Here is a 253,291-nt window from a genome sequence, read left to right as displayed (position 1 = left end):
TATACAGACATGCTAATGAAGCATCATTGGTTTGAATCTACTCAAATGTATATTATGGTAACCCTAACCCTGACAAGCTCAGCTCAGATTTGAAGTGCATTCATGCCTTTGTCTGTATCTTAGTGCTTTTCCAGCTGAGTGCCCCCCCCCCCCCACAAAAGAAAATGCAGACAATTACAGTTTAGAATCCTTTTCAAGTGGTTTAAAAGATAGTTGGTGTCATTGATAAAATTGACTGTCTAGTTAATAGGAGAAATTGTGACACTGAAGCACTGAAGGAAACACCAGGGTTGCATCCCAAATGGCACCCGTTTCTCTATGTAGTGCACTCATTTTGAAAAGGGACCATAAAGCTCTGGTCAAAAGTAGTGCACAACGTAGGTAATTGGGTGCCCTTTGGGACATAAACCAGCTCTTCACCTACACCATGAAGTTCAAAGTGCTTTACCCCATATACAATTATCTTTGCTCCAACAGGCATCCGTATCTTCAAAGATAAATCTTACTTACTGGTTATGTCATACAGAATGAAGTATATAACTCAATATAATAAATATTTTATTAATCCAACCTAAGAGACATCTACCATGTGAACATGAACAGTCTCTGGTCTAGATCACATCTGCTTCTTTTGGTAATAACTCAAATATGTACCATAGGAGCCAACACTTCCTTTTATGCACAGGAATTCCAGTTCCTTTAGGTTTTTAATCACTCACCCTACAATAAAACCCCAGTCTCTGGCACACCAGTGTGATTTTCCTACATTCCTTCAGGCGCACTGGCAAGCAGCTTGTACAGCTCCAAAGTCGTATGATACATGTTTCATTGTGTAATGGTTGAACCTGTGATACATCACCTCTTGAAGATATTTATAATTGCTTTGGCAACAGTGCAGTTTGACAGTGTCAGTTGTTACATACAGACATGCTCCTGAAGAATCATTGGTTTGAATCTAAGCAAATGTATATTATGGTAACACTAACCCTGACAAGCTCAGCTCAGATTTGAAGTGAATGCATGCCTTTGTCTGTATCTTAATGCTTTTCCAGCTGAGTGAGGACTACTGTAGGTGATTTCCATCATTGCTTGTCTATGTCTGTTTCAATAAGGAGCAGGGAAGTATGTATTTTTCCTCTGAGGCTGCTGTCATTCCTATAGTTCTCTGTCAGACGATGATTACAATACCAGGCCTCCTAAAAGGAGAAGAAAAGAGCAATACCCATCAGGCTGAGACAAAAGCTGCTCTGACCTGAGCTGTATCTCTCTTTACAGAGTAGGATACTGGTGCTCTCTCCTGACTAAACGAATCAGACAGTGGAGACAGTTTCAGTGCCTTCGCATGAGGATATCACGCACACATAGAGAAACACACGCTCACATCTGGGACAGTCATTGAGAACTCTAACAAAGTACACACCCTCAAAGTTTGCCGATGACACACAGCAGTCTCACACACAGTCTCAGAACACATTGGTTTTGGTATGCCCAGCACACAGCAGTAAACTACACTGTGATGGTTATTGGCATGGAGGGAGGGAGGAGCAGAGGTCAGCTCAGTTCAGTCCTGCAGAGGAAAATGACACATGCTGGTTGTTTTCTCAGTGCTCATCCCTTCTCATTTTAAATAACACCTGCCAGATTACCACCGATAAGGTCTACAGTATATATCAGCATGGGGAATGTATACACTACAGATGTAGGATCTTAATTTTTGCAAGTTTTCTATAGCAGGAAAATAATCCTGCCACAGGAGGAAAATTAATTATTATGCAGATTATAATTAAATGACATTTTTCGTAAGGGAAAATCAAGTCTGAATTCAAAGTGGAAATTACAAACTTCAGAACCCTTGTTAAACCTCAAATACACAACAAATGTAAAATGTCCTGCATTGCAGGAAAGTTATCCTGCAACAGGATGATCAAATTAAAATCCTACATCTTTATTGATCAGATTCTGCTTGGATTGTATATTTGTCTTGTGTATGTTGTGTTGTTTTGTGAAGGTTTACTGTATGTACAGCACATGTGAAATTCCCTTGCTTTCCTTTGATTTCCCTGCTTTCCTTGCTTTCCAAGGCTCTACATTTAGCCTTACTGTTAAGAGTAAATGTATGCTAAACTACAGAGGAGCGCCACAATGAAATGATTGCAAAGAAAAGCAGGGGAAAATGAGCTGGAACCAGGTGGAGGAAGTTAATATAACCATTGAGGGAAATTTGCAATATTTTCACTGGCTATGACATCAAGCTGTACAAACAGAAGGATCCTGGGCGTTTTTACCAGACAAAGAGACATGTAGGTCAATCAGAAGTAGACTTCAGCATTTCATTCAGTGGATGCTCTCCTGAGTAATGTAGCTAGTTGATCACAAACAGGATATAAGAATGTGTGAGTCTTTGTCCACCATATGTGCATGCATGCATGTCTGTGTGTCAGTGTGTCTGTCTATGTGTGTGTCAGTGTGTCTACGTGTTATTTGACATAACTGTACACCTTCAGGCTGCCATCCTCTCTCCTGTAGATAATTAAAGCAGTGCACTGCCAAGAAAAGCTAAGCTGACTGCATGTTAAATGGTGAGCTGCAGGCAGAGCTAAGCACAACACTCTCCTAATGAAGGGATGGTCCAGTGCCAGGTCACAACAGCCCTCTGTCAGGAAGAGGAGACCGAGAGAGTTATGCTTTTTATACAGATGACTGGTCTGTAATGTGAATGTGGTTGTTTTACATCTCAGCATATTATGGGATGTTGAAGATATTGAGCAGTATTGGCCTTGTACATTTATTTGCTTTTATTTGTTTGTAAATGTACTTGAAATTTAGTTTGTTTGGGGTATTGTTTGTTTGTTTGTTTCTTTAGTTAGCAGTGGTCACTTGCACAAAAGGATACCTGAAATTAACTTGAGCCAAAGAGATTTCTGTTGTGTTTCCATCTGAACTTAAGATGACACAGAAGATTTCCCAAGAGTTTCTCTTATCTGCAGCCACCATATGTCACGGTTGTCCTCTTCATCTGAAGAGGAGAGGCGAGAAGGATCGGAGGACCAAAATGCGGCGTGGTATGTGTTCATGATGAATATTTCATTAAAGAAAGTACTGAACGCTGAATACAAAACAATAAACAAATAACGAAGCTATAAATGAGACCTGTGCTGACACAAGCAACTAACATAGACAATCACCCACAAACAAACAGTGCAACCCAGGCTACCTAAGTATGATTCTCAATCAGAGATAACTAATGACATCCGCCTCTGATTGAGAACCATACTAGGCCGAAACATAGAAATCCCAAAATCATAAAAAAACAAACACAGACTGCCCACCCCAACTCACTCCCTGACCATACTAAATAATGACAGAAAACAACAGAAATAAAGGTCAGAACGTGACACCATCCCTCACATTAAGGAGTGTTGTCTGTGGGGAGATCTAAACAAAGCCACTGGTTGCTGTGGAGGAGTTTATGTACAATGATGGAAAGAACTTGATGGTGATGAGTTAAGGCTTTGATCGATATAGTACTTAATTCTAGTTTATTGTCTGTATTGTAGCAATTACTTCAACGACATATAGTTTGGTTTCCACATCTACCCGTTAATGTGTGTCAGAGTTAGTTTACTGCAAGAGTTACCTCTTTTACGTCTCTGATTGCTACCATTTGGAAAATTATCAAACAGTCCCATCATGACATGATTAACTCAGCCTTCTCCTAACACTTCACTGACCGCCTTCCATGCACTCTCTTATCTCCCTCTCTCTTCCCTCGCTTTTACTGCTCTCTGTTTTCGTTTCTTGTCTGGGCCACAGCATAAGCAGCGTGTGACTTCATGTGTTTGCTGTTAGCAGTGCATAATTGTGTTTGAAATCTATTCGCTGACTAGGGACAAATTAGGTTAACGTTCCCATATTTTCCACCCCAGTTGTTTGAAGAGCTTGTGAGAGATTGTGTGGCTCGTGTTTTCACGGCATGGACCAGAAAGCCTTTCTTGATTGATGTTGGACAGTGTCGTTCCTGATTATTAATGTTCAGCTCGATGCCAGATCCTTCTTTTCCTCTGGGCCTTCCTCGACACCTCATCAACCACTAAAGCTGTGTATCTCAGGCCTGGTGTATTCAACTCATTGTTGCTGTTACGATATCTTATCAATCATTACACACTGCACAAGACGGTGTATGACCTGAACTTGTGTTTTGTTTGATTGCGTTCTTAATCATGCATAGAATCCTCCTATGCATGATCAAGAACGCAATCAAACAAAACACAAGTTCAGGTCATACACCCTCTTATCCCTGAATAATGTTTAGGATTGCCTATGATTCTTCATGGCGAAAGAATAACAAACTGGAGAATTCCTAATGTTACCATGATTGTAGTTGGGGGTGTCCGTATGCTTTGAGTTGACTTAAGCCAATGTGTTACGTTGTCTTGCCAGGGCAATAGAGTAGTTGAATGCAGAAACGTCAGGTATCTATCTACCTAGGTTACGATTGCTCATGGTCTACAATTTAGGTTTCAGTCACAACCATAGTTATTCCATCATGGCCATGAAATGAAAGATTAGAAGTAAGGATTAGTAATGAGTATCATTGCTCTGATGTCTCTACGCTACAAACTGACCGTCAATGAGGCAACCTTTAAAAAAACGGAGAAAACACTTGCTTTTCATACACCTGTGAACAAATCACATTTAGGTTTTTTTGCACCACATCCCGCTACATCTGGTCTCCCATCCAAGGACCAATCAGGACCAATCCTGCTTAGCTTCAGAGACAAATCCACAGTGAGATGCAGGGTGATATGTTGCTGGAATGAATGTGCCAAAACTTGTAACTGTAAAAAAAGGTAGCAAAAGCAAAGGCCAGGAAAACCAAAAATAGGGAACATTGCAGGAAAGAGGGAGGCATTTTATTTAATAACCTTATAATAAAATCACTAAGAACCCTTTTTGCATCCATGTACAATTAACTTGTTCTCGCATTTCAAAATGATTTCCTAGCAATATTTTGTCTTCCGCATCTGCGGTGGGAGGTGGTAGAACATTGTTTGAGGTCGGTAACACTGATGAGCCATCTTCTGTCTGAAGCGTCTGAACCATTTGGGCTACACACTAATATGACCATTCTATGGAACGACGAGACCACAGTTTCTAAACCCAACATCTCGAGAATTCCGGAAACATTTACGAAACAGACCAAGCAGACCTGGCTGGGTATTTTACAAAGTTTGGGGATTGTTAATTTTCTTGAAATCTAAAGGCACAACCTAGATTCGAGCCAATGTCTTAAGTAGTTGAACATGTTATTACTCCAACCTCGTGAAAGTGACAAACTGACACATTTTCATTTTCGTCAAAAACAACTTTATGTCGAAGTAGTGCCTTTGATCTGATGGCCTACACATGTGCATGCAGTTTGGCACGAGACGACGGTTAGACACGATGAAGTGTTTCTGCGCATGCACTCAGCTAGCCAACGTCACCGTGACAAGTGTGATCTGGGATTTCTATTGGAGAACAGTTTCTGCCTATCTTCATACTGTACTGTTATTGATGAGACTCTCATGAACTCAATGGTGTTCTCTGTTTTGAGCTACAACCCCCAAGTGTCACGGGACTCGTCTGGAGGTAACCCGGGACCTAAAATGTATGGAAGTGAATGAGGCATTTCCACATCAAAGGTATATGGATAATTCCACGTTTTTTTTTATCCACTGCTTCACAAATGTCCTGCAAAATGATTCCCTTGTCCACATTTGGGCTTTTAAGATGTGGTCACCCTAATTCCACCAGTGGAAACATTGGTACTGCAACATCTTAACACCATATTTCCACGTGCGGAAAATAACATTATTTCAACCCCACATGTGAACTTGCAATTACACATGTGAAAGCCATATTTTCACATGTGGAGTTTTCTTGCATGTGATCCTGCAAATTAGATTTTAACATGTGAAACTACAATTCTCCTTACATGTGAAATGGTGGTGTTAACATGTTTCACTTGTGAAATGTAAGCTCAGCATGTAAAACAGCAAATTTAACATGTGTTTTTTGTAAGGGCACACTTCCTTGGAATCTAAGGGTGTCGTTCAGAATGTGGCTATATATAGTTTATTTTCCCCAACTGCTGTTGGGACATGGCTGCTTAGGGGGAACCTGATCAGCCTATTTCAGGATGATATAATTCATACAGGGCTTCAAACACATCTGTGGGGAGGTGGGAGGAAGAAGGGTTCACATACTGATCTCTGTTTCTCAGCCCAGTGTCAGCCAACTGTCATTCATCCTGGCCAGGCTGGTGAGGTAATGGCAATCAGATCTCCCTGTCTGCTGGACTGTGGACTGTGGACCCGGAGGCCAGAGCAGCATCATCCAAAGAGTCAGAGAGGAGACATGGGACTCTGACCGGACACATTGAACTCCTGACCATGTGCTCATTCCCAACCCTCCCTCGCCCCCCTTCCTCCTACTCCCTCCCTCTCTCCCTCCCAAACCAGGTCAGCAGGTTCAGATACATAGAGAGGAAGAGAAAGAGACAGAAAGAGACAGAAAAGAGAAAGCAAGAGAGCAACACAGCAAGCAAGGGAAAGAAGAGAAAGGGAGTGTTATGCAGGTGAATGAGGACCCAAAAGCGACTTGGCGAAAACAGAGTCTTTATTCCAGTAAAGGATATAAGCAATACTCCTGGACAATCAGAGCAGAAAACAAAACATAAAAAACTTAATTCCACTCGTAGTGACGAGGACAGACTGGAGACTCGACCATTAACTGTAGGTTGCCTCGGGAAGGCACCGACCATAGCAGACTCAGACACCTGCTCACACGCAGCATCTGAGGGAAACAAGACACGACAGGGCGAGACAAAGACACAGCACGGCGAACATCATACAAGGATCAGACAGGACAGAAACTGAAAACAAGGGGAGAAATAGGGACTCTAATCAGGGGGCAAGATAGGGAACAGGTGTGAAAAGACTAGATGATTGAGTAGGAGAATAGGAACAGCTGGGAGCAGGAACGGAACAATAGAGAGAGGAGAGAGAGGGAGGGAGAGAGAAAAAAGGGAACAAACCTAATAAGACCAGCAGGGGGAAACGAACAGAAGGGAAAGCAAAATGACAAGACAATATAAGACAAAACATGACAGGACCCCCCCACTCACCGAGCGCCTCCTGGCGCACTCGAGGAGGAACACTGGCGGCAACGGAGGAAATCATAGATCAAACGGTCCAGCACGTCCCGAGAAAGAACCCAACTCCTCTCCTCAGGACCGTAACGGAAAACGATAAAAAGGGAAACTAGGGTACTACTCTAAAAAAAAAATGAGACACGGGTAGAGAACTGAAAATATTAGAGCAAACAGGACCAAACAGGCCAGGAGAGTAACAACAAGGGACAGACTGAGACACAGCAAGGGCAGGAACAAGACCAGGAGAGATGCGGTGGCAGGGAACAGACTGAGACCCAGCAAGACCAGGAGCAGAAGCAGAAAAAAAGTTACCAGACTTATTCTGCGCGCAGTCCGAACAAGCAGCCACGAAACGGCGCGTGTCACGCTCCAGAGTAGGCCACCAAAACCGCTGGCGAATAGAAGCAAGCGTACCCCGAACGCCGGGGTGGCCAGCTAACTTGGCAGAGTGCGCCCACTGAAGAACAGCCAGACGAGTAGAGACAGGAACGAAAAGAAGGTTACTAGGACAAGCGTGCGGCGACGGAGTGTGAGTGAGTGCTTGCTTAACCTGTCTCTCAATTCCCCAGACAGTCAACCCGACAACACACCCAACAGGAAGGATCCCCTCGGGATCGGTAGAAGCCACAGAAGAACTAAAGAGACGGGATAAAGCATGAGGCTTGGTGTTCTTAGTACCCGGGCAATAAGAAATAACGAACTCGAAACGAGCGAAAAACAACGCCCAACGAGCATGACGCGCATTCAGTCGTTTGGCAGAACGGATGTACTCAAGGTTCCTTTGGTCAGTCCAAACGACAAAAGGAACAGTCGCCCCTCCAACCACTGTCGCCATTTGCCTAGGGCTAAACGGATGGCGAGCAGTTCACGGTTAGCCACATCACAGTTACGTTCCGACGGTGACAGGCGATGAGAAAAATAGGCGCAAGGGTGGACCCCATCGTCAGTATCGGAGCGCTGGGACAGAATGGCTCCCACGCCCACCCCCGACGCGTCAACCTCGACAATAAACTGTTTAGTGACGTCAGGTGCAACAAGGATAGGAGCGGATGCAAACGCTTCTTGAGGAGATCAGAACAACAATCATACGACCGGTGAGGAGGAAGGGAGTTGGTTCTGGACCGACTGAAGACCGTGCGCAGACCATGATATTCCTCCGGCACTCCTGTCAAATCACCAGGTTCCTCCTGTGAAGAGGGAGCAGAACAAACAGGAGGAATAGCAGACATTAAACACTTCACATGACAAGAAACGTTCCAGGAAAGGATAGAATTACTAGACCAATCAAAAGAAGGATTATGACACACTAGCCAGGGATGACCCAAAACAACAGGTGTAAAAGGTGAACAAAAAATCAAAAAAGAAATGGTCTCACTATGGTTACCAGATACAGTGAGGGTTAAAGGTAGGGTTTCACATAATATACTGGGGAGAGGACTACCATCCAAGGCGAACATGACCGTGGGCTCCCCTAACTGTCTGAGAGGAATGTCATGTTCCCGAGCCCAGGCTTCGTCCATAAAACAGCCCTCCGCCCCAGAGTCTATTAATGCACTGCAGGAAGCTGCCGATCCGGTCCAGCGTAGATGGACCGGTAAGGTAGCACAGGTACTTGACGGAGAGGACCGTCTAGTAGCGCTTATCAGTCGCCCTCCGCTTACTGATGAGCTCTGGCCTTTAACTGGACATGTAATGACAAAATGACCAGCGGAACAGCAATAGAGACAGAGGTGGTTGGTGATTCTCCGTTCCCTCTCATTAGTCGAAATGCGAATACCCCCCAGCTGCATGGGCTCAACACCTGAGTCAGTGGGGAAAGATGGTAGTGTCGGAGAGAGGGGAGACACAGTTAACGCGAGCTCTCTTCTATGAGCTCGGTGACGAAGATCTACCCGTCGTTCAATGCGAATAGCGAGTTCAATCAAAGAATCCGCACTGGATGGAACCTCCCGAGAGAGAATCTCATCCTTAACCTTAGCGTGGAGTCCCTCCAGAAAACGAGCGAGCAACGCCTGCTCGTTCCAGTTACTGGAGGCAGCAAGAGTGCGAAACTCTATAGAGTAATCCGTTATGGATCGATTACCTTGACATAGGGAAGACAGGGACCAGGAAGCTTCTTTCCCAAAAACTGAACGATCAAAAACCCTTATCATCTCCTCTTTAAAGTTCAGATAATCGTTAGTACACTCAGCGCTTGCCTCCCAGATAGCTGTGCCCCACTGCCGAGCCCGACCAGTAAGGAGTGATATGACGTAGGCAATCCGAGCTCTCTCTCTTGAGTATGTGTTGGGTTGGAGAGAGAACACTATATCACACTGGGTGAGAAAGGAGCGGCACTCAGTGGGCTGCCCAGAGTAACATGGTGGGTTATTAACCCTAGGTTCCGGAGACTCGGAAGACCAGGAAGTAGCTGGTGGCACGAGACGAAGACTCTGATACTGTCCTGAGAGGTCGGAGACCTGAGCGGCCAGGGTCTCAACGGCATGCCGAGCAGCAGACAATTCCTGCTCGTGTCTGCCGAGCATCGCTCCCTGGAACTCGAGAGTAGAGTAGAGAGAATCCATAGTCGCTGGGTCCATTCTTGGTCGGATCCTTCTGTTATGCAGGTGAATGAGGACCCAAAAGCGACTTGGCGAAAACAGAGTCTTTATTCCAGTAAAGGATATAAGCAATAATCCTGGACAATCAGAGCAGAAAACAAAACATAAAAAACTTAATTCCACTCGTAGTGACGAGGACAGACTGGAGACTCGACCATTAACTGTAGGTTGCCTCGGGAAGGCACCGACCGTAGCAGACTCAGACACCTGCTCACACGCAGCATCTGAGGGAAACAAGACACGACAGGGCGAGACAAAGACACAGCACGGCGAACATCATACAAGGATCCGACAGGACAGAAACGGAAAACAAGGGGAGAAATAGGGACTCTAATCAGGGGGCAAGATAGGGAACAGGTGTGAAAAGACTAGATGATTGAGTAGGAGAATAGGAACAGCTGGGAGCAGGAACGGAACAATAGAGAGAGGAGAGAGAGGGAGGGAGAGAGAAAAAAGGGAACGAACCTAATAAGACCAGCAGGGGGAAACGAACAGAAGGGAAAGCAAAATGACAAGACAATATAAGACAAAACATGACAGGGAGAGAAACATTGACAGAAAGAGAGAGTGTATGATGGATGGCAGGAATAGATGGCCAGCACATTTGACACACTGCTCTCTGACCAGACCTTTAGGAGGAACAGACATTACCAGAACTTTGAATCCTTGTAACTGTCTCCTTGTAACAGACATGGAGAGAAAGCAATCCTTAAAAAGGTTTTGTTGTCTGCCATGAAGCATCAATGTGTACACACCAAACGTGTTATCCCGCTGTTGCTACTAGGATAAGCATGAGTCATTCTGGATGGGACCCTGGAAAAGGATTCAGGATTCTGGGCGGAGCACGCACGAGCTTGTATGTTGACATCAGCATCAGCACCTGATCTTGTAAAATGTGGTCATGTCCAGTGTGAACTATAGTTACCTCTTCCGTCCTGTTCAGGGACATTATGCCATATTAATTATTTCCCATTTGTAGTGGTCCATCAATGAAATCTATTCATCTACAATGTCTATTCAACTTTATCTTCAGACTGTTACAGATTTGTAATTTGTGATAAATACCCGGCCAACTGGCACATTGAAACACAGGAAGCGTATGGTAGAATGATTAAAACAACCACTTCAACACGGATCCATTTAGATCACAGAATTTAGAAAAGTCCTAGAGAAACACTGAGAAACCTTCTGCGTATTCTAAACACACACACACACATACACTATTTGCTTGTTCATGCACCTCCTCCTCTGTAGCTCTCCCAAAATGTCTGTGTATTTATGAGACCTGAACGCCACATAAATTCTCCTTCACGGGACGGTTGGCAGCAGCACCACTTTTCCCAACCCAGAGCACCTCACAGACACACACTCTCGCTCACTCACTCACTCGCTCACTCACTCACGCACGTGCTCTCACACACACAAATGCACGCTCTCACAAACAGTGGGTCGTCTGTCTGGCCTGCCTTTGTGAGCGCTGATCGGTTCGGTTCTGGGAAACTCTCCCTTTCCTCTCTCTACATCACCAGTAAAAGCTCCCCATGAAAAAAGGTCTGAATGGCCTGTAGACACAGAACAATGTGAAGACAAAGTAATGGAAGGATTCTGTGTGGGCTAGGGTTATTTAAACACAGATATCGTAAATTAAGATGGATGTGACTGTAAACGACAGAGAATGTTTGTTACTGTCTAACGTGTTTGTCACAGAGGAAACATCATGTCAAGATTAAAGTATTATAACTAATTACATTTGGCATTTGCTGTTGATTTACACTATACTAAATGTGCACATTTTAAAAGGTATTTGCATGACAGCTAAATGTGTTTGTGTGTACATATTGTATGTATATGTGTGTATAACCCAGCTTGTCCAATCAATGAGAAGGTCTGAAATTCCATTCTCTCTCTGGTCCTTTCATCCATTGTTGCAATGGAAGCATTCTGAGAAGAATCGCATTCTAAAGACTACGGGTACGGAAAAAAACACTCATTCATAATTCTCTTTCTAACCCTCTCTTTCCATGCTCTCTTCATAACCTCAATTTTTCCCCTCTATTTCTGACACTCACTTGGGAACTCTGGGCTGTCTGTTTGCCTGTATGTGAGAGTTTTGTAATAATTCCAGTTTTCATAGAGTCGGGTTTCAAACCTGTCAGTAATACAAATAGCATGTGTCAAGTGTCTGGCAGGGTTTGATTTACTCTGATGGGACATGGACCCCTGAAAGTGGAAAAATAACCCATTCTCCTGCGCCCACTCTCTCTCTCATCCATCTGTTTAGACTGCAACAAGTAGTTTGATAGATGGTTTCTGTTAGATTTACCAGCAAACATCCGCCTGCAGACAGATAGACTAGAATGTAAGCAGGTTGAAAGATAAATGTGTAGACTGACAGACATACTCATCATAACAGACAGGCAGGCAGATAGACCGATAGAGAGACAGTTCACACATTTTCCCAACTCCCTATTCTCCTTTCAGAAACCTACTTGTAAAGGTTCTGGATTTATTTTGGATCCAACATCGGACTGCTGACAGTATCTAGGCCAATTTAATATTTTTGGTCTATAGAAAAATGAAGAGGCGCATTTATTATAATGAGAGGTTTTCCGTTCACAAGCCAGCCTTTTTCACTGTTGCTCTGGCACCTTGCGGAGCATAATGTTCCAGGTTTCGGACCAGGAACCCATCTCATCTGTATATACTGTTTTCCATACTATTCTACTGTATCTTAGTCCGTTCCGCTCTGACATCGCTCGTCCATATGTATATAGTCTTAATTCATTCCTACTTAGATTTGTGTGTATTGGGCATAGAGTATGTTGTGATATTTGTTAGATATTACTTGTTAGATATTAATGCACTGTAGGAGCTAGAAGCACAAGCATTTCACTAGACACACAATAACATCTGCTAAGCACGCGTATGTGACCAATACAATTTGATTTGACTTGATTTGAAAACATGACCTTGTCCTGTTCGACGGCCCTGTGAACACACACTGGACACACCCCGTGGTGACTTCATAGTACCCTCTGGGGAACTGAGGAGGCGTGACTGCGCTCTAACCAACCTCTATAAAATAAGCATAAGATATTTGATTGATGGGTCAGTGAAGTAACTATACATTTGCATATTTAGGATTACAGTTATGGTGGTAGAGATAGAAATATAGAACCAGTGCCCAGGCACTTTCAGTCCCCAAGTGTAGATGGACACAGGGGGCACATGTAACTCCCGGCACCGCTGGCAGACACGGACCCAATGTGGTGCTGACGACAGGCGTATGGGCAGTTAGAAGGACATGGTGTGTGTGTGTGTGTGTGTGTGTGTGTGTGTGTGTGTGTGTGTGTGTGTGTGTGTGTGTGTGTGTGTGTGTGTGTGTGTGTGTGTGTGTGTGTGTGTGTGTGTGTGTGCACACCATGAAACATATCATATATTCCAATAAACTCCAGTCTCAGGCCTTTGACATACTCTGAGCAAGATTGTCACGTTCTGACCATAGTTCTGTTATTTTATTCTTTGTTTTAGTATGGTCAGGGTGTGAGTTGGGGTGGGCAGTCTATGTTTGGTTTCTGTGTTCGGTATGGTTCTCAATCAGAGGCAGGTGTCGTTAGTAGTCTCTGATTGAGAATCATACTTAGGTAGCCTGGGTTTCACATTTGGTTTGTGGGTGTTTGTTTTCCGAGTCAGTGTTGGGTGCCACACGGAACTGTTTCGTTGATGCACGTTAGTTTGTTTTGTTCTAGTGTTCTGTTGTTTTTCGTATTAAACATAATGGACACATACCACTCTGCGTTTTGGTCCGATCCTTACTCCTCCTCAAACGAAGAGGACGATACCCGTTGCAAAGATAACCTTGGATATTGAATAGTAACAGTTTAATATAGAAGCAATAAAGGCCTAGTGAGCTAATTTTGTGAGAGAAAAATAACATTATTTATCAGCAACACTACTTCCCATGGCTATGAATGAGTGGTGATTGGTCAGAGTTTATATGAGGTCCAAGGTCAAATTCTCAGGTCAAATCTTCAGTCCATCAGGTCAGCAGGTGAAACCAAACACATTTCCCATGGGCTTACACTATGGTGATAAAGTATTCCCTGTTAGAAAAGGTTTTAGGACTCTACTAACGAAAGAACAAGGGAGGGAGCTGAGGGCTTTCAAATAGATTGTGTCACTCCAAAACCCCAACCGTGAGATCCTGTCTGAACAGTAGAAGATTCAAGAGGAAGTCTTAACTGGATATATCCAAATGTTAAATGGGGAACTGGGAGGTGGGGCAGCCCTATTGTGGGGGTTAGGGTTAGGATGTGGACATGAAGCTAGGGTAAGAGTTAAGTTTATGTCTAGGGTTAATGCAGAGGGTACAATGTATTAAAGACCAATGGAGGGATCGGAGAGAGTCCTAGCAAGGGCTTAGGAGCTTTACTTTTATTGTCCCTATTGGTCAGGTTGGAACTAGGGCAGGTGAGGTGGCCTCTGTTTCTCTCTTCCTCTCAGTCTCTCTTGTTGTCAATCTCTCTCTCTCTCCCAGACAGGAGGAATGCTGGGTAAATGAGGCTGTGGTGAGATGAGGCAGGGGAAGACTACTGCAGATAGACAGGAGGAGTCTGGCAGTCTCAGAAGATAACTCACAGGGAAGGAATTATGGTGGTATTGCCAGGAAAATTTTACTGATTGAAAATAGAGAGTGGGGCGATGTGGATTTGTATTCATTTTTAACCTTTTATTTAACTAGGCAAGTGAGTTAAGAACAACTTCTTATTTTCAATGACTGCCTAGGAACAGTGGGTTAACTGCCTTATTCAGGGGCAGAACGATGATGAAGGTGAGAGAGTGGAAAGATGCAGAGAGGTAATGATTGTTACGCAGAGATGTAGGGTTAGGGTGAGACCAAGGTTCTACCCAAGGTTCTCTCTTCCCTAGGGGGCCATTGAGCAGTTTGCATTATCTGAAAATGAAATAGATTTGTTGAATTATCAATTGATTTTGCTGAGTCACCCCCCTAACTCTCCTTCCTTCTTCTCTCCTTACTCTCATCATGCCTCTGTACTTCAGATTCAGCTTCCCAGGTGACATTAATCTAGGGTTTTAATCCAAGCCACCAAGTCTCCCCATCCCTTTAAAGGGGGAGAGATATGTGTTTCAGAAGGCTGAGGTTAGTGGGGTATAAACCACTAACATCTGAGGGAAAGTTACATTGCTGGTAGTTATGCAGGAAACCTGAACATCCAAACAGCAAAGAAAGAATATATAATAACGGAGTGCGTACTGGCAGAGAAGTCAGGCGCAGGAGAGCGAAAACTGATTTACAACGGTGTCGTTCCATAAACATAAAAACCACCGTAAACAGAATAATCAATGAATGGGTCAAACAAAACCCAGTATCCACCAGCATAACGTACACAAGCACCACAAGAAACAATTCCGGACAAGGACCTGGGGGAAACAGAGGGTTAAATACACAACATGTAACTGATGGAATTGAAACCAGGTGTGAGGGAAGACGAGACGAAACCAATGGAAAATGAAAGGTGGATCGGCGATGGCTAGAAGGCCGGTGACGTCGACTGCCGAACGCCGCCCGAACCAGGAGAGGGACCGATTTCGGCGGAAGTCGTGACAGTGAGTGAAACTTGAATGAATTCACTATCCTGGTACACTTTTTCTGCAACAACAGGATCATATCAGACTTTTAGGACACAGCCTGAGTATCAAGTTGGACTTCAAAGACCAATAAGCTGTAAAGCAGGACACAGTTAGACAGACAATGCATAGACAGAGTAGTTTTAATATACCTTCAGTTTACAAATCAGTTCAAAGTACAGTACAAATAATTAGCTTTGATACTTAACAATACTCCGCAGTTAATATTCAATAGCTCACGATGCATTGCATCCATGCATTAGTATAGTAGCTTTTACAAAAAAATACTATATTATATACTTCACTATGCATACACATTTTCATTTATATAATTTACTTCCAATAAAAAACATAAAGAACAGAAAATATAACTAAATACACTTTTCTTATCAAAGGACTTGTTCAGATTGTTAATTTGGAGTAAGCAAATGTCAGTGTAAACTCATCAAATAACCATCACCTATTTAGATACAGTGAAGCCCTTCATATACATTTTGAATACAGAACGTTCACCACTTGAGGTAAGGCTAGAATGCCTTCTTGTGATGTGCAAATGTGACAATATCGTCCTCTCTAAAATACCTCTAGTCTCCATCTACTATTCGGCTACAAGAAACTACTAAACTATGCCTAACTCTATCCTCTAGAACTGTCTGTTTCTATTCCTTCACCTCTCTCTATCCCTCCTTCTCATCTCTCAGTCTCCCTCTCTCTTTATTTCTCTCTAATCAGAATGAATGGGTTAAAGCCCTGGGCAGTGGACATAGAGGGTTACCTGCCTCCTCCAATCTGCCCACCCTTGTTCAGACACTCTACCCTCACACACTCTAGGGACATTTTCACTCTACCACAAACAACTTCACTATCCAAACAAATTAGTGGAGATCAAATAGAAGATAAAGCCAATAATACATTTTAAAGAATTACTCACAATTGTGACTGTTAGTCACACTTGAAGATATGACAACTTGCACTGCCCTTGTCTGTGTCCACACAAATGGCACTCACTATTACCGTAGTTTAACAAAGGAAACAATCATGGAATCAAACGATACATTCAGGGGGAAAGCTAGGGTTGGAGAAGTTAGCCTCTCTTTTCATTTTCAGAACATCACTGAGCAGAAAGAGATCAGTCCCTGTCCTCCACTATATCTGGAAGACCTCAACATGTAGTCAGTCTCATTGGTTTCCAACATGTCAATCTCAGCTCATGAAAGCAAATGTGGGCACCTTTTTAGTGATTAGCCATTAACACTGTACTAATTTGACTTGAAAGTCATTCCTTAATGAAAATGGCACTACTCTTTGTTTAATGAATGTCTCTTTAAAAAAATAACTGACGGGGCATTGGGCAGAGTAGACCATTGGGTACACAACATTGAGAGCAAGACTCAATCAAAAGGTCTATGTTGTGACAGCTCAATATCAACAAGCGGAACAGCACAGCCATTGATCAGAATTTAGAGCCAACACACTACACAAAAGCCACTGAAACAGTAAACGTCAAGGCAAATTTGCGTCAATCATTTAGCTTTGAATGCAATGCAGGCTATGGCAAGTAGGTCTGTAGAGTCAATGCCTGTGTGTTGGACTAGCTAGAGTGAGGACAAAGAGGATGTCCCTCTACCCTCTAGTCTCATGTCGCCACACATCCAAGTCCTGTCCACTTGGCTATTGAAATGAACGTGAAAAAGTCCTAAATCTTACTTACAGTAGGAGCTTACAACCCACTGGACTGAACTGGTAATTTAAACACATTGTACCCTTCTCATCAGAGAATTCAATCAAGTCAGTATGTGTTTATTAAAAGTGCGAGCATTATATGGCAGCTAATTTGAGTACAGTAAATGTATGAAGATGATGGATTGAATGCAAACTGAACTGTTGAAAAAACAAAGGAACAATAACAAATGAGTAAAGTGAAATTCTTTGATATAAAATCCTGCATTCTCTTTTAGGTAACCAAAAGAATGTTCTAAATGACCTTATAAACTGGGTGGTTCAAGCCCTGAATGCTGATTGGCTGACAGCTATGGTATATCAGACCGTATATCATGTGTATGACAAAAGGTTTATTTTTACTACTCTAATTACCTTGGTAAGCAATAAGGCACCTCGGGGGTTTGTGGTATACTGTATGGCCAATATACCAGGGCTAAGGGCTGTATCCAGGCACTCCACGTTGCATCGTGCTTAAGAACAGCCCATAGCTGCGGTATATTGGCCGTATACCACACCCACTTGTGCCTTCTTGCTTAATTATGATGAGTGAGAGAGAAGAAATGATGAGGTGAGACAATGAGATGTATACTTACATTCTTTAATTCAAGTTCTCTCTGTACAGATACAAAGGCTTGAAAAAATGAAGTATTAACTAGTACTAAGAGGAATGGCTGTGTATGTAAGTCTATCTCCAGGGTATTACACTTCTCAACTGGAAAAGCGATCTGGACAGATCTGGACCGAGGTGAAAGTCTGTATTTAACGATAGAATTGCCACATTGAAATATATACAAACATACAACGATAGAAATGAAATAGCCGCTAATGCTCCTTCAACTGTGCAGAGATATAGAGATGTATCTTCAGATTTCTAAAAGCCACCAGAAAATAAACATTTGACACTGTTCTAAAGGCAGCATAGAGAAGAAGTCCCTGTGCTGAATTTGCTCAAATCAGAAAGCATTATTCTGTTACAAGCCTGTGGTGGGAGCACAACCACAAACTTACAGTTGTGAAACACATCCATGCTGAGACAAAAAATAAGAAAGAACAGATCTAGCTAAATGCTGGGTCTACTGTATACTAGCCCAATGGATGGAGTATTCTCACATTGATTATCCAGATGTGGTATTAGGTGAATGCTTCTAGGGCTACATTTATATATAAAAAGAATATGAAGATACAACAAAGCCATACAAATGTTATGCTGAATGACTAAATTCATTAAGGTCATAAAGATGTGTATCTGCAGTACAGGAACTCTAACATAATGATTACCACCATACACGATTTTGCAATAGACTCGTCACGCTATAAAACACCTGCCGCCAACATGCAAGGGGACCTGTCACCTCATCATGCAGAAATCATCCATGGATTCTGTCAAAGTGGAAAGACAATGGAGATAGAAGACACCACGCACATAAATGCAGAGATATAAAAAGCAGACGCACATTTTAAAAGGATGAGTAAAACCCTGTCCAAGCTCTGTCCCGCTTCCAAAATATATGAGCCAGGATTATTCTGGGCACCATACCTCTTTCTCAATGTTCTCCTCCTTTCCTTTCCTCTACCCTCTCATCTCATCCCCCGCTCTCACCCAATCCGTTCAAATGACCTCCTCTGTGACATCGAGACCCTCCTCCCCACCCTGGATTCATAACCTGCCTGCCCCTCCTGGTGGCGGGTCGCTGGAACAACTCTGTATTTCTCTGGTCTCCAGAGGTAAATGGGAAAGTCATTGGTTGGCCTCGCGTGGCCTGGGTGTGCAGGGATCAGACCCGGCTGGTTGGATGGCAGCGGTAGGTGCAGTTGGAGAGGTGGTCGCGCTCCGCCCCCCCATCAGCACTCTGGGAGCAGCCCCCCTCACACGGAGACTCTGGAACACAGAGAGAGAGAGAGAGAGAGCGAGAGAGAGGATCACCACACATAGATCTGAAAACTCTTCTCCACTATAAATCTGCCGTTTTATTAGCCTTTTTCAGCCTGGACACTAGGCAAGGATTACATATCAAAGTGTTACTGAGTGAGACAGTGTTTTGAGACGTGCGTAATGGGGACTGGGACTGGTTATTTTCTGGAAACATACTGTACCTAGCAACAAGACCCACTGGGGATGAATGAACAAAACAGAACAGCAAAATGAAGTATTTTTCACAATATCAAGTCGTGTCTCCACAGATTTGAATACGTTTTGCTCCACTTGAATAGTCCTAACTTGTGTGGTGTGGCGGTGCTTTGACCCACTGACCAGTGGTGTCCTCTGTTTCTGTGGCCTCAGACAGCAGCAGGTGGGCTCTGAGAGGGCTGGGCAAGGTGGTCTGACTGGCGGCCTCCTGACTGGTGCCCAGCTGCAGACGCCTCATGTGACGCACCACCGCCGTGGCGTTAAACGCTTGCTGCGGGGCAGAACATTTCAATTAAAGATCAGAATTTTGAAAAGTGATACATGATAAACGCCATAACAACTTTACTGACTTAATAATAGTCCGCTGAATACTGCAGGATCTTTAGTATTCTATTAATATACTAATCACAGCACACCAGCAAAAATGTATTTGCATTTTGACGAGGACCAAAAAGAGTAACTCACCCTCCACTTGCTCTTGGCAAAGTTCTTCCTGATCTGAGCACTGACAGACTCATGGATGTTCTTATCTAGAGCGGTGTCACCAGCGATCCTGAGGGACAGAGAAAGACATGAGGGGACAACTTCTGCTGGTTGTCACAAGAACAGGTGAACGCTTGGCAAAAGTACACATTTAGTCGATTATTCTCGACATGATAAAGTCGCGTTGTGTGTGTGTGTGTGTGTGTGTGTGTGTGTGTGTGTGTGTGTGTGTGTGTGTGTGTGTGTGTGTGTGTGTGTGTGTGTGTGTGTGTGTGTGTGTGTGTGTGTTGTGACGGAGAAGATGGTGTTCACTACCAGGGGTGCTGCAGAGCCTGGTCACATGTGTAGCGTATCCTGGGGTCCTTCTCCATCAAGTGGACTATGAAGTCTTTGGCTGAAAACACAGAATGAAAAGTCATATATTTAACTCAATGCAATGTTTAAAAAAAAACATACATTAGATCTAATGATGCTACTTACACAGAATAAAAAGGTAGCTGATGCAGAAAATGACTCCTAGGCTACTACAGTAAAAGGAGCTTCACTGCAGCAGAAACACTGTCCAGACTGACTTGACAGTAAAATACATAAACTGGCCATGTGCCTTTGGCCTGACTTCAGAAACTCCCCACAGGACTATGTACTGTACCATGACCCCCAGAGCTCTATGTAATGGTGATCTCACAGGGCCTCAGTGATTGTTCTATGGCCAGTGAGTGTATTATGGTTAATCCCATCACACACACACACTGACAGCTTGGCAGGAACACTCAAACCATAACAAACCCCAGACCAAGGTAAGTCATTTACAATAATATGAAACTGCTGACAAACAGAACTAATAATGACAACATAGGTCTACTGGACCTGAGTCAGAGATATCGTCCCAGTAAGGAGAGTCAAACTCATATTCAGCCTTCAGAATCTGCTCAAAAAGCTTGGCGTCGTTCTCGTCATAGAACGGAGGGTATCCACACAAACTGCGTCAGAATAAAGAGCACAAAGGCATCATGTGAGAGTTAGGGAATGAGTTGATTGTTGAAAATAATGAAGTGGATACTAGGGTAACACAGTAAGACTGGTAGGAGAAAGACTAAAGTGAAAGAGCCACTCCAACCCCATGACTCACAGGATGTAGGCGATGACACCGATTGACCAACAGTCCACCGCCTTGCTGTAGGGTTTCTGGGCCAATACTTCAGGGGCTGCCAACGATAAGAGAGCAGTGTTTTCATCAGCATCATTACACATCTAGCCTGACATGATCACTGGGTGTGCGCTTGCTCTCAAAACAGAGGGCTCTTTTCAATCTGTATTGCTGAAGCGATTGTAGCGCTATAAATGTAAAGGTCATTTCCTATTGAACCGTTTACAGTGAGTGCAGTCTCCGCTAACGCGGGAACAATGCCTTTTAATTTAAACCATAGACATAGACAGACACACACAAAGGCATGTACTGATCAGTACCAGTCCTCCTTACCCACGTATCCTGGTGTTCCGCAGGCTGTGGACATGACACTTCCAGATCCCTCGATCTTCGACAGGCCAAAGTCACTGATCATGATCTTAGAGTCCTCTTCCATACTGTCGTACAGAAGGTTCTCCGGCTGGAAAAGAAGACAGAGCAGAGCATTCAATCAACTTTATTGTTCACTAACATTTTATAAACAGACACACACAAACTGGGGAAATAATTTGTTATTCAAACTAATGATCAATCAGTTTACACGCTGCTGAACTGCCTGTAAACAAATGATCTCATTAGAGGAGTAAAGATAATTAATCTAATTTAAAAGGCACTAAAGAATGATTGGGACAAAGGCATCATGTGCCTAGGCAACAAACATGTTCCATACTATAAGGTCACCCTTAAACCTCTAGTAATTAGTAATACACTAATCGCAAAATAGTAAAATGGTTGAAATTCAAAGTTGCAATTTTCATAGCACACCTGGTGTCTTCATCTTATAGAGTGGCTATCATACATCCAGTATTGTGACTATTCAGTCATTGGACAGAAAGAAGAAGGTAAATGACTCCAGTGTTAAACACTGAAATCTCCTCTTTCACTGTCATACACACCACCTGACCCTTGACCCCTAACCCAGGCTCACCTTCAGGTCGCGGTGTACGATGCCCATGTCATGGAGGTATTTGACAGCGTCCAGGATCTGCTGGATGAGCTTGCTGGCATCTTTTTCTGTGTAAAAGCCCTTCTCCACTATCCTGTCAAACAGCTCCCCACCAGACACCCTGGAAAGAGAGGAGGAAGGCGTCTGACATACACCTGCTAAGTATGTTCATCTAACTTCCTGCTATATGCCTACATCACCACTAGGTGGAGGCATTGCTTCTTCCTAGATGAACCCACCACTGCTCTCTGTGTATCAGCTCTAACAACAAGCTAAAGCCATGTCATGCTGCCTCCCAGAGAGAGGGGGAGAGAGAGAGAGAGAGAGAGAGAGAGAGAGAGAGAGAGAGAGAGAGAGAGAGAGAGAGAGAGAGAGAGAGAGAGAGAGAGAGAGAGAGAGAGAGAGAGAGAGAGGGGACAGAGAAAAAGAGTGAGAGAGAGAGAGAGAGAGAGAGAGAGAGAGAGAGAGAGAGAGAGAGAGAGAGAGAGAGAGAGAGAGAGAGAGAGAGAGAGAGAGAGAGAGAGAAAGAGGAGGGAAGGAAGGGGGGAAGAAGGAGAATGCCCTTACGGCAGTGTTGCTAAAGTGAACCCCCCCCCTTCATCTCACCACCCACTGTTTTCAACAGTAAAAGCAATCTCTATCTCTCTCACATACCATTCCTTCTCTTCTCTGTGTGTGTGTGTGGGGGGGGGGCAGTCTGTGACTTGACTTCTGTTGGGATCAGGGAGTCTACTACACACACGCAAACACACATACATTGCAGAGGAATAATCTTAAAAGTTTTCAAACTGAAGGCTGCCTCTTCACAAGTCAGAGAGTGACTTGGTTGAGGGACAGAAAGGGGTAACATGAGTAGAAGGAGAACAGAGAGAGAGAAAAAGATAGAGGCAGGTCATAAAGCCAGCAGGATGATCACTCACAGCTGCATAACCAGGTAGAGGTGAGATTTACTCTCAAAGATGTCCTCCAGGGAGACAATGTTGGCATGTTTTAACCTAGAGGGAGAGAGATAGAGAGAGAGAGAAAGAGAGAAAAAGAGAGTCAAAGTCACAAACATTGAACATTACCATTAGAAATACAGAACTGTCTGAGATTACAATATGTATGATACTAATTATCACTAATATTAGTTTAAGCTGGAGCTAGAGTTGTGTTGCCAGTGTTGACTGTGTGGTGGCAGGCGTCTCTCTAATTGGTTGAGCAGTGTATTCTGACGCCCCCCTGAGAGTCATTGGCGTGGAGACAGAACAGAACACTGAGCAGGTGAGTCACGGCTCTGGAGGTGGCTTTCTTCCATCATCCCCATGCTGCCCACCTACAACACTTCACCTTACACTCAAAGACTGAGAAAGACTGTTTACATACACGCACACCCCAGACACGCACATACACATACACACTCACTACTCACGCACTCACTCACTCTCTCTCACTCAGACACTCCTCACAATCTTCTTTACTGTCATTTTTCAACCTTTGGTTTGAGCTCAGCTTGAGTGTAGGAGCCATGAATTGGGGTAGAAAGCTAACAATGCTCCAACACAAGGCCAAATCCTCCTATGACTACAACAGAGTAGCTCCTCTATCAATAGGTGTCTCTCTCTCTACACCAAAGTATCATGGCACAGCGCAGGTAGAATACATTACTTTCCCCTTAAGCTACTGATAGTCCATCCATCTGTGTCACTACATTTTGAGATGGCAGGCACCCCTGTGATGACAGACACTTGTCACACTGGCACTGCTCGGAGAGAGGCCAAAACAAAAATGGACCGCACCGCAGTATCAATTTTGTATCACGTGTGTTCCTATGCCCTGTCTGAAACATAATCACAACAGATTATCATTGGCAGGGATCCAACTGAGACAAGAGGGAGATTATAAAAGCCTTTCAATTTCATTATGGTCTCTGTAAAGTGTTTCATTGAGTTGAGAGAGTGAGCAGAGGTAATGAATTGCTCCATGCAGGGGCTGACTAATGGTTTTGTGCAGGACTCTGGGGGAATACATGCAGTACAGTACAGTAGGCTAAACTATAGTAGAGTAAGGGAAGTTAGCGGCACAGCCCCTTCAACAGCTATAAAGGGTTATCCTTATCTCTCTCTCTCTCAGTAAGAAGTAAGAAACTGTCCCTCTTATTTGTATAAACTTGATTAACACTTTGCCATGTGATGTTATAGATCTATGCGGGACCATGAAGAGGTTTGTAGGGGCTTGGGGTTGATTACAGACTGTTTACAGATAACTATCCACAACCCTTCCCACTGATACCAACTACCCACTATATTCTACACTGTTTTTTACTTTGTGCTGTCTGATGCAACTCTGGGTGACTCAGCAGCTTTGTCTTGTTTCATTGCCTTACTAGCCAAAATCCTTGCTCCAGCCAAACGCTATGCCACGCCCACAGACTTTAGTGTCTTTCCGCTATGAGTCTGGATCTGAGTACCTCCCCAACGATTTCTAGAACGCGAACACATTCTAACCATTCTGATTGGTCCCAGAAACTGATGGATGGGCCAGAGCCAGACCACAAAGCGGCATTTTGAAAATTTGTCAATGGCTTTGATACTCTGATTGGTTAGAGATGATCCGATCGCTGATGACTTTGTTTTGCATAACACCCTTAATTTTGACGTCACCACAAACGACTTCAACGATGGCAGCCTCGGACTGAAGTATGTAGCGAACATAGTGCAGAGGAAGAATTCATTTTGAGTTGTCAGACAAGTTGTTTCATGGGTGCTGTAGTGATGTCCTCTAACAGATGTTTTACACCGTCATTAAGAGGCAGCCATCTTGCCTTGAGTAATTGGGTAAACAGACAGACAGAGTTCAGAAACTCACTTCAGGTTTCTCTGACAGTTCATGACCTCATGGGAATACACTAATGGGAAGAGTAGGAGGCTGTGTCACTACTAGAAGAATGAGGTGATCTGCAATGAAAATGTTACAATTCTGGCTTAATTTGGCTTTTAGGAGTTTAAGGTCTCTCTCTGTATCTCTCTCTCTCTCTCTCTTTCTGTCTCTTTCCTTCTTTCTCTTTCTCTCTCCCTCACAATCTCTCTCTCATCCCCACATTCTCAGCTCTAGAAATATCCCTGTATATTCACTAGGCCTCTGTGTCTCATGTAACCCAGGTAACAAGAGCACTATAAATAGCTTAAGCCCCTCTAGTTTCATAGTTTCCGGCTTAGTCCGTAATTCCGCAGTTTTAAAGGGAGGTATTTTAACCAGACTGTCATTACTGCAACTGTAGTCACTATCTGTCTCAGAGTTAAATCACTTGCTCCCCTAACATCAATAAGCAACAAGGGCGTGTAAATGTGTGTGTGTTCATCACTCACTTGTGCAGGACAGCGATCTCATTTTCTATGCTGTTCTCTTTGCCTTCCAGGGCTTTCTTAGGGATGCATTTGATGGCCACCAGTTTCTGTGTCCTCTTCTCTTCCGCTAGGACCACCTCAGAGAAAGCCCCCCTGAAACACAAAGACAGGTCAGCCAAAGACATCACAGACCGCCAATCACATCTTATACACATCATTTTTCTCAGCAACCATTTTAATTGGTAATCCAGGCCATCCCTCCAAGAGACAACAGAAGAAACAAATCATTGTAAAAGCTTATGAACAGAAAGAATCCAGCTCTACAGTTGGAGTCCATTGTCCATTCAAACCATTCTAAATGTTACTAAGAGGCCTAGATACAAGAAAAGATGTTCTTAATTTCTCCTCTAAATGAATACTGAGGAAACTAGACATTTGCCTGGGAGGATATTGGTCGGCATTACTATGTACAGGTATATTATCAGTGCTCCAGTACCCATTCTGAAGTCAGTGGAGCAAGATCTGGAAAACCTCGCAATCTTGTCTCAACAAGCAGGGGTTACAAAATCGTTTTTTGCAATTTTACCCAAATAAAACAATTTTCTAGTCTCACTAGATAAAATATACTTTATTTCTGGCCAGATTCTAAAGCCACAGTTGGCCATGACCCAGGAGGCTTTTGCCATGATGCTGATGCATCATCTGGGAAACACCATAGGTCAACTCATGAGAGAGATAGACATAATGAAGAATGACAGAGAGAGTGGGAGAGTGAAAGAGTGAAAGAGAAAGAGAAAGAGAGAAAGTGAGAGAGAGAGAAAGTGAGAGAGAGAAAATGAGAAAGAGAGAAAGTGAGAGAGAGAAAGTGAGAGAGAGAGAAAGTGAATGAGAGAGTGAGGATGTTCCCCAATGATGGAAAAAGTTTGGGAAACACTGATCTAACTACTGTGGAAAAGGAACCCAGCTGCAACCCAAGGGGACTGGCCACAGCCCACCACTTAGGAAGCACTGTTCTAAACGGTTCATTATGATTCTGGGCCCAAATCTAGCCCTGCATCAGGGGGTGGGAGGTTACCAGTTCAAATTCCTCTCTAGAATCTGGGGCAGTTGCCATTCTGAACTATGAAGCCACCAGGAGGGACCAGACTAGAAATGGCAGAGAGGGCAAAAAAAAGACCAGTGATAATGACGATGATGGATGATGATAATGATAATGATGATCTCATAAGCTTGCCAGACTGTTTCAGGATTAGCCAGATCTATTGACAGTACCACACCCTCTCATGTGTCAATGAGTTCTGTTTACTCAGAAGATACGTAATTACAGACAGTAAACATGATCTAGTCTAAACAGTACATTTAGATGTATGACTGATAACAATGCCTTAGAAAAAAACATCTAGAAAGATGTAATCATCTATAAGTATTTCATAACCAAACAACATTGATCGCTCTGATTAAAGCAGAAAATCCTGAGGGATGTTAAGAAAACAAGTCTATGCAGTATGATGACTAATTCATAAGAACAGAGCAAGTGGTTTTTGGTTCAGTGATGTGCTGTGGGCCTTGGCTGAGATGGAGCAGAGCAGAGTTGTGGGTGTGTTTACTGAGCTGATCCTAACAGGATGTTCTTATCATCACCAAGAGACACAAGTCCGGGAAGACGCCTGACCCTGATGCTATTCAACACTAAACTGTCTCAGCATACTACTAATACCAGCAGACAGAGCCTCCTCTGAGATACACTCACATAGATACTATCCAAACACACACCTATCACAACAGTTGACAGCTGTGCTCTTCTATACAGACTACGGTACTAGTCAAACAGTCAACTAAACTAACATTTAGTCAACAGTATTTCAGTCAGTCAACAGTTAAAACAACCAAATGTTCACATAGTCAAGCATCCTAGAAGAAATGTATTTTAACAGCCAACTGTCCCTTCACAGTCAGTCTCTAAAATCAACATTTTGCTTCTGAGCTTCTAAAGACAGTCTGTCACTATGCTGACAGTCTAGTGTCCCAACGGAGCCTTAAGATCATCACTGTTTGAAACAAACACTTTTACATAAGAATATCCAGGCAGAGTCCCTAGGTGAGGGAGTAAAAAGTACACTCAAAGCCAATTTTATTGAAGTATTAGTCCCAGTGAAAAAGTATTGTCCTCTAACACTGTCACGCCCTGATCTGTTTCACATGTTCCTGTGATTGTCTCCACCCCCTCCAGGTGTCGCTTATTTTCCCCAGTGTATTTATCCCTGTGTTTCCTGTCTCTCTGTGCCAGTTCGTCTTGTATGTTAGTCAAGTCAACCAGCATGTTTTTCCCGTACTCCTTTTGCTATTCTCTTTTTGTTAGTCTTCCAAGTCTTTTCCCGCCTGCCTGCACTGACCATGATTCTGCCTGCCCTTTGGTACCTTCCGGACTCTTAATTGGTTTTTGTCCCTTTTGCTTGTCAACAATCATTTTCTTGCCTTTCCATATTGGATTAATAAATATTAATATATTGTAAGACTCCAACCATCTGCCTCCTGTGTCTGCATCTGGGTCTCGCCTTTTGTCGTGATAGTACGAACTGGCCATGACAGACCCAGCAGACTTGGACCAGCTCCCTGCAGGGAGCCACCATTGGGAGACATCAGGAGTTTCTACAGGGACTTTTGGAAGGGCTCAGTTCCTTGACGGAATGCCACGACCATGGGTTAAAGGCTATTAGGAGAAAATCAGGGAGTTAGTTTAGAGACTGTCAGCCACATCTGGAAAAACCCAGTAATTATTTCCCTATTTGTGGTGAGTTGGTACAGCCTATCCCGTCTCCCCGTGAACCCCGCTTACCTCCTCCAGAGCGATATTCAGGGAATCCTGGTACCTGCCAGGGTTTTATTTCTAAGTGCTCGCTTATTTTTGAGCCACAGCCATCTTAGTTTTCTTCAGACCGATCAAAGATGAAGGGCGCTCTCCTGGGCTACGGCAGTTTGGGAACACCAATCTGCCATTTGCCATCATTTGGAGGAATTTATGGCAGAGGTGAGAAAGGTTTTTGAGTCTCCGGTATCTGGGAGAAAGGCGGCCAGCAAACTGCTTGTATTACGTCAATGATGTGCTTCGATGATGTGCTTCGAGACATGCTAAACCGGTTTGTGTTCGTCTACCTGGACGGCATCCTGTTTTATTCCCCGATCTGCCCAAGAACATGTACTCCATGCCAGACAGGTCCTTCAGGGCCTCCAGGAGAACCAATTGTTTGTGAAAGCCGAGAAGTGAGTTCCACTGCTCTTCTACCACCTTTCTGGGATATGTCATTGCTGAGGGCAATATTCAGATGGATCCTGGAAAGGTGAAAGCAGTGGTGGATTGGCCTCAACGAACGTCCAGGGTGCAGCTGCAACAGTTTCTTGGTTTTGCAAACATCTACCGCCATTTCATTTGGGATTACAGCACCCTGGCGGCCCCCCAGAAGTTAGCCGGTGGTAACTTGTGGAATAGACACCGGCTGGAATGCGGTTTTAACCAATCAGCATTCATGAATAGACCCACCCATTGTATAATGAGTCATTATTCACTTAAATGTTTATTTTTTTTCTTGTTTTGTCTTACCATGTTAAATGATCTAACATCATTGGCAGATAATTAAATAATTTTGCATATTGTAAACTAAAAATGCCTTTATACATGCAATTTATCTTATTTCAAGATAGTTTTCAGGATATTGTATATTAATAAGATGATTCAGGTAAAATATGTTAAAATAAGAAATTACTTAAGCCTATGCTAGGTTAAAATAAGCACACATATCTGCCAATGACATTAGAAAATGTAGCTTTGTAAGAAACACTGGAAAACACACACATTTTAAGGAAATTATCACTTAATATAAGATATTCAGGCATGCTTAGATTTCACTTTTTGCAGTGTAGAGCTAGCACCCCTTCCCTACTGTTGGTATGCAGAACATACACACCAGCTCTAATGCACACAGTATACTATATACAGCCATGGAACAGTGCGTGTATAAGTAAACGCTTCACAGCCATTATGCAAACAACTTTATCTGTATTCATGTCCATGCCTATACGCTACATGCAAACTATAGCCTACTATTTGTAAAGGCTATAATCTATATGCAAACTACAGGTTCAGAACTAAGAGAGTTGCATAGTATCTTTCCAAGTCATCACACAGTCATCATGTCATACAATACCTTATTACCAACCAATAGAAAGGTTATTATGTACCAATAAAACAGTCACTGAATCAAGCAAACAATACAAAGAAGCAAAATACACTAAAACAGGACATACTGGACAGAATGTGCACAGAGCATTGTCTTTATCAAAACGGGGGAAGTTGAGACACTTTTCCTATCTGTTCATATGACACTGACAAGCAAAGGGTATTTGATTTACATGAAACAAAACTAACATTATAATAATTAAGCCTTTTAATCTCTACGTGGCTGGCAGCAGAGTAGTGTTAGAGAACATTTTCTCTGTCTGCCAATAGAGCTTAAAATAAAGACTTGGTGTTGCTTAGCTTCCGTCGCTAACAGCAACCCCCCTGTGAGTGTGGTTTGGTCTCTCTCCCTTCTCTCCCTCTCTCTCTCTATGATTTTAATGACTTTGCTGTGCATCAAAGGAATTCAAAGCTTAACACACTCTCTTACACACACGCACATAGAAAAAGTGTACACGGATACAAACACACACACACAGGCAAACACCCATCCACACACACACTAACGAGTGTGGTCTTGAGGCAGAAATAAAGGTCAAATGAAGTAGTACCAGGCTAAGATAAGAGCAGTTTCTGCTCGTGTTTAGGATTCTGGGAAGCAGACACAGAGCTCCCCATTAGTAAGGGGAACTGCGATAGGAATTCACCATCTTGGGCATTTGCTCTTATTTCCTTCCTGCTGAACATGGTCCTGGTGTTGTCTGCACCATTCACCAACTGAGCCATCTGTACAACTAAGACTCTTGGCCAAGCAGGTTGGAAAGAAGAATATATGAGCCAAATGAAGCAGGGCAAAGGAAAGGTCAGCCAGGCCCACAGAGAGCCATCTGGTTCAGAGGTACCACACAGACTACTCAGGACCTCCATGTCCAAGACAACACCACCTGGCTGACCACACCCTCTCCACCATGCCATTCGTAGCAATCATTTCTTACAACAACAAAAAATCACCACGTTATGTTTCATAATTCAGCAGCCGGGAGCGTGCGTCCTCAGCTCTACTTTGAGAAAATGAGATTTGAAGAAATGACAACCGTGACTACAAAAGATAGGATAAGAGAGCCTTGATAGAGCTGTGTTTATCAGTATGAGTGACAGCCTGTTACATATAGTGAGGATGACAGTTCTCTGTGTGCTACTAATCCCCCTCAGGGTTAGCTCTCAGCTAGCCTGGGGCGCCAGTCTGTTCCTGCATAAACCAGTGACGACAGACCAGAAACCCACCGTCTGGCACCAATGCTATAGCCCTACTGAGGTGGACATGCCAAACCTCCCTCAGCACCTCTGATAACATGTACACCTTCCTGACAGAAACAATGGTCCTGGTTAGCTAATTAAAGAGACCGCACTCATTCCCCTGCTTTCTCTCCTTCCTCCGCTCTTCTCCTCATCCCTCGATCCTATCCTCCACCCCTCCGCCAGACTGATCAAAGTGGCTTCTTCTCTTCCCCTGCTTCTGTCTCTGAAAGTAAACCTAGGCTGACCGAAATGCTTACATTTGTGCCAGCCGCAGAAAACTGGACTAAAACTAAAGATGTGTTATTATAGAAAAGGCTGATCAAGTTAAGGCATGAACCTTCTTCAGAAGAGGGATACTGACCGGGAGGTCCGTGGGGAGACGCACAATCGGCCTAGCGTCGTCCGGGTTAGGGAGGGCTTGGCCGGTAAGGATGTCCTTGTCTCTCCTGTGGCGGGCCGGGCGCAGTGCGCGCTAACCAAGGTTGCCAGGTGCACGATGTTTCCTCCGACACATTGGTGCGGCAGGCTTCTGGGTTGGATGCACGCTGTGTTAAGAAGCAGTAACTTTCAACCGATGAGACAAGATAGTAGCTACTAAAAACAAAACAATTGGATACCAGGAAATTGGGGAGAAAAAGGGGTAAAATTCAAAAAAGAAAAAAAAGAAAAAAAGAAGAAAAAAAAGAAGAGGGATACTGTCATACTTTTAGTTAATACTGGATATATCTTCTAATCCACACATGAAGGAGATAGGCACAGCTAGGAAGAGTTGCTAGCTTAAGAATAGACCTCTCATAGATATAAGATACTCAAGAGACACGGACCACGCATGACAACAGGTAAGATTTCCGAACTCACAGTTCAATCTCTGTACTTATTGATTACAGTTGTAGGCGCACTCTAGCTCAGACAGAGCGGGAATATCTTGACCAGCCTGACAAGCCAACTTGAATGTACACCATACAAAACTATACAAAGCGGATATTACGCAATACATCCTTACATAGTTTTGGCTAACAGGAAACAGTTACCAGTAATTACAGTTACGGAAACTGTAGTAACCCTCGTTAGAATATGTTTTAGTTTCCGTTATGTTTTACTTCTTACATTGTTACCCCAGGAAATCTTACGTTTTATTACATACAGCCAGGAGGAACTATTGGATATAGGAGCAATGTCAACTCACCAACATTACGACCAGGAATACGACTTTCCCAAAGCGGTTCCTCTGTTTGGTCCACCACCCAGGACAATGGATCAGATCCAAGCCGGCGACCCAAAACAACGGCGCCGCAGAAGGGGCAGATGGAGCGCTCTTCTGGTCAGGCTCCGTAGACAGGCACATCGCGCACCGCTCCAGAGTACATTACTTGCCAATGTCCAGTCTCTTGACAACAAGGTAGACAAATCCGAGCAAGGATTTCCTTCCAGAGAGACATCAGAGATTGTAACGTTCTTTGTTTCACGGAAACATGGCTCACATGGGATACGTTATCAGAGTCGGTAGAGCCACCTGGTTTCTTCACGAATTGCACTGACAGAAACAAAACATCTCTCTGGTAAGAAGAAGGGCAGGGGTGTATGCCTTATGACGTGGTGTGATCATAACAACATACAGGAACTCAAATCCTTTTGTTCCTTTACAATCCTTACAATCAAATGCCGACCGCATTATCTACCAAGAAAATTATCTTCGATTATAATCACAGTCGTGTATATCCCCCCAAGGAGACACATCGATGGCCCTGAAAGAACTTCATTGGACTCTATGTAAACTAGAAACCACATATCCTGAGGCTGCATTTATTGTAACTGGGGATTTTAACAAGGCTCCCTAAATTTGATCAGTATATCGAATGCGCGACCCGGGCTTGCAAAACCCTGGATAACTGTTATTCTAACTTCCGCGACTCATACAAAGCCCTCCCCCGCCCTCCTTTCAGAAAATCTGACCACGACTCCATTTTGTTGCTCCCTGCCTATAGACAGAAACTAAAACAGGAAACGCCCGTGCTCAGGTCTGTTCAATGCTGGTCCGACCAATCGGATTCCACGCTTCAAGATTGCTTCGATCACGTGGACTGGGATATGTTCCGCATAGCGTCGGACAATAACATTGATGAATACGCTGATTCGGTGAGAGAGTTTATTAGCAAGTGCATCTGTGATGTTGCACCCACAGCGACTATAAAAACCTTTCCCAACCAGAAAAGGATTGATGACTGGATTCGCACAAACTTCAAAAGCGTGAACCACAGCTTTTAATCAGGGTAAGGCGACCGGAAACATGACCGAATTCAAACAGTGTAGCTATTCCCTCCGCAAGGCAATCAAACAAGCTAAGCGTCAGTATAGAGATTCAATGGACGCAATTCAATGGCTCAGACACGAAGAGGTACTGTATGTGGCAGGGTCTACAGTCAATCACGGACTACAAAAAGAAAACCAGCCCCGTCGTGGACCACGATGTCTTGCTCCCAGACAAACTAAACAACTTCTTTGCTCGCTTTGAGGACAATACAGTGCCACCGACACGGCCCGCTACCAAAACCTGCGGGCTCTCCTTCACTCCAGCCAATGTGAGTAAAACATTTAAACGTGTTAACTATCACAAGGCTGCCGGCCCAGACGGCATCCCCAGCCGCATCCTCCGAGCATGCGCAGACCAGCTGGCTGGTGTGTTTACAGACATATTCAATCAATACTTATCCCAGTCTGTTGTTTCCACATGCTTCAAGAGGGCCACCATTGCTCCTGTTCCCAAGAAAACTAAGGTAACTGAGCTAAACGACTCACTTCCGTCATCATGAATTGCTTTGAGAGACTAGTCAAGGACCATATCACCTCCACCCTACCTGACACTAGACCCACTCCAATTTGCTTACCGGCCCAATCACACTGCCCTATCCCATCTGGACAAGAGGAATGCCTATGTCTGAAAGCTGTCATCGACTACAGCTCAGCATTTAACCCCATAGTACCCTCCAAACTCGTCATTAAGCTCGAGACCCTGGGTCTCAACCCCGCCCTGTGCAACTGGGTCCTGGACTTCCTGACGGGCAGCCCTCAGGTGGTGAGGGTAGGAAACAACATCTACACCCCGCTGATCCTCAACATTGGGGACCCACAAGGGTGCGTTCTCACTGGTGCCCTCTCCTGTATCCCCTGTTCACCCATGACTGCCTATGCCATGCACGCCTCCAACTCAATCACCAAGTTTGCAGACGACACTACAGTGGTAGGCTTGATTTCCAACAACAACGAGATGGCTTACAGGGAGGAGGTGAGGGCCCTCGGAGTGTGGTGTCAGGAAAATAACCTCACACTCAATGTCAACAAAACAAAGGAGATTATTGTGGAGAAGGTGGAACCTTTTAAGTTCCTCGGTGTACACATCATGGACAAACTGAAATGGTCCACCCACCCAGACGGTGTGGTGAAGAAGGCGCAGCAAACTTTTACAGACTCACAAACTTTTACAGATGCACAATCAAGAGCATCCTGTCGGGCTGTATCACTGCCTGGTACGGCAACTGCTCCACCCACAACCGTAAGGCTCTCCAGAAGGTAGTGAGGTCTGCACAACGCATCACCGGGGGGCACACTACCTGCCGTCCAGGACACCTACACAACCCGATGTCACAGCAAGGCCAAAAGGATCATCAAGGACAATAACCACCCGAACCACTGCTTGTTCACCCCTCTATCATCCAGAAGGTGAGGTCAGTACAGGTGAATCAAATCTGGGACAGAGAGACTGAAAAACAGCTTCTATCTCAAGGTCGTCAGAATGTTAAACAGCCATCACTAATATTGAGTACAGGACATACTGACTCATCTCTAGACACTTTATAACTAAAAATTGGATGTAATAAATGTATCACTAGTCATTTTAAACAATGCCACTTGATATAATGTTTACATACCCTGCTTACTCATCTCTTATGTATATACTGTACTCTATACCATCTACTGCATCTTGCCTATGCCGTTCGGCCATCGCTCAGCCATGTATTTTTATGTACATATTCTTATTCATTCCTTTACACTTGTGTGTATAAGGTAGTTGTTGTGAAATTGTTAGATTACTTGTTAGATGTTACTGCATGGTCGGAACTAGAAGCACAAGCATTTCACTACTCTCGTAGTTTCTTGAAGCTAGGGGGCACTATTTTTATTTTTAGAAAAATAACTTTTCCAAAGTTAACGGCCTATTTCTCAGGACCAGATGCTAGAATATGCATATAATTGACAGCTTAGGATAGAAAACACTCTAACGTTTCCAAAACTGTAAAAATGTCGTCTGTGAGTATAACAAAACTGATATTGCAGGCGAAAGCCTGAGAAAAATCCAATCAGGAAGTGACTCTTATTTTGAATGCTCTGTGTTCCTATGCATCCCTATTGACCATTGAAAGGGATATCAACCAGATTCATTTTTCTATGGCTTCCCTAAGGTGTCTACAGCCTTTAGACATAGTTTTAGGCCTTTATTTTGACGAATGAGCGTGAACGACCACATTACGTAAGTGGTCAGGTGGGGGCTCTCAGAGTAATTTTTGCGTAAAAGAGAGAGTCGGCCATTGTTCCTCCCGGTCCTAGTGAAATGCCAACTGTCCCGGTTGATATATTATCGAATAGATATTTGAAAATCACCTTGAGGATTGATTATAAAAAACGTTTGCCATGTTTCTGTCGACATTATGGATATCATTTGGAATTTTTGTCTGCGTTGTCGTGACCGCTATTTCCGGTGGATTCCTGGGCATAACGCATCAAACTAACGGAGGTATTTGGAAATAAAAATATATTTATGGAACAAAAGGAACATTTGCTATCTAACTGGGAGTCTCGTGAGTTAAAACATCCGAAGATCATCAAAGGTAAACGGTTAATTTGATTGCTTTTCTGATTTTCGTGACCAAGCTTCTTGATTCGTGTACATAATTCTATGCTAGGCTATCGATAAACTTACACAAACGCTTGTATTGCTTTCGCTGTAAAGCATAATTTCAAAATCTGAGACAACAGGGTGATTAACAAAAGTCTAAGCTATGTTTCGCTATATTTCACTTGTGATTTCATGAATATGAATATTTTCTAGTAATATTTTTTTGACTGCTATGCTATTCAGCGTTGCTGATGACAAATATACCGGATCCGGGATGGGTAGTTCTAAGAGGTTCATATGCTAACCATGTGTATGTGACAAATCCAATTTGATTTGATTTGATTTGAAAAATGGATGAAAAATGAATAATTCTGTACACCAAAACTTTGTTAATGAATTTTGTACACATGAAATTATAGTTTTATATCCTGAGTTAATGTGAGGTAATGTGAAGCGGCTAATTGTATAGCTAACAGGCTATTTGTTTGTAGATTGACTGAGGTGAATTAAGCTACAGCAACCAATGTGATAATAGCTGGGGTTATACATCACTGGGGCCAAGCTTCCTGCCATCCAGGACCTCTATATCAGGTGGTGTCAGAGAAAGGGCAACAACAACAAAAAGACTCCAGCCACCCTAGTCTTAGACTGTACTCTCTGCTACCGCATGGCAAGCGGTACTGGAGTGCCAAGTCTAGGTCCAAGAGGCACTTAAAACCTGTTATGGATCATGCGCATTTTCGCAGCTTTTTGTTAAAAATCGCGCAACATTTCAGCGCCCTGCTACTCATGCCAGGAATATAGTATATGCATATGATTAGTATGTGTGGATAGAAAACACTCAGATGTTTACATTTACATTTACATTTAAGTCATTTAGCAGACGCTCTTATCCAGAGCGACTTACAAATTGGTGCATTCACCTTATGACATCCAGTGGAACAGTCACTTTACAATAGTGCATCTAAATCTTAAAGGGGGGGGGGGGAATACTTATCCTATCCTAGGTATTCCTTAAAGAGGTGGGGTTTCAGGTGTCTCCGGAAGGTGGTGATTGACTCCGCTGTCCTGGCGTCGTGAGGGAGTTTGTTCCACCATTGGGGGGGCCAGAGCAGCGAACAGTTTTGACTGGGCTGAGCGGGAGCTGTACTTCCTTAGTGGTAGGGAGGCGAGCAGGCCAGAGGTGGATGAACGCCAGGACAGCTTTTAGATGTTTCTAAAACTGGTTAAATCACGGCTGTGACTATAACAGAATGTGCGTTTTATCGAAAAGCGCAGGAAAATCTGATCACTGACAACTGGAAAATACATCAATGCGCCACTTGAATGTATTGTTGAAAAGAAACCACATTAAATGGGGCCGAGGTTGCAATATCTACAGCTTCCACACGATGTCAACGGTCTTGTCATTTGTCACGGATTTGTTTCTTGGTCAAACGGACACAAGGCAGGGCATTTCTTCCGGTCTCCGACCGGATGTTTTGGTTGGGAAATATTTGTACATGATATCAGGACGTGGAGCTATTGAATATACATCGCCCTGTGATCATTTTGATAGATTATTAACATTTACTAATACGTAAAGTTGCATGACAAAAGTATTTCGAAGTGTTTTGTGAAAGTTTATCGTCGACTTTTTTAATTTTAAAAAATGACGTTGCGTTATCAAACTCAGTTTTTTCCTTGATTACACAGTCTTCATAGATCGATATCTAGGCTATATATGGACCAATTTAATCGAAAAAAAGACCCAATAGTGATGTTTATAGGACATCTAGGAGTGCCAAGAAAGAAGCTCGTCAAAGGTAATGAATGTTTTATATTTTACTTCTGCGTTTTGGGTAACGCCGGCTACCGCAAAATCTGTCGTGTTAGGTGACGTTGCAGTATTTTGGGGGTAGATGCTATCAGATAATAGCTTCTCATGCTTTCGCCGAAAAGCATTTTACAAATCTGACTCGGTAGCTAGATTCACAACGAGTGTAGCTTTAATTCACTACCTTGAATGTGTGTTTTAATGAAAGTTTGAGTTTTATCAAAAACTATAAGTGGCGCTCTTGAAATTTCCGCTGATTTGATCCCGACAGCGGAACCCACTCCCTAAAAAGTTTTAACAGCTTCTACCCCCAAGCCATAAGAATACAGAACATCTCATTAAATGGCTACCCAGACTATTTCCATTGCCCAGCTGCTGTTATTCTCTGTTATTATCTATGCATAAGTCACTTAAATAACTCTACCCACATGTACAGTTGAAGTCAGAAGTTTACATACACTTAGGTTGCAGATATTAAAACTCATTTTTCAACAAACAAACTAGAGTTTATGCAAGTCGGTTAGGACATCTACTTTGTGCATGACACAAATACTTAGACAGATTATTTCACTTATAATTCACTGTATCACAATTCCAGTGGGTCAGAAGTTTACATACACTCAGTGATCTGTGCCTTTAAACAGGTTGGAAAATTCCAGAAAATGATGGCATGGCTATAGAAGCTGAATTTGAGTCAATTGGAGGTGTAACTGTACCTGTGGATGTATTTCAAGGCCTACCTTCAAACTCAAAGTGCATCTTTGCTTGACATCATGGGAAAATCAAAAGAAATCAACCAAGACAACAGAAAAATAATTGTAGACCTCCACAAGTCTGGTTCATCTGTGGAAGCAATTTCCAAACATGATCATCTGTACAACCAATAGTACGCAAGTATAAACACCATGGGACCATGCAGCCGCCATACCTCTCAGGAAGGAGACGCATTCTGTCTCCTAGAGATTAACATACTTTGGTGCGAAAAGTGCTAATTAATCCCAGAACAACAGCAAAGGACCTTGTGAAGATGCTGGAGGAAACAGGTACAAAAGTATCTATATCCACAGTAAAACGAGTCCTATATCCACATAACCTGAAAGGCAGCTCAGCCAGGAAGAAGCCACTGCTCCAAAACCGCCATAAAAAAGCCAGACTACGGTTTGCAACTGCACTTTGGGACAAAGATGGTACTTTTTGGAGAAATGTTCTCTGGTCTGATGAAACAAAAATAGAACTGTTTGGCCATAATGACCATCGTTATGTTTGGAGGGAAAAGGGGGAGGCTTGCAAGCTGAAGAACACCATCCCAACCGTGAAGCACAGGGGTGGCAGCATCATGTATTGGGGGTCTGCAGGAGGGACTGGTGCTCTTCACAAAATTGATGCAATCATGAGGCGGGAAAATTTGGTGGATATATTGAAGCAACATCTTAAGACATCAGTCAGGAAGTTAAACTTGGTCGCAAATGGGTCTTCTATATGTACAACATAGAAGCATACTTCCAAAGTTGTGGCAAAATGGCTTAAGGACAACAAAGTCAAGGTATTGGAGTGGCCATCACAAAGTCTTGACCTCAATCCTATAGAAAATCTGTAGGCAGAACTGAAAAAGCCTGCGCGAGCAAGGAGGCCTAAAAAATGACTCAGTTACACCAGTTCTGTCAGGACGAATGGGCCCAAATTCACCCAAATTATTGTGAGAAGCTTGTGGAAGGCTACCCAAAATGCTTGACCAAAGTTAAACAATTTAAAGGCAATGCTACCAAATACTAATTAAGTGTATGTAAACTTCTGACCCACTGGAATGTGATGAAAGAAAGAAAAGCATAAATAAATCATTCTCTCTACTATTAATCTGACATTTCACATCCTTAAAATGAAGTGGTGATCCTAACTAGCCTAAAACAGGGAATTTTTACTAGGATTAAATGTCAGGAATTTTGAAACATTTCAAAAACTTCAACTGTATGTATTCTTTGCTATGAAACCCTAAATTGTGTCTGGTGTGAACAATTACCTTCAGAAGTCACATAATTAGTTAAATAAAGTCCACCTGTGTGCAATCTAAGTGTCACATGATCTGTCACATGATCTCAGTATATATACACCTGTTCTGAAAGGCCCCAGAATCCACGACACCACTAAGCAAGGGGCACCACCAAGCAAGCGGCACCATGAAGACCAAGGAACTCTCCAAACAGGTCACGGAAAAAGTTGTGGAGAAGTACAGATCAGGGTTGGGTTATAAAAAATATCAGAAACTTTGAACATCCCACAGAGCACCATTAAATCCATTATTTAAAAAAACTGAAAGAATATGGCACCACACCAAACCTGCCAAGAGTGTGCCGCCCACCAAAACTCACAGACCAGGCAAGGAGGGCATTAATCAGAGAGGCAACAAAGAGACCAAAGATAACCCTGAAGGAGCTGCAAAGCTCCACAGCGGAGATTGGAGTATCTGTCCATACAACCCCTTTAAGCCGTCCATTCCACAGTGCTGGGATTTACAGAAGAGTGACCAGAAAAAAAAGTAATTGCTTATTTTTTTCTTTAAACAAACACATTCGGTGTTCGCCAAAAGGGATGTGGGAGACTCCCCAAACATATGAAAGAAGGTACTCTGGTCAGATGAGACTACAATTGAGCTTTTCAGCCACCAAGGAAAATGCTATGTCTGACGCAAACCCAACACCTCCTATCACCCCGAGAGCACCATCCCGGCAGCATCATGCTGTGGGGATGTTTTTCATCGGCAGGAACTGGGAAACTGGTAAGAATTGAAGGAATGATGGATGGCGCTAAATACAGGGAAATTCTTGATGGAAACCTGTTTCAGTCTTCCAGAGATTTTAGACTGGGACGGAGGTCCACCTTCCAGCAAGACAATGACCCTAAGCATACTGCTAAAGCAACCCATGAGTGGTTTAAGGGGAAACATTTAAATGTCTTGGAAGGGCCAAGTCAAAGCCCAGACCTCAATCCAATTGAGAATCTGTGGCATGACTTAAAGATTGCTGTACACCAGTGGAACCCATCCAATTGAAGGAGCTGGAGCATTTTTGCCTTGAAGAATGGGCTAGATGTGCCAAGCTTATAGAGACACACCCCAAAAGACTTGCAGCTGTAATTGCTGCAAAATGTGTCTCTAAAAGGTATTGACTTTGGGGGGTGAACAGTTATGCACACTCAAGTTTTCAGTATTTTGGTCTTATTTCTGGTTTGTTTCACAATAAAAAATATTTTGCATCTTCAAAGTGGTCGGCATGTTGTGTAAATCAAATGATACAAACCCCCCAACCCTATTTTAATTCCAAGTTGTAAGGCGACAAAATAGGAAAAATTACAAGTGTGGTGAATACTTTCGAAAGCCACTCTACATCCTGGTACAGACTCTGGGGGAATTGTTAGCATGGAGTTAGGGGACCAGTCTCAGAGAAACAAGTTAAAAAGCTCAAAATAATTGAATTCCCCAGCTGTAGTATTTAAACAATACGTTAAAATGACATTAAAGCCTAATACTTAAAAATAAATGTGACAGAAGGACATTGAGCTAGCTGAGACAAAAATGTATATTTCCATTCCTCCTTTCATATGGTGAGGCTCTGGTGAGGCTAAATTGGTACTGGTTGCCTCTCACAGGACAGATGACCTGACCTCTTTATTTAACCTAAACATGACCCAATGCTTGCATGCAATGCTGTCATTAGTGATTCTCTGAAGCCACAAGCCACAACAACAGGGCCAATACAGTCACTGCAGTGTGCATGTGCAGGTCTCTCCCAGTGTTAATTTCATCAACAAAAATACTGGCTAAAGCATTCGTCAAACACTTATTTTTCAGTGGAAAGACGAGACTTTAATTGATGAGACAATAGCTGACTAAATAGACGCAGAAAAACTGTAACTAAACGAAAATTATTTTAATTTCAGTTGAATAAAACGAGACTACATTTTCTCTGTGGCTAAAATCGGACTATTAAGTGCTGGACAAGAGTTTTCAGAGAGATTGAGAGCTTTCAGCGATAAGTAAAATTAATATAAGCAGCACAGATGTGCAGAACAGTTCTGTTTCAGCAGTGGGATGGACGTGCCACACCCGCCACACAGCCTGCATCAGCTGGTTGAGCTGTGGGGTAGCAAGAGATGAGTGTAGGCAGACATGCTCCGCTCTGGCTCCGCCTCAGATTATACACATCGCCAGAGAGCTTTCTTGCTTCCCCGTAGCTAACCAGTCACCATCAGCCTTCTAGCTAGCTACACTTTGCTTGGTTAAGAAACACAAGCTGCTTTACTAAATGTAAAACAATAGCAGCATTGAGTTTAATAGTAAAACAACAGTCTAGCTACGTTTTCTCTCAACAATGATTAGTCCCTATTCTACTTCTGGACATCAATGTGGCTGCGCTGTCTGTGGAAACGTTGAAAACAATGGCAATGACGCGACTGAGTGACGGAGGTGCAACCCATACTTCTTTTCCAATCATTTGTGGCACCATCTGGTGATTGAGTGACTGTCTCTCTCTCGCTCTCTCTTGCTCTCTCCCTGTCTCTCTCTCTGCACACACAAGCGCAGATCCCTTCCCCTTTCCCACATTTTGTTACAGGAAATTATTTGGAAAGGCACACACCTGTCTTCATAAGGTCCCACAATTGACCATGCCATGAGGTCGAGGGAATTGTCCGTAGAGCTCCAAGACGGGACTGTGACGAGGCACAGATACCAAAACATTTCTGCAGCATTGAAAGCCCACAGGAACACCGTGGCCTCTATCATTCTTAAATGGAAGATGTTTGGAACCACCAAGACTCTTCCTAGAGCTGGCCGCATAGCCAAACTGAGCAATCGAGGGAGAAGGGCAGTTCTTGGTCAGGGAGGTGACCAAGAACCTATGGTCACTCTGACAGACCTCCAGAGTTCCTCCGTGGAGATGGGAACATCTCTGCAGCACTCCACCAATCAGGTATTTATGGTAGAGTGGCCCAATGGAAAACACTCCTCACTAAAAGGCACATGACAGCCCGGTTGGAGTTTGCCAAAACACACCTAAAGGACTCTCAGACCATGAGAAAGAAAATTCTCTGGTCTGATGAAATCACCCCACCCCACCCCACACAAACACACACACCATCCCCTCTACAACCTTCCATCTCCAGGATCCAGTTACCACAGTGATAATGGACAGAAAGTGAGGCCGCCGAAACAGAGGTGGGCGGTCTGGTCATATGTTGCTGACCGCAACCAGCTGGAGACCTAGAATGGGACTGTTATCCCTGTGATTCAATCAGCCAATTACACACAGAAAAAAACAGCAGAGCCACCATACGGGACCCAGCTTATTTATTAAAGAAAAGCATAAAGAGTCACTGAGGGGGCAGTTAGTCAGAACACAAAAAATTCCTCAAGACACTGTGTTCTCTTGACTGATCCTTTCCATGCTATTGCTGCTGGACATCAAAGTAAAGAGAGATCTATGGTGGTGGCGGTAGGCCCATTAGCAACTGATGAGCTCACAGAATGATTACATCCTGGTACAAACTCTGGAGGAGTTGCAGAATCAAGTTAATAGGCTCAAATGCACTGTGACTTGAATTCCTCAGCTGTAGTATTTAAACAGGCATGTTAAAATTACATTAAAGCCTAATTCTTAAAAATAAATGAGACAGAATGGCATTGAGCTAGCTGAGACAAACGTTGATATTTCTATTCCTCCTTTTATATGGTGGGGCTAAATTGGTACTAGTTTCCTCTCACTGGACAGATGACCGATTGACATGACCTTTTTATTCAACGTAAACTTAACCCGCAGCTTGCATGCAATGGTGTCATTACTGATTCTCTGAAGCCACAACAACAGGGCCCATGCAGTCACTACAGTGTGCATGTGCAGGTCTATCCCTCAGAATTATCCTGTTACCAAAACATGTTGCTAACAGGAGGAGCTGCCTAGGGCCAGAGTAAACAACCCAGGTATCTACACTCCTCCTTTCTCCTCTCTCTGATTCTAGTTTTCCCTCTGTCCTCTGTGTGTTTATCTCATTGTCTCTCCCTCATCCAACTCTCTCCTACCTTTCAGCACATCCCTCTCTCACCTTCACAAGTGACTATTTTTATCACCCTTCTTAGTCTCCTTTCTTCCCTTCTGTCAAACTAACCTTCTCTCTATTTACAGTATATTGCATATTAGCCACAGTATATAACTTTAAGCCTCAGCTGGCAGAGCAGCTTACCAATTGCTGCAGCTGTACACAGCCCATCTGTAAATAGCCCATCCTACCAACTACCTACCTCATCCCCATATTTGTTTTTATTTTTCTGCTCTTTTGCACACCAGTATTTCTACTTGCACATCCTCATCTGCACATACATCACTCCAGTGTAAATTTCTAAATTGTAATTACTTCACCACTATTGGCCACTATTGGCCTATTTATTGCCTTACTTCATCTGCACACACTGTATACAGATTTTTCTATTGTGTTATTGACTGTACGTTTGTTTATCCCATGTGTAACTCTGTGTGGTTTTTGTCGCAATGCTTTGCTTTATCTTGGCCAGGTCGCAGTTGTAAATGAGAACTTGTTCTAAACTGGCCTACCTGGTTAATTAAATAAAGGTGAAATAAAAAAATGTAATTTGAAAAAATCTAATGTTAATCATCTGTAAATCAAATGTGACGCAGTCAACAACAATGAGAAAAAGTCAAAGCCAATATGTTTGTTGTTGTTTTGCATTTGCAAAAATACTGTATAAGCCCACAGAGAGAAGCAGGAGATTGAATTTAACAGGAAAAACTCCACAAAGTTGAGTGAACACTATCAACGTTTCCCTTTACTGTGGCAATTGTGATGGAATCAATGCAATATTAGCCACTTTTAATGAAACATACTGAAACAAAACCAACTATGCAAGAGATTTTGTTGTAGGCAGAACGCATCGGAGTAGGATTCTATTGCATTGACACACACAACTCAGCCCATACTCTACACAGGCCAGTGCAGCATAACCAATCAGAGCTGCAGTAGGCCTATATGCAAATAGAACATCGCCATATATGGATCTGTGCCATTTACTTTGATCTGGACTGTGATTACAGCTGTGGTCATGAGTAGATGTGCTTGTTTTGAGATCAAAGCGAGAGCTGCATGTGGCCACATGTAAACATTTAGCTAGTTAGTGAGTTATTAGCCCAGTTATACTGTAGATCATTTGTAGTCAGCAATAGCAATATGGGAGGAACTGCATCCTACAAGAGTACAAAATGTGTGCATTTCTAGACATCTTTAAAAAGCCAGTCAGGTAAAAGTCTTAAAGGGGTAGTGTTGTATTTTGAGACAGGCTTGACTAAGCTACGTAGCCAATAGGCACAGGGTAGCATAATTTCTCTGATTCTCTATAACAATGGTATGGGAATAATGGTGCTTGTTATTTCATAAAGGGGTTTCTTGCATCAAACAAAACGATTTTCACTCAACTCCCTGTGGGTAGACAGGTGAGTGACTTTCCAAATCATTTACCACAGGTGGACTCCAATCAAGTTGTAGAAACATCTCAAAGATGATCAATGGAAACAGGATGCACCTGATCTCAATCTTGTGTCTCATAGCAAAGGGTCTGAATACTTATGTAAATAGTTTTTTATTTTTAATATATTTGCAGATGTTTCTAAAAACCTGTTTTCTCTGTTATGCAGGTGAATGAGGACCCAAAAGCGACTTGGCGAAAACAGAGTCTTTAATCCAGTAAAGGAAATATGCAATACTCCTAGACAAATCGGAGCGGTAAATAAAGCATAAAAAACAATTCCACTCGTAATGACGAGAACAGACTGGAGACTCGATCATAAACTGTTGGTTGCCTCGGGAAGGCACTTGACCGTAGCAGACTCAGACACCTGCTCACCACGCAGCATCTGAGGGAAACACGACACGACAGGGTGATACAAAGACACAGCACGGTGAACAATAAACAAGGATCCGACAGGACAGAAACGGAAAACAAGGGGAGAAATAGGGACTCTAATCAGGGGAAAAGATAGGGAACAGGTGTGGAAAGACTAAATGATTGATTAGGGGAATAGGAACAGCTGGGAGCAGGAACGGAACGATAGAGAGAAGAGAGAGAGGGAGGGAGAGAGAAAAAAGGGAACGAACCTAAAAAGACCAGCAGGGGGAAAACGAACAGAAGGAAAAGCAAAATGACAAGACAATATAAGACAAAACATGACAGTACCCCCCCCACTCACCGAGCGCCTCCTGGCGCACTCGAGGAGGAATCCTGGCGGCAACGGAGGAAATCATTAATCAGTGAACGGTCCAGCACGTCCCGAGACGGAACCCAACTCCTCTCCTCAGGACCGTAACCCTCCCAATCCACTAAGTATTGGTGACCCCGTCCCCGAGAACGCATGTCCATGATCCTACGTACCTTGTAAATAGGTGCGCTCTCGACAAGGACGGGAGGGGGAGGGAAGACGAACGGGGGTGCGAAGAAAGGGCTTGACACAGGAGACATGGAAGACAGGATGGACGCGACGAAGATGTCGCGGAAGAAGCAGTCGCACAGCGACAGGATTGACGACCTGGGAGACACGGAACGGACCAATGAACCGCGGAGTCAACTTACGAGAAGCTGTTGTAAGAGGAAGGTTGCGAGTGGAAAGCCACACTCTCTGGCCGCAACAATACCTTGGACTCTTAATCCTACGTTTATTGGCGGCTCTCACAGTCTGTGCCCTGTAACGGCAAAGAGCAGACCTCACCCTCCTCCAGGTGCGCTCACAACGTTGGACAAACGCTTGAGCGGAGGGAACGCTGGACTCGGCAAGCTGGGATGAGAACAGAGGAGGCTGGTAACCCAGACTACTCTGAAACGGAGATAACCCGGTAGCAGACGAAGGAAGCGAGTTGTGAGCGTATTCTGCCCAGGGGAGCTGTTCTGCCCAAGACGCAGGGTTTCTGAAAGAAAGGCTGCGTAGTATGCGACCAATCGTCTGATTGGCCCTCTCTGCTTGACCGTTAGACTGGGGATGAAACCCGGAAGAGAGACTGACGGACGCACCAATCAAACGACAGAACTCCCTCCAAAACTGTGACGTGAATTGCGGGCCTCTGTCTGAAACGGCGTCTAACGGGAGGCCATGAATTCTGAACACATTCTCGATGATGATTTGTGCCGTCTCCTTAGCGGAAGGAAGTTTAGCGAGGGGAATGAAATGTGCCGCCTTAGAGAACCTATCGACAACCGTAAGAATCACAGTCTTCCCCGCAGACAAAGGCAGACCGGTAATGAAGTCTAGGGCGATGTGAGACCATGGTCGAGAAGGAATGGGAAGCGGTCTGAGACGACCGGCAGGAGGAGAGTTACCTGACTTAGTCTGCGCGCAGTCCAAACAAGCAGCCACGAAACGGCGCGTGTCACGCTCCTGAGTCGGCCACCAAAAGCGCTGGCGAATAGAAGCAAGAGTGCCTCGAACGCCGGGATGACCAGCTAACTTGGCAGAGTGAGCCCACTGAAGAACAGCCAGACGAGTAGAAACAGGAACGAAAAGAAGGTTACTAGGACAAGCGCGCAGCGACGCAGTGTGCGTGAGTGCTTGCTTAACCTGTCTTTCAATTCCCCAGACTGTCAACCCGACAACACGCCCATAAGGAAGAATCCCCTCGGGATCAGTAGAAGCCACAGAAGAACTAAAAAGACGGGATAAGGCATCAGGCTTGGTGTTCTTGCTACCCGGACGGTAAGAAATCACAAACTCGAAACGAGCGAAAAACAACGCCCAACGAGCTTGACGAGCATTAAGTCGTTTGGCAGAACGGATGTACTCAAGGTTCTTATGGTCTGTCCAAACGACAAAAGGAACGGTCGCCCCCTCCAACCACTGTCGCCATTCGCCTAGGGCTAAGCGGATGGCGAGCAGTTCGCGGTTACCCACATCATAGTTGCGTTCAGATGGCGACAGGCCATGAGAAAAATAAGCGCAAGGATGAACCTTATCGTCAGACTGGAAGCGCTGGGATAGAATGGCTCCCACGCCTACCTCTGAAGCGTCAACCTCGGCAATGAATTGTCTAGTGACGTCAGGAGTAACGAGGATAGGAGCGGACGTAAAACGTTCTTTTAGAAGATCAAAAGCTCCCTGGGCGGAACCGGACCACTTAAAACACGTCTTGACAGAAGTAAGAGCTGTGAGAGGGGCAGCAACTTGACCGAAATTACGAACGAAACGCCGATAGAAATTAGCGAAACCTAGAAAGCGCTGCAACTCGACACGTGACCTTGGAACGGGCCACTCACTGACAGCTTGGACCTTAGCGGAATCCATCTGAATGCCTTCAGCGGAAATAACGGAACCGAGAAAAGTAACGGAGGAGACATGAAAAGAGCACTTCTCAGCCTTCACGTAGAGACAATTCTCTAAAAGGCGCTGGAGAACACGTCGAACGTGCTGAACATGAATCTCGAGTGACGGTGAAAAAATCAGGATATCGTCAAGGTAGACAAAAACAAAGATGTTCAGCATGTCTCTCAGAACATCATTAACTAATGCCTGAAAAACAGCTGGCGCATTGGCGAGACCAAACGGCAGAACCCGGTACTCAAAATGCCCTAACGGAGTGTTAAACGCTGTTTTCCACTCGTCCCCCTCTCTGATGCGCACGAGATGGTAAGCGTTACGAAGGTCCAACTTAGTAAAGCACCTGGCTCCCTGCAGAATCTCGAAGGCTGATGACATAAGGGGAAGCGGATAACGATTCTTAACCGTTATGTCATTCAGCCCTCGATAATCCACGCAGGGGCGCAGAGTACCGTCCTTTTTCTTAACAAAAAAAAACCCCGCCCCGGCCGGAGAGGAAGAAGGCACTATGGTACCGGCGTCAAGAGACACAGACAAATAATCCTCGAGAGCCTTACGTTCGGGAGCCGACAGAGAGTATAGTCTACCCCGAGGAGGAGTGGTCCCCGGAAGGAGATCAATACTACAATCATACGACCGGTGAGGAGGAAGGGAGTTGGCTCGGGACCGACTGAAGACCGTGCGCAGATCATGATATTCCTCCGGCACTCCTGTCAAATCGCCAGGTTCCTCCTGAGAAGTGGGGACAGAAGAAACGGGAGGGATGGCAGACATTAACCTGTTAAGACTCTAGGGGCAGTATTTCATTTTTGGATAAAAAGACATGCCCGTTTTAAGCGCAATATTTTGTCACGAAAAGATGCTCGACTATGCTTGGAATTGATAGTTTTGGAAAGAAGACACTCTGACGTTTCCAGAACTGTAAAGATTTTCACTGTGAGTGCCATAGAACAGAATCTACAGGCAAAACCAAGATGTTTGAGTGACCAGGAAATCAACAGGATTTCTGGAGGCACGTTTTCCATGATCTCCTTTTATGGCTGTGAATGCGACAGGAATGAACGGACACTTCCTATCGTTTCCCCCAGGTGTCTGCAGCATTGTGACGTATTTGTAGGCATATCATTGGAAGATTGACCATAAGAGCCTACAATTACCAAGTGTCCCGCACGGTGTCTGCGTGGAAATTGGTGCGCAAAAGTCAGGTACCAGTATTTTTCCATCCGAATCAGAGAAGAATGCACGCTTCCAGGGAAGGGATTTCAATGAAGAGATATATGACAAAACACCTTGAGGATTGATTCAAACAACGTTTTCCATGTTTCAGTCGATATTATGGAGTTAATTCGGAAAAAAGTTTGACGTTTAGGTGACTGAATTTTCGGTTAGTTTCGGTAGCCAAATGCATAGTAACAAAACGGAACGTTGTGTCCTACACAAGCATCTTTCAGGAAAAACTGGACATCTGCTATGTAACTGAGAGTCTCCTCATTGAAACATCTGAAGTTCTTCAAAGGTAAATTATTTTATTTGATCCCTTTGCTGGTTTTTGTGAATGTTGCGTGCTAAATGCTAACGCTAAATGCTAAGCTAGCTATCACCACTCTTACACAAATTATTGATTTTCTCTGGTTCTAAAGCATATTTTTAAAATAAATCTGAGACGACAGGATTGTTAAGAAAAGGATAAGCTTGAGGATAGGCATATTTATTTCATTTAATTTGCAATTTTCAGAAATCGCTAATTTTGCGTTATGGTAATGAGCTTGAGGTTGTAGTCACGATCCCGGATCCGGGATGGGGCGGACTAAGAGGTTAAACACTTCACATGACAAGAAACGTTCCAGGATAGGATCGAATTACTAGACCAATTAATAGAAGGATTATGACATACTAGCCAGGGATGACCCAAAACAACAGGTGTAAAAGGTGAACGAAAAATCAAAAAAGAAATAGTCTCACTGTGGTTACCAGATACTGTGAGGGTTAAAGGAAGTGTCTCAAATCTGATACTGGGAAGATGACTACCATCTAAGGCGAACATGGGCGTAGGCTTGTCTAACTGTCTGAAAGGAATGTCATGTTTCCGAGCCCATGCTTCGTCCATGACACAACCCTCAGCCCCAGAGTCTATCAAGGCACTGCATGTAGCACCCGAACCGGTCCAGCGTAGATGGACCGACATAGTAGTACAGGATCTAGATGGAGAGACCTGAGTAGTAGCGCTCACCAGTAGCCCTCCGCTTACTGATGAGCTCTGGCTTTTACTGGACATGAATTGACAAAATGTCCAGCAAGTCCGCAATAGAGGCACAGGCGGTTGGTGATCCTCCGTTCCATCTCCTTAGTCGAGATGCGAATACCTCCCAGCTGCATGGGCTCAGTCTCTGAGCCAGAGGAGGGAGATGGTTGCGATGCGGAGCAGGGAAACACTGTTGACGCGAGCTCTCTTCCACGAGCTAGGTGACGAAGATCTACCCGTCGTTCTATGCGGATGGCGAGAGCAATCAAAGAGTCCACACTGGAAGGAACCTCCCGGGAGAGAATCTCATCTTTAACCACTGCGTGGAGTCCCTCCAGAAAACGAGCGAGCAGCGCCGGCTCGTTCCAGTCACTAGAGGCAGCAAGAGTGCGAAACTCTATAGAGTAATCCGTTATGGATCGATCACCTTGGCATAGGGAAGCCAGGGCCCTAGAAGCCTCCCTACCAAAAACTGAACGGTCAAAAACCCGAATCATCTCCTCTTTAAAGTTCTGGTAATTGTTAGAACAATCAGCCCTTGCCTCCCAGATAGCTGTGCCCCACTCTCGAGCCCGGCCAGTAAGGAGTGATATGACGTAAGCAACCCGAGCTCTCTCTCTAGAGTATGTGTTTGGTTGGAGAGAGTACACAATATCACACTGGGTGAGAAAGGAGCGGCACTCCGTGGGCTGCCCGGAGTAACAAGGTGGGTTATTAACCCTAGGTTCCGGAGGCTCGGCAGACCAGGAAGTAACAGGTGGCACGAGACGAAGACTCTGGAACTGTCCAGAGAGGTCGGAAACCTGAGCGGCCAGGTTCTCCACGGCATGACGAGCAGCAGACAATTCCTGCTCGTGTCTGCCGAGCATGGCTCCTTGGATCTCGACGGCAGTGTTACGAGCGTCTGTAGTCGCTGGGTCCATTCTTTGGTCGGATCCTTCTGTTATGCAGGTGAATGAGGACCCAAAAGCGACTTGGCGAAAACAGAGTCTTTAATCCAGTAAAGGAAATATGCAATACTCCTAGACAAATCGGAGCGGTAAATAAAGCATAAAAAACAATTCCACTCGTAATGACGAGAACAGACTGGAGACTCGATCATAAACTGTTGGTTGCCTCGGGAAGGCACTTGACCGTAGCAGACTCAGACACCTGCTCACCACGCAGCATCTGAGGGAAACACGACACGACAGGGCGATACAAAGACACAGCACGGTGAACAATAAACAAGGATCCGACAGGACAGAAACGGAAAACAAGGGGAGAAATAGGGACTCTAATCAGGGGAAAAGATAGGGAACAGGTGTGGAAAGACTAAATGATTGATTAGGGGAATAGGAACAGCTGGGAGCAGGAACGGAACGATAGAGAGAAGAGAGAGAGGGAGGGAGAGAGAAAAAAGGGAACGAACCTAAAAAGACCAGCAGGGGGAAAACGATCAGAAGGAAAAGCAAAATGACAAGACAATATAAGACAAAACATGACATTCGCTTTGTCATTATGGGGTATTGTGTGTAGCTTGATGAGGGAAAACATTGATTTAATCCATTTTAGAATAAGCCTGTAACGTAACAAAATGTGGAAAAAGTGAAGGGGTCTGAGCATTTTCTGAATTATACTGTATATAGAGGGAGGCTAACGGAGTATGGACTAGTCTATGTGGAGTTGCAAGAAAACGCTAACATCCATTTTTCAGGGATACATTAGCTTCCCCTGAAAAACGGCAGTGAAAACTCCGCTCAGGTGTATTTCTACACCTGCTACATTAGGTTAGTATGGAGGGGTTTGAGGGGAGCGAGGGGGAGGCTGAATAATTGATTGAGTGGGACATCTCCCTGTGTTTTCCATGCTGGGAGTGACATCTCCCTTGCCTCTCCAGACTCACCTAGACTACCTCCATGGAGATACAGTACGACTACATATGAAACATCTATAGTAAATAGGATAGTTTTACGGTAAAAAATTATCTATACAGTACAGCTCATACAATAACTCTTTTCATTCTCTCTCTCTCTCTCTCTCTCTCTCTCTCTCTCTCTCTCTCTCTCTCTCTCTCTCTCTCTCTCTCTCTCTCTCTCTCTCTCTCTCTCTCTATCTCTCTCTCTCTCTCTCTCTCTCTCTCTCTCGCACTCTCAAAGCAGTCCACTCCAGTGAGGAGGCCTCTCATTATGGAGTACTGTTGAAGCAGGTAAAGCGCAAGATGCTTAACTATACTGCATATCATAGGACAACACCAGGTGGGCTCTTCACTCCCCCAAACTGGAGCCCCATTGAATAAGATGAACATGTCTTTAGAAGAGTAAACATCATTGATATCCTCCGGGGGAAAATGAGACAGACATATCCGATCATGCGACCTACATGGAAGAGTCTGACGTTCTAGACAGAACCAGAGGGACACTATGCATTGAAACGTCCTCCAAACATCAAAGTTTACGAGAACCTTCAGTACAGCCATCACAAATCAACTGGAGTTGAGGCTAGGATACTTTACAAAGCTTCAACACACCTCATGTTCCAAAGATGAAGAGATAAGAACAATGTAGGACATCTCAGAAAGACAGGTGGTGGGGAACAGAGTTTCCCTATTTCAAAGAGGTGGGCGATCCATCATTCTGAAGCCTCCCAGCTCTGAAGCGGCCTGCTGAAGTGGTCCAGAGGGCCAGCTGCCCTGTGTCCAAGAGAACAGACATATCACTGGCTCTGACTAAGACCAAATGGATTCTGTCGAAGCAGCATTTTTCTCATTTTGAAATCAAAAATAGGTATGGACATAAACCTCAACCAACTGCAACAAAGCAAAAATAAACATTTGTATTTTTTAAGATGCAGACTGCATTGTAAAGGTATTGCGGAGACAATGTCCCCATGTCTCTTCGTATCCATAACAGGCCCAGTGCATGTGCTGACCTGGTGTTTTCAGGCTTTTCTCAGAGCCTATCTCACTCCCACACACACACACACACAGCTCACTCTCAAATAATCCCAGCTTTATTGATTTTAAACTATTCCAGTGCTTTCCCTACCTCCCCGTCTCCTCTTCGCTTCCCCCTCTCCTCCTCCCACGCTCCGTTTCCTGCTCCCCTTCTCTCCATTTTGCCAGGCATTCTGGTATTGTACAGAATAGCTGCATTGAAGTGCTGTGAAATATTTTCCCTTCATAAGCCTGGGTTTACTGCCAGGGCCCGGACTGTCCTTTCTGTGTTTTACTAGGCCATTTAGAAGTAAAAATGGCACTGGCAAAGGCAGTTGTACAGTATACAGTTTGTTGAGAAACCCCAGAGTCTACCCAGAGAGGTCACTGAGAGTGTGGGAACAGACACCCAGGATCCGCCTGTTCCCTGAACACAGCTGGGAACGTTTAAAAGAGAACCACTACTACACAATACATTATGGGCGGAGAATGAGGCTGGTTATGGAGTGCTATGTAATTTGTGGGCCATGTCCAGTGTGAACAATATACTGATAAACAGTAAAGCAGCTGACAGGCTATAGGTCACTGTGTCATCAGAAAGTAACAACAATGAAAATACACAGCTATTAAAATACCATATAATCAACCAAGACATTCTGCCAAAAAAATTAAATGGCAATCAATTCATCATATTTGTTCATGGATCATTTAAATATTCCTCTTTAGAAATTGCCTGAGGGGTCTAAACATTTTCAGTTATTTTTAGTGTGCATGTCTATTTCAGGATAACACTCACCCAACATAAAGTCAGTCTGTCGGCTATGGAAATGATCAATATGTGTTTTTATGTTTCACTGCTCCCATCAGCCTGTACAGTAGCCTACAGCACTGGCGCTCCTATTTCAGCTTCACAACATACTATAGGGCCCAGTGGCATATAAACCCCAGTGTGAAAACCGCTACTGATTATGAGGCAACTTGGGAGAAGAGAGACAAAATACGAGGAAGAGATTAAAATAGTGCAGGGGAGAGGATTTTAGTTGATTGTAGTTAGGTAAGGGCTGGGCAACATAGCGAATTAATTTGAATTTTTGTTTTTGCACGATATTCCAAATGCCTGTATCACAAGAATCGAGGTTTGGTTATTTTTCATTTTTATGAGAGTTTATTTCCGCTTGTTCTTCTTTGCTATTTCTGTGCTATGTGCAACTTCCCATTTACACCAGATATTTGTATATAATGAAGAGATGCACGTCTCAGCCCTAACAATAGGATGCGTTGTCCCAAAGGCAGGTAGGCAAGCGACAAGGTCCAAAATAAGCCCATAGAAACGCATAGGGCTTATTTTAGACAGATTTTAACGCTTTGCCTCTTCCTCTATGGTTTAAACACACTAAGCCTCTCTCCCTGCCTCTCACGCCAACATAGTTGAGAGATCGCATCTTGCTCTCTGACAAGCGGTTTCAACTGGCTATTTGCATTTGAGGTTAAGTCCAACACAATCGGTCGTATGGAACACCAAAACACAATGGGACCTTATTTTACTGTCATAGAGGAGAAGTTACTTTTTAAAACGATAAACTTTTTATGTCTCAGCTACTCAAATTGCGTGCAGAGCAGACACTACGAAAATGAGAGTATCAATGAACATTGGTTCTGGAAAATTAATGCTCAGTTTGCCGCTCGTGTCATTGGGGTACCACTAGCAGCATTTTAGCCAAAGACTGTTATGCTAGCAGTCCTGTGTTTTATAAATGTGCAATAAGCATAAAACACCATTTATATAAGGAATTGGCAACTAAAAGTCTCATTCTGAGAAATAAGGTAAGCCACTTGATTTCAACATCCGAACAAAGTGGACAGGCTAACAAGCTTTTCAAACAATTGGAGACAGACAGAAGGATGTGTTTATAACAATTCAACTGTTCAACCTAGTTAGTTAGCAAAAAAGATCCAAGTTGGCTAAACTTCAGATATAAAGATTAGCTGGCTAATTACTAGGATGTGGGCTTGAGAGATTGTTGATAAGACCTGTGTTCATTTTCTATAGCCTAATGCCTGCTTCAAGAAGTTAGTCATTAGATGTCCAACCATGCAGAATTTAAAAATGTATCTAAAATAAAATAAACTACATTAAGAAAAAAAGTAACGCTATAAAATAACAATAATGTGTCTATATTAGAGGTCGACCGATTATTATTTTTCAGCGCCGATACCGATGCCGATACCGATTAATCGGCTGATTAATTTTTTTATTTTTTATTTGTAAAAATGACAATTACAACAATACTGAATTAACACTTATTTTAACTTAATATAAAACATCAATAAAATCAATTTAGCCTCAAATAAATAATGAAACCTGTTCAATTTGGTTTATATAATGCAAAAACAAAGTTTTGGAGAAGAAAGTAATATGTGCCATGTCAAAATGTGTGCCATGTAAAAAAGGTAACGTTTAAGTTCCTTGCTCAGGACATGAGAACATATGAAAGTTGGTGGTTCCTTTTAACATGAGACTTCAATATTTCAAGGAAAGAGGTTTTAGGTTGTAGATAATATAGTATTTATAGGACTATTTCTCTCTATACCATTTGTATTTCATATACCTTTGACTATTGGATGTTCTTAAAGGCACTATAGTATTGCCAGTGTAACACTATAGCTTCCGTCCCCCTCCTCGCCCCTACCTGGGCTCGAACCAGGAACACATCGACAACAGCCACACTTGAAGCATCGTTACCCATCGCTCCACAAAAGCCGCGGCCCTTGCAGCGCAAGGGGAATAACTACTTCAAATCTAAAACCGAGTGACGTTTGAAACAGTATTAGCGCACACCCAGCTAACTAGCTAGCCATTTCACATTGTTTACACCAGCAAATAGGCTGATAGGCTTGAAGTCATAAACAGAGCTGTGCTTGCGAAGAGCTGCTGGCAAAACGCACTAAAGTGCTGTTTGAATGAATGATTACGGGCCTGCTGCTGCTCATTCAGACTGCTCTATCAAATCAGACTTAATTATAACACAATAACACACAGAAATACGAGCCTTTGGTCATTAATATGATCGAATCCGGAAACTATCTTTTCGAAAACAAAATGTTTATTATTTCAGTCAAATACGGAACCGTTCTGTATTTTATCTAACAGGTGGCATCCCTCAGTCTAAATATTCTTGTTACATTGCACAACCTTCAATGTATGTCATAAGTACGTCAAATACTGGCAAATTAGTTCGCAATGAGCCAGGCAGCCCAAACTGTTGCATATACCCTGACTCTGCGTGCAATGAACGCAGGAGAAATGACACAATTTCACTGAGTTAATATTGCCTGCTAAACTGGATTAGTAGTTATAACTAGTGATTATGATTGATTGTTTTTTATAAGATAAGTTTAATGCTAGCTAGCAATTTACCTTGGCTTCTACTACATTCGCGTAACAGGCAGGCTACTCGTGGAGTGCAATGGTTAGAGCGTTGGACTAGTTAACTGTGCGGTTGCAAGATTGGAACCCCTGAGCTGACAAGGTGAAAATCTGTCGTTCTGCCCCTGAACAAGGCAGTTAACCCACAGTTCCTAGGCAGTCATTGAAAATAAGGATGTGTTCTTAACTGACTTGCCTAGTTAAATAAAAGGTATTAAAAATAATAATAATAATATGTATATATTTTTTTAAATAATTGGAAATCGGCGCCCAAAAATTGTTATGAAATTGGCCCTAATTAATCGGCCATTCCGATTAATCGGTCGACCTCTAGTCTATATACAGGGGGTACCAGTAACGAGTCAATGTGCGGGGGTACAGGTCAGTCGAGGTGAGGTAATATGTACATGTACAGTCGTTCCTCCTTTAAAAGTTGTGTCATAGTGCGGCACACCTTGCGTGCTGCAGCAGCATTATGTGGCACATCATTTAATAGTCTGCCATTTCTGTTACTGCTAGTTTGACAACCAGAGGGCATCTTTGAGAAGCATTTGATAGTATTCCAAATGGGCATTACCAGAGAATTTAAAACATTTTTTGTAATAACATAGTATATGGGATTGATTTTAAGAAATTTGGCTTAATTAATTTGGATAATATTATGGTGTTTCTATTCAGAGGAAAACGAAACCCTCAGGGTTTCCGTTAGGATGGAATGGAAAATATGGTGCTGTACAACGTGTCGGTCGGGAGTAGGCTACATTATTGGAGGATTCAAAATTGTTTGCCTTCATTAGACATCTTTGTTCCAATATTTCTGTAAATCAGTGATATTTATTCCCATAGTAATTCATTATGGATCCATAACTAAATCAACATCTGCATTTTGAAAGAATATTTTTTAATAATTTATTTTATTAACCTCTTGAGTGTAGGGGGCAGTATTTTGATGTTTAGAAGAAAAGCATACCCAAATGAAAATGCCTGTTTCTCAGAGCGAGAATCTAGAATATGCATATAATTGTCAGATTATGATAGAAAACACTCTAAAGTTTCCAAAACTGTCAAAATATTGTCTGTGAGCATAACAGAACTGATATTGCAGGTGAAAACCCGAGGAAAATCCAATCCGGAAGTGTTGTTTTTCCTGAAAGCTCTCTGTTCCATAGCCTGCCTTCGCTCCATTTAAAGGGATATCAACCAGATTAATTTTCCTATGGCTCCTCCATAGTGTGAACAGTCTTTAGACATAGTTTCTGGCTTTTATTTTGAAAAATGAGCGAGAAAGGTCACGTTGCGTCATTGTATGGCTGGGTGCCAGCAGCGTTTTGCATGAGATACAGTTTGGAGCGGACATTTCTCTCTCTCTCCTATTGAAGAAGGTACAGTATATTGTAAAAACAACCTGAGGATTGATTATAAAAACGTTTGACATGTTTCTACAAACATTACGGATACTATTTGGAATTTTCGTCTGTGATGTCGTGACCACTCGAGCCTGTGGATTTCTGAACATAATGCGCCAACCAAATGGAGGAATTTTGAATATAAAAATAATCTTTATGGAACAAAAGGAACTTTATTGTGTAACTGGGAGTCTCGTGAGTGCAAACATCTGAAGATCATCAAAGGTAAGCGATTAATTCTATTGCTTTTCTGACTTACGTGACCAATCTACTTGGCTGCTAGCTGTTTGTAATATTTTGTCTACTGATAGAGATGTCCTTACATAAACGTTTGGTATGCTTTCGCCGAAAATCTTTATTGAAATCTGACATACCAGGTGGATTAACAACAAGCTAAGATGTGTTCTGCTATATTGCACTTGTAATTTCATGAAAATTAAATATTTTGAGTAATTTCATTTGAATTTGGCGCCCTGCAATTCAGGGCATTCAATTCGGAATCTGATGAAAATGATCCCGCTAACGGGATGGGCGCATCAAGAAGTTAACAAAATGTGTATTCGTTTATTGGGCTCGTGTGCAGTCTACAATACATACTGTAGAAAACATAGATAGCAGGCCATGTCTGTACTACAGAAACACGGGAGACCGGTGTTATTTCATAGTTGTGATGCACTGTTATTCTACAATGTAGAAAATAGTCAAAATAAAGAAAAATCCTGGAATGAGTAGGTGTGTCCAAACTTTTGTCTGGTACTTGCGTAATTAACTTTATTAATATTATGGTGTTTCTATTCCATGAGAAATTAAAAACTCTCTGGGTTTCCGTTAGGGTGGAACAGAAAATATGGAGCTGTACAACGTGACGCACACTGGACGTTCGGGCCGAAAGGTTGGGTTGATTTGAGCATTCTGGCCTTACAACGGCAGTCAAGCACCCAAACTAACGTTGGCTAGCTTGCTAGCTACTTCCAGACACAAATGAGACCAGTCTGACCATTTAACTCGCCCTAGCAGAGCTGGTAAGGCAGTTTCCGTGTTAACCAGAGCGTTGGTGACTGTAACTGTGCTACTGAAAACAATTTAATTACACTTTTTTGACGACGTTTACTGACAACGGCAATATTCAACGGGTGATGAGCGCTTGTAAATTAATTATTCTGCGCTCTGGCACACTCAGACGAGAATGCGCTGAAATCGGTGTAGATAGCCAGAGCGAATTTACGAAAGCACCCATTGAGTGCAAGTCCATTGAGAACACACAACAACTATACCATTTACCTAAGCTAAGAATGACGGGAATAATCAAGTCAATAAACGTTGGGTAGTTAGATGTATAACTACTAACATTACGTAGCTAGCTAACATACCGGTACATACTGCTGTAATGATATGCTATATGGTTCGTAAGGGAAAAAATAGCTAACAAATTGTCAGCCAACATAACGTGTAAGGTAACTTATTTGAAAAGGCATTACTTTATTACATTGAGTAGCAAGCTACCCCTTGGTCATTAGGGCAAATCTGGTCTGTGATAGGAGGGGGGGTTTCACAGCTAGCTCGGCTAATATACTATTCTTTAGTAAAGGTTGAATAGTTCTATTGTTCAGTTATTAGCCCCCCTCCCCAACTTGCAACAAATTGTTATTGTTCTCATCTCGTTCCTTTCCCTCTTCCATGCGTCATCATTCTTGAGTGTCTCAGGGCATGCTGGCAGGATATGGCAGCATCTTTGGTTGTGCGTCAACAATTTTGCATACAGTAGCACGTTTATATGAAGGTGTGGTTATTCACAGGCAAATTGTTATATACTATGTAGGTACATTTGTCTAATTGTCGAGAGCAAAACTTTAAAAAAATTCAATCAAAAATAATTGTTCTGAAAGCAACTTTTCTCCGACACAAAGGAAGACATAGCGGACACCTACGAAGAAGGACTGTGTGATGATGACATCTCAGGTAAGCAGCACTGGGCGTTCTTCCATCCAACTTTTACATTGCTAGTAGTTAGCTCCTACGATTCAGTGTTGGTTCATAACATTCTACTACATTACATACATACATACCGTGGAATGATAAATCATGCAATTATTATTCTCAAGCTAACCAAAAGCATTCAGCTACGAACGCCTGTTCTCACCATTTTAAGTTAAATTAATCTAACTATCTTGCAGGCCACGTCATATGGGGTCGAAAATGTATGTTCACAGATGTTCACTGTCCGAGGAACAGGCCATGGACACATTATTGCTGGCAAAAGTGTCCATAACCAGAGGTAATTAAACTGTTCTGTGTTTTTCTCTCTTCCTCTCTGCCTGTTTTGTTGTACATGGAACCTGTCTCACGTGTATTAATTTAAAAAAAACTTAAGATGTCAGCTGCTAATTTTCAGATTTACACCACATAAACACAGCCATTTTCACTGGGCTATCTGTTGCTGCCAAGTCGTGATTTCCCTGGGGGTTAGCCTTGCAAAAACCAAGTGGTGAGACACATAGCCCTCTATATTTAAATGTTTCACATACACTCTGATAGGTGTCTGCGTCACATACAGTATCTTCTATTGACATGATCTTCTATTGTTTGTCCTTGTGTCTGTTTTTCAGCATAAAGTACTCTGTAGCCACTTAGTGTGGACACCAGGTGAGACCACTCACGCACACAATAACCGTTTCTATCCTTCACTTCATCCCTCTCCCCCTTCTCCCTAAATCCTCTAGGTTATATCAACTGTGTTGGTGAACCCCTCCAGCATCTGAACTGGCAGATACAGAGGGCACAGCATGATCTTAGGTGAAAGGTCACTTGGTCGGGTCAACAGGAATATTATTTAAGAGATGCTTTACATTGAAATACAGATAGAGATGTAGTAGTCACAGAGTTAAGGATCCAAGGTCAGTTTTACATTTCACCTCCTGATGATTATGATGACTGACTGTGTTAGAATAAAAAAAAACAAGGCTGAACCTGTTCTGACTAGTGGGCAGTATTTTCATTTTTGTGAGAAAAAAAAAACGTTCCCGTTGTAAACGGGGTATTTTGTCAGGACAAGATGCTAGAATATGCATATAATTGACAGCTTAGGATGGAAAACACTCTAAAGTTTCCAAAACTGTAAAAATATTGTCTGTGAGTATAACAGAACTGATGTTGCAGGCGAAAGCCTGAGAAGAATCCAATCCGGAAGTGCCTCATATGTTTTGAAAGCGCTGCGTTCCTATGCGTCCCCATTGAGCAGTGAATGGGATCCACCAGATTACTCTTTCTCCGTATTCCCGAAGGTGTCTACAGCATTGTGACGTAGTTTTACACATTTATGTTAAAGAATACCCGTAAGCGGCTACATTGCGCAAGTGGTCACCTGATGCTCCCAGAGAGATTCTCGCGTAAAATACAGAGGTAGCCATTACTCCAATTGGTCGTACTGACAAACTAATTGTCCCGATGGATATAGTATCATATAGATATTTGAAAAACACATTGAGGATTGATTATAAACAGCGTTTGCCATGTTTCTGTCGATATTATGGAGCTAATTTGGAATCTTTTTTGGCGTTTTCGTGACTGCAATTTCCGGGCGATTTCTCAGCCAAACGTGAAGAACAAACGGAGCTATTTCGCCTACAAAAATATAAAAAAAGGAACATTGGCTATCTAATTGGGAGTCTCGTGAGTGAAAACATCCGAAACTCATCAAAGGTAAACGATTTAATTTGATTGCTTTTCTGATTTCCGTGACCAAGTTACCTGCTGCTAGCTGGACAGAATGCTATGCTAGGCTATCGATAAACTTACACAAATGCTTGTCTAGCTTTGGCTGTAAAGCATATTTTGAAAATCTGAGATGACAGGGTGATTAACAAAATGCTAAGCTGTGTGTCTCAATATATTTCATTTGTGATTTTCATGAATAGGAATATTTTCTAGGAATATTTATGTCGGTTGCGTTATGCTAATTAGTGTCGGGCGATGATTACGCTCCCTCATGCGGGATGGGGAGTCATTAGAGGTTAATCATGCTCTCTCTCTATCCATCTGTCTCTCATCTGCAGGTATGTTTTTAATTATTATATGTTTTGATGTGAGAGAGGAAGCCAGTCTCGTCATCACCACCTCACCCGCTCTTAAGAGTGTATGGGGCAGGATTTTCGTTTTTGGCTAAAAAACATACCAATTTGAAACTGCCTATTTCTCAGACCCAGAAACTAGAATATGCATATAATTGTCAGATGAGGATAGAAAACACTCTAAAGTTTCCAAAACTGTCAAAATATTGTCTGTGAGTATAACAGAACTGATATTGCAGGCGAAAACCTGAGGAAAATCAAACCAGGAAGTGCTGTTTTTCCTGAAAGCTCTCTGTTCCATTGGATGCCTTGCCTCCATTTAAAGGGATATCAACCAGATTACTTTTCCTATGGCTTCCTCAAGGTGTCAACAGTCTTTAGACATAGTTTCAGGCTTTTATTTTGAAAAATGAGCGAGGAAGATAACATCGCGTCAGTGGATAGCTGGGTGTTCGCAGAGTTTTGCTTGAGCAACAGAGTGGGGCAGCCATTGTCTCTCCCTCTCCTACTGAAAAAGCGACAGTCCCGGTTGATATATTATCGATTATATACTTTTTTAAACAACCTGAGGATTGATTATAAAAAACGTTTGACATGTTTCTGTGGACATTACGTATACTATTTGGAATTTTTGTCTGCGATGTCGTGACCACTCGAGCCTGTGGATTTCTGAACATAACGCGCCAAACAAATGGAGGTATTTTGGATATAAAAATAATCTTTATGGAACAAAAGGCACATTTATTGTGTAACTGGGAGTCTCTTGGGTGCAAACAGCCGAAGATCATCAAAGGTAAACGATTGAATCTATTGCTCTTCTGACTTCCGTGACCAATCTACCATGGCTGCTAGTGTTTCAATAAAGCGTTTCACATTCTCCACTGGTTGAAATTAAGTATCTCATTGAAATACTATCCTGTGTCCTCAGATTAATGCAGATGAAGGGAGTTAGATATTTCTGTATATATGAATTACAAATCAGCCTTTACTTAAATCATGTTTCTAGTCTATTGCATAGTTACAATGTGTAATCATTGATGTCCCAAGAGCAGGAGTGGTAAATACTGTTGAAGTGTATAATTGTAATACATACATGCAGACACAGCATCCTTCAAAGAACGTTTGAGTTTGATATGACTGATAAATAACGTCTCAGAGGTTCATACCTGAACCCCACCTTTATTTGCCAAGGAAGAGTACATGATCAGTGAATATATTCAATGTACAGGCTACAATGTGGGGATCTCATGCGTGGTAATAACTACAGTACATGTATATAGGACTTGCATACATGGCAAAATAAAGTTATTATATTCTACTATATCAATAGCGTTAATTAATTCCATTCAGACTTGAAGCTGATACAACAACTATGACAGCTGAGGTTCATAGATAGGTTCTGAACTAATATTCATACCAAACGTTTAAGGGTCCATACACAGATCGGCTACATACTGTAGCTAGCCACACATCCATAGGCATACAGTTATTTTTTAGCATCCACTACACTAAGCAAGTAAATAGTTAGCTAGTTATGCTACTTCAGCTGGATTGCAAGGCAAGCTCACATAATTGTACATTCAATTTGCAGTAAATGCTTTAGCTAGCTAGATTCTTCACATTCACTGTTTCACAAGACGACAGCCTGGTATGCTGGTTTCCTCAGGAGTCCCTAAAACATTAAACAACACAAATTACAAATTCATTCTCATGTCATAATACTAGCTAGCTAGCTGGCTAATGTTAGCTTGTCAGATAACTTGCTAAATAGATAAATAAATAGCGATTTTCGAAAATTAACTTTATGACCAAAATATGCACAAGCGTTTGTCTCTACATTAACTAACATATTCCTCTCAATTGTAAATGTTTTGCTTAACACAGTATAACTACTTACATTTAGTTTCGCCGTAATGTTTTGTCAGCCATCTTCACCCAGGGAACATTGACTCGCGTCAAATTCGCCATTGGAACCACTCGATATGATTGGTCATATAAAAACCTTGGGACCCAAATGCATAATTAGTGCTCTAACTCCCCCTTGTGATGGTCTGGAGCAATGAAGCCATGACACTGGGTACCTCTAAGTCCCGCGATGTAAGCACGCAACCACTGTAGTTAGGGATAATGTGATTTGGGTAGCCATTTGATTAACTATTTAGCAGTCTTATGGCTTGGGGGTAGAAGCTGGTAAGGAGCCTTTTGGACCGAGACTTGGTGTTCTGGTACCGCTTGCCGTGCTGTAGCAGAGAGAACAGTCTATGACTAGAGTGGCTGTCTTTGACATTTTTAGGACCTTCCTATGACACCGCCTGGTATAGAGGTCCTGGATGGCAGGAAGCTTGGCCCCAGTGATGTACTGGGCCGTACGCACTACAGATCAGTGATTATTGCAACAAAAACAGTAGGTTAAACTATTTTGATATAAAAATGACATTATTAGTGGGTCTTATACTTTTATTTAGTCTAGGTATAACTTCACAAATCCTGAATTCATATATATATATATATATATATATATATATATATATTGTTTAATCAGTATATATATATTGTGAATCGGCCATACGTTTAAAAACAAATTGAGATATGATTTTCAGGCCATATCGTCCAGTCCTAGTTGTTGTGATGTTAACTGTGTGTGCATCATTTAACCAGATATGTTTTAATTACAGAAACACATGCGGCAGCGGCAGGACACTCACACATACACACAACAACACAGATTAACACACACACACACAAACACAGTTTATCATTGAAAAGGCATTGTTCAAAGTCACCTTTACGAACTCTCCACATTAAGTCACATTCATTACTAGTACTGACAAATATACACTTAATGGGACTCAATACATCCTTAGAGAGGCACATCAGTACCTGTTTCAATGTGGACCAATACAGTGAGTAGCAAGGAAGCTGTTCTCCCCAGTAAGCCTCATCAGCCTCCCTCTGTGTGACAGAATACATCAGTGGGTAGGTGGTAGACAATGGCCTGAATTAGAATTTCAATTATTTAAATGTTTTGTCATTAGAGTGCTTCATTACTATGAATGAAAAAAATAACAGATACATCCATTCATTGAACTTGTTAAGGGCAGATTGATCAGTCAGCTATTGTGTTGTGGAGTGGGGCTGAATAAGATCAAAACACCGCCGAGGACACAAACTGAGGCCATGATCAGAGAATTTCTGCTACAAAGGGATGGCATGAGGGGGTGGAGGGTGGGAGGGAGTCACACACACGCACACACACACACACACACATCCCTTATAAGGCCTATTTGTGAAAGAACGTCAAAGAGGGAGTCTCCAGGAATTCAGCTTTGCTCCTAGCAGAGACATTCAACAGTGTATACAATGAGGAGACTTCACCGCCCCTCACAATGCTCACACAATCACACACCAGGATTATTAATAGCAAATACAAACTTTGTTTCCATAGTGATTGTTAGAGTCCATATGGAAAGTGTCTCCTCCTGTTGCTAAGACAACCAGCCAACAGGGAACTCTTAGCTGACATCCTGGTGAGCTGGTGATCTTTCCATAAACATGTGGACAACCCCATCAGCAGACCAGGGGATATGGAGGAAAGGAAACCTGAACATACTCATCACATAAACAACTTTATCTAAAAAATGTGTAACAACTGAATTAAAGAGAAAAGGGGGTTTACCCAAAATGTTTGACCAACATCACGATGATAGGAATGAGACAAGCACTGTGGTAGAAATATCCCAGTCAAATACTTATACCGGCACCAACATAGGAGCATCGGGAACACAAGGTATCATTGGGCTACATTAGGTAAACTGTGTTATGGATGATGTTTAAACCCTCACTAACAGGGATCCAAGTGTGTACTTAATGGAAACTTCAAATAATGTATGTCTAATGTCAATGCACCTTATGTAAACATCCTGTTTCATTGGAACAGTTCATCGCTCAGTGCTAATGTATCAATAAGGCTTTACCATTCCACTATGTTTGCACTGTCACCAGACATTTATTTTTCTTTTCTTGTGCCTCTATAACTATATCTTTTTTTATATATATATATATAAATAAATATATATATATATATATATATATATATACATATATATATTTATTTCTTTTGCGAATTGGATTGATCCCCACTACCACACGGAACCCCACTAATCCTACAGACGGAAACGCACGAGGTGGCTAAAAACAGACCTCCATCCTATGCTAGATTGCTACCAATGGCCCGGCGAGCTGTCTGAATCGCCGTGACCCCAACCAACCTCACTACTCACTGGACACTTTTGATCACTCGACTAAGCATGCCACTCCTTAATGTCAATATGCCTTGTCCATTGCTGTTCTGGTTAGTGTTTATTGGCTTATTTCACTGTAGAGCCTCTAGTCCTGCTCACTATACCTTATCCAACCTATTAGTTCCACCACCCACACTCTCCTGGTTTCAATTATTTTTCTAGAGACAATATCTCTCTCATCATCACTCAATACCTAGGTTTAGCTCCACTGTATTCACATCCTACCATACCTTTGTCTGGACCTTGAAGCTATTTTATCGCCCCCAGAAACCTCCTTTTACTCGCTGTTCCAGACGTTCTAGACAACCAATTCTCATTGCTTTTAGCCGTACCCTTATCCTACTCCTCCTATTTTCCTCTGGTGATGTAGAGGTGAATCTAGGCCCTGCAGTGCCTAGCTCCACTCCTATTCCCCAGGCCCTCTCTTTTGATGAATTCTGTAACCGTAATAGTCTTGGTTTCATGCATGTTAACATTAGGCCTCCTGCCTAAGTTTGTTTAATTCACTGCTTTAGCACACTCTGCCAACCCGGATGTTCTAGCTATGTCTGAATCCTGGCTTAGGAAAACCACCAAAAATTCTGAAATTTTCAACCCAAACTACAACATTTTCAGACAAGATAGAACTGCAAAGGGGGCAGCGTTGCAATCTACTGCAAAGATAGCCTGCAGAGTTCTGTCCTACTATCCAGGTCTGTACCCAAACAATTTGAACTTCTACTTTTAAAAATCCACCTCTCTAAAAACAAGTCTCTCACCGTTGCTGCCTGCTATAGACCACCCTCTGCCCCCAGCTGTGCTCTGGAAACAATATGTGAACTGATTGCCCCCCATCTATCTTCAGAGCTCGTGCTGCTAGGCGACCTAAACTGGAACATGCTTAACACCTCAGCCATCCTACAATCTAAGCGTCATGCCCTCAATCTCACACAAATTATCAATGAACCTACCAGGTACCTCCCCAAAGCCGTAAACACGGGCACCCTCATAGATATCATCCTAACCAACTTGCCCTCTAAATACACCTCTGCTGTCTTCAACCAAGACCTCAGCGATCACTGCCTCAATGCCTGCATCGGTAATGGGTCAGCGGTCAAACGACCTCCACTCATCACTGTCAAACGCTCCCTGAAACACTTCAGCAAGCAGGCCTTTCTAATCGACCTGGCCGGGGTATCCTGGAAGGATATTGATCTCATCCCATTAGTAAAGGATGCCTGGTTATTTTTAAAAATGCCTTCCTAACCATCTTAAATTAGCATGCCCCATTCAAGAAATTTAGAACCAAGAACAGATATAGCCCTTGGTTCTCCCCAGACCTGACTGCCCTTAACCAACACAAAAACATCCTATGGCGTTCTGCATTAGCAATGAACAACCCCCGTGATATGCAGCTTTTCAGGGAAGTTAGAAACCATTATAAACAGGCAGTTAGAAAAGCCAAGGCTAGCTTTTTCAAGCAGAAATCTGCTTCATGCAACACTAACTCAAAAAAGTTGTGGGACACTGTAAAGTCCATATGGAGAATAGGAACACCTCCTCCCAGCTGCCCACTGCACTGAAGAGGGGAAAAACAGTCACCACTGATAAATCCACTATAATTGACCATTTCAAAAAGCATTTTTCTACGGCTGGCCATGCTTTCCACCTGGCTAACCGTACCCCGGTCAACAGCACTGCACCCCCCACAGCAACTCGCCCAAGCCTTCCCCATTTCTACTTCTCCCAAATCCAGTCAGCTGATGTTCTGAAAGAGCTGCACAATCTGGACCCCTACAAATCAGCCGGGCTAGACAGTCTGGACCCTTTCTTTCTAAAATTATCTGCAGAAATTGTTGCCACCCCTATTACTAGCCTGTTCAACCTCTCTTTCGTGTCGTCTGAGATTCCCAAAGATTGGAAAGCAGCTGCGGTCATCCCCCTCTTCAAAGGCGGGGGGACACTCTTGAACCAAACTGCTACAGACCTATAACTATCCTACCCTGCCTTTCTAAGGTCTTCAAAAGCCAAGTCAACAAACAGATTACAGACCATTTCGATTCTCACCATACCTTCTCTGCTATGCAATCTGGTTTCAGAGCTGGTAATGGGTGCACCTCAGCCACGCTCAAGGTCGTAAACGATATCTTAACCGCCATCGATAACAAACATTACTGTGCAGCCATATTCATTGATCTTGCCAAGCCTTTCGACTCTGTCAATCACCACATCCTCATCGGCAGACTCAACAGCCTTGGTTTCACAAATGATTGCCTCGCCTGGTTCACCAACTACTTCTCTGATAGAGTTCAGTGTGTCAAATCGGAGGGTCTGCTGTCCGGACCTCTGGCAGTCTCTATGGATCGACTCTCTTCTCTGTATACATCAATGATGTCGTTCTTGCTGTTGGTGAGTCTCTGATCCACCTCTACGCAGACGACACCATTCTGTATACTTCTGGCCCTTCTTTGGACACTGTGTTAACAACCCTCCAGGCAAGCTTCAATGCCATACAACTCTCCTTTTGTGGCCTCCAATTGCTCTTAAATACAAGTAAAACTACATGCATGCACTTCAACAGATTGCTGCCTGCACCTGCCCGCCTGTCCAACATCACTACTCTGGATGGCTCTGACTTAGAATAAGTGGACAACTACAAATACCTAGGTGTCTGGTCAGACTGTAAACTCTCCTTCCAGACCCACATCAAACATCTTCAATCCAAAGTTAATCTAGAATTGGCTTCCTATTTCGCAACAAAGCATCCTTCACTCATGCTGCCAAACATACCCTTGTAAAACTGACCATCCTACTAATCCTCGACTTCGGCGATGTCATTTACAAAATAGCCTCCAATACCCTACTCAACAAATTGGATGCAGTCTATCACAGTGCCATCTGTTTCGTCACCAAAGCCCCATATACTACCCACCATTGCGACCTGTACGCTCTCGTTGGCTGGCCCTCGCTTCATATTCATCGCCAAACCCACTGGCTCCATGTCATCTACAAGACCCTGCTAGGTAAAGTCCCCCCTTATCTCAGCTCGCTGGTCACCATAGCATCACCCACCTGTAGCACGCGCTCCAGCAGGTATATCTCTCTGGTCAACCCCAAAACCAATTCTTTATTTGGCCGCCTCTCCTTCCAGTTCTCTGCTGCCAATGACTGGAACGAACTACAAAAATCTCTGAAACTGGAAACACTTATCTCCCTCACTTGCTCTGAGCACCAGCTGTCAGAGCAGCTCACAGATTACTGCACTACTGTATTTATTTTATTTTATTTATTTATTTTGCTCCTTTGCACCCCATTATTTTTATTTCTACTTTGCACATTCTTCCACTGCAAATCTACCATTCCAGTGTTTTACTTGCTATATTGTATTTACTTTGCCACCATGGCCTTTTTTTGCCTTTATCTCCCTTATCTCACCTCATTTACTCAAATCGTTTATAGACTTGTTTCTACTGTATTATTGACTGTATGTTTGTTTTACTCCATTTGTAACTCTGTGTCGTTGTATGTGTCGAACTGCTTTGATTTATCTTGGCCAGGTCACAATTGTAAATGAGAACTTGTTCTGAACTTGTTCTCAACTACTTGGTTAAATAAAGGTGAAATAAAACATTTAAAAAAACATAGAGGAAATACTCATATTGTTATCCTTTATTTGGCAAATATTTACCTGATATTTAGAATAGAAACTGCATGGCAAAGGACATTATTTAATAATAAAATATAGATAATAACCTCCTGGTTTCTTTGTGATTCACAAAAAACATGACACTTCACACAAAATAGAGTAGGCTCAAGCTAGAACTGACAGAAGCTATGAATGTAAAGGATGCAAATAGAGTCAAATAAGAGACAAGCAGTGTAGAGATAACACCAGGAATGGTTCTGCCATTGTAAACAGAGTAGAGTAAAAAAAGAAAATACAGTACCAGTCAAAAGTTTGGACACACCTACTCATTCAAGGGTTTTTATTTGCTTTTACTATTTTCTACATTGTATAATAATAGTGAAGATATCAGAACTATGAAATAACACATATGGAATCATGTAGTAACCAAATAAGTAATAAACAAATAAAATAATATTTCAGATTTTCAATTCTTCAAAGTAGCCACCCTTTACCTTGATGACAGCTTTACACACTCTTGGCATTCTCTCAACCAGCTTCACCTGGAATGGAGGAGTTCCCACATACTCTGAGCACTTGTCGGCTGCTTTTCCTTCACTCTGCGGTCCAACTCATCCCAAACCATCTCAATTGGGTTGAGGTCAGGTGATTGTGGAGGCCAGGTTATCTGATGCAGCACTCCATCACTCTCCTTCTTGGTCAAATAGCCCTTACACCGCCTGGAGGTGTGTTGGGTCATTGTCCTGTTGAAAAACAAATTAGAGTCCCACTAAGCGCAAACCAGATGGGATGGTTTATCACTGCAGAATGCTGTGGTAGCCATGTTGGTTAAGTCTGCCTTGAATTGTAAATAAATCCCAGACAGTGTCTCCAACAAAGCATCCCAACACCATCACACCTCCTCCTCCATGCTTCATGGTGGGAACAACACATGTGGAGATCATCAGACCAAAGGACAGATTCCCACAGGTCTAATGTCCTTTGCTCGTGATTCTTGGCCCAACCAAGTCTCTTCTTATTATTGGTGTCCTTTAGGAGTGGTTTCTTTGCAGCAATTTGACCATGAGGGCCTGATTCACACAGTCTCCTCTGAACAGTTAATGATGAGATGTGTGTGTTACTTGAACTCAGTGAAGCATTTATTTGGGATGCAATTTCTGAGGCTGGTAACTCTAATGAACTTATCCTCTGCAGCAGAGGTAACTCTGGGTCTTCCTTTCCTGTGTTGGTCATCATGAGAGCCAGTTTCATCATAAAGCTTGACTGTTTTTGCGACTGCACGTGAAGAAACTTTCAAAGTTCTTGACATTTTCAGGATTGACTGACTGTAATTTCTCTTGCCATAATATGGACTTGGTCTTTTAAAAAATAGGGCTATCTTCTGTATACCACCCCTACCTTGTCACAGTGCAACTGCTTGGCTCAATTCCACAAATTAACTTTTAACAAGGCACACCTGTTAATTGAAATGCATTCCAGGTGACTTCCTCATGAAGCTGGTTTAGAGAATGCCAAGAGTGTGTAAAGCTGTCACAAGGCAAAGGTTGGCTACATTGAATTTCCAATATCAAATATATTTTGAGTTGGTTAACAATTGTTTGGTCATTACATGATTCCATATATGTGATTTCATAGTTTTGATTATTCTATAATGTAGAAAATAGTAAAAATGAAGAAAACCCTTGAATGAGTAGGTGTGTCCAAACTTTTGATTGTTACTGTAAAGATTATATATATACACACTACCGTTAAAACATTTTGGGTCACTTAGAAATGTCCTGGTTTTTTAAAGTAAATTCAAATGCATTCCAGGCGACTTCCTCATGAAGCTGGTTTAGAGAATGCCAAGAGTGTGCAAAGCTGTCACAAGGCAAAGGGTGGCTACTTTGAATTTCCAATATCAAAAATATTTTGATTTGGTTAACCATGTTTTGGCTACTACATGATTCCATATGTGCTATTTCATAGTATTGATTATTCTACAATGTAGAAAATAGTAAAAATGAAGAAAAACCCTTGAATGAGTAGGTGTGTCCAAACTTTTGATTGGTACTGTAAAGATTATATATATATACACACTACCATTAAAACATTTTGGGTCACTTAAGAAATGTCCAGTTTTTTTTTAAGAAAAGCAACAAAAAAATCCCATTAAAATAACATCACTGTTTAGACATGGCTAATATTGTAAATTACTATTGTAGCTGGAAACGGCAGATTTTTAAGGAATATCTACATTGTGTTCCAATGGCACGTTGTGTTAGCTAATCCAAGTTTATAATTTTAAAAGGCTAATTGATCATCAGAAAACCCTTTTTGCAATTATGTTAGCACAGCTGAAAACTGTTGTTCTGATTAAAGAAGCAATAAAACTGGCCTTCTTTAGACTATTTGAGTATCTAGAGCATCAGCAATTGTGGGTTCAATTACAGGCTCAAAATGTCCAGAAAAAAATAATTTCTTCTGAAACTCATCAGTCTATTCTTGGTCTGAGAAATGAAGGCTATTCCATGCAAGAAATTGCCAAGAAACTGAAAATCTCAAACAACACTGTGTACTACTCCGTTCACAGAACAGCACAAACTGCCTCTAACCAGAATAGAAAGAGGAGTGAGAAGCCCCGGTGCGCAACTGAGCAAGAGGACAAGTACATTAAATTGTCTATTTGGAGAATCAGACACCTCACAAGTCCTCAACTGGCAGCTTCATTAAATAGTACCCGCAAAACACCAGTCTCAAAATTAACAGTGAAGAGGCAACTCCGGGATGCTGGCTTTTTGAAAATTCCCAAAACAATGAATTTAGCAGTATTCATTTAGTTATTATATTTGAGAAAAAGAACACAGCATTATCCATAGCAAAATGCATAGAATTGACGGAAACTAGCTTTAAATCTGCAACATTTTCTCTCAGGTCCATGGCAGAATATGTATTGTAGATTTGGGGGAATTTTGCTTTAAAATTTCAACATTTTCTCTTAGCTAACCCCTTTTTTGATCCAGGTTTTTTTTTAACACATTCCCAAGTGACATTGCTTCAAATGCCATGTTGAAACGTGCAGGACTGTACACAAAAGCCTTTTAAACAGCTCAACGGGATAATAGCTTTAGACTGATTCCATTATCCTGCCACCAAGAAGAGATCAGAACACAGATTATTCAGCAGTCTGAAGACAGGTTTTATTGGTCACATGCACGTGTTTAGCAGATCTTATTGCGGGTGTATTGCGACAGTGCAGTGATATCTAACAAGTAATATCTAACAGTTTCACAATGAACACCCAAAATAAATGTATATCTAAGTAAGGAATGGATAAAGAATGTATATACTACATATATGTCAGAGCAGCATTGGACTAAGATACAGTGGCATAGTGTAGAATACAGTATACACATATGAGATTGGCAATGCAAAATGTACACACAATTAAAGTGACTAAGATACCGTAGAATAGTATAGAGTACAGTTTATACATATGAGATGAGTAATGCAAGATACGGAGACATTATTAAAGTGGCTAGTGATTCCTAATCTATGTCTATAGGCAGCAGCCTCTGATGTGCTGGAGATGGCTATTTAACAGTCAGTGGTGTAGTATAGAATACAATACAGTATATACATATAAAATGGGGGATGCAATATGTAAACACAATTTAAAAGTGACTAAAATATCATAGAATAGTGTGGAGTACAGTTTATACATATGAGATGAGTAATGCTAGATACTTAAAGATTATTAAAGTGGCTAGTGATCCATTTCTAAAAGTGGCCAGTGATTTCTAATCTATGTCTTTAGGCAGCTGCCTCTGATGTGCTAGTGATGGCTGTTTAGCGGTCTGATGGCCTTGAGATCGAAGCTGTTTTCACTCTCTCGGTCCAGCTTTGATGCACCTGTACTGACCTCACCTTCTGGATGATAGCGGGGTGAACAGGCAGTGGCTCGGGTGGTTGATGTCGTTGATGATCTGTTTGGCCTTCCTATGGCATCGGGTGCTGTAGGTGTCCAGGAGGGCTTGAAGTTTGCCCCCGGTGATGCGTTGGGCAGACCGCACCACCCTCTGGAGTGTTTTGCGGTGCAGTTGCCATACCAGGCGGTGATACTCGACAGGATGCTCTCAAATGTGCATCTGTAAAAGTTTCTGAGGGTTTTAGGTGTTAAGCCAAATTTCTTTATCCTCCTGAGGTTGAAGAGGCGCTGTTGCGCCTTTTTCACCACACCATCTATGTGGGTGGACCATTTCAGTTTATCAGTGATGTGTACGCCGAGGAACTTGAAGCTTTCTCCTTTTCCACTGCAGTCCCATCAATGTGGATAGGGAGGTGCTTCCTCTGCTGTTTCCTGAAGTCCACGATCATCTCCTTAGTTTTGTTGACGTTGAGTGAGAGGTTATTTTCCTGGCACCACACTCCCAGAGACCTCACCTCCTCCCTGTAGGCTGTCTCATCGTTGTAGGTAATCAAGCCAACTATTGTTGTGTCAATTTTTCCAACGCTTGTTTACAGACAAATGATTTAACTTCTTGCGTCGAGCCATCCCGGATCCGGGATCGAGACTACAGCCTCAAGCCCATTACCATAACACAACGTTAACTATTCATGAAAATCGCAAATGAAATGAAATCAATATGCTAGCTCTCAAGCTTAGCCTTTTGTTAACAACACTGTCATCTCAGATTTTCAAAATATGCTTCTCAACCATAGCAAAACAAGCATTTGTGTAACAGTATTGATAGCTAGCGTAGCATTTAGCATAGCATTTAGCGTTAGCATTCAGCAGGCAACATTTTCACAAAAACCAGAAAAGAATTCAAATAAAATAATTTACCTTTGAAGAACTTCGGATGTTTTCAATGAGGAGACTCTCAGTTAGATAGCAAATGTTCAGTTTTTCCTGAAATATTATTTGTTTAGGACAAATCGCTCCGTTTTCTGCATAACGTTTAGCTACGAAAAAAACCTGTATCCAGGATTGTGTAAATCTAACCGCAAGTTCATTAGCATAACGCAACGTTAACTATTCATGAAAATCGCAAATGAAATGAAATAAATCTATTTGCTCTCAAGCTTAGCCTTTTGTTAACAACACTGTCATCTCAGATTTTCAAAATATGCTTCTCAACCATAGCAAAACAAGCATTTGTGTAACAGTATTGATAGCCTAGCATAGGATTATGCCTGGCATTCAGCATGCAACATTTTCACAAAAACCAGAAAAGCATTCAAATAAAATCATTTACCTTTGAAGAACTTCAGATGTTTTCAATGAGGGGACTCAGTTAGATAGCAAAAAAGATTATTTGTGTTGACAAATCGCTCCATTTTCTTCATCACGTTTGGGTAAGAAAAAAATGAAAATTAAGTCATTAAAACGCAAACTTTTTTCCAAATTAACTCCATAATATCGACAGAAACATGGCAAACGATGTTTAGAATCAATCCTCAAGGTGTTTTTCACATATCTATCGATGATAAATCCTTCGTGGCAGTTGACATTCTCTTCTGAAGAAATGGAACGCGCATGGACCTAGAGATTACGCAATAATTTCAACACAGGACACCGGGCGGACACCTGGAAAATGTAGTCTCTTATGGTCAATCTTCCAATGATATGCCTACAAATACGTCACAATGCTGCAGACACCTTGGAGAAACGACAGAAAGGGCAGGCTCATTCCTGGCGCATTCACAGCCATATAAGGAGACATTGGAACACAGCGCCTTCAGAATCTGGGGCATTTCCTGTATGAAACTTCATCTTGGTTTCGCCTGTAGCATTAGTTCTGGGGCACTCACAGATATTTTCTTTCCAAAGCTGTCAATTACATGCATAGTCGAGCATCTTTTCGTGACAAAATATCTTGTTTAAAACGGGAACGTTTTTTATCCAAAAATTAAAAGAGCGCCCCCTACCTCGAAGAAGTTAACTTACAATTAACTGTATCACAATTCCAGTGGGTTAAAAGTTTACATTAATTGGAGGTGTACCTGTGGATGTATTTCAAGTTCTACCTTCAAACTCAGTGCCTCTTTGCTTGATCATGGGAAAATCAAAAGAAATCAGCCAAGACTTCAGAAAAAGAAGTTGCAGCCCTCCACAAGGCTGGTTCATCATTGGGAGCAATTTCCAAACGCCTGAAAGTACCACATTCATCTGTACAAACAATAGTTTGCAAGTATAAACACCATGGGACCACACAGCCGTCATACCGCTCAGGAAGGATACGCGCTCTGTCTCCTAGAGATGAACGTACTTTGGTGTGAAAAGTGCAAATCAATCCCAGAACAACAGCAAAGGACCTTGTGAAGATGCTGGAGGAAACAGGTACAAAATAATCTAGATCCACAGTAAAATGAGTCCTATATCAACATAACCTGAAAGGCAGCTCAGCAAGGAAGAAGCCACGGCTCCAAAACCGCCATAAAAAAGACAGACTATGGTTTGCAACTGCACATGGGGACAAAGATCATACTTTTTGGAGAAGTGTCCTCTGGTCTGATGAGACACAAATATAACTGTTTGGCCATAATGATCATCGTTATGTTTAGAGGTGTCACCACTTCTGCCGAAGTCGTTGCCTCTCCTTGTTCGGGCGGTGCTCGGCGGTCGACGTCACCGGCCTTCTAGCCATCATTGATCCATTTTTCATTTTCCATTGGTTTTTTTTTGTCTTCCCACACACCTGTTTTCAATCCCATGCATTACATGTTGTGTATTTAACCCTCTGTTTCCCCTCATGTCTTTGTCAGAGATTGTTTTATGTCAAGTGTTGTTTTATGTTGTATAGGTGTGCGACGGGTCCTCGTACCCATGTTCGTTTATGTATGTATGTATTTAGTGTTTGGGGCATGTTAAGTGGACTTATATTAAAAGACTCCATTTACACTCCGTTTGACTCTCCTGCGCCTGACTTCCCTGCCACCTATACACACGACTCTGACAGAGGGTGGCTTGCAAGCCGAAGATTACCATCCCAACTCTGAAGCACGGGGGTGGCAGCATCATGTTGTGGGGGTGCTTTGCTGCAGGAGGGACTGGTCCACTTCACAAAATAGATGGCATCATGAGGAAGCAAAATTTGGTGGATATACTGAAGCAACATCTCAAGACATCAGTCAGGAAGTTAAAGCTTGGTCGCAAATGGGTCTTCCAAATGGACAATGACCCCAAGCATACTTCCAAAGTTGTGGCAAAATGGCTGAAGGACAACAAAGTCAAGGTATTAGAGTGGCCATCACAAAGCCCTGACCTCAATCCTACAGAAAATGTGTGGGCAGAAATGAAAAGGTGTGTGCGAGCAATGGGGCCTACAAACATGACTCAGTTACACCAGCTCTGTCAGGACGAATGGGCCAAAATTCACCCAACTTATTGTGGGAAGCTTGTGGAAGGCTGCCCGAAATATTTGACACAATTTAAAAGCAATGCTATCAAATACTAATTGAGTGTATGTAAACTCCTGACCCACTGGGAATGCGATGAAAGAAATAAAATATTAAATAAATAATTCTCTCTACTATTATTCTGACATATTTTTTTAAATAAATTGGTGATCTTACCTGACCTAAAACAGGGAATTTATACTAGGATTAAACGTCAGGAATTGTGATAAACTGAGTTTAAATGTATTTGGCTAAGGTGTATGTAAAGTTCCGACTTCAATTGTATACAGTACAAAATCCATGTGTTCGTGTGTGTATAGTGCATATATTATAGTGTGTGTGTATGCATGTGTCTGTGCCTATGTTGCTTCACAGTCCCGCTGTTCCATAAGGTGTTTTTTGTATCGGTTTTTTAAATCAAATTTTACTGCTTGCATGAGTTACTTGATGTGGAATAGAGTTCCATGTAGTACTGTGCGCCTTACATAGTCTGTTTTGGACTTGATGAAGTCAATCTCTCCTCCACTTTGAGCCAGGAGAGATTGACATGCATATTATTAATATTAGCTCTCTGTGTACATCCCAAGGGCTTGTTAACCACTCTTTTACATCAATTAGATTTAGAATCAGGAAAAAACATTGCAGGTATTAAACCCTCTTTAGATCAGATACACGCAGACAGACCCACAAACACTCAGGGAACAATATTCTCATCATCACTGTTGAGGGGAGAAACAAAGCCACCCATCCACCATTCGGGGCTAAATGAAAGGCCCTGTCCACTGGATTAGTCAACACTTTAGTGTAGAAGGCCGACCCCCTCGAACCTAAACACAGAGCTGTTGAAAGGACAGACTTCACGCTACAACTGGCACTGACCAAGCACGGGATGTCTCTCTGAACACCGGATTGTATGGAGCTACAGCTGGCCCCCTGATTGCATGTTTCCTGTCTATTCTCTGTCTGCTCCTCGTATATGTTAGGCATTCAGTCTCGCTCAACCTCTCATTCCTCTTTAGCAAAGGCCTGAGCTAAGCAAGATATTGATAAAATATTTATAATAATAATAATAATAATATAATAATATATAATAATAATAATAATAATATATATAATATAATAATATAATAATATTTATTTCCCTTGTAAGGCCTTTTTATGTATTAATGTATGGTTCCTCACTATAAGTGGTCCCAGCATGAATATAGTTTGTCTCTCCTGTAGTTTTTGGTTCCTCTCTCTCTCCAAGTCAGAGAAAGGGCAGGGAAACAACATCACTGAAGAATGTTCTCACCCATCAGGGAACATGTCAAAATAGCACAGCTGATGTCAGCTCTATAAAAATGTAACATCTCTGACAATGTACAGTATTTTAGCTTGCACTTTCATACTTGATGTGGCCCAGAATACCTAGAACGCCAGTGATGTCCTTTCCACTCAAATCACATACAGACATGAAACACAACACACTCTGGAAAATACAACAACAACAAAAAGCTAAATATGAAAAGCAAAAGTGCAAAATCCCCCTGGGCCATTTATAATTCAGTGAAAATACATGTAACACATCAAAGTACTGCTCAGAGCAAGGCAGGTTCTGATGTTAGAATACATTATCAACTGGACCAGACCGACTCGTACTAAGGACACGAGAGCCTAGATACACACAACAGTGTAATCTAAAACCATGGGCTAATTTTCTTCAATAGGCTAGTAGACCTCAGCATTAATAGTAACCAATCATGAGCATGTCGTCAAGGTAGAGTCCTGATCTGAGCTCACTGAAGAGAATATCCCCCAATCACTCAAACTTTAATAGACTCTATTAGCAACTTTCAACCCACACGCCTCCATTAAACATGACCAATATACCTAAAGAGGTCGTCAGTCAGTGTTAAACATGCAAAAAGGTAGAGGTACAGAAAAGGCATGCAAATGTCCCTCTGTATTAATAATGTTGTAGCCTGAATCTGAATAACACTGCTAAATGTTCCGTGTGAACTCTTTATGGTGTTTTAATGAGCAGAGAGATAGCAAAAGGCCCAGACCCATGCATGCTAGTTATACTGTATATTAACTATTAAACTATATCCTCAACAACAGAATGGTCCTTTAGTGAGATATGATTTCAACACTTACGTCCCCAGGATCTCCTTGAAGTCGAAATTCTCCTTAACATCTGAGGTTTTCTTCTTCCAAGAATGTCCATCGTCACCCAAAGGCATCTTTCTTTTCTGGTGGTTGGATACAATACTGGAGAAGAGGAGGGAAACTTAAATCACTCACTGTTCAACATGGGGGAAAAACTGGTCAGACAAACACTCTTTCGGGATAGTTGTGTACCCAAATATTTGTCTAGGTATTAATTGTAATTGAAAGAATAAGGGTTCTTGTTTTTGATGATAACAGAATAGCTTTGTCATTCTACACTATTGGCACCTTTTGATTGACACACAAATGGTTTAGACTTACCTGGAAACTAAGTCTGATAAAGTGAGCTGTCAGACACTTAAAACCATTAGAATGTCACCAAGAATGTAAAAACTTCTAAAAATTGATTCAGGTGACGAGGGTTTGCAGTCAGTCCTACTCTTCCTTTACCTCATAATCCTGAATGAACATAATTTAAGCTTCCCTTCAACATCTCTTATTGCTATTCTTACCAGTCTGTGCACCAAAAATGAGTAACTTTTGTAACTATAGTTGACATACTCACTCGCACTCTCAGTTGCCAGTGGCTTTTGTTAACTAGGAGTGTTAAAGTGTTATGGTGTAACACTTATTATCCGACAGAATAGTTTTGCAGGTCCATAACAATGCAGACTTTTAAACGGCAATAGATGTGGTTATGAATCAACCAATAAAACAACCAGGTCAAACATTATACAATGTGTTTTACTTATAATTAGATCTCACAGACAGAATCCCTCCCCAAGCTGCCAGTGGGCTATTGTTATCACATTCCAAATCCCACCAGACCATTTTGACAAAAATGTTATATCAGAGCTTACTCCACTATTCTCAGATTAACTTCTCTGCTATCACCAAAACACAGACTGCCTGAAGCCTGTTCTGTTGGCACTGTCTAAGAACATTTTCACAATGTATTTTCGAGAGGTATCGATTCTCGAGACAGTACTGTTGGGTAAACTTGCAAAACGATCACATACCGAGCGCTACCTCTGGGGATCGCGCACAATACTCGCCCGACAGTTGCCCCCCTCCGAGCAGGGCAGTGTAAACAGAATTGTGTCATTGAGCTCAACACTCATACAGTATTAACAGTAAATGCACAGCAAAGTTTTTGAAACAGCTGAAATGTATAGAGATTTTCCTTATACAGTGCATTCAGAAAGTATTCACAACCCTTGACTAAAATGTTGTATCACTGGTCTACACACAATACCCCATAATGTGAACAAATAAATTACAAATGAAAATCTGAAATGTTTTGAGAATAATTATTCAACCCCTTTGTAATGGCAAGCCTAAATAAGTTCAGGAGTAAAAATGTGCTTAAGTCACATAACAAGTTGCATGGAGTAACTCTGTGTTTAACATTATTTGTTTAAGACTACATCATCTCTGTACCCCACACATACAACTTTCTGTAAGGTCCCTCAGTCGAGCATTGAATTTCAAACACAGATTCAACCAAAAAGACCAGGGAGGTTTTCCAAAGCCTCGCGAAAAAGTGCACCTATTGGTAGATGGGTTAAAAGAAATGCAGACATTGAAAATCCCTTTGAGCATGGTGAAGTTATTTATTACACTTTGGATGGTGTATTAATACACCCAGTTACTATAAAGATACAGGCATCCTTCCTACCTCAGTTGCAGGAGAGGAAGGAAGGAAACCGCTCAAGGATTTCACCATTAGGCCAATGGTGACTTTCAAAAAACAGTTAGAGTTTAATGGCTGTGAAAGGAGAAACTGATGATTGATCAACAACATTGTAGTTACTCCACAATACTAACCTTAACAACAGAGTGACAACAAGGAAGCCTGTACAGAATACAAATATTACAAAACATGCATCCTGTTTGCAATAACGCACTATAGTAAAACTGCAAAAAAATGTGACAAAGAAATTCAGTTTACGTCCTGAATACAAAGTTGTTTGGGACAAATCCAACACAACACATCACTGAGTACCACTCTTCAAATTTTCAAGCATGGTGATGGCTGCATGATGTTATGGGTATGCTTGTCACCGACAAGGTCTAGGGAGTTTTTTAAGATAAATCACTGCCAAAGGTGATTCTAACATGGATTGACTGAGGGGTGTGAATACTTGTGTAAAACAGATATCTGTATTTAATTTGCAATACATTTGAAAAATTAAATAAAAACAGGTTTTCACTTTGTCATTATGTGGTATAGTGTGTAGATGGGTGAGAAAAAAATATATTGAATACATTTTGAATTAAGGCTGGAACAACAAAATGCGGAATAAGTCAAGGGGTATGAATACTTTCTGAAGGCACTGTATTTGATACTTGTTTTATTGAGTTTTTATCTGAAATTGCAGTAACAGCTTCTTACATCATGAAATTGTCGCGGTAGCTGCCGGCTTCACTGAGCCACGTAAAACAATGGAAGGCCATTTCCGATACTATCTCAAAATGTAGAGATATGTAATTCAACATTTTAGATACGCAAGTCAGACTAGATAATACATAGAATGTTTTTTAAATTTGTAACATTGTGTGGTGATTTCAGACATAGCACCAATGACTATATATGAATGAACAAATCCATTGATCACGCAACACCATTCATTCCAATGTGAAGACTCAATAGTGCATTGGCCAAATGAAGTCGGTTAAGACAGCGTCTCATGGAAACATAACATGCACAGTTTTTGCTACTCCAGGGAGTGAAGTTGCAGGCTAGCCCAGTGCTGCCCCGTTTCATTGAATAAGTCAAATTTAAGGTTGACCGGGGTACTGCAGGCTGCCATTTGTATTTATTATGGATCCCCATACTCTTCCTGGGTTCCAGCTAAATTAAGGTAGTTATACAATTTTAAAAACATTACAATATATTCACAACAGATTGCACAACACAGATTTCACAACACATTAAGTGTGTGCCCTCTACAACACAAAATCCATGTGTATGTGTGTGTATAGTGCGTATTGTGTGTTTGTATGCATGTGTCTGTTGCTGGCATGTCATGCCTACATTTGCTAGTCTTGCCAATGAAAAAAATAATTAAAGCAGTTGGCAATATTTTTCGTGAGTAAGGAGCCATCTGATTCAATGAATGATGGAGCGGAGTGTGCCTTCTTGCCCAAAATGTCATTTAAGGTGCTCCAAAGTTTTTACTATCATTCTTTATTTCATTTATCTTTGTTTCATAGTGTAGTTTCTTCTTCTTTTTATTCAGTTTAGTCACATGATTATTCAATTTGCGGTACATTTGCCAATCGGTTGTGCAGTCAGACTTATTTGCCATTTATTTTGCCTCATCCCTCTCAACCATACCATTTTTCAATTCCTCATCAATCCAGGGGACTAAACCATTTTTACAGTCAATTTCTTAATGGGTACATGGTTATCAGTAACTGGGATGAGAAATTTCATAAATATGTCAAGTGCAGCATCTGGTTTCTTCTCATTACACACCACAGACCAACAAATATTACTTACATCAATAACATAGGAATCACTACAAAACTTATTGTATGACCTCTTATATAGTATATTAGGCCCATCCTTTGAAACTTCGGTTTTCCTAGATTTATTTATTTATTTATTTTTCACCTTTATTTAACCAGGTAGGCAAGTTGAGAACAAGTTCTCATTTACAATTGCGACCTGGCCAAGATAAAGCAAAGCAGTTCGACAGATACAACGACACAGAGTTACACATAGAGTAAAACAAACATACAGTCAATAATACAGTATAAACAAGTTTATATACAATGTGAGCAAATTAGGTGAGAAGGGAGGTAAAGGCAAAAAAAGCCATGGTGGCAAAGTAAGTACAATATAGCAAGTAAAACACTGGAATGGTAGTTTTGCAATGGAAGAATGTGCAAAGTAGAAATAAAAATAATGGGGTGCAAAGGAGCAAAATAAATAAATAAATTAAATACAGTTGGGAAAGAGGTAGTTGTTTGGGCTAAATTATAGGTGGGCTATGTACAGGTGCAGTAATCTGTAAGATGCTCTGACAGTTGGTGCTTAAAGCTAGTGAGGGAGATAAGTGTTTCCAGTTTCAGAGATTTTTGTAGTTCGTTCCAGTCATTGGCAGCAGAGAACTGGAAGGAGAGATGGCCAAAGAAAGAATTGGTTTTGGGGGTGACTAGAGAGATATACCTGCTGGAGCGTGTGCTACAGGTGGGAGATGCTATGGTGACCAGCGAGCTGAGATGAGGGGGACTTTACCTAGCAGGATCTTGTAGATGACATGGAGCCAGTGGGTTTGGCGACGAGTATGAAGCGAGGAGCCAGCCAACGAGAGCGTACAGGTCGCAATGGTGGGTAGTATATGGGGCTTTGGTGACAAAAAGGATTGCACTGTGATAGACTGCATCCAATTTGTTGAGTAGGATATTGGAGGCTATTTTGTAAATGACATCGCCGAAGTCGAGGATTGGTAGGATGGTCAGTTTTACAAGGGTATGTTTGGCAGCATGAGTGAAGGATGCTTTGTTGCGAAATAGGAAGCCAATTCTAGATTTAACTTTGGATTGGAGATGTTTGATATGGGTCTGGAAGGAGAGTTTACAGTCTAACCAGACACCTAAGTATTTGTAGTTGTCCACGTATTCAGAGCCGTCCAGAGTAGTGATGTTGGACAGGCGGGTAGGTGCAGGTAGCGATCGGTTGAAGAGCATGCATTTAGTTTTACTTGTATTTAAGAGCAATTGGAGGCCACGGATATGGCAACTATATTGTGATCACTACATCCGATGGATTTGGATACTGCTTTCAAGCTAATTTCTGCAGCATTAGTAAAGATGTGATCAATACATATTGATGATTTCATTCATGTGCCTCACCTAAAGCCAGAATGGGTTTTAGGTGATGCAGATGAACCTGTAGCCATATTGATTCAAGAATATTTAACATGAGATTCTTGTCACGTTCGATATAAGGATCGGACCAAGCGCAGCATGGTATGCGTACATTCTTATTTATTTAAAGAATGAAACACTGAACAAAATAACAAAACATGACACTATACAAACAATTGCTGACATGCAACTACACATATACAAGATCCCACAAACACCAAAGGGAAATGGCTACCTAAATATGATCCCCAATCAGAGACAACGATAAACAGCTGCCTCTGATTGGGAACCATATCAGGCCACCATAAACATACAAATCACCTAGATCTATAAAACCCTAGACATACATAAACCCTAGACAATACAAAACCCCTAGTCTATACAAAAACTAGCGTACCCACCCTAGTCACACCCTGACCTAACCAAAATATAAAGAAAACAGAGATATCTCCCGTCAGGGCGTGACAACAGTCTCTAAGCTCTACAGAAATGTGGTTCTGAATATAGAAGGCCACACCTCCACCGTTGGCATTTCTGTATTTTCTGTAGATCTTATAACCATGTATTGCTACCACTGTATTCTCTGGGCTCCTGAGTGACGCAGCGGTCTAAGCCACTGCATCTCAGTAATAGAGGCGTCACTACAGACACCCTGGTTTGAATCCAGGCTGTATCACAACCGGCCGTGATTGGGAGTCCCATAGGACAGTGCACAATTGGCTCAGCGTCGTCTGGCTATTTTAGCACTTTTCTGGGATGCTCGATTGTTTTTATTGCTTTACTGGGAAACTTAGCAGAGGTAGACATGCTCAGGTTATTTACAGTGAATATATATTTACAGTCTACACACAATACCCAATAATGACAAAGCAACATTTTATTTTTTTATTTCAGCAAATGTATTTAAAAGAAAATAGAAATATTGCATTTACATAAATATTCAGACAGTTTACTCAGTACTTAGTAGAAGCACCTTTGTCACCAATTACAGCCTGGAGTCTTCTTGGGTATGATGCTACAAGCTTGGCACACCTGTATTTGAGGAGTTTCTCCTATTCTACTCTGCAGTTCCTCTCAAGCTCCGTCAGGTTGGATGGGGAGCGTCGCTGCACTGCTATTTTCAGGTCTCTCCAGAGATGTTCGATTGGGTTAAAGTCCAGGATCTGGCTGGGCCACTCAAGGACATTCAGAGACTTGTCCCGAAGCCACTCCTGCATTGTCTTGGCTGTGTGCTTTGGTCGTTGTCCTGTTGAAAGGTGAACCTTCGCCCCAGTCTGAGGTCCTGAGAGCTCTGGAGCAGGTTTTCATCAAGAATATCTCTGTACTTTGTTCTGTTCATCTTTCCCTCGATTCTGATTAGTCTCCCAATCCCTGCCGCTGAAAAACATCCCAACAGCATGATGCTGCCACCACCATGCTTCACCGTAGGGATGGTGCCAGGTTTCCTCCAGACGTGATGCGTTGTCATTCAAGCAAAAGAGTTCAATCTTGGTATCATCAGACCAGAGAATCTTGTTTCTCATGGTCTGAGAGTCTTTAGGTGCCTTTTGGCAAACTCTAAGCGGGCATTCATGTGCCCTTTACTAAGGAGTGTGGAAAAGTCAAGGGCTCTCAACACTGTCCGAATGCACTGTATGTTAGTGCAGGGTGAGCTGCAAACAGTGGACTTCCTGCTAGGGCACACCTCCTCGGTGCTAACAGTGGTTCATAGGCACATGAGTACTGCATACAATAGCTGTAAGATCAGCAGAGGAATTCAGGGCAGTAAAAGGGATATCAATTAGGTTACTTGCATTGTCTTTTCCAGCGCCCCTGGGATAATGTACATTTGCTGAAGCATTACGACATCTCAGCAACACAATGGTTGGGATGAAATATATTGGGCTTGAGTCATTGATAGGTCATTGTCTCAACACAGCCTTATAAAGAATGCTGTGAAAGAATCCAGGAACCCAAATGACTTGGGTTGATCCGATCCTCCTTATAATAGCTTTGTTTCCAGAAGGTATCGAAACTGTCAATGAATGTTACACCCACAGAGCTGCAATAGTGTCATAGCCAGTTATGGAGGGCTAAAAGTCTGCTGGACTTCTCAATGCCACGATTTTGGGAGGGCAGAGGGCCAGATATTATTATTGTTGGTGTCAAGTAGAGACCCAATCAGTTCTTTAAAATCTGTCTTCAGCTGTTCTGAGCTGCCCTTCTTAATGTCATTGAATCAAATCAAATGTTATTTGTCACATGCGCCGAATACAACAGTAAAAATGCATTCTTATAAGCCGTTAACCAACAATGCAGTTTTAAGAAAAAAAAGGTGTTAAGAAAGTATTTACTAAAATAAACTGAAGTAAAAACAAATATTAAAAAAAAAAAAAATTAAGGTGCAACAATAAAATAACAATAGCGAGGCTATGTACCGTGGGTACCGGAACAGAGTCAATGAGCGGGGGCACAGGTTAATCAAGGTAAGTGAGGTAATATGTACATGTACAGTAGGTAGAGATAAAGTGACTATGCCTGGATAATTAAACAGAGTAGCAGTAGCGTAAAAATGGGTAGGGGGAATATGTAAATAGTCCGGGCAGCCATTTGATTAGCTGTTCAGGACTCTTATGGCTTGGGGGTAGAAGCTGTTAAGAAGCCTTTTGGATCTAGACTTAATATAATAATAATATATGCCATTTAGCAGACGCTTTTATCCAAAGCGGCTTACAGTCATGTGTGCATACATTCTACGTATGGGTGGTCCCGGGGATCGAACCCACTACCCTGGCGTTACAAGCGCCATGCTCTACCAACTGAGCTACAGAAGGACCACTAGACTTGGCGCTCCGGTACCGCTTGTCGTGTGGCTGGAGTCTTTGACAACTTTTAGGACATTCCTCTGACCATGCCTGGTATAGAGCTTCTGGATGGCAGGCAGCTTGGCCCCAGTGATGTACTGGGCATACGCACTACCCTCTGTAGGCCAAGCAATTTTTTGAGGACCTGAGGACCCAAGGCAAATATTTTCATGAACTATGATTTTTATTTTATTGTTTTATATATTTTATATTTTATATATATAACAAGGCAAGTCAGATACACTCAATTTCCTGATGTTGGTTTAAAATGTTTGGGAGCAGCTTATTGATGTCATTTACTCGTGCTCCTGGATAGCACAGTGTTTTTTCTCCAGGTACTGAGACATTTCTCACCATTAAATTGCCCAATATAACGTCTGGAGAAGCAAATTGAGAAATCTGCCAATTCCCACCCCTTACACAGTTTGTGGAGCGTTTCACGGGCCCACAAGAAGCAGGATAGCGTACGCCCGCTGCTCCCGGCGATAGGTCCAGACCTTCCACCACAGGCAGTGCCCCGTCAGATCTAGAGAAAGCGAAAGTAGCCAAAGACCAAGCTGCTGCTGGATAACTTAATTATCCTTATAACTTCTTGTGTGTATTTTGCCAGGAAGATCGCCATTTTTCCATTCACTATAATGGGGATCCTGTTTTCTGCTAACAATGCCTGCAGTACCACGGTCTGCCTGGATTCTCCCCAGGGTGGCACTACTGGACCCAGAGTGGTGGGTTTCCTTGGGCCAAGTTTTTCCTGATCTGGAAGGCTAACCTAACCAGGTTAAACTCGGGGTATGACATAGTAAAGAATCTGATCTGGAAGGCTAACCTAACCAGGTTAAACTCGGGGTATGACATAGTAAAGAATCTGATCTGGAAGGCTAACCTAACCAGGTTAAACTCGGGGTATGACATAGTAAAGAATCTGCTGTAATTATTTTTTGATATGGGCTATCATGGGACCATAAAAAAATATTCTGAAGAAACTCCTGGGCCTAGGTAGGATGAAAACAACAATAAAGTCCTGTCATGAAAATTATGAAACAAATCATTCTAAACAACAGTACTTATCCCCCTTGAACATTTTTCTGTCAATATTTTTTAGAAGCGCTGGTACAAATGTCAGCTCGCCACATGTTTGCCGGCGGCCCTGCTGTGCTGATCGCTGCAATGTGGATAGACGGAGATCGCCACACAATGCTATAAATTAAGAAACATAACCTATATGTATGATCTACTGTCTATGTATTTTATTTTTGGAATTGGCTTCCATATAGAACAGCTCAACATATCAACTCCTCGTGAATTTAATCCATTTTGAACTCAGGCTGTAGCAACAAAAAGTGGAATAAATCAAGGGGTATGAATACTCTGAAGGCACAATTTAACCGATTTTGTAAAATGTCATTCTAATAACTCTATTCAGTGAGAATAAGCCCTGTCAGTCTGAGCATGCCATGCAGGATGATATAATACATTGTTTTGGATTTTATCTGCCAATTCAGTAGCCTGGTATGATTACATATCAGGCTCCTGAATATGGTGGTTAACTATTTGTAGAGTGACTTTTTCCCCTCATCATAGTGGTCTCTGACTTGTGGTCAGACTCGCTGACGTGGAAAAAAACAAACTTAAACTTGTGCCTTTTTTCAATGCTGAATTCAATGTCATTGAGAAAATGTATTTTTTTCTGCTAAATTCATTTCTGAATTTAACAGTAATTCAAGTACTAACTGTAATCATCTAGTTTTTCAAAAATATCTATAATCTGATTACAATATATTTGCTAGTAACGTAACCGATTGCAGTCAGTTTCTTGTAATCTGATTACATGTAACTGATTATATGTAATCAGTTACTCCCCAACCCTGTTGCTCGTATTAACAGGGAGTCTCACGACATGTGCTAAACCCACGTAGATGTAATGGGGTACAGAAGGTGACTGCTGCATGGCGTTATCAGTGCCACCCCATGAAACCCTTAGGAAACGTAATGTCTGCCTCTTTCTTATCATGACCAGCCCCCACCAGCAGCTGATGACACTGCTGCTAGGTGCACATACGCACGCACGAGCACACACACACAGACAGACAGACAGAGAGAGGTTCGTTCGGAGGTGCCTTTCCTTCCTCGTCTGAAGTTGGCTTCTTGCATGTCTCCATGGAAACCCCAGAGAGGTATGCTGGTATCTGCAGAACCAAATTGCACCAGGTCTAATGGCTAATGTCAGCTGAAGTAGTGTTTATTTTAGTCACATTGGTGTCGGTGCATGGTGAACGCACACACAGAGGTGGGCACATCAACAGACACCTCAGAGCCGTGCCTTGGCCTTTAGTCACAACTCTGGCCAACGTCACAGCCAGGAAAGTCCCAGTAAAAAAATAGGTGGTTACCAGAGTTATCTGTTCTAAATTCCAACTCCTGTTGGTAATGTAATTGGTCCCAACTCTATTGGTTACTTGTAAGGCCATGACCAGTGATGGAATTACAGAGGAACTGTGTGTAATTCTGCAAGTGAGGATGTGAGAGTGAGGAAGAAATCACATCCTCACTGAAAATACTTGAATATTCCCTTTAACATGACAGGAAGCGATTTATAAAAGAGGAACATTGAAGAGGTTTGAATAAGGTTTATCACCCTTTTTAAATGGTTAATCAACAGATATTTTTGTATACAGTACCAGTAAAACGGTTGGACACACCTACTCATCCAGGGTTTTCCCCAATTTTTACTATTTCCTAAATTGTACATTAATAGTGAAGACATACAAACTATGAAATGACACATGGAATCATGTAGTAACCAAAAAAGTGGTAAACAAATCAACAAATATTTTATATTTGAGATTCTTCAAAGTAGCCACCCTTTGCCTTGATGACAGCTTTGCACACTCTTGGCATTCTCTCAACCAGCTTCATGAGGTAGTCACCTGGAATCAATTTCAATGAACAGATGTGACTTCCAATCAATTGTGTTGTAACAAGGTAGGGGTGGTATACAGAAGATAGCCCTATTTGGTAAAATACCAAGTCCATTTTATGGCAAGAACAACTCAAACAAACAAAGAGAAATGACAGTCCAACCGCTGTGTCTTTGTGAGATGCAGAGTAGTTGAACGGAGTATCTCCGCATGTGTGGTTGCCACCGTGAAGCATAGAGGAGGAGGTGTGATTGTATGGGGGTGCTTTGCTGGTGACACTGTCAGTGATTTGTTTATAATTCAAGGCACACTTAACCAGCATGGCTACCACAGAATTCTGCAGTGATAAGTCATCCCATCTGGTTTGCGCTTAGTGGGACTATCATTTGTTTTTCAACAGGACAATGACCCAACACAATTCCAGGCTGTGTAAGGGCTATTTGACCAAGAAGGAGAGTGATGGAGTGCTGCACTGGATGACTTGCCTCAACAATCACCCGACCTCAACCCAATTGAGAAGGTTTAGGATGAGTTGGACAAGCAGTGAAGGAAAAGCAGCTAACAACAAACTCCTTCAAGAATGTTGGAAAAATATTCCAGGTGAAGCTGGTTGAGAGAATGCCAAGAGTGTGCAAAGCTGTCATCAAGGCAAAGGGTGGTTACTTTGAAGAATCTAAAATATAACACATATTTTGATTTGTTTAATAACATTTGTGTTATTTCATAGTTTGTCTTCACTATAATTCTACAATGTAAAAAACCTTTAAATGTGTAGGTGTGTCCAAACTTTTGACTGGCACTGTATTTGCTTTCAATAATGTTGCCCGCCAGTGAAGGCTATATAAATGAAAGGAACAGAAATAAGAAGTAGGCATCATAGACCAGCATGCAAAGCAATCTGCTTGGGGAAGCAGTAAGAGGAAGTCTAGTCAAATGTGTGACAGAGAGAGAGCCCTGTCAGTTATTCATGTTAGTAACACAGGATGTCTTCTGGGCCTTTCTGGTCTGGTAGCAAGTCCTGCATCTTAATAGTCTTGTGCAGGGATGGGCAACTAATTTCCCCCCCAAAACATTTTTAGACACATTTTAGGAACTCAGTCAGGGTCTCAACTTACTGTTGCGAGTTAGAATAGCAGAATACACACGGTGCAATTTCAAAATGTTGTTGTGCATCAGCAGTCTTTATGTCAGTCCAAATGTGTAGAATTGCAGGAAATTAGCTGTAAGAGAACTCATTTTTCCGCTCCGCCCCATGGCAAAATGAGTAGAATTGCATGAAATTAGTTATAAAATTGCAAAATCTTCTCTCTGCCCCCTGGCAAAATGTGTAGAATTGTACAAAATGAACTATAAAACTGACATTTATATCCGCTGTCAATAGGGACAACTAAAATGTTTTGCTGGGGGGGGGGGGCCCTCATGATGACTTACAATTTTTTTGTGGCCCCTATCCCATTCAAAGTTATCCTAGGTCTAGTGGCTTCTACGCTCTCCTCTTCTCATGTTCAGTTATTATAGATCAGAGCAGATGAAGGAAAGTAGCCATATACAGTATGATCTCTGAGTGCCAGTGTTATGTGCCCTTAATTGACACAGGTGCAGAGGTAGGGCTAGACGATGTGGCCTAAAAATCATATCTACATTTAAAAAAAATGTTTTCTCTAAATAAGCTTTTCTGTACAATTCAAGGTAAAATAGACTGCATTTCAAACAGTCAGCAATAATCAAATTAATTCAGGGCTCGTGTGTCACGGCCGTCGAACGAAGTAGACCAAAGTGCAGCGTGGTGAGTGTACATATTCCTTTTATTAGGATGACGCCGACAAAAACAATAAACAATAAAACCACAACCACGAAGTTTAAGGGCGATGTGTCACAGACAAAGTTAACTACCCACAAAGACAGGTGGGAAAAAGGGCTGCCTAAGTATGGTTTCCAATCAGAGACAACGATAGACAGCTGTCCCTGATTAAGAACCATACCCGGTCAAAACAAAGAAATTAAAAACACAGAAAATAGAACATAGAATACCCACCCCACATCACACCCTGACCTAACCAAATAGAGAAATAAAATGGCTCTCTTAGGTCAGGGCGTGACATCGTGAACATCAGAAAAATATAAGTAGGTTTGCACATTTTGGGGAATATTCAGAGTTGGAAACTTTCTGTGGGAATTAACGGAAATATATGGGAATTAACAGGAATATATTGGAATTAACGGAAATATATTCAAATTAATATTAATACCATTTAATGTAGATGTTTTTGCATTGGAAATATTTACCATATCATATGGAGACGGAAACAAACATTTTACCTCGTCATAAGTAGACATAATTGCAAATGATTAAATTCTTCCAATATAATTTTTTTTAAACTATTTAGTTACGAATTGGACTTTAATTAAATGAGTTGACATGGGATGATTTCACTGAACAACAAAAGAAAGGGAATATTGAATGACCCCCAATGATCCATCGCAACAAATGATTGTCAAGAAACTAAAGCTTTGGGTGTCTTCCCCTCGGGCTTCCATGTCTTCTCCCTGGACTTCCTCAATGTCCACATCTTCAACATCAGACTCTGAGGCCTCATCTTCACTGTAACTTCCCAACCTTGTTAAGGATGGCTCGTTGTCAGGCTCAAAAAGCCTCAAATTTGCCCGGATGGCCACCAATTTTTCAACATTTTTATTGGCCAGCCTGTTGCGTGCTTTGGTGTGTGTGTTCCCAAACAAGGACCAGTTGTGCTCTGAGGTGGCTGATGTTGGTGGGATTTGGAGGATGATGGAGGCAACAGGGGAAAGAGACTCAAATCCAAAAAGTCCCTTCCACCAGGTGGCTGATGAGATATGTTGGCACAACTGCCATACTTGCTTGAAAGTGTACTTCGCCAGACTGCCAAAAACCTTGCCCTCATCCAGGCCAAGGTGGCGAGACACGATAGTAGTGACACCACATGCCATGTTGATCTTTGTATGGGCTTCAGGCTGAAGTCTTCACGCTTTTTGATGTATTTCAGAACTACAGTTTCCTCTGCTTGGAGCAACAGTGAAGTGGGCAGGACAGTGCGGATGTCTTCTCTAACATATGCAAGCAGAGTCTGAACATAAGACAGGATGGCATTGTCTCCCTCAATCCGTATAATGGCTACTGCTATAGGGTTCAGGAGTTTTAGTCTGCTTATCACTCTCTCCCTAAATACATCATCTAGGAGGATCTTCTTGATGGGGCTGTCCATATCGGCAGACTGTGATATGGCCATTTCTTGGAGAGACACCTTCTCCAGCAGGAGACTGTCAAACATGATGACAACAACACCCCAACGGGTGTTGCTGGGCAGCTTCAATGTGGTGCTCTTATTCTTCTCACTTTGCTTGGTGCGGTAGATTGCTGATATAACTTGATGACACTTCACATACCTAACCATTTCCTTGGCTATCTTGTAGAGTGTATCCATTGTTTTCAGTGCCATGATGTCCTTGAGGATCAGATTCAATGCATGAGCAGCATAGCCAATGGGTGTGATTTGAGGGTAAGACTCCTCCACTTTAGACCAAGCAGCCTTCATGTTCGCAGCATTGTCTGTCACCAGTGCAAATACCTTCTGTGGTCCAAGGTCATTGATGACTGCCTTCAGCTCATCTGCAATGTAGAGACCAGTGTGTCTTTTGTCCCTTGTGTCTGTGCTCTTGTAGAATACTGGTTATGGGGTGGAGATGATATAATTCATTATTCCTTGCCCATGAACATTTGACCACCCATCAGAGATGATTGCAATACAGTCTGCTTTCTCTATGATTTGCTTGACCTTCACTTGAACTCTGATGAAATCTGCATCCAGCAAATTAGTAGATAAAGCATGTCTGGTTGGAAGAGCGTATGCTGGGCGAAGAACATTGAAAAATCTCTTCCAATACACATTGCCTGTGAGCATCAGAGGTGAACCAGTTGCATCCACACCTCAAGCAAGACATTCATCAGCATTTTTCTGACTACGTTCTTCCATTGAGTAAAAAAAACTTCGGATTGCAGGAGGACCATGAGCTGTTGCTATCGATAAGGTGTCTGATTCATAATTTTCACCCCGAATAGAAGTAGAGGGAATTTGGTCAGAGGTTGCTTGTTGTGAACTCTGAGGGAACATTATGCACATGACCAGATGATTCTGCATCTTTGTTGCATTCTTCACATATGATTTGGCACAGTATTGGCACATATACACAGCTTTTCCTTCTACATTAGCTGCAGTAAAATGTCTCCACACATCAGATAGTGACCGTGGCATTTTCCTATCAAGATCAGAAAAAAAATAATTAAGAAAAAAAAACAATTACAATTCCATGTACAGATAAATAGTTATGCAGTTAGATTAAACAACTCCTTTGTAAGATACATTTTTTTTATAGAAACATGTATGGAAACAGGTGAAGTAACACTCCTCAGTTAGTAGGCTCAAGGAAGCTAAACCACACATGGTAGCAAAAACTAACAGAAAAACTTGCAGAACTTGTTAACAAGTTAGAAATTATTTAAACACACCTTGCTGTAGGCTACTATTTACTAGTTAACAAAAAATGCCATATAAAATATATTCACCCCACCTAGTATTGTAATCACAACTTACCAGAAAGCATGTAGTCCTTGGCTCAGACAGTGTAGTAGTGTGGGCTCAATAGCATCTCATTAGTTCGCAAGATCTTGAGAATCAGATGTACATGTGATTGAAGACTGCACTGCACATGTGATGGAAAAATGCACTGTGCATGCAGAGGGTTGCAATTCCATTGAATTGGGGATAGTTTAACCAAAATATGCCACAAGACCTAGAAATGCCTTATGTGTATCCCACAAAAAAAGGTTCACTGTTATAAACTACATTTTCGATTAATTTAAGCAAAATTCCTGGGATTAACTTCCCAAGGACAATTTCCAGAAAAAAATCTGGAATTTACCGGAAGGTTTCCGACCCTTTGCAACCCTAAATATCAGCCTTCCACAACCATAGGACCAGTTGCGATTTTAGCATGTTAATCTTGTAAACTAAAAAACTATTTTTTAGATTAATTCCAGCAAAGCCACTACACAACACAACACTAAACAATACATTCATTGCACTATAATGGTGACAAACGGTGCCCACAAACTGTTACGGCCTACAGAAAACTGTCCCAACAGCAGAGATTTATTTTCAGCACCATGGAGTGGATCCTTACCACCTCTAAACCTGATTATCAGCGGAGCCTTGTCTGGCAATGAAACAGTTAGTTCATCCTCATTTACTGCATAAAAAACATACATGATTTGGCTGACTTGCTTAAACAAATGTGTTTTTTACCGACAATGAATTAGACAAGCGGCCCTGAATGACGGATCGCCACTGCATTGGACCCACTAATAATTTAATTATTTTATCAAAATAGTTTAAGCTGCTTCTTTGCAATAATCACCGATCAGGTCAGTCTATGAAAAGGCCCTTTTTGTTACAAAATTTAACCAGCACCATGCATAATGCACATTCACTAATAATGACTAACTTCTTGTTGCATGCGTTATAGAAAATGAACACCGGTCTCATGAAACAATCTCTCAAGCGCAAGTCTACGTGCTAGTGCGTAACCAGCTAATCTTTATACTTCAAGTTTAGCCAACTTGGATCTATTTGCTAGCTAACAAGGCAGAACAGTTGAATTTGTCATGAACACACCCTTCTGTCCATCTCCAACTGTTTGAACAGCATGCTAGCCTGTCCTCTTTGTCCAGATGTTGAAATCAAGTGGCCTACCTTATTTTTCAGAATGAGAACAAGTTGCCAACTCCTTCTACAAATGCATATTTCTATGCTTATTGCACATTTATAAAACACAGACTAGACAGCTAGTATAACAGTCTTTGGCTAAAACACTGCTAGCAGTACATGGTACTGCAATGACGCACACCACAAACTGAGTATTCATTTTCCAGAACCAATGATCATTGACACTCCAGTTTTAGTAACTATGGGTTAACTTCTCCTGTTACAGTAATGTCTCAATGTGTTTCGGTGTCCATATGACCAGTTATGTTGAAACAAACCTCAAATGCAAATAGTGAGTTGAAACCACTCGTCAGAGAGGAAGAAGTGATCAGAAGGAGTTGATTGGTGTGTGTGGAAGGAAAGAGGAAGAGGCGAAGCAAGAGGTTTCACTCTCACCAAAATCAGTCAGAAATTATCCAAATGCATTTCTATGGGCATATTTTGGAACTAAGCTTGTCGCCTGTCTTCCCGCCTTTGGGACAATGACTCCCATTGTTAGGGCAGAGACATGAGCATCTCGTCATTATATGCAGATCTCTGGTGTGGAATATGATAGTTGCACACAGCACAGAAGGAGTGAAAGAGACAATATCCAAAATACAACATGAGAAAAACAAAAAATAACAAAACCTTGAATCTTGTGATAAGACATTTGGAATATCGTGCAAAAACATGAATTTGAATTAATCAAATTAATTCAATATATCGCCCAGCCCAAGAAAGAAGTATGAGCCATGAGCAATGTGGTTCAGAAAGATCAAAGCTACTATAGCTGGCAATGACAGCTAGCTGGTTTAGAAAGTACGGTAGGGGATTATACTTTCATGACTTCAATTACGGTATACTTGCCTGACCGAAATTGAGGTTGATGCATTTTGCATGTTTCTATGTCAATATCATGTAATAAGCTAAAGCTAACTCTCTCTCCTCTGCTCTCATCCTTCTAGACCTATCGGCTGCCTTCGATACTGTGAACCATCAGATCCTCCTCTCCACCCTCTCCGAGTTGGGCATCTCCGGCGCGGCCCACGCTTGGATTGCGTCCTACCTGACAGGTCGCTCCTACCAGGTGGCGTGGCGAGAATCTGTCTCCTCACCACGCGCTCTCACCACTGGTGTCCCCCAGGGCTCTGTTCTAGGCCCTCTCCTATTCTCGCTATACACCAAGTCACTTGGCTCTGTCATAACCTCACATGGTCTCTCCTATCATTGCTATGCAGACGACACACAATTAATCTTCTCCTTTCCCCCTTCTGATGACCAGGTGGCGAATCGCATCTCTGCATGTCTGGCAGACATATCAGTGTGGATGACGGATCACCACCTCATGCTGAACTTCGGCAAGACGGAGCTGCTCTTCCTCCCGGGGAAGGACTGCCCGTTCCATGATCTCGCCATCACGGTTGACAACTCCATTGTGTCCTCCTCCCAGAGCGCTAAGAACCTTGGCGTGATCCTGGACAACAAACTGTCGTTCTCAACTAACATCAAGGCGGTGGCCCGTTCCTGTAGGTTCATGCTCTACAACATCCGCAGAGTACGACCCTGCCTCACACAGGAAGCGGCGCAGGTCCTAATCCAGGCACTTGTCATCTCCCGTCTGGATTACTGCAACTCGCTGTTGGCTGGGCTCCCTGCCTGTGCCATTAAACCCCTACAACTCATCCAGAACGCCGCAGCCCGACTAGTGTTCAACCTTCCCAAGTTCTCTCACGTCACCCCGCTCCTCCGCTCTCTCCACTGGCTTCCAGTTGAAGCTCGCATCCGCTACAAGACCATGGTGCTTGCCTACGGAGCTGTGAGGGGAACGGCACCTCAGTACCTCCAGGCTCTGATCAGGCCCTACACCCAAATAAGGGCACTGCGTTCATCCACCTCTGGCCTGCTCGCCTCCCTACCACTGAGGAAGTACAGTTCCCGCTCAGCTCAGTCAAAACTGTTCGCTGCTCTGGCTCCCCAATGGTGGAACAAACTCCCTCATGACGCCAGGACAGCGGAGTCAATCACCACCTTCCGGAGACACCTGAAACCCCACCTCTTTAAGGAATACCTAGGATAGGATAAAGTAATCCTTCTCACCCCCTCCCCCTTAAAATATTTAGATGCACTATTGTAAAGTGGTTGTTCCACTGGATGTCATAAGGTGAATGCACCAATTTGTAAGTCGCTCTGGATAAGAGCGTCTGCTAAATGACTTAAATGTAATGTAAATGTAATAAGCCCCTGATAAAAATGCTCTGTGTAGAATGATGTCCCTTGGGGGTATCCGTACTAGAGGTCGACCGATTAATCGGAATGGGGGATTAATTAGGGCCGATTTAAAGTTTTCATAACAATCGGAAATCGGTATTTTTGGGCGCCGATTTGCAGATTAAAAAATAAAAAATAATAATTTATATATATAGATTATTTATATCTTTATTTAACTAGGCAAGTCAGTTAAGAACACATTTTTATTTTCAATGACGGCCTAGGAATGGTGGGTTAACTGCCTTGTTCAGGGGCAGAACGACAGAGTTTCACCTTGTCAGCTCAGGGGAACCAATCTTGCAACCTTACAGTCCAACGAAATAACGACCTGCCTCTTTCTCGTCGCACTCCACAAGGAGACTGCCTGTTACGCGAATGCAGTAAGCCAAGGTAAGTTGCTAGATTGCAGTAAACTTATCTTATAAAAACAATCAATCATAATCACTAGTTAACTACACATTGTTGATGATATGTGTCCTGCGTTGCATATAATCTGACTGAGCATACAAGTATCTAAGTATCTGACTGAGCGGTGGTAGGCAGAAGCAGGCGCGTAAACATTCATTCAAACAAGCACTTTCGTGCGTTTTGCCAGCAGCTCTTCGTTGTGCGTCAAGCACTGCGCTGTTTATGACTTCAAGCCTATCAACTCCCGAGATGAGGCTGATGTAACCGAAGCGAAAAGGGTAGTTCAAATCAAATCACATGTATTTGTCACATACACATGGTTAGCAGATGTTAATGCGAGTGTAGTGAAATGCTTGTGCTTCTAGTTCCGACAATGCAGTATTAACCAACGAGTAATCTAACCTTACAATTCCAAAACTACTACCTTATACACACAAGGGTAAAGGGACAAAGAATATGTACATACAGATATATGAATGAGTGATGGTACAGAACGACATAGGCAAGATGCAGTAGATGGTATCGAGTACAGTATATACATATGAGATGAGTAATGTAGGGTATGTATACAACGTGGCATAGTTTAAAGTGGCTAATGATACATGTATTACATAAAGATGCAGTAGATGATATAGAGTATAGTATATACATATGAGATGAGTAATGGTAGGGTATGTAAACATTATATTAAGTAACATTGTTTAAAGTGGCTAGTAATATATTTTACATCAATTTCCATCAATTCCCATTATTAAAGTGGCTGGAGTTGAGTCAGTGTGTTGGCAGCAGCCACTCAATGTTAGTGGTGGCTGTTTAACAGTGATGGCCTTGAGATAGAAGCTGTTTTTCAGTCTCTCGGTCCCTGCTTTGATGCACCTCTACTGATCTCGCCTTCTGGATGATAGCGGGGTGAACAGGCAGTGGCTCGGGTGGTTATTGTCCTTAATGATCTTTATGGCCTTCCTGTGACATCGGGTGGTGTAGGTGTCCTGGAGGGCAGGTAGATTGCCCCCGGTGATGCGTTGTGCAGACCTCACTACCCTCTGGAGAGCCTTACGGTTGTGGGCGGAGCAGTTGCCATACCAGGCGGTGATACAGCCCGACAGGATGCTCTCGATTGTGCATCTGTAGAAGTTTGTGAGTGCTTTTGGTGACTAGCCAAATTTCTTCAGCCTCCTGAGGATGAAAGAGGTGCTGCTGCGCCTTCTTCACGACGCTGTATGTGTGGGTGGACCAATTTAGTTTGTCCGTGATGTGTACGCCGAGGAACTTAAAATGTACTACCCTCTCCACTACTGTCCCATCGATGTGGATAGGGGGGTGCTCCTTCTGCTGTTTCCTGAAGTCCACAATCATCTCCTTCGTTTTGTTGACGTTGAGAGTGAGGTTATTGTCCTGACACCACATTCCGAGACCCCTCACCTCCTCCCTGTAGGCCGTCTCGTCGTTGTTGGTAATCAAGCCTACCACTGTATTGTCGTCCACAAACTTGATGATTGAGTTGGAGGCGTGCGTGGCCACGCAGTCGTGGGTGAACAGGGAGTACAGGAGAGGGCTCAGAACGCACGCTTGTGGGGCCCCAGTGTTGAGGATCAGCAGGGTGGAGATGTTGTTACCTACCCTCACCACCTGGGGGCGGCCCTTCAGGAAGTCCAGTACCCAGTTGCACGGGGCGGGGTCGAGACCTATGGTCTCGAGCTTGATGACGAGTTTGGAGGGTACTATGGTGTTAAATGCTGAGCTGTAGTCGATGAACAGCATTCTCACATATGTATTCCTCTTGTCCAGATGGGTTAGGGCAGTGTGCAGTGTGGTTGAGATTGCATCGTCTGTGGACCTATTTGGGCGGTAAGCAAATTGGAGTAGGTCTAGGGTGTCAGGTAGGGTGGAGGTGATATGGTCCTTGACTAGTCTCTCAAAGCACTTCATGATGACGGAAGTGAGTGCTACGGGGCGGTAGTCGTTTAGCTCAGTTACCTACCTTTCTTTCTTGGGAACATGGACAATGGTGGCCCTCTTGAAGCATGTGTGAACAGCAGACTGGGATAAGGATTGACTGAATATGTCCGTAAACACACCAGCCAGCTGGTCTGCGCATGCTCTGGGGACGCGACAGGGGATGCCGTCTGGGCCTGCAGCCTTGCGAGGGTTAACACGTTTAAATGTTTTACTCACGTCGGCTGCAGCAAAGGAGAGTCCGCAGGTTTTGGTTGCGGGCCGTGTCAGTGGCACTGTATTGTCCTCAAAGCGGGCAAAAAAGTCATTTAGTCTGCCTGGGAGCAAGACATCCTGGTCCGAGACATGGCTGGTTTTCTTTTTGTAATCTGTGATTGATTGTAGACCCTGCCACATACCTCTTGTGTCTGAGCCGTTGAATTGTGATTCTACTTTGTCTCTATACTGACACTTAGCTTGTTTGATTGCCTTGCGGAGGGAATAGCTACACTGTTTGTATTCGGTCATGTTTCCGGTCACCTTTCCCTGGATAGAAGCAGTGGTTCGCGCTTTCAGTTTCACGCGAATGCTGCCATCAATCCACGGTTTCTGGTTTGGGAATGTTTTAATCGTTGCTATGGGAATGACATTGTCAATGCACTTTCTAATGAACTCGCTCACCGAATCAGAGTATTCATCAATGTTGTTGTTGGAGGCAATGCGGAACATATCCCAATCCACGTGATCGAAGCAGTTTTGAAGCGTGGAATCAGATTGGTCGGACCAGCGTTAAACAGACCTGAGCGCGGGAGCTTCTTGTTTTAGTTTCTGTCTGTAGGTAGGGAGCAACAAAATGGAGTTGTGTTCAGCTTTTCTGAAAGGAGGGAGGAGGGCCTTATATGCATCGCGGAAGTTAGAATAGCAATGATCCAATGTTTTACCAGCGCTGGTTGCGCAATCGATATGCTGATAGCGCGCGATAATAGCGTTTCAAACATCACTCGCTCTGAGCCTTCTAGTAGTTGTTCCCCTTGCTCTGCATGGGTAACGCTGCTTTGATGGTGGCTGTTGTCGTTCTGTTGCTGGTTCGAGCCCAGGGAGGAGCGAGGAGAGGGATGGAAGCTATACGGTTGCACTGGCAATACTAAAGTTCCTATAAGAACATCCAATAGTCAAAAGTTAATAAAATACAAACGGTATAGAGAGAAATAGTCCTATAATTCCTATAATAACTACAACATAAAACTTCTTACCCGGGAATATTGAAGACTCACGTTAAAAGGAACCACCAGCTTTCATATGTTGAAACGTTAGCTTTCTTACATAGCACATATTGGACTTTTATTTTCTTCTCCAACACTTTGTTTTTGCATTATTTAAACCAAATTTAACATGTTTCTGTAACGGCGTTCGTCTGTTGAAGAAAGAGAATCGGACCGAAATGCAGCGTGTAGGTTACTCATGACTTTAATGAACTGAATCGCGGTACATGAAATAACTGAAACTAAATACAAAAACAACAGAACGGAACGTGAAACTAATTACAGCCTATCTGGTGACTACAACACAGAGACAGGAACACACACCCACGAAATACAAAGCGAACTCAGGCTACCTAAATACGGTTCCCAATCAGAGACAACGATAAGCACCTGACTCTAATTGAGAATCGCCTCAGGCAGCCAAGCCTAAACCACACCCCTAATCAGCCGTGATCCCAAATAATACAAACCCCAATACGAAACACAACATATAAACCCATGTCACACCCTGGCCTACCCAAACATATAACAAAAACACAAAATACAATGACCAAGGCGTGACAGTTGCATTATTTACTTGAGGCTAAATTGATTTTATTGATGTATTATATTAAGTTAAAATAAGTGTTCATTCAGTATTGTTGTAATTGTCATTATTACAAATAAAACATGTATTAATCGGCAATTAATCGGTATCGGCGTTGAAAAATCATAATCGGTCGACCTCTAATCCGTACCTATGTATGACATGCGAGGGTTAGGTTAATAAACAGGCTGGAGCTGGAACCTCGTTGTCACGCGTCTTTATTTTAGATCATACTACACTCTGAATAAAAGCATCGACTAAATGACCAAAATGTAAATGTAAAATGAATACTTGCATGCTGGGCGTTATTCTAATGAGCTCATCCCCCAAACAAGACAAACTCTTTGACCAAACAAAATATGGTCAGTTACTTTCTTTATGAATGAATCTAGTGTACATATAGTTCCCCCGAGTTAAGTAAATTCTACAGCAGACAATTACATTCCGCCATATAACATGAATGGTTTGTGTAACGTTAACTAATTATGATAAAGCAAAATTTAAGGGAAGCCGAAATGATTTTTTATCGGTGTTAGCAGTTGATGTTATTCTTTGATAACACAGACCTCAAAGCAAATCAGGGGGACAAAAATATATTTATTCAAAGAAAACAAATCATAGTTGTTATGATGGAAAGTAGATGGTTGAGATTTTCTCTCCCCTGTCCTTAGTGTTTTCTCCACTGAACAAAGAGACAGGATGTAGTTTATACCCAAGCCTAGCCTGTGGTTGACCATTTAGAAGTCCTTGCAGTAAAATTGGGCCAATGACCAAATACCAAGTATCCCGTTTCAGGCTCAATGTATAGACCATTTGGACCAATGAGAACTTGCCACATGTAGCTATGAGTCCCGGACTGAAATTCCTACACAAATCCGAAACAGATGTTGAACTGAAAAACATTGGAGCATAGTTGCATTGCTCTTTAGCAATCTTGACCTCAAGTCTTCTGCATTGTGTTTTTATACATGACCAAACGTATGCGGATACCAGCTCGTCGAACATCTCATTCCAAAACATGGTCATAAATATGATCCCCACTTTTCTGTGTAGTCTTTCCATTAGATGTTGGAACATTGCTGCGGGACTTGCTTCCATTCATCCACAAGAGCATTAGTGAAGTCGGGCACTGGCTTTGATATCAGGGCTCAGTCAACTTCTTCCACAACGATCTCAACAAACATTTTCTGTATGGACCTCGGTTTGTGCACAGCAGCATTGTCTTGCTGAAACAGGATTTTCAGGAAATTCTTATTTACAATGACGGCCTAGGAACAGTGGGTTAACTGCCTTGTTCAGGGGCAGAACGACAGATTTTTACCTTGTCAGCTCTGGGATTCGATCTAGCAACCTTTCGGTTACTGGCCCAACGCTCTAACCACTAGGCTACCTGCCGCCCCAAAGGGCTATCCCCAAACTGTTGGAAGCACAGAATCGTCTAGAATGGCATTATATTATTATTCCCTTCACTGGAACTAAGGGTCTAGCACAAACCATAAAAACAGTCCCAGGTCATTAGTCCTCCTCAACCAAACTTTACAGTTATGCATTCGTGCAGGTAGCTTTCTCCTGGAATCTGCCAAACCCAGATTTGTCCGTCGGACTGCCAGATGGTGAAGAATGATTCAGAATGTGTTTCCACTGGCTGCGAGCTTTACACCAATCCAGCCAACGCTTGCCATTGTGCATGGTGATCTTAGACTTGTGTGCAGCTGCTCGGCTATGGAACCCCATTTCATGAAGCTCTCAACGAACAGTTATTGTGCTGACATTGCTTCCAGAGGCAGTTTGACACTTGGTAGTGAATGTAGCAACCGAGGACAGACGATTTTTATGCGCTACGCGCTTCAGCACTCGGTGGTCCCATTCTGTGAGCTTGTGTTGCCTAACACTTCGCGTCTGAGCCGTCGTTGCTCCCAGACGTTTCCACTTCACCAAAACAGCACTTACAGTTGACTGGGGCAGCTCAAGCAGGGCAGAAATTTGACAAACTGACTTTTTGGAAAGGCGGCATCCTATGACAGTGCCACGTTGAAAGTTACTGAGCTCTTCAGTAAGGCTATTGTACTGACAATATTTGTCTATGGAAATTACAAGGCTGGGTGCTCAATTTTATAGACTTGTCAGCAACAGGTGTGGCTGAAATAGCTGAATCCACTAATTTGAAGGGGTGTCGACATACTTTTGTATATATAGTGTATCTTAAAACAAGCAAGAATTCTTTCATATCAAAAAAGTAGGGCTTGAGACTTGCATAGGAGGCGACAGGAGCAGATAGGAGCCCAGTAATAGAGGGAAGTTGAGGTTCAGAGAGGAACAAGCTTTTCTGTTTGATTAGATCGTTTGCATTTATAAGGAAATTTCAAGTCCCAACGACATATCTGGGAGGTCACAGGATCGAGCAGGCTTTATGGATATAAAGATATAACCATAACCTCATTCCTAAGAGCTAGTTGACATGCAGCATTCACCGTTGTTAAGCTTATTGAGAGAAACGCTGTACTCACTGGTTTCCCAATGCCGCGCAGTGGACAGAAGAAACACACACATACAGAGAAGTGCTGTCATGTATGAGGAGGATGGACAAACTGGGACTATCTGAAACCTGTGACCTCACAGGCTTGCAGCAAAAGAGATAAGGAGTGCCATTTTAGATGTACTCAAACTAGACACACACACACACACACACACACACACACACACACACACACACTAGAGGTTGACCGATAAATCGGAATGGCCGATTAATTAGGGCCGATTTCAAGTTTTTATAACAATCGGAAATCGGTAATTTTGGATTGATTTATTTTTCACACCTTTATTTAATCGTAATTTAACTAGGCAAGTCAGTTAAGAACACATTCTTATTTTCAATGACGGCCTAGGAACGGTGAGTTAACTGCCTTGTTCAGGGGCAGAACGACAGATTTTTACCTTGTCAGCTCAGGGATTCAACCTTGCAACCTTACGGTTAACTAGTCCAACGCTCTAACCACCTGCCTCACGAAGAGCCCGCCTGTTACGCGAATGCAGTAAGAAGTCAAGGTAAGTTGCTAGCTAGCATTAAACTTAATCAATCATAATCACTAGCTATAACTACACATGGTTGATGATATTACTAGTTTATCTAGCGTGTCCTGTGTTGCATATAATCAATGCAGTGTGCATTCGCGAAAAAGGACGGTCGTTGCTCCAACGTGGACCTAACCAATGCCTTTCTTAAAATCAATACACAGAAGTATATATTTTTAAACCTGCATATTTAGCTAAAAGAAATCCAGGTTAGCAGGCAATATTAACCAGGTGAAATTGTGTCCCTTCTCTTGCGTTCATTGCACGCAGAGTCAGAGTATATGCAACAGTTTGGGCTGCCTAGCTCATTGCAAAGTAATTTGCCAGAATTTTACGTAATTATGACATAACATTGAAGGTTGTGCAATGTAACAGGAATATTTAGACTAATGGATGCCACCCATTAGATAAAATACGGAACGTTCCGTATTTCACTGAAAGAATAAACGTCTTGTTTTCGAGACGATAGTCTCCGGATTCGACCATATTAATGACCTAAGGCTCGCATTTCTGTGTGTTATTATGTTATAATTAAGTCTATGATTTTATAGAGCAGTCTGACTGAGCGATGGTACATTTGTGCGTTTTGCCAGCAGCTCTGCTGTTTATGACTTCAAGCCTATCAACTCCCGAGATTAGGCTGGTATAACGATGTGATGTGAAATGGCTAGCTAGATAGCGGGGTGCGGGCTAATAGCGTTTCAAACGTCACTCGCTCTGAGACTTGGAGTAGTTGTTCCCCTTGCTCTCCATGGGTAACGCTGCTTCGATGGTGGCTGTTGTTGTTGTGTTCCTGGTTCGAGCCCAGGAAGGGGCGAGGAGAGGGACGGAAGCTATACTGTTACACTGGCAATACTAAAGTGCCTATAAGAACATCCAATAGTCAAAGGTATATGAAATACAAATGGTATGGAGAGAAATAGTCCTATAATTCCTATAATAACTACAACCTAACACTTCTTACCTGGCAATATTGAAGACTCATCTTAAAAGGAACCACCAGCTTTCATATGTTCTCATGTTCTGAGCAAGGAACTTAAACGTTAGCTTTCTTACATGGCACAAATTGCACTTTTACTTTCTTCTCCAATACTTTGTTTTTGCATTATTTAAACCAAATTGAACATGTTTCATTATTTATTTGAGGCTAAATTGATTTTATTGATGTATTATAGTAAGTTAAAGTAAGTGTTCATTCAGTAATGTTGTAATTGTCATTATCGGTATCGGCTTTTTTGGACCTCCAATAATCGGTATCGGTGTTGAAAAAACATAATCGGTCAACCTCTAACACACACACACACACACACACACACACACACACACACACACACACACACACACACACACACACACACACACACACACACACACACACACACACACACACACACACACACACACACAAAGTAGAAAGGCCCATTGGCTCATCACATCATCAGAAACATGCAATGCAAACTAATTTATCTGAACCTCATCACTGAGTACAATCTGTGTTTAAAGATTTTCCTGCTTATTGTTCTTTATTGTATAAAGTCATCACTCCACTACTGATCCTTTCCTGATTACACACTTTCCATAAATGATGTGTGTTTAGTTGTCATCTCAATAAAGGCTCACTGGTGGGTCAGCTCCACCATCCAGCTGTGTGTGTGTGTGTGTGTGTGTGTGTGTGTGTGTGTGTGTGTGTGTGTGTGTGTGTGTGTGTGTGTGTGTGTGTGTGTGTGTGTGTGTGTGTGTGTGTGTGTGTGTGTGTGTGTGTGTGTGTGTGTGCGTGCGCGGGTGCGTGCGTGCGTGTGTGTGTTTGTGTGTGTGAATCCGTGGACCAATCAGAGCAGAGGTCACATGACATCCCAACAGAGAATAGGGACAGAGGTGTGCAGAGGAACAATGGCAATTGAGGTTACACAAAGTAACAAAAATAAAGCAAATCTGGTTAAAAACATGGTAAATTATAAAAATCCTTCAATTTTTTTACGGCAATAAACATGCTATACATTTTCACAATCGCTCTAGCCTAACATAGCAACTCCAGACAAGCCTTGAGAAATTCCATGGTGTATCCCCAGTCGCTTTTATCCACTTTAATGAAAACCACCTTAATATGTTTGGTCTATTGATATAACTTTACACCCAGTGGGGGCTCCTCAGAGGAGGAAGGGGGGGACCATCCTCCTCAATGAATTTCATTAAAAATTAAAAATAGTTTATCCTGTTTACATAAAACTATACTAAATATATTCATGTCACCAAATAATGGATTAAAACCCACTGTTTTGCAATGAAGTACTACAGTAGCCTCAACAGCACATTCTGGGGTTGCACCATGGTGTAGCCAGAGGAAGACAGAAACTAGCTGTCCTATGGCTAAACAATGGTGCTACCCCAGAGTGTGCTGTTGAGGCTACAAAACCTAGGAGGCTAATGGTTCTCTCTCTAATGGTTCTCACCCCCTTCCATAGACTGACAAAGTATTTTTGACGACTTCCGGAGGATGTCCTCCAATCTTTCAGAGCTCTTGCGGCATTTAAAAAAATAATAATACCATAAACATGACATAAACTGACATATTGTCCACCCAATCAAATGATCAGAGAATCACTAAAATAATAACCTACAGCTAGCTAGCATTGCATAAAATGTGGAGAGTAGTTGACTCAAAGAGAGAGAAAGACAATAGTTGAACAGTTTTTAACAAATTATTTATTCAAAAATTAACGAGAAGCAAGAGAGAGGTAGAGAGCTAATTATATTTAGTTTTTTTCACTTTCACTTTCACTTACTTAGCTTGCAAATGAAGCTAGCTAGTTAATCCTCCCCAAACACCTGGCTCAAACAGAGAGGGATTGTTAGCTAGCTGGAATTCTTCCAAGTCAAGGTAAGATTTAGTTGTATGAATGTATTGCCACCAGGGAATTCCAGTGTAACTACTAAACTGCTTGCTGTACACTGTACTGCATAATTGTAGCAGATTTACTAACGCATTTAGATCTAGTAGCTATGTTGACTATGATATTAGCTAATATGGTGACAATGGTGTAGGCAGTGAGTACCGGTTAGAAGTTATGGTATGAAGGTTTTGCTTAGAATGTTTTTTAGCCTGGTCACAGACAGCTGTTCTTTTTTTATTTAACTTATATTTAACTAGGCAAGTCGGTTAACAACAAATGTGTATTTACAATGACGGCCTACCCCGGCCAAACCCTAATCCAGACAACAATGGGCCTAGTTGTATGCCGCCCTATGGGACTCCCAATCACGTCCGGTTGCACTGAAGTCCACAAGCGAAGGGAAAATGTGAGAGGAGGAGAGCGTGTAGATGTGAGAAGGAATTATACAACAAACAAAGTAATCATGATGTTTGTATGTGGCTGCTATGAAAGTGAACTGTGTGTGTGGGTGATCAGGGGTGTATTCATTCTGACCTATTCTGTTGAAAAACCTTTCTTACATGGAAGCAAACGAAACGGGGATAAGCATACCTTAATTTGTCCAAAAGAAACTCTCGTTTGCAACTGTTTGGACTAATGACTACACCCTAAATCAGATAGATGAAGGCAAGAGAGTGCAAGGCGGTATTGAATGTGTCACTCACTGGCTTTTACCTTGATTAATAAAATGCTTATTTTATTTTAGGCTAGGTTGTAGCAACCTCATGATGGGTATAGGTAAAATGTTAGTATCATGTAGTAGCCTAAACCTATCAATTTCACATTGAGCTGGGTGAATGGAATGACAGTCATCCAATATCCTTTAATAGAAAAAAGACCATGCTCCCCCCAAAACAAACTGTTTACACCCTATGACAAAAGGTCAAGAGCATGTAAGCTAGCCTAACTGATACCTCCACACTGAGTGCTGCAACATCACAGTGTCTCTGTGTTACAGTAACATCTCACTGTCCACTCACAAATATCACATTCTCCTTGTCATGATAACATCTTGATCTGAACTACAAGCTCATCAGGGACACCGGAGTCTATGAGCCAATCCCTTTCAAAATGAGCTTTTTAATTGATAAGCCGCGTTCTCCTTCCGAGCTGGCTCATGGAACGTGAGTGAGGATGTATGTGTGTGTGTGTGTGTATGTGTGTGTGTGTGTAATAGACTGTATAAAAAATTATGAGTGCTCGAAGGAGAGAATGCAAGCAGAAGACAAAAATACCTCAAGCATTCTAGATTAGTAAGACACTAAAATGGGAAAATGGTTACAATAGGTTATAACACCTTTATGAGGACCTACACTCTAAAATGTCAATGATAACTTTGTTGGAAAATTAAACACTACTATCAGTTTATACTCTTTCTATTGGTTTGCAAACACTCCATCAGTGGCCTCTGATCTCTACTGAAAAATATGCTTAGTACCATAAACCAATATGCCCGCAACTCTTTAGTATCTGGGCTATGTAAATACTAATGTTAAACACTAGCATGAATATTAATATGAATGAACGTTCCACATGATGGGGCACTGTCTGTCTCGTAGCTTGTTTCAGTCTGAGAGGTCAACCAGCTGCGAAACAATTACTTTCAATGCATTATTCATTTAAACTAGTACGAAACTATAGTTATAAAAGCAATAAACTATTTAGGCTATGGTTTAATATTTCAACTAGGTTTTTTATTGTCAATCAGGCAGACCAGAAACGTAAACTATTCTCGCATTCAGGGCATTTTTCCATATAGCGACTACATCTGAATTATACATTTGAATTATGCCAGTCATTATAATAATGTCCACACAATGTTCTAATCAACATAACAGAGATTCTTACCTGTGATGTGTACGATTTCAAAGGTTGTTCCTTTCTTACTGTTTCACCAATGTTGGACTCGCGTCGCTCGCGGAAAAACTGGATTCGACACCTCCAACAGCACTCTCATGACGTCAGGGCAATGGGCGGAGGGAGTGGCAAACACAAGGGGCTCCAACATCAATGAATAACCTGTTTTTGGCACAAAGGTACGCATGCTGCTTCATTATTGTTTTGTTTTTTAACATTCTGCTTAAGGTAGGTGTCTTCTCTATCCAAGGCCTACGGACAGGGTAAATTGTTCCAGCCTAATCGTTTGGTCAAAGTATTAGTAATAGGCTATCGAGATAAACAATAAAAACATAAATTAAAGTAAAGCCTACTAAAAACATCCAACAAATAATTGTGTTACAATGATGACAAGTCATACACAAGTAGGCTACTTCATTCCCTCTGGAATTGTATTCAATATGCTCTCTCATTATTGCCACTATAGACTAGCACACTGTCAAGGACAGTGTGAGAGGAATAGGCAACATGAATTAGAATTCAATCAAACAAACTCCTTGCACTACCAACTTTGTTAGTAGCATATGCCCTCTAGTGGAGTTACCTTAGCCATCAATAACTCAATATTTTCCATCCCTCTGTCAAATCCCCATTCATTCATGCATGCATCCGTCAATTACATTATAGGGACTAAATGTAGGCTATTGAATACAGGTTAGGATGATTATAAACAACACTGTTTGAAATTAAACATTTTCTGGAAATCGATGTAATCCGTGATGTGTGAAGGCCAGACAGACAATAAAAAAAATAGTAATGCAATGTCCGGGGAACACCATACAACAACTGCAACAACATTTATAACAAACAGCTCATGCTCTTTTTCTACCCTAGATGGGGCTATGGGATAAATGGGGGCGTTTGTTTACGGGTTCGTACACCCCTCTAACCAACGTCAACTTTCATGTGCCAGTTGCCTAGTGACGAAAAAGCCAGTGATGATTTCCTGTGTTTTAAAAAGCGTCTTGTAGGTATATTACCCTGCTCTAAATAAGTTAGAAATCTGAATTTATAGTGTGCAGAAAATGGGAGATATTCACAGCCGTGTCTTCAATTAGTTAACTAGATTCTACCCTTTGAATTTGGGGTAACAGTTAGACTATACGATTTGAAGTCATGAATAATTACATGTTTATCAGAGTTGTTGGAAAGGGGAGCTATGGAGAGGTGAATCTGGTGAAACACAAAACCGACCGTAAGCAGGTAAGAATACAACAATCCACTTCAAAACATGGTTTGAAAAACGTTATAATAGGTTTGTTTGACTCGGACACATGTAAGTTATTCCCTTCCCTGAATCATCGATTTCACAACAAGTTAGCAACTAGCTAGCTAACCAACGTTCATATTACTGCCTATGGGATCTACAAATAAGGTAGATACGTTTACCATTTAGAAATAAAGAACTGCGGCAAATGTTGTGAACATTCTGTCTAGACGCATTTGTGACAACGGTCTAGACAGAACGTTTGCAGAGTGAAATATGTTACGCAAAGTCGAACTCGTTTCTCCTGTTTTCCTTAGTATGTCATAAAGAAGTTGAACTTGACCACGTCCTCGAAACGTGAGCGGCGAGCCGCGGAACAAGAGGCTCAGCTTCTCTCGCAACTACGACACCCAAACATCGTGACATACAGGGAGTCGTGGGAAGGAGAAGACTGCCAGCTCTACATCGCCATGGGCTTCTGCGAGGGAGGCGACCTCTACCATAGACTCAAGCAACAGAAGGGGGAACTCCTACCTGAAAGGCAGGTGGTGGAGTGGTTCGTCCAGATAGCTATGGCCCTTCAGGTACATTGAAGTGTATCAAATTGTAGCTGAGATTGTATAACAATTGATTGATATGCTGCAACATCTACTCTGCCTCTTTCCATTCGTTTTGGCAGAGGCTGAGGCTTATGTACAGGAGAGTTAGTGACAACATCTGACTTTTTTCTCTGTTGAATTGTAGTATCTACATGAGAAGTGTATCTTGCACCGGGACCTGAAGACCCAGAATATCTTTCTGACCAAGACTAACATCATCAAAGTGGGGGACCTTGGCATCGCCCGTGTTCTGGAGAATCAGAATGACATGGCCAGCACCCTCATAGGAACACCATACTATATGAGCCCGGAGCTATTCTCCAACAAACCCTACAACCATAAGGTACGGTATACTTAGTAGATCAATACTTGAGATCATCACTGTTTAGAGCAGCAGTTCTATTGAGCCAGACACAATCTGAGGAGATTGCTATTGTGTGCACTAGGCCTTTTTATTTGCCAACTTCAAGCCTCCTTTTCTCCCCAGTCTGACGTGTGGGCACTGGGCTGCTGTGTGTATGAGATGTCCACCCTAAAACATGCCTTCAATGCCAAGGACATGAACTCACTGGTGTACCGCATTGTAGAGGGAAAGGTCAGTCCCTTACGTCTTTTCCCAAATGAGTAGTCATGATCAGTGTTCCCTCTAAGTTTGTGCGCTCCCCAGGAATGCCATGCAAAATAAATATCAGCCTGCGCAGAGAAGCACAAGATTGAACTTTCTAGTTTCCCCCTTTGGTTAACACTATCCACGCTTCCATCTACTGTGGAAATTGTGATCTAATCAACGCAATATTAGCCACGTCCAATATAACATACCGAAACAAAATTATCTATGCAAGACTGAGTATGCAAAACTAACTATGCAGGAGACTTTCTTGTTGGCAGAACGCATTGGAGTAGGATTCTATTGCATTGACAGGCAGGACTCAGGCCCATACTCTCCACAGACCAATGCAGCATAACCAGTCAGAGCTGCAGTAGACCTATATGCAAATAGATCATTGCCATATATGGATCTGTGCCATTCACTTTGAACTGGATTGTGTTTACAGCATGAGTGGTCGCGAGTAGTTGCGCTTGTTTTGAGATCAGTGAGAGCTGCATGTAGCCACGTGTTCTGTTCATATGCTTTGCTAGTAAGTGAGTTATTATCCCAGATATAGCACATTTCTAGTCCTCAATGGGGGAGTGGTTGCTTTCTACAAGAGCACAAAATGTGTACATTTCTAGCCATCTTTGCAAAGTGACTCAGGTAAATATCCTTTTTTTGTGTTAAATGTGTAATGTTGTATTTTGAGACAGTCTTGAATAAGCTAAGTAGCCAATAGGCAGAGGGTAGCATAATTTGTCTGATTCTCTGTAATAGGTATGGGAATAATAATGTTTTTTTTTTTGTAAAGTGGTTTCTTGCATCAAACAACACATTTTCAGTCGCCTCCTTGTCTGGAGGACAAGTGGATAAAGTGGTTAATATCTTGTTCAATGTAGGCCTACATTCCACACCACACTGGCTGCTACTGTAGGCTGAATGATAGAACAGCTATGTTAAAATGTTATGTAATGCATTTTCTTAGTTCTTTTTATGGTGGGCCACTCTGATAGGCCTACATTATGATCAGTTAGCCACAGTATCCTACGTGGCCACTGTTATAACTGTAACTTAAAGCTGATACAGACTCAGTGTTCACAGTAAAAGTGCAACAGAAGTTGCACACAATTTTCAAAATGTTAAAAGTTTGCGCTCAGCAGACCTGAAATCTGCTCAGTGCTGAAAAAAATTAGAGGGAACATTGGTCATGATGACAGATTATTTGTTTTCTACTAGATTCATTGATCTATTTTCCTGTCATCCAGTTGCCTCAGATGCCGAGTAAGTACGATCCTCAGCTGGGAGAGCTGATAAAGAGCATGCTGTGTAAGAGACCAGAGGACAGACCTGATGTCAAACATATCCTACGTCAGCCCTACATCAAACGACAAATCGCAATGTTTTTAGAGGCCACCAAAGAGTAGGTGGCTTCATTTGTTGTAGTACCTGGCTAACGCTTTCTTTCTCTCTCGCTTCTTTGTATGTTGAACAAATATTTAGTAAATGTGTAGGATTGATGTCATCTTGGATGTCTTGTTTGTTCAAATCACTCTAGGAAAACTGCCAAGTCCATAAAGAAAGCTGTTGGTGGTAGTAGCAGCAGACCCACTGCAGTGTCTATGGTTTCGTCTAAGCCCAGGCCTGAGCCCCCCCCTCAATGTCCCCAGCCAGACCTAAACACCAAAGGGAAAAGGGTGAGAGTGAACAGCTAACAGAACAGCACTAAAATACTCTGGGGGAAAATATATATATATATATATATATGTGGGGAGAACAGTGGGGAGAACAAGTATACAGTGGGGAGAACAAGTATTTGATACACTGCCGATTTTGCAGGTTTTCCTACTTACAAAGCATGTAGAGGTCCTATAATTTTTATCATAGGTACACTTCAACTGTGAGAGACGGAATCTAAAACAAACATCCAGAAAATCCCATTGTATGATTTTTAAGTAATTAATTTGCATTTTATTGCATGCAATAATTATTTGATCACCTACCAACCAGTAAGAATTCTGGCTCTCACAGACCTGTTAGTTTTTCTTTAAGAAGCCCTCCTGTTCTCCACCCATTACCTGTATTAACTGCACCTGTTTGAATTCATTACCTGTATAAAAGACACCTGTCCACACACTCAATCAAACAGACTCCAACCTCTCCACAATGGCCAAGACCAGACAGCTAGAAATTACAGGCCTCTCTCATCTTTTTAAGTGGGAGAACTTGCACAGTTGGTGGCTGACTAAATACTTTTTTGTCCCAGTGTGTGTGTGTGTGTGTGTGTGTGTGTGTGTGTGTGTGTGTGTGTGTGTGTGTGTGTGTGTGTGTGTGTGTGTGTGTGTGTGTGTGTGTGTGTGTGTGTGTGTGTGTGTGTGTGTGTGTGTGTGTGTGTGTGTATATATATATATATATATATATATGCACAGTGTGGCATATCAAGAAGTTGATTAGACAGTTATCATTACACAGGTGCACCTTGTGCTGTGGACAAAAAGCCACTCTAAAATGTGCAGTTTTGTCACACAACACAATGCCACTGATGTCTCAAGTTTTGAGGGAGCGTGCAATTGTCATGCTGACTGCAGGAATGTCCACCAGAGCTGTTGCCAGAGAATCGAATGTTCATTTCTCTACCAATGTTGTTTTAGAGAATTTTGTAGTATGTCCAACCGGCCTCACAACCGCAGACCACGGCAGCCCAGGACCTCCACATCCAGCTTCTTCACCTGCAGGATTGACTGAGACTAGCAACACAGACAGCTGATGAAACTGAGGAATATTTCTGTCTGTAATAAAGCCATTTTGTGGGGAAATACTCTTTCTGATTGGCTGGGCCTGGCTCCCCAGTGGATGGGCCTATGCCCTCGAAGGCCCACCCATGGATGCACCCCTGCCCAGTCATGTGAAATCCATAGATTAGGGCCTAATGAATTTATTTCAATTGACTGATTTCCTTATATGAACTGTAACTCATTAAAATTGTTGTATGTTGTGGTTATATTTTTGTTTGAGAGAGAGAGACTGTGAGAGATACAGGCCATAAAGTAAAAAATATGCTCATCAAGTTGCACAAGTGTCTTAATTGTTTTCATTGTGGTGTGTTTGTTCTATTTCTGTTCTCATTCATAGGAGATGAACTCACAAAGGCGTAATGGATACAATGGAATCATTAAAGACGCCCCACCCAAGACATATCTAACACCCAAATTCCCTGCATCAGACATTCTCAACACCACTGGTGCATCCTTAGCAACCATCAGTAACATTGACATTGATATCCAGCCACAGGAAGAGGAGAGAAGGGCCCAGAGAGGGGATCCCTCCCACCCTCGGCCTCCCCCTAGCAGGGTGCTATCAGGTGTCAGTAGCAGGGTAGAGGAGAGGAGGACCGCCAATGGACCTCTAATGCAGTGTGCTTTGAATCACAGAGACGGAGTCAGAACCTCTGTAGAGAAAACTGTGAACATGGACGATAAGGATGACACAACGGAGCTACTCAAAGATGTGGTCATTGAGAGCCCTGCGCCTGAACAGACCGTAATTCTGAATGTTTCCACCAGCTTGACTGAATCATGTTCTACAGGGGAATTCAAAGTGGAATCCACTGGACAGACTTTTGAAGTAAATATTGATAACAAAGATGACACCATGAATCTTCTGAAGGAGGATCCCACACAAAAACATCCAGCAGATGTCAGAGTTAGTACCTGGCTTGTGGATAGGGAATGATACTCATGTACTACACACAGTGCACATACATTAGTAAATTCTGTGAATGAGAGTTGTAGTAGTTGTAAGCCTCTGTGTTATTGTCTTGTCTTTAAAGGAGTGCTTGGAATCCACAGAAAAGCTCCTAGAGACCCTTCCTCCTGTTATAACACTGGTAAGAACCAGTTTGTTCTCATATTGTGGGAATTTGTTTATTCTGTAGGCTACCACACTCCATATAGCACATCCTTTAGAGGTCATTGATGCTAGTTATGTTTTATCTGTGTATGTAGGAACCCTGTCACATGGAGCACCTCTCTCCAGTCCCAGAGCAGGACACACTCCCTATGTGTACGCCTTCCTCCTCTGAGCCATTTGTCTCCCGGCAACGCAGGCAGAAGGACAGGAGGTGGATACAGAGTGATCCGGACAAGGTGAGGACCGTGACTGGGGGACTTTATCATGGCTTTGAGCTGTCAAAGTGCTTTGGAACCTAAAGGCTCTTCAACCTTTGCTTGTTCTTTCCCAGTGTAAAGTGACAGGTCCTAGACCTCTACCGCCTCCTCCTGTTGATGCAATGGTAGTGGAGGAGAAGAAGAGGAGCAGGGCAAACACAGAGAAGAAGAGGGCTACCACAATAAACTCTTCCACAACCATTAACTCCTCCAAGGACAGCAACATTCCACTGACACAAGTGAGGTCAATGCACTAAACAGCTACTGCTCAAACATAGGGTTGAGGTCTTGGAATATACACTGAGTGTACAGAACATTAAGGACACCTCTTTCCATCACATAAACTGACCAGGTGAAAGCTATGATCCTGTTAAATCCACTTCAATCAGCGTAGGTAAAGGGGAGGAAACAGGTTAAAGAATTATTTTTTTAAAGCCTTGAGACCGTTGAGGCATGGATTGTGCATGTGTGCCATTGAGGGTGAATGGGCAAGACAAAATATTTAAGTGCCTTTGAATGGGGTATGGTAGTAGGTTCCAGGCGCACCTGTTTGTGTCAAGAACTGCAACAACAAAAAAACGCAAAAAAAAACATTTTCACCGTGTATCAAGAATGGTCCACCACCCAGAAGACATCTAGCCAACTTGATACAACTGTGGGAGGCATTGGAGTCATGGGCCAGCATCACTATGGAACGCTTTTAACACCTTGTAGAGTCCATGCTCCCGACTAATTGAGGCTGTTCTGAGGGTAAACGGGAGGGGTGCAACTCAATATTATGAAGGTGTTCCTAATGTTTGGTATACTCAGTGTATACTGCTAACTGTATATTGTCAATTATATTTCCTTTTTGTTGAAATAAAGATGTTCCAACTTTACAATAAGTTTAATGCCCATGTATTTAGATGGTAATTACATAGGCAGGTAAAGTTTAATATCTCTACTGCTTCCAGGAGCGTCCTCTTTCAGCCAGGGAGAGGAGAAGACTGAGGCAGTCCCAGGAAAACCCAAGCCAACCAGGTTAACTCCTCTGCTCTGTGTTGTCAATATATCATATGACCATAGGACCAGACAGAATTGGCAAGGGCCATTTTGTCATATTAAACAATAAAGCGGTAGCTATGCTTTGTATTGCTCACTGTAGTATTCTTCTTTCCTGCGGTTGTCAATACAGTAAGAAGGGCGTCGAATGAGGTTGCCTCATTACATAATAAGCAGCCAGAGTTCCAGAACCCCACTGTCACTCTCTCTGTATCTGACATGGGCAAGGAAACAAACAAGGTAACTATAGGTTGATCTCCATTGTCTTAATGTTACAGTAAGTTAAATCCGTGTATAATTGGCTTCAGTCTATGACAGTGGTGTATTCTTCTCTAGCAAGACAGGTTCCTGGGGCGACCATCTGACGACGATGAATACAGCTCCTCCACCAGCTCAACGGATCACTCTGAGAGGGACTGCAAAGAGGGGTAAAAACAACTTGTTCTAGCTCTTTGGGAGTAGTGCCCCTCCCCCACCCCACCCATAATAGCACAAAGCCATTTAAGTGTTGCTGGTGATATGCGCATTTAAATCTGACATGTTTTTTTTTATTGCAGAAAGAGTGAATCCAGTGATTTGCAGGACCTGGTTCAGAGGATGGCCCATACATTGCGAATGGATGGCAGAGATGCTGTTAGTGAGCTGGGTGGTGGTGGTAGATCTGGCTCTACTCCACTGGCTGAGTTTAAGTTGAACAGGAAGTACAGGGACACACTGGTGCTGCATGGGAAAGCAAGGGAGGAGCAGGAGTTCCACTTCAGTGAATTACCCAACGGTCAGTCTCAGCCAAAACAGTCTCCTTGAGCATCCTTAGCAGATTCAATGCGTGTTTCAATGCAATATTGCCCTGGTGACTGGTTTATCACTGAGAAATCAATTTATTTCCACATAAGAAATAAGTGGATTCAAAACAAAAATTGTATTCAACTCTCCTCTTAAAAGGCACATCTGGACCGGCGAAGGTCCGCAGAGCCATTGAGCACCTGAGAACAGATGTGGTGAAGGGACTGGGGGTGAAGCTGTTGGACAGAGTCCTGGAAATAATGGAGGACGATGACGAGGACAAACGAGAGGTTAAGATTCAAAATGACATCCATGATCGTGCTTCCAGCTAGACATGGCTGTAATCTCAGTTTTATTCTTTCTCCACACACAGCGGTGTCTTCAGGAGCAGATGGGAGAGGACAAGTACCAGTCATATGCTCTGATGGTGCGGCAGCTAAAGTTCTTTGAGGATGTTTCGTTCAAGGGTTAGGTTCAGCTAATGAACAATGCAATACTTTTGTATAGACAATCGCATCTCCATATCCTATGTATAAGTTCATGTAGACTATTTTTAAACCTCACTTTAAATATAAATACATAATCTAATTTTCCATAAAGGTTACAATATGCAATGAGTCTTCTGTTACTGTTTTTCTACCTGTTAGGTAGATTGATTGTAATGAAATATTTAATGCAAACTAGTGCAATAATAAATGTACCTATAAACACATAGTAAATTCTTAATTTCCTGATTGTATATAAGTTGCAGGACGTAGAAGTACTGTATTGTAGATATTTCCATCCCCTTTGTTTGACTTTATAAATCATTTAAAGTTCTTTATTTACATTACATAGATTCATATATCCACATTATTAAACAGTTGGGATGATAACATGAGTGCATTCTACAAAGTATCCACAGTAGCAAATCTGTTTATTGTACATTGACATTCCATCACTGTTTGGCATAATACCCTGTAACAAAGGGTTCCTTTGAACAAGGATTTATTGTACAGACATACGGTTATTTTCAGTCACAAAACGTGTCTTGGGCAAACTGGTACAGTCATGATCTACTTGTGCTTCTTCTTCTTCAGATTCTCCTGAGGCTTTTGCAGGGTTTCTCCTGTAGTCTCTGGTAGGCCTGGCTGCCAGGAGAGGGGGTTCTGTCTGTACATGGGCCAGGGGGGCAGGGTCAGCTGAGAAAGAGAGAAGGGCGAGATGTTGAGGAGAAGAGGGTTAGTTAGTCCCGTAAAATGTTTTACATTGCAGATGAGTGTAATGACTACAGAGTATACATTTTGAATAAACCTGAGTCAAGGTTGGTCTGTGGGTGCACTCTTTGCACAGGTGCAACATTTTCTGCTTGGCACAACATCAAATACACATATTCAGGGACAATGGAATAAAACTTAACTCACCAAACAAGACACAGCAAAACCTCCTAACACTATGTACACAGTCCACCCAAACTGTTCAATGATGAGGCCATAAGCGAATCCGATCACCTGGAGGGTAATGCAAGGGGTTAGCCTAATAATGGACTAAAGGAGCCTAATGTTACTCCTTCCATTCCAAGATATTACATGTTCTGTTTAAAGACTAACTGGCTTTGGAAGCCAAAACAACCAAATACATATAAACGTGAATCGATTGTCAATTAGGTTCTAGAAACATAAATCCCAATACTTTCAAATCATTTCAAAATGGAGGATACGCACTTACTCTCCACTGTTTTAACACAGCTGCAGCCGACAGTGTTTTTTTGTGACGTTCACCTTCCATTACAAACAGGTGTTCAGAGACAGATGGCTAATTAGTACAGGAAGTTCACTCTGTCTTAGATAAACTAGAATGGAAATTCAACCTGGTCTCAGAGCATTTCGTATTATTCTGTATGTAAATCTGAGAACCCAATTTAGAATTATGTTACATTTCGTATGGTGTGTATTAATTTGTGGATCTCCATCACCCATTCTGTATGATATGTTATGAATTACAATTCATATTATGTTAGGAATTTGTAAAAACTTGTTACAAATTCTAGCTAGGTGTTGGTTTTAAGGTTAAGTTTATGAGTAGGTGTTTGGTTTTAAGGTTAAGTTTATGAGTTAGGTTAAAGGGATAGTGTTAGCTAACATGTTAGCTAACAAGTAGTTGGAAATTAGCTAAAAAGTAGTAAGAAAACTGAACAAAAATATTAACTCAACATGTAAAGTGCCGGTGTCATGAGCTGAAATAAAAGATCCCAGAAATGTTCCATACGCACAAAAAGCATATCTCAAATGTTTTTGTTTACATCCCTGTTAGTGAGCATTTAATCCTTTGCCAAGATAATCCATCCACCTTACAGGTGTAGCACATTGAGAAGCTGATTAAACAGCATGATCATTACACAGGTGCACCTTGTACTGGGGGCAATAAAAGGCCATCCTAAAATGTGCAGTTTTGTCACACAATGCCACTGATGTCTCAAGTTGAGGAAGCATGCAATTGGCATGCTGACGGCAGGAATGTCCACCCAACCTGTTGCCATAGAATTTAATGTTAATTTCTCTACCATTATGTTTTAGAGACGTCCAATCGGCCTCACAACCACAGACCTTGTGTAACCATGCCAAGCTAGGACCTCCACATCCGGCTTCTTTACCTACGGGATTGTCTGAGACCAGCTACCCGGACAGCTGATGAAAATGACAACTATTTCTGTCTGCAATAGCCCTTTCGTGGGGAAAAACTAATTCTGATTGGCTGGGCCTGGTTCTTAAGTGGATGGGCCTACATGTCATGTGAAATCTATAGATTAGCGCCTTATTCATTTATTTAAATTGACTGATTTCCTTAAGAAATGTAACTCAGTAAAATTGTTAACTGTTGTTTATTTTTCTTCAGTATAGTTGAAAAGTAGCTAATTAGCTAAAATACTAAAGTTGTCTGATGAGATTCAACCTTTGGGTTGCTAGATGTTCACGTTATTTTTCCATAAGTAACCATCTGTCTTGTGTAACCATACCAAACGTAACATATACTAATGGATGTATCGGATTTACGTTTACTATGTTACGTCTAGTCTATGAGACCATGCTGGGAAATATGGCCATGTGGGAACCCTAACCAAATGGAACTGGGAGTCATGATCAACGGCTAGGGTTAAACCTAGTGTAAAAACAACACACTGAAAAGTACATTTTAATAGGCATGTTTGTCAGGCCACTCACCGCTGAGGCAAGTATGATTCCTTGGAAGATCTGCTCCGCCAGCTTCTGTCCTTTATAATCCTAAAACATCACCAAGCCATTTGCAAAGTTTATAATTTTTGAGGAAAGACTGGTAGAATGTTACATCACAACTGGAAAACTCATATCTGACGTGTCAATCAATAATCAAGACAGATCAAGAAGGTTAATCAAAAGTGGTGCCTTGAAGAGTAGTATTATTATAGGCTTTGTGATTGGGGATACATTTATACATTTGGTTCGAACTCTAGGGCATGCACAATAACACATGGGATCTATCTTGCGGTTCAATGATGTGCCATATGGGCATCTAGCTGGCTAGCATCCAAACATTGATCAATGTTTGATTCCAACAGTATGACATGGATTTATGGTTGGATGAATAGTTGCTAATTATTATACTCTTAACAATGTTCAATATTATTTTTGCATCGAATTTCGGTTCGAACTAGTTTATACGTTATTGCTCCCTAGCTAGCTTACTGCAACTGCTTGTAGCAAACGTTAGCTAGCCTTTGATTAATCTACTCATTATTTGTTTTATTTGTAGCTATTTTGCAACAGTCTTTGAATTCAGTAATAGTTCAAATTCTTACCATGTGTGTTGGAATGGAGTTAAATATTGACAACATCTTTCTACGTCAGATAGCTAATCAGCCTATTAAAGTAAAACTGCATACAATTTGTCTGGTTAGACTTCCGGTTTCAAAAAGCATACGTAGTATTTCGAAGGACCTTAGAGAGCATCAACATGACCGCAGGCGACTGCCGATTGACTGATCTAAAAATCAACTTGCATGATAAATAATTACTAATTGTTATTTGTAGATCAGTCAGTCACAATTTAACCATGATACATTTCTGTTTTGAGCCATAGACTGTAAAAGGAAAGGGGGAAGTATTCGATCAAGCGACACCATTCAAATCTAAATCCAATTGTATTTGTCACACGCGCTGAGTACAACTGGTGAATACTTTACATTAACATGTTTGCTTACTACCCCTTCCCAACAATGCAGTTTTAAAATAAAATACACAAGAATAGAGCTACAGTGCATTCAGAAAGTATTCAGGCCCCTTGACTTTTTTCCACATTTTGTTATTTTACAACCTTATTGTAAAATTGATTAAATTGTTGTTGTTTTCTCATCAATCTACACACACAATACCCCATAATGAAGAACCAAAACCAGGATTTTAGAAATGTTTGCATATTTATTAAAAATACAAAAACAGAAATATCACATTTACATAAGAATTCAGACCCTTTACTCAGTACTTTGTTAAAACATCTTTGGCAGCGATTACAGCCTCGAGTCTTCTTGGGTATGATGCTACAAGCTTAGATCACCTGTATTTGGGGAGTTTCTTCCATTCTTCGCTCCAGATCATCTCAAGCTCTTTCAGGTTGGATGGGGAGCGTTGCTGCACAGCTATTGTCTTGTTTTGCACGCTTTGTACAATTGAATACATGCTCTCAGGGTAAGTAACCATTTATACTGTACCAACTGAATCAACATAACAGACTATGAAACAAGGATTCAGCATACTGTTACTTTTAGAACAAAGGTTTCTCAGAAACTCAACTTTCACTTTAGCAATGACATCTTAACATTTCAAACAAATACAATACCAAAGAACTTCATGTCACCCTTTCAATAACAAGTTTACAGTCTGGAACTATTTTAGGGCAGTGATCTGCCTACACCCTTTGACATTTCACAGGTCTAGGACAGCTCTGGGCTTGACCTCTCTTCCTGACCTTGTGTGATATGATGCTGAGCATGCTTCTGTGTCAGTCAACAGTTCTTGTGGTGTTGCAGGTAAGTATGGTGTATGTTGTGCTGTGTGTGTGTGTTTTAGTCCATCACATTCTCTTTCAGGGGAACAGTTAATCTCGTCAGTGTATTGTTCTTTTGTGTTCAGTAGGTGACGACGATTGTGGCGGTACACTGCTCCTTCTGCAGTGCAGACGCGATATGAACATTCAGTGTCAGCTGGCTGGATGACGACTGCTGGCTTCCAGAGGCCATGCTCCTGGATTGTAACTGACTCTCCGTCGTTCAGTGGTGGCAGTGGTCTGGCTGACCTGTCGTAGTATCGCTTTTGTTGTTGATGTCTATGTGCACGTTTTTCATGCATTTCCTTGTAGCTGATGACCTCAGGTTGCAGTTGCTGGTTGGTGCTGGGAAGGATTGAGCGAAGACCGCGGCTCATCAACAGCTGGGCTGGTGATTTGAAGTTGTCAACTGGAGTGTTGTGGTATTCAAGGAGACTGAGGTAGGGGTCTCTCTTGTCTGCTTTTGCTTTGTCCATGAGTGATTTGGCAATCTGCACAGATTTTTCAGCAAAGCCATTACATTCAGGGTAATGTGGGCTTGTGGTGACGTGTGAACTCCCATGCTTTTGTGAACGATTCAAACTCATTTGATTTGTAAGAGGGGCCATTGTCAGATATTAAAGTCTCTACAATGCCATTCCTGGCAAAGTTTGCTTTCAGCTTGTGTATCACAGCTACACATGTGTTGCTGTGAAGCTTGTCGAGTTTGAATTATCTGCTGTAGTAGTCCACTGTTACGTTGTAATCCTCGTTGTTCTGGGTGAACAGATCGGTTGCCATGACCTGCCAGGGATCTGTCTGGGTTAAAGTAAGGTAACATTAGCTCTGGTGTTTGAGGGGTGTCGTTCAAGACAGGCGAGATTTTACCAGCAATGTCCTTTGTTTGCACATTCTAGGCCAAAATAAAACATCCAGTGCTCTCTGTTTGCACTTTTCCATGCCCATGTGTCCAGCATGGATCTTTGTCAAAATCTCTTCTCTGAAACTGGCAGAATTTATGATTTTCTCTCCTTTGAAAATTATTCAGTTGATATGTGATAGTTCATCACGATGGTTCCAGAACTCTGAGATACTCAAAGGGCATTTTCTCCTCTCCTCAGTCCATCCATCCTGTATGACTTTCCTCAGCTGTGTGAGTTGTGAGTCTTTTTCTGTTTCTGCTCGGCTCTCCTTCAGTTTTGTGGCACTAACTGGTAAGTTGTTGTACACAGTGTGCACTTGAATGTCTGAGGCTGCTGTCCTTGTAGGTAAGAAACTTCCTGGAGAGTGTGTCTGCGACAGGGATGTCTTTGCCTGGACGGTGAGTGATTGTGAAGTCTTATTTTTGTAGTTGAAGGATCTGTAGCCTTGGAGAGGCTGCGGCTAGTGGTTTCCTCATGATTGACTCGCAGGGCTTGTGGTCAGATTCCACAATGACTTGTCGTCTATATGTAAAGATGGAAACGCTTACATCCAAACAGAATGGTGTACAGCTCCTTTTCGATTTGAGCGTTGTTGATTTCACAGTCTGTGAGAGATTTGGAAGCATTGCCGATGGGCTTTCCTTCTTGCAGTAGAACTGCACCTAGTCCATACTTCGACGCATCCACTTGGAGTCTGAGCTCTTTGTTGGGGTCATAGTAGGCAAGGACTGGTCCTGGTTTCTCGTGATCAACTCTTTCAGTCTCTGGAAAGCAATGTTGTGTTGCTGGTCCCAGAGGAACTCACTGGACTGCTTTAGCAGCTGACGCAGAGGTGCATTAGCATTGGAGAGGTTGCGAACTTGGCTAAGTAGTTAACCATGTCAAGCACTGTTTCCAGCTCTGCAGGGTTCTTTGGTGGATCCATTTCTTTTATGGCTGAGATCCTCTGTAGATCTGGCTTGATTCCATTCGCTGTGAGATGTCCGAAGTAGCTGACCTCTGTAGCGCCGACTGTGCTCTTCTCGGGGTTGAGCCGAATTCCTCTCTCGCGGGACCTTTGCAGCATCGCACAGAGGTTTCTGTCGTGTTCCTCTTTGGTTCGACCATACACAAGGATGTCATCCACAATTGACACAACTCTGTCGAGGCCTTCGTACACTTCGTCGATCTTTCACTGAAACTTGTCTTGGACTGGCAATCCCAAAAGGCAGGCAACAAAACCTGTAGCGTCAAAACGGTGTGTTGAACATTGTGAGCTTAGATGACTCTTCTGTGAGCTTGATAGCCCAGTAGCCTGCCCTGGCTTTCATGACACTGAAGTAGCGTGCTCCTGATAGCTTGTGTGTGATGCCATTTAGCTTTGTTAAAGGGTAAAAGGGGGGTTTGATAGCCTTGTTCAAGTCTCTTGGGTCAAGACATACTCTAAGCTTGCCTGTGCGTGGTTTCTCCACCAGCACTAACACGTTTACCCAATCTGTCGGTTCTGTAACCTTGGTGACTATGTCAGATTTCTCCATGCTCTCCAAATATTTCTTCAGACAGGCACAGAGAGCAAGGGGAATCTTTCTCAGTGGGTAGACCACAGGGGTTGCGTCTGGGACAAGGTAAATGGTACATTCTCCTGGGAATAATCCTATTCCTGTAAAAACATCAGCAAACTCCTCCATTATATATTCTGTCTCTACTGGTGCTGTCACTGATAAAACTAGCTTGATGAGGTCCATGTCTAAACATGCTTTAAGACCTAGCACTGCAGGTGCTCGAGTGTCAACAGTGTAAAAGTCCAACATCATGTCACTTCCCTTATATTTGCATTTGAAAGTGCATGTGTCTTTTACTGGGAGCTGTTTACCATCATAACCAGTCAGTCTGCACGTGGTGGGCTGTAGCTCACACTCAGATGTCAAGCTGCAGTACTTATTCAGAGGAATCATGTTTACTTGCACACCAGTGTCTAGTTTTAACTTTAGCTCTGTGCCTTGTTTTCCTATCTCAATGTCAGCAAAGGGTCTGTCTCTGATATTTGATTTTTCTGTCACTGAATCAATAAACAGTTCATCAGCATTTGATTCTTTGATTGACATTTCATCTTCACTCACTGAGTGTACTGTTTTTTCACGGTAAGCTCTGCACACTTTTACAAAGTGATTCCATTTCCACATTTAGTACACTGTTTGCCTTTAGCTGGGCAATTTCCCTGTTCATGCACTTTGTATCCTCAATATCCACATGTTTTGCGTCAATGTTGCTCTGTTTTGGAGTTCTGTCTCTCTTCGTTCTGAAGCACGCTCTCTGGGCACTAGAGGTGTGCTTTGATGTCTACCTGACTGTGTGGACTGCTTGTTCACGTGATGTGCTCGTGCTTCCGCCCGAAATGGTTTTAATCTAAACCTGTGCTAGCTCGTGAGATCTGGCTATGTCGATAGCTTTGTCCAGCGTTAGCTCAGACCCAACATTCAAAAGTTTCTCTCTCACTCGCAGTGAGTGTATTCCAAATACAATATGGTCCCTGACCATCTCATCCTTGTTTGCATAATCACAGTCTTTCACAAGCAGATGCAGCTCAGTCACAAACTGTTCAAACGATTCGCTAGCTCCCTGTACTTTCTCATGGAATTTGTACCTAGTGAAATTCCTATTGGTCTTCGGCACAACATGTGCTTCAAAATGATCGTAGTATGTTTTCAGTACCTTTGATTCAGCCTCGGTAAGTGTCGATGTGTTGTAAATATCTCTCCCTTTTTCACCGATCCAGAGGAGCAGGTAATTGCACTTTTCCTCTTCTCCTGTTTCCTTCAGAGGATCCGTGAACATTAGCTCCACATGCTGTTTGAACTTGCACCATGCATCGGGTAGGTTTGTAGACTCTCAGTCCATTCGACGTGAAGGAACTCCAGCAAAATCAATCTTTTAGTCCTTTTACTCTGACACCATGTCTTGATTTGCACGCTTTGTACAAAATAATAAAATGCAGTACACCAGGGTATTTCTAAATGTAGCTCTTTATTAGCTAGCTATAACTGGCATGTACACGTGTCTCATACCATGATCGACTGAAGATAACCTCACCACCTGGGTGCTATTAACCAATCATAGCACAATATGATATGAAGGTAAAATGCATCCAATTACAATTCAGTAGGTTTACACATATGAATATTACAGGTCTCTCCAGAGATATTAGATCGGGTTCAAGTCCAGGCTCTGGCTGGGCCATGCAAGGACATTTCGAGACTTGTCCCGAAGCCACTGCTGCGTTGTCTTGGCTGTGTGCTTAGGATCGTGGTCCTGTTGGAAGGTGAACCTTCGCCCCAGTCTGAGGTCCTGAGCACTCTGGAGCAGGTTTTCATCAAGGATCTCTCTGTACTTTACTCCTTTCATCTTTCCCTTGATCTTGAAGTGTCTCGCAGTCCCTGCCACTGAAAAACATCCCCACATGATGCTGCCACCACCATGCTTCCCGTAGGGATGGTGCCAAGTTTCCTGCAGGCGTGACGCTTGTCATTCAGGGAAAGGAGTTCAATATTGGTTTCATCAGACCAGAAAATCTTGTTTCTCATGGTCCGAGAGTCTATCGGTGCCTTTTGGCAAACTCCAAGCAGGATGTCATGTGTCTTTTACTGAGGAGTGGCTTCCATCTGGCCACTCTAGCATAAAGGCCTGATTAGTGGAGTGCTGCAGAGATGGTTGTCCTTCTGGAAGGTTCTCCTATCTCTACAGAGGAACTCTGGAGCTGTGTCAGAGTGACCATTTGGGTTCTTGGTCACCTCCCTGAACAAGGCACTTCTCCCCCGATTGTTCAGTTTGGCTGAGGCCAGCTCTAGGAAGAGTCTTAGTGGTTCCAAACATCTTCTATTTAGGAATGACGCCATGAGGCCACTGTGTTCTTGGGGACCTTCAATGCTGCAGAAATGTTTTGGTACCCTTCCCCAGATCTGTGCCTCGACCCAATCCTATATCAAAACTCTACAGACAATTCCTTCGGCCTCATGGCTTGTTTTTTCCCCTGGCATTTTATTTATTTATTTTACCTGGCAAGTCAGTTAAGAACATATTCTTATTTTCAATGACGGCCTGGGAACAGTGGGTTAACTGCCTGTTCAGGGGCAGAACGACAGACTTGTACCTTGTCAGCTCGGGGGTTTGAACTCGCAACCTTCCGGTTACTAGTCCAACGCTCTAACCACTAGGCTACGCTGCCGCCCCATGCACTGTCAACTGTCAGACCTCGGTGTGTGCCTTTCCAAATCATGTCCAATCAATTGATTTTACCACAGGTGGACTCTCAAGGATGATCAATGGAAACATGATGCACCTGAACTCAATTTTGAGTCTCATAGCGAAGGGTCTGAATACTTATTTAAATAAGGTATTTCTGTTTTATCGTGAGGTAGCAGAGAGAACAGTCTATGACTTGGGTGTTTGGAGACTTTGACCATTTTTAGGGACTTCCTCTGACACCGCCTGAATGTCAGGAAGCTCAGCCCCAGTGATATACTGGGCCGTAAGCACTAACCTCTGAAGCGCCTTGGGGTCGAATGTAAAGCAGGTGCCATACCAAGCATTGATGCAGCCAGTCAAGAGGCTCTCAATGGTGCACCTGTCAACATGTTTTAAGGTATGTGGGCCCATGCCAAATCTTTTCAGCATCCTGAGGGGATGAGAATTGAGGTGTGCTCGGCCCTTTGTTGATTGTAGTCCACGATCAGCTACTTATCTTGCTGACATTTAGGGAGAGGTTGTTGTCCTTCCACCATACTGTTTAGTCAACAGACTTAATGATGGTGTTGGAGTCATCCGTGGCCACGCTGTCATGGGTGAACAGGGATTACAGGAATGGACGAATCACACACCCCTGAGGCAGCCCATGTTGAGGGTCAGCGTGGTGGATTGGGTCAGCATGGTGGATACAGACTGGGTCAGGGAGATGTTGAAAATGCCAGTGAAGACACTTGGCAGCTGGTCGGCGCATGCTCTGAGTATGCGTTCTGGTATCCATCTGGCCCTGTGAATTTTAACCTGTTTAAATTCTTACTCATATCGGCTACGGACAGCATGATTACACAGTCAACCGGAACAGCTGGTGCTCTCATGCATTGTTCGGTGTTGCTTGCCTCGAAGTGAGCACTGAAGGCATTTAGCTCATTTGGTAGGCTCCTGTGAGTTTTCAAGTCCTGCCACATCCGACGATCGTCAGAGCCAGCATGTTAGGATTGGAACTTCGTCCTCTATTGATGCTTTGCCTGTTTGATGGCCCGTCGGAGGTCATAGCAGGAGTTCTGTATAAGCATCCGGATTAGTGTCCCACTCCTTAAAAGCGTCAGCTCTAGCCTTTAGCTCAGTGCGGATGTTGCCTGTAATCCATGGCTTCTGGTTGGGATATGTACGGTCTCTGTGGGGACAACATCATTGATGCACTAATTAATGAAGCCGGTGACTGATGTGGTAAACTCCTCAATGCCATCGGATGAATCGCGAAACATATTCCAGTCTGTGCTAGCAAATCAGTCCTGTGGCTTAGCAACCATTGCATCGGCCCACTTCCTTATTTAGCAAGTCACTGGTACTACAGTACTTCCTTTTTGAGTTTTTACTTGTAAGCAGGAATCAGGATAGAGTTGGGACGGCAGGGTAGCCTAGTGGTTAGAGCGGTGGACTAGCAACCAAAAGGTTGCTAATCCCCAAGCTGACAAATCTGTCATTCTGCCCCTGAACAGGCAGTTAACCCACTGTTCCTAGGCCGTCATTGAAAATAAGAATTTGTTCTTAACGGACTTGCCTAGTTAAATAAAGGTCTAAAAAAAAGAGGTCAGATTTGCCAAATGGAGGGTGAGGCATTCCTGTGGGTGGATTTAGTTTTATCTCCTTGTTGCACATGTGACATGTTGGTAGAAATTAGTTAAAACGATTTCTGTTTCCTTGCATTAGATAAGAAAAATAAGATGACTTGTGGAGCTACACTACTCTTGCTAGTATCACTGCTCTTAATTAAGCATTATATATATATATATATATATATATATATTTACTTATTTGCTAGTATAACTGCTGTTTATTAAGCTTGACGTATCGGCCTCAAGGCTTTCATCAGAGCTTTTGTCAGTTATTTTTTAAATTCGCACCCATATGTAGACATAGCTCCACCCACATCCGTTCAATGCATTGAATGGGTTTAGAGTCCCTGCATTAAAATCACCGGTCAATAGGAGCATTTTCTTATTTGCTTATGGCCCTTTAACAGCTTGTTGAGTGTGGTCTTAGTGCCAGCAATGGTTTGTCGTGGTAAATAGACACTAAAAATATATTAAACTCTAAAGAGGTATTTTAACTCAAGCGAGCAGAACGTGTGGATTTTAAAATGATCGGTTCAAAGACATACATCTGGTTTATTAGAAGCAATTATTGGTACCATGATTGTTTAAAATGAAAATATTTACACAAAGGTTGACCACGAAGATCGACATTTGTCCATTCACTATAACCAGGATGATCTTTTCTGCGAACAATGCTTGTAGTATCCTGGGGGGGGAGTCGTTCTCCCCTGATTGAAGCGCGATGCTTGTGAAGCTTCACACTGTGCTTCTCGTCCGTTAATCAAGCAATCCCACTTCATATACGACATACAAATATCTTAACAACTGATCAAATTCAACGTTAAACTGATGTTGTGACAGTGAACTCCTTTGGAATGTATCATTATTCTACGTTAGACTTCGCGATTTAATTACAGGCAAATACGTAGGCAACTATCTTTACCGGCCATTCAATGGAACGGGGTTTTCCACTAGATATCACATATACAAAGTAAAATTGCCTACAAAAATTCATAAAACTAAAATGAGCCTTTTGGTCTTAATGTGTGGTTATGGTTAGGCATACGGTTAGCAGTGTGGTTAAGGTTTGGGTTAGGGTTAAAATATTTTAAGAAGAGAAATTGTAGAAATGGGCGGGGTTTATGACTTTGTGGCTGTATTAACTAGCGACAACCATTCGCGGGCGACAGACTTGTTGATGTTGAGTTGGCACTTTGGCTTTTGATGTGAATTTTTATTTTTTTTATGTCTGTGAGTAGGAGGCATGTGTTTATATATTATTTTAAAACGAATTTGACTTGGTTTATTCATAGCAGATCCATCCCATTTGTGCATGTGCTTATTTGTGAGACGGCGGTAAATTATCCGTTATAAATCAAAGTACTTCGTTTTCTGTATGGATCATTATTACATATTCCGCTTCATTACTTCGTTTACTTTCTGTGCAGGCTAACAAGGAGAGCAGCAGATGACGACGCGATGTCATTACGGAGAGGTCAGTGTTGTTACAGTGTTGTTACATTACATACATACATTTGCAACAATGTGGGGTAACTAGCCCCCCCACACAGTCCATTTACTGAAGAAGAAAAAAAGCCATGTTTGGTCAAATTTGGTGTGTATGATGGTCATGCTTAGGCAAACAAACTATGAAGGGAAATAAGTGGCTGCAGTTTACACTATTTTAGTTATTTATTTGAATGTCACTTTTAGAAAAGGGACAAGGTTTCCTTCCAATTGGTGACACATTTTCATGTGAATATTTTTTTTTTAACGCAAAAAGAGAATATGCACGTTTTACCACCATGGTGTTTCCACCGAACTGACTTGTTGCAGATTAAATCAGTGTGGGATGATGCAATGCACATGTATTTTTTTGCTTACATTTTCATGTACCGAGGGCCTCTCGAGTAGCACAGCAGTTTAAGGCACTGCGTTACTACAGATCCTGGTTTGATACCGGGCTGTGTCGCGACTGGGAGACCCGTGAGGAGACGCAAAATTGGCCCAGCGTCTTCCGGGTTTGGGGAGGGTTTTGCCGGCAGGGATGTCCTTGTCCCATCGTGCTCTAGCGACTCCTGTGTTGCGGGCCGGGCGCATGCACGCTGACATGGTCGGCAGGTGTATGGTGTTTCCTCCGACACATTGGTGTGGCTGGCTTCCGGGTTAAGTGTGCATTGTACGGGTTGGCAGGTTTTTTTTCGGAGGACTCACAGCTCTGGACTTCTGCCTCTCTCGAGTCCGTAAGGGAGTTGCAGCGATGAGACAAGACTGTAACTACCGCTTGGATATGGCAAAAAAAGGGGAGTAAAAAAATACATAAAATACTTGTCATCACATTTTCAACTTGTCACAAACTGTTGCATTAAATAGTAATTGTGCCTACTTTGGTCTTGGTACATGCGCTCTAGCCAACAGCTCTCAGATACAGTGCAGGTATGCTGTGCGGGTAAACTAGTATACATGATGAGATTATTATGGATAAGAGCAAGAATATTTTTATTTGTCATACGGCAGTCAATGTCTAATTTATTTTTTACTTTAATTAACCAGGAAGGCTAGTTGAGAACAAGTTCTCATTTACAACTGTGACCTGGCAAAGATAAAGCAAAGCAGGTCGACACATACAACAACACAGTGACACATGGAATAAACAAACATACAGTCAATAATACAGTAGAAAAAGTATATATATACAGTGTGCAAATGAGGTAGGATAAGGGAGGTAAGGCAATAAATAGGCCATGGTGGCGAAGTAATTACAATATAGCAATAAACACTGGAATGGTAGATGTGCAGAAGATAAATGTGCAAGTAGAGATACTGTGGTGCAAAGGAGCTAAATAAATAAATACAGTATGGGGATGAGGTAGTTGGATGGGCTATTTACAGGTGCAGTGATCTGTGAGCTGCTCTGACAGCTGGTGCTTAAAGCTAGTGAGGGAGATATGAGTCTCCAGCTTCAGTGATTTTTTTTTGCAGTTTGTTCCAGTCATTGGCAGCAGAGAACTGGAAGGAAAGGCGGCCAAAGGAAGAATTGGCTTTGGGGTTGACCAGTGAGATATACCTGCTGGAGCGCGTGCTACGGGTGGGTGTGGCTATGGTGACCAGTGAGCAGAGATAAGGCAGGGCTTTACCTAGAAGAGACTTGTAGATGACCTGGAGCCATTGGGTTTGGTGACGAGTATGACGCGAGGGCCAGCCAATGAGAGCATACAGTTCAAAGTGGTGGGTAGTATATGGGGCTTTGGTGACAAAAAACGGATGGCACTGTGATAGACTGCATCCAATTTGTTGAGTAGAGTGTTGGAGGCTATTTTGTAAATGACATCACCGAAGTCGAGTATCGGTAGGAGGGTCAGTTTTACGAGGGTATGTTCGGCAGCATGAGTGAATGATGCTTTGTTGCGAAATATGAAGTCAATTCTAGATTTAATTTTGGACTGAAGATGCTTAATGTGAGTCTGGAAGGAGAGTTTACAGTCTAACCAGACACCTAGGTATTTGTAGTTGTCCACATATTCTAAGTCAAAACCGTCCAGAGTAGTGATGTTGGGCAGGTGCATGCAGCAATCGGTTGAAGAGCATGCATTTAGTTTTACTTACATTTAAGAGCAGTTGGAGGCCACGGAAGGAGAGTTGTATGGCATTGAAGCTCATCTGGAGGTTAGTTAACACAGTGTCCAAAGAAGAGCCAGAGGTGTAAAGAATGGTGTCGTCTGCGTAGAGGTGGATCAGAGAATCACCAGCAGCAAGCGCAACGTCATTGATGTATACAGAGAAGAGTCGGCCCGAGAATTGAACCCTGTGGCACCCCCATAGAGACCCCCCGCAGAGGTCCGGACAACAGACCCTCCGATTTGACACACCGAACTCTATCAGAGAAGTAGTTGGTGAACCAGGCGAGGCACTCATTTGAGAAACCAAGGCTGTTGAGTCTGCCAATAAGAATGTGCTGATTGACAGAGTCGAAGGCCTTGGCCAGGTCGATGAATATGGCTGCACAGTAATGTCCCTTATCAATGGTGGTTATGATATCGTTTAGGACCTTGAGCGTGGCTGAGGTGCACCCATGACCAGCTCTGAAACCAGATTGTATAGCAGAGAAGGTACGGTGGGATTCGAGATGGTCAGTGATCTGTTTATCTTGGCTTTCGAAGACCTTAGAATGACAGGGAAGGATAGATATAGCTCTATAGCAGTTTGGGTCTAGAGTGTCTCCCCCTTTGAAGAGGGGGATGACCGCGGCAGCTTTCCAATATTTGGGAATGTCAGACAATACGAAAGAGGTTGAACAGGCTAGTAAATGGGGGTTGCAACCATTTCGGAAGATAATTTTAGAAAGAGAGGGTCCAGATTGTCTAGGCCGTCTGATTTGTGGGGGTCCAGATTTTGCATTTCTTTCAGAACATCAGTTATCTGGATTTGGGTGAAGGAGAAATGGGGAGGCTTGGGTGAGTTTCTGTGGAGGGTGCAGGGCTGTTGACCGGGGAAGGGGTAGCTAGGTGGAAAGCATGGCCAGCCGTACAAAAATGGTTATTGAAATTCTCAATTATAGTGGATTTATTGGTGGTGACAGTGTTTCCCAGCCTCAGTGCAGTGGGCAGCTGGGAGGAGGTGCTCTTATTCTCCATGGACTTTACAGTGTCCGAGAACATTTTGGAGTTTGTGCTACAGGATGCAAATTTCTACTTGAAAAAGCTAGCCTTAGCTTTCCTAACTGCCTGTGTGTATTGGTTCCTATCTTCCCTGAAAGTTGCATATCATGGGGGCTATTCGATGCTAATGCAGAACGCCACAGTTTGTTTTTGTGCTGGTCAAAGGCAGTCAGGTCTGGAGAGAACTAAGGGCTATATCTGTTCCTGGTTCTAAATGTTTTGATTGGGGCATGCTTATTTAAGATGGTGAGGAAGGCACTTTTTAAAGAATAGCCAGGCATCCTCTACTGACGGGATGAGGTCAATATCCTTCCAGGATACCCGGGCCAGGTCGATTAGAAAGGCCTGCTCGCTGAAGTGTTTTTTTAGGGAGCGTTTGACAGTGATGAGATTTGGTCGTTTGACCGCAGACCCATTACGGATGCAGGCAATGAGACAGTGACGGAATGGATCGCATGCAGCGACCCAAAAAAACGACTCCGAAAAAGAGGGAAACGAGGCGGTGTTCTGGTCAGACTCCGAAAAGGGGCACATCGCGCACCACTTCCCAGCATTCTTCTTGCCAATGTCCAGTCTCTCGACAACAAGGTTGACGAAATCCGAGCAAGGGTGGCATTCCAGAGGGACATCAGAGACTGCAACGTTCTCTGCTTCACGGAAACATGGCTTACTGGGAAGACGCTATCCACGGCGGTGCAGCCAACGGGTTTCTCCACGCATCGCGCCGACAGAAACATACATCTCTCTGGTAAGAAGAGTGGCGGGGGTGTATGCCTCATGACTAACGGGACATGGTGTGATGAAGGAAACATACAGGAACTCAAATCCTTCTGTTCACCTGATTTAGAATTCCTCACAATCAAATGTAGACCGCATTATCTTCCAAGAGAATTCTCTTCGATTGTAATCACAGCCGTATATATCCCCCCCCCAAGCAGACACATCGATGTCTCTGAACGAACTTTATTTAACTCTTTGCAAACTGGAAACCATTTATCCGGAGGCTGCATTCATTGTAGCTGGGGATTTTAACAAAGCTAATCTGAAAACAAGACTCCCTAAATTTTATCAGCATATGGATTGCGCAACCAGGGGTGGTAAAACCTTGGATCATTGTTACTCTAACTTCTGCGATGCATATAAGGCCCTGCCCCGCCCCCCTTTCGGGAAAGCTGACCCCGACTCCATTTTGCTGATCCCTGCCTACAGGCAGAAGCTAAAACAAGAGGCTCCCACGCTGAGGTCTGTCCAACGCTGGTCAGACCAAGCTGACTCTACATTCCAAGACTGCTTCCATCACGTGGACTGGGACATGTTTCGTATTGCGTCAGATGGAAATATTGACGAATACGCTGATTCGGTGTGCGAGTTCATTAGAACGTGCGTCGAAGATGTCGTTCCCATAGCAACGATAAAAACATTCCCAAACCAGAAACCGTGGATTGATGGCAGCATTCGCGTGAAACTGAAAGCGCGAACCACTGCTTTTAATCAGGGCAAGGTGTCTGGTAACATGTCCGAATATAAACAATGCAGCTATTCCCTCCGCAAGGCTATTAAACAAGCTAAGCGTCAGTACAGAGACAAAGTGGAATCTCAATTCAATGGCTCAGACACAAGAGGCATGTGGCAGGGTCTACAGTCAATCACGGACTACAAGAAGAAACCCAGCCCAGTCACGGACCAGGATGTCTTGCTCCCAGGCAGACTAAATAACTTTTTTGCCCGCTTTGAGGACAATACAGTGCCACTGACACGGCCTGCAACGAAAACATGTGGTCTCTCCTTCACTGCAGCCGAGGTGAATAATACATTTTAATACATTTAAACGTGTTAACCCTCGCAAGGCTGCAGGCCCAGACGGCATCCCCAGCCGCGCCCTCCGAGCATGCACAGACCAGCTGGCCGGTGTGTTTACGGACATATTCAATCAATCCCTATACCAGTCTGCTGTTCCCACATGCTTCAAGAGGGCCACCATTGTTCCTGTTCCCAAGAAAGCTAAGGTAACTGAGCTAAACGACTACCGCCCCGTAGCACTCACTTCCATCATCATGAAATGCTTTGAGAGACTAGTCAAGGACCATATCACCTCCACCCTACCTGACACCCTAGACCCACTCCAATTTGCTTACCGCCCAAATAGGTCCACAGACGATGCAATCTCAACCACACTGCACACTGCCCTAACCCAGCTGGACAAGAGGAATACCTATGTGAGAATGCTGTTCATCGACTACAGCTCGGCATTCAACACCATAGTACCCTCCAAGCTCATCATCAAGCTCGAGACCCTGGGTCTCGAACCCGCCCTGTGCAACTGGGTACTGGACTTCCTGACGGGCCGCCCCCAGGTGGTGAGGGTAGGCAACAACATCTCCTCCCCGCTGATCCTCAACACGGGGGCCCCACAAGGGTGCGTTCTGAGCCCTCTCCTGTACTCCCTGTTCACCCACGACTGCGTGGCCACGCACGCCTCCAACTCAATCATCAAGTTTGCGGAAGACACAACAGTGGTAGGCTTGATTACCAACAACGACGAGGAGGTGAGGGCCCTCGGAGTGTGGTGTCATGAAAATAACCTCACACTCAACGTCAACAAAACTAAGGAGATGATTGTGGACTTCAGGAAACAGCAGAGGGAACACCCCCCTATCCACATCGATGGAACAGTAGTGGAGAGGGTAGCTAGTTTTAAGTTCCTCGTCATACACATCACAGACAAACTGAATTGGTCCACTCACACTGACAGCGTCGTGAAGAAGGCGCAGCAGCGCCTCTTCAACCTCAGGAGGCTGAAGAAATTCGGCTTGTCACCAAAAGCACTCACAAACTTCTACAGATGCACAATCGAGAGCATCCTAGCGGGCTGTATCACCGCCTGGTACGGCAACTGCTCCGCCCTCAACCGTAAGGCTCTCCAGAGGGTAGTGAGGACTGCACAACGCATCACCGGTGGCAAACTACCTGCCCTCCAGGACACCTACACCACCCGATGTTACAGGAAGGCCATAAAGATCATCAAGGACATCAACCACCCGAACCACTGCCTGTTCACCCCGCTATCATCCAGAAGGCGAGGTCAGTACAGGTGCATCAAAGCTGGGACCGAGAGACTGAAAAACAGCTTCTATCTCAAGGCCATCAGACTGTTAAACAGCCACCACTAGCATTGAGTGGCTGCTGCCAACACACTGTCATTGACACTGACCCAACTCCAGCCACTTTAATAATGGGAATTGATGGGAAATGATGTAAATATATCACTAGCCACTTTAAACAATGCTACCTTATATAATGTTACTTACCCTACATTATTCATCTCATATGCATATGTATATACTGTACTCTACATCATCGACTGCATCCTTATGTAATACATGTATCACTAGCCACTTTAACTATGCCACTTTGTTTACTTTGTCTACACACTCATCTCATATGTATATACTGTACTCGATACCATCTACTGTATGCTGCTCTGTACCATCACTCATTCATATATCCTTATGTACATATTCCTTATCCCCTTACACTGTGTATAAGACAGTAGTTTTGGAATTGTTAGTTAGATTACTTGTTGGTTATCACTGCATTGTCGGAACTAGAAGCACAAGCATTTCGCTACACTCGCATTAACATCTGCTAACCATGTGTATGTGACAAATAAAATTTGATTTGATTTGATCGCTGAGAGCTTGGTTGAAAACAGCAGAGGTGTGTTTGGAGAGCAAGTTGGTTAGGAATATCTATGAATTTGTACAGTCGTGGCCAAAAGTTTTGAGAATGACACATTTCTTTTCACAAAGTCTGAAGAGTTATCAGATGAATTGCAATTAATTACAAAGTCCCTCTTTGCCATGCAAATGAACTGAATCCCCCCCCAAAACATTCCCACTGCATTTCAGCCCTGCCACAAAAGGACTAGTGGTTCTCTTGTTAACACAGGTGTGAGTTTTGACGAGGACAAGGCTGGAGGTCACTCTGTCATGCTTATTGAGTTCGAATAACAGACTGGAAGCTTCAAAAAGAGGGTGATGCTTGGAATCATTGTTCTCCTCTGTCAACCATGGCTACCTGCAAGGAAACACATGCAGTCATCATTACTTTGCACAAAAAAGGCTTCACAAGCAAGGATATTGCAGCCAGTAAGAATGCACCTAAATCAACCATTTATCGGATCATCAAGAACTTCATGGAGAGGGGTTCAATTGTTGTGAAGAAGGCTTCAGGGCGCCCAAGAAGGTCCTGGCGCTTGCTGGACCTTCTCCTAAAGTTGATTCAGCTGCAGAATCGGTACAGAGCTTGCTCTGAAATGGCAGCAGGCAGGTGTGAGTGCATCTGCATGCACAATGAGGCAAAGACTTTTGGAGGATGGCCTGGTGTCAAGAAGGGCAGCAAAGAAGCCACTTCTCTCCAGGAAAAACATCAGGGACAGACTGATATTCTGCAAAAGGTACAGGGATTGGACTGCTGAGGACTGGGGTAAAGTCATTTTCTCTGATGAATCCCCTTTCCGATTGTTTGGGGCATCTGGAAAAAAGCTTGTCCGGAGATAAGGTGAGCGCTACCATCAGTCCTGTGTCATGCCAACAGTAAAGCATCCTGAGACCATTCATGTGTGGGGTTGGTTCTCAGCCAAGGGAGTGGGCTCATGCACAATTTTGCCTAAGAACACAGCCATGAATAAAGAATGGTACCAACACATCCTCCGAGAGGAACTTCTCCCAACCATCCATGAACAGTTTGGTGACGAACAATGCCTTTGGTGACGAACAATGCCTTTGTTCCAGCATGATGGAGCACCTTGCCATAAGGGGAACAAAATATCGATATTTTGGGTCCATGGTCAAGAAACCCCCCAGACCTTAATCCCGTTGGGAACTTGTGGTCAATCCTCAAGAGGCGGGTGGACAAACAAAAGCCCACTAATTCTGACTAACTCCAAGCATTGATTATGCAAGAATGGGCTGCCATCAGTCAGGATGTGGCCCAGAAGTTAATTGACAGCATGCCAGGGCGTATTGCAGAGGTCTTGAAAAAGAAGGGGCAACACTGCAAATATTGACTCTTTGCTTCAACTTCATGTAATTGTCAATAAAAGCCTTTGACACTTATGAAATGATTGTAATTATACTTCAGTATTCCATAGTTACATCTGACAAAAATATCTAAAGACACTGAAGCCGCAAACTTTGGAAATTAATATTTGTGTCATTCTCAACTTTTGGCCATGACTGTACAGACATGTATGGTAGGATGTGAGTACATTGGAGGTAAACCTAGGTGATGAGCAAGATATTGTACGTTTAAACCAGGTGATGTCACCGCATATGTGGGAGGTGGAACTAAATGGTAGTTTAAGGCATATTGAGCAGGGCTAGTGGCTCTACAGTGAAATAAGACAATCACTAACCAGGACAGTGATGGACAAGGCATATTGATATTAGGGAGAGGCATGTGTAGCCGAGTGATCATAGGGGTCCAGTGAGTGGTTGGGCTGGCTGGAGACACGGCGACTTAGACAGCTAGCAGGCTGGGGCTAGCAGAAGGGCCTTAGAGGGACGTCGCGATGGAGAAAAGTCTCTTTTAGCCTCCGCGTGCGGTGACGTCGATAGACCAGTCATGATGGATTAGTAGGGTTCCGAGTAGCAGAGGGGTCCAAGTCCAATTGGGAGAATAGGTATAGTGGCCCAAGAAATTTACCGATAGATCTATTCAGCTAACAGCCCAATATGCTCTGGACAGCTAGCAGATGACATTCAGGGGACATCGTGATGGAGGGGCTTGTTGGGGGGGGGGGGGGGGACTCTGGCAGATTACATCTGTAGTCCAGTTGTGATGGATAAGCAGGGCTTCGTTGAGTAAAAGGGGCCCAGGCCAATTGGAAAAAAGGTATAGTGGCCCGAGAAATTGGCCAATGGGCCTGTTAGCTAACAGCCCGATATGCTCTAGACAGCTAGCAGGCTAGCATTCAGGGGACGTTGCGACGTAAGGGCCAGCTGAGTACCCCCCTCGAGCATATTATGTCGGTTGTCCAGTCGTGAAGGATCGGCGGTGTTCGGTGCCCCGTACCGGTAGAAGAAGGGGTCCGGGTATAGTAGCCCAGGAGTGGCTGATGGGCCTCTTCAGCTAGCCGGGAGATGGGCCTAGCATGGGCTAGCTCCAGGCTAATTGTGCTTGCTCTGGAACACATGTTAGCCAGGAGTAGTCACTTGTATTGCAGCTAGCTAGCTGCGATGATCCAGGTGAAAAGGGTCAGAGCTTGTGGTAGGAATCCAGGGATATGGAGAGAAAATAGGTCCGGTATGAATCGCATTGTACAAACTGACGAGAGGTTTCTGAGCTAAAGGTTAGCTGATGACCGCTAGCGGTGGTTGGCTGACTACTAGCTAGTAGCTAGTGAGCTGGCTAGCTTCTGTTGGGGAATTCCGGTTCCGAGGTAAATAAAAATACTTTAGAAAAAACAGATCCACACCACATTGGGTGAGGCGGGTTGCAGGAGAGTATTTTGAAGTCGAGGTTTAGAAAATATATGCAAAGAAAAATATATAAAATGATATATACATGGGACAAGACGAAGGACAGACGTTTGACTGCTACGCCATCTTGGATTCAAGATAATCACGTCACCCAGTGGTGTAAAATGACTTTAAAGTTCTACTTAAGTCATTTTTTGTGGGATTATCTGTACTTTACTATTTATATTTTTGTCAACGTTGACTTTTACCTCACTACATTCCTAAAGAAAATAATGTATTTCTTTACTCCATACTTTTACCCTGACACACAAAGGTGTGTTATATTTTGAAAGGAAAATGATCCAATTCACTCACTTATCAAGAGAACACCTCTTGTCATCCCTACTGCCTCTGATCTGGCGGACTCGCTAAACACAAATACTTCATTTGTAAAGATTTTTTTTTTTAACCTTTTTATTTAACTAGGCAAGTTGGTTAAGAAAAAATATCTTATTTACAATGACAGCCTACCAGGGAACAGTGGGTTAACTGCCTTGTTCAGTGGCAGAACTAATCATTTTTACCTTGTCAGCTCTGGGATTCGATCCGGCAACCTTTCAGTTACTGGCCCAACGCTCTAACCACTAGCTACCTGCCACCTCAAGTCAATAAAAAAGAATAGGAAAATTGTGCCGTCTGGTTTGCTTAATATAAGGAATTTGTAATGGTTTATACTTTTAGATTTGATACGTAAGTACATTTTAGCAATTCCATTTACTTGTGACACTTAAGTATATTTAAAACCAAATACTTTTAGACTTTTACTCAAGTAGTATTTTACTAGGTGACTCTTTTTTACTGGGAGTCATTTTCTATTAAGATATCTTTACTTTTACTTTTAAGTTTGAGCACTTTTTCCCACCAATGATGTCACCAGAATATGACTATCAATATTTATTGAAAAGGAGCATCAAGATCACCGTGCACTTTCACCACCATGTGAAGTTCATCATAATTTTTTAATCTGTAGCCTAATAAACTGCATGGTTTCCCGAGTCATAGTGGGAGGATTATACACCATGTCATTGCATCACTCCAAGTTTACTTCGATATGATGGTTGTTACAGTATATTAATATTTTCACATAAAGGTGTTTCCACTGCCATTTCTCGCATAATTAATTTTACAAACCCAAAAAGATCCCACTGTCAAACGAACAAATGATCTGTTGGCATTTTTTAAATTGTAAAGAAAATGACTATTTCCATCACAGCTGTTGTGATTATTTTTATATGTTATGATTTTACTCTCTTAACCTGTGGATAGAAATGTGATTTATTTATTTTTACCCTCTTTTCATTTTCACACCAAATCATGTCCAAGTCATCCTACAGCAGTAACGGAAAGTGTTGGGATATTTTTTTGTGACATAGTGGCTTCTGTGAGAATTCAAGGAGCTTAAAATATATTTTTGTTTTTATTTCTATGGTGCTATAATTAGTGTTCAGTGTTATCAGGAAGGGGATCCGGGACTGAACTGTATGGAACACTTTTCTTCAGTAGGATGAGAACATCTAAAGAGTAAGTCCAAAGGCCAGCAGATGGCGATATTGAGTAATTTCATCTTACTGTCCAAAAGCAATGCAAGATGAAACGACTCAATATCGCCATCCTCTGGCCTTAGGGCTGTCTCTTAAAATGTTCTCATCCTTTCTTCTCCCTGCTCTGTATTTTTCAGTAAATGTGGCCATCCTTGTGCTGCTGGCAGTAGCATTTCTGATCATCGTGCAACGGAATCTCCTGAATCTCAATGACTTCCTTAGAAGTGAGAATCCAGGTAAATGTTTCCATATCTGGTTGTGGGTGCAATTTTTTAAACACTCTGTTTTCTCATACAACATTTAGGGTGCTGATGGATATGTGTAGTGTTCTGCATTGTGTGGTCTTTATACCACTGACTGCATTACAGATCACCCTGATCTAAACTGAAGTGAATTGAACTGAATGTTCTTCTTACAGATGCAGTGCCAGGTATGATTCTGCCATTTGAGTCTGAGTTTTCTCCTGAGCTCAGACCAGACCTTGTGAGAACTGGGGAGAAGATCCCAGTGGTCATTACTGCTGCAGAGGAGAGACTGGGAGCTGTGGTAGCTGCCATGAACAGTGTCTACCAGAACAGCAAAGCCAACATTGTGTTCAACATTGTGACCATGAATGACACTGTGGATCACCTCAAGTGAGTGATTAACACGTTACCTCTGCCATGCTGTTAATAAAAAGCACAACAGAGACTTGTTTGAGGCTGAATGATGTTAGTGTTTTTAATGCCCATTTCAATCCCCAGAGTGTGGATGACTAAGACTCAGCTTAACAATGTCAAGCACAAGATCATCATATTTGAGCCACAACTTCTCAATGGGAAGATTACCAAAAATCCTCAGAAGCTTGACTCTGTGAAACCGGTGAGGCAGACCACATGTATTATAGATGTTGATATTCATAGATAATACAGTGAGCTCCTAAAGTATTGAGACAGTCACAATTTTGTGACAATTTATTTTGGCTCTGTAGTCTAGCATTTTGAATTTGAAATGATACAGTGACTATGAGGTTAGGTGCAGACTGTCATCTTGAATTATTATTATTTTTAACTTTAGTTTATTTGGTAAATATTTTCGTAACTCTTTCTTGAACCTTATTGTTGGTTAAGGGCTTGTAAGTAAGGATTTCATGGTATGTGACACAGTTTTATTTAAATTTGAGGGTATTTTTATCCATATTGGGAGAACTGTTTATTCTATTCTTATTTACAATAAAAGTTACTCCAAAATGACACAATATACATACTGCTGTTAATATTAATACTACTCGTTTGCTTTATTGGTTTTAGTTGACCTTTGCCAGATTTTACATGCCGGTATTCATACCAGATGCAGAAAAGGCCATTTATTTGGATGATGACATCATTGTACAAGGTAGCGCTTAACCGAACATGATATTTTGCACAGTAAGATTATTTATTTACTGAAAGAGAATAAATAATGAGAAGTAAACATATGTTTGCAGGGGACATCCAAGAGCTTTTTGACACAAGCCTAAAGTCAGGTCACGCAGCTGCGTTCTCAGACGACTGTGATTCTGCATCCACAAAGGGCATCGTTCGAGGGGCCGGGACCCAGGTACACAACACCAGCTGTAGACAAAAAAAATAGTGATTAAAGCCACTGTATAAAAACTAATGATGTGAAAGCATTTTTTTTTTGTACTTTGTGTCATATATCAAATATTGGCAATGATTTAATCTTCTCAAGTATGTATTCCTTTAGAACAATTACATTGGCTTCCTGGACTTTAAAAAAGAGGCCATCAAGAAGCTGGGCATGAGGGCTAACACGTGTTCCTTTAATCCCGGCGTGATCGTGGCCAACCTGACGGAGTGGAAGCGTCAGAACATCACCAACCAACTGGAACACTGGATGGAGCTCAACGCACAGTAAGTCACCTGGAGGGCCACACAGCCAGTGTCAGAATTCCCACAGCCCTCCAGAGATGAAAAAAAAATCTCCCACAGATTGTAGACTATTGTAAAGCACTCCGTTTGAGTTTATTTGCTTTAATTTGATTCCATTGTCAGAGAGGACCTCTACAGTAAGAACCTGGCAGAGAGTATTACCACACCTCCCCTGCTCATTGTTTTCTACAAACACCACTCCAGCATCGACCCCATGTGGCACGTCAGACACCTAGGTAAGAACTGTTACACATTTCTCGACAGACCGTAGTATTTGATTAGATAGCCTTCATATAATGTAGCAAGTTTCCCCACTGAGCCAACAGCTGTTTTCCCACCAATGTTTTTGCACTTGCAGTGGAGAGAGAGCACATGTGTGGGGGTAAGAGAAGTTGAGGAGGAACTGTTCAGGGGGGGGTCTTTGCTGTCTGTCTCCCTAACAATGAGCTGCAGACAGCCCTGGCACACTTAATGATGCAATGTTGTATCATCATTGCCCTTTCTGACTGGCAGCCTAATTTATTGGCCTTTGTTTGCATAGAAACTCAGTATTGCTCTATTTTCAGGGGCTACTGGTGCTGGAAACCGCTACTCTCCCCAGTTTGTGAAAGCTGCCAAACTCCTCCATTGGAACGGACATTACAAACCATGGTCCAGGACCTCTTCATTCACCGAAGTCTGGGACAAGTGGTATATTCAGGACCCCATGCGTAAATTCCATCCAGTTCGGAAACATGCAGGGGACAAGTAGACTAAAGCAGGGATGTGACCAGACAACAGCTAGTCTGCCTCTACCTGTCTGTCCTCTCAAAGTGACTTCTCAGGAACCCTAACGTGATGCAAGCCCATTCCAGTGATATGTCTACTGTTTACCATGCAGTGATGAAGATCTCAGGCAGAGACAGCGGCATGTTACAGATAGAAATGTGTCATACGATACATCTCAATAGTCTAGTAGTGGTCTTATTTCACATCAGTTGAGATGCGCCAATGGTTCTATGCTTAGCTTCATGAGACAAGATAATCATGTGCCTGTGTTCAGGAACGAGCCCTCTAACAATTTGCCAAGATTGCCTCTTTCCTTAGACTTTTACTTTGATCCTTGTTCTGACAGAATTAATCTCTTTGTTACTGCTGGTTGTCTCGCACTTTAACTCTTTTGTATATCAGTACCACAACACTAAACTTTACACAACAAATAGTTATAAACAAGCTTGAAGCCTACTATCCTTTCTCTTGATTGCATTTTGCAAAGGATGGATATAATGGTATACAGAAACCACTATGGTATCAATACATGTGCAATAGCATGTGTCGAATAGCTTATTTACATCATTGACACTTATCTAGAGTGCATACATTCTCATACTGGTTGCCCGTGGGAATCAAAACCACACGGGACCAACTCTTATGGTTTTTATTTTAAAGTATTCTCAAACGCTACACGCCTCCTGATAATGTGGTGATTGCTTACAGCTGTTACAAGTCAGTCAGGGCTTATTTTTGTACTCTACTTTGTACAAAGGATTATTCTAGCAGATAAATATTCAAATTGTCATCCTTTTGTAAAAATCTTAATAAAACCAAGTCAACTACCTGGAGTCTTGGTTGTGTTATCAACACCATGTCAAAGCAAATTAAACACAATTTTAACAATTACTGGAATGAAAGCACTTGAAATTATGGATCAATTTGTTTTGAGGCTATATACACTAATTCACATGGACCTGTACTCAAAAGGCAAAACATTTACCAACTCATTATACAGGTTACATGCACACAGAGGCCTTATAAACAGTCACTTGATTCTAATAGCCTGTCATGGAAATTCTACACAGGGACAAATAAGTCAATCTTCACTGTTATTAATAAAGTGGAGAGGTTCTAACATACTTGATGCATCATTGTACACGTCTGTCAGGAACTCAGGGCAGTCCTGTTAGAGCTCATACGTTGGTCATTTACACGTTGCATAGATGTTGCCAGAACCAACCCAATGAACATATTCTGGGTGTTCTGCCAGATGATCTGTAGGAGAGTGTAATGTCACCCCCCCCTCATCTTTACCAAGAACCAAGGATTATTTAAGCCACTACAATAAGATTTTCCATCACACAGGTCTACAGAACAGATGGTGCCAGTACAGTTTAGACATGACAAAAGACTTGAGAAACAAAAAGGACAGATGTTCATTTAAAATCTGTGTTGAAGTCATAGGTGTCATCTGTGTGGACTGAGGAGAGGTCAATGTTGACTGGGCCAGGAATCTGTAATCTCACCGTGGCTTGTTTGTCTGCAAAAGATAAATAATTTCTTCAGTGACATTGACAACACTTGTTTGGGAATGTGACAGGAATTAAGCGTTGCCCTGAAATACAAAAAAAAAAAAATCTAATTTCATAATAGATTCCAGGCAAGGTACTCAGTCTGGCTCAGCAGTGGATCAGAGTTGGATTAGAAGTCTTCACTTGAAATTCAGACTTGCGTTATTGTCCTCATTTCCACACAGACTAACTCTACATTAACTAGGCATGGAACAGGAATGAAGCTGGCTCTCTTTTTTATTGATTTACTTGTGACTGGTGTCTTTATTTGTGGTTCATCTGTTTCCGCAGTCACTTCCTCAGACACCTCTTTAACCCCACCAGCCTGAAATTAAGAGGAAGATATTGCAGTAGTAACTCAGCTTTGCCCTGAAAAGATATTTGGTTTAGGTGTTTACCAAAAAATGCATTTGATTATTGATTACAGGCGAGGTACTCGCTCAGCAGGGGATCAGAGTTGGATTAGAAGTCTTCACTTTAAAATCAGACTTGCGTTTTTGTCCTCATTTCCATGATAGCACAGACTACTTTTATCTGATTCATCAGGTTAAAAATGTTCAGCTACCTCTTTATTTTCACAGTTACCCTCCATATCTTCCTCAGTGGGCTCTGGAGCAGGTTTGTCCTCAACAGCGTCACTCAGCACTCCGGCGGTGGGGCCTTTAGACAGGAGGACAATGCTGCTGGCCTGGTTTGGGAACTTTACACCTGCGAGGAGAGTGGGTCAGTCATCATCACACAACACACTAATTTCTGTAAAATGAAACTACTTTGTTAATTCTATTAGAGAAAATACTTACTTCTTAGAGTCTCCTCGTTGCCTTTCCGCAACTTGTCCAAGTCCCACCCCTTCTGCATCTCTCTTACAATGTCTTCAGAGAGGTATGGGGGAAGGCTTGGCTTCTCAGGGGCTTTGCAGTGGTAACTCAGCTTTGCACTGAAAATATATAATTTATTGGTATATAAAATAAATATTCTAGTTTCCAGGCAAGGTACTCCGCCTGGCTCAACAGTGGGATCAGAGTTGGATTAGAAGTCTTCACTTAAATTCAAGAATTGCGTTAATTATCCTCATTTCCCATGCTAGCCTGAATATAAATGTTTAACAAATAGTTACGATGACAACACTAACCCTGTCCAATCATCGAGGAAGGTAGAGGCAGCCAGTTCTGTGTTGGGGACTCCACCCTTCTGTAAAAATCCACGCTTCTTGGCAAAAAAGGATAAAAACTCCAGGGAGTTTCTAAAGTCTGGAACATTGTACTGAAGCATTACCTGAAAGACAAAGTCCATGATTTACCTATCAGTATGCTCAGATGAGCTAGGCCTAGATCTTAAACTTGGCAGTAAAATGTCCTTACACCAGTTTTATTTAACTAGGCAAGTCCACTAAGAACAAATTCTTATTTTCAATGACGGTCTACCCCAGGCCAAACCCTAACGATGCTGGGCCAATTGTGCACCGCCCTATGGGACTCCCATATCACAGCCGGTTGGGATACAGCCTGGGATTGAACCAGGGTCAGTAGTGACACCTCTAGCACTGAGATGCTGCGCCACTCGGGAGCCCAAGTGAGTAGCAGGGATCGCCGCTGTCTCACCTGTTGCTTGTTGCACTGTTTGAGCAGGGTCCTGACAGCCTCTAGAACAGTCTCCTGCTTATCCTCCACCTGGAGACTCCTCAGCGCCATGGCAGCTTTTGGGTTAGACTGGGCTGCCACTATCCCTGGGCTGTCAATCATTTTGACATTCTTAGATATGTGGACGTCTTGGAAGCACCTGCAAGGGTCAGACATCAGGTGTGTTAGGTGGGAAGCTTCAAATGACAGTCATGCATTGAGCAAATAGAAGAAAACAGATATAGCCAAGTGTTTGACCGTTTTGCCCTAATTGGCAAGACCCAGATGAAGTATATGAAGCTCAGTGTTGTATTGAATATAGACTCCACGGTTGTCAGATCTTCAACTTCATCACGCTTCATACAACTCCTCACCATCTGCGAATAAAACAGACCCCATTACTATCATGAATTATTAAAATGGTTCTGCTTCACACACCTGGTGATCCCTCTCTGGACTCCTGCATTACAGGCCCTCATCCCCTTCAGGCTGTTGATCAGACTGCTCTTACCCACATTTGGGAACCCTGAGGGGACAGAGGAGGGCATCAGATGTGGAAGTCATAGACAACGGGTATTTATACTGTGCAGGATAAACCCTTAAAGATTCATCTTATTGTCAAGGGTTCCTGATATAGCAGACATAACGTGCTAATTTGCACTTGCAGTCATGATATAATTGATCAAATAAACTGAAAGAACAAGAGATCAGACATAGGGTACCCAACAGGGCACTGTGATAGCTATGTATGAGATCAGAGTTGGATTATTAGTCTTCACAGACATCAGTAGTTCACATAAATCCTCATCATTTCTCATCCACAACCCTTTAATAACACCACTTGAGAGCCATACTAATCAAGGAAAAAGATGCTGTTCATGTTTGAGTAATGGTTAGGGGAGTCATTTACTTACCGACTAAGCCCACTTTTAGTGAGCCCCCTCTCCCTGTTGCATTTGCATAGTCCCCCAGGAGCTGGAGAAGAATGCTGCTGCCATAACAGGCCACTCCTTTGGTCTGGTCTACTACTCCGTTAAGAGTTGCAAACCTGGCCTTCTTCTCTTGCTGTTTTTATTTTATTTAAATAAACATGTAAATGCATTAATTATCAATATTCTAAAAGTCTACACAGTAATTACCCACATTCTACATTCTGCGCAGGTGACTGAAGCTGGTCATCAATATGGAACCTCCCCAAGTAGTCAGTGAAATTAATCCCATTCAAATATTTGGTACTGCATTTACATACCACTGTTTTGTCCTGTTGTTGTGTGGATGCCTTGAACGCCACAGCAGGGAACTCTAGCTGAAGACACTGTAGCCACTTCTCCACATTCTCTTTAGGGACAAGATCTGAAGGATGGAAAATGTAATTTACGGTATTAAAGTTTAACTACTTTTTAAAGTTGAACTTAAAATATAATAGACATGAAAGAATGTTCTCCCATAAGGTTATTACCTATTTTGTTCAACAGGAATAGTAGTTTCTTGTTTCCTTCCCCCTTCAGCACAGCTTCCTCTAGCTGTGGGCATCTGCAGCCAAGAGGATCTCTTGCATCTAGGATTTCAACAATGATGTCAGAAGCATCGATCACCTGGAGTGAATATGAGAGTAGCCTAATGAATATTGATTCACTGGGACACTCAGGTAGGGCATGTTTTCATAATACCTTCTGTCTTGCAGAGCAACTCAGCCAGACAAGGGCTATCCTTTTCATAACTGGGACTTAATGCCAACAGACATGTGGATGTAATAATCTCACCTTGTTTAATTCTGAACAAAGGTGCTTCTTCGAATTCCTTGGGTCACTTTGTTTCACCATCTGTTTCACAAGGACCTCCTGTGACGGTAACTCCTGTGGAGTTAAAAAGTGGAGTTAAAATAGTGTCAAGTGACATGGAGGGCATGATCTTTGACACACCCATTTTCTTTACCTTTCTAGCTTTCTTCGCTTTAGGGTCTGCATCCCTGCTGGCAGAGTTTTCCTTCTTCCTCTTCTGAGCCCGTTCTTGTTGCTTGGCAAGCTTCTTTTTCTCCTTTTCTTCTTCAAGCTGGGTTGGAGAGAAGGTAAAAACAAATTAATCATAGACCTAATTATTTTGCCCCCTAAAATATGAAATTGATGAGCCCACACATGTACCTGGATGTTATCCCAAAAACAGTTAATGGCCTCACCTTTGACCTCCTCTGTTCTGCTTCCCTCAGAATATCCTCTTTGAATGGTGCTTTGTTGGGAACTCCAATATCCTTTTTCACTTTTTTGCCAACTCCTTTCTTTTTTGCATCTTTTCTTAGTTTTTTGTTGTGTTCTCGGACCTAAAAACAAACAAATTATATTAGAAATCATGGAAAGACAAAAATCGCGTTCATATATACATTATATACGCACATCTCTCATACAACAAGATGGCGCCGACATAGAGGCAAAGCTGCCATGTATTTCCTAAGCAACTTACAAGCTTTTGCTACACCCGCAATAACATCTGCTAAATATTTGTATGCGACCAATGCAATCTGATTTTGACACCATCTCCAACAGAGTTAACGTTGGCTACCTATCGTTAACAATGTTTTTTTTTTTTTTACGTTAGCAATGTATGACATCAGCTAGGAAAGAGTGGTGACAGAAATGAGTGCAATTCACAATGTTTACCTTTTTCTGTATTTTGTAACGTTTGGAGCAAGACACGCGTTTACTTGCTTTCTTTAACCCTGAAAAACATTAACGAAATTCTAGGCAGGGTTGGCTTCCTAACAACCTAATGCTAGCTAGAGAGCTAACGTTATGACTGTATAGCCAGCATTGGCAGTCTAACTGGCAATGAAAATGTATTCAACTGAACCACAACAAATACTACATTAATTGTAATTAATACAGAAAAAACAATGCTCAAGCCAAATGTAAAGACTTTAGCTACACTTACCTGGACGCTTCATTGCAGTGCTATAGGTCTGACAATGCGATTACACAATTCTGCTGCACGTGGAACCAGGAGCTAGCTGTCTGAGTCCCGTCAGCAGCACAAAAAAAAGTAGTTCCGGGTCACGGCATTTCCTAAATAAAAGTACCCCACGTATAATACACTATAGGCATATCAATTACATATAGGCTTATAAACTATTCTTGGTGCCAAAATAAAAGTGGGGTTGGTATTATTCACTAATGGGGCGGCAGGGTAGCCTAGTGGTTAGAGCATTGGACAAGTAACCGAAAGGTTACAAGTTCAAATCCCCGAGCTGACAAGGTACAATATCTGTCGTTCTGGCAGTTAACCCACTGTTCCTAGACCGTCATTGAAAATAAGAATTTGTTCTTAACTGACTTGCCTAGTAAAATAAAATAAAAAACTATCCCACTGGGTACACACCACTTTACCAAAGTACAGCCCCCACACCACTAGAGGGATTTCTTCAAATACCAACAAGGCCCACAAAGATCTCCGCCACGGCACATCCCAAGGGGGGTTGCCAGTGACTCAACCCACTCTCCCCTCCTAGGGATGGCATGGAAGAGCACCAGTAAGCCAGTGACTCAGCCCCTGTAATAGGGTTAGAGGCAGAGAATCCCAGTGGAGAGAGGGGAACCGGCCAGGCAGAGACAGCAAGTGTGGTTCGTTGCTCCAGTGCCTTTACGTTCACCTACACATTCCTGGGCCAGACTACACTCAATCATAGGACATTCTGAAGAGATGAATCTTCAATAAAGACTTAAAGGTTGAGACTGAGTCTGCGTCTCTCACATGGGTAGACAGACCATTCCATAAATATGGATCTCTATAGGAGAAAGCCTGTCTCCAGCTATTTGCTTAGAAATTCTAGGGAGAGTAAGGAGGTGTGAGTTATGTGACCGTAGCATACGTGCAGGTATGTACGGCAGGACCAAATCGGAAAGATAGGTAGGAGCAAGCCCATGTAATGGGTAGTAAAACCTTGAAATCAGCCCTTGCTTAACAGGAAGCTAGTGTAGAGAGGCTAGCACTGGAGTAATATGATCAAATATTTAGGTTCTAGTCAAGATTCTAGCAGCCTTGTTTAGCACTAACTGTAGTTTATTTTGTTCTTTATCCTGGTAGCCGGAAAGTAGAGCATTGCAGTAGTCTAACCTAGAAGTGACAAAAGCATGGATACATTTTTCTGCATAATTTTTGGACAGAAATTTTCAAATTTTTGCAATGTTACTTAGATGGAAAAAAGCTGTCCTTGAAACAGTCTTGATATGTTCGTCAAAAGAGAGATCAGGGTCCTAAGGTGTCTCCCCATTTGAAGACAGGGATGACCAGCTTTCCAATCTTTAGGGATCTCAGATGAGCTTGCAACAACGGAGGATAATTTTATTAATAGAAGGGTTCAATTTGGAGGATAATTTTAGCTCTTTAATAGAGGGGTGGGAGGGTGCTGAGGTGTTGGCTGTGGTAGAGTAACGCCAAGGTCCTTCACAGTTTTATTTGAGACAACTGTACAACCATCAAGATTAATTGTCAGATTCAACAGAAGATCTCTTTGTTTCTTGGGACTTAGAACAAGCACCTCTGTTTTGTCCAATTTTAAAAGTAGAACATTTGCTGCCTCCACTTCCTTATGCCTAAAACACAGGCTTCCAGGGAGAGCAATTTTGGGGCTTCACCATGTTTCATTGAAATGTACAGCTGTGTGTCATCCACGTAGCAGTGAAAATTAACGTTATATTTCCGAATGACATCACCAAGAGGTAAAATATATAGTGAAAACAATAGTGGTCCTAAAACGGAGCTTTGAGGAACACCGAAATTTACAGTTGATTTTTCAGAGGACAAACCATCCACAGAGACTGATTTATTTCTGACAGATAAGATCTAAACCATGCCAGAACTGGTCTGACGCCATTAAAAGGTCATTACCACCTTCACAAGTGCAGTCTCAGTGCTATGATGGTGTGATAGTATGACCAGACCTCTGTAGGACAGCTTTGGGGCAGAAAATGAGATAGGGTTGGAAATTTCCAGGATTTTTGTTGTCCTAAAACCAGACTGAAGCGTTTCGCATGCATACAACAGCTTTTTCTAAACACTTTGAGAGGAATGGGAGATTCAATATAGGCTGATAGTTTAAAAAAAAAAATTTTGGGGGTCAAGGTATGGCTTTTTCAAGAGAGGCTATATTACTGCCACTTTTAGTGAGTTTGGTACACATCCGGTGGATAAAGAGCCGTTTTTTATGTTCAACATAAGGAGGGCCAAGCATAGGAAACAGCTTCCAGTAGTTTAGTTGGAATAGGCTTCATGTATGCAGCTTGAAGGTTTAGAGGCCATGATTAAGAAATGAGAGCACCTGGGGAATGGGAGTGATGCTGGGTGCTGCAGGGCCTGGGTTAACCTTTACATCACCAGAGGGACAAAGGAGGAGTAGGATAAGACTATGGCTAAAGGCTATAAGAACTGGTTGTCTAATACGTTCGGAACAGAGAGTAAAGGGGGCAGGTTTCTGGGCACGGAAGGGTAGATTCAAGGCATAATCAGGAACCAGATAAGAAAGAGTACTCCAGATTTAACTGACTGACCCAGGGAGGGGTAGCCCCCCGGAGCCAAACAGAGAATACTGCAGCATAAATACCAACAAGGCCCAGACAAGGGATGTGAGTACAATGGCGGTAAGCCTTGAGTGACGATGAGAGAGGTTTTGTCTCTAGAAGCAACATTTAAGCCAGGTGCGGTCACCGCATGTGTTGGGGGTGGCACAACAGGGCTAGCGAAGGCATATTGAGCACGGCTGGAGGCTCTACAGTGAAATAAGACAAAAATTACAAACCAAAACCGCAATAGGCAATGCATATTGACATTAGGGAGAGGCATGTGTAGCCGAGTAATCACAGGGTCCAGTGAGTAGCTAGGTGAGCTGGAGGCACGGAGATTCAGACAGCTAGCAGGCCAATGGATAGCAGCAGGCTAGCAGATGGGCCTCAGGGGGACGTAACAACGGGGGAGCCTGTTGAAACCCCCTCGGATGTTTACGTCGACAGACCAGTCGTGATGAATCGGCGGAGCTCCGTGTCGGCCACAAAGGGTCCAGGCCATTTGGCAAAAGAGGTATTGAAGGTTTTATCTGATGGATTTCTTCGGCTAGCGGGGAGATGGGCCTAGCTCGAGGCTAGCTCCAGGCTAACTGGTGCTTCTATCGTTCATGTATCTTATATAAAGCAATCATTCTCTTTAGTTTTTTCTCCCGATGTAGTTATAATTTTGTAACGTAACTACCATTCTGCACTATTCAAAGCTGCAAAAATTATGGATTTTGTATCATACACAGCTTTACTGCAGCCTTTTATTTTGAAGAGAAAATCAATGTTAATGTTGCTAATGTTTCTATCATGAAGCTAATCAGCTAGCCAACTTTAATGGTTTATATACATCATTGAGCTAACCACTAGCCTACATGTTTCTTGAAATAAATTTGTATTAGCGGTTGCATCCAACTGAAAGGTGCATACACTGCCACCTACTGTACTACTCCCTATACCTATCTATTTCTCTTATCTAGTATCCACCTACTGTTCTGGAGTGTGAATTCATTACACTTTGTGACACAAAAGGGAAGGGAAAGAGGACAGGGACAAATGGAAGAAAAAATGTCCCTACCAACTAACCATACACCCATTAAAACCTATATCACTACTTGGTCCTATCTGATCCTACACCAAGCCGGCAGCCTGGGAGGACAGGACACTATCGCTCAACACACCTTGTAACTCTGCAGTGAAATCTCATACACCCATGTACATCTTTATAAAATAGCAGTAAAATCTCATACACCCATGTACATCTTTACAAAATAGCATGTAAATATCTTTACATGGTTAGTTGGTCCTTCTGTAGCTCAGTTGGTAGAGCATGGCGCTTGTAACGCCAGGGTAGTGGGTTCGATCCCCGGGACCACCCATACGTAGAATGTATGCACACATGACTGTAAGTCGCTTTGGATAAAAGCGTCTGCTAAATGGCATATATTATTATTATATTATTTACATCATTTTACAAAATAGCCTCCAATACCCTACTCAACAAATTGGATGCAGTCTATCACAGTGCAATCCGTTTTGTCACCAAAGCCCCATATACTACCCACCATTGCGACCTGTACGCTCTCGTTGGCTGGCCCTCGCTTCATACTCGTCGCCAAACCCACTGGCTCCATGTCATCTACAAGACCCTGCTAGGTAAAGTCCCCCCTTATCTCAGCTCTCTGGTCACCATAGCATCTCCCACCTGTAGCACATGCTCCAGCAGGTATATCTCTCTAGTCACCCCCAAAACCAATTCTTTCTTTGGCCGCCTCTCCTTCCAGTTCTCTGCTGCCAATGACTGGAACGAACTACAAAAATCTCTGAAACTGGAAACACTTATCTCCCTCACTAGCTTTAAGGACCAACTGTCAGAGCAGCTCACAGATTACTGCACCTGTACATAGCCCACCTATAATTTAGCCCAAACAACTACCTCTTTCCCAACTGTATTTTATTTATTTATTTATTTTGCTCCTTTGCACCCCATTATTTTTATTTCTACTTTGCACATTCTTCCATTGCAAAACTACCATTCCAGTGTTTTACTTGCTATATTGTATTTACTTTGCGACCATGGCCTTTTGCCTTTACCTCCCTTCTCACCTCATTTGCTCACATTGTATATAGACTTGTTTATACTGTATTATTGACTGTATGTTTGTTTTACTCCTTGTGTTACTCTGTGTCGTTGTATCTGTCGAACTGCTTTGCTTTATCTTGGCCAGGTCGCAATTGTAAATGAGAACTTGTTCTCAACTTGCCTACCTGGTTAAATAAAGGTGAAATAAAAAACTACTACTAAAGGACACCAATAAGAAGAAGAATATTGCTTGGGCCAAGAAACACGAGCAATGGACATTTGTCCTTTGGTCTGATGAGTTCAAATTTGAGATTTGTGGTTCCAACTTCCAACCACTGCGTCTTTGAGACAGAGTTGGTGGATGGATTATCTCTGCATGTGTGGTTCCCACCGTGAAGCATGGAGGGGGAGATGTGATTGTGTGGGGGTGCATTGCTGGTGACAAAGTCTGTGATTTATTTAGAATTCAAGGCACACTTAACCAGCATGGCTACCACAGCATTCTGCAGCGATACTCCATTCCATCTGGCTTGCGCTTAGTGGGACTATCATTTGTTTTTCGACAGGACAATGACCAAACACACCTCCAGGCTGGGCAAGGGCTATTTGACTAAGAAGGAGAGTGATGGAGTGCTGCATCAATCAAATCAATCAATCAAATGTATTTATAGAGTCCTTCTTACATCAGCTGAAGTCACAAAGTGCTGTACAGAAACCCAGCCTAAAACCCCAAACAGCAAGCACTGGACTGCAGATTGAAGGAAAATCAGCCAACAAGTGCTCAGCATATGTGGAAACTCCCTCAGGACTGTTGGAAAAGCATACCAGGTGAAGATGATTGAGAGAATGCCTAGAGTGTGCAAAGCTGTCAGGCTGTGTAAGGGCTATTTGACCAAGCAGCAGACTGAAGGAGTGATGACCTGGCCTCCACCCAATTGGGATGGTTTGGGAAAGGGGGATACCTAGTCAGTTGTACAACTGAATGCCTGTGTCTTCTGCATTTAACCCAACCCTTCTGAATCAGAGAGGTGCAGGGGGCTGCCATAATCAACATCCACATCTTTCAGCGCCCGTGGAACAGTGGGTTAACTGTCTTGCTTAGAACAACAGATTTTTACTTTGTCAGCTCAGGGATTTGATCCAGCAACATATTGGTTACTAGCCCAACACTCTATCCACTAGGCTACCTTTTCCTCGCTGCGAAGGTAAGGATGTTGTAAAGCCTCCTCTTACCCACAGAAGTAACATGCCTACTAGGGAGACCCAATTCTAGATCAACCCCTAGGATCTTTTCAATTTCTTGCAGAACACCAGAAAGGTATCTTTGTATTTTGGTACCTGACCATAAACAATGTGTTAGGGTGCCTGTATCAGTTTTGCATTTAAGACACTGAGAAGAGGAAGAGGGGCTAAAAGCATGTCTGCAATTTGGGGATATATGCAATCTGTGTATTTTTCTTAATTGGATTGCTCTAGTACGATTACATATGGATATGGTTTTTGCATATCTCCAAATGTCCTCCCACATCTCTTCGTCAATAGCAACATTGACAATTCTTTCTCCCACACTTGTTTCACCCTCTGTGTGTTGACAGCAGAAAAGGACCTTAAAGCATCATAAAACAGACTTCCATTCCTCTCAAAAATTTTAGAAAAGGCTGTTGCGCAGCAACTCACTGCTTTCCTGAAGACAAACAATGTATACGAAATGCTTCAGCCTGGTTTTAGACCCCATCATAGCACTGAGACTGCACTTGTGAAGGTGGTAAATTACCTTTTAATGGCATCAGACCGAGGCTCTGCATCTGTCCTCGTGCTCCTAGACCTTAGTGATGCTTTTGATACCATCGATCACCACATTATTTTGGAGAGATTGGAAACCCAAATTGGTCTACATGGACAGGTTCTGGCCTGGTTTAGATCTTATCTGTCGGAAAGATATCAGTTTGTCTCTGAATGGTTTTTCCTCTGACAAATCAACTGTAAATTTCGGTGTTCCTCAAAGCTCTGTTTTAGAACCACTATTGTTTTCACTATATATCTTACCTCTTGGGGATGTCATTCGAAAACATAATGTTAACTTTCACTGCTATGCATATGACACACAGCTGTACATTTCAATGAAACATGGTGAAGCCCCAAAATTGCCCTCACTAGAAGCATGTGTTTCAGACATAAGGAAGTGGATGGCTGCAAACTTTCTACTTTTAAACTCGGACAAAACAGAGATGCTTGTTCTAGGTCCCAAGAAACAAAGAGATCTTCTGAATCTGACAATTAATCTTAATGGTTGTACAGTCGTTTCAAATAAAACTGTGAAGGACCTCGGCGTTACTCTGGACCCTGATCATATCAAGACCATTTCAAGAACAGCTTTTTCCAATCTACATAACATTGCAAAAATCAGAACCTTTCTGTCCAAAAATGATGCAGAAAAATTAATCCATGCTTTTGTCACTTCTAGGTTAGACTACTGCAATGCTCTCCTTTCCGGCTACCCGGATAAAGCACTAAATAAACTTCAGTTAGTGCTAAATACGGCTGCTAGAATCCTGACGTGAACAAAAGAATTTTATCATATTACTCCAGTGCTAGCCTCCCTACACTGGCTTCCTTTCAAGGCAATGGCTGATTTCAAGATTTTACTGCTAACCTACAAAGCATTACATGGGCTTGCTCCTACCTATCTCTCTGATTTGGTCCTGCCGTACATACCTACATGTACGCTACGGTCACAAGACGCAGGCCTCCTAATTGTCCCTAGAATTTCTAAGCAAACAGCTGGAGGCAGGGCTTTCTCCTATAGAGCTCCATTTTTATGGAATGGTCTGCCTACCCATGTAAGAGACGCAAACTCGGTCTCAACCTTTAAGTCTTTACTGAAGACTCATCTCTTCAGTTGGTCATATGATTGAGTGTAGTCTGGCCCAGGAGTGAGAAGGTGAACGGAAAGGCTCTGGAGCAATGAACCGCCCTTGCTGTCTCTGCCTGGCCGGTTCCCCTCTTTCCACTGGGATTCTCTGCCTCTAACCCTATTACAGGGGCTGAGTCACTGGCTTACTGGGGCTCTTTCATACCATCCCTAGGAGGGGTTCGTCCCTTGAGTGGGTTGAGTCACTGATGTGATCTTCCTGTCTGGGTTGGCGCCCCCCCTTGGGTTGTGCCGTGGCGGAGATCTTTGTGGGCTATACTCGGCCTTGTCTCAGGATTAAATTGGTGGTTGAAGATATACCTCTAGTGGTGTGGGGGCTGTGCTTTGGCAAAGTGGGTGGGGTTATATCCTTCCTGTTTGGCCCTGTCCGGGGGTGTCCTCGGATGGGGCCACAGTGTCTCCTGACCCCTCCTGTCTCAGCCTCCAGTATTTATGCTGCAGTAGTTTATGTGTCGGGGGGCTAGGGTCAGTTTGTTATATCTGGAGTACTTCTCCTGTCCTATTCTGTGTCCTGTGTGAATTTAAGTGTGCTCTCTCTAATTCTCTCTTTCTTTCTTTCTTTCTTTCTTTCTCTCTCTCGGAGGACCTGAGCCCTAGGACCATGCCTCAGGACTACCTGACATGATGACTCCTTGCTGTCCCCAGTCCACCTGGCTGTGCTGCTGCTCCAGTTTCAACTATTCTCCCTTATTATTATTGGACTATGCTGGTCATTTATGAACATTTGAACATCTTGGCCATGTTCTGTTATAATCTCCACCCGGCACAGCCAGAAGAGGACTGGCCACCCCACATAGCCTGGTTCCTCTCTAGGTTTCTTCCAAGGTTTTGGCCTTTTCTAGGGAGTTTTTCCTAGCCACTGTGCTTCTACACCTACATTGCTTGCTGTTTGGGGTTTTAGGCTGGGTTTCTGTACAGCACCTTGAGATATCAGCTGATGTACGAAGGGCTACATAAATACATTTGATTTGATTTGACTTAGACATTTTCCTTTTTGAAAAAAAAGCATTCTTTCAATGACAGACAGATCAGGGTTACCAATTAATAAGGTGGTGCTCTTCAGCATATAATGTCTTTACTTGCAGGAAGCGGAAAAAGCCCTGCTTTGGGAGTTGATATTTCTCGACCATCTGCTCAAATGAATAAAATCTTTTCAGCAAATACTGTAAGTCATTTACTCTGCGTATGCCCTTATTAAGCCAAAAGTTAAAGCCAGCATCCAGCAATCCTGGACTAAAATCTGGGTTGTTAAGAATTGGGGTCAGCGCAGAGGTTAGTTTGGACCTTCCCATGAACCGTTGAACTGACCTTCATACTTTGAGTGTGTTACGTGTAATAGGATTATTGCAGTGATCTTCTACAGACTTGGAACTTCTGAAAAATAAAAGATCCTGTAAGGGTTATTTTGAAAGAGAAGTCTCAATGTCTAACCAAATAGAGGAGTCATCATTTGTAGTCCAATCAGAAATATAACATAGGTGGGCACACCACTGATAGAACCATATTGTGCAGATCCAAGTCGCCCATAGAACTTGGCAGCTGCAATATTGCCATCTTAAGTCTTGGCTTGCGTTTACTCCATATAAAGGAACTTAGTCATCCATTTACATCCTTTATTACCTTATTGGAGAGTAATACTGGGATCATTTGGATTGGGTAAAGTAGTCTAGGTTAAATGTTCATTTTCAAGAGGGATATTCTACCCAACCAAGAAATTGGGAGAGAGTTCCAGCGCTCCAGATCCTGTCTTATTGTATCAAACATGGGAGCAAAATTGGCTTTGTACATTTGCTGGAATTTAGGAGTTACAAATATACCCAGATACATAAAACCTGAGGGAGACCATTTAAAAGGGAAGGGGGGAGAAGAATTAGGTACAGAGTGAAGGTTACCAAGTGGCATAGCCTCTGATTTATTTAACTTAATCTTGTAGCCTGAGAATTAACCTGATGGCCTCGGCCAGTGGTTCCATAACGAGTGCAAATAGGAGAGGGGACAAAAAACAGCCCTGTCTGGTACCTCTGTATATAGAGAAGTTATTAGACCTTAGCCCACTAGTAAGGACAGCAGCCTGAGGATCATCATATAAAACTTTCACCAATTTTATAAAGTTTTCCCCTAGACCAAATTTATTTAGAGCAAAGAATAGGTAAGACCACTCCACACGATCAAATGCTTTCTCAGCATCTTGTGAGAGCACAAGACCATCCAAAGCACTTTGTTGGTAGGCTTGAATTACATGAAGAAGCCGCCTGACATTGTTGCATGACTTACGGGCCTTAATGAAGCCAGTTTGGTCTCCTTTCACAATTAATGGCAGTGAGTCCTCTAATCTTGTGGCAAGAATTTTAGAAAGCAATTTTCTATCCACATTCAGAAGGGAAAATTGGTCTGTATGAGGATCAAGACTCTGGACATTTTCCCTTTTTGAGAATAAGTGATATGTTGGCTTCTCTCAGCGTTTGAGGGAGCTGGTCATTTGTAAATGAGTGGTGAAACATATCACGCAATGGCTCAAGGATCAGGCCATGGAACTCTTTATAGAACTCACTACAAAACCCGTCTGGTCCTGGTGCCTTACCATTTTGCAGATTCTTAATTGTGAACATTATCTCTTCCTCTGTAATTGGGGCATTAAGGAGAGACCTCTGTTCTTCGGAGATAGTAGGGAGCTCAATCTTAGAAAATAAGTTCTCCATTAATTTGGGTGCATCATTTGACAGTTCTGAGGCATACAGGTTTGCATAACATTTCTTAAATGGGTCATTTAGCAATTTATTTTCATATAAATGATTGCCATCAGAATCAGTAATAGTAGCAATTGACTGAGAGTCAGCTCTCTTTTTAGCTAGATATGCCAAGTACTTTCCTGGCTTATCGCCATGTTCATATTGCTTTTCCCTGACAAATCTCATTTTCTTTTCAGCGTCCTGTGTTAGGAGAGAGTCCAACGTTGATCTAAGGACTGATAGTTCCTTTAATAGGGCAGGAGTGGGAGTTTTAATGTTGTTCTTCTATTTAGTTCCTAATTCACCCTCTAACGTTTTTTGCTTTTCACGCTTTTTCCGTCTCTTAGTGGCTGTGTATGACATAATCAGACCCCTGGTGTACGCTTTACAGGTTTCCCAAAGGAGCGAGGGGTTATCTGTTGATTGAGAGTTAATAGAGAAAAATGCTTTAAACTCTGTAATAAAATATGATGTGAATGTATGGTCTTTAAGAATGGTGGTATTCAACCTCCAATGTCTTGACCGATCGAATGCCCCGTTGAGTTCTATGTCCAGGAACACCTCCGCATGATCAGATATGACTATGCTTCCTATCCTAGCGGATAAAACTGACTGCAAAGACATCCTGGGCATAAAAAAGCAATCTATTCTAGTCTGACATCCATGAGGTGCAGAGACAAAAGTGAACTCTCTTTTGGAGGGATGAAAAGTTCTCCAAACATCAGCATGCCCCAGATCATCACAAATAGCTTTAAGTGACTTAGCTTGAGGAGAGAGTGAAGCTATACCGCTGGGAAACTTATCAATAAGGGGGTTCAACAAACAAATCTTAATTCTGAAAAATCTTAAAATCTTAATTCTGAAAAGTCTAGAAATACCTTAGTGAGGAAAACAGGGGGTGGGCAGGGGGGAAGTAAATATTCATTATAGAAATGTTCTGCCCTTGTAAAGTACCATTAATTATAACAAAGCGACCAAATGTATCTTTCACACAATTCAAGACCTTAAGTGGTAAGTTATTTTTCACCAGAATTGCTACACCTCTACTTCTGGATGTAAATGATGAGAAAAACACTTGACCAAACCCCCCTTGTTGTAATTTCAGATGCTCCTTATCATCCAAATGAGTTTCTTGCAACAGGGCAATATCAATATTTTCTTTTTCAAAAAAAGACAGTACCTTCTTCCTTTTAATGGGGTTATGGCTCCCTCTAGTGTTCCATGTACATACACGCAGTCTGTTACCTGCCATTGCACTTTGACTGTTCAATATCCAGACTTTATCCTACTTTAAAAGTGGGGTAGTACCTTTTTCCATGTGTTGAACTCTCCTCTATCTCACCGAGCATAAACAAACGAAATGAACCCTGAACTCGAACTATACTAAACCCAAATATTAAACATGTAAAGATCCAAAAGGGGGTTTTCCCACTAGCTAACATGCAGGGGATTTCAACTTTCCAATGTAGACTCTTAAGTCTGCATTGCCACTCAATAGCCTCATCCTTTATATATATATGGAAATGAAAATCAATAGAAGAAGATTGAGGCTCTTCCACCTAAAACCAAGCCGGGGCACCGATATAGATTCACACATATCTCAGCCTGAGCTATAGCGGCAGTTACTTTAGCAAGAAGAATAATAAAGATATGAATATTACTGAACCGGAGCACGTGAGAAATCACACCACTGTTTCATGATCAGATTCAAATAAAAGATAAAAAGTTATCCACACACACACACACACACACACACACACACACACACACACACACACACACACACACACACACACACACACACACACACACACACACACACACACACACACACACACACACACACACACACACACACACACACACACACACACACACACACATCATTGCAAAACAGGTGCAGCTTAAAGTTATTTACCCAAGAGAGTCAATAAACGCAGGTGTGTAGAGTTTTTTAGGCGATCCGTTGACCATAATCTTCAACATGGCCGGGTACAGCAGTGCGTAGTCCATCTTCATTCTCTTGAGTCGAGCCTTCACCTCATCAAATGCTTTGCGTCTTTGTACAACCGCTGTGGAGTAATCATTGAAGAATGAGACATTTTTTTAAACGTGACCTTTATTTAACCAGGCAAGTCAGTTAAGAACAAATTCTTATTTTCAATGATGGCCTAGGAACAGTGGGTTAACTGCCTGTTCAGGGGCAGAACGACAGATTTGTACCTTGTCAGCTCGGGGGTTTGAACTCGCAACCTTCCACAACCTTCCGGTTACTAGTCACACACTCTAACCACTAGGCTACCCTTTCCGGTAGTCCCACAACACTAATACTGCATCTGCGTCCTCGATTATCCAAGTCATTAATTAATGTGCTCCGCCATTTCACGCACCTGTTTCTCAAGTGCTTTTATCTTAGTGTCCATAGATGTAGTTGAAGTTTCCACTGTAGCAATTCTTCCTTCCGCCTCATCAACACGTTTGACAACCCTCTGTAGTTCAGCTGAATGGCCTGCTATCGCTTCCAAGACCGTTCTTATTTTAACATCGATCACTTTAGTAATGTTATCAGTCATCTTTTGAATCACCAGGTCCATTGTGCCTAGATCCGCAATGGTGTTAGCTTCACTAAGATTAGCTAGCTCCTCCTGTACAGCTACAGGGATGGTGGTTTTGGTCGAGTTCTTAGTAGTTCTGTTGGGCATGTTGTCTGAGATTTTTGAGAAATAGCCGTCAAGACTCATTGTAGGATAACTTATTTAGCCAATTCTACCACTTTTTCAAGCTAGGAGATTAATGTAAATATATACATTTACGAATGCCACGAGAGCTCGCTGAAACACAGTATTCTCTCTATGGCGCCATTTTGTCCCCAATTTATTTATTTATTGATATATTGGGAAATTAGTCTAGCCACCTATTTTAAACTTGTAGTAATCATGGCCAAATTTTCAACTGGGCAAGTGCCCAGGGGCCCTAACCTCTAGAGGGCCCCCATTGATTTTGTTAGCCACTCTCACTCAGCTAACATATTAACATGGCATAAATCATGGCAAAATCTGTAGAATTAACGTGTGTAGCGGCTAACTGTATAGCTAATAGGCTATGCGTTTGTAGATCGGCTGAGGTGAATTTAAGATACAGCAACCAATGTGATAATGGCTGGGGTTATTTTAGCTTGTTTTTCTTGTTCTACTAATATAATTTTAGAGTTTTTAAAATGTATAGATATGCAGTCAATGAGCTTCCATTTCTTAACATTTCTTGGATGACTGATCTGTCTACAAAACTGGCAAAATTGGCTTAGACTACCGATTGTGTGCAAATATATATTTTATGGATTTAGCATGGCAGTATTGCCCTAAAAATGTATACTATTTTCTTGAATCAAAGGAAGTAATAAAACCACGTCACTTTTCCTTATAGTTCTCATGGAGTGAGTACTTGACTGTCAATCTAAGGATCCATGATGCACTCTCTTCCTCAAAGGGATTTGAACCTCACTCACTGAAATGGACAGCATTTTAATGTACATTTACATTGAGTGGGGATCCAAAATTATTGGATACCTTGATAAAAACGAGCAAAAAAAGCCTGTATAAAATAAATACATACTGAGCTATATTGTATGCAAAAGAAAAATGTTGGAAAAGTATATTTTATACTCATACAATTGCTTAGAGAAATAGATTTTGTTTAACAAGTAATACATAGAAGTGAGTGGTGCAGCGGTCTAAGGCTGCGCATCACAGTGCTTGAAGCATCACTACAGACCCGGGTTCGATCCCGGGCTGTGTCCCAGGCTGCGTTGTTAGGGGAGGATTTGGACGGCTAGGATGTCCTTATCCCATTGCACTCTAGCAAATACTTGTGGAGGCCTGGGCACTTGCAGTCTGACTTCGGTTGCCAGTTGTACAGTGTCTCCTCTGACAAATTGGTGCGGCTGGCTTCCGGGTTAAGCAAGCAGTGTGTCAAGAAGCACTGCGGCTTAGCAGGGTTAAGTTTCAGAGGACGCATGGCTCTCGACCTTCACCTCTCCCGTGTCCGTACAGGAGTTGCAGCGATGAGACAAGACTAACTACCAATTGGGGAGAAAAGGGGGTAAAAAGTAACAAACAAAATTCTCAAAATGATTGGATCCCCTCCCCTGTTTTCAATACTCCAGCACACTCCATTTGCAAGAATAATGACACTGAGCTTTTTTCAAAAATGTTTTGGAGAACACATTGGGAGGGATCTTAATCATAATCTTTCTTTTTTGTGGTCAATTAACCATTTCTTTGTGGATATTGATATGTGCTTGGGGTTATTGTCTTGCTGGAAGATCCACTTGCAGCCAAGTTTCAGCCTTCTGGCAGAGGCAACCAGGTTTTTGGCTGAAATGTCCTGGTACTTGGTAAAAGTTCATGATACTTTTGACCTGACAAGGGCCCCAGGACCATTGGAAGAAAAATTGCCCCATTACATGAAAGATCCAACATCATATTTTACAGTAGAGATGAGGTAATTTCTGCATACAGTAAGCATTGTTCTTTCGAAGGCCAAACCCACCGTTGGTGTGCATGGCCAAAGAGCTCTATTTTTGTGTCATATGACCATCGTTGTGCCTGGGAAACCATCCATAAAAGATTTAAGGGGCCAAACCATAAGGCTATGGGCCCAAAAGTATGACAGAGCTACCCTTGAGCACTCCACTCTTTGATATTCCTGTCATGGCATTGGACACATTAATATGCAGAATATTAAATCTTAGAACATGCAGGGAAAGTATTCTGTTAGATATCCTCTCTAGACTCAGACCCTTCTCCTTCTCTTCTCTTCAAGCCATGAACAAAAAGGGTGTGAATGAGACAAAGGGGTGAAGACCCTGGATTACTACATGCACAGATGACTGCTCATACAAGAAGACTAGTGACTGTAGGCTAGTTAATGACTTCTCCCACCCAGCTTTACCCACTAACGTTGGCACAGTGTTAGTCAAGTCTCCCCTAATGTGTCTGTGATGTATCTTCTCCCTCCAATATGTAGTCGATACCTTCATCACACTTTCACACTCAGTCTCAATCAAATGTTATAGAGACTGAGCGTGTTCAAGGGACTTTTTTCATGCAGGAGAAAGTTGGAGGGAACGATTGATTATAGTATTGATTACAGGGAGAAGAGGGAGTGAGCTGTCTACCATTGCCAGACATGGGCAGCCAAAGCCTTGGCAGAGACCCCTCCAATCTCCCCACACCCCCCTTCCTCCCCATCTCTCTCCCCCTCCCTCCCTCCTTCTCCATCCCTCCCTCTCCATCCTTGCTACTACCAGCACTACTCTGTAATTTAATCCATTTTGTCATGGCTCGGGATCAATATCCATTTTCCTGGGCCTTGGGGAGGGCCTCTTGATTTGCTGTTCTTTCACAGTGGCAGGATTAGCAGCCAATGAGCCTGCAGCATCCATCTCCCCTGGGCCACCAGGGCTACACAGAGCATGAGAGAAGAACACGTAGCTTACATTTGACGCCCACACACACTGCGTTGTGTGACCTCTCGTGTGTGTTACTGCATTACACAAACATGGATGTGAAGTTGTCTGAACTCTGAAGCCAGTTTATAATGTGTATATAATCACATTTGAATGCCACATACTGGTATTCTTCATATAATAATGTAATTCAGTGAGTTGGTATTTGTATTTACTATGGATTCCCATTAGCTGCTGCCAAGGCCGCAGATAGTCTTCTTGGGGACCAGAAATAGAAGGCAGTTATACAATTTTAAAAACATTAATTACAGAATTCACAACACACTAAGTGTGTGACCTCAGGCCCATACTCTGCTACCACATATCTATATATATATAATAATATATATAAATATATATGCCATTTTAGCAGACGCTTTTATCCAAAGCGACTTACAGTCATGTGTGCATACATTCTACGTATGGGTGGTCCCGGGGATCGAACCCACTACCCTGGCGTTACAAGCACCATGCTCTACCAACTGAGCTACAGAAGGACCACGCAAGTCAGTTAAGAACATTTTTTTTTTCAATGACGGCCTAGGAACAGTGGGTTAACAGCCTGTTCATGGGCAGAACGACTGTTTTGTACCTTGTCAGCTCGGGGATTTGAACTTGCAACCTTCCGGTTACTAGTCCAACGCTCTAACCACTAGGCTACCCTGCCACCCCGATAAATGAGAACGTGAAATAAAACAAACCGAAACAGTACCATGTGGCGAAAAACACTCACACGGAAACAAACACCCACAAACCAACAGTGAAACCCAGGCTACCTAAATATGGTTCTCAATCAGGGACAACGATAAACAGCTGCCTCTGATTGAGAACCATATCAGGCCAAACACAGAAATAGAAAAAACATAGAAACGCAAACATAGACTGACCACCCCAACTCACGCCCTCACCATACTAAATAAAGACAAAACAAAGGAAATAAAGGTCAGATATTGTATCCATTTAGCATTTCAAGGTCGATTTGATTAAGGTAGATCAAATTAGTAGTGAGCCATTAAAAACAGATTTTTCTCATCTTCCACTCTCATTGATTCAAAATCAGAATGCTTAAACAGTATCTGATCACCAAAGGGGGAACAATCAATGTCACCCAGTAAAGTGATGACATCACTTTGCTAGCTCTCCTCTCTCGGAGTTGATGGAATAGACGTGTGCACCGACAGTGCCACATTATGGGGAAAGTGATTCTCTCACACCTTGTGCATCTCCATGTATTATAGATGGGCTTATTAAACATACAGTGTCAAAATGTAATGAAACTGATTTTCTACCTCAGCCCTGTTTTTAGAAAAGTCAAAGGGATAGGTTTGCTTTTATAGCACAAATATTTAACAACTAACTACCCAAAGAGGTAGATTAAATCGGTTGTGCCTGATATGGTTGGGTTTACTTTAGTTTATTAGGATCCATATTACTCTTTCCTGGTGTCCAAATAAATACAAGACAAAGTACAGGACAGTTATAGACAAGGACAAATTCCCCCACAAAACAAGTTAACATTAAAAGTAAAAGTTATATTGGAAAGACATCGAGACAACTAAAATTGTATTTACACAATATATATATATATATATATATATATATATATATATATATATACACACACGGTGGGGCAAAACAAGTATTTAGTCAGCGACCAATTGTGTAAGTTCTCCCACTTAAAAAGATGAGAGAGGCCTGTAATTTTCATCATAGGTACACTTCAACTATGACAGACAAAATTAGGGGAAAAAGTCCAGAAAATCACATTGTAGGAAATGAATTTATTTGCAAATTATTGTGGAAAATAAGTACAATAAATAAATACAATCCACCTGTGTGTAATCAAGTCTCTGTATAAATTCACCTGCACTGTGATAGTCTCAGAGGTCCGTTACAAGCGCAGAGAACATCATGAAGAACAAGGAACACACCAGGCAGGTCCGAGATACTGTTGTGAAGAAGTTTAAAGCCGGATTTGGATACAAAAAGATTTCCCAAGCTTTAAACATCCCAAGGAGCACTGTGCAAGCGATAATATTGAAATGGAAGGAGTATCAGACCACTGCAAATCTACCAAGACCTGGCCGTCCCTCTAAACGTTCAGCTCATACAAGGAGAAGACTGATCAGAGATGCAGCCAAGAGGCCACTGATCACTCTGGATGAACTGCAGAGATCTACAGCTGAGGTGGGAGACTCTGTCCATAGGACTACAATCAGTCGTATATTGCACAAATATGGCCTTTATGAAAGAGTGGCAAGAAGAAAGCCATTTCTTAAAGATATCCATAAAAAGTGTCATTTAAAGTTTGCCACATGCCACCTGGGAGACACACCAAACATGTGGAAGAAGGTGCTCTGGTCAGATGAAACTAAAATTGAACTTTTTGGCAACAATGCAAAACGTTATGTTTGGCGTAAAAGCAACACAGCTCATCACCCTGAACACACCATCCCCACTGTCAAACATGGTGGTGGCAGCATCATGGTTTGGGCCTGCTTTTCTTCAGCAGGGACAGGGAAGATGGTTAAAATTGATGGGAAGATGGATGGAGCCAAATACAGGACCATTCTGGAAGAAAACCTGATGGAGTCTGCAAAAGACCTGAGACTGGGACGGAGATTTGTCTTCCAACAAGACAATGATCCAAAACATAAAGCAAAATCTACAATGGAATGGTTCAAAAATAAACATATCCAGGTGTTAGAATGGCCAAGTCAAAGTCCAGACCTGAATCCAATCGAGAATCTGTGGAAAGAACTGAAAACTGCTGTTCACAAATGCTCCCCATCCAACCTCACTGAGCTCAAGCTGTTTTGCAAGGAGGAATGGGAAAAACATTCAGTCTCTCGATGTGCAAAACTGATAGAGACATACCCCAAGCGACTTACAGCTGTAATCGCTGCAAAAGGTGGCACTACAAAGTATTAACATAAGGGGACTGAATAATTTTGCACACCCAATTTTTCAGTTTTTGATTTGTTAAAAAAGTTTGAAATATCCAATAAATGTCGTTCCACTTCATGATTGTGTCCCACTTGTTGTTGATTCTTCGAAAAAATACAGTTTTATATCTTTATGTTTGAAGCCTGAAATGTGGCAAAAGGTCGCAAAGTTCAAGGGGGCCGAATACTTTCGCAAGGCACTGTAGATGGCTACGAATAATATTGAAAATAACTCTTGGTAGATAGTGTGGTCTACAGCTTATCATAAGGTACTCTACCTCAGGTGAGCAATAACTTGAGACTTCTTTAAAAACCTCTTGAGACTAGGGGGCAGTATTTTGATATTTGGATGAAAAACGTGCCCAAAGTAAACTGCCTATTACTCAGGCCCAGAAGCTAGAATATGCATATAATTGGCAGATTAGGATAGAAAACACTCTAAAGTTTCCAAAACTGTCAAAAATATTGTCTGTGAGTATAACCAGGAAGTGCTGTTTTTCTGAAACCTCTATTCCATTGCGAACTTTACGGATACTATTTGGAATTTTCGTCTGCCCGTCGTGACCGCACAAGCCTGTGGATTACTAAACAAAATGCGCCAACCAAATGGAGGTTTTTGGATATAAAAATAATCTTAATCGAACAAAACTAACATTTATTGTGTAACTGGGAGTCTCGTGAGTGCAAATATATGAAGATCATCAAAGGTAAGTGATTCATTTTATTGCTTTTCTGACTTTCGTGACCAATCTACTTTGCTGCTAGCTGTTTGTAATGTTTTGTCTGCTGAGAGCTGTCCTCATGTAATCGCATGGTTTGCTTTCACGCAAAGCTTTTTTTAAATCTGACACGCCAGGTGGATTAACAACAAACTAAGCTGTGTTTTGGTATATTGCACTTGTAATTTCATGAATAATAAATATATTTTGTAATTTAATTTGAATTTGGCGCTCTGCAATTCACAGGATGTTGACAAAAATGATCCCGCTAAATGGATCGGTGCGCCAAGAGGTTTTTAATAATAGACATCGTGCACCAGCTGTTATCGACAAATAGACACACACCCCGCACCTCATTTTACCAGACGTAGCTTCTCTGTCCTGCCGGTGCATGGAAAATCCCGCCAGCGCTATATTATCCATGTCGTCGTTCAGCCACGACTCTGAAATATAAGATATTACAGTTGTTAATGTTCCATTGGTAGTATAATCTTAATCGTAGGTCATCCATTTTATTTTCCAATGATTGCACATTGGCCAATAGAATAGATGGCAGTGGGAGTTCTCACTCGCCTACGAATTCTCAGAATTCGCCTACGAATTCTCAGAATTCGCCTACGAATTCTTCACCCAAATGACCAGGATTTTGGCCCATTCCCGAGGGTAATCGCTGTTCTGATGTCCAGAAGATATTTTTGGTCATAAAAGACGGTAGCAGCAACATTGTGTACAAAATACGTTAACATAGCACAATTGGTTAGGAGCACGTAAAACGTCAGCCATTCCCTCCTGCGCCGTTCTACATATATGGAATCATGTAGTAACCAAAAAAGTGTTAAATCAAAATATATTTTATATCTGAGTTTCTTCAAAGTAGCCACCCTTTGCCTTTATGACAAATTTGCACACTCTTGGCATTCTCTTAAACCAGCTTCATGAGGTAGTCACCTGGAATGCATTTCAAGAAATCTAAATATATTTTATATTTTTAATTGAAATGCATTCCAGGTGACAACCTCATGAAGCTGGTTGAGAGAATACCAAGAGTGCACAAAGCTTCCCATATTGGCTGTGTACTTTAGCACCCTTACAAAGACTTATGGTGGGTGTGGTCTTCCATGTGTCTAGGGTAGATGTCTTTGCGGTGTGTCAAAAATACATTACGCCTTAGTGCACATTTTCTTTAGAGCTCTGCATTGTTTTCATAAATAATATTAAATGGTACATTGCAGCGCGGGTAATGTGATGAAATTATCATTCTTCCAAGTGGCGCAGCGATCTAAGGTATTGCATCTCAGTGCTAGAAGCATCACTACAGACCCTGTATCTGTAACGGCTTTCTTCCTGCGAAGGAGAGGTGGACCAAAATGCAGCGTGGTTATAGTCCATGTTTTTTAATAGGTAAACTCAACATGAACATAATACAAAACAATAAATGTGGCAAAACCAAAACAGCCCTATCTGGTGCAACAAACACAAAGACAGGAAACAACCACCCACAAAACCCCACACAAAACAGGCTACCTAAATATGGTTCCAAATCAGAGACAAATGACTAACACCTGCTTCTGATTGAGAACCATATCAGGCCCAAACACAGAAACAGACAAACTAGACATCCAACATAGAATGCCCACTCAGATCACACCCTGACCAAACATAACATAGAAACATACACAGCAAACTATGGTCAGGGTGTGACAGTATCACAACCGGCCGTGATTGGGAGTCCCATAGGGAGGTGCATAATTGTTCTTAACGGACTTGCCTAGTTAAATAAAGGTTAAATAAAAATAAATAAAATAAAATACATCTCTGTAGCCATAATGGCTACTTCTGCCAAGGCTGGGGCCACACATTATCTCGTGTTCTTAGGTCGTTCGTTCCAGTGTGTATTATTATTGTCTTTGCTCCTATTAGTGTCATTTGAAAGTACTTTGATGTCACTCTAAGTCATGGGGGACCATATTTTTCTCACCTCCATGCCAGGTAGTAGTTCTCTTTCCCGTAGATGTTTGCCATTGGAGTCACAGAGAATGACTCCAATCCCAGGTTGTTCTTGGAGTTGAGCTGAGGTTAGGTGGGAGTATTGGTTGAGCTAGCAGAGGTGGTAGGGAGGTTGTTATTTGTTGGAGTGGGATTTTCTGGAGGGTTGGAGAGGGATCTTCTGCAGGAGACTGGTTTGTGTTGGTTGGAGAGGAATTGGGTGGGGTGGGATCTCCTGGAGAGTTAGTGGGGGTGTTATGCAGGTGAATGAGGACCCAAAAGCGACTTGGCGAAAACAGAGTCTTTATTCCAGTAAAGGAAATAGGCAATACTCCTGGACAATCAGAGCAGAAAACAAAACATAAAAAACTTAATTCCACTCGTAGTGACGAGGACAGACTGGAGACTCGACCATTAACTGTAGGTTGCCTCGGGAAGGCATCGACCGTAGCAGACTCAGACACCTGCTCACACGCAGCATCTGAGGGAAACAAGACACGACAGGGCGAGACAAAGACACAGCACGGCGAACAATATACAAGGATCCGACAGGACAGAAACGGAAGACAAGGGGAGAAATAGGGACTCTAATCAGAGGGCAAGATACGGAACAGGTGTGAAAAGATTAGATGATTGAGTAGGGGAATAGGAACAGCTGGGAGCAGGAACGGAACGATAGAGAGAAGAGAGAGAAGAGGGAGGGAGAGAGACAAGACAAAAAGGGAACGAACCTAATAAGACCAGCAGGGGGAAAACGAACAGAAGGGAAAGCAAAATGACAAGACAATATAAGACAAAACATGACAGTACCCCCCACTCACCGGCGCCTCCTGGCGCACTCGAGGAGGAACACTGGCGGCAACGGAGGAAATCATAAATCACAAACGGTCCAGCACGTCCCGAGAAAGAACCCAACTCCTCTCCTCAGGACCGTAACGGAAAACGATAAAAAGGGAAACTAGGGTACTACTCTAACAAGTTCCAAAAAAAAATGAGACACGGATAGAGAACTGAAAGCTTTAGAGCAAACAGGACCAAACAGGCCAGGAGAGTAACAACTAGGGACAGACTGAGACACAGCAAGGGCAGGAACAAGAACAGGAGAGATGCGGTGGCAGGGAACAGACTGAGACCCAGCAAGACCAGGAGCAGAAGCAGAAAAAAAATTACCAGACTTATTCTGCGCGCAGTCCGAACACGCAGCCACGAAACGGCGCGTGTCACGCTCCTGAGTAGGCCACCAAAAGCGCTGGCGAATAGAAGCAAGAGTACCTCGAACGCCGGGATGGCCAGCTAACTTGGCAGAGTGAGCCCACTGAAGAACAGCCAGACGAGTAGAAACAGGAACGAAAAGAAGGTTACAAGGACAAGCGTGCGGCGACGGAGTGTGAGTGAGTGCTTGCTTAACCTGTCTCTCAATTCCCCAGACAGTCAACCCGACAACACGCCCAACAGGAAGGATCCCCTCGGGATCGGTAGAAGCCACAGAAGAACTAAAGAGACGGGATAAAGCATGAGGCTTGGTGTTCTTAGTACCCGGGCAATAAGAAATAACGAACTTGAAACGAGCGAAAAACAATGCCCAACGAGCATGACGCGCATTCAGTCGTTTGGCAGAACGGATGTACTCAAGGTTCCTTTGGTCAGTCCAAACGACAAAGGAACGGTCGCCCCTCCAACCACTGTCGCCATTTGCCGTAAGTTGACTCCCGCGGTTCATTGTGTCTCCCAGGTCGTCAATCCCGCTAGGGCTAAACGGATGGCGAGCAGTTCGCGGTTAGCCACATCATAGTTACGTTCCGACGGTGACAGGCGATGAGAAAAATACGCACAAGGGTGGACCCCATCGTCAGTATCGGAGCGCTGGGACAGAATGGCTCCCACGCCCACCCCCGACGCGTCAACCTCGACAATAAACTGTTTAGTGACGTCAGGTGCAACAAGGATAGGAGTGGATGCAAAACGCTTCTTGAGGAGATCTGAACAACAATCATACGACCGGTGAGGAGGAAGGGAGTTGGTTCTGGACCGACTGAAGACCGTGCGCCGACCATGATATTCCTCCGGCACTCCTGTCAAATCACCAGGTTCCTCCTGAGAAGAGGGGACAGAAGAAACAGGAGGGATATCAGACATTAAACACTTCACATGACAAGAAACGTTCCAGGAAAGGATAGAATTACTAGACCAATCAAAAGAAGGATTATGACACACTAGCCAGGGATGACCCAAAACAACAGGTGTAAAATGTGAACAAAAAATCAAAAAAAGAAATGGTCTCACTATGGTTACCAGATACAGTGAGGGTTAAAGGTAGTGTTTCACATAATATACTGGGGAGAGGACTACCATCCAAGGCGAACATGACCGTGGGCTCCCTAACTGTCTGAGAGGAATGTCATGTTCCCGAGCCCAGGCTTCGTCCATAAAACAGCCCTCCGCCCCAGAGTCTATTAATGCACTGCAGGAAGCTGCCGATCCGGTCCAGCGTAGATGGACCGGTAAGGTAGTACAGGTACTTGACGGAGAGGACCGTCTAGTAGCGCTTATCAGTCGCCCTCCGCTTACTGATGAGCTCTGGCCTTTAACTGGACATGAAATGACAAAATGACCAGCGGAACCGCAATAGAGACAGAGGCGGTTGGTGATTCTCCGTTCCCTCTCCTTAGTCGAAATGCGAATACCCCCAGCTGCATGGGCTCAACACCTGAGTCAGTGGGGAAAGATGGTAGTGTCGGAGAGAGGGGAGACACAGTTAACGCGAGCTCTCTTCTATGAGCTCGGTGACGAAGATCTACCCGTCGTTCAATGCGAATAGCGAGTTCAATCAAAGAATCCACGCTGGATGGAACCTCCCGAGAGAGAATCTCATCCTTAACCTTAGCGTGGAGTCCCTCCAGAAAACGAGCGAGCAACGCCTGCTCGTTCCAGTTACTGGAGGCAGCAAGAGTGCGAAACTCTATAGAGTAATCCGTTATGGATCGATTACCTTGACATAGGGAAGACAGGGACCAGGAAGCTTCTTTCCCAAAAACTGAACGATCAAAAACCCTTATCATCTCCTCTTTAAAGTTCAGATAATCGTTAGTACACTCAGCGCTTGCCTCCCAGATAGCTGTGCCCCACTGCCGAGCCCGACCAGTAAGGAGTGATATGACGTAGGCAATCCGAGCTCTCTCTCTTGAGTATGTGTTGGGTTGGAGAGAGAACACTATATCACACTGGGTGAGAAAGGAGCGGCACTCAGTGGGCTGCCCAGAGTAACATGGTGGGTTATTAACCCTAGGTTCCGGAGACTCGGAAGACCAGGAAGTAGCTGGTGGCACGAGACGAAGACTCTGATACTGTCCTGAGAGGTCGGAGACCTGAGCGGACCAGGGTCTCAACGGCATGCCGAGCAGCAGACAATTCCTGCTCGTGTCTGCCGAGCATCGCTCCCTGGAACTCGAGAGTAGAGTAGAGAGAATCCATAGTCGCTGGGTCCATTCTTGGTCGGATCCTTCTGTTATGCAGGTGAATGAGGACCCAAAAGCGACTTGGCGAAAACAGAGTCTTTATTCCAGTAAAGGAAATAGGCAATACTCCTGGACAATCAGAGCAGAAAACAAAACATAAAAACTTAATTCCACTCGTAGTGACGAGGACAGACTGGAGACTCGACCATTAACTGTAGTTTGCCTCGGGAAGGCACCGACCGTAGCAGACTCAGACACCTGCTCACACGCAGCATCTGAGGGAAACAAGACACGACAGGGCGAGACAAAGACACAGCACGGCGAACAATATACAAGGATCCGACAGGACAGAAACGGAAGACAAGGGGAGAAATAGGGACTCTAATCAGAGGGCAAGATACGGAACAGGTGTGAAAAGATTAGATGATTGAGTAGGGGAATAGGAACAGCTGGGAGCAGGAACGGAACGATAGAGAGAAGAGAGAGAGGGAGGGAGAGAGAAAAAAGGGAACGAACCTAATAAGACCAGCAGGGGGAAAACGAACAGAAGGGAAAGCAAAATGACAAGACAATATAAGACAAAACATGACAGGGGGTGAGTGGGTGGAAAACAGGCAGAAGTGGGTTGGGATTAGTGACCCTGGGTAGCTGCTCCTTCAGGGCTTGTGTGGTTTCCTCTTCCCTCTCTGTTCTTCAGGGCCTGTATGGTGTCCTCTCTGTTTTCCATGTCTATCTATCTATCTATCTATCTATCTATCTATCTATCTATCTATCTATCTATCTATCTATCTATCTATCTATCTATCGCTTTAAAGGCCCAGTGCAGTGGATGTGGTGATATATTATGTTGGTATGAACACAGTAAAGAATAATGATGATGATTTATAATTGTGATACTTCTCATTAAATCTGTACGTCTAGAATAGTGTGTAATGTGTCTCCTGACCCCTCCTGTCTCAGCCTCCAGTATTTATGCTGCAGTAGTTTATGTGTCGGGGGGGCTAGGGTCAGTTTGTTATAAATGCTAGCTTTTTCAAACAGAAATGTGCATCCTGCTCAAAAAAAATCTGGGACACTAAAGTCCATGGAGAATAAGAGCACCTCATCCCAGCTGCCCACTGAACTGAGGCTAGGAAACACTGTCACCACCGATAAATCCACGATAATTGAGAATTTCAATAAGCATTTTTCTATAGCTGGCCATGCTTTCCACCTGGCTACCCCTACCCCGGTCAACAGCCATACACTCCCCACAGTAACTTGCCCAAGCCTCCCCATTTCTCCCTCATCCAAATCCAGATAGCTGATGTTCTGAAAGAGTTGCAAAATCTGGTCCCCTATAAATCAGCCGGGCTAGACAATCTGGACCCTTTCTTTCTAAAAAAGTATCTTCCGAAATTGTTGAAGCCCTATTACTAGCCTGTTCAACCTCTCTTTTGTATCGTCTGACATCCCCAAAGATTGGAAAGCTGCCAGGATCATCCCCCTTCAAACGGGGAGACACTCTAGACCCAAACTTCTACAGACCTATATCTATCCTACACTGCCTTTCTACTTGGTCTCCTGACCCCTCCTGTCTCAGCCTCCAGTATTTATGCTGCAGTAGTTTGTGTCGGGGGGCTAGGGTCAGTTTGTTATATCTGGAGTACTTCTCCTGTCCTATTCCGTGTCCTGTGTGAATCTAAGTGTGCGTTCTCTAATTCTCTCCTTCTCTCTTTCTTTCTCTCTCTCGGAGGACCTGAGCCCTAGGACCATGCCCCAGGACTACCTGACATGATGACTCATTGCTGTCCCCAGTCCACCTGGCCGTGCTGCTGCTCCAGTTTCAACTGTTCTGCCTTATTATTATTCGACCATGCTGGTCATTTATGAACATTTGAACATCTTGGCCATGTTCTGTTATAATCTCCACCCGGCACAGCGAGAAGAGGACTGGCCACCCCACATATGCTCTCTCTAATTCTCTCTTTCTTTCTCTCTCTCTCTCGGAGGACCTGAGAGCCCTAGGACCGTGCCCCAGGACTACCTGACATGATGACTCCTTGCTGTCCCCAGTCCACCTGACCGTGCTGCTGCTCCAGTTTCAACTGTTCTGCCTTATTATTATTCGACCATGCTGGTCATTTATGAACATTTGAACATCTTGGCCATGTTCTGTTATAATCTCCACCCGGCACAGCCAGAAGAGGACTGGCCACCCCACATAGCCTGGTTCCTCTCTAGGTTACTTCCTAGGTTTTGGCCTTTCTATGGAGTTTTTCCTAGCCACCGTGCTTCTACACCTGCATTGCTTGCTGTTTGGGGTTTTAGGCTGGGTTTCTGTACAGCACTTTGAGATATCAGCTGATGCACGAAGGGCTATATAAATCAATTTGATTTGATTTGATTTAATAATGATCTGTGATTGCTATAAACAGCCAGTGGGCATCCAAAAGGCAAATGTATTGTCGGGTAATTGACTTCTCTTTAGGATGGGCGGTATCCAGATTTTCATACCTTCACACAGTTCCTGTACCATACCGGGGTACTGTATACTGTATTACCGTCAGTGCACCCAAGGGGCACTATTTATTTAGAAATATAAGAAATTAAATTAATGTAGGCAGCAGGGATCTTGATCACTGTAACCAAGAAGCTTGATCTTGACATCTAGTCACTCAGCTAGCAAGTTAGCAAACCAAATGCATAGCTGAAGATCTGAGCTGGAGATTTGCCACATCTTAGATGGTTAGCTTATAGTTATACGCAGTGGTGTAGCAAGCACCCCCTAGCTTTATTGCACCCCAAACCATAATCTTTTTTTGTTACAAAATTGATGGTATTGAAAATCATACCTTCGGTATACGAAAATATCCCGGTATACGGTATGTATAGTATACCTCCCAAGCCTGCTTCTCATACAATTGTAAGTGCTTTGTAAGTGTTTTGCTGTCCTCAATTCAAAAGTGTCACTGTTATTTTGAACAACTTAACTGAATAAAATGTTAATGTGAACTCACATCATATGGAAGGACCTGGATTTTTTTATCGAGGTCCTTATCACATCGTGCCATATGTTTTTTTGTCCTTTCTGTATACAAGTAGCTATGACGAGTTTCTTCCTGTGAGTGAATTTCTGCCTTGCGAAATGGCCAGCCTGAGCCATCACACAGATACTTCCTATTCACTCTTATCACATTCTTACCAGCAAATCCAGGAAATGGCTGTTTTTAAGTTTTCAACCTGATCCTTCCTCTCCTGTGCTCTCTTCCCCATCTATTCTGAAGCATTCTTTCCTTTTGAACTTGGCCTGGTATTGGCCAACTTGGTATTTGAAGAGTTTTCATGACTTCACATTTGGGTTTTCCTCAGCGGAAATGCATTGAATTGGCCACAATGACAAGCACACAATCCAATTGTTTGTGATCATAGTCACGCACACATATACTCCTTTTTTTTAGTCTAGCCCACAGTGCCTGGGACTGTGGGGGTTAGAGTGTGAGTGCAGTGGGATTTGGGCCTCTTCCCTCTGACCCAGTTCACATGCTCTCAATGTCTCCTAGCTCCTCTCTTCATAAGCACTAGAGAGGATCTGGTTAGCCTTACCCTTATCACTCATCAACAGGGATATTGTACCTTCACATCATCTCTTGACGGTACAGTCTTCGTTAATATGGTTGTTACTGAAATTCCAAACCCTCTGTCACATTAGCATCGTTAACACCATTTTTGCCTGAGATTTTGCCTGAGTTTCCCTGTTAAATGACTGACACTTATTCTCAGTCAAGCGACATTTATTCTCTGTTCTACAGAGCATGTACATTTCCACTTCTCTGTCAATCAATACCCGTTTGGAGTGAAATTGAAAATACAGGCACTTCGCTCATAGAAATGTGTGAAACTACTTTTCTAGAGCTGTGCAAGGGAGAGGATCTCTGCAGCAATATGTAACAGCCACCTTAGTGACAGTGATGCAAGGTGGCCAATATCATTATCACCATTTTAATATCTCCTCCAGGCAATTGATCAATGACATGTTGTCAAGGGCGTCTATCACTGTAAAGTGACCTCGCCGTCAACCGTCAGCAATATGTATGGATTAATTACTGTGCTTTATCACTCATACCTTCAAGCGCTTCATTTTGTCTCTTCACTGGTTTTGCTCCATCTCTCTTTACTTCTATCTAGATTTAGATCTGTCCTCTCTATCTCAAATATACCACCAATGAAACTACCACTAAACTAAATTGGGATTGTGCGGTGAAGTTTGTTCAATATAGATTTCAGCAGAATGTGTTGAGGGTGGACCTGGCATTGTTCTGAAAAAAAAGCTCAGAGGAAGAGCATTTGACAGGACAACAAAGGGAATGGTTAATCCGATTTGTTTCTCTTTTTCTTTTTTGTCATTTTTCACTGTTTTCGATTTCTTTCATTTTTGTGGTGTTGTTCCTCAAATCCTGCGCCAAATGCAATATAAAAGGGAATGTGTTTAATCCAGGGATCTCCAACCCTGTTCCTGGAAAGCTACCGTTCTGTAGGTTTTCGCTCCAACCCCAGTTGTTACTAACCCGATTCAGCTAATTTTTAGAATCAGGTGTGCTAGATTAGGGTTAGAGCAAAAACCTACAGAATGGTAGCTTTCCAGGAACAGAGTTGTAGAGCCCTGGAATCTGTCACTAGCCATTGTCATCACTGGCTCCTAATGGGAAATCCACAAACAAGAAACTGTGCCTAGTATTGTTTTCATAGGGCACAGAATCAAGCATTACTTTACACTGGAAATTCTTTGCTGGCCCTTTCACACATAAACACAAACATACAGTCACAGTCATACATTCACATAGTATACACTGAGAATACAAAACATTAAGAACACCTGCTCTTTCTATGTCATAGACTAACCAGGTGAATCCAGATTAAAGCTATGATCCCTTATTGATGTCACATGTTAAATCAATTTCACTCAGTGTAGATGAAGGGGAGGAGACAGGGTAAAGAAGGATTTTTAAGCCTTGAGACAATTGAGACATGGATTGTGTATGTGTGCCATTCAGAGGGTGAATGGGCAAGACAAAAGATTTAAGTGCCTTTGAATGGGGTATGGACTGCAACGCTGCTGGGTTTTTCACGCTCAACAGATTCTCGCGTGTATCAAGAATGGTCCACAACCCAACGGACATCCAACCAACTTGACACGACTGTATAAAGCATTGGAGTCAACATGGGCCAGCATCCCTGTGGAATACTTTCGACACCTTGTAGAGTTCATGCCCCTCAATATTAGGAAGTTAGGAAGTTCCTTATGTTTACTATACCTAATCAATCAAATGTATTTATAAAACCCTCTTTACATCAGCCGAAGTCACAAAGTGCTATACAGAAACCCAGCCTAAATCCCCAAACAGCAAGCAATGCAGATGTAGAAGTGCGGTGGCTAGGAAAAACTCCCTAGAAAGGCAGGAGCCTAGGAAGAAACCTAGAGAGGAAACCAGGCACTGAGGGGTGGCAAGCCCTCTTCTGGCTGTGCCGGGTGGAGATTTTAACAGTGGCCAAGATGTTCAAACATTCATAGATGACCAGCACGGTCAAATAATAATAATCACAGTGGTTGTAGAAGGTGCAACAGGTCAGCACCTCAGTAGTTAATGTCAGTTGGTTTTCATAGCCAATCATTCAGAGTTAGAGACAACAGGTGCGGTAGAGAGAGTTAAAAACAGCAGGTCCGGGACAAGGTAGCACGTGCAGTGAACATGTCAAGGTTCCATAGCCGCAGGCAGGACAGTTGAAACTGGAGCAGGAGCACGACCAGGTGGACTACGGACAGCAAGGAGTCATCAGGCCAGGTAGTCCTGAGGCATGGTCCTAGGGCTCAGGTCCTCCGAGAGAAGAGAGAAAGAAAGAGAGAAAGAGAGAGAATTAGAGAGAGAGGAAGCAAACTTAAATTCACACAGGACACTGGATAAGTCAGGAGAAATACTCCAGATATAACAGGCTGACCCTAGCCCCCTGACACATAAACTACTGCAGCATAAATACTGGTGGCTGAGACAGGAGGTGTTGGGATGATTTCCCCGGACAGGGCCAACCAGGCAGGATATAACCTCACCCACTTTGCCAAAGCACAGCCCCCACACCACTAGAAGGATATTTTCAACCACCAATTTACTACCATGAGACAAGGCTGAATATAGCCCACAAAGATCTCCCCCTCGGCAGTGTATTTATCCCTCTCATTCCCTTTCTGCATGATGGTATGGTGCCATGCTGTGCTTTGAATTCCATTTTGCTGTAGGAGCTGCATGCTAACTCTACAAACTGGACAGTTTTGTCTCAATCTCTTCACTCAAAGACTCAATTACTGACAGTTGTGGCTGCTTTGCATGATGCATTTTTGTCTCTACCTGCTTGACCTTTGTGCTGTTTTCTGTGCCCAATAATGTTGTACCATGTTTTGTGCTGCTACCATGTTGTGTTGCTACCATGTTGTTGTCATGTTGTGTTGTCATGTGTTGCTGCCTTGCTATGTTGTTGTCTTAGGTCTCTCTTTATGTATTGTTGTGTTGTCTCTCTTGTCGTGATGTGTGTTTGGTCCTATATTTATATATTTTAAAATGTAAAATGTTTAATCCACTCCCCCGTCCCCGCAGGAGGCCGTTTGCCTTTTGGTAGGCCGTTATTGTAAATAAGAATTTGTCCTTTACTGACTTGCCTAAATTTTAAATAAAGTTTAAATTAAATAAAGATCGGTATTTGGCCAGAAGCAATAACAGCAGTGCATGAATCCAAGTCGACTAAAATTAAAGTAGCTAGTGTGACTAATATAGTGACTTTGAATCTCATTGTCTGAGACTGATACAGTATTTGGTGTAGTTTCCAGGCATGCCAGTCTGATGGGCCATCTGGCTTTACTGTACAATTTGAATGAAAGCGATTGCTTCCAATACCTGTCCATTTAAGCCCTTAAACAGGATCCCTATCAGGTTCTGATGACTGGAAGGAGGAATAAACCAAAGGTTTACAAACCCTTGTGAAGATCAGTGTGTGTCCACCTTTATATCAGATATCATTTTCTCTAGTACTGTATGTCTCTTCCACAGTTCCACAGTTTACTTCTCTTTGTTTATGAACATATTCACAAGTTTTTCAGAGGTGACCAGACCCTTTTTTTAGAGGAAAGACATTTGTGGCATGGTATACAGTCTCGGTCTGTTGGGTTGTCGTCTCTCATCTCTACGCTGGGATGAAAGGACACTGATAGATGTCCTGTGCTGGGTCTTCAGTCAGCCATGCGTGCTCTCCTTCACATTCTTCTGCTGGGAGGTCAGCTCCATTTGTGACGGTTATGAGCCTTTCAGGACTGCCTGTCCATCTTGAATGAGCTCTCTGAGCTGGTAGATGTCTTTTGTTGAGTATCTGAGCCGACCTCCGACTTCATAGTCTTAGTGTCAGTTACCATTATCTTTTTTGTTTTGTGTGTGTCTGAGTTGCTGTAGATTAGAGTAATTTGATATTGTTTCCCGATTGATAATAGGCCTACTATTTGCCTTACAATGTTGAATCATTTAACATGATTTGAAAAATGTGTTTCAGTTCAAACAGTAATTATAAGCCTACAGAACTCTTACAGATTATAATTGAATTACTGCTTCACATTTGAACATGTCTTTTCAACCGCACCACATTCAGGGCTATAAATGAAAGTGCTGAGAAACAGTACATGTGACAGGTTGACTTTGTAAGAGCTTCTAAGTTCTAAGAGGCTGAAAGTCAGTGTCATGGCCCAGGCAAATTCTCCAAATCCCTAGTGAGGCTTGATGTGAGTTCATGGAATTCTCTAATTATTCTAAAAGATGGACTTCTCATCCTTAGCATACAGGCATAATAACCCTCTAATAAACTGCAATGAAAGGTGTGGTTTCATTTTATACAAGGCTTCTCTGAGAGGTAGGCACCAGGCAGTGTTTTACCTTTTTTCCCCCTTTTTTCACTAGTATGAATTAGCTTGGTTCTAAGATTTGTATTCAAGCCAAACAGCTTGATTCACAGAAGGCAACAACATCTCTGTTTGAATATCTTTATAACACAATGGCGCCCTTTCACTTCTTAGAATGAATGCAGGTCATCTGGGGCCTGTCCAGATGATGTAAAGCACGAGGTTTGCAGAGAGAAGTAATGATTTCAAGCACGAGGGAAGTAATGGAATTTCTGCGTGTTATGAAAATGTAAATTGAGGGCCTGGGGATACATAGGTGCAAAGTACCTTCGAGACTAAATGCCTAGGAACCCCAAAATCTAAAATGCAGTTGTGAGTCAGAGCATACACAACAAACTGAAACACGGAGAGGTCCTTGCGTTGTTTACGTGTTTACTACAAGGTGCTGCTGTGTTTGCTGGCAGTGCTTTGCTTGGTTGGAGGACCGTGTTCATGAGTCATCATCTCTGCCCTGGGGCTCTGCAGCCAGATGATGGAGCAGATGTATTTCTGCTTGTTGTAGTTCCTCTAATATACCGGTAAGGCATCATTACATCTCTGTAAACATTTATTATACATTCAGAACCTTTCCAAATTGATATAATGGTTATGAATTATTTGTTTTTTACACCTCAGATTTTCCGTCATTATTCTGAAGTTGTCAGACCCCAGTGTGTGTTATGGTATACTGTAGAGGGTGGTTGTGTTCAGTGCTGAGCATTGTGCTCTCTCTCTCTCTGGCTAGAATGTTATACCTTGTGTCATGTACAGTTGAAGTCGGAAGTTTACATACATTTAGGTTGGAGTCATTAAAACTTGTTTTTCAACCACTCCACAAATATCTTGTTAACAAACTATAGTTTTGGCAAGTCGGTTAGGACATCTACTTCGTGCATGACACAAGTAATTTTTCCAACAATTGTTTACAGACAGATTATTTCACTTAAAATTCACTGTATCACAATTCCAGCGGGTCAGAAGTTGACTACACTAAGTTGACTGTGGCTTTAAACGGCCTGGAAAATTCCAGAAAATGATGTCATGGCTTTTGAAGCTTCTAGGCTAATTGACATCATTTGAGTCAACTGGAGGTGTACCTGTGGATGTATTTCAAGGCCTACCTTCAAACTCAGTGCCTCTTTGCTTGGCATCATGGGAAAAATGTAAATAAATCAGCCAAGACCTCAGAAAAACATTGGAGACCTCCACAAGTCTGGTTAATCCTTGGGATCAATTTCCAAACGCCTGAAGGTACCACATTCATCTGTACAAACAAAAGTACACAACAATAAACACCATGGGACCACGCAGCCATTATACCGCTCAGGAAGGAGATGCATTCTGTCTCCTAGAGATGAACATACTTTGGTGCGAAAAGTGCAAATCAATCCCAGAACAGCAGCAAAGGACCTTCTGAATATGCTGGAGGAAACAGCTACAAAATTATCAATATCCACAGTAAAATGAGTCCTATATCGACATAACCCGAAAGGCCACTCAGCAAGGACAAAGCCACTGCTCCAAAACCGCCACAAAAAAGCCAGACTACGGTTTGCAACTCTACATGGGGACAAAGATCATACTTTTTGGAGAAATGTCCTCTGGTCTGATGAAACAAAAATAGAACTGTTTGACCATAATGACCATGGTTATGTTTGGAGGAAAAAGGGGGAGGCTTGCAAGCCGAAGAACACATCCCAACCGTGAAGCACGGGGGTGGCAGCATCATGTTGTGGGGGTGCTTTACTGCAGGAGGGACTGGTGCACTTCACAAAATAGATGGCATCATGAGACAGGAACATTATGTGGATATATTGAAGCAACATCTCAAGACATCAGTCAGGAAGTTAATTAAAGCTGTCAGGAAGTTAAATGGACAATGACCCCAAGCATACTTCCAATGTTGTGGCAAAATGGCTTAAGGACACAAAGTCAAGGTATTGGAGTGGCCATCACAAAGCCCTGACCTCAATCTTATAGAACACCTGTGGGAAGAACTGAAAAAGCGTGTGTGCGAGCAAGGAGGCCTACAAACCTGACTCAGTTACACCAGCTCTGTCAAGAGGAATGGGCTAAAATTCACCCAACTTATTGTGGAAAGGTTGTGGAATGCTACTCGAAACATTTGACCCAAGTTAAACAATTTAAAGGCAATGCTACAAAATACTCATTGAGTGTATGTAAACCTCTGACCCACTGGGAATGTAATGAAAGAAATAAAAGCTGAAATAAATCATTCTCTCTACTATTATTCTGACATTTCACATTCTTAAAATAAAGTGGTGATCCTAACTGACTTACATTTACATTTACATTTAAGTCATTTAGCAGACGCTCTTATCCAGAGCGACTTACAATTATGCCAGGGACTTTTTACTAGGATTAAATGTCAGGAATTGTGAAAAACTGTATGTGGCTAAGGTGTATGTAAACTTCCATCTTCAACTCTACAGTCTTGGCCAAAAGTTTTGAGAATGAACCAAATATGAATTTTCACAGAGTCTGCTGCCTCAGTTTGTATGATGGCAAATTGCATTTACTCCAGAATGTTATGAAGAGTGATCAGGTGAATTGCAATTAATTGCAAAGTCCCTCTTTGCCATGCAAATGAACTGAATTCCCACAAAACATTTCCACTGCATTTCAGCCCTGCCACAAAAGGACCAGCTGACATCATGTCAGTGATTCTCTTATTAACACAGGTGTGAGCGTTGACGAGGACAAGGCTGGAGATCACTCTGTCATGCCGACTGAGTTCAAATGACAGACTGCAAGCTTCAAAAGGAGGGTGGTTCTTGGAAACATTGTTCTTCCTCTGTCAACCATGCTTACCTGCAAGGAAACACATGCCATCATCATTGCTTTGCACAAAAAGGGCTTCACAGGCAAGGATATTGCTACCAGTAAGATTGCACCTAAATAAACCATTTATCGGATCACCAAGAACTTCAAGGAGAGCGGTTCAATTGTTGTGAAGGCTGCAGGGCACGCAAGAAAGTCCAGCAAGCGCCAGGATCATCTCCTAAAGTTGATTCAGCTGCGGGATCGGGGCACGACCAGTACAGAGCTTGCTCAGGAATGGCAGCAGGCAGGTGTGAGTGCATCTGCACGCACCGTGAGGTGAAGACTTTTGGAGGATGGCCTGGTGTCAAGAAGGGCAGCAAAGAAGCCACTTCTCTCCAGGAAAAACATCAGGGACAGACTGATATTCTGCAAAAGGTACAGGGATTGGACAGCTGAAGACTGGGGTAAAGTCATTTTCTCTGATGAATCCCCTTTCTGATTGTTTGGGGCATCCAGAACAAAGCTTGTCCGGAGAAGACAGTGAGCGCTACCATCAGTCCCGTGTCATGTCAACAGTAAAGCATCCTGAGACCATGTGTGGAGTTGCTTCTCAGCCAAGGGAGTGGGCTCACTCACAATTTTGCCTAAGAACACAGCCATGAATAAAGAATGGTACAAACATATCCTCCGAGAGCAACTTCTCCCAACCATCCAGGAACAGTTTGCTGACGAACAATGCCTTTGTTCCAGCATGATGGAGCACCTTGCCATAAGGAAAAAGTGATAACAAAGTGTCTCGGTTTGGTTTCTGTTTTGGCCTAGTATGGTTCTCAATCAGAGCCAGGTGTCGTTAGTTGTCTCTGATTGAGAATCATACTTAGGTAGCCTAGGTTTCACTTTTGAGTTGTGGGTGTTTGTTTTCCGTGTGTGTTTGTTGCCACACGGTACTGTTTCGGTTTCGTTCGTTTCACGTTTATTGTTTTTAAGTGTTCAGTTTGTGTTGATAAATAAAACGTTATGGACACTTAACACGTTGTAATGTTTTCCTCCTCTTTGTCTGAAGAGGAGAGGCGAGAAGGATTGGAGGACCAATATGCGGCATGGTGAGTGTTCATCTTATTTAATAATAAATCCAAACTGAACACTTCAATTTACAAAAACAACAAATGTGAAAACCGAAAACAGTACCGTGTGGTGTAAAACACAGACACGGAAACAATCACCCACAAACACACAGTGAAACCCAGGCTACCTATGTATGATTCCCAATCAGAGACAACCAACGACACCTGCCTCTGATTGAGAACCATACTAGGCCGAACACAGAAAAACAACCTAGACACACAAAACATAGAAAGCCCACCCAGCTCACGTCCTGACCAACACTAAAACAAGGAAAACACAAAAGAACTCTGGTCAGAACGTGACACACATTGGTCCTCCGATCCTTCTCGCTTCTCCTCCTCAGAAGAGGAGGAGGAATGCCGTTACACATCAACTTCATGTAATTGTCAATAAAAGCCTTGGAAACTTATGAAATTCTTGTAATTATACTTCAGTATTCCATAGTAACATCTGACAAAAATATCTAAAGACAGTGAAGCAGCAAACTTTGTGGAAATTAATATTTGTGTCATTCTCAATACTTTTGGCCACGACTTTACATACCAGCCCTACCCAAAGGGAAGAGGTGGGCAGGCCATGGATTTGGCTGGCTGAGAGCACTACAGGGCAGGAGTACACAGTGCAGAGCAGCGGGCACTGCTGAATGCTAAGCACGCCTTAAAAGAGAGTCCTTTGTCAGAATCCACCCTTGATGAATAGACTGCTCAGCATTTGAGAGTGTGTGGGATCTGTACAGCATTCTTCTCAAGTCATCAAGTCTGTTTGTCCATTTTAACCATTGCAATGCCTAATGTAGCAAATATCATGACTAGATAATATATTCTACTAATTCATGCAGGGGCTTATCCAAGACCCAGTGGTACAGCACACATTGTGGTGGAGGAATCATCCCAGACAACCCTCCCTCTGAACAGGCAGGCACCCCAGCTGTCAGTCTGAATTAGGCCAGGCCTTAGATCCCCACCACGAATCAGGGCAGGACAGACTAAATCCTCCGATAGGGAGTCAGAGTACAGGCGAAGAACGGGACGGCAGCTCCTCTCAGGATACAGTCCAGACAAAGTTTGCAGGTATGGGAAAGCTTATGAATGGAGATTTCACATGGTCTTTTGAAAGCTATTATAGTTCCTGTAAGCAGCTGTTTTTTAATGGAGTACTAATTGTCAAATTACTTACTAACTGTCGCTATGTTTGATGAGTTTTAGAATAACAAGCACAGAGAGAGCATGGAGTCAACATGGGCCAACATCCCTGTGGATTGCTTTCAACACCTTGTTGAGTCCATGCTCTGACGAATTGAGGCTGTTCTGAGGGCAAAAGGGGGTGCAACTCAATATTAGGAAAGTGTTCCTAATGTTTTGTAAACTCTGTGTATGTCCTGTTGGGAATAGACTGTCTAGCCATGCTTGTTTAAAATCCATTTAAACAATACTATGTTGGTTAAGAATAAGAAAGGAGGAAGAGAGAAAGAGCGAAAGACATTCAGGGAGGGGAAGGAAAACGTAAAAAAAGTCTCTTTGAGGCAGCAGTCACTAAGGGGAGGGCAGCAGGATACCACTAGTGGGTGGCGCCTGATGATTGTATCTGAGCCATGGACACACATAGCAGCAAGCCTCTCTTTTACATACTCCCTTCCCCTAAACAGGAATAGATGTCATGTTTTAAACAGGAATAGATTTGATATATTTTAAACAGGAATGGATGTAGTAGGCGGTTTTCTGTCACACAGTTTCTTACATCATCTCTTCTGTCTGGATTTTTCTCAGAATTCACCCAGAAAACAACAATTCGGCACAGACTGAGACTCCTGGATCCTACAGTGTTTTACAGCACTATCTACTCTTACCGGTGGCTGCTGAAATAGGAGGAGAAACTGCTGCCTGAGGCCTGAGAACAGGCAGGCTAAGATTCTAAGACTGCCACACAGGCAGCTCAACAGTCATGTCAGCCTCCCTCCTGGACGCTGATCCCATCTATGCCACGGTTGTCCACACTACCAAGGCCAAGGCATGGGAGTCACCAGGTGCCGTGTCTGTACCTCCAGTCAGGCTGAGGGCTCCGGTGGACCTGAAGCTGACCCGCAGCCTCTCCAAGTCAGACTCAGACCTGTTTGTGTCTTCCCTGAGTGAAGAGGATGGGGGTCTGAACGGCCACTGGGATTCTGTGACCAACTGCAGCTCTGGGAAAAAACGGATGGAGAGATCGCCCTCCTTCGCCTCAGAGTGGGATGAGGTAATACACTGGGCTCTCTGGGTGGGAGAAGAGGCAGGGATTGGCACTGGGAGAGTTAATGCATAGACAGGCTACCAATTGAGCTTTTTAACTCCTAAAGGAGCTCGGGGGAAAGGAGGGGAAGTATTGTAATGAGGGATAAAGAGAGGAAGGAAGAAGAGTGAGAGGCAGGAGGGGAAGGGGCAGCAGTGGCGCTGACTTTACCTATACAGTCACTGCAGAATGCCTGCAGGCAAGTGCTGAACGCATGAGTGGCCTGATCACTCCCACCATTACCCCATAGCAGCACTGGCACAAATGGCTAATTGGGCTTGGAATGTCACTCCAGATACAGCCAGACTGCTTCCCAGAGGTCAGCCCATGCATGGTTCAATGTCTCCCCTGTTCCCACTGTTTCTCCTGCTCTCTGGAAGGCTAATACAGGACAGAGCCCCAGCCTCAGCGCTTACTGTATGTATACAGATTCCATCCTGGTCTAAAGATGCATTGTGCTGAACTCTAGTCTAGATAGAGGTTATTGCCTCTTTTGGCTCAGCAGTGTCTCCCCGTGGCCATTCCCCGTTATTCCCTAATTCCCCGGCCCTCTCTCTACTCTCCCCTCTATTCTCTGCTCCCTGACAATACTGTTTACTCAGGCCCTGCTGGGTGGGGTGTCCTGTTCTCAAGGGCATCCTGTTTTGCAGCTGCCCCCGTGTGTCTGTTTCTCGTGTAGATTTTAGGGATTCATTTGGAGCAGGATGGGGGAGAGGACGCAGGAACAAATACTTACTCAGACATACTCATAAGGAGTTTAACAACGGCCCGTCCCCCTCAGATAGTCCAGAGCCCGGGTCTATTACGCATACACACACACACACACACACACACACACACACACACACACACACACACACACACACACACACACACACACACACACACACACACACACACACACACACACACACACACACACACACACACACACACACACACACACACACACACACACACACACACACACACACATACTGTTCATAATTGTCTGAAGTCATTTACTGGTATATTTGTAATTTCTTGTCATTAGCCTGCCCTATGCTTGTCCCAATTATTTGATTTGATGTAAGGGTTATATTGAGGGCATTTAAGCATAAGAGTTGTCCTCCATGCGGGAAAGCACTCTAGCAAGCAAGGGATCATCACACGGTAAGCTAATGACAGGTTTGATGACATCAATGAACAACAGCTTTACATCTTGAGCACATTTGTTAAATTCTTTAAAGGAACAAGTGTCCGAACCAGACATGTTAAAGATTGCATATCTCCATACCTCCACTCATTAGTAATGCTTTGAACATCTCCATTCATTAGTGAGAGTACTTCAAATGAGCTTTTTATATCAGAGAGATGATTGTGGTTGTATTGTGTGTTTGCTCGTGCGTGCGTATAAGTGTGTTGTGGCATGCTCTCGTCCATTTCCCTCATTGTGTTAACATTGCTCTAGTCTATTGGGGCGCTGGCTGAAAATAATTTCAGCTTGGAAAGACTAACATGTTCAGCACATATGCTGGTTTAAGTCCTTCCATAATTTATGTGGCTAGCTGGGGCAGAGATCTATTTATAATATCTAGTTTGACAAACTCACCTGTCAGATTGGGTCTGCATTGGCTCACCCAGCGAAACACATCCACCTGATGTCCCCATCCCACTGTGCCAGACTGACAGAGAGCAGGCTGTGTCGGGCATGTGAGCAAATATGCTTGATTGAACATCTGATGAAAAGTCTCTCCTCTCGTCATCTAGGCATGGAGCCAATGGACAGTTCAGCTGTGAACATAGTCCATAGGTGAAACAGGCATGGCAATGAGATCCATAAAAAAACTCCCGTCTTTGAGGTGCCCTCTTGGTTTCACCATCAGTCTATTAGTCTGTACTGTGGCCTGTCCTGTATTAGTGATCCTGTTACATACCAATCTGGCTTAACCCCTGCCTCATATTACCTCCTGATGGCTAAACTTCACCGTTCATTTGTAATACACACTACAGTTAAAAAGTTTGGGGTCACTTAGAAATGTCCTTATTTTTTAAAGAAAAGCACATTTTTGGTCCATTTAAAATAACATCAACTTGATCAATTTGATTTAATGGACAAAAAAAGGATTTTCTTTCAAAAACAAGGACATTTCTAAGTACACTCAAATTTTGAACTGTAGTGTACCTGCAGTGAAAAGGCAATACTTATGGACACACATTCTTATTGTGACTAGATACTGAGAAAGGCAGGAGAAAAGGTCCATAAAGAGCTGCTGCTATTCAATCTTGCAAAGTGATTTACAGTACAGGCTCCTAATTGCTAATTGGTAAAGTAGTTTAATGGCTATCCAGCTCAAAGCTTATAGCTGACAGTGATTTGTCATGATCTACACAGATGGGTATATAATTAACCAATTAACTTTTGTTCATATGGGGACTTAGCTAAATTAATAGCTGTGGCTTGCCTGTCTTAAATGAGTTGAATTCCCATTAAAAATAATGTGGATACTATACATTACTATACAGATTTAATCCTGAGCGATAGACCCATGAGAGGCCCTGGTTAGGGTAAGCTTCCCAACAGGTCTTCTCCCTGGGTCCTTGATGTGGGTAACAGAACAGTGTGACAGCAGCAGAGATTGAAGTGCCCACTAAGAGGATTAGCATATAGATCCCACCTGAATACAGTCTGATCACTTTTAAGAGGCGCACAATTGATTTAAAAGAGTCCATCAACACTGACTTCATAACTGTGCTATAATATTTATAATGTAATATCTTTTTTTGTGGTCACCATTAGAGGTCGACCGATTATGATTCTTCAACTCCGATACCGGTACCGATTATTGGAGGATCAAAAAGGCCGATAGCGATTAATCGGCCCGATTATTTGTTTTTTATTTGTAATAATGACAATTACAACAATACTGAATGAACACTTATTTTAACTTAATATAATACACCAATAAAAATATATTTAGCCTCAAATAAATAATGAAACATGTTCAATTTGGTTGAAATAATGCAAAAACTAAGTGTTGGAGAAGTAAAAGTGCAATATGTGCCATGTAAAAAAGCTAACGTTTGAGTTCCTTGCTCAGAACATGAGAACATATGAAAGTTGGTGGTTCCTTTTAACATGAGACTTCAATATTCCAAGGTAAGATGTTTTAGGATGTAGTTAATATAGTATTTATATGACTATTTCTCTCTATACCATTTGTATTTCATATACTGTAACTTTGACTATTGCATGTTCTTATAGGCACTATAGTATTACCAGGAACACATCGACAACTGCCACACTCGAAGCAGCGTTACCCATTTCTCCACAAAAGCCACGGTCCTTGCAGAGCAAGGGGAATAACTACTCCAAGTCTCAGAGCGAGTGATGTTTGAAACGCTATTAGCGCGCACCGTGCTAACTAGCTAGCCATTTCACATCGGTTACACCAGCCATTAGGCTGATAGGCTTGAAGTCATAAACAGAGCTGTGCTTGCGAAGAGCTGCTGGAAATACGCACGAAAGTGCTGTTTGAATGAATGCTTACGAGCCTTCTGCTGCCTAACATTGCTCAGTCAGACTGCTCTATCAAATCATAGACTTAATTATAACATAACATAGAAATACGAGCCTTTGGTCATTTATATGGTCGAATCCCAGAAACTATCATTTCGAAAACAAAACGTTTATTCTTTCAGTGAAATATGGAACCGTTCCGTATTTTATCTAACGGGTGGCATCCATGAGTCTAAATATTCATGACTGTTCCACTGGATGTCATAAGGTGAACGCACCAATTTGTATGTCGCTCTGAATAAGAGCGTCTGCTAAATGACTTAAATGTAAATGTAAATGTAAATGTTATGTCATAATTACGTAAAATTCTGGCAAATTAGTTTGCAATGAGCCAGGCTGCCCAAACTGTTGCATATACCCTGACTCAGGACAGCGCAATGAACCTCTTTAAGGAATACCTAGGAAGAGAAGTGGCACAATTTCACCTGGTTAATATTGCCTGCTAACCTGGATTTCTTTTAGCTAAATACGCAGGTTTAAAAATATATACTTCTGTGTATTGATTTTAAGAAAGGCATTGGTGTTTATGGTTCGGTACAGTCGTCCAACGATTGTGCTTTTTTCGCAAATGTGCTTTTGTTTAATCATCCCCCAGCGTTGCATCGATTATATGCAACGCAGGACAGACTAGATAAACTAGTAATATCATCAACCATGTGTAGTTAACTAGTGATTATGATTTTACCTTTTTCTTTTTGTTGAATATGACCCATTTTTTTCCCCAATTTCGTGGTATCCAATTGTTTTAGTAGCTACTATCTTGTCTCATCACTACAACTCTGCATTCAAGTAACAGGCAGGCTCCTCGTGGAGTGCAATGAGAGGCAGCAGGTGGTTAGAAAGTTGGACTAGTTAACTGTAAGGTTGCAAGACTGGATCCTCCGTGCTGACAATGTGAAAATCTGTCGTTCTGCCCCTGAACAAGGCAGTTAACCCACTGTTCCTAGGCCGTCATTGAAAATAAGAATGTGTTCTTAACTGACTTGCCTAGTTAAATAAAGGTATAAAAAAAAATAAGAATCAGCAAAATCGGCGCCCAAAAATACTAATTTCCGATTGTTATGAAAACTTGAAATCAGCCCTATTTAATCGGCCATTCAGATTAATTGGTCGACCTTTAGTCACCATACTTGATTATTCCCACTCATTGTCACACTAATCAAACGCTTGCCACTCAAGAGCTTACTGGAAAATAGTGCATAAGTGCAGTCTACTGTAAGACATTTCACAATTCAGTTTTAAAAATCATCTATTATGTTATGTGTTATGACAGCTACATTGACTAGTTTTTTGTACACATTTTCCACCGATCTGTTCTCAACTGATGTCCTGCACATCTGGAAAGAGTGATGATGTGGGACAGTTATGTAGCCTTAATTCTATTACTCTCGGGCTGAAATAATTTACCTCTTTAATTGTAATGAGATGGAATTCCTTAAATAGCTGCTTTTGGGCCGAGATAAGGTGCACTATGGGCAATGTGGTGCTGGTATGTGTGTGATATAGAATGTAACTGGGTTAATTCAAAGTGGAATATGTAAGGTTTGTATCGCTGTAGGGAGCTGCCATGTCTGACTTCTAAATGAATCAAGGCTTTTCCTGAGTGTTTATGCCACTAGCAAAGTGCATAGGACTTCTCAAATACTAAATATTGCATCAAATAGCCCTTTATTTGTCTCCAGTGTAATTAGTGAAAGCAAATTCAGATTTTCATCCTCTTATAGTTGTATACAATACAGATTTAATCACATGATAGCACTGTATTATGGCATTAGCTACCACTTGAACAGTTAGTGTACAGTTAGCTCCCTCCATGGCTCTGAGAAGCTCTCTTCCCATAATCCCAGTCTGTCTAGAGCAAAGGGTGCTGGAGAATGTCACACCAGTTCTCACACAAAAATACAAGGCTAAACTGTGCAATATTACTGCAATATTCTTCTTGACTTTGCTTTTAAGATACATTATGATCCTTTCTTTTCCAAGAGAGAAGAGGTTTTAGGTCCATAATCTGCCGTATTGTTCTGTGTTAACCCCCAGGCAGACTTGTTGTTTCTCTCTGTATACTGCATGTTTTCCCTTTCTGTTCCGAGAAGGGGCAGAGAGCCTTATTTAATCTCATAAAGGTCATTTTGCAGAGATCTATTTGCCCTGCCACTTTCCCCTGTGCTTCGTGCACACAAGGTTCAAACACTAATTTGTCCTGGGATATAAACTGGGATATAAACATTGGGTTGTTATTTCACCTGAAATGCACAAGGCCCCCTCTCCTCCTCCGGCAGCATAGCCTAGTGGTTAGAGCGTTGACAAGGTACAAATCTGTCGTTCTGCCCTGAACAGGCAGTTAACCCACTGTTCCTAGGCCGTCATTGAAAATAAGAATTTATTCTTAACTGACTTGCCTAGTTAAATAAAGTTTTAAAAAAAAAATTACATTTAAAAAATGCTCGCACACGCGACACAAGCGGTGTGGTCAGCATGTTACTCTTAAGCAACCCTCCTCCATCTTCAGCCCTCCTCTTCAGTCAGCCTCCATGTTCAATCAACATTACACTATCTGTAAACATACAGACAGGAGAGGTATGAGCAAATGTTGAAGCATATTAATCAAGGATTTGGCTTAAGGATTTGTCTTAAGAAAGGATAAGGTTACAGACTCTGAAGATATACTATATTACATTGATTTGTGTTATGGAAATGATGAATATGTTTAATAATGCTTAGGGTAACCATATCTGGTTTGTTCTGCTCCTCCTCAGATTGACAAGATAATGAACCTGATTGGAGCAGGCATCGAATCGTCCAATGACAAGCAGTGCATATCCCCAGGTAAATGTTATTTATTTGTATTGTCTTCAATACCTTCATGTAGGTAAATGCTGCAGTAAGCTGTATGTCAGCCTTGTGATAGTGTTCTGGTAAAGGGTTAACCTTCATTACAGGTAGAATGTGTCTTCGATGTGTCTTCGACTAACAGCCAACAACCCTATTATCTAAGACATAAATGATAGCCGGTGGGAATTGTGGTGGAGTACCCCACCAAGGTAGTGGCAGTGCTGGGAACACTGGCTGTAACCCTTTGGGGGATGGTCACATTCTGACAATCAGGGAGGGGGCAGAATACTGTGGCCTTGGCAGCACAGCATCATAATGGTCTGACTGCACAGGGGGTGCCGGGGAAAAAGGGTCTCCACAGGGGACCAGCGTGAGTGTGTGTTTTGGGGAAGGGGGGTATCCAATCTCCATCAGCCAGGAATATACATTGGCTTTTCAAATCTTCCCATCCCTGCTCAATTTTGGTACGACTCTCAAACAACTACAATGGTATATGCATTCACATAGCAAGTCTACTCTTGAGCTAGGCTCTGGGGATGAAACAACTGTTTGTGTATGTGTGTGCATGAGGGCCTGTGTGAGTGTGTAGGTGGGGGTATTGGTGGAAGGGGAGAGGTGTAGATGTGTATGTGTGGATGGGGCGTGTGCTTGTATGCATCAAACAGACGTTTCTATAGAGTAATGATGTTAGGGACCATACAGGATGCAATCACAAGCTGTAATATAAAATAAATAATTTCTGCATCCCTAAATGTTGATTTTCTACTGCTTGTCCTTGATAAAGATAACAATCATTTGTAGGAAGTGCCTACATTATTATTTTTCAATTGTGGGAAGGAATTAATGTATGCGTATAAAAATTAAATAATTACATATAGTATAACCGGGGCGAAAAGGTTAGACATGCTTATGGCTACTAACCTGGTTTTGTTCTGTAAGTGGCACTTTGTACTCTTTTCAAGTGTCCCAACCTCTTAAGGACCCTAGGATCTATGTGTACGGGGGTGGTCTGTCAGTCACAGGGACGACATCTCTACTTGGGAAGGGGAAGGTTTTTGCGGGAGGGAAATTGTAGGATAACTAAAGGTCTACTTAGAGCCAGTTAGGGCTACAGTATGTTTAGCAGGGCATCTATCATGGTACAGCTACATGGATAACAGACAGGTATTGATTCTGGTGGCACTGTTAAGTATGGATAAGTATCTCAAAATGGTGACTAGGATAGTGGTAAGTTTGTCAAATAGAGTCCAACATGGTAATTGGTGAATTGAGTATAGCAAGCTATAATTCCAATGGTTTGGCGATAATAGGGAAAGAATAACCGTTTTTATATGGTTAAAGGAAAAGGATTATGTTATTTATTGTTTACAGGAAATGTATCATTCGGTACATTCTGATGAAGTGGCTTGGGAAAAAAAGTGGGATGGTCAAATCTATTTCTGTCACGGTGCTAAGGAATTCAAAAGGTGACATAATTCTTATAAAAAACAATCTAGATCTTGAGGTGCAATCTGTTAAACTAGATCCAAAAGGAAGATGGATTGCTTTGAATGTACTACTTGAAGATACAAGGTTATGGCTAATAAATCTATATGGACCGAATGATGACGATTCAAAATATTTATAATAATCAAATTAGTCTCCAAGATACAAATAACTCTATTGTAATGATAGGGGACTACAACACATTTTTAAGTACGTAAATAGACCATAAAGGCTATTATACTACCAACTATCACCCTCTAGCGCTCAAAGAGATTATGATAATTGTGGATTAGTTGGAATTGACGGCTATTTGGAGGCTCAAGAAATTGGATCTCATAAGATATACTTGGAGGAGGCTTAATCAAGCTAGTCTGATTCATAATTTTCTGGTATCCTTTTCTATGGTGCCAAAAGTGAAAAAGATATTGATTAAGAATTTAATGCGATCAGATCATCAACATATCCCTCCATATACAGTTGAAGTCGGAAGTTTACATACACTTAGGTTGGAGTCATTAAAACTAGTTTTTCAAACCCTCCACAAATTTGTGTTAACAAACAATAGTTTTGGCAAGTCGGTTAAGACATCTACTTTGGGCATGACACAAGTAATTTTTCCAACAATTGTTTACATACAGATTATTTCACTTATAATTCACTGTATCACAATTCCAGTGGGTCTAAAGTTTACATACACTAAGTTGACTGTGCCTTGAAACAGCTTGGACAATTCCTGAAAATTATGGCATGGCTTTAGAAGCTTCTAGGCTAATTGACATCATTTGAGTCAATTGGAGGTGTACCTGTGAATGTATTTCAAGTCAAGACCTCAGAAAAAACATTGTAGACCTCCACAAGTCTGGTTCATCCTTGGCAACAATTTTCAAATGTCTGAAGGTACCACATTCATCTGTATAAAAAATGGTACGCAAGTATAAACACCATGGGAACACACAGCCATCATACCGCTCAGGTAGGAGACGCATTCTGTCTCCTAGAGATGAATGTATTTTGGTGCGAAAAGTGCAAATCAATCCCAGAACAACAGCAAAGGACCATATGAAGATTCTGGAGGAAACGGGTACAAAAGTATCTATATCCACAGTAAAACCAGTCCTATGTCGACATAACTTGAAAGGCCGATCAGCAAGGAAGAAGCCACTGCTCCAAAACAGCCACAAAAAAGCCAGACTATGGTTTGCAACTTCACATGGGGACAAAGATCGTACTTTTTTGGAGAAATGTCCTCTGGTCTGATGAAACAAAAATAGAACTGTTTGGCGATAATGACCATGGTTATGTTTGGTGGAAAAAGGGGGAGGCTTGCAAGCCAAAGAACACCATCCCAACCGTGATGAACAGGGGTAGCAGCATCATGTTGTGGGGGTGCTTTGCTGCAGGAGGGACTGGTGCACTTCACAAAATTGATGACATCATGAGGCAGGAAAATTATCTGGATATATTGAAGCAACTGTCTTGTATTGTCATGTTATGTCTTGTTCCTGTTCTTTCTCTTCACTTCGTTTCCCCCTGCTGGTCGTATTAGGTTACCTTCTCTTCCTTTCCTTCCCCCAGCTGTTCCTCATCTACTCTAACTACCTCGTTTACTCTCTCCCACCTGTTCCCTTTTTTCCCTCTGATTAGGTCTCTATTTCTCTCTCTGTTTCTGCTTCTGTCTTTGTCAGATTCTCGTTTGCTTCACCCTTGTCCCGTCCTGTCATAATCTGCATCTTCATCAGATGCTACGTGTGATCAGGTACCACTGTCCTCTACAACCCGCGCCTACCCGGAGAGACCAGCAGTCTGTTGCCGCTACCCTGCTATTCTCCTCTGCTGCTAGAAGGGGACTCTCCTGTAAAGATCAGAGGACTTTATGATTTATTTGTCGCCCTCTCTGCGGGTTGTCTATTTTGTCAATCGATACATCTGAAGAGGATATATGTCTTCCCTGTGTTTGGACATTAAAAGACTCTGTTTCTGTTAAACCGCTTTTGGGTCCTCACTCACCTGCATAACAGCAACATCTCAAGACATCATATTAAAGCTTGGTCAAAAATGGGTCTTCCATTTGGACAATGACCCCAAGCATATTTCCAAGTTCTGGCAAAATGGCTTAAGGACAACAAAGTCAAGGTATTGGAGTGGCCATCACAAAGCCCTGACCTCAATCCTATAGAAAATGTGTAGGCAGAACTGAAAAAGATTATGCAAGCAAGGAGGCCTACAATCCTGACTCAGTTATACCAGCTCTGTCAGGAGGAATGGGCCAAGATTCACCCAACTTATTGTGGGAAGCTTGTTGAAGGCTACCCAAAATGTGTGACCCAACTTAAACTATTTAAAGGCAATGCTACCAAATACAAATTGAGTGTATGTAAACTTTTGACCCACGGGAATGTGATGAAAGAAATAAAAGCTGAAATAAATCATTCTCTCTACTATTATTCTGACAATTCACATTCTTAAAATTAAAGTGGTGATCCTAACTGACCTAAAACAGGGAATTGTTACTCGGATTAAATGTCAGGAATTGTGAAAAACTGAGTTTAAATGTATTTGGTTAAGGTGTATGTAAACTTCTAACTTCAACTGTAACAATGACTAACTTTCCGCGAGGAAAGGGATATTGGAAATTTAACCAGGGATTATTGACTGACACTACTTTCTTACCAACAACAAAGGAATACATAACATACTTTTTGTTGAACAATACAGGTTCAGGGGACCCACTTATCATATGGGATGCCTTTAAGTGTGCCTTTAGAGGCCAGTCAATTCAACTTTCATCCCAAAAACAAAAATGTTATCGGTCAATGGACAAAAGACTTACAACAGAAATTGAAAATCTAACATTACACATCAATGGTGTAGATACATGTAATACATAAGCACTAAATAATCTAGATGCGAAATAAAACGAGTTTGTGGAACTTATTCGGGAAAGAAAGGTTTCATCTTTATAAAAAAACTGAGCAAATTGGATGGAGAACTGCAAAAAAGTTTTTTCTAAACCTTCAATCCTACAAATCTTTTTTTGCAAATGACGGAGAAATCTTTATCTCACCAACAGAGATTTTTTTTAATGAGGAAGTAAATAGATTAAACTATCTGCAACAGAAAAAAAGTATTGTTGTGAAGTATTAATTGCACATGACGAGCTATGGTTGGCAATTGATTTCTATCAGACGGGGAAAACCCCTGGTCTTGATTGCATTCCAATAGAGATATGTACAACTTTATGAACTACTGACATCCATGACTATCATGTTTTAATTACTCATATATAAATGGCAGACTGTCGGACACACAACCAGAGGGACTGATTTTTTCTCCTACTGAAGCAGGAGCCAGGGGGGCAATACAAAGACCCCATCTCATAAAAAATTGGAGGCCCCCTCAATGTTGCGAAGCAAAACTATTGGCAAAACGTATTGCTCATAGAATAAAAAAGGTCCTACCAGTTATGTACAACAATTCATCATGATCAGACGGGATTCTTAAAAGGAAGATATATTGGAGACAACATTAGACAACTACTAGAAATAATGGAAGACAATGAGAGTGCAGGGAAACCAGGTACAGTATAATCTTTATGCCAGATTTTGAGAAAGCCTTTGATACAGTATGTCTAGAATCTGTTTACAAGTGCCTGGATTTTTCAACTTTGGAGAATCTTTAATAAAATGTGTTAAAGTAATGTACAACAACCCTATATGTAAATAAATAATGGTTACTTCTTTGATAACTTTGAATTGTCAAGAAGTATAATACAAGGTTGCCCTCTGTCGCCATACCTATTTATTATGGCCATTGAACTGTTAGCTAATGATAACATTAAAGGGCTAAACATGTTTGGATTACAGACAAAAGTATCAATGGACTCCGATGATTCAAGTTTTCTCTTGAGTCCTCAATCTTCAACCTTGAAGGGCCTCATTAAGGAACTGGATCATTTCTCCAGTTTCTCTGGACTAAAGCCCAACTATGATAAGTGTACTATATTAAGGTTTTGGTCTCTAAATAACACAAACTTTAAATTGCCATATGGTCTCCCGATTAAATGGGTGGATGGTAAAATCGATATGTTTGATGTACATATCCTGGAAAGTTGAGCGAAGTTGCAACAATACATTTTGATAGAAAACTTTACAAAATAGATAGAATATTGAATATGTGGTGAGGGAAACACCTATCCATTTACATGAAGATTACCCTGATTAATTGTCTAGTGATATCACAGTTTACATATTTCTTCATGGCTCTAATGACTCCGGGAGAGTCCTTTTCAAACCATGCGAGAACAAAAATATGTCACTTATTTGGAATGGCAAACCAGATGAAGTTAAACGAGTATATTTACATAATGAAAAGGAGTTTTGATAGTAAGGCTCTCTCTCTCATAAAGCCTCCATTGTACCAAAATTGTATCTAAATCCAAACTGGTTTTCGACTAAGAGAGGCCCATCCATTGTTTAAGATTGGGCTCTTTGCCTTTTTGCAGATGAAAACTTTACATTTTAGGTGGATTGACAATGGATCCCTGTTTGAAGTATCGTCCTTTTAAAAATAAGTCATACAGAGTTGGGTACAATTTCAATTTCATCCTCCAGAAAAGGCATATCTAATATTACAGCTAATAATATGGCTAAACTCCAATGTACTGATAGAAAAAATATATACCCTACCGTTCAAAGGTTTGGGGTCACTTAGAGATGTCCTTGTTATTTTTAAAGAAAAGCACATTTTTTGTCAATTAAAATAACATAAAATTGATCAGAAATACAGTGTAGACATTGTTAATGTTGTAAATGACTATTGTAGCTGGAAACTGCAGATGTTTTATGGACTATCTTCATAGGCGTACAGAGGCCCATTATCAGCAACCATCACTCCTGTGTTCCAATGGCACGTTGTGGTAGCTAATCCAAGTTTATTATTTTAAAAGGCTAATTGATCATTAGAAAACCCTTTTGCAATTAAATTCTAACCAACTCATCGTGGCCATTCCACAAAATTGGAAGAGACAATTACTTAAAGAATAAATTAAAGAATGAGTCTTTCTGCCACCCATTAAAAGTCATAAAATGATTAGTATAAATTGAAAATGTATCAGTTTTACTTAAAGTCAAAAAAATTACACCAATGTCGTATAAAATTCAAGTTGGCATCGGGTCTATGAACTGATATATATAACAACAATTGATTCATAAATCTATTCGTTTCAATTTGAGCATTTATATAAAATACTTGCTCCAAAAAGAATGCTCAATATATGGGGCATTGAACAGTCAGCATTGTGCAGACTCTGCCATGTGGAAGCAGAGCATATTTTCTGATACTGTCCATCGGTAGCTTGCTTTTGGAGTCAGGTCCAGGAATGGTTGTTATGCCATAATATCAGGGTCCAGACCTGCAAACTGTATTCCTTATGGGATCTGAAAAAACACGATCAGTCAATGGGAAATATCATTATACTCTTGGTTAAAGTATTTATTTTCAGGGCAATATCAGTAAAAAAAATACAAATAGGGAGGTTCAGGACCATCGTAAGACAGCACAGTGAAATGGAGGGATGTATTGCAAAAGGAAATAGCAAAATTGCATTAAACTGGGAGAGATGGGTTCATCTGTGGACATCGGAGGGTTGGAGTTAAGATCACAATGAATGGTGGATTGGCCGCAGTGTGTGAAAATCCAGAACTTGAAAAAAAGGAAATGAAGAATATATGTATATGTGTATATATATATATATATATATTCTTCATTACCTTCATTTCTTCATTTCCTTTTTTTCAAGTTATTTTTTTCAAGTTATATGTATATATATGTATATATATATACGTATGTATGTATGTATGTATGTATGTATGTATGTATGTATGTATGTATGTATGTATGTATGTATGTATGTATGTATGTATGTATGTATGTATGTATGTATGTATGTATGTATGTATGTATGTATGTATGTATGTATGTATGTATGTATGTATGTATGTATGTATGTATGTATGTATGTATGTATGTATGTATGTATGTATGTATGTATGTGTGTGTGTATTTATGTACCTTAAATGTGAGCGAAAATAGCTGTAAGTAGCAGTAGAAGTATTGTTGTACATTAGTTTTCTCCAATCAGGGTAGAGGTTGGTAGGGTTGGGGGGAAAAAAATTAATAAATGTATTAATAATATTAATTATAATAATTTAATAATTTTAAAAATATATATATATTGGGATTAGAAATGATATAAACAATTAAATTGATAGTACCCACAATCTATCTGAAATATTAAAGCTGCTCTACCCCCCCCCGAAAAAAGTACTATAAAATAAAATAAGTTATATGAAGATTTGTTTCCCCCATAAATCGATACAATCCAATGTGTCATTAGTTGTGTGTGCAACTTATGTCATCTGTATGGGATTTGTTGTGGGGTGAAGTGTATTTCCACTTTAAAATAAATCTAATTTAAAACTCACTTGACTGTCATTTTTCCTGTGCTGTGTCTCAATAGTGGCTGAATTGATGCTCTGCTTCATCGAGTCTGTCCTTCAGGCTGTGCTCAGGGGGAAGCCAACTGGCAATGGCTGAATTTGTTTAGATTACATTCCCAACTTGATATATGGTATCTCCATTGCACAACAGCCTCCCTTAGATCCCTCTATAAGACTATGTACCTCAGTGAATTATGGGTCATTTTGCTTTGAGGATTTTTTGTCAAACTCATATTGATAATGACACTCTTTAGGCTTAATGTTGTAACATGTATTGTAGGTGGGCCTAATGTACAGTATCTTATGAATTAATTTGCAGAAATAGCTAGCTACCCACTGCAGGCTGACTGTGCTGTGGTCTTTTTCATGACATCATACAGCACAGCTGCCTCCCTCTGACGATGTGTGCCCATTACACCGAACAGGCCTCAGTCATAACGTCCATAAATGATCCTTGACACATCATTTATTATCATTAGTCATAAAACTGACCAATTTAGTTTTTCCTCTCCTTCACTTAAAAATATGTATTGTATCCCAATTACTCGATACCACTGGATATTATTTTAACTTCCTTTTCTTTTCAAACCTGAGGTTATTGTACTCTACGTAATGTGGCTGGAAAATACGGTAATTGATGTGTTTGTTGATGTAGATGGTGCTACTAGACTAGTTCTGTATTTACATTTGTCATACAGAGGACTTAGCAGGAGCCTGTCACAGATTTAGCTGAGTCATAGCTTGCTGATTTTATCTCCTGATTGTACTCAGGCTTATTACACTGTCATTGGAATTGGACCCAGGGAGAGAGGGGGAGAGAATGAGTGAGGGAGGGAGAAGCCAAATTGTCACTCTTCTACCCTCCCTCATCCCACCATTGTAAAATAGCTCAATTTTCCCACATTCCTTCCATCCCTCTCTCCCATTCCTCCCTTCCCCCTCTCTCCATAGATCATTTCCCAGGGATGGCCTGGAGCCAAGTTGTGCTAATTAATTCTAAACTATACGATTTTCTGATATGAGACTGCTGTGCCAAGTTGCCTCTAGAAACATCCCTGCAATTCCATGTGGCATTTTGAATGCTTAAGCATTGTGATGTTTGCATTTGTGTTTTGAAGGTGCTTCAATTGTCTGTTACATGAGCATTGAGTAAATGAGCTTAAAGGGAAGCAGGGAAAGAGAGAGAGAGCTTTCCTAACAACACACAGGAGACATCCTGCAGCTCAGTTTGTGTATGCCATTCTTCTGACGTTCAAAGGAATAGAGTCCGTCTTCCGTTCCCGTGAATTAATTCAACTCTGCAGCTCATTTTGGTAGAGTTGTTGATGTGTTGACAGGGAGCAAACATTCCTCTCACGTCGATAAAATAGACAGTGCTTCATCTAGGCAGTAGAGCGTTTACCTCTCCCTAAATAGGTCTGTCTGGTTTCCCTCTGAGCCAAGTCTAGACCTAGGTAGCTTTCTCTTTCCATATGCAAAAGCACACTAGCCCAAACTGGATGTCAAGACCCATTTACCAGGTTGAGCTGGTGACCCAGTTCCCCCTAACAGTAACAGGAGCGATGGAGTGACCCTCTGTCAGTCAGTAATTAGGCCCGCTGGTCCCTGGGAGGGGTTGTTGTCCCAAATGAATGGCTGTAATTGGGTGGTAAGGGCTGGTATTTTATACAGGCATTGTTTGAGTGATATACTAAAGGAGCTGACATGGGTGAAGCTTGGGGGGAAGGGGGAAAGGAGAGGGGTCTGACTGAAACATAATGAGTGTTCTCCAGTCTTTCCTATTTTTCATTACCATATTATCTCCCCCACAAGCACATTTCATCACCTTCACTATTCATCTTCTTCTGTGTGTCTCTTTTCTGTCTTCTCCTTTTCTCTCCCCCTCCCTTTCTCTCTATCTCAGAGTGTGTCTAATAGAAGGGCTGTCTGTTCTTGATTATGAATTATAAGCGTTAGCTTTTGCTCGCTTGGATGTGTGGCCACAAAGACAGGGCCAAGATTCACAAAACACTTCTTAGGCAAAAACATAAGAGGCTTCTTAAGAAAAAAATAGGCAGTTCATAAGATAGTTTGTAAGTGCAAGTCTTCCACAATATCTTAAGATTTCATGATTTTCTTATGAACCTCTCAAATATCTTCTTACAAACTTCTTAAATATCTTCTTAAGATGATTCTCACTAGGCAACCAATTTAGCTAGCTTTTTAGCTAGCAATGGCAATCATGTTAGCATATTTCGTTCTGAGATTACAATGCTAAAACATGCTCTTGAGTTTCAAATATTAATACTGAAACTTTGAGATGAAGTTTGTGAGTGAATTAAACAATTGCTTTCATTAGCTTATTTTCTCACTGCCCTGAGTTTATGACAAGGGTTTAGCTATCTTGGAATTAAAAACATTTCCAAGAGCAAATCCAAGAGCTTTCTTTTCAATAATCTAATTTCTTCCGAACATTTTGCTTAAGGAGAAACATAAGAAATAATGCAAGAACATTTCCAATAACCTTTTTGAGGAATACAAACTTTGCTCAACTTTCTAAGTCTATAGTTAAGGAAAATATTGCAGTGAAGAAGAAGGTTTTGTGAATATGGGCCCTGACCTTTACCTGATCGTTAAGGCACAGCAATTGGGTCACAGCTGGCCAATTACGGCAGGAGCTCAATCGATTGCTCCTCACTTTGCTTCTGTAACCATCACTTCTCCTCCTCTGGCCAGCTGGCTGGGGATGTGATGTGTGTGGTGTTCACAGGCAGACTGAAAGCCTGAATAATTACTCTATGCCTGCAGCTGCATCCAGATAACACCAGTGATGGAAGCAGTAAGCAGCCCTGCGTAGGTGGGTGCTAATGCCTATTTGGACTTATGTCAATAGATGTCTGTGTACCCATTTGTATCATCCTGTTGCATTTCACTGTATGATTCCATCAGTAATCTGACCTGTAAACGTCATGCATCAACTGTTTTATTTGTGATATGTGCTAACATGAAAACAGAAGTTAATGGAATATGTCTCTCCTGTCATCTTGTAGAATGGGGGGTATCGAAAGACAAGGACTTGAGAGTCACTATGGTTGACAGTATGAGAGTCAATCTGTTAAAGCACTGTGTGTATGCGTGTGTGCATCCGTGCGAGTGTGTGCGCAGGTGTGTGTGTGTGCATGTGTGAGTGAGCGCTGCACTGACTTGAATATGTGTTGCCCCCAAGTCCTATCATCAAAGAGAAATGTAAATGAGTTAAAGCCAGCTGCTAATAAGCTAGCGCTTGAAAATGGTCTTTGTTTTAATATCCCTTGTTAAGCACTGGGAAGCCAAGCTTCAAAATCACTGTCCATGTAAACTCAGCAAAAAAGAAACGTCCCCTTTTTTAGGACCCTATCTTTCAAAGATAATTCGTAAAAATCAAAATAACTTCACAGATCTTCATTGTAAAGGGTTTAAACACTGTTTCCCATGCTTGTTCAATGAACCATAAACAATTAATGAACATGCACCTGTGGAACGGTCGTTAAGAAACTAACAGCTTACAGACGGTAGGGAATTAAGGTCACAGTTGTGAAAACTTAGGACACTAAAGACACACATCTTTTGGTGAAAAACACCAAAAGATGCCTAGAGTCGCTGCTCATCTGCGTGAACGTGCCTTAGGCATGCTGCAAGGAGGCATGAGGACTGCAGATGTGGCTAGGGCAAGAAATTGCTATGTCCGTACTGTGAGACTCAGTGTTACAGGGAGACAGGACGGACAGCTGATCGTCCTCACAGTGGCAGACCACGTGTAACAACACCTGCACAGGATTGGTACATCTGAACATCACACCTGCAGGACAGGTACAACAACAACTGCCCGAGGTACACCAGGAACGCACAATTCCTCCATCAGTGCTCAAACTGTCCGCAATAGCTGAGAGAGGCTGGACTGAGGGGTGTAGGCCTGTTGAAAGGCAGGTCCTCACTAGACATCACAGGCAACAACGTTGCTTATGGACACAAACCCACCGTCGCTGGAACAGATAGGACTGGCAAAAAGTGCTCTTCACTGACCAGTCACGGTTTTGTCTCACCAGGGATGATGGTCGGATTCGCGTTTATCGTCGAAGGAATGAGAGTTACACCGAGGCCTGTACTCTGGAGCGGGATCGATTTGGAGCTGGAGGGTCTGTCATGGTCTGGGGCGGTGTGTCACAGCATCATCGGACTGAGCTTGTTGTCATTGCAGGTAACCTCAATACTGTACGTTACAGGGAAGACATCCTCCTCCCTCATGTGGTACCCTTCCTGCAGGCTCATCCTAACATGACCATCCAGCATGACAATGACACCAGCCATACTGCTCGTTCTGTGCGTGATTTGCTGCAAGACAGGAATGTCACTGTTCTGCCATGGCCAGCGAAGAGCCCGGATCTCAATCCCATTGAGCGCGTCTGGGACCTGATGGATCGGAGGGTGAGGGCTAGGGCCATTCCCCCCCAAGAAATGTCCGGGAACTTGCAGGTGCCTTGGTGGAAGAGTGGGGTAACATCTCACAGCAAGATCTGGCAAATCTGGTGCAGTCCATGAGAAGGAGATGCACTGCCGTACTTAATGCAGCTGGTGGCCACACCAGATACCGACTGTTACCCCCCCTTTGTTCAGGGACACATTATTCCATTTCTGTTAGTCACATGTCTGTGGGAACTTGTTCCGTTTATGTCTCAGTTGTTGAAACTTATGTTCATACAAATATTCACACATGTTAAGTTTGCTGAAATTAAACGCAGTTGACAGTGAGAGGATGTTTCTTTTTCTGCTGAGTTTAGAATGGGAGAAGGGGAAAAACCTACATACCATATTTATTCCGTACAGAGGTCTGTGATCTTGGGCTCCCAGATCTGTTCCCTGCCTCTGATGGTGGTGTCCTTTCTGCACTAGCAAGATCAGAGGGCCTCTGTGCAATTCTAATCAGTGCAGAGGGTGGGTAGAGAGAAAGACTGTATGGTAGAGGTAAAGTAGAGAGACATAGACTGTGGTAGAGGGAGAAGGAGGGTAAGAGTGGCTGTGAGCAAGAGGAGAGAGGCTATGAGTAGAGGGAGAGGGAGGGTGAGAGAGAGCGAGAGACTGTGAGGTAGAGAGAGAGGGAGGGGATTGATATAGTGAGAGTGAGCCAGAGAGAGGTAGAGGAAGGAACAGAGAGAGAGCTGATACGTGGAGCTGTACCCTGCTCTATTAGGCAACATACGGCAGCCCTGCAGTGCACTGAGACTATGTGAATGAGGGAATGTGATAGAGAGCAAGAAAGAGAGCAGAAGAGAGAGAGCAAGAAGGACAGGGTAAGATAAATCTTGAGACATTTGGGAAAGGGGATGAGCATCAAGACTGCCTGTTGTGCATGCAGGAAGGGCACGGTTGAGGCTGCTTTCTGGGCTCGTGAGTATCCAGCATCAGGACGTTATGCCCTGTGAGGGAAGCAGTTTGGAGAGCGTGTGAGCCGAGAGCAGCTTCTTTGTGACAGTACGTGCATCAGACAGGGGATGCAGCAAACCTCTGCCCAGAGCACAGGGGCTTCTGGAGCTAGCTGTACCCACAGCGGGGGAGAGCCAGGTGGGTGGAGGGGGCTTATCGGATGGGGAGGGGGCAAACTGAACCAAGGTGGTCCTGTGGAAATCTCAGCCAAGAGTCAAGAGGCTCACCTGCGCTCTGTTGGAGCTGAGCTTGGATTTACTGGTGTGAGATATAAGAATATTATCTGAATGAGCCAGCCTCCAGAGGAGTGTCTATATGTTGGGAAGCACCAGGTTTACCACCAGGATCTCTGGGAACACCAAGGACATAGAGCCTCTTTTCACAGGCAAGCAGGTGGGCAGGCGGCTGGAGTTTTATCAATGGGCTGGTAATTGAATTCTGATTTGATTCCATCAGTTTTTCATCAACAGTCGGGAGCCTCAAGGGAGACCTGAGTTTTGGTGTATGAGATCGGAATCTCATTCCGTTTGTGGAGTAAGAAAATAATCCTATAGAGAATATCATGATCCAGATTACATTAATACCTTACTTTATCATGGTTCTACCTTTATTCAATGAGCCACATCAGAGCTCTCAGACAGGTTGTCCACTAAAGCCATGGGACTGACACAGAGGTGACCAAGTGCTACAAAGTGTACTATGGGAGCTGTAATTTACTGTGGTTAATCATACCTTAGTGGAATATAATCTGTTTTAAAGATCATGATGATGGTTTAACCAGGACACAATGTGGAGTGTAATATCCAGTAATACTCTATCATTTTTGTGTGGCATTGAAAGTTATTTTGTTTAGTGCTTCGTGTACTGGAAATATTGACACATTTTTAGGCATAGGCAAAGTCACAAACACTTTTTTTGTAGTCAAGGATGTACCTACCAAAGGGATCAATTTTCATGTCAGTAATTAGCTAAAGATTTTTATGGAAGATGCCAGATTGGCTCAATCAATTGGTGATCAATATTCAAAGGGTCTACATATCCAACTCTACCTCTACCCTTGCCTGACATTGACACTCACAGTAACGACAGTGGGTGTACAGTATATCACGGCGGGCTGGTTCCACCACTATATCTCCAGTGTAAGAGTAACTGGGCACCTCCTGCTCTGTGGGAGCTGCCCTTCCCCAGCCTGGACCCTGTCTCCTCTGCCCTGTTGGTGCTCCTGCACTCGGCTGTGCTGGCCGAGGATGATGTGGCAATGTCATGTCTCGTCCTCGGAATGCCGCTGCTACCGGCTGAAGGGATTTTCCCTGCTGAAGCGCTTCCCTCTCTCGGCAGATGGGGCCTGCAGCAAAGCCCTGGACCAGCCTGTGGGAGAGTGGCTGGAGCATGTGGGGCTGCCACAGTACGAGAGCAAGCTGCTGCTTAATGGCTTCGACGACCTACGCTACATGGTGAGTCAACATGTCTAAGATATTTTCTACTTTCCTTTTCTCCCTCTTCACTTTCTCTATCCATCTTATTCTCTCTCTCCCAGTTTCAATCTCCCTTCTATGGCACAACAAAACCTATTAACATGCCATCTCATTTACAGTAAAATCCCAGTCACGACCATTCCACCTATCTTGGTAGGCTGATTTATGTTCTGTAACCTCAACCCCCATGCTGGCCCAGCCAGATAACATACAGAGTATAGCTCACCCAATCATCAGCAGATACGACAAGTGGCTCTGTTGAGGCCACAGTATGGATATTACTTCAATTTCTGCTAACGTCAACTGCAATTCTATGAGATATATTGTGGCAAAGTTAAGATTCCTTTTTTTCAGAGGCATGAATCATTTTTGATGTAGAGACTTCATGCTGTAGTGACTGTCTATTGGGATGTCATGGTCAAATTGTATACTGATTTTCTTTAAATGACATTTTTGTAGTCCTGAAAAATCTTTAACTGATGCCACTTCAGCCAGAAAAACAGTTTTCAACCAGAAAGTTACATCATTATGACATCCCTTGTGCTTCTTACAGATGCAGGATCTTAATTTGATCACTCTTTTGTTGCTGAGTATGTTCCTACTCAGCAGGAAATGCAAACATGTAGTGTATTTGAGGTTTAAAAAGCCATCTAAAGTTTGTAATTTACACAATTTACACATTTGATACACACATGTTTTTTCAATCCCTACAAAAATGTCCATTCATTATAATCCACATAATAATTCACATTTCCTGTTGCTGCAGGATTTTTATTTTTTAATTTTTAATTTCACCTTTATTTAACAAGGTAAGCTAGTTGAGAACAATTTCTCATTTGCAACTGCGACCTGGCCAAGCAAAGCAGTTTGACACATACAACAACACAGAGTTACACATGGAATGAACAAAACATACAGTCAATAATAAATCATTTAAAAAGGAAAACAAAGTATATATACTGTGAGTGCAAATAAGGGAGTTAAGGCAATAAATAGGCCATAGTTACGAAGTAATTACAATATGGCAATGAAAACACTGGAATGGTAGATGTGCAAAAGATGGATGTGCAAGTAGAGATGCTGTGGTGCAAAAGGGGCAAAAAAATAAATACAGTATGGGAATGAGGTAGATAGATGGGCTGTATACAGATGGGCTATGAACAGGTGCAGTGATCTGTGAGCTGCTCTGACAGCTGGTTCTTAAAGCTAGTGAGGGAGATGGGAATCTCCAGCTTCAGTGATTTTTGCAGTTCATTCCAGTCAGTGGCAGCAGAGAACTGGAAGGAAAGGCGACCAAAGGAGGAATTGGCTTTGGGGGTGACCAGTGAGATATACCTGCTGGAGCGTGTGCTACGAGTGGGTGCTTCTATGGTGACCAGGGAGCTGAGATAGGGTGCGGCTTTACCTAGCAGACACCTGTAGATAACCTGTAGCCAGTGGGTTTGGCAACGAGTATGAAGCGAGGGCCAGCCAACGAGAGCGTACAGGTCGCAGTGGTGGGTAGTATATGGTGCTTTGGTGACAAAACGGATGGCACTGTGATAGACTACATCCAGTCTGCTGAGTAGAGTGTTGGAGGCTATTTTATAGATGACATCGCCGAAGTCAAGGATCGGTAGGCTGGTCAGTTTTACGAGGGTATGTTTGGCAGCATGAGTAAAGGAAGCTTTGTTGCGAAATAGGAAGCCGATTCTAGATTTAATTTTTGATTGGAGATGCTTAAGGTGAGTCTGGAAGGAGAGTGTACAGTCTAGCCAGACACCTAGGTATTTGTAGTTGTGCACATATTCTAAGTCAGGACCGTCCAGAGTAGTGATGCTGGATGGGTGGGCAGGTGCGGGAAGCGATCAGTTGAAGAGCATGCATTTAGTTTTACTTGCATTTAAGAGCAGTTGGAGGCCACGGAAGGAGAGTTGTATGGCATTGAAGCTCGCCGAGAGGTTAGTTAAAACAGTGTCCAAAGAAGGGCCAAAGGTATACAGAATGGTGTAGTCTGCGTAGAGGTGGATCAGAGAATCACCAGCAGCAAGAGCGACAGCATTGATGTATACAGAGAAAAGAGTCGGCCTGAGAATTGAACCCTGTGGCACCACCATAGAGACGACCAGAGGTTCGGACAACGGGCCCTCCGATTTCACACACTCAACTCTTTCTGAGAAGTAATTGATGAATCAGGCAAGGCAGTCATTTGAGAAACCAAGGCTGTCGAGTCTGCCAATAAGAAATATTGTGATTGACAGAATCGAAAGCCTTGGCCAGGTCAATGCCCAGGTCGATGAATACAGCTGCACCGTATTGTCTCTCATTGATGGTGGCTATGATATCATTTAGGACCTTGAGCGTGGCTGAGGTGCACCCATGACTAGCTCGGAAAACAGATTGCATAGCGGAGAAGGTATGGTGGGATTCGAAATGGTCGGTGATCTGTTTGTTAACTTGGCATTCGAATACCTTAAATCAAATCAAATCAAATCAAATTTATTTATATAGCCCTTCGTACGTCAGCTGATATCTCAAAGTGCTGTACAGAAACCCAGCCTAAAACCCCAAACAGCAAGCAATGCAGGTGTAGAAGCACGGTGGCTAGGAAAAACTCCCTAGAAAGGCCAAAACCTAGGAAGAAACCTAGAGAGGAACCAGGCTATGTGGGGTGGCCAGTCCTCTTCTGGCTGTGCCGGGTGGAGATTATAACAGAACATGGCCAAGATGTTCAAATGTTCATAAATGACCAGCATGGTCAAATAATAACAAGGCAGAACAGTTGAAACTGGAGCAGCAGCACAGTCAGGTGGACTGGGGACAGCAAGGAGTCATCATGTCAGGTAGTCCTGGGGCATGGTCCTAGGGCTCAGGTCCTCCGAGAGAGAGAAAGAAAGAGAGAATTAGAGAGAGCATATGTGGGGTGGCCAGTCCTCTTCTGGCTGTGCCGGGTGGAGATTATAACAGAACATGGCCAAGATGTTCAAATGTTCATAAATGACCAGCATGGTCAAATAATAGTAAGGCAGAACAGTTGAAACTGGAGCAGCAGCATGGCCAGGTGGACTGGGGACAGCAAGGAGTCATCATGTCAGGTAGTCCTGGGGCATGGTCCTAGGGCTCAGGTCCTCCGAGAGAGAGAAAGAAAGAAGGAGAGAATTAGAGAACGCACACTTAGATTCACACAGGACACGGAATAGGACAGGAGAAGTACTCCAGATATAACAAACTGACCCTAGCCCCCCGACACAAACTACTGCAGCATAAATACTGGAGGCTGAGACAGGAGGGGTCAGGAGACCAAGTAGAAAGGCAGTGTAGGATAGATATAGGTCTGTAGCAGTTTGGGTCTAGAGTGTCTCCCCGTTTGAAGGGGGATGATCCTGGCAGCTTTCCAATCTTTGGGGATGTCAGACGATACAAAAGAGAGGTTGAACAGGCTAGTAATAGGGCTTCAACAATTTCGGAAGATACTTTTTTAGAAAGAAAGGGTCTAGATTGTCTAGCCCGGCTGATTTATAGGGGACCAGATTTTCCAACTCTTTCAGAACATCAGCTATCTGGATTTGGGTGAGGGAGAAATGGGGAGGCTTGGGCAAGTTACTGTGGGGAGTGTATGGCTGTTGACCGGGGTAGGGGTAGCCAGGTGGAAAGCATGGCCAGCTATAGAAAAATGCTTATTGAAATTCTCAATTATCGTGGATTTATCGGTGGTGACAGTGTTTCCTAGCCTCAGTTCAGTGGGCAGCTGGGATGAGGTGCTCTTATTCTCCATGGACTTTAGTGTCCCAGATTTTTTTTGAGCAGGATGCACATTTCTGTTTGAAAAAGCTAGCATTTGCTTTCGTAACTGCCTGTGTATATCGGTTCCTAACTTCCCTGAAGAGTTGCATATCACGGGGGCTATTCGATGCTAATGCAGTATGCCACAGGATGTTTTTGTGCTGGTCAAGGGCAGTCATGTCTGGGGTGAACCAAGGGATATATCTGTTCCTGGTTCTACGATTTTTGATTGGGGCATGCTTATTTAAGATGGTGAGGAAATTACTTTTAAAGAACAACCAGGCATCCTTTACTGACGAAAAGAGGTCAATATCCTTCCAGGATACCCGGGCCAGTTCGATTAGAAAGGCCTGCTCTCTGAAGCGTTCTAGGGAGCGTTTGACAGTGATGAGGGGTGGTCGTTTGACCGCAGACCCATTACGGACACAGGCAATGAGGCAGTGATCGCTGAGAACCAAGTTGAAGGCAGCAGAGGTGAATTTGGAGGGCAGGTTGGTTAGAATGATATCTATGAGGGTGCCCGTGTTTACGAATTTGGGGTTGTACCTGGTAGGTTCCTTGATAATTTGTGTGAGACTGAGGTAATCAAGCTTAGATTGTAGGATGACCGGGGTGTTAAGCATGTCTCAGTTTAGGTCACCTAACAGCACGATGTCACGCCTTGGTCATTGTATCTTGTGTTTTTGTTATATGTTTGGGTAGGCCAGGGTGTGACATGGGTTTATATGTTGTATTTCGTATTGGGGTTGTATTAATTGGGAGTGTGTATTATTAGGGGTGTGTCTAGTTAGGCTTGGCTGCCTGAGGCGATTCCTAATTGGAGTCAGCTGATTCTCGTTGTCTCGGATTGGGAACCGTATTTAGGCAGCCTGAGTGCGCGTTGTATTTCGTGGGTGATTGTACCTGTCTTTGTGTTAGTCACCAGATAGGCTGTAATTTGTTTCACTCGTTTGTTGTTTTTGTATTTTCTATTATTTCATGTACCGCTTTATCTTTATTAAAGATCATGAGTAACCTACACGCTGCATTTCGGTCTGCCTCTCTACAAACAACAGACGAAGTTCATTACAGAATCACCCACCACGATTCACAGACCGAGCAGCGTGTGAACTGGCAGGAGCTAAAGGAGGACGATATGGACGGCAGAAGCAGGGATTATACGACGTGGGAAGAAATCGACAGGTGGGCGTCCGACCCAGTGCGAGTGCAGGAGCCCGCCTGGGATTCCCTACAGCAATGCGAAGAGGGCTATACACGGATGGAATCGAAAAGGAGAGCACGGCTATACAGAGCGAAAACCGTAGGTAACGGGGGAAAGCGCAGAGAGAGAGTGGCAGAGTCAGGAGTCAGACCTGAGCCTACTCTCCCTGTTAATTGTGAGGAGCAGCAATATGAGGACTTCTGGTCTTGGGAGATGATATTAGACGGAAAAGGACCCTGGGCGCAGCTGGGAGAATTTCGCCGTCCCAAGGAGGAAATAGAAGTAGCTAAAGCGGAGAGGCGTGAGTATGAGGAGGCAGCACTGCGACGCGGTTGGAAACCGGAAAGTCACCCCAAAAAAATTATTGGGAGGGGGCTAAAAGGGAGAATAGTTATGCCAGGTAGGAAACCTGTGCATACTCCCTGTGCTCACCGTTGGGCTAGAGAGACCGGGCAGGCACCGTGTTATGCTATGGAGCGCACAGTGTTTCCAGTGCGGGTGCAGAGCCAGCTGTGACTTATACCAGCCCTTCCTATTGGCCGGGCTAGAGTGGGCATCGAGCCAGGTAAGCTTGGGCAGGCTCGGTGCTCAAGAGCTCCAGTGCGCCTGCACGGTCCGGTCTATCCAGAGCCACCTATACACACCAGTCCTCCGGTAGCAGCTCCCCGCACCAGGCTTCCTGTGCGTGTCCTCGCGCCAGTACCACCAGTTCCAGCACCACGCACCAGGCCTCCAGTGCGCCTCGCCTGTTCAGCACAGCCAGTGCTTTTCTCCCCTCCTGCGCTGCCGGAGTCTCCCGCTTGTTTAGCGCAACCAGAGCTGTTCTCTTCTCCTGCGCTATCGGAGTCTCCCGCCTGTTTAGCGCAGCCAGAGCCTTTCTCCTCTCCTGCGCTGCCGGAGTCTCCTGTCTGTCCAGCGCCACCAGTGCTCCCAGTCGGCCCAGCGCGTCCAGTGCGCCTCGCCTGTTCAGCGCAGCCAGAGCCTTTCTCCTCTCCTGCGCTGCCGGAGTCTCCTGTCTGCCCAGCGCCGCCAGTCGGCCCAGCGTCACCAGTCTGCCAGGATCCGCCAGAAGTGCCAGTCTGCCAGGATCCGCCAGAAGTGCCAGTCTACCAAGATCTTCTAGATCGGCCAGACAACCTTAATCATCCAGGTCCACCAGCCAGCCAGGATTTACCGGAGCCTACTACCTGCCTGAGCTTCCTCTCAGTACTGAGCTTCCTCTCAGTACTAGGCTCCCTCTCTGTACTGGGCTCCCTCTCAGTACCGAGCTTCCTCTCAGTACCGAGCTTCCTCTCAGTACCGGGCTTCCCCTCAGTACCGCGCTTCCCCTCAGTACCGGGCGTCCCCTCAGTACCGAGCTTCCCCTCAGTACCGGGCTTCCCCTCAGTACCGGGCTTCCCCTCAGTACCGGGCTTCCCCTCAATACCGGGCTTCCCCTCAGTACCGGGCTGCTTCGGTCCCGGGCTGCCCCTCTGTCCCGGGCTGCCCCTCTGTCCCGGGCTACCCCGCTGTCCCGAGTTGCCCCTCTATCCTGAGTTGCCCCTCTATCCTGAGTTGCCTCTCTATCCCGAGTTGCCCCTCTGTCCCGAGCTGCCCCTCTGTCCCGAGTTGCCCCTCTGTCCCGAGTTGCCCCTCTGTCCCGAGCTGCCCCTCTGTCCCGAGCTGCCCCTCTGTCCCGAGCTGCCCCTCTGTCCCGAGCTGCCCCTCGGTCCCGAGCTGCCCCTCGGTCCCGAGCTGCCCCTCGGTCCCGAGCTGCCCCTCAGTTATGTGGGGATCAGGGTGAGGACTATTAGGCCATGGTCGGCGGAGAAGGTGGATTATCCTAGGACGCGAAGGGGAGGAACTAGGACATTTATGGAGTAGGGTCCACGTCCCGAGCCAGAACCGCCACCATGGACAGACGCCCACCCGGACCCTCCCTATGCTCTTGAGGTGCGTCCCGGAGTCCGCACCTTAGGGGGGGGGTTCTGTCACGCCTTGGTCATTGTATCTTGTGTTTTTGTTATATGTTTGGGTAGGCCAGGGTGTGACATGGGTTTTTATGTTGTATTTCGTATTGGGGTTGTATTAATTGGGAGTGTGTATTATTAGGGGTGTGTCTAGTTAGGCTTGGCTGCCTGAGGCGATTCCTAATTGGAGTCAGCTGATTCTCGTTGTCTCGGATTGGGAACCGTATTTAGGCAGCCTGAGTGCGCGTTGTATTTCGTGGGTGATTGTACCTGTCTTTGTGTTAGTCACCAGATAGGCTGTAATTTGTTTCACTCGTTTGTTGTTTTTGTATTTTCTATTATTTCATGTACCGCTTTATCTTTATTAAAGATCATGAGTAACCTACACGCTGCATTTCGGTCTGCCTCTCTACAAACAACAGACGAAGTTCATTACACACGAGCTCTGAAGATAGATGGGGGGAAATCAATTCACATATGGTGTCCAGGGCACAGTTGGGGGCAGAAGGTGGTCTATAGCAAGCGGCAACGGTGAGAGACTTGTTTCTGGAAATCTGGATTTTTAAAAGTAGAAGCTCAAATTGTTTGGGAACAGACCTGGATAGTATGACAGAACTTTGCAGGTTATCTATGCAGTAGATTGCAACTCTGCCCCCTTTGACAGTTCTATCTTTTGGGAAAATGTTATAGTAAGGGATGGAATTTCTGGGATTTTGGTGCCCTTCCTAAGCCAGGAGTCAGACACGGCTAGGCCATCCGGGTTTGCAGAGTGTACTAAAGCAGTGAATAAAACAAACTTAGGGAGGAAGCTTCTAATGTTAACATGCATGAAACCAAGGCTTTTACGGTTACAGAAGTCAACAAATGAGAGCACCTGGGGAATGGGAGTTGAGCTAGGCACTGCAAGGCCTGGATTAACCTCTACATCACCAGAGGAACAGAGGAGGAGTAGGATAAGTGTACGGCTAACGGCTATAAGAACTGGTCGTCTAGTACGTTCGGAACAGAAAGTAAAAGAGAGTAACATTTTTGGGGACCGTAAGGCCTACTCTAAGAACTACTGGCTAAAATCCATACAAAAGAACCGGAGAATCTCTTGAATAAGGTAATAATAGGATGAGGATAATGGTTCATTAGCATTGTGATGTTAATGTTAATCTCTTGACTAATGTGTCTGAGATGTAGAAGCACCAAGCAGATAATTGATGAGCTCCCTGCAGGACATATTACCCGCAGATACTTACAAGGACTTGTAGGTTGTGTCTGAAAAGGTCAGAGCAGTCAGAGAGATGTTGTAAAGGTTCAATGGTGTCCTATTGAACTGTCTGTCTGCCAAATTCTTTGTATCACTGCAGAGCTGATGTGTTAATTATTTTATTTACTTGGTGGGCAGATTCTGGATCAGGAAAGGTGTTGTGCTGGGTTTTGCCCTGAATCGTTTTTGTGAATAGTTGACATACTCTGTGAGATATTGTTCAACCCTATCATCAAATAAATTTATAAATCACATAGAAATACAATATCATGAAGCCATGAGGAGCAAATGTAATGGTGACTGTGCCAGAGATGCACATTAGTTGGTGAACAACTGACATGAAAGATGCAAATATAAAGATGCCATCTTCATTAATAAAATAGGAGAGAAATCAAATCTTCTCTCTCTTTTATACTAAAGCTCAGTGGGGAAAATCTGAATGCCCCATTTTCCTGCTGACCCCAAAGGCAAGGGTGTCATAGAACAAATTCTTCATTACTGAGAAATCATAGTTAGACGACCCTTCAGACCTATCAATGTAGATACAGTATGACTACCATCAGAGAACACAGGCTCACAAACACTCTGTAGGGATTTGTCTCAGCATGGGATGATTGCTCCAAGTGCAGCTTTTGAGGGATCATAAATAATAAACCGCTGTGTCCCCATTTTCCTAATTTTTACAAGTTGATAATAATTTTTTGTTGCTTTCATCAAACATAAATGGGTCTCTCATGCCTCTCGTATGGCCTATCGTTTTCCCTTATGGGGCTTTTGGTGCTTTTTACATCGCAAATCATAAAATACATATATTTTTAGAGCCTCCTCATTTCATGACACCTTCCTCCTTTGTGATGAAGTAGACTGTAGACTGTATGTATCGCAGTTATGTAATAAGCAGTTATAGATATGGATAAAAATAGATATTCATTACTTAATCATATTTTCCTGATGAAGTATAAATGACAAGCTCCCATGGGACCTCCTGGAACATCCAACAATCACTTTAGTTGAAATATCTATTTCAGGCTATTCCTGAAGTCAGTCACTGCATTAGTTTGATCCTTGTTCTAGTGATAATCAGTGTGTAATTTCCTACTGTCATACTTTGTGACTGTAACTGCTGCATTGTGCTCCAGAAACAAGCAGTCATGCCATATTTAGAAAAGACTAGCTCCATTTTAACATTCTTGGCCAGGAAGAATCAATCTGCGGCAGTCCACTGGGAAAATGCTGAGCTACACATTTTTAAGGGTCTCCTTGTATCTTTGTTCCCCCCTATAAACCTGAATTAGATGACGAAGCTTGTGCCTCTTATGGAGAACTACGTAAAACAAATGGTGCACATTTATTGTTGTCAATCATTACTGTAAAGGAAAATGGGAAATGTTAAGTTGACTTTATTGTATTCACAATTATATGCAGTGAAATCCTCATTCCTTGTCTCCAACACCACAGCTGTTTACACACACACACACACACACACACACACACACACACACACACACACACACACACACACACACACACACACACACACACACACACACACACACACACACACACACACACACACACACACACACACACACACACACACACACACACACACACACACACACACACACACACACACACACACACACACACACACACACACACACACACACACATAGATGCGTAGTCCTAAACATTTCCCTCATAGCAGATATAATGTTACATTGCAACATTGCAGCTCAGATGTAAAAGCTGCTGAAGTTTTGATTGCTTTTCCCTTGGTGGTTTTTCATTAAAATAGATTGATTACCTTTGGCATGCACAATTTATTTGACTCCAATGTCCTCCAATTCTTGTTTGTCTGAGGACATAAATAAGTGTGTGTGTGTGCTTTTACTTGTGTGTTCATTTGTGTGTGTGTGTGTGTGTGTGTGTGTGTGTGTGTGTGTGTGTGTGTGTGTGTGTGTGTGTGTGTGTGTGTGTGTGTGTGTGTGTGTGTGTGTGTGTGTGTGTGTGTGTGTGTGTGTGTGTGTGTGTGTGTGTGTGTGTGTGTGTGTGTGTGTGTGTGTGTGTGTGTGTGTGTGTGTGTGTGTGTATTATTGATTGCATATAGGGACCTATAGAGTGTAGGAGATGTTGTAATGTCTATGTTACAGTTTTTTTTTGATTGCTAAATGACAGTGGACACAACTGGAGTCACGTGCAAAACTCTAACTACAGTCTGCACAGCAGCAGTTCATGTGGACCAAACTCTAGTTCGTTTTTCATTGCTTGAACACAGTTTTCAAAACTCTACACACTTATCCCATGACTTTAACCACAACCTGCACAACACTGTGGATTTACAGCACTTTGTTCAAATGCTAACACACTGCTGTCAAAACTGTGAACCACACATTCAAAACGGAATAGATTTCAGCCTTGTGCCTTTCAAACACTGCTGATTGCAATTTCAGCTGAAAGGCTAAGCAGGTATCTTGTTTTAGACTTGTTAGTGAACACACACACATATTACAGTATATGTAGGTAGAGCTCAGAAAGACTCATTTTGGAAATGGAACAAGGAAGATGGGTTCGTGGAGGGAGAAGGGTGGCAGGGAGAGGGTGGATGTGTGGAGGCAGACAATGAAGACAAAGAGCTGTTATTTCAGAAGAAATAAGGGCTACACTTATAGACCATGTCGTGAACCATGCTCTCTCATTGAGAGAGGCAGGGTTGAGGGTGCAACCCAATCTGCAAAGATCCACAGTGGCATCTGTAATGCGAATTTTCCATCATGCAAACAGGTGAGAGTTACATCCTTACAGTAAATGAAAACATTACAGGAATCTATTTTGTATTGCAATTATAGAATATTTACACAGATATATATTACAGTAAGTTTGACTGTAAAATATATTTTTACAACAGGACCCAAAGGTTGCCCCCACCAGGGGGAAGAGGAAAAATATTTTCAGATGCACAGGAAAATGCTATTGTTGACATGGTTGTTGTCAACAATGCAATAAAACTGTGGGAGATTCAAGATGGAGTGCTGGCTGATAATGATATATTTGAAAATGTTAATTCTGTCAGCACAACAACTATTGCTCGAGTCCTAAAGAAACACCAAGTTACAATGCAACAGTTATACACTGAACCATTCGAGAGAAACAGTGAACGGGTAAAAGAGCAAAGATACCAATATGTCCAGGTAAGACGTCTGAGGTTATGTACACAGCTATACAAAATATTTACAGTAAAAAAAACACTAGCATTTCTACAGTAAAACTGTGCACTTACTGTTTTTCAGAGAGTAATGGAGGTGGAAGCACTGGAAAGACCACATTCATTTCTATTTATCGATGAAGCTGGATTTAACCATGCCAAAACACGACGCAGAGGAAGGAATGTTATAGGTCAAAGGGCCACTGTGGAGGTTCCAGGCCAAAGGGGGGGAAATATCACCATGTGTGCTGCAATGGTCAATGATGGTTTGCTTCTCAACACACCACTCATTGGCCCATACAACACAGAAAGGCTTATAGCTTTCCTAGAACAGCTCTATGCTCAGCTAGTGCCAGCAGAACAGGGGGAGCCAGTAAGAAACCCCCAAGTTTTTGTCATAGTTTGCGATAACGTTGCTTTTCACCACTCTGCAGCTGTCACAGATTGGTTTGCAGCACATCACAGATTTATGGTTTTGTACCTGCCTGCATATTCACCCTTCCTCAACCCAATAGAGGAGTTTTTCTCTGCCTGGAGGTGGAAAGTGTTTGGTCACCACCCACATGACCAAATGTCTCTTTTGGAAGCCATGCGTGCCGGATGTGAGGACACGAGTCCAGAGGACTGCCAGGGATGGATAAGGCATTCCAGAAGGTTCTTCCCCAGGTGCATGGCAAGAGAAAAAACATTAGATGTGATGTTGAAGAAAACCTGTGGCCTGATGCTAGAGAGAGAGGCAGGATTAGCCCCTCAATTATTTGTTCGAATTACAGTATGTACTTTTAGTTTCTACCTTTTTTTTCTCATTACTGTAATTCTGTAAATTACTACAGACTATTGAAGCAAACTGCTAATTTTCATTTACCTTAAAGAATTGTTATGTTCTAAAAATGTAATAAATCATGTGAAAGAATGTCACTCTTTTCTTTGAAGAAAATATTACTTTGTATGAAGTCACTGAAATTGTTCAAACTGTAAAGATGAAAAGTTTGTATTTTCTGTATTGGTGTTTGATGCTAGTGTTTTTACTCTCAGTGTGTTCTGAGTGACAGTGTGTGTTATCTCAGTGAGGGTTGTGCATAGTGTTTGGCTACACTGAGCGTGTTTTGAGCCATGTGTTAAGAGTTGTGTTGCTTGGAATGAGTTTTGCAGGTGACGTGAACTGTTTAGCTCAGGTGACTGTTGGTAGTGCAGACTGTAGTTAGAGTTTTGCACATGTGCCTCCAGTTGTGCCCACTGTCGTTTAGCAATCGAAAAAAACTGTAATAGTTATCTTAAGGGATTTATACGTGTTTCAGTATACTGTGGACTTTGGGAAGTGTCTGCAGTTTGTGGTACCTGTGTAATTAACTTATGCGTGTGCATGCGTGCGTTGATGCTTTTGTAGGGCAGTAACGTGATGGAGGACACGGATCTTAGAGATATGGGAATCACTGACCCTGGTCACAGAAAGAAGATCATCCGTGCAGCACGCAGCTTGCCCAAGGTACAGTAGTTATCATCAGTCCAGGTCACTGCCTGCAACCTTGTGCCGGGTTGACCATTCATCCCTGTCTAAGAAGCCACCGTACATCAAGGTGTCAAGGAGTGTGCATTATCTATGTTTGTGCACAGTATTTTCAATCATGATAATGTATTGTAAAGTAGCTTTGATCTAGTCTGCAGCTATGTTTGGCAAAATCAATCATGTGAACAAGCCTTTTGACATTGTGTGCGGTTTTAAAATCTTGAAAGAAATTGTGAAATCCTGCTTTTATTTGAATGTAATTTGATCTCCTTTCTGTCCCTCTTTGTAGGTGAAAGCCCTGGGCTGTGATGGCAGCACCTCTCTGTCCACCTGGTTGGATGTGCTAGGCCTCCAGGAGTACCTGCCTAACTTCCTGTCCAGTGGCTACCGTACCTTGGACTGTGTGAAGAATCTATGGGAGCTGGAGATTGTCAATGTGAGGCCAATGTTTTGTTAGTGAATTATGTAGTGCCTCAGGGAAGAGACAGCACTGTGCTAAGCTTAAGGCAAAACAGATTTGAGCTGAATAATTGAGGAGAGTCCATTCTGTCTGCTTGTCGAGTGCCAGCATAGGTGTCAGACTCACTATATACAGTCAGTGTGAGTGTATAATGTGTATTTCCATTCATATTTGTTGGTTTGTACTTGTTTGTCAATATTAGTGTCTGTGTTGTTCATATGAACGTAGTCCTATGTACGGTCTAGTAGTTACCATTGTGTCTTATCTGTGCACGTCTCTGCAGGTGTTGAAAATCAGCCCTCTGGGCCACAGGAAGAGAATCATAGCATCTCTGGCAGAGCGGCCCTATGAGGAGGCCCCGACCAAATCACAGATCTCTCACCGTCTCTCACAGATCAGGGTTAGTAAGAGTAATCAGTCTTACATTTGAACAATAATCCCAGCTAGCACATTTGGTTCCTTGGAAGTTGTGGGAACATATGTTTTTGGTTTCCCACTGGATCTGGAAACGAAGCCAAAAGTTTCCTGACCGGTAAAACGGAAGGGAACATTTATTTTTAGGTTGCAGGGAGGTTCAGAGAACGTTTTAACCTGGTTCCTTGAAGTTTTTCTGGGAAGTTTTATTAAAGCTCTGAGAACTAAAATTATTATTTTTCAGTTTTTTAAATAACTTCCTTAAAACTACTACTGAATGTTTCAATAAGACTTTTAATAACACTGCTAGCTTTTTTGTATTAACTTAAAAAATCCAAGTACAGATAGAAATGAATTTCCTTAGGCATTAATCATGCAAACGTATTTCTTTTGAATTGTGACACAGCGTCAGTGAGCTTCAAACCTACAAAATCTTCTGCTCTCTATGCATGGAATTAGTCCACTGCACCACCAGGATGGAGCTACCATGACATGTTTTATTACACATACAAATCTGCTCCTTTTAGTATATTAAAACAGATCACTTTTCAAAGGAAACAAGCACTCATTAAGATGAGGTGTGATCAATTAGTTGTCGAGGCCATACACCTGAACACAGTTAACAAGATAGAGTTTAGTTGATGCTGAGAACAGAATCGGTGGAGGCTGCTGAATTGAGGACGACTCATAATAATAATTGTTTGCTTTCGGAGAATTAAATGTATGTTTTTAATAACATTCTTAGAATGTTCTCTGAATGTTACGAAGGTTTATTGTGTTTTTTTTATGGAAAGTTTTCATAACATTCTCAAAACAGTTTGAGAACATGACTTTAAATAGAACCATGTGGAAACCTGTAAAAAACGTTATGCTGAAGTACTGAAATTCCCACAGAAGAATGTTGTTTCTTAATGTTCTCTGGACTATATTTAAACATTCCCAATGTCAAACCAGTTGGAGAACATTCCTAGAACATTACCAACGTTTAAATTGAAGCTACAATATGTAACTTTTTGGGCGACCCGACAATATCCATATGGAAATGTGAGTTATAGATCTGTCATTCTCATTGAAAGCAAGTTTAAAAATGAGTAGATATGTTCTATGTGCACTATCTCTCCGCCTCCTGTTTTTTAGTTTCCTTTTGTGTCTGCTACTTTAGGTTTTGTACACCAGCTTCAAACAGCTGAAAGTACAATATTTTTGGTTATGGATATATCACAGCACTTTAGATAGTATAGTGAGAAAATAATTGTACTATTTTCTCACTATGTTTGTCACATAAACTGAAATTAGGCAAATTATTAGAATTTTAGCAACCATAAAATGTCGGAGCGAATAAATGTAACCATGTTTGAACTTTTAGGAAATGTTCTGTTAATGACATACCAAAAATATATATATATATTTTGTCAAGTTCCTTAAATGTGCTAAGAATGTTTTAAAGCCAAGCCACTATCCTGCACCATTCTCAGAAAGTTGTGGGAAGGTAGTATGCAAAATAACCATAGAACAATCAAGCTCTAAGAAACACATGGTTCTCAGAACATTATGTGCTAGCTGGGATCTCATTTGTACTGTATGCCATTACATAATGCTCTAATATCTTATTGAAATATGTATTGTGGCACTATGTTTTCTTATCTTTCACATCCAATCAGTCATAAATATGATCAATCAATCTTTACGTGGCAGTTTCAGGACCTGTTGTCCCAGACAGGGACCTCTCCTCTGAGTCAGATGGACCCTTCCACCAGTCGCTCCATGGACATGCTCCTGCCCTTGGGAGAGGGAGGCAGGAGGAGGAGAGCCATGGACCAGGACTGTAGCGTGTCCCTGCGCTCCTACAGCGAGAGACCCCGCTCCCACGTTAGTCCTCCTGCCAAAACGCTGTCTTTACCTGTACCTCATGAAGTAACAGAAATACAGTATGTGTCTCTGTGGTGTGCTTGGGATAATCATGTTATAAAGAGAGCTATCTGCTGCTGGGGTGATCTGAAACAGAAGCTGTTATGTGTTTAACAGATTATTGAAGTCATTCCATGCTTGTATTAAATATGCACTGAGTATATAACACATTAAGAACACCTGCTCTTTCGATGACATACACTGACCAGGTGAATCCAGGTGAAAGCTATGATCCCTTATTGATGTCACTTGTTAAATCCACTTAAATCAGTGTAGATAAAGGGGAGGAGACAGGATAAAGAAGGATTTTTAAGCCTTGAGACATTTGAGACATGGATAGTGCATGTGTGCCATTCAGAGGGTGAATGGACAAGACAAAACATGTGAGTGCCTTTGAACGGGGTATGGTAGTAGGTACCATGTGCACCAGTTTTTGTTAAGAATTGCAAAGCTGCTGGGTTTTTCACATTCAACAGTTTCCTTTGTGTATCAAGAATGGTCCACCATCCAAAGGACATCCAGACAACTTTTGATCAGTCAGCATCTTTTTAGTTTTAGAATCCTGTAATATTTTGTGACTAAATGTTCTGCCATAAAATCTTTGTACAGTACAGGATCAATCCATGTCTATCTGTCTTTCTAGGACAGGCGGAGTGACCGACAAAGGGAACCCCGTTTGACCCTCCGGCCGCCGAGCCAGTCTGCCACGTACACCACGGTCTCTGCTTGGCATCACCAGCCTGAGAAACTTATCTTAGAGTCTTGCGGGTATGAGGCCAGTGTAAGTCATGTCAATGGTCAATCTCCTGTCTTGTTGTGTCAATGGAAATCCCCTTGAATCTCAGCCACTAGAAAAGTCCTCAATCCGTGTTTGATAATCGCTTGATGTTTCAAGAATTGATAGTTCCCACTGTGCACAAACTGGTTGAATCAACGTTGTTTCCACGTCATTTCTTTGAACCAACTTGGAATATACATTGAATTGACGTCTGTACCCACTGAGTTCAGAGATAATAGCCTGTTTTGTTGCTTATTTTCCAGTATATGGGATCAATGATTATCAGGGATCTAAGGGGGATTGAGTCCACTCAAGAAGCCTGTGCTAAAATTAGGGTAAGTCTGACTGTCATACTACAGATCAATACTCAATCACTCTATTCTAGCACTCTGTATTAATATGGATCCCCTCACCATTTTCTTTCTACTTGTAGAAGTCAAAGGACCATTCCAAAAAGGGTCCTGTTGTCATCCTCTCCATCACTTATAAAGGGGTCAAGTTCATTGATGCCGCCACTAAGGTAATGGGAGCCTGTTGGCAATGAGAAATGCATGATGAGCTCAACTGCATGATTTTTCTCTCTCGTGTTCTCATATTATTTCCCCTACAATAAAGATATCACTGTTGGTTCGGATTAAGTCAGTGGTTGTTACTGGTCGATGGATTTGTTCCTGTTGCTCCTCAGTTCCAACCTGTTCTTTTGTCCTCTCACCAGACAATAGTAGCCGAGCATGAGATCAGGAACATCTCCTGTGCGGCCCAGGACCCTGATGACCTCTGCACCTTCGCCTACATCACCAAGGACAGTAAGAGTGGCCACCACTTCTGCCATGTCTTCAGCACTGTGGAAGTGGTGAGGAACACAATGATGACACCAGCCCAAACCCCTGAATCAATCATTCCATAAGGCTATGCCAAAATACTATCACCCTTTTCCCACCTTCTAAAGTACTCTGATTTGTATTCATTTGTTTCTAAATGCCATATCTAATCATTAAAAAATATTGAAAGGAAAAACTTGATTGACAAAACTGCATGCAGCTTCTTGATGAATTAAATTGCCTTAATGTCTTGATTAAGGTAATGCACCTGCTGTCATGGAAGTAACATAATATCTTGATTAGTCTCTTTTATAAGCCACGTGCAAAACATTCGTGGCACATGAAACAGCTACATCTTGATTATCTAATTAAACACTCGATTAACTTAGTTCCACTGCTATGATTGACAACGCAATGATAAAAATGCAGATTGTGCCTCATTCAAAGTAGCTGTCAGTCACTACTGCAACTATCTCTTCATTCTTTACTGTCTCCCTCGGTACAGACTCAGACTTATGAGATCATCCTGACACTGGGACAGGCATTTGAGGTGGCCTATCAGCTGGCTCTCCAGACCAAGGCCAGGCAGTATGTCCCAGTCCCCCCACCTTCTCTGGGGTCAGAGGTCATTGAGACCAAATCCAGCCGGCCCACGTCACAACAATGGAGCAGCATGAGGAGATCAACAGTGAGTACCACACACTGAGCATAAACAAAAAAATGACATGTAGCTGTGTGTGTGTTTCTAAACTGTCAAAATAAAGGAAACACCAACATAAAATGTCTTAATAGGGTGTTGGGCCACTGAACTGCTTTAATGCTCCTTGGCAAAGATTCTACAAGTGTCTGGAACTTTATTGGAGGGATACGACACCATTCTTCCACAAGAAATTCCATAATTTGGTGTTTTGTTGATGGTGGTGGAAAACACTGTCTCAGGCACCGCTCCAGAATCTCCCATAAGTGTTCAATTGGATTGAGATCTGGTGGCTGAGACACACACACACACACACACACACACACACACACACACACACACACACACACACACACACACACACACACACACACACACACACACACACACACACACACACACACACACACACACACACACACACACACACACACACACACACACACACACACACACACACACTTTAACCCCCTTATGCTCTTTTAAGACCTCTTTCAAAGTCACTGTGATCTCTTCTTCTTTCTCTTCTTCTTTCTTCCAGCCATGGTAGCCAAAATAATGGGCAACTGGGCATTTTTATACATGACACTAAGCATGATGGGATGTTAATTGCCTAAATATCTCCGGAACCACACCTGTGTGGAAGCATCTGCTTTCAATACCCTTTGTATCCCTCATTTACTCAAGTGTTTTCTTTATTTTTTTCAGTTACGTATGTATGTGTACATGCGTAGGCATGCATGCATAAATATGCACAATCAGATAACACACAGTCATTGTGAGCAAATGTTCCTCCGGATTTTAAACCACTGATCACACTATTAAAAAAAGGAAGATTTGTAGTGCGATGAAATTGATGACTCATTACTTTGCTACCAATCTCACCTTCCCAACTCTGAGTCACTCAGATCGGAGTAGATTTTCCTGCAGCAATACAGTATGCGAAACTTGATGAGTGAATAGTCTTATTTTTTGCTAACAGGCAGGATATAATATAATCTGTAAATAGAGAGAGAGGGAGAACTGTGCGTCTCTCTGCTTGTCACCCGGCCCCTCTGATTCCCAGGATATTGATTGAGAATGTTACATAAATGTTTACGTATGCCCTGGGCCATGTATGGATGTATTGGCCTTTCAGGACCCTGAATAATGAACACTCAGTGATCACAGTCACCTGAGAAAGCTGGACCGTCTGGACCGTGCATGCACACTGCTCAACATGTTTATGTGTCCACGCAAATCACTATGCTTTATTATCTGCTATAAAACATAATATATTATGAGGTAATCAGTTCGCTGCATAATGTACAGGGTTGGCAGTATTTATGATCTACTTTTAGGCAGTGGAATTCTTGGAACATCTAGAACAAGACAACTCCATTTGAAGCTTTTAATGTAGATTAATTTCACAATTGTGAGATGACCTGTCATTTTTTTCGATGTACTTTCATTCTTGCCAGGTATGCACTATTTTGGTCCGATGTACACTACCATTCAAAAGTTTGGGGTAACTTAGAAATGTCCTTGTTTTTGAAAGAAAAGCCATTTTTTTGTCCATTAAATTAACATCAAATTGATTAGAAATACAGTGTAGACATTCTTAATGTTCTAAATGACTATTGTAGCTGTAAACTGCAGATTTTTTATGGAATATCTACATAGGCGTACAGAGGCCCATTATCAGCAACCATCACTCTTGTGTTCCAATGGCACGTTGTGTTAGCTAATCCAAGTTTATCATTTTAAAAGGGTAATTGATCATTAGAAAACCCTTTTGCAATTATGTTAGCACAGGTGAAAACTGTTGTTCTGATTAAAAAAGCAATAAAACTGGCCTTCTTTAGACTAGTTGAGTATGTGGATCATCAGCATTTGTGGGTTCGATTACAGGCTCAAAATGGCCAGAAACAAAGAACTTTCTTCTGAAACCAATCAGTCTATTATTGTTCTGAGAAATGAAGGCTTTTCCATGCGAGAAATTGCCAAGAAACTAAAGATCTCGCAAAACGCTGTGTACTACTCCCTTCACAGAACAGCGCAAACTGGCTCTAACCAGAATAAAAAGAGGAGTGGGAGGCCCAGGTGCACAACTGAGCAAGAGGACATGTACATTAGTGTCTAGTTTAAGAAACCGACGCCTCACAAGTTATCAACTGCCAGCTTTATTAAATAGTTTCTGTAAAACACCAGTCTCAACGCCAACAGTGAAGAGGCGACTCTTGCCTTCTAGGCGGAGTTACAAAGAATAAACATATCTCAGACTGGCCAATCAAAAGAAAAAATTAAGATGGAAAAAATAACACACACACTGGACAGAGGAACTCTGCCTAGAAGGCCAGCTAACGGAGTCGCCTCTTCACTGTTGACGTTGTTAGCAGTTGATGTTATTCTTCAATAACACAAACTACAAAGCAAATCAAGGGGAGAAAAATATGTTTATTTGATAAGGACAAATCATAGATGTTATGCTGGGAGGTAGATGTTCAGTCTCCACTGTCCTCAGCTTTTCTCCACATAACAAAGGAACAGGATGCCATTTACAACCCCCCACCCTAGCCTGGGGTTGACCAATTAGAAGTCCTTGCAGTACAACTGGGCCAATGGCCAAATAACCAGCATCCTGCTCCAGACTCAATGTACAGAACGTAGCACACATAGCTCTGAGTTCAGGAGTGACATTCCACAGATTCTAAACAGCTGTTGAACTGAAACCCAACTCCTACTTACAATTCTCTATTGAGCATTAATACTCTAGTTTTTAGTCCTCTCGTCCTCTGCATTGTGTATTTATCTTCAAAAAAATATTATAAAGTTGAGACTGGTGTTTTGCGGGTACTATTTAATGAAGCTGCCAGTTGAGGACTTGTGAGGCGTCTGTTTCTCAAACTAGACATCCTAATGTACTTGTCCTCTTGCTCAGTTGTGCACCAGGGCCTCCCACTCTCTCTATTCTGGTTAGAGACCATTTGCTCTGTTCTGTGAAGGGAGTAGTACACAGCGTTGGACGAGATCTTCAATTTCTTGGCAATTTCCCGCATGGAATAGCCTTCAATTCTCAGAACAAGAATAGACTGACGAGTTTGAGAAGAAAGTTATTTGTTTCTGGCCATTTTGAGCCTGTAATCGAACCCACAAATGCTGATGATCCAGATTCTGAACTAGTCTAAAGAAGTCATAAATCACTGTGCAGTTGATCACTTTGTACTGTGCTGTACTGGCTGTGTCTAGATATTGGAGGAGCCTTGCTAGTACAGTCCAGTCTAGTTGACAGATGTGATAAAGCCCTGCTATGCCAGCTGCTGTCAAGTATACATTTTTTTCTGTGATAAATCTTTATAACATTATTTGTCTACACCTAATAGGTTGTGATAAATGACCTAGAATTTTCACTTTTTATATATTCCACCACTATGGTCAGTTCAGTGCCACTATCAATGCTCTGCCTTTCTATTTCCCTGTTTAACATTTCTTTGTTCTTGTCTTCTTGGTCCTCCTGTTTCCCAGGGTGCCCCTCTGCTAGAATGCCGCTGCTGTTACTGTCACACGTGTACTACCCACCGCCCCTCCTTCCTCCCGTTGCACTCTGTTAGCCCTGGAGTCCAGGTCCTGCTCTCTCCTCCTTTCCGCTATCCTTCATCATCCATCTGCTAACCTACCTGACGTGCCTCTAACTCTCTCATCATTCCATGTCCACTTTTTGGTTTGCTTCCAGGCACTTCATCTTGCCACACAATATTTGCCCTTTTGATATGGCATAGCCTACACTGAATTTCTGCCACATTCTCATAGTCATTCCATTTGAGCTGATAAGAAGCTCTTTCTCATTATTCTTGCCTGAGGATAAGTAGGCTATACCTTAGCTTAGACTTAACCATCTATGGAAGATTCATGGCTTTGCAGTTCTGCTGCTAATGGTCTAGTGCTTTAATTGCATAGCTGTGTGATCAGTATAAATAGCAACATGCTTGAGGTGGCCTATTGAGTGTTAATCCTCCTATATCACTAAGCTTTTGCATTCTGATGAGTCTTATATTGGACAACTAGAATTGAATGATGGCCTTGTACACCCAAGTCTTTCATTGCCACAATGTCCGTAATTTGGGGTGTATCAGTGGTGTTTCATGTAATTAGATATACAGGACTACTAACTGAAATTCATTTATTCACATAGAACAGCTTTAACATGTGTGTATGGCTGCTCATGTGTTAACAGAGACTTTTGTTTGGGTGAGAGCATGTTATGAGCGCATGTTTGGATCCTTATGGTGTTTTCACGTTTTCACTTCATTTAAAACCCAGATTAAGAGACAGATGGGACTGTGTGTGGTCTGTTAGGTCTCCAGCAGCCTGTTTTGCTATCAGACATCTCTATGTTGTGGATTGAGCCCTGGTGTCTGTGATTCTAATATCACTGGACTGTGCCTTTAATCCACTTGCACGTGGGCTGAGGACTTAAGTGTGCAATGGCCTCCACCACTCCTGCAGTCTTACGCCCGTCTCTCGTCCCCCCCTTCCCCCGGCAGATTGACCCTCTGGAGATGGACGCAGACATGCAATCCCTGGGCAGCGCCACCTGGCTCTTCAACCAGAGAGACTCCAACAAGCGCCCCGTCAGCACCAAGTACGAGACCACCATATTCTGAGGCTGGATCCCCTGCACCGACCTCACCCTATCCTAGCACCCAGTTTGCCCCCTGACCTCCACCGCCCCCTCTCTCTGTCTCATGAGCCCTGTGCCTTCTCACTGTGATGGTAGCATCCCTCTGGGCTGCCCCTTCTCCTCAGCCCTGCTCTGACCTACACAAACCTTGCACTGCTCTGACATCACACATCCCTGCAGCCCTCTCTCCTGTCCTGTTCTCACCCCGAGGCAGCCCGTTACCCTACTCCTCCTGACACTGCTGCAGCTGCTGATGGGGAACCCTTGACTTGTGGATGGACCTGGTGTGAAACTACAATGGCCCTGTTCTCTCAACCAAACTGCCTCCTCCTCCTCCTCCCCCCAACTACTCATCTGCATCCACCCCTATTACGTTTATCATCATTGAAGAGATTGTGGCTTTTTTGTCCTCTTCCTGTCATGCTATTATTTTTCCAAGTGACTCCCTTCAGTCGAAACAATCCTGACGTTTTTTTCTGTTGAGCTACCTGTTGCATTTACCTGACAGTAACATGATTTGCATTGGCTGTACTGCCAATGTGAACAAGAAAATTGCAAACCTTCATAAGTTCCTCTTTTTATCTAATACCAAAGGAGTACTGCTCTTGGGCTATTATCCACAGAGTTTTGGTCCCATGCATAGTGGAATAAAGAACATTATCATGTCCCAAACTCAGCCTATCCTTCCCAAACAACCTCCTCAGTCATAAACAATATTTTATCCCCTTCCCAAAGGGATTAACACTTTTTCTCATCTTTTTAATGTGTTTATTTTTGTATTTCACTTTTTCCCACTCAGACAAGTTTAATATTTTTCTTTCCCTATCTGTAGCTTGTCCTGTCTTACCAGGCATCTACCACTGTGAGGCACTGTGAGGAGACATATCTAGCCTGGGATGCATGAAGGACAGAAAATCTATAAGACAAAAAACAATCAACAAACTTTTTTCTATGCATTTTTAATCGTACAATGATGGATCGTCAAGGAATCTTCCCTTTCCATGTATAATGGATCAAAAACTGAACCTCAATTTCCCGTGTGATTCTGTACACAAATGGACAGGACAACTCTTCCATCACTCTGCCAAGAACAGTAGTAGCCTTACTTCAATCTGGCAATCTATCAGTTTAAATCTAAACGTAATCAATTGAGCATCCTTGCCACCATCACACATTCTCCACACTTGCTGACGGCTGCACGCATCTTTCGTGGTTTAAAATACTTACAACACTTTTGAGTTGACACATGAACACATGAACACTTTGGCTGAGCTGCAGTGAAGGTGTTGTAATGGTACAGGTTTGTCTAGATAATAATGTAAATGATGCTCTGTAGCTCCACAGTGTGCATGGTGCCTCACCAGTCATTTTATTACCAAGAGAGACTGTTCGGCTCAGAGAACACTGTGTTAAAACATGGCACTATCCCCTTTAAAACCTTTTTGTTTGTTTCAAAAATTATACGGTATGTATTTTGTTTAACTATTATTAATAAGGAATGCTTTTAAAAATAACTGGGATTCCTGAAATGTATTTACTGAGAGAAACCAAGGGAAATCGTAGCAACACCACAATGTATTGCCATAGTAAAGTAATGCAAATACAAATTCATGACAAGTTGCCAAAACACCCCAGGAAGGTACATTTGATGGCAATAATTTAATTTGCCAATTCATTGTGAAAGGTATAAGATATTCCCAATAACATTGCTTAAATCTTTTTATATGAGGCAAGGCAGGTTGTGTTGCCGGACTCCTGATGCCACTGATTCAGCATGAGGTAAAATGTGTCACTAGAAAATGAACAATAGTGCCAAGGATTCAGGCTTACTCATAGTTTGAACTTTAAATTTGAGTGATCTAAATGTAATTAGATATGGTTTTATTATGCAAATTTACTTTGGGTTGAAAATATATTTGAAACTGCATTCTTGTTTTTCCTTTCACTGTGTCTTATACTGCAGGTCTACAGGAGCTATCTGTTTGGTATTATCTACTTGTGTTTTGCTCAACCTATTTTGTGTGCTGTGTTGCCTTGTGTTGTGTCCTCCTGTGAGGATGGCCTGTTCTGTCTCTGTCCGCTGTCCTCATTCTGTGTCCCCTGCTGCAGGATATGTTATGCTTAGCCTCTCTCCAAATGGCACAGGATGGCTGACTGGAGAATGAGTGTTAAGACTTGACAGTCTCTGTGTGGTACTGTAGCTGTGTCTCATCGCTGTTCTGTTCTGACTGATACTGTAGCTGGCACTGATGCATGTGGCAGTATTTGTGTTTCGTCCTCTGATGCACTTGGCCCATTGAGGTGTACATATGTAGCAGTGTCTGTTTAGTTTTTTCATATCATTTGCCTTTTGTTTAACTTTATCCATTATTATAACACAAATACAGCACCTCATCTCATTTACATTCTCCAGCATTGTCATTTCTCATGCACTAAGTATGTTCCCCCCTGTTATGTGTTGAAATCATGAAGACACATTCAACCTGCTCTGGTTTGGGTGCATATAAATGCCTTACATTTTAGAGAGCAGAAGCTATTTAAGCAGACACAATGTGGTGGCATGATTTGGCTGTGCATGTTTCTGTCTTTTTTAACACCAGTGTTTTCCTTGTGTAGCTCACTCCAGCGTTCAAGTTTCCGGACACCAAGCTGTGAGTTGAAGTGGAGCAGCCAATGTGAGCGTCTGCGTGTGTGTAGACTAGAGACAGAGAGACGAACAGAGACACAAGCAGCGGGTCTAGGAGTGACTGTTTGATAAGGTCTGCTGCCTTCTACAACCTCACCTGAATACAAAGTAACAGATAAAGGATAACCTTACACTAGCTGTCTGTCTCAACTGGGCATGGCAGGGCCTGTCTCTCAAATGGCATATATATATATATATATATATATACTCCTATCTCAAGAAAGCTCAGTCTGAAATCTCCTCCCTGGTCTCACACTGACTGTCTTTACCTCCACTCCTTACTTCAAGTAGGTACTGTAATCTGCAGAGTATAGACAATTAATGTTGGGCCAGCAATGACAATTTTTATTGATTTAGGTCTATTTGAGATAATCATGTTGTTACTGTAAGGATCTAGGAGAGTCAACATGAGAGTACATTCATCAAATGTAGCACTACTGTACCAGCATAATAATGCTATGCCCATGTATTTGTGGACAGAGTATAGTTTGTCAATGATTATGCGATGTTTATTTATTCCAATTAAAAGCTAAATATACCTGAAATTAAATAGTACAATGGAAAATGTTATTCTTAAGGTATTTGATTTTGTCTTGAGGCATATTCCTTGCATGAGAGTTTGACGGAGCTGGCAGACAATATATTCTATGAGAGTTAATTGCACCTCTAGCCCAGGGACTGGCAGAGGAGTGTACAAAGTCATATTCCCTGACTAGCAGACATTTAGAACAAAACATATGATGGAAATAAACTGATGCATTTTTTAAATGCATTATTTTCATATGGCTAACTAAGGTAGGCTAAAATACATTATTCAATGGAGAAACAAATGTTTCAAATTAGGGAGAAAATGCAACTTACACACTCTGTACCCTTGAGAAAACCTGGAAGCTTCAACACATGTAAATTCAGCAAAAAAAAGAAATGCCCTCTCACTGTCAACTGTGTTTAATTTCAGCAAACTTAACATGTGTAAATATTTGTATGAACATGACAAGATTCAACAACTGAGATAGAAACTGAACAGGTTCCACAGACATGTGACTAACAGAAATGGAATAATGAATCCCTGAACAAAGGGAGGGGGGGGTCAAAATCAAAAGTAACAGTCAGTATCTAGTGTGGCCACCAGCTGCATTAAGTACTGCAGTGCATCTCCTCATGGACTGCACCAGAGATGTTACCCCATTCTTCCACCAAGGCACCTGCAAGTTCCTGGACATTTCTGGGGGGAATGGCCCTAGCCCTCACCCTCCGATCCAACAGGTCCCAACAGGCCATGGCAGAACAGTGACATTCCTGTTTTGCAGGAAATCACACACATGAGCAGTATGACTGGTGGCATTGTCATGCTGGAGGGTCATGTCAGGATGAGCCTGCAGGAAGGGTACCACATGAGGGAGGAGGATGTCTTCCTTGTAATGCACAGCGTTGAGATTGCCTGCATTGACAACAAGCTCAGTCCGATGATGCTGTGACACACTGCCCGAGACCATGACAGACCCTCCACCTCCAATCGATCCCGCTCCAGAGTACAGGCCTTGGTGTAACTCTAAGTCCTTCGACGATAAACGTGAATCCAACCATCACTCCTGGTGAGACAAAACCGCGACTCGTCAGTGAAGAGCACTTTTTGCCAGTCATGTCTGGTCCAGCGACAGTGGGTTTGTGCCTATAGGCTACGTTGTTGCCGGTGATGTCTGGTGAGGACCTGCCTTTCAACAGGCCTACAAGCCCTCAGTCCAGCCTCACTCAGCCTATTGCGGACAGTCTGAGCACTGATCTGCAGTCTTCATGCCTCCTTGCAGCATGCCTAAGGCACGTTCACGCAGATGAGCAGGGACCCTGGGCATCTTTCTTTTTGTGTTTTTCAGAGTCAGTAGAAAGGCCTCTTTAGTGTTCTAAGTTTTCATAACTGTGACCTTAATTGCCTACCATATGTAAGCTGTTAGTGTCTTAACAACCGTTCCAAAGGTGCATGTTCATTAATTGTTTATGGTTCATTGAACAAGCATGGGAAACCGTGTTTAAACCTTTTACAATGAAGATCTGTGAAGTTATGTGGATTTTTACAAATGATCTTTGAAAGACAGGGTCCTGAAAAAGGGAAGTTTCTTTTTTTGCTGAGTTTAGCTTCTACAGGCTGTAGTGTCTGTTATTTAGTTAAACATGTGAGATCTTAGCATGGTAATGTGGTCTAAATCACGTACTGGTAAGTAAAGGGTGTACATCAGCAGATTCTGGGATTTTCAAAGACGGCCATACTACAATATGTATGTAGTGCATTTCAGAAGGGTTGTTGCGCTAGGCTAAGGCATCTGATAATAAAGTTGGCTATATGAGAATAATGTTTGCCTCTGTAATAAGATGTCAATTGCATGCTGTATCCCATCAGGCTGGGAGGCATCCTTTATTATTTGTTATGAGAATTGATGGCATAATATACTGAACAAAAATATAAACGCAACATGTAAAGTGTTAGTCCCATGTTTCATGAGCTGATCCCAAAAAGAAGAAGATCCCAGAAACGGTCCATTCACACAAAAAGCTTATTTATCTCAATTCTATTCATGTAAAACGTTTTGTTTTACCCCCCTTTTCTCCCCAATTTTGATCTTGTCTCATCGCTGCAAGGATGGACGTGGGAGAGGTCGAAGGTCGAATCACGTGTCCTCCAAAACATGACCTGCCAAACCACGCTTCTTAACACCCACTCGCTTAACCCGGAAGCCAGCTGCACCAATTTGTCGGCGGAAACACCGTACAACTGACAACCGAAGTCAGCCTGCAGGCTCCCGGCCTGCTACAAGGAGTCGCTAGAGTGGAGGCTGTTATAGCAGCAAAAAGGAAACCAACTCCATATTAATGCCAATGATTTTGTAATGACATGTTCAGGAAGCAGGTGTCCACATACCTTTGGTCATGTAGTGTATGTAAGTGTGTATATACAGTTGTCATCAGAAGTTTACATACACTTAGGTTGGAGTCATTAAAACTAGTTTTTCAACCAATACACACATTTCTTGTTAATTAACAAACAATAGTTTTGGCAAGTCTGTTAGGACATCTACATTGTGCATGACACAAGTCATTTTTCCAACAATTGTTTACAGACAGATTCTTTCACTTATAAATCATTGTATCACAATTCCAGTGGGTCAGAAGTTTACATATACTAATTTGACTGTGCCTCTAAACAGCTTGGAAAATTCCAGAAAATTATGTCATGGCTTTAGAAGCTTCTGATAGGCTATTTGGAGTCTGGTTAGACTGTAAACTCTCCTTCCAGACTCACATGAAACATCTCCAATCCAAATTTTAAATCTAGAATTGGTTTCCTATTTTGCAACAAAGCATCCTTCACTCATGCTGCCAAACATACCCTCGTAAAACTGACCATCCTACCGATCCACGAGTTCTGCGATGTCACGGGGTGGCAGCATCATGTTGTGGGGGTGCATTGCTGCAGGAGGGACTGGTGCACTTCACAAAATTGATGGCATCATGAGGAGGCAAAATTATGTGGATATATTGAAGCAACATCTCAAGACATCAGTGTTAAAGCTTGGTTGCAAATGGATCTTCCAAATGAAAATGACTCCAAGCATACTTCCAAAGTTGTGGCAAAATGGCTTAAGGACAACAAAGTCAAGGAATTGAAGTGGCCATAACAAAGCCCTGATCTCAATCCTATAGAAAATGTGTGGGCAGAACTGAAAAAGTGTGTGTGAGCAAGGAGGCCTACAAACCTGACTCTGTTACACCAGCTCTGTCAAGAGGAATGGGCCAAAATTCACCCAACTTATTGTGGGAAGCTTGTGGAAGGCTACCCAAAACGTTTGATCGAAGTTAAACAATTTAAATGGAATGCTTCCAAATACTAAATTAGTGTATGTAAACTTCTGACCCACTGGGACTGCGATTAAAGAAATAAAATATTAAATAAATTATTATTCTGACACTTCACATTCTTAAAATAAAGTGGTGATCCTAACTGACCTAAGACCGGAATTTTTACTAGGATTAAATGTCAGGAATTGTGAAAATGTATGAGTTTAAATGTATTTGGCTAAGGTGTATGTAAACTTCCAACATCAACTGTACAGTCGTGGCCAAAAGTTTTGAGAATGACACAAATATTAATTTCCACAAAGTTTGCTGCTTCACTGTCTTTAGATATTTTTGTCAGATGTTACTATGAAAAACTGAAGTATAATTACAAGCATTTCATATGTGACAAAGGCTTTTATTGACATTTAAATGAAGATGAAATGCAAAAAGTCTATATTTGACCTTCTTTTTCAAAACCTCCGAAATCCACCCTGGCATGCTGTAAATGAACTTCTGGGCCACATCCTGAATGATGGCAGCCCATTCTTGCATAATCAATGTTTGGAGTTTGTCACAATTTGTGGGTTTTTGTTTGGTATTAAGGTCTGGGGAGTTCCCTGGCCATGGATCCAAAATATCGATGTTTTGTTCCTCGAGCCACTTAGTTTGCCTTATGACAAGGTGCTCCATCATGCTGGAAAGGCATTTTTCATCACCAAACTGTTTCTGGATGGTTGGGAGAGGTTGCTCTCTGAGGATGTGTTGGTACCATTCTTTATTCATGGCTGTGTTCTTAGGCAAAATTGTGAGAGAGCCCACTCCCATGGCTGAGAAGCAACTTCACACATGAATGGTCTCAGGATGCTTTACTGTTGGCATGACACAGGACTGATGGTATCGCTCACCTTGTCTTCTCCGGACAAGCTTTTTTCTGGATGCCCCAAACAATCGGAAAGGGGATTCATCAGAGAAAATGACTTTACCCCAGTCCTCAGCAGTCCAATCCCTGTACCTTTTGCAGAATATCAGTCTGTCCCTGATGTTTTTCTTTGCTGCCCTTCTTGACACCAGGCCATCCTCCTAAAGTCTTTGCCTCACTGTGCGTGCAAGCTCTGTACTGGTGGTGCCCCGATCCCGCAGCTGAATTAACTTTAGGAGACGGTCCTGCCGATTCAGTTAATTTGAATTGCAAAGAGGGACTTTGCAATTAATTGCAATTCATCTGATCACTCTTCATAACATTCTGGAGTATATGCAAATTGCCATCATACAAACTGAGGCAGCAGACTTTGTGAAAATGTATGTGTCATTCTCAAAACTTTTGGCCACAACTGTATATACACTACCATTCTAATATCCAAATCAAATCAAATTGTATTTGTCACATACACATGGTTAGCAGATGTTAATGCGAGTGTAGCGAAATGCTTGTGCTTCTAGTTCCGACAATGCAGTAATAACCAACGAGTAATCTAACTAACAATTCCAAAACTACTACCTTATACACACAAGTGTAAAGGGATAAAGAATATGTACATAAAGATATATGAATGAGTGATGGTACAGAGCGGCATAGGCAAGATGCAGTAGATGGTATCGAGTACAGTATATACATATGAGATGAGTATGTAAACAAAGTGGCATAGTTTAAAGTGGCTAGTGATACATGTATTACATAAAGATGCAGTAGATGATATAGAGTACAGTATATACCCTACATTATTTATCTCATATGTATACGTATGTAAACATTAAGTAGCATTGAATAAAGTGGCTAGTAATATATTTTACATCAATTCCCATCAATTCCCATTATTAAAGTGGCTGGAGTTGTGTTGGCAGCAGCCACTCAATGTTAGTGGTGGCTGTTTAACAGTCTGATGGCCTTGAGATAGAAGCGGTTTTTCAGTCTCTCGATCCCAGCTTTGATGTACCTGTACTGACCTTGTCTTCTGGATGATAGCGGGGTGAACAGGCAGTGGCTCGGGTGGTTGTTGTCCTTGATGATCTTTATGGCCTTCCTGTGACATCGGGTGGTGTAGGTGTCCTGGAGGGCAGGTAGTTTGCCCCCGGTGATGCGTTGTGCAGACCTCACTACCCTCTGGAGAGCCTTACGGTTGTGGGCGGAGCAGTTGCCGTACCAGGCGGTGATACAGCCCGACAGGATGCTCTCGATTGTGCATCTGTAGAAGTATGTGAGTGCTTTTGGTGACAAGCCGAATTTCTTCAGCCTCCTGAGGTTGAAGAGGCGCTGCTGTGCCTTCTTCACGATGCTGTGTGGGTGGACCAATTCAGTTTGTCTGTGATCTGTACGCCGAGGAACTTAAAACTTACTACCCTCTCCACTACTGTTCCATCGATGTGGATAGGGGGGTGTTCCCACTGCTGTTTCCTGAAGTTCACAATCATCTTCTTAGTTTTGTTGACGTTGAGTGTGAGGTTATTTTCCTGACACCACACTCCGAGGGCCCTCACCTCCTCCCTGTAGGCCGTCTCGTCGTTGTTGGTAATCAAGCCTACCACTGTTGTGTCGTTTGCAAACTTGATGATTGAGTTGGAGGCGTGCGTGGCCACGCAGTCGTGGTTGAACAGGGAGTACAGGAGAGGGCTCAGAACACACCCTTGTGGGGCCCCAGTGTTGAGGATCAGCGGGGTGGAGACGTTGTTACCTACCCTCACCACCTGGTCCTTGACTAGTGAGTGCTACGGGGCGGTAGTCGTTTAGCTCAGTTACCTTAGCTTTCTTGGGAACAGGAACAATGGTGGCCCTCTTGAAGCATGTGGGAACAGCAGACTGGGATAGGGATTGATTGAATATGTCCGTAAACACACCAGCCAGCTGGTCTGCGCATGCTCTGGGGGCGCGGCTGGGGATGCCGTCTGGGCCTGCAGCCTTGCGAGGGTTAACACGTTTAAATGTTTTACTCACCTCGGCTGCAGTGAAGGAGAGTCCGCATGTTTTGGTTGCGGGCCGTGTCAGTGGCACTGTATTGTCCTCAAAGTGGGCAAAAAAGTTATTTAGTCTGCCTGGGAGCAAGACATCCTGGTCCCTATCCCTATCCATGTTTTTATCCATGTTTTTGAAAGAAAAGCACATTTTTTGTCCATTAAAATAATATAGAATTGATCAGAAATACAGTGTAGACATTGTTAATGTTGTAAATGACTATTGTAGCTGGAAACAGCTGATTTTTAATGGACTATCTACATAGGCGTACAGAGGCCCATTATCAGCGGCCATCACTCGTGTTCCAATGGCACGTTGTGTTAGCTAATCCAAGTTCATCATTTTAAAAGGCTAATTGATCATTATAAAATAATTTTGCAATTATGTTAACACAGCTGAAAACTTTTGTTCTGATTAAAGAAGCAATAAAACTGGCGTTCTTTAGACTAGTTGTGTATCTGGAGCATCAGCATTTGTGGGTTCGATTGGGTTCGGACATATTCAATCAATCCCTATACCAGTCTGCTGTTCCCACATGCTTCAAGAGGGCCACCATTGTTCCTGTTCCCAAGAAAGCTAAGGTAACTGAGCTAAACGACTACCGCCCCGTAGCACTCACTTCCGTCATCATGAAGTGCTTTGAGAGACTAGTCAAGGACCATATCACCTCCACCCTACCTGACACCCTAGACCCACTCCAATTTGCTTACCGCCCAAATAGGTCCACAGACGATGCAATCTCAACCACACTGCACACTGCCCTAACCCACTTGGACAAGAGGAATACCTATGTGAGAATGCTGTTCATCGACTACAGCTCGGCATTCAACACCATAGTACCCTCCAAGCTCGTCATCAAGCTCGAGACCCTGGGTCTCGACCCCGCCCTGTGCAACTGGGTACTGGACTTCCTGACGGGCCGCCCCCAGGTGGTGAGGGTAGGCAACAACATCTCCTCCCCGCTGATCCTCAACACAGGGGCCCCACAAGGGTGCGTTCTGAGCCCTCTCCTGTACTCCCTGTTCACCCACGACTGCGTGGCCACGCACGCCTCCAACTCAATCATCAAGTTTGCGGACAACACAACAGTGGTAGGCTTGATTACCAACAACGACGAGACGGCCTACAGGGAGGAGGTGAGGGCCCTTGGAGTGTGGTGTCAGGAAAATAACCTCACACTCAACGTCAACAAAACTAAGGAGATGATTGTGGACTTCAGGAAACAGCAGAGGGAACACCCCTATCCACATCGATGGAACAGTAGTGGAGAGGGTAGCTAGTTTTAAGTTCCTCGGCATACACATCACAGACAAACTGAATTGGTCCACTCACACTGACAGCATCGTGAAGAAGGCGCAGCAGCGCCTATTCAACCTCAGGAGGCTGAAGAAATTCGGCTTGTCACCAAAAGCACTCACAAACTTCTACAGATGCACAATCGAGAGCATCCTGGCGGGCTGTATCACCGCCTGGTACGGCAACTGCTCCGCCCTCAACCGTAAGGCTCTCCAGAGGGTAGTGAGGACTGCACAACGCATCACCGGGGCAAACTACCTGCCCTCCAGGACACCTACACCACCCGTTGTTACAGGAAGGCCATAAAGATCATCAAGGACATCAACCACCCGAACCACTGCCTGTTCACCCCGCTATCATCCAGAAGGCGAGGTCAGTACAGGTGCATCAAAGCTGGGACCGAGAGACTGAAAAACAGCTTCTATCTCAAGGCCATCAGACTGTTAAATAGCCACCACTAACATTGAGTGGCTGCTGCCAACACACTGTCATTGACACTGACCCAACTCCAGCCATTTTAATAATGGGAATTGATGGGAAATGATGTAAATATATGACTAGCCACTTTAAACAATGCTACCTTATATAATGTTACTTACCCTACATTATTCATCTCATATGCATATGTATATACTGTACTCTACAACATCGACTGCATCCTTATGTAACACATGTATCACTAGCCACTTTAACTATGCCACTTTGTTTACTTTGTCTACACACTCATCTCATATGTATATACTGTACTCGATACCATCTACTGTATGCTGCTCTGTACCATCACTCATTCATATATCCTTATGTACATGTTCCTTATCCCCTTACACTGTGTATAAGACAGTAGTTTTGGAATTGTTAGTTAGATTACTTGTTGATTATCACTGCATTGTCGGAACTAGAAGCACAAGCATTTCGCTACACTCGCATTAACATCTGCTAACCATGTGTATGTGACAAATAAAATTTGATTTGATTTGATTTGATTTGATTACAGTTCTGCAGGTACTATTTAATGAAGCTGCCAATTTGGTAAAAATAAACTTAAATATCACATTTACAATAGTATTCAGACCCTTTACTCAGTACTTTGTTGAAGCACCTGGCAGCAATTACAGCCTCAAGTCCTCTTGGGTATGACACTACAAGCTTGACACACCTGTATTTGGGGAGATTCTACCATTCTTCTCTGCAGATCTTCTCAAGCTCTGTCAGGTTGGATGGGGAGCGTCGCTGACCTGCTATTTTCAGGTCTCCCCAGAGATCTTCGATCGGGTTCATGTCTGAGCTCTGGCTGGGCCACTCAAGGACATTCAGAGACTTGTACTGAAGCCACTCATGCATTGTCTTGGCTGTGTGCTGGTTGTCCTGTTGGAAGGTGAACCCTTGCCACAGTCTGAGGTTCTGAGCACTCTGGATCAGGTTTTCATCAAGGATCTCTCTGTACTTTGCTCCGTTCATCTTTCCCTCGATCGATCCTGACTAGTCTCCCATTCCCTGCAAAACATCCCCACAGCATGATGATGCCATCACCATGCTTCACGATAGGGATGGTGCCAGATTTCTTCCAGATGTGAAGCTTGGCATTCAGGCCAAATAGTTCAATTGTGGTTTAATCAGACCAGAGAATCTTGTTTCTCTGGATCTGAGAGTTCATTCGGTGCCTTTTGGCAAACTCCAAGCGGGCTGTCATGTGCCTTTTACTGAGAAGTGGCTTCCGTCTGGCCACTCTACCAATAAGGCCTGATTGGTTGATTGATGCAGAGATGGTTGTCCTTCTGGAAGGTTCTCCCATCTCCACAGAGGAACTCTGGAGCTTTGTTAGAGTGACCATTTGGTTGTTGGTCACCTCACTGACCAAGGCCATTCTCCCCGATTGCTCAGTTTGGCTGGGCGGCCAGCTCTAGGAAGAGTCTTGGTGGTTACAAACTTCTTCCATTTAAGAATGATGGAGTCCACTGTGTTCTTGGGGATCTTCAATGCAGCAGAAATGTTTTGGCACCCTTCCCCAGATCTGTGCCTCGCCACAATCCTGTCTCGGAGCTCTACGGACAATTCCTTCGACCTCATGGCCTGGTTTTTGCTCTGACATGCGCTGTCAACTGTGGGACCTTATATATACAGGTGTGTCTTTCCAAATCATGTCCAATCAATTAAATGTACCACAGGTGGACTCCAATCAAGTTGTAGAAACATCAAGGATGATCAATGAAAACACGATGCACCTGAGCTCAATTTCAAGTCCCATAGCAAAGGGTCTGAATACTTATGTAAATAAAGTATCTTTTTTATTTTTAATAAATTAGGAAAAATATAAAAACCTGTTTTCGCTTTGTCATTATGGGGTATTGTGTGTAGTTAGATGAGAGAAACAATTAATTTAATACATTTTTGAATAAGGCTGTAACGTAACAAAATGTGGAAAAAGTCAAGGGTTCTGAATGCACTGTACATTTGTCACATTTATGTTGGGAGTATATTGTGCTTTGCGTTACTTACCACTGATTAAGAAATGAATATGTTTTTCCTCATAACTTTAAAACCCAATTATTAAAATGTTAACTGAATCCAGTTTGTAAACTTGTTTAAATAGATGGAACAAAATCTATTTTCGTATCTATGATAACATTGTGAGGAGTATCATACTTGGGTAGAATGTATTAAACATATGAACCTTTTGGGGGATATTTCACTCAACAATACCCCAACAGATGATGTAATGTACAATTTAAAAAATACAAATGTATTTACATTTTTCAAAAGTGCATAAACAAATCTTTGGTAGGTGCTTTAAATTATAGAGTACATACCAATCAAACATGCTCAAAAGAAACTCAAGCCTACATCCACTCAACATTATCCAGCTAATGTACAGACAGTAGCTGACATGCATGCATACTCCAGATATGAGTCAAATTATTATTAGGGTTGCCAAACCTGTAAACAGTGTTGAAGACATGGAATTTGAAATGCCAGTATAATTTGTTTATATATTACATACGGTATCTTGAGGGAAATACACTACCGGTCAAAAGTTTTAGAACACCTACTCAATCAAGGTTTTTTTTTTTTTTTCCCTATTTCCTACATTATAGAATAATAAACTTTTGACTGGTACTGTCTATGTATTCCACTATCTCATGGCCTGTCATATGTTTTTGTTAAACAAACTTAGCTAATGTATTTACATCCTTCTCAATTCTAAATAAACAGTATACACTCTTCGTTCTGTAAGTGTTGGATGGCAGCGTATGCAGGTGACCAAGGTGTTGGGGGTGGGAGACTATCTCGGCCTCTCCCAGTGGGAACAGGGTCCAAAGACTGTGCAGTTAATATGGACCATTCGCCCAAAGGTCATTTCCAGCTCTGCTAGCTCAGCAGCCTCAGATCAGGGGACATGAATCGACTACTTTCAGTGGGGCCTCTCTAGCATGGCCTGGAGGTAGCTCTGTACTCTCTCTACTACAGTATGTGTGGGACGCAAAGAGAGAAATCAGCCTGCTGCAATCGCCCATTTGACTTACATACCTTCCTAAACTGGACAACTGTATGGGACTTATAATTCTATCGATAAAGATTCAATTGACCTCCATATATCACTGGATAAACAAAGTACTCATGCAGTAGTTACTCTAGAATGCTGAAGCATTATCTTAAGAAGTGCTGTACTTGGGAGGTCAAGTTCAGGTTTGTGGCGACTGACCCATGAGAGTGAGGATAGGCTTGTCATCCTTTGCAAGGTCTGAGATCTGTCGCTCGAGCCCGTCTTCACTGTCCTGAGGCAGAGTTGGTCCTCCCTACGTGATCAGAGCCTCCTTCACCTGCACAAGCACCTGCTTCCCCAGCCCGAGCAACACCCCCTGCAGGTCAAAGTCCCTGAGCGCACCAGAGAGACTGGTGTCAAGCATCCATTCTGCAGGATAAGGATTTAAGGAACTCTCACATTTGATTGTACTTACTGTATTATTTGTTTTGTTTTTTCAAATGTTTTTGGGGGGGTTACGTTAACTATGGGCTATTTCTTGAGCCTGCAGAATCTGGGGTTTGTTGATAATGTTTACACAGTAGCAGTTAAGTTTTTTTTGTCAACTTCCCTGTTTGGTCAAACATTACCTGCGCCCAGAGACAGCCAGTAAACCCCCTCCCCCATCTCTTACCTCCAGCAGGGCAGTGATGGTCTGCTTGAGTTTACCTACAAACTCCTACGAAGAAAAAACAGCGTCCCCATGCTGTGTGCTGGTCAACAGCAGAACTGATGCCTCAAGAACTAGTGGGCTCAGTCTCTGTTCCAGCGCCTCCAAGCGGGCTCTGTCCATCAGAACAGTTTGTGGAGGGAGAGGAGAAATTTCAACATGAGCTACTATAACTATTTTTTACCGTTTATGTGGGGTTTCACCCCCACATAAATTATTGTAGGGTAATCTAAGTCTATTGTCATTTCCTTGTTGAAAATTGCTTCAACCACCTTCCTGGATTAGATTCGCCACTAAACTGCATGAACTGTCAATATGCTTATTGTGCCACTATGAAAACAGAACCAAGCAGGGTCCTGTTGTTTGATTACCTCAGGGTAGGTCTTTTACACCTGCATTGTTTGCTGTTTGGGGTTTTAGGCTGGGTTTCTGTACAGCACTTTGAGATATCAGCTGATGTACGAAGGGCTATATAAATAAATTTGATTTGATTTGATTTGGTTGTTGGGTCCCAGCTCAGCAGACACAGGTAAGCCCTGTCTAGAACAGATGTAGGACTGACTGGCCTGGGAGTCCCAGGATCAAGGTCTGACTGGGCACTGACCGATGCCTCCACTTGTGCTGCCACCTGAAGTCAAACGTTGGTATTGTCCATGAACTCTAGTTAGAAAGGTTTATTAAATTACTTCAAAACCAGCAAAATAAACAACAACAAAAACACATGGATACACTTCCTTCAGGATGTTAGGAGCATGTCAGTATTGACAGGACTGAAATGTTTTTAAGTGTAGATTTACTCCAAGCACCTTGTCTCACTCACCTGGCTGCTTCAACAGATTCTCGTGGAACGTGGCTTGCTCATACTGGACAGCTTGCTGCATGAGATGAGGCCTGAGGCTCTGAACAGTAAAGTTGACCATGTTTGTCTTCATCAGGCCAAGGACTCGGAAGATCGCACTGTTAGTCAGGAAAGGAAAATATTTCTTAGCATCAAACCAAAAGTAGGCCCAGGTCCATTTCTGGACGTGTGGACCATAGCCAGGGTAATTATGATTAGAGCAGTGGAGGCTGCTCTAATCATAATAATGGCTGGAACCATGGGTTGGATGCATTTGATACCATTCCACCTATTCCGCTACAGCCATTACCACGAGCCAGTCCTCCCCAATTAAGATGCCACCAACCTCCTGTGGATGAGAGGAATATTCTGGGAAGAAACTTCTGAGTTGAACTATTTTGAGATTTAGTCTTTCACAAGGTAACTTGGTTACATTTCAATATCTGATATGATACATATAAACTTTTTTTAACCATAAAATAAATTCATTGAGTCTGTCCCTCACCTGAGGAGCTCCACTGTGTCCGATAAGTCCTGATCTCTGGGTCTCATTTAGGGGCACACAGGGAGGCCATGGTATTGATGATGTAGCCTGACAGTCTTTGCAGGACCAGGGCCCCATGATCTGCCTGCTGCTGGATCAGATCCAGGTCCAGAACCTCCTCCACTTGAGCCCTCAGACCGCACATGGCCTGGCAGGAGCAGGGACAGCATAGCCTGACCACACAGGAGACAACCACACAGTGGGTCACTTAAATTAACATCTTGGTATTGCTACTTTTTCACTGTCAATGCTGAGAAACTGAGGTGGAGGGTGTAATATTCTTATGTGTAAACATTCTGAATTGTAATTGGATGCATTTTACCGCCGTATCATACTGTGCTATGATTGGTTAAGATCACCAAAATGGTTAGGTCATGGTCAGTTTGATCCTGGTTGGCGATACGTGAACATGCCAGTTATAGCTAGCAAATAAAGAGCTACGTTAAGAAATATCCTGTTGTACTGCATTTGATTATTTTGTACGAAGCGTGCAAAACAAGACAGAGGGTACATGACCATATTTACAGTTTTCACTTCTTGTAGCAGAATGACTACATGGGTATAGTCTGGAGGGCTGCATGAAAGCTGCTCACGAAGACAGTTCACCGTGCTTTCTGGGACTATGTCAGTCACTCTCCCTTCCAAGCTAAAAGGAAATGAAAAAAATCTGTGACTTCAAAGTGACTGAAATATTTATTTAGACAGGAATTGTGTGTTTCATAGCTTGACTTCTTACCGGTCTTTGGGTGGGCTGGTCTGTCTGAAGACGAAGTCTCTGTTTATCACTATCTCATGTGCAAGGTTGAGATTGGAAACACAATTCTCCAAATCCATCAGCCTAGTGGTTAAAGTGTTGGGCCAGTAACTGAAAGGTAGCTGGATTGAATCTCCAAGCTGACAAAGTAAAAATGTGTTGTTCTACCCCTGAACAATGGAGTTAACCCACTGTTCCCCCATAGGCTGTCATTGTAAATTAGAATCTGTTCTTAACTGACTTGCCTAGTTAAATAAAGGTTAAATTAAATATATATATATATATCAGAGTGATGGTTTGGGAGGGCTCCCTGGAGCATTGACACACATAGAGAGAGAACTAAACATAGTGTACTTTGAATACCAACAAAATGACATAATATGAATATATAGGCTACCAATGATAGGAAAATGGTGAGTGTATACCTGTTGGGGAGACAAGGCACATCACAGCATGTTGCCTCCTCAATCCATGATTGGGTTTGCATTCTGCATGACTAGACCAATAAAAATAAAGTCATTATATTCTCATACTCTCACTTTTGTCTGGAATGCATATTCACCATCAACAAAATGGGGTATAATGTCATACTGCATTTTGGTTAGTTTATTAAACTATTTCGAGAACCAAACTCACTTACCAGCACTTGTGTTGAGTCTTCAGATAACGTTAGTAAATCAGAGTAAAGTTGCAAATTATACACACACGATAAAATGCAACAGTATAGCACATAAATGCATCAAGGGATGTGTATTTACTTTATTTATTTAACAAGGAAGGGCTCACTTTTTCAAGAGCATCCTGGCCAAGATAAGCAGCACCAAGTCATTACACAATTACAGACAGACAACATGAAAAACTACAAGTAACCTAGTAAAAACCATATAATTCACAAGAGTATAACAGAATCATAAAACAGCAAATTAAAAACATTAACAGTTCAGGGAATCAGCCTCACAATCCTTCATCAGTGATTTAAAAACACCAATCAGGACGATTTCTGAACAATAGAAATGGGCAGATAAAATTATACTTAAAACACAAAATGGCTTTGTAAATAAAAGTATACCAGTGAATAAGCATAGGAGTGACTAGAGAAGACCAGCCAACCCTGGTATACAAAGTGCAGTGGTGCGTAAGGGTTTTGCAGTTTATAAATACATATAAATAAATCTCAATGAGCCAGGGTAAAGGGTGTCAATTGATCTCAAACACTGAGCGGTAGCATTCATGATACGTACAATGTATCATCAGCGCAACAACGTTTAAAATCGGACCAAACCATTGCAAGTGCAGGAGACTTTATTCATAAAGGTTATATACAGTGCCTTGCGAAAGTATTCGGCCCCCTTGAACTTTGCGACCTTTTGCCACATTTCAGGCTTCAAACATAAAGATATAAAACTGTATTTTTTTGTGAAGAATCAACAACAAGTGGTACACAATCATGAAGTGGAACTACATTTATTGGATATTTCAAACTTTTTTAACAAA

General features: G+C 42.5%; 7 protein-coding genes and 5 non-coding genes across 21 annotated transcripts; 3 read left to right on the top strand and 9 right to left on the bottom strand.

Moving 5' to 3' along the window:
* Positions 1–15,569: 15,569 nt before the first annotated feature.
* On the bottom strand, positions 15,570–110,137 carry LOC124031413 (calcium/calmodulin-dependent protein kinase type 1-like). Its single transcript, XM_046342625.1, has 12 exons — positions 110,015–110,137; positions 79,275–79,388; positions 25,257–25,388; positions 22,830–22,904; positions 21,892–22,030; positions 21,258–21,384; positions 20,907–20,982; positions 20,645–20,757; positions 20,093–20,171; positions 19,760–19,847; positions 19,418–19,565; positions 15,570–19,045 (listed from the first exon to the last, which is right to left on the bottom strand). Exons 2-12 carry the CDS (start codon positions 79,358–79,360, stop codon positions 18,942–18,944), a joined length of 1,167 nt encoding a protein of 388 aa, XP_046198581.1. The 5' UTR covers positions 79,361–79,388; positions 110,015–110,137; the 3' UTR covers positions 15,570–18,941.
* Positions 110,094–119,157, top strand: LOC124031411 (serine/threonine-protein kinase Nek4-like). Of its 4 annotated transcripts, none has more exons than XM_046342624.1 (16): positions 110,094–110,202; positions 111,587–111,853; positions 112,014–112,211; positions 112,356–112,463; positions 113,726–113,880; positions 114,016–114,154; positions 115,590–116,159; positions 116,287–116,343; positions 116,462–116,602; positions 116,698–116,862; positions 117,577–117,643; positions 117,798–117,904; positions 118,001–118,092; positions 118,222–118,439; positions 118,607–118,737; positions 118,821–119,157. In XM_046342624.1, the coding sequence occupies exons 2-16, from the start codon at positions 111,740–111,742 to the stop codon at positions 118,917–118,919; spliced, it is 2,361 nt and encodes a 786-aa protein (XP_046198580.1). In that variant the 5' UTR covers positions 110,094–110,202; positions 111,587–111,739; the 3' UTR covers positions 118,920–119,157. The 4 variants fall into 4 exon arrangements, with proteins under 4 accessions (XP_046198580.1, XP_046198579.1, XP_046198578.1 ...); XM_046342622.1 differs by lacking the exon at positions 110,094–110,202 and adding an exon at positions 110,329–111,265 and having other exon boundaries at positions 115,590–116,081; XM_046342621.1 differs by lacking the exon at positions 110,094–110,202 and adding an exon at positions 110,330–111,265.
* A 189-nt stretch (positions 119,158–119,346) lies between these two features.
* spcs1 (signal peptidase complex subunit 1) lies at positions 119,347–122,414 on the bottom strand. Its single transcript, XM_046342627.1, has 4 exons — positions 122,262–122,414; positions 121,648–121,707; positions 119,851–119,937; positions 119,347–119,628 (listed from the first exon to the last, which is right to left on the bottom strand). Exons 1-4 carry the CDS (start codon positions 122,295–122,297, stop codon positions 119,503–119,505), a joined length of 309 nt encoding a protein of 102 aa, XP_046198583.1. The 5' UTR covers positions 122,298–122,414; the 3' UTR covers positions 119,347–119,502.
* Positions 122,415–123,584: 1,170 nt separating this feature from the next.
* On the top strand, positions 123,585–146,447 carry LOC124031410 (glycosyltransferase 8 domain-containing protein 1-like). Of its 4 annotated transcripts, none has more exons than XM_046342617.1 (10): positions 123,585–123,945; positions 131,669–131,715; positions 143,078–143,176; positions 143,359–143,575; positions 143,684–143,801; positions 144,230–144,314; positions 144,406–144,518; positions 144,666–144,832; positions 144,974–145,086; positions 145,417–146,447. In XM_046342617.1, exons 1-10 carry the CDS (start codon positions 123,821–123,823, stop codon positions 145,599–145,601), a joined length of 1,269 nt encoding a protein of 422 aa, XP_046198573.1. In that variant the 5' UTR covers positions 123,585–123,820; the 3' UTR covers positions 145,602–146,447. The 4 variants fall into 4 exon arrangements, with proteins under 4 accessions (XP_046198573.1, XP_046198576.1, XP_046198575.1 ...); XM_046342620.1 differs by lacking the exon at positions 123,585–123,945 and adding an exon at positions 131,362–131,471; XM_046342619.1 differs by lacking the exon at positions 123,585–123,945 and adding an exon at positions 131,375–131,482.
* LOC124031409 (guanine nucleotide-binding protein-like 3) lies at positions 146,252–151,820 on the bottom strand. Its single transcript, XM_046342616.1, has 15 exons — positions 151,719–151,820; positions 151,448–151,506; positions 150,970–151,110; positions 150,729–150,845; positions 150,557–150,649; positions 150,253–150,388; positions 150,043–150,146; positions 149,708–149,858; positions 149,232–149,319; positions 148,776–148,953; positions 148,307–148,449; positions 147,975–148,111; positions 147,740–147,882; positions 147,424–147,499; positions 146,252–147,143 (listed from the first exon to the last, which is right to left on the bottom strand). Exons 1-15 carry the CDS (start codon positions 151,729–151,731, stop codon positions 147,040–147,042), a joined length of 1,683 nt encoding a protein of 560 aa, XP_046198572.1. The 5' UTR covers positions 151,732–151,820; the 3' UTR covers positions 146,252–147,039.
* Positions 147,280–147,355, bottom strand: LOC124032486. The gene has a single exon (XR_006838298.1). It is a non-coding gene; the product is annotated as a small nucleolar RNA SNORD19 (small nucleolar RNA).
* Positions 147,613–147,686, bottom strand: LOC124032488. The gene has a single exon (XR_006838300.1). It is a non-coding gene; the product is annotated as a small nucleolar RNA SNORD19 (small nucleolar RNA).
* On the bottom strand, positions 148,180–148,254 carry LOC124032487. The gene has a single exon (XR_006838299.1). It is a non-coding gene; the product is annotated as a small nucleolar RNA SNORD19 (small nucleolar RNA).
* Positions 149,085–149,158, bottom strand: LOC124032489. The gene has a single exon (XR_006838301.1). It is a non-coding gene; the product is annotated as a small nucleolar RNA SNORD69 (small nucleolar RNA).
* Positions 149,535–149,609, bottom strand: LOC124032485. Its single transcript, XR_006838297.1, has one exon. It is a non-coding gene; the product is annotated as a small nucleolar RNA SNORD19 (small nucleolar RNA).
* A 37,671-nt stretch (positions 151,821–189,491) lies between the features above and the next one.
* Positions 189,492–237,967, top strand: LOC124031407 (ankyrin repeat and SAM domain-containing protein 1A-like). Of its 4 annotated transcripts, none has more exons than XM_046342613.1 (14): positions 189,492–189,612; positions 190,309–190,774; positions 197,123–197,192; positions 211,958–212,073; positions 224,854–224,952; positions 225,263–225,409; positions 225,717–225,833; positions 227,543–227,716; positions 228,399–228,536; positions 228,797–228,868; positions 228,967–229,053; positions 229,249–229,386; positions 229,860–230,042; positions 233,556–234,567. In XM_046342613.1, the coding sequence occupies exons 2-14, from the start codon at positions 190,484–190,486 to the stop codon at positions 233,700–233,702; spliced, it is 1,779 nt and encodes a 592-aa protein (XP_046198569.1). In that variant the 5' UTR covers positions 189,492–189,612; positions 190,309–190,483; the 3' UTR covers positions 233,703–234,567. The 4 variants fall into 4 exon arrangements, 3 of the variants coding, with proteins under 3 accessions (XP_046198569.1, XP_046198570.1, XP_046198571.1); XR_006838124.1 differs by lacking the exons at positions 189,492–189,612; positions 233,556–234,567 and adding exons at positions 234,575–236,696; positions 237,328–237,967 and having other exon boundaries at positions 190,145–190,774; XM_046342614.1 differs by lacking the exons at positions 189,492–189,612; positions 233,556–234,567 and adding an exon at positions 234,575–237,967 and having other exon boundaries at positions 190,145–190,774.
* Positions 237,968–249,670: 11,703 nt separating this feature from the next.
* Positions 249,671–251,877, bottom strand: LOC124017026 (T-complex protein 11 X-linked protein 1-like). The gene is given in 5 exon segments (XM_046332368.1): positions 249,671–249,834; positions 250,482–250,618; positions 251,005–251,032; positions 251,035–251,216; positions 251,780–251,877. Coding segments are annotated over 5 exon segments (609 nt in total).
* Between the last annotated feature and the right edge of the window lie 1,414 nt (positions 251,878–253,291).

Source organism: Oncorhynchus gorbuscha, linkage group LG03, assembly GCF_021184085.1.
Source record: "Oncorhynchus gorbuscha isolate QuinsamMale2020 ecotype Even-year linkage group LG03, OgorEven_v1.0, whole genome shotgun sequence".
NCBI lineage: Eukaryota > Metazoa > Chordata > Actinopteri > Salmoniformes > Salmonidae > Oncorhynchus > Oncorhynchus gorbuscha.
The sequence above is the reverse complement of the archived record's forward strand: the minus strand, read 5'-3'. Positions and strand labels throughout refer to the sequence as shown.

Excerpts from the sequence above, each read along its gene's own strand:
- LOC124031413 (XM_046342625.1), bottom strand. The coding sequence starts at position 79,360 with ATGCCTTTGGGTGACGATGGACATTCTTGGAAGAAGAAAACCTCAGAT. Across the intron at positions 20,983-21,257 it reads CGGAACACCAGGATACGTGG|CCCCTGAAGTATTGGCCCAG; the intron begins GTAAGGAGGACT and ends TATCGTTGGCAG. Across the intron at positions 19,566-19,759 it reads TTGCCAAGAGCAAGTGGAGG|CAAGCGTTTAACGCCACGGC; the intron begins GTGAGTTACTCT and ends TCTGCCCCGCAG.
- LOC124031411 (XM_046342621.1), top strand. The coding sequence starts at position 111,179 with ATGAATAATTACATGTTTATCAGAGTTGTTGGAAAGGGGAGCTATGGA. Across the intron at positions 111,266-111,586 it reads ACAAAACCGACCGTAAGCAG|TATGTCATAAAGAAGTTGAA; the intron begins GTAAGAATACAA and ends TGTTTTCCTTAG. Across the intron at positions 116,863-117,576 it reads GCAACATTCCACTGACACAA|GAGCGTCCTCTTTCAGCCAG; the intron begins GTGAGGTCAATG and ends TACTGCTTCCAG.
- spcs1 (XM_046342627.1), bottom strand. The coding sequence starts at position 122,297 with ATGTTGTCAATATTTAACTCCATTCCAACACACATG. Across the intron at positions 119,938-121,647 it reads GAATCATACTTGCCTCAGCG|GTGATCGGATTCGCTTATGG; the intron begins GTGAGTGGCCTG and ends ATTACCCTCCAG. Across the intron at positions 119,629-119,850 it reads GTTTTGCTGTGTCTTGTTTG|CTGACCCTGCCCCCCTGGCC; the intron begins GTGAGTTAAGTT and ends TCTCTTTCTCAG.
- LOC124031410 (XM_046342617.1), top strand. The coding sequence starts at position 123,821 with ATGACCTCAGGTTGCAGTTGCTGGTTGGTGCTGGGAAGGATTGAGCGA. Across the intron at positions 143,177-143,358 it reads CCTTAGAAGTGAGAATCCAG|ATGCAGTGCCAGGTATGATT; the intron begins GTAAATGTTTCC and ends TTCTTCTTACAG. Across the intron at positions 143,802-144,229 it reads AGCTTGACTCTGTGAAACCG|TTGACCTTTGCCAGATTTTA; the intron begins GTGAGGCAGACC and ends TATTGGTTTTAG.
- LOC124031409 (XM_046342616.1), bottom strand. Across the intron at positions 150,650-150,728 it reads AAGCGAAGAAAGCTAGAAAG|GAGTTACCGTCACAGGAGGT; the intron begins GTAAAGAAAATG and ends TTAACTCCACAG. Across the intron at positions 150,147-150,252 it reads ATTCCTGTTGAACAAAATAG|ATCTTGTCCCTAAAGAGAAT; the intron begins GTAATAACCTTA and ends TCCATCCTTCAG.
- LOC124031407 (XM_046342613.1), top strand. The coding sequence starts at position 190,484 with ATGTCAGCCTCCCTCCTGGACGCTGATCCCATCTATGCCACGGTTGTC. Across the intron at positions 227,717-228,398 it reads GCGAGAGACCCCGCTCCCAC|GACAGGCGGAGTGACCGACA; the intron begins GTTAGTCCTCCT and ends CTGTCTTTCTAG. Across the intron at positions 229,054-229,248 it reads TCATTGATGCCGCCACTAAG|ACAATAGTAGCCGAGCATGA; the intron begins GTAATGGGAGCC and ends TCCTCTCACCAG.